Raw genomic sequence first — 263220 nt, 5'->3', positions numbered from 1 at the left:
TCCTCATGGTCACGTGATCAAAATTTTGATGTTTGGCAACAGTTACAATTATATTTGTAAATTGTAGTTATGTTGAAATAAAAAAAAATTACAATATTTTTTGTGTTATGTGAAAATTTTTGTTGCTCCGTATAAATTTTTTAATCAAGCGCCCCTCCCCCCCAAGTCAAAGGTGTCCTTCTTTACCAATCTGAAAATCTGGTCACCTTATCTTATAGTCATAAAAATACAGTAGTTAATCTGGCTTTCAGACATATGTGTTTCATCCATAACTTTGCTCCACACAGAATATACCTGTGCAGAGATTGTAAAATAGCAATCTCCCAAAAATTTGAGACCTCTAGTAACTGGGGGAAGGTCAATCTCCTTTTTAATGTTTAAAAGAAAAACTTTAACTTTTTGGAAAATAGGTAAGGCAGGCCTAGAATTTTAATTTTGAAAAGTAAAGAGCTAATTTTGAAAGAATATCTCCTGCAGGATGTTCAAATTTTACAAATTACAAATGATCCCTGTGCACGTATGGACGACCCCCCCCCAACCCACACACATGCCTATGCAACCCCACGCCTGCATGCACATGTGACCCCCACATTCCCCCTATCCATTGCACATGTGTGCATGATCCATTCATGTGCCCCACCCCCATGCATGCATACATGACCCCCCGTGCATGCACACGCAACCTACCACACTCTGCACATGTGCAAGCATCTCCTGCATGCGCCCTCCTCCAGTGTATATGCATCAGAGACCCGAAAACCAGCTGGCCGGCAGGAGGCATGCATGCTGTGGAACTGAGCTGAGGCTCACGTGCCCACAGAAAGGGCTCTGCATGCCACCAGTGGCACGCATGATATAGATTTTCCATCATGGTATATGGGATCATCATTTTTTAAAGAAGCTGCTGGCTTTTATTGTGTTTTATTTGGAAGTAGTCTTCTTGTTTAGGTTGGGATTTCTCGCTTTGTTCATTGAGCTTCAGAGTGGCCAGAGTTGCTTGGAAACCCTTTACATTTTCTTCTAGTACAGTGATGTCTAATATTTTTGCCATTGCATGCTGAAAGTATGCTCATGGGCACATGATAGTGTACACCACCCCTCACATCCATAATGCAATGTGTGTACTAACCACTTCATTTCCCCCATGTATGTGTGCATGCCCCCCCACGTGTGCCACCTACACATGCAGGTGACCCCTGCACATACTCCCCACCTGTGCATGTGCCCCCCTTACGATTTTTTGCTTCCAGGTTGGTGCAGGAGGATTTCCAGGCCCAAAGCCTGAAAGTCCTCCTGCACCAAACTGGAAGGCATAACAGGGCACAGGGGGGTCGTGCGAGGCCCCAAAATGCAATGTGAGTGCTCCCACCATGTGCCCTTCCCCCCATTCATGCACACATGGATCCCCCACATGTGCACAGCAGAGACCTGAAGACCACCTGGTTGGTGGGAGGTGCGCGTGCATGCATGATGGAGCTGGACTGGGGCGACGCTAGTGTGCCTGCAGAGAGGGCTATATGTGCCACCTGTGGCACATGTGCCAAGGCTCCACATCATGGTTCTAGTAGTTCACGTAATTTACATTTGATACATATAGTTTGGGTCTTCTTGCAAAACATAAGCTGAACATATGGCACACTTTGCAAATCACTATAGTATCAGACTCTATCTCCATGACTTTTTTCTTTGTTAGTTTGGTAAAAAATTAAAATTTATAAAATTTTAAATATTTTCCATGTTGCGAATGTCTGTTTACAAGAGTTTACAAGAGTTTTGACATTTTGTTCTCTGTGTTGAAAAATTCATCACTATCTTCCCTGTTTTAAGTATCTGTCTCTTAGAGTATATTTTTTCCTCTTAGATCATTAAAAATTTAAAATTTATAAAGAATTAAAATAAGTAAAGTGGTTGTTTTCAAATGTTTAGTTGAAAAAGAAATTGAAAAAATGACTTTTATAAAAAAAATCTTGCCCTTCGATTGCATGGCCAGTGCCAAGGTTTTCAGCTACGATGTGCTGATGTGGGCACTGTGCTTAGCTGGTCCACCGTGCTGCTTTCGTAATGCTGCTCTTAGTCACTGCTTGGGGTGCTTCACTGCTCTGCCATGTAGCTCTGCTGCTGCTCAAGGTCTGCGGCGCTGCTCACAGCCGGTCTGCTGCTCCGTTTCACCACTGCTCCTGTTTTTAACCACACTGGATCCACTCAGGTGTCAGGTTGGGTCACTGGGTTGCTTCTCTGTCACTCAGCTTGGCTGTCTCTCCTTATCTGAGATGAGCTGCCAGGCCACCTCTTGGTTGGGACACTGGCTGCCTCTCAGCTGGGCTACCTTTCACCTCTTTGTTCAAGGAGTTCAAATTCTTTTTTTTTTTTTTAAATTCCTCCTGTAGCCAATCTTGATTTTGCCTTCTTGGTATAGTTTAATCCACGTGTATTGAAAATGGCAGATGAATAAAATTTGCAAAGTAAAACAAAATCTCAGCTTACAAAGAAAAAAATAGTATCTCAGCTGAGAAGACAAAAAAAGAAATGTGAGGATACGACAGGATTCTTTAGCTGGACAGGCGTGAGGGATGTGAGCTCTGAAGAGCCTCACATGAACCCTGTCTGACAAATCTATTCTGATGTTCCTTTTTTGGAGCAGAACCTCCCTGGTGGAGGGGGGGAGAAGGACAGCGTCTCACCAGTTCTCAGACCCAGAAGGAAGCAACAGATCCATCACAGGTCAGAGATTTGCCTATTGAATCAAAGTCGGGGTGGCAGCCTTCAACATGGCTGACAAGATGCTGGCTTTTTGTCAAAATAATTTGGAACAGGAGGGGAATGGAAGAGCTGAAAGGCCAGGTAAAAATTAATTTAACCCACAACTATAAATTAAACCTTGAAAAGGCAAAGAAATTTTGAGAATATAAATAATGTTGATGGTCAGATTGGGTCTTTCTTTCTCCAAAAGAAAAGGAAAAAAGGAAGGTGGAGGTTTGGAACACCAGCCCCTCCAGAAACTCTTTGTTTGTAACATTTTCGGACAGAAGGATAGAAAGAAGAGAAGTGACAAACCCTTGACTGTACATAAGGTGACCAGATGTCCTGCTTTCTGCGGGACAGTCACAATTTTTCACAATTTGTCCCGCGACCCACAACGTTTTTAAAAAGTCCCGATTTTCATGGGTGAGTGGACGAAAGGGCATCGGCAGTGCAGCCAGGACCTGCTGTGCGAGGGTGAGGGATGAGCAAGGCGGGGCCTGAGGGAGGCCGGAGGGAGGGGGCTCAGAGGGAGGGAGAGCCAAGATGGCGGTGGCTGAGGATGAGGTCTCGCGGCTGCTGCTGCCACACCGCCGCCGCCAAGGAATTGCAGGATGATAGTGGCTGTGCGCTGGGAGGGTGGCCTGCGGGGCTGGAGGCTGTGTGGCAGCAGCGTGCTGCCAAGCACTAACAGGAGTCACGGGGCAGGCTGGCCGAGCAGCCTCGTGTATACAGCTCGCCTCGCCGCCTGATGGAGGCTGCCCTGCTGCTGGCGCTGCTGCACCTCTGCTCCGCCACAAAGATGCCACCGCCACCCCCGCCGGCTCTTCCTGCCTGGACACCGGCCGCCCAGGAGCGGCCCGAAGCCCTTCTGTCCACCACCGGCTGCACCACGGCCGACTCGCCCCGGGCGGGCTGGACGGCTTCGGGCGTCCGGGCGGGAAGAGCTGGCGAGCAGATTGTGGTGGCATCGCTGCCTGGGAGCCAGAAGCCTTCCTGCCCAACACCTACTCTCCCTGGACTTGTTTTGATGAGCGCGGGTGACTGACAGCAGTTTCCACCGGCCGTGCCCGCTCAAACTATCATCAGCTCCTCCGTGTTAAAATCTGGCCATCTTATCATAATCTTGAGGCTCCGCGCGAAGGGCCGAACGCGGAGGAAAGGAAGGCGCATTGGGCATCCAGATTGCAGTGAGGAAAGGAGGAAGGGGAGGAAAAAGGTGAGGGTGGAGGGAAGCAGGCAGAAGCAGCCGCAGCAGCAGCAACAACCCATGCTGCCGGGGTGGGCGTGTTCGGCACCAGCCTGACCTCCCGGGTCATCATCCCGCTTCTAAAGGACGAGGGCTTCGTGGTCAAGGCGCTCTGGAGCCGCACTCAGGAAGAGGTGGAAGAACTAGCCAAGGAGATGAGCGTCCCTTCTATACCAGCCGGATAGACGAGGTCCTGCTGCACAGAATGTGGATTTGGTCTGCATCAACCTGCCGCCTCCCCTCACCAGGCAGATTGCGGTGAAAACTCTGGGTGAGTCTCTGCGGAGAGCTTGGCGGGCACTGGCTGGACTTCCAAGAGGTGGGGGGAGAAGGAGGCCATGGAAGAAGCGGCAGCGCCTAGAAATGGAAAAAGGCTTGCTGCATTGCACACACATGCGGCATTCAAGGAATCCGGCGTTTTTTGTTTTTTTTTAAAATCCCGATCAACTCGATTACTCCGGCTCTTCCTGCCTGGACGCCCGCTGCCCAGGAGCCGCGCGAAGCCTTTCAAGAGGTGGGGGGGAGAAGGGGGCCGTGGAAGAAGTAGCAGCACCTTGAAATGGAAAAAGGCCTGCTCCCCCCCCAATGGTATCCCGCTTTACCAATTTTAAAATCTGGTCACTTTATTATTGGTTGATGATTTGAAAAAATTAAGATGAAAAATTAGCACTTTATAATTGGCAGCTACTAAATATCGTTAATTGACTTGCAACCAAAATATATTTGTATATATAAAGTTCAATCTTGAACTGTTTACTTAGTATTATGGTCCCCATTGTATTGTTACTTAAGATTTTTTTACATGTTAATAAAAGGAAATGTAGATAACTAAAGCAAAGCAAATTAATACCTCCTCTCCAAAAAAAGAAAAGAAAAATGAAAAATAATGATGGGTTTCCTTCTCCATTTTTATCACCTGCTGATTTACAGTGTTTGCGATATTTAAATGCCATGCTTTAATTAATCTATTTGCCATGCTGCATGATGTATTGTGTATACTGGAATTTTCTTATTTAAGCTTGATTAAACCTCTGTTGTGAATATTATGTGTTAATTTTGCCATTGCTGCTTATCTCCAATTTTAAGTTCCCATATAGGATATTGTCAGAATTGCATCTTTCTTACATTGTTGGGCACAATTTAAGTTTCCCCTTTCTTGAAAGACAGAAGCAAAAGCCACTGCTGCACACATATTAAACCAAAAAGTTAGTAGTTCACCCAAATTCTCAAGAATAGAAATGCTATTGGCCCAAAGATGAACTGTTAGACCATCAAACATGTTGGCTATCATAGCTGTTTCATTTCCCTTTCCTTGTTAACTGTGAAAAACAACCAGCCTAGAGAGAGTTTATTCTTGGGAAATAGTAGCTGTTTCTAATACGTATTCAATCACAAAGCAAGGCCACCTTAACTTTTTAAAAAAAACATTGTGATACGGTTAAGACCCTTCTCACCACTGTCTACAAATACATGAACTGTGAAGCCCTCTGATTTAGAATATGGAAGATGGGGCATCTCCAAATGGATATTGATTGGCATCCCAGAATTTGTTCCTTCTCATTCTGTATCCTTATTCTCAAACTCCAGTGTTGGAGAGAGATAGGTGAGTTTAAATGAACACAGTGATGTTCAAAAGACCCACACATTGCAGATGCTTCATGTGCAAAAACAGTTGGAAGCACTATGTCTTTTAATAGCAATAGTAATAGAATTTAGAATTATATAGCAATAGCACTCAGACTTATATACCACTTCACAGTGCTTTACAGCCCCCTGTAAGTGGTTTACAAATATTGCTCCCAACAATCGGGTCCTCATTTTACCCACCTCAGAAAGATGGAAGGCTGAGTCGATGAGAATCAAACTGCTGGCAGTGAGAAAATTAGCCTGCAATATTGCATTTTAACTTCTGGGCGAACAGGATTTCTTTAAGGACACAAAATCGTGGCAACCAACAGAGTAGCAACTGAAAGAAAGAATTTCCAATTAAATAAAAATTGTGCAGAGCTGAGTTAGGCCATAGCTGTGTATAGGACGAAGCCTTATAGTGTTTCAATGCCTTTCTTCAGATATCACTACAAGCAGATTGAAGGTGAACGTGAGTCAGCAATGGCAGGAAAATGCAATGGAAATATTTTAAAATGTTGTAGTTCAATGTTGTTTTTATCTAGAAACTAAACATAACCAAAAGGGAAGGCCCCAAATCTCATTGAACTATGTCCTCTTGCTATAAACAAGGCTGGACAATTCCTACCCTGAAGCTACCATTCATGTAGTTCTGGAATATATTCAGGAACCAGCTGCTGAAAGTTTGGATGTAACCATTTTTTTCACATTATAAAGCCAAACAAAAGTGAAAACAGATGCATTAAGCCAATGCAGTCTACAGATAGTCCTCAACTTATGACCACAATTGGGACCAGATTTTCCATTGGTAAGTCAGGCAGTTGTTAAATGAGTTTTACTGGAGATGCAAGCAGCTTGTGAGCCATGGCTGCATGATATAAAATAGTCTTTCCCAACCCTGGCAGCTGGAAAGTGTGGGGAATTCTGGGAATTGAAATCCACACAGCTGCAAGTGGCCAAAGGTGAGAAACATTGCTTTAACATATATAAAATCGATTAGATTTTGTCATTATTGTCTTGTTGGGGGGATAGTTACTGGCTGGGAACAGAAAAAGAGGCAGGAAGGACTTATTAATACAATGGCAAAATTCATGTGTAATTTCTGATCACCTCATGGAAATCAATAGCCAATAACTCTCAGTCAGAATTCTCCAATAACTGGTAGGCTAATTTCATTCCTCACATCTCCATAATGGGAGGCACTTATGGTTGTCCCCACTTTTGTAGCTCTACTATCCAATCATTCTGTGAAAGGAACATTTTCAACCTTCTACAGATTCTTTTTCTGCAAGGCTGCTGTTGATTCGAAGAAAGATTCACCAGGTATGGGTGAGTCAAACAATAATTGATGTCAATTTTATTTGCCTCCCTTGTAAATCAGATTCATTCAACTGCAAACTACTACATGTTTTCCTTCAATTTAATATTGATTTGAGCAATATATCAGAAGCAATTCTGTGGACCAACTGTATCAGAGGTGGGTTCCTACCAGTTGCACCTATTCGTAGAACCGGTTCGTCAAATCTACCGAACCGGTTAGAAGAGTTCCATCAGTGACCCGGAAAGCAGGCCACACCTACAGAAGAGGTTCCAAATTTTTTGAAACCCACCACTGGTCCTTGGATATGATTATTCTACACTATCATGCTATATTTATAAAACTCAGTGCCTCTGTGAAAGGTAAGGATGACTACTGCATTTGTGGTGCAATCAGAACATTACATGTGTTGAAGTTGTTTTAACGCAAACCAAAGATGCCATTTAAAAAAGTTTACATCATATTCTTATGCATGCCAGTGCTGTGTGTGAGGTATTTAAGGTGGTTCTGACAAGTGTCATTGGCATCTTCATATCGGTCACATGGGTGGCAAGCCACTCCCACAAAGGAGGCCACCCACAGAGTAGGTTGAACAACTTTTGAAACCCACCACTGAACTGTATAGTAGGTTGTTCTGACCCCACCTTGTCCGTTCAGAAACGAAAGCCAAACAGAACGTTCAAAGGAATGTTTTTATCAGTCCCGGCTCTTGCTGGCTGCGAGCCCAAAATAAACACAGATAATGCTCTGGCAAAAGTCCTCACTCATAAACTACTACAAAACAGGATTATATAAATCAAGTCACTTATCCAAATGCTTTTCTCGATGGTTGCACACAACGGAGAAGGTTGACTAGAACAGAAACGGAACGTTGACTTCTGCAATCAGGGTGGCACCATCAGTCTTTTATCCGCATGAGGAGATCCTAATGAGCAACAGGTGCTCGTTATCATCTCCTGTGAATCCTCAATTGTTCCTTACGTCGGTCAGCCCTTCTCCTGCATGCATCCGAAACAACTCGCAGGAGGTTTCTGTGTCAGCTCTCTCACTGATCCAAGGCTCAGTCATTACCTGGGGAACAACTAGTCTCTCTGAGCCCTGCTTGGAGTCAGAACCCTGTCCGGGCCCTCCACCTCCTCCAGGGCTGACTCATAGGGCCCCTCGCTGTCAGAATCTGATAGCAGCTCCAAAGGCTCCTGCCAAGCCACAACAGTACGTAATATCGGAGAGACTTCCGGGGGAGGAGCCTGTCATCGTCGGGGGCTCAACGGAGCTCCCCCCAGAGTTCTGGTCTGTATATCTAAAAGATCTATAGATATCTCCCCTTTTAGGCAGAAAGGGGCAGGGAGGAGCTCAGTCATTAGAATCTCTTTGAAATTCACAGCCTTTTGTTTTTCGCTGTGAACGGAGAAGAGGTTCAACACAAAGCTAACCTTTTTTTTTTTTTTTTTACTCCAGCCAGATCTTCTCAGCTGTTTTTTTTCAGCCCAAGGCAGGTTATCCTCCCCCCTCAGAACCAATTTAAGCTATTTAAAATCGGTCCGGGCAGTGACCATTCCTGAAATCCTTTTTTGTTTATCACTATTTAAAATACCAGCTTCAATTTAACTAAAAACTCCTTTGTTTTACTGTTTTTCAAAATGGCGATTTTATAACCTTTGCAGTTGATATATTTAATCAGCCCTGTTTTTCTGAAGACTTCTCTATACTAATTGCCAAAGTTTACTCAAAGTATTTATTGCAAATCAAGGTGTGCAGAGACTTTGTTTGTTCGCTTTTGTTTTTTTTTATAATGGCTCCTAAGTCCAAAATTCCAAGCGTTTTCTTAACAAAATCCCAAGTACCGTATAACTCGAGTATAAGCCGAGTTTTCAGCCCACTTTTTGGGCTGAAAAAAGCCGCCTCGTATACTCGAGTCTACAACTGGATCCGGCAGTGCTGTTGCCTGTGGAGGAGGAGGAGGCGACCAGCTGCCATCGCCAGCCCGCTAGCCCTGCCGCTCTTCCCACCCCTTCCAAGCCCCACAGTCCAGCGGATGGAGCAGCGAAGCCCCGGGGCTTCGCTACTGCTCCCCGCATTTTCTGCACGGGGATCCCTTGGAGAGGGGATTCCAGCCTGCCATCGCCAGCCACCGCTAGCCCTGCCGCTCTTCCCACCCCCTTCCAAGCCCCACAGTCCAGCGGATGGAGCAGCGAAGCCCCGGGGCTTCGCTACTGCTCCCCGCATTTTCTGCACGGGGATCCCTTGGAGAGGGGATTCCAGCCTGCCATCGCCAGCCACCGCTAGCCTGCCGCTCTTCCCACCCCCTTCCAAGCCCCACAGTCCAGCGGATGGAGCAGCGAAGCCCCGGGGCTTCGCTACTGCTCCCCGCATTTTCTGCACGGGGATCCCTTGGAGAGGGGATTCCAGCCTGCCATCGCCAGCCACCGCTAGCCCTGCCGCTCTTCCCACCCCCTTCCAAGCCCCACAGTCCAGCGGATGGAGCAGCGCTGGACTGTGGGGCTTGGAAGGGGGTGGGAAAGAGCGGCAGGGCTAGCGGTGGCTGGCGATGGCAGGCTGGAATCCCTCTCCAAGGGATCCTGTGCAGAAAATGCGGGGAGCAGTAGCGAAGCCCCGGGGCTTCGCTGCTCCATCCGCTGGACTGTGGGGCTTGGAAGGGGGTGGGAAGAGCGGCAGGGCTAGCGTGGCTGGCGATGGCAGGCTGGTTCGCCTCCTCCTCCCCAACAGCACTGCCGGATATCCGCCCAACGCTGCGGGGGCGCCAGCGGGAGCTTCGGCGGTTTCACTCAGCCGCAGCGCTGGGCAGCAAATGTGCTGGTGCTGTTGGAGGAGAGGAGGCGGCGGCAGCAATAGCACCTGAGGACAGGACAAGAAGCAATGGAAACTTGTCAGAAGGAGACTCAAGCTGGAAATAACGAGCAATCTGACAGTAAGAACAATTAAAATCTAGGAAAATGTCCTTTCATGAAAAATTACTTTTTCAGTTAACTCCTGACATTAGTTGGGTGAACAGAAATATTAGTTGGCCAATTCTAAAAGGGAGCACCAGAAAGAACTTAAAATATTTTTTAAGAGAGCTGGTGTTTTTCATTATATTATATGTATGAACAGAATTAACACAAATTGCAGATACCAATCAAACATAAAGAAAAAAAGGATGAAATAATGCTCATTTTAAAAAATCAGTGAAAATAAAAACAATATACCAAGAAGGTGGCATACTGGTTGTGATTTGATCTCTTCAGGGGATCCCGGGGATCCCCTATACAAGTATTTTAATATTGCAGACTTGCAGTATTATAAGTCATACTGATATTAGAACACTTTAATTAAGCAGGTCCCTTGAATAAACTAACTTTGAGTTTCAAATAACACTGATTTTTTATTTTTGAAATTTACCGTAGCTGCTGCATTTCCCACCCTAGGCTTATACTCGAGTCAATAACTTTTCCAGCTTTTTGGGGTAAAATTAGGTGCCTCGGCTTATATTCGGTCGTCGGTTATACTCGAGTATATACGGTAATCGCGATAAAGCCACAGTCTTTGCCTTCTACGCCCCCTACTGGAGATTTGTTAATGAAAGAATTTCTTTTTGAAATCTCAGAGAATTTAGAGAGGAAATAATGCAATTTGTTTCGGAACTATGTGATAAATTTGATGCTAAGATTGCCCAAACAAGGAAGGATACCATCGAAGCGATAACCGTGATGACAGATTACATTGCAGGAATGGAGGATAAATTGGAACTTTTGGAACAAGACAATTTTAATCTGACATCTAAAATCGAAAAGTTGCAACAGGAAATTGAAAAGACAGAGAGACAACTTGTTATGACAAATTATAAAAAGACTGCGTTTGCAATAAGAGTTAGGGGATTGCGTGAAAACGAACAGGAGAATTTGAAGCAGACCTTTTTTGAGGCTTTCAGTCGTGTGGTGGGCGGTCTGGGATTCAACTTTGATTGGCAGATCCAAAAAATTTACCGCCATAATTCGTGGACAGCAAAACAGAGACAGCTTCCGAGAGATGTGGTTATATATTTTGCTACAAAAGAGTCCAGGAACGCAATGCTGCAAGAGTTCTACAACAACAGGCTGTGAATTGATGGACAGGATTTGATCATTTTTAAAGAGGTGCCTCCCCAGATGTTAAAAGCCAGGAGAGACTATGCTTTCTTAACTAAAGAACTTAGAGATAATCAGATACGGTACAGATGGGAAGCACCATTTGGTATTACAGTCACACTTAACGATCAGAAACATCGCCTCAACTCAGCTTGTGAAGCCCGAGATTTTTATCATAAGATTTTAAAGGCGGGACTTCCTGAATTACCTGGACTTGGGCAAATACAAGGAGAAGTACAACAGAAATAACCAATCACACAACTACAAGGGGGAGCTATCGTTTTCCCCTTCGGAAGGGCAGCAGAGCGGAGAACAAGGATTTAGTTATGCTTTCAAAATATTTGCTTAATCTTAACTTGATAACACTCTGTGACTATGTTTTGTAGAAAATGGTATAGTGCTATACTGATCAAGAGACATTAAGGCTGTAAGAAATGATGCTGATCAACTTGGAAATTATATTGTATGGGATTTTTTAAAAAAAGACTCGACGGACAACTTGGAACTTTACATAAACTGCTTACCGTATATACTCGAGTATAGGCCGACCCGAATATAAGCCGAGGCACCTAATTTTACCACAAAAAACCTGGAAAAGTTATTGACTCGAGTATAAGCCTAGGGTGGGAAATGCAGCAGCTACCGGTAAATTTCAAAATAAAAATAGATACCAATAATGTTTTTGAATATTTATTTCAAAGAAAAACAGTAAACTAGCGGTGTATTCAATGAAATACTTCACTCACCTCATGATGCTGATGTCCCGCTGTGATGATGATGTCCCGTGCAGCCGCGGGAGCGATGTCCCGCCTCCTATGACACACGGCACAGTGATTCCTATCATTGGATCACTGTACCAGAGGATGGTGTAGGGCTGGGGCTATGTGGTGCTTGCCATAACAAGGAGGAGGTGGGACATCGTTGCAGAGCGGCAGGAGGGGAGGAAGGGGAATCGTAAGACAGCCCTGCATTACATTAGAACGTGAGGAGGGGGGATGGTGCGGTGCGCGCTGCGCGGCAAACTGACACAGAGGGAGGGGAAACTCACAAGGGCACTGGGCCATTCACGAGTGTCACCCAGTGGCATGGCCCCGCCCCTTTTTCTCCTCCATTTCGGGCAAATTTTTCACTGACTCGAGTATAAGCCGAGGCGGCTTTTTTTCAGCCCAAAAAGTGGGCTGAAAAACTAGGCTTATACTCGAGATATACAGTATGTTTTATTCTCTAGGGTGAGGAAGGCGGAGATTGTGACGCTTTTGGATTGTGGTTTAGGTTGAATCGAGTTGGGAAGGGTGGCGCAGATGGGAGGGTAGTGAAGGATTAATTAGAGATTATTTTGAGCCAGAAGTAAGCTGACTTTTATAGTAATTTTTATTTGAACATAAGTTTGGAAGAATATTCAGGGAGCTTGAAGGAAGGCGGAGCAAATAGGGGAGGTGTACCGATGATAATAAAATTATATATGGACACGGTAGAGGCAGGATGAGTGGAGTTGGAACAGAAACCGAGAGAAATATTTGAGGTGTTTAAGTTGCTCTATAGAGAAAGAGGTAAAAGGGATATATTAAAGGTTTGGAAATGGATACATATTTAGATAAAGAGACAAGGTCCCTAGTTAGAGTAGAATTTTATTTGATTAACTCACTTGGTTTCAACATAGTTTGAAATCCTGCAAGTAACAAATTAATCGAGATCAGGAATGATGTACATTGTTTAAGTGTTAATATTGATGGGAAGCTGAGTTTAAGGTAGAGAGTTTATTGATTTTTTTTCTGGGGGGGGGGTTCCCCCTTTTATTTTTTAATTATTCTTTTCTTTTTTTCCTTTATTTTTTATTTTTTATTATTTTTTAAATTTTAATCCATCTGGTTTCAATATACTCCAGACTTTGCTTGATAAGGAACGATGACAAAAGAATCCAGAAACGCGATCATGCAAAAATTTTACAATAATAGTTTGAGAGTTGATGGCCAGGACTTGATTGTCTTCAAAGAAATACCTTTCCAGATGTTAAAAGCAAGAAGAGACTATACCTTCTTAACTAAAGAGCTTAGAAATCATCAGATTCAATATAAATGGGAGGCCCCAGCCGGCATTACGGTCACATTTGAGAATCAAAGACTTCGTCTCAATTCTGTTTCGGAGGCTCGAGATTTCTATTACAAGACTTTGAAGGCGGGACTTCCTGATTCACTTGGAAAAGAGGAGAGACAAGCCGAAGGAGAAGGCAAGCAACAGACCACATGGCTGCAAGATGGAGGGGGTAGCTCCCCCTCCCTCGGAGAAGCAGAAAAGCGGAGTTTGAAGATTTAGACATTCTAAAATATTCGCCAAAGTTGTGGATTGAATGGGGGTTTGCGACCTCTCTCCGGTAGAAAAAGCGGAATTTATTGGTGGGGTGATACTGAATGTATATATGTAAATGCATGCAGAATGATTTACGCTGTTTAAATCTTGTTAGAAGGGAAAGTTTGAAGAGATTATTTTAAAATAGAAGGTAACTGATTCTTGTTGAAACTATTATTTGAATATGTGGAATGATCTATGCTATTTAATTTTTATTAGAAGGGAAAGCTTGGTGAAATTATTTTGAGCTAGATTTTAAACTATGTCTGCATAAATTTGATAGTGGCAATATCAGAGAAGCAAGGGATGAGGGTAAAATGCATGCGGAACGATTTACGTATATTGGTGGGGTGATACTGAATGTATATATGTAAAATGAATGCAGAATGATTTATGTTGTTTAAATTCTGTTAGAAGGGAAAGCTGGATGAGATTACTTTAAACAGAAGGTAAACTGATTCTTGTTGAAAGTATTATTTGAATATGTGGAATGATCTATGCTATTTAATTTTATTAGAAGGGAAAGCTTGGTGAAATTATTTTGAGCTAAATTTTAAACTAATGTCTGCATAAATTTGATAGTGGTAAATATCAGAGAAGCAAGGGATGAGGGCAAAATGCATGCGGAATGATTTACGTTGTTTAAATCCTATTAGAAGGGAAAGTTGGTCGGGATCATTTTAAGATAGAATGCAAACTGATTTTTGTGTAAAGTATACTTGATCCACGCTGCTTAAATTTTACTAAGAAGGGAAAGTTTGGTCAGATTATTTTGAATTACTGTTTGAAATTAAGGTTAAGAAAGATTATTTACGCTGTTTAAATCCTATTAGAAGGGAAAGTTTGATTATTCTTCTGTAAAGTAATATTTGAATATGTGGAATGATCCACGCTGCTTAAATTTTACTAGAAGGGATTATTTTGAGCTAGATTGTATATTGATGTCTATACAAATTTGGATAAATGTTTATCTGAATACAAGGTTAAGGAAGAGGAATGGGAGAGTCTACAGGAGGCCGGGGTAAATAACAAAGAAGCAAGAGACGAGAATAAAATATAGATAGAATGACTTTACTATTTAAGCATAGATAAGATGGGGGGCTGAGCTTAACACAAAGAGTTTCTTTTTTTTTCTTTTTTCTTTGTTCTTTTCCTTTTTTGTTTTTTTTCCCCTTAATATATTACTTTTATTTTTAATCCATACGAACATAAGATACTTTAGATAGAAGGCAGTGCCAGGTGTGGGCCCTGGGAAGTCGGGAGGAGTAGGGATGGGGATTTATGGGGGGGTGGGGGGGGGTGTTAACATAGTCTCAATAAGAACAAGAATGCACTTATATACGGTTGTTCTTTTTTTTTTTTCTCTTTTCTTTCTTTATATTTTTTTCCTTGGTTTATTTTACTTTTTATCAGATTATATAAACAACACTTGAATAAAGGAATACACCAAGGAGGGAGGTAGAGGGAAAGAGGAGGGAGGAGTAAGGAAGGAGTAAGGGGAATGTAAGGAGGGCATGTTGGGAGTAAGGGGAGAAGGAAGGTTTGAGGGGAAAGGGAAGTAGGAGGGAAGCGTTAGAGGGAGGAAAGGAAAGTTGGAGGGGGTAGACGGGTGTATGGAGGATGGAAGTGGTGCGGTTGTGAATGATGAGTTGTGTTCTTTTTTTAATTTTTTTTTAATTTTTAATTTTTTATTTTTTTTCTTATAGCAAATACCCTGTATAAGTGATTGTAAATGGAATGTGAAAAATAAAATATTTAAAAAAAAAAAGATAAGGAACGATGTCGGGAATGGGATCTGGGAAGTCGGAAGGGGGTCTGGGAGGGGGGTTCATGGGGGGAGGGGGAGGGTAGAAATATAGATTCAATTTTTAAAACAATGAATGCACTTGGATACTGTTGTTTTTTTTCTTTTTCTTTCTTTTTTTTTCTTTTCCCTAAAAATTTTTTTTCCTTATAATTTTAGTGTAAATTACAAAACGAATAGATCAATGAATAGTAAAAATACACCGAAGTGAGGAGTAGAGGGAAAGAAGAGGGAGGAATGAAGAGGGAGTGAGAAGGGAATGTAAGGGGGTGAGATGGTGGGAAGGGGAGAAAGGAATGGTTGAGGGGGAGGGGAAGTAGAAGAGGGGATTGTTGGAGGGGAGAAATGAAAGTTGGAGAGGTAGAAGAAAGGGTGTATGAAGGATAGAAGTGTTATGAGTTGTATTTATTGCTTTTTTTTTAACTGCACAGTATTTAAGTGATTGTATAAAGGAAAAGGAAAATGAAATAAAAATGTTTGAAAACAAAACAAAAAAAAAACAGTACGTAATATCCAAATCTCATTAACTTATGGTTATCTATCATGGTTCAGATGGTTGAATGATCCAACTCTCTTTTGCAGAGTTGTCTCTTAGATTACTAGCATTTTTATTTCTGATTACATAGTTGGGAAAGAAAGTGCTAAGTGTTCATTCAAATTTGTAAGATTGCCAAACAAATCAGCAGTGTGTCATGGTTAAGGCTTCCCCTTTATTTTTCCAAGTAATAACCACAGTCTTCTTGGTATGACTGATAATTCCACAGAAATTCATTGTTTTTATCTCTGAATCTATAAAAAGGAGAAGAACACTGATAAAAATAGAAGAAGAATTTTCCCTTCTCTTCTTTCTCTGTCAGACCAAGGCTGATTTCTTGGGTTGAAGGTAAGCAAGATTTTTTACATTGAGCATTTGACTTCTAAACTGCTCCAGCAAACTAAACAAGAAATGGTACTTGAGTTATCTCAATTAAGCTTCAGGTTTTTCCCTTATCATCTTTTTTAAACAGTTCCTCTTTGAATCTAGAATTTTAGAAAAAAATATTGGCAATGAAGAACAGAGAACTCTTCACCTTATCAAATGAGGTTCTGCTCCAAGTTTTTCATCTATGCGTCTATTAAAGTATCTATATAGGAAAGGATGGAGCACTGAATCTGATCAGTTCAGGTTTTAAAAATGGAAAATTCTATTCCAAAGGATTTGAAGACAAGTTGATGACATAAGTAAACTTTGTCGAAGATAAAGAAGACTCATTTCTTCCACTTTTAACAATGCTGTCAGTCTAAGAAATATAGACTAGTCTAGAGTCTTTTGAATTTTAAAGTTGTGGGATAGGAATCCTAAAATGAAGAAGGGTAGGTATTTTTCCTGTAGTAGTATAAACTTCTACATCTGCTTCTTTGAACTGCTTCCATTAGCACGAATGTGTCATTCAACAGATTTGTTTGCTTTGTAATGCACTTTTTTTCTAGTTTTTAAAATTTTTGTGGGTGTGTGCTTGCATGGGTTCTTGTGCAATGTTGGGGGTTGAGTTCAGTGTGTTTTTCTCTTAACATGTGTGATTTTCTTTCATGAAATCAATCAATATTACAGCTATGTGAAGCTTCTGTTTGAAGGTAATGCAACCAAATTGGCCCTTTGATTTAAATAGATGAACCAAATTGCTGGATCAATTCAATGCTTCAGATCAAATCAAATGCACTCAACTGATTCAAAAATTTCATGGACTTTTGTGCATGCCTGACGTACATATTGAATTGATTTATCTCTTGAAACCGAAGCACAAATTTGAATTAGATACTAGCTGTTTTATAACCCCAGAATGAATACTGGATCTGAAAATTCAATACTGTATGCAGTTTGGGAATTACTTTCCAACTTTGCTAACTGATTTGTTTTTATTTTAAAAAAAGCATTTTGACCCAATAACATCCATGTATAAGCATCCATGAGGGCTATGATGTCATAACACATTTTGACCAAAACTCCAATTGCCAAGGATGCATGCACTCATCAAAACAGTATTTTGTGAGAGCACCTCCACATTTTCCTACATATCAAATATACCCCTGGGTTTTACTTATTTGGCCTTAAAGCACAGTCCTACACATATTTGCTCATAGATTAAAGGGGGCATTTTGTCAGCTTAATGCAGGCAGGAGTAGAGTCTAGAGAGCAATTTTTCCTTACTTCACCCAGCCTTACTCAGATTCAGATTCTCTCAAAAGCCTCATGAGGACTAGTTCCTTAACTAAAGCTGCAACACTGAGGCATTTGCATATTTATTGGCTCTGACCAAAGTTGGTCATGCATTTCATCTAGTGTTAGTTATACCAAATAATCACAAAGATGGGCGGGAACATTTCAAAAAAAACATTTCTGCTCAGAACTAATGCCTTAAACAAGTGCACCAAATCTCCCACAAAACAGGTATTGGATGCAGTTCATATATTACATCGGCATTTCTGATTGGCTGGTTAAATTTACCTCACCAGCTACCTTATCTTTTGGCGAGCTTTTTAATCTGGTTGATTTGCCTAACACCCTCAAGGAGGTGCCTAATAACACACTATATGTAACCCTTTTCCTTCTAGAAACTTCTAGCTCCCTTGTGTTGCCCTCCATTGATACCAATGTCATCATATTGAACCAAATATTCAAAAATAAAGAATATTTTGGTGCCTTTAAATATCACTGACTGATTATTGATCTGCTATCAAATTGAAGCCATTTCTTAATGATCACTTTCATTTTCTCTGGTCTTTCACGGTATAACTGAACCTATGCACTTGGCTGTTGGTCATCTTTTCCTTCCATCTTCCCCGCAACACAGGCTCCTCCAGAGTGGCTCATTGCATAATGTGCCCACAACCATCATCATTAATAATAGTTATACTTGGGCGATATCTTCAATTTACCCGTGACTCCTGATGAGTGGATTGTCACCAACTGCTTCAGGACTAATATAGAATTATAACTCCAGCCAGGGCCACGAGGGGATTATAAGGGCTGGAAAAAGACTAATAGCCCCCCCCCCCACACACACATGGCACAAATCAGTAATGTCATAATTGTATGTTTATTCAAACATACTTGCAAATATATTAAAAGAGGAACAGGCATTGTGAAAAAGATAATAAAAACAATAATACATACTAGTCTATAGACAATAATGAAAAAATACATAAGCAATGCATTCAATAAAGGTTATGTCAAACAAGGCTGCAAGACGGTTTTGCTATGCACCCAAGTATAGAGTATGAAGTATCTTTCCAACATTGTTTTTTTTTTAAAAATTTGGCTTTGTAAAAATGTAAAAACAAATTTCCCTTCATGGGCCCCCTTTGAGCTCCATGGGCCCAGAACAATGTACTGGTTGCACTCCCTTCTCCTCAGGCCTTTTCCCAGCCTCCTGTTTCCTGGCCTGGTGCCTTTTATTGCTCCACCAAACTGGCTGTCAATCATGGTTTGACAAACTAATCATCATCGTTTCACCTTTTAATTTCATGCCAGTTACAATGATGTCTGCATGGTGACAGCTGGGCTTTGTTTCCCCAATGGATCTGGGGGTGCAGGATGTGTCGGTGCAGGGAAAAAAAAATCCTTGATCTCTTCTTTTGTAGGTATGGCACTGAGAAGACTTCTGCTCCTTTTGGCAGGTTTGGCCCAAATCTGTGGTGAGTAATATTAAGTACGAGGTGTGAGGTAAAAGATAACTGGTTTATTAATGGTTAACAGTACAGCAAGAACTTCAGAACGCGGACAGCGCTCACCCGCCTGATAGCTCTTTATATATGAGAGCTGTCAGGCGGCTGGCCAATAGGAGGCCAGTGATTTTCCCGCCAGCCGGAAGGCGCGCCGGGGCCAATCAGGAGCCTGTGGCTCCGGCCCCGCCTGTTGGCTGCGTCGGAAGGACGCAACACCCTTCCCCCCAGACAGGGCATGCATAGTCTTTTAAGTACGCCGGCCTTCTGTGCATGTGCTGGGATCGCCATAGAGGGAGTGGCCGTCGCTGGAAGAGGAGGTGGTCTGCAGTCCTGACGCGGCCGATGGGAAGGCCCAACCCCGGAGCCCGCGGGAAAAGTTAAAGGTAGGCTGCCGTTATGAGATGGAATGCTGGGGCAGCAGAGGCGCGAAGCGGGGAAGACGGCTGGAGCTGGCAGAGCCACGCTTGGACGGATGGGCAGGATGGGCAGTCGCTGGGCAAGCAGGCCCTGGCTGCGGCTGCGGCAGTCGTGGATCAGCGAACGGGGCTGGAGATGAAAGCGCCATGGCTGGCAGTGGCTGGGTAGGCAGACCCCAGTTGCAATAGTTGAGCGGGCCCGGCTGTTGGTGGCTGCGGTCTCTCCGGTGCCTGGCACCGTAGTTGATTCAGATGGTGCCGCCAAAGTCTTCCGTCACCCAGCAGGACCCTATAAGAGCATGGGCCTGTTAACTCAGTAATAACCCCGGGCAGCCATTTCGGGTCCCCCGTGAAGTTTTGGGCGAAGACCCCCTCACCCACCAGGAATGACCTAGGGGGGGTCAGGCAGGGGACTCGAGGTGGGGGAGAAGGAGGGGTGCTGCCGGTCAAGGGTGGTCCTCAGGCGGCAACCCATGAGGACCTCAGCGGGACACTTGCTGGTAGACTGGCAGGGGGTGGAGTGCTGGGCAAGCAAGTAGGTGTGGAGCTGGAGGGGCCAGGGCAGGTGGGCAAAGCGGGCAAGGCCTTCCTTGGCTGACCGCACCGCACGTTTAGCCAAACCATTGGCAGCCAGGTGGTAGGGGGCAGTGGGGGCGTGCCTGATGCCCAGGGAAGCCAGGAAGGACAGGAAAGGAGCCGATTGGAATTTGCACCCATTGTCAGAGACGATGACGTCCGGGATTCTGTGGGTGGTGAAGAGGGATTGGAGAATTTGAAAGGTGGCGCCGGCCGTGGTGGATGTCATAGGGAAAATGTCCACCCATTTGGACAGGGCGTCCACTATGAGGAAAAAGGATTGGCCGTCCATGGGGGCCGAAGAAATCTACATGGAGGGCGCTCCAAGGGAGGAAGGGGTCTCCCAGGAGCGGGCATGGGCGGGAGGCACCAGCCGAGTGGCCTGGCATGGGGGACACCGCTGGACCCAGGCAGCGATGTCAGCGTCCATGGAGGGCCACCAGGCATAGCTGCGGCTGAGGGCTTTCATCCTCACTATGCATGGGTGCCCTTCATGGAGGCGGTCGAGGACTTGCTGGCGGAGGGCAGCAGGTACGACGACCCTGGAGCACCAGAGTAGGCAGTCCTGAAGGACTGACAGTTTGTCGCGGCGGCGGTAGAACAGAAGAAACTTGGTAGAGCAAGTCTCTTCCATCCAGCCCCGCCGGACTGCATCCAGGACCCTCTGGAGGAGGGGGTTGGAACAAGAGGACTGCGAAACGTCAGAGGCCGAGAGGGGACAATTTAGGTCATCGGTCAAGTGGCGACCAAGACAGAGGGAGCTGGGTCAGAGACCGGGAGGGGGAGAGGGCAGTGGCTAAGGGCAGCAGCGTAGCCCATCTGTTTGCCCGGGCGGTAGATAAGGGAATAGGAGTAGGCAGAGAGGAACTCCGACCAGTGGCCCATGCGGGGTGAAAGGATGGCTGGTGTGGGTTGGTCGTCGGAGGGTAAAGGGGCAGCTGTAAAGGTAGGGGTGGAAGCATTTCACTCCCGCAATGGCCGCGAGGGCCTCCTTGTCCAACTGGCTATAATTTTGCTCAGGTTTGGACAAGGTGTGGGAGTAGAACGCGATGGGTGCCTCGGAGCCATCGAGGTAGGCATGGCTGAGAACAGCCCCCACCCCGAAGGGGGAGGCGTCGCACGCTAAAAGGAGTGGGAGGTGCTCGTCATACTGGACAAGCACAGGGGCAGAAGTCAGGAGCGTTTTGACAGCCGTGAGCGCCTGCGCTTCGTGGTCTGTCCAGGCCCAAGGGGTGGAGGCATCGAGGAGGTGATGCAAGGGTTCCGCAACGGAGGCTTTGTGTGGGATGAAGGAGGAATAGAAATTCAGGAGCCCCAGGAAAGCCTGGAGCTCCGCCTTGGAAGTGGGAGTGGGGGCGGAGGCAATGGCCTCTATCTTGGAAGGGGTGGGATGGATTCCGCGGGAATCCACAAAGAAACCGAGGAATTCCACAGAGGGCACGCCGAGCTTGCACTTGGAACGCTTCAAGTGCAAGCTGGCGGCACAGAAACGGAAGAGGACGTCCCTAAGCGTTTTGACGAGTCCTGATTGGTCCAGGGCGGCAATCAGGACATCATCAAAGTAGGGCACGACCCCCGGAATGCCATGGAGCACCCGCTCCATGAGCCCTTGGAAGATCCCGGGGGCCACACTGACCCCGAACTGCAGCCGGTGGCACTTGAAGGCACCGCGGTGGGTCACTATAGTTTGCGCAGTGGCGGTGGCCTTGTCTACCGGCAACTGCTGGTACGCTTGGGCCAGGTCCAGCTTAGCAAAAATCTGGCCCTGGCCCAAGGAGTGCAGAACGTGCTGCACGACAGGGACAGGGTAAGGGTGAGCCTGAAGGGCCTTGTTCAGCGTCGCCTTGGAATCGGCACAGACCCTCAGGGAGCCATCAGCTTTTAAGGGAACGACTATTGGGGTCCCCCAGGGGGTGTGGTCGACGGGTTCCAGGACGCCCTGAGAGACAAGTTTGTCAATCTTGGCGTCCACACGAGCCTGGAGGGTGAAAGGAACCCATCGCGCCTTCAGGCGGATGCGCGCCACCATGGGGTCCAAATTTAGGGAAATAGGGGTGCTGGTGTAGCACCCAAGGGTGTCGGAGAAAACGTCATCGAACTCCAACAAGAGGGAATCGAGGGAGGACGCCAGGCGGAGGGAGTTGATTCCGGCTATGCTCAGCCCAAAAGCCCTAAACCAGTCTAGCTCTAGGAGAGAAGCCAGGGGCCGCTGGACAACGACTAGAGGTAGGGAGCCCTGGAAGTTACGAAAGGTGACAGAGAAGTGCCCACAACCCAGGATGGGGATGGGGTTTCCCTGATAGTCATGGAGGAGACAGTCAGTGGGGGCTAGCTGGCTAGGCTTGAGGGTTGGTATTAATGACCTCAGGGTGTCCCATGACATAATTGTGCAGGCGGAGCCCGTGTCCAATTCCATTTTGCAGGGGCTGTCTGTGAGTAAGATGTGAAGGCGCCATAGGAGGAAGAGGCAGCAGAGTCTGGCAGAGGAGTCTCGGGCCCGGACACAGCATAACAGCCCAGGTGGGCGGAGGAGGAGGACCCAGGAGGTTGCCGGTGGACAACAGCAGCAGGAGGGCGGAGGCAGAGGAGGAGGTCTCGGGTTCCGAGCGTCTCCAGGAGCAGATCGGCAGACGTTGGAGATGTGGCCCTTCTTCCCACATCGGCGGCAGAGAGCAGTTCGGAACCGACAGGAGGCTTTGGGATGGCGGCCACCACAACTGAGGCATCCGCCGCCATCCTGAGGAGGCACGGAGCGAAGGCGGTCAACGGAAGAGTGTGCATGGCAGAGTTGGGCAGCACCGGCAATGCCGCGAAGACAGGAAACGGCAGACATCTGGGGTGGACTGTTCGGCCATTTCATAAGCCCAGGCGTCGTCCACCGCTATTTTCATTGAGAGCTCAATGCGAGCCAGAATTTTCCGGTGCAAGTTGATGTTGAGGAGCCCATAGATGAATTGTTCGAGGAGGGCATCCTCTAGGTCGGCAAATTCACAATTAATCGCAGCAGCTCGCAATTCAGCCACGTACTGGATGATGGATTGGCCTTGCCGCTGAACGCAACGCCGGAAATATTGCCGGCGGGTATACTTGGAGGGCGAAGGCTCATAGTGAATCTTGAGCCGCTCCATGAGGACGTCTAATGGCAGAGAGTGTACCGGTGCCGGTGCAGCTAGAGCCCGGGCGGTGGTGAACATTTCTGGTCCGCAATAGCGGAGGAAAGTGCCCCGTCGCCTCCCCTCAGGGAGCTCAGAGTGGTCGTGAGCCATGAGGAAAACTTCAAACCTCTCTAAAGGCGTCCCATGATTCGGCCTCTGGCCTGAAAGCAGCGAAAAGAGATGAAGGAGCCAGGGCAGGGACGATGACGGGGTCCGTGTCGGTCATCCTCGTCGCCAGTATTAAGTACGAGGCATGAGGTAAAAGATAACTGGTTTATTAACGGTTAACAGTACAGCAAGAACTTCAGAACGCAGACAGCACTCGCCCGCCTGACAGCTCTTTATATATGAGAGCTGTCAGGCGGCTGGCCAATAGGAGGCCAGTGATTCGCCTGCCAGCCGGCAAGCGCACCGGGGCCAATCAGGAGCCTGCGGCTCTGGCCCTGCCTGTTGGCTGTGTCGGGAAGACGCAACAAGTAAACTGGACTGTTTTATGTATACTTCTGTTGTTTCAAATGCATGGAAGGAATTTGGGAGTGTCTCTGTATTTGCCCGCACATGGAGGGAATGCTGACTTGAAACTATTTCTCCTCAAGATCGTTTTAAAGTTACTCTCCCTCGAGCACAGTGATGGTGAACCTATGATACATGTGTGGGGGAAGCCCCCCCTCATAGAAGAATGAAATATTTGGGAAGTATTAAAAAAGGCAGAATATTATACTTCCCTAAATGAGAAATAGAGAAATGTGCTCTTAAAACCCAGAAAGGAGACTCAGTCTTCCCACACCCCAGAGTAGGGGGCCCCCCAGAAGATGCAGAATGGCAAAAGTCCCTCCCTTACCAGTAAATATAATGGTGATGCCAAGAGGTTGGGTCTTTTCGTTATTCAAATTTGGAACTACATGGAAATTTATGGCCCAGATTTAGAATCAGGTGAGATGAAGGTGCGAATGATTTTACTTTCTTTGGAAGAAAAAGCGGCCGATTGGATGGTGAGCTTATACCATGTAATTCCCCTCTCCTGGGGAATTTTGATGATTTTATGGCTGCACTAAAGAGGAGGTTTGATGATTCGCTGATTGAGAAACGAGGGAAGGTGAATTTTATGGCCCTAAAGCAGGGAAATAGACCAGTGGCTGAATATGTTCAGGAGTTTCAACAGCTTTCATCGTATATAAGGGGGTGGTCTGAAGAGGCTCTCCTGGATCAGTTTGCATTGGGATTAAATGAGGACATTTACCAACAATGTGTTAACAGACACTTTCCCAAGCGAGTGTTGCTTGGTATGAAAATGCAGCAGACGTTGAGCTAGATTTGATTAGACTTCAACGTGCAAAAGAGGAAAAAGCAGAGAGATCACCCCCCCAGCTCAAAGGGCCCCATTCCGCATCAGGGGTGAAGGGAAGGGAAGCTCCGCCGGCAAGGCCAAGCCTTTCACGTGCTTCCGTTGTGGTAAAGGAGGCCATCGTGCCATGGATTGCCACGTTAAACTTCCCCCGACTGCCCCACCCCCTGCCAAGAGGGAAGGGAAGGCAAGCAAGGCCCCGGGGAAGAAGAAGGAGGCTGCGTTCGCTGCTGAAAATACCCCCCAGCGTTTCCAGCCAGAGGTGGAGGAGGAAGCGGACGTGACCACCAGCTCCTCTGATGACTCCGATGACGATGCCTCGCCTCGTTGGGTGAGTTCAAATAAAGGCCCCATGTTGATCCCAATTGAGTTAAGGGTGCCACCTGCTGGTGAGACGGAGCGGCTTTCTGCTCTACTCGACTCCGGTTGCTCTAGATGTATGATTAATCCAGCAATGGTTGAAAAACTAGGCTTGAAATTGAGGACTTTGAAAACCCCTATTGTTTTTTGCCAAATCGATGGATCCATTGCGGGGGGGGGCAGCCCATTTTTACACTGAACCTCTAGAAATGAAAATGGGCACCCATTTAGAATTAATCTCTTTTATTGTGGCACCTGGGATGGACAGACCCCTTATTTTGGGACTCCCCTGGCTTCGTAAATGGAACCCTCGCATTAACTGGAGGGAGGGGTGGCTGCGTATTCGGACCAGCACAGCCCCAGACGGGGAGGCCGACGCCTCTGAGCCTGCTGGCTCCAGCCCCACTTTGGCTGCCAGGGGCCAGGAGAGAATTGAGGGGGAAGAAAAGATTCTGAAAGAGTATTGGGACCTAAGGGGTGTTTTTAGTGAAAAATCTTCAGATAAGCTTCCGCCCCACAGACCAACTGATTGCTCCATCGAAATTTTGCCTGGGGTACCACTTCCAAAACCCCAAATATATTCTATGTCACTCAGGGAGATGGAGGAAATGAGGAAGTTTATTGACAAGAACTTGCAAAGGGGTTTCATTGAACCAGCCAGACCCAAGGTAGCAGCCCCTATATTCAGAGAGAAGAAAGATGGCTCTCTTCGTTTGTGCGTGAACTTTAAGAACCTTAATTCAATCTCTTCTCACAATCTCTACCCTTTGCCTTTGATGAAGGACATGCTGGCCCAACTGGGGAAAGGCCGCATTTTTACTAAACTGGACTTACGGGAAGCATACTATAGGGTCCGAATAAAGGAGGGGGATGAGTGGAAGACTGCTTTCAACTGCCCCCTAGGTTGCTTCCAGTTCCATGTAATGCCCTTTGGCCTGCAGGGGGCACCTGCAGTTTTCATGCAATTAATTAATGAGGTTTTGCATGACCACCTCTACAAAGGCATTATCGTATATTTGGATGATATCCTTATTTACACACAAACACATGAAGAACACATCAAGTTGGTCCGCACTGTCTTAAAGAAACTCCGAGCTGCGGAGCTTTATGCCAAGTTATCCAAGTGTGAATTTCACCAGGAGTAGACTACCTTGGGTATCGTATCTCCCACGCAGGTGTGAAGATGGACCCCGCTAAAGTCAAGGCGGTCACTGAGTGGGAGGCGCCCCGTACACGTAGACAATTACAGAAATTTTTGGGTTTTGCCAATTTCTATCATCAGTTCATCCCTTCTTTTGCCAAAATTGCACTTCCCATCACTAATTTGTTGAAGTCCAAAGGTGGGCCGAAACCTAAGCCTAGCAAGCCGTTGAATTGGACCATGGAGTGTCAAGCTGCTTTTGAAAAGTTGAAACGACTTTTTGCCGAGGAGCCGGTTCTGAAGCATCCGGAGATGGACAAGCCCTTTGTCGTTCAAGCTGATGCGAGCGACGTCGCGGTGGGGGCCATCTTGCTTCAGACTAACAACCAAGGTAATTTACAACCTTGTGCCTGTCAGCCTCTGCTTTGCTGCTGCTTTGGCTGCCATTGAAACGGGAAGAGGGGGGCATGGTATTTGGGAGGGATTTACTACTTGTGCTGGAGGAAGATTCTGGAGTTATGCTGCCTGTCTTACTGCGCAGATGGAATGTCGGTGCCGTTGGCCTTGGTGGAGGAGGTTTCCCACCAAGGCCAACTGCACCGACATTCCATCTTGCTGATGCCTTTGGAAGTTATCTCACACCTGACACTTGGGAGAATTATGATTGGACTGTAACTGGGATGCCAAGGGGTGGGGAATGGGTTATTCTATATAACATTCACTTTCGCACCTAAATAATCAGTCTTCGCTTTGCTACGCTTCTGATCATTATAATTAGTAAAAGTGCACTTGATTTCTATCAATGGAGTCTCGTGGTTTTCTTTCCTAATCATTCAATGGAGGAGTGCTGACAATAACTCTAAAATGCCTCAAGCAATTTCAACCAAACTTGCTACACAGCAAGTTACTCTCTGGGGAAAAATACTGTGGGGGGAAGACATCTCTAACACCCCTCGTGTGTGTGTTCTGTTAAGATACAGCCTGTTGTGCCTTAAAATGGCTTCTACTATACTATCGTAAAATAGCTTACTGTACAGGAGAGTGGAGTTGCTATGGTAATGACTTCACAGTACTCCACAAGGGGCTCCTCTGGTAAGGACGAAAATCCAACATTAGAAATTACTTTTGGTCCGGCCATTTTCCACCTATAAATAAATACCCAGGTAATACCAGATTATCAGATAGTTACATATAAAATTTGTGTTTGAACTTTTGTCTCAAAAAGCTTTAATGCTGTAATAAAGGGGACGTACATATTTTGGAGTGGAGGAGGGGAAAATCCAAAATTATTACATGTTGTATAGTTACAATGACCACAACTTCATTACACATAGTGTGTGACTTACAATCAGTACTTTAGACACCCTTGTAAAGTCACAAGAAATTCTGAATTGAGGAAAATAATCCATCTTCCTTAATGGATCTGCAGAATTGGAAGGCAGGGTATTGGCTGTTGTTTTGCTATTCATGGATCATTTTGATTTTTTGGTAGTTATTTCCATATGGATTATATTTCCCAATCTACTTTCTGCATTATGACAGATATCAATATTTAAGGTCATAATTTGTTAATAGAACCTGTTCTCAGTGTCACATCATTTTCTGCAGTTTCAGGCAGAGATTGTAATGAGAATCAGATGGTCAAGATTTTGTGGGATTTTCGCATACAAATGGACAAAATACTGGCGCATAATACACCAGACATCACACTGGTTAAGAAAAACAAGGTTACAATCATAGACATTGCAATACCAGGTGATAGCAGGATCGATGAGAAGAAATGTGATAAAATTGCAAAATACCAGGACTTAAAAATCGAAATTCAACGACTATGGCACAAACCAGCAGTGGTAATTCCAGTGGTAATTGGCACACTGGGTGCTATTCCAAAAGCACTGGAATTTTAAAACAGTTAAAAATTGACAAAATCACCATCAGTCAAATGCAAAAAGCCACACTGCTTGGATCTGCATGCATATTACAAAATACGTTACGACATCCTAGGCCCCTGGGTGGGGCCCGACTAGTAATCAATGCCAAATCCGGTGTGAAACAATTGCCGCTGTGATACAATTTTGTTGTTGCAAATAATATAATAATAAAAAACAATAACAACAATAAGACAATAATAAAAACAAACATTAACTTTTACTTTTACTGAACAACTAGATTTAATTTTAAATCAACAACTTTAGGACTGTTATTATTTATTAAATCACTATCTTGATAATCCTCAATTTATGACCATTCATTTAACAGCAATTCAAAGGTATAATGGTACTGAAAAAAGTGATCTACAACTGGTTCTGACAGTTAACACCTATCACAGCTTCTCTTCTGTTCCTGTTAATATAATTCCATCTTGAGCCTGTAAAAGAGTCAGGGTTTGTTGCAAATACATTAGAATCTTTGGCTGTGATTTGAAAAAATGCATTATACTGAGTATCCCAGTTATTCCAAAATAATAACCTCAGTTCTAAGGACCATCCAGATGATTCACTGTAAAAATCCTACATTTCCTCGCTTTTTGTTTTTAATGACAAAAAAAAGAGATATTTAAAGAGCATGCATTTGAATCACATTCAAAGTAGGTGCAGGAGACTTACGAAACATGGCAAAAAATGAAGGAACGCACTGCATACAGCAACAGCAAAGTATAAGTATTGCGATTATATTGACACCATAGAAAAACAATTGTTTTAACCAAGAAATATCAGGTAACCAATTAGTTAACCAAGCATAAGGAGAAAATTCATCATGTACATTATTTTTTATAGAAGCTTGTAAATTAGCCAATTCATCTTCAATAGTTTTATTAAGTGAATGAAAATGCACAGCGCAAGCAGGTTGACCAACTAAGGTGCAAAATCCACCTTGACGAGCTAGCGAATAGTCTATAGCAAAGCATTGTTGAATTAAATCTTGATTAAGTTCTTCAATTTCATTTTGCAAATCTCTAATAATTGCAGCAGTAGCATTAATAGATTTCTCCAATCGACATGTGAGACCTAGAATAGAATGTCTATTTTCTTGAGCTATATTCCTGGGTATGATCCCAAAGTAATAGTTCCAGTTATGGCTCCAACTAATGCACGTCCAAAAGTAGGCAATGAAGAAAATTGAGTATCAATAATAACTTCATCAGAACATTTTGATCTCAAGGGTGCACTTCTTTTTCGAGTTGATAAACTTCCAGAAACACCCACTTGGATAGGTAAAGATAAATATCCAATGGCAGCACATTGATAGTTCTGAGGGTGTACGTTAGTTGCATATTTGTCAAAGAAAAACCACATTGCAGGATCTTTCAATTGCCATCCAGCACAGATTGATCCACCTGTTCCAATATTAGAAGAGTCAGTTTGAAAAATAGGAAAATTTTCAAGATACATATCAGGTATGGTGTTATGACCTTGTGATGTTTTAATAATACCCCATAACCAATATTTTTGAGTACAATAACTATAATTCCCTATTTTATCTAAAATATGTTTAGCTTTTGGGTAATCAGACCATTGATTAAGCCAATTATGACGAGCATAGCAACAAAAATATAAGCCTCTAGTAAATTGATTAATCCAAATATAATTCCATCTAACTAAATTTAATTCATGTGGAGGAGTAGAAAATAACCAAGAAGAAGAAATATGTTGAAGTTGCGAAACAATGAAAGCAGAGGAATTAATTAGATTAGGAATAAAAGCAACTTGACCAAGAACCATAGGAGGTTCATAATATAAAGTTATATTACGACCATGAATCAAAAACATTTATTAAGCATGACGAATCCAAAGATTAGGACTAAGAGAAAAAGCAGGAGTTGTCTCAGAGTTAGTAGAAACTGGAGAGAAAAAGCAAAAGAAAAAAAACAATACATGAGAAAAAAGGATTTTTTGACTTCCTGGGCGGGACTTACTGATGGAAGCAGCTAAACATAGCTGCTCCCGAGTTACCAGTCGCGTTATCTGTTTAGATGATCATCTATCAGACATCTGACAGACACCTTACTCTTTGGGCAAGAAGGGAAAGAGAGAAGTTTTGTCAAGCAAATGCCTTTCTGATCTTTGCAGCCTCTGTGTCTGCGAAGAGAAAGGGGGCCAGCTGAAGGCAGAACTGTTCTGTGCTGGAAATCTCAAGCTGCTTTGCAGCACAAAATAAGCGTCCCTCCCACTCAGAACAAAGATTGAATTACTTGATTTCAAAACGAGCAGAACTCATATGCGAGAGCATTAAACGTTTATTTAAATCCTAGCTTCTTTTTTACAAGATCCTCTTCCGTTATTTTATCTATTTAAAGAGGCACTTAAAATGGCGACGAGCCAGTTGAATTGCTGAGTAACAATGTTTATCTAGTTTTACGGAGTTTCAAAACTTCAAAGGAAGGGAGTGATTTATTATTTTGCCTCACAGCTGGCCAACAGATCTTTACTAATTAGTTTCACTTTTAAAAGACTCTTTGCTAATATAGAGACATTCAAAACGGTGATGAATATGCTGAACTGTTTCGTTACAATGCTTATTTTTTGAAACCTTCTGCAAAGTCCTTCGAAGTTTAAAAAAAAAACACCTCAAAATAAGGGGTGATTTAGTACCGCTTTCCACAACTGTATAGGGCCAGTAGAGTCTTCCTAATTGCTTGAAGATAAAACTTGGAATGGCCTCAAAAGCAAATCCTAATTTGAAACCCCCTGCTTCAGCCCCCAGAAGCACATCGCCAATACTTGGTACAAAGTCGCAGCCACCGCCCTCTATGTCCCCTACTGGAGAGTTACTAACGACAGAACTCTTCCTGAGAGGACTGAGTGAAGCTCATAACATGCTGGCAATTAAAGTGGAAAACAAACTGAAAGATTTTAAAGAGGAGATAAAAGGGGAGATAAAAGAGGAGATAAAAGAACTTAAGGAGGACTTGTATGATAAAATTGATGCCAGGGTTGCTAAAATTAAAGATGACATGCTGGGGCTTGTAACTGTACTGACAGAACATGTTTCAGGAGTTGAAGATAGTTTAGAGGATCTTAATCAAGCTAATACTAATTTGACATCGAAAACAGAGGTGGTGCAACAAAAAGTCAAAATGCTGAAAAAGAAATTATTATGATATAGTACAGACAAATGGAACTCGCATTAAGAGTAAGGGGGTTTCGTGAAGAAAAACAGGAAAACCTGAAACAGATTCTTTCAGAAGCTTTTGATAATCTGGTGGGAAGACAGGGGCTTGACTGGCAAATTGATAAAGTTTATCATGTTAACTCTTGGGTGGCAAAGCAGAAGCAGCTTCCTCGAGACATTGTTATATATTCATTACAAGAGAGCTCAGAAACACGATATTACAAGAGTCTTATAAAACTAAGCTCCAGATTAGAGGTCAAGATCTGACTGTTTGGAAAGAGATACCACCTCAAATGCTAAGAGCTAGGAGAGATTATGCCTTTTTAGTTGAAGAACTTAGAAATCATCAGATACAGTACAGATGGGACGCACCATTTGGCATCATACTTACACTGGACAGGCAAAGATATCGTCTCAACTCAGTATGGAAAGCTCAAGATTTCTACCATAATATTTTGAAGGTTGGACATCCTGTACCTTCTGGACCCAGAGAAAGATCACAAGAAAGACAAGACAGACAGCAAATCACACAACTACCAGATAAGATGGATCTCTCTCTTCTAGAAGCGCAAGGTGTTATGGAACAGAGACCTAACCGTATGATTACTAGACGAATGGAGCAACAAGTTAAAATGCAACAACCGCAACAACTACCGGCTATCGATCAAGGAGCCACAGCAACAACCTCAGAAGCAGTGGGAGGAGCTAGGCCAAAGATGACAACTAAGATTTTAACATGGAATGTCAACGGATTGAATTCTCCACAGAAGAGAAAGAAAATATTTCACTATCTTAAACAGTTCAAGAATGATATAATTTGTTTACAAGAAACTCATATTAATCAACCGATCAAAAATATCTGAGTAACCCAAGATTCGGTCAACATTTTGTAGCTTCTGCTATGGAAAAGAAAATGGTATAGTTGTATACTTAAGAAAAGATATGAAAGCTGAATTAATTGAAGCAGATCCCTATGGAAGGTACATTGCATTAGATCTAATCCTAGAAGGGAAAAAGACATTGTTTTGGGGAATTTATGCTCCTAATCAACAGCAAGACGGTTTCTATAGAAATCTTCACGCTAAATTAGTACAGTGGGATTATAAGTCTTGTATATTAGTGGGTAACTGGAATGGTGGTATAGATACCAGAGAGATAAGAAGATTTCTCGCCCAAACACTAAGATACGAGCAAAACTACCTAAATCCTTTTTTGACATGATGGATGACTTTGAACTGAGAGATATCTGGCGAGAAAGAAATGCAGAGGAATATGATTTTACCTTTTTTCTGATAGGCATCAATTTTCTAGGATTGATTTCATATTAACCACTAATGATTTGCTTTCTAGGGTGAAGAAGACAAAGATTGCGGCTAGGGTTCTTTCGGATCATAACCCAGTTTGGATGGAATTGGGAGGGTGGTACAGGCAAGAAGGTCTTGGAGATTGAATGAAAACTTATTTAGATATGAAAAGTATATCAATGATTGTAAAAAATTTGCTAACTGAATACTTTGTTTTTAACATGAATAAGGATACACCTATGGAATTTGTATGGGATGCAAGCAAAGTGTATATGAGAGGAGTATTGATAAATATAAATAAATCACATAGACATAAACAAGGGGTAAAACGAACAGAGTTGGAGGAGGAAATTAAGAGGAAAGAGCTGGAATTAACAATGAATCCAGGCGATACAAAGGTCAAGGAAGCAATCATCATATTGAAATCCCAATTTGATATGTTGATCTCTGACCAGGTAGCCACCAGTTTGTTATACGCAAAACACAATACTTTCTGTAATGCAAATAAACCTGGCAGGTGGTTAGCTTATCAGATTAGGGAAAAAAAGAAAATTCGAAATATATCTAAATTGACCTACAAAGGGAAGGAGGTATTTCAACAGGATGAGATTCAAAAGGCATTTCGGGAATTTTTTACAGAATTGTATAAGGGGGATAAAATTAATGGTTTAGATATAGACAAATACTTAGATAAAGAAAAAATACCCTTAGTTAAAGAAGAACACAGGCAAAAATTGAATCAACCAATAACCTCGGGGGAAATTTTACAGGTAATTAAACAGTTAAAGTCAGGGAAGGAACCAGGCACAGATGGTTTGACAGCGGCTTACTATAAAAACTTACAGTTGGAAATGGTAGAACCTCTTAGAGAATTATTTAATAAGATTCAAATGGAAGGTAAGCTACCTCTTTCATGGAAGACAGCCTTTATATTTATTTATTTATTTATTTATTTGTCTTTGATACCCAAAGAAGATCAAGATACTACTCAACCAAAAACTACAGACCTATTTCATTACTTAATGTAGACTACAAAATTTTTACTAAAATACTAGCAAATAGGTTAATGCTGGTTATCCAACAATTGATACCACTGATCAAACAGGTTTTATACAAGGGAGACAGATGAAAAGTAATGTTAGATTAATTATTAATGCATTAGAATACTTGGGAAAGAACAATCAAATCCCTGCTGCGTTCATATTTCTGGATGCTGAGAAAGCCTTTGATCGAGTTAATTGGCAATTTTTGCTGAAGATATTGCAAAAAATGCAGATAGGAGATTTTTTACAAGCAATCAAAGCAATATATCACAGCAAAACAGCTCAAATTATAGTCAATGGAAGTTTAACAGAACCCTTTCAAATTGGAAAGGGTACAAGACAGGGCTGTCCTTTGTCCCACTATTGTTTATTATAACTTTGGAAGTATTATTGAATAAAATACGGGGCTTGGAGGGCCTAAAAGGAATTAAGGTTAGGCAGCAAGAATACAGAGTGCGGGCTTTTGCGGATGATTTGGTCATAATATTGGAACAGCCACAGGAATCCAGTATGGTTTTAATGAATACGATTAAATCATATGGTCAAGTGTCTGGTTTAAAATAAACTTGGGGAAAACCAAAATATTAGCCATAAATATGAATACTAAACAAAAGGAGGAATTAGGAGGAATGTTAGGATGTGAGGTAGTCAAAAAGGTTAAATATCTGGGAGTTAATATTTCAATCTCAAATGGGAAATTATACAAGTATAATTATGAACCACTCTGCATAGTATACAGATAGAGATGAAAAAATGGGAGAAGTTACACTTATCTTTGCTGGGAAGAATCGCGGCAGTGAAAATGAATATCTTACCAAAAATTTTATTTCTTTTCCAAATGTTACCTATACTTAAAAAAGATGCGAATCTTTTAGAATGGCAGAAGGGTATCAATAAATTTGTATGGGCAGGAAAGAAGCCGAGAGTAAAGCTGAAAATAATGCAATAATGCAATAATTAATGTATATTATTACATTATATATCCTCTTTATATGCATAGGATAGAATTACTTATAGACAGCTTCTTATTTTGGAAGGAGGGGCACTACAATTAAAATCCTTAGAGGTATTAAAAGAGGAGAAGGCAGTTCAAACATGGTTCCAGTATGGGCAATTACAGGCCAGGTGGAAAATAGATCAAAAATTGGTTTTGTCCAAATTGAGGACAACTTATTTAAACAAATAAGAGATCAAGTTTAATGCATATAAAGAGGATATATAATGTATTAATACAGATAGATTCAGAAACAGTTAGTTAAAGATTGTATGGTAAAGCGGGGCTCAAAATATTGAAGAACCAATGATGTTGGATACATGGGAAAAAATTTGGGTAAGAAATGTGAAATTTACACAAGCTCAAACCTGAGAGAAAATTTTTTACAAGATGTTCTATAGATGGCATTTAGATCCTAAAAAGCTGGCTTCTATGTATCCAAATTTACAACACAAATGTTGGAGACGTGGTTCCCTCGATGCTACCTATTTCCATATATGGTGGACTTGCCAAAAGGTTAAGGCATTTTGGATAAAAATATGGTGGATTATGCAAAATATCTTTAAAAGAAGGATAAAGTTTACTCCTCAGTTATTTTTGCTAGGTATAAGTACTGACTTTACAGTGGTAGAGACTAACTTGATCCTGCACTTAATAACGGCAGCAAGACTGTTGGTGGCGCAATACTGGAAGAAGGAAGACCTGCCTACAACTCAAGAATGGACATTGAAAGTTACAAATTTAGCCGAGATGGCTAAAATATCTGCATATCTTAAAGATCACTCAAATGAGAGATATAAACGAGACTGGAAAAAATGGATTGACTATATACAAAATAAATACGGGACCAAGAAATTCCAGTTAGCCTATGCTTAAGATCAGGAATGATTTAAAGAAGCTAAGATCAATGTAGAGGTGTTATTAATTTTTTATTTCTTTTTTCTCAATAGATTTTAGACTGTGTTTGTTAAAATCTATACTGTGTATGGGTTCTGGGAAGTCGGGGGGGGGGGAGGAGGTGGGGGGGAGGGTGGGGAGAGGGAGGGATATATATTAGGCTAGACACGATGTGTTAGATCTCAATGCAACGTGACTTCACATGTATACTGTTTTCTTTAATTTTTCTTTAAAATAGGATAAGCCAAGTACATTAACATATAGTGGAAATACACCAAGGGAGGAGGAGTAGGAAAGAAGAAAGATGGGTAGAGTGGGATGGGACGAGAGAGGGTGGGGGGAAGATGAAAAGGAAGGGGGGGAGCGGATCTGGAGAGAGGAGTGGTAGAGTGGGAGGGGAAGTAGGTAGAGGGGGATGATGGAGGGAAGATAGAAAGTTGGAGGGTGGTGGAAGAAAGAGGTGTATGGAGAATGGAAGAGGTATATTGGGCTTTTATTTTCTGGGGCATTGTTGACAAGAGGAATTGATGCAATTATTGTTTAATACTGTATGGTGTATACATGTGAGTGTATGAAAATGAAAATGAAAATAAAATATACTAAAATAAAATAAAAAGAAAAAATGATTTTTTCAATTGAGGTTGATCTTCAATGTGATTCCAAGGCAAGATTGGAGGACATTGCATCCTTGGATCTTTCATTTGTTTTTCCATGATAAGGACGAACACACCGGCCTGGAACCCACACAGCTTGCTTGGTTTGCAGATCTTCAATTGCAGCATAATCACGTCCAACTTATAACCTGGGGTCGTGGAACAGGATCCTGAAAATGAAATTTGACTGGAATATCTGAAAAGGAATCTAAAAAAGTTAAGTAATTCCATGCATAAAGAGCAATAGAGATCAAATTTTGAATCTTTCTCAAATTGAATGGACCAGATTCAGTTTTTACTAATTTAGTTAATGTAGCTTTGAATGTACGATGAGCTCGCTCAATTATAGCTTGCCTTTGAGAATTGTAAGGAATTCCATGTATTGAATATTCCATTGTTGACAAAAAGAATTAAAGTCCTTGCTAGTATACGCAGGACCATTGTCAGTTTTTAATTGAATTGGTCGGCCCATTACGGAAAAAGCAGAAAGACAATGAGACGTTGCATCAAAAGTGCGCTCATGTTTAGCAGCAGCAACCCATAGAAAGTGAGAATATGTATCAATGGATGCATGTAAATAAGTGTATGGTTTAAAGGTAGCAAATTGTGTGACATCCATTTGCCAAATTTGATTAGCTTTTGTTCCTCAAGGATTTATTCCCATAGGAAAAGGAACAGCAAATTGTTGACAAGAAGTACATCCTCGAACAATGTCACAAGGAACTGAGACATAGGAACAGAAAATTGTTTAGCCAAAGATTTAGCATTTTGATGAAAATATGAATGACTAGCAACAGGATCTGAAAAAAGAGTTGTGACTTCTTTGAGAGTTTCATCAGCTTGTCTATTTCCTTCCGTCAAAGGATTTTGAAAAGGAGAATGGCTCCTAATTTGCTCAACATATAAAGGAAAAACACGTTCTTCCAAAACATGTTTTAAAGATAAAAATAAAGACAAAAGATTAACATCAAGAGAAACAGCACATTAAGCATAAGGAAGAGATTGCATTGCAAGAAAAACATATTTGGTATCAACAATCAAATTAATAGGCTGATCAGAAAATAATCTCAAAGCTAAGATAACAGCTGCCAACTCAGAACGTTGGGCAGATGTCTGAACTGAATTGAATTTAGAAAACCATTGTTGACCATCCGTCCAAACCACAACTCCACGAGGGAGGGGGAGGAGAATGAGTAATAATAGAAGAAAATGAAAGATTCAATGTATTTGTAATAACTATTCTAGGATCTTCAGGTAAAGAATATTGAATATCACCAAGGTAGTGTGAAAAGGCAATCTGATATGAATCAGAAACGGTCATCAAATGTTCATGTTCATGTTTAGTACGAGTGAAAGCTATTCCATCCAGGTCATGACCTATTAATTGCAAAGATCTTCGTCGTGCTTTCATACTCAATTCTTCTAAAGCCTGTTGATAAGGAAAAATATTTCTAGGAGGAGAAGCAGACAAATTGAACCATTCGTGAATATGAATCACTTTTTCATCCAAAATAGAATAAAGACAACCAGTAGGTAAAGTTGAAGTAGGAAGAATTGCTAACCATAATTTCTTAGCTATAGAAACAATTCTATCAACATTTCTCAGTTTAAGTTTATTTAGAATGTCCTTGAGACATTTCTTTTGCAAAACATTAAGTGAAACCAAATCTCCAGGATGCTTGGAACCTTTTAATAGAGAAAAAAGGACAGTAAGCGAAACCATGTTACCTCTTTTTTCTTTATCCTGTAACTGTAAAGGAAAATTAAAACAAATACATCCTGTTTAATAAGAAAGAACAGGTTAAAAGTTACTTTTGCACTTAGGGAATTCTGGCTTTACATAGCTCCCGAAAACACCCTACAATGGTAGTCAACCACCACTAGATGGTGTTGAATGACAATCTGAAAATGACCTGATTTTCCACATTTGAAACAATTCCAAGCAGCTGCATGAGAATAACACAAATATTCACCTTCCCAAACAACACACCTGCACAGAAGTCAAAATCACATGAAACAACCACCTCCAATCTTGAGGCATCACAGAACAACCATTCTTAATTCCTTGCAAAAGACCTCTAGCAAAATTTCCAGTAATTCCATAATCAGAAATAGCCTTTTTTAACTCCCTTAAAATCTGAAATGGCAAACGCTCCCATTCAGCAATCTGTTGTCCAGCCTGCGGTCCTGGTTGATATTGTACCGGACACACAGACAACAATTCAGCTAACTCTTCTCCAGAAATAGTAACATCCGTCTTACAACTTTCTACCATTTTCTGAAAAGCAGACTTTGGAAGAATATTAGCAGAAGGAGGGGGGGGGGAGAAAGAGAAAGAGGAGGGGGGATAGGAGGGGGGAGGAAGAGGCTTTAACACAATGTCAGAAGAAGCAGAAGGTATTATTTCAGCCTTAGACTTAAGATCAAAAGACGAAATTTCTTTTTCAGACAACGGAGGAAAGAGCACAGTAGAAGAATGTTGAGAGGGGGGGGGTGATAAGAAAGAATCAGAATCCTCCTTCTGACCAAACATTTCTATAGTGTAACGACAAAGATGCCAGGCATGTAAAATCTCTATCTCTTTCCTCGGCTCAGAATGCAAAACCTTGCCTATTTTTTCCCAATCTGACAATTTCAAGGAACCCCTTTCAGGGTAGAAAGAACAAGTTAAAGCAATTTCCCATACTAGCCGAAAAAGAGTCTTTTGTGAAACAGATAACTCAGATTTCTTAAGAAGATAACCCAACTCATTAACATGCTTCCTTTGTTCCTGAGAAAGCGAAGATCCCATACTTACAGAAATCTTATGAAATAAGATTGTAGAGCCCTTGGGCTGACGACGCGTCTGTCCTTCCCTGGACGAAATATGGGTCCCTGTTTGGGAGGCCAAAATGTAGTAATTAGGGTCCCAAGGCTGAAGATGAAAGAATGTAATCCACCCACGGATAGCTAAACCAACAAAAGTTTATTGAACAAAGAAAGCATTCCAGAATCAACAGCATGAAGCATTCCATGCATAGTAGAATCAACAGCAAAAATATTAATCATGAAACATCATTCTTATAGTGTTTGCAGCTTCTAGTTCTACCTACTTTACGTGTTATATCATTATTGGTTAACAAGTCTCCAAGGCACAATAATTGGTTAGTAATTACATCATTGGTGTTCGTGAGAATGTGCATGTTGTTGAATGAATCAAGTGTTATCATTCAAGTGAATAAAATGTTGCAGGTTTACTTTGTATCATCCCATGCCCTTGATGCCTGGGAAACACACTGCAAGCAAAAAATAGCTGACAGGCAAATATTTTCTGCAGATTGCTGCAGTTTATACTTACATGTGTAACCTCAGTTCTAAGGACCATCCAGATAATTCACTGTAAAAATCCTACACTAAAGAAGTCACAGATCAGCTGTTTTGCAGAGGCCATGTAGACTCCTAAGGCCACAGACCAGCTGTTTAACATTAGACAAGGAGGCGTGAGATGGGAGGGGAAATAAGACCTTCCCAAATAAGACCTGTTGTCTTTTTTGATGGTCCCAAAATATAAGACCTGGTCTTACTTTCAAGGAAACACACCACCACCAGCTCTCAACCTATCTGGAGTGCCTATTAACAATATTCACCAAAAAACCCTTACCAACATGATGTGTGGTTACACATCTCTGCATAAACCATAACTTTCCGTTGTTCTTTTGCATAATTGGCTATATTTTGAAATGTGTCAGCTAAGCTATTCAGAAAGCATTCACTTTTTTCTAGATTTTTCTGAACCACATTGTTAACTATACGAACTATACTGTTTTAACTAATTTTTCAAAAAGTTCCTTAACTTCTAGTTCCTTCTTTTCTTTATTTATTATGCTGAAGGGACATAGTGACATGAATCAATCTAATTTTTTGCTATTTGCTTCTGTTAAGAATTGATAGTGCTATTTTGCTAAGGTTAGGAATTATTTGTTAGAAATTAATTCTGTAACCCTCACCTAAGAATTGTATCCTTTGCTATCTGGTTTCTAGCTTCTGTTATTTGCTTCAGTGCTAGATACATCCTTGGAGATAGAACAAAACAGTTACCCAGGAACGTCCTGTTCCATAGATAAACAGGGGCAGAGAAGGGGACTGCCTGGGAGCATGAAGACACAAGGCTACAAGGGATATTCTGTAAGATAACAGAAAGCATGGACAGAGCATGGACAAAGAATGCTCCATGGATAAGGGGAGGCATGGTCCACGTTGGGTAATGAACTTTTGCCTCTGATTGACTAAATGAGTGTACAAGGTCTTAGATACCCCAGGTACCTCAGGGCTCTGTTTTAAGCCCAGTATTCTTCAACATATTCATTAATGATTTGAACAAAGGGATAGATGGGGAACTCATCAAATTTGCAGACGACATCAAGCTAGCAAGAATAGCCAACACTCTGGTAGACTTAAGATACAGAAGGATCTTGGCAGACTTTGGGCGCTATCTAACAAAATGAAATTGAATGGTGAAAAAAGCAAGGTTCTACATTTAGGCAAGAAAAACAAAATGCATAGGTACAGTATATGTGGTATCTTGCTCAATAGTAATGACTATTAGAGGGATCTTGGAGTCCTAGTGGACAATCACTTAAATATGAGCCAGCAGTATGCTGCAGCTGTCCAAAAAGCAAACACAGTTCTAGTCTGCATTAACAGAGGGATAGAATCAAGATCATGTGAAGTGTTAATACCATTTTATAATGACTTGGTAAGGCCATACTTGGAATACTGCATGTTCTGCCTCGAGCATTGTAGGCTAGCTCGGGCTTGCGGTTAACTTCACGCTTAGGAATCTCATTCAGATAAAGTTTATTATCAGGAATTCTTTTTTTTTTTGAGAATTTTTTTATTGTTTTAGTTAAACAAAAAACACAAAAAAAGAATCATCTTTCGTTACATCTTTAGAAAGTGTATTGAGAGCTTCCTGGGAGGAGCCTGCTGGTGGTGGCAGCAAAAAAATCAGCTGCCTCCGAATTCCTGGCTACGTACCTGTTTAGAGGATCTTCCATCTGACGTCTTATCAGGTTTTCTTATCCTTCAGGCAAGAAGGAAAGAAGAAATTGTTTTGCTGGCAAATGCTCTTCGATTTTTGCAGCTTTTGTGCTTGCAGGGAAAGGGGGGCTAGCCCAAGGCAGAACGGCTGTCCGTGCTGGGAACTTCAAACTGCCTTGTGCGGGACAAAGTAGGTCTCCCCCACTCAGTTCAAAGTTTTGTTTGATTTAATCTTATCACGAGCTGAATCCGTTTGCGTGGACAATAATTGTTTATCAACATTTTAGCTTCTTTTCTTTTTCTCCTCCGAAAAATTATTTACTTAGAGGCTTTTAAAATGGCGCCGAGCAGGCTGGTTTCTCCGGTAATAACGAACACTTTTTGTTAATTCTCACAAGAATTCAAAACAAAAGAGATTGCTTATCATTTGTTTTGGTTTCACAATAGGCCAGCAGAAGCTTTTTAATTAGTTTCATTTTTACAAGAATTTCACTCCTTCATTAATCTTGCTTATCTGGAAGTTAAATGGTGATGAATCTGCTGAACGGTCTTGTTACAATGTTTACTCACTGAAAGTTTTGCCAAGCCTTAACTTCAAAATAAAAGGGGAACTCAGCCTCTTTACTTAAAGCTGCATATTCAGGCAATAGAGTTTTATTAACTGCAGGCAGATAAATTTTGAAATGGCTTCAAAACCAAATATTAACTCAAAGTTGTCACACTCTACTTCCAGGGGCACATCCTCAGTGCCTGGCACAAAGCTGCAGCCTCCGCTTCCTACGCCCCCTGCTGGGGATGTGTTAACGAAAGAATTTTTCCTGAGCAATCTAAGCGAGGCTCTTAATGCACAGACAATTAAAATGGAAGATAAGTTTAGAGATAATAGAGAGGTGGTAAAGCAGGAGAGAAAAGAGGAAATAAAAGAAATGAAAGAAGAAATCAAAAGTGAAATAAAAGGACTTAAACAGGAGCTGTATGAGAAAATTGACGCTAAGGTTGGTAAAATTAGAGACGAAATGCTGAGACTTGTAAATGTATTAACAGAACATATTTCTGGAATGGAAGATACTCTAGAGGTTCTTAATGATGCCAATGCTAACTTGACATTGAAAACAGATGTGGTGGAACAAAAAGTGGAAAATGCTGAAAAAGAAATTATTATGATACAGTACCGACAAATGGAGTTCGCATTAAGAGTAAGGGGGCTGCGTGAGGAGAAACAGGAGAACCTGAAACAGATTCTATCGGAAGCTTTTGACCGCTTGATGGGAAGACCAGGGACCAACCATGACTGGCAAATCGACAAAGCTTACCGCGTTAACTCCTGGCTGGCAAAGCAGAAGCAGCTTCCTCGAGACATTGTTATATATTTTACTACAAGAGAGCTTAGAAATATGGTACTGCAAGCGTCTTATAACACTAAGCTTCAAATTGGCGGTCAAGACCTGATTGTTTTGAAAGAGATACCACCTGAAATGTTAAGAGCCAGGAGAGACTACGCTTTTTTGGTCGAAGAACTCAGAAATCGTCAGATACAGTATAGATGGGATGCACCATTTGGCATCATATTTACATTTGATAAGCAAAGGTACCGCCTCAACTCTGTATGGAAAGCCCGAGATTTTTATTATAATATATTGAAGGTCGGATACCCTGCACCATCTGGACCTAGAGAAAGACCACAAGAAGGACAGGATAGACAGCAAACTACACAACCACCAGACAAGGAACAAAAACCTAGCCATACGACTACTAGACGTATGGAGAAACAAGCTAAAAAACAACAGCATCAACAATCATTGGCCATCGATCAAGGAACTACAATAACAAATCTGGAAACAGTGGGAAGAGCTAGATCTAAGGTTAAATAGGCCATGCAGGAAGCTCTAAAAATGCTTCAACCAACCAAAGATGACAACTAAGATTTTAACATGGAATGTCAACGGACTGAATTCTCCACAGAAGAGGAAGAAAATATTTCATTATCTCAAACAGTTTAAGAACAATGTAATATGTTTGCAAGAAATTCATATCAAGTCAACTGATCAAAAATATTTGATCAACTCAAAACTTGGTCAACATTTTGTAGCTTCCGCTATGGAAAAGAAGAATGGTATAGTTGTATACTTAAGAAAAGATATGAAAGCTGTATACTATTGGGTGACTGGAATGGAATGATAAATACCAAGAGAGATAAGAAGATTTCCCACCTAAATACTAAGATGCGAGCAAAGTTACCCAAACCTTTCTTTGACATTATGGATGACTTTGAATTGAGAGATATTTGGCGAGAAAGAAATGCAGAGGAATATGACTTCCTATGAATCCCTTTCAAGGATTGATTTTATTCTAACCACTAATGATTGGCTTTCTAGGGTCAAGAAGACAAAGATTGCGGCTAGGGTCCTTTCGGACCATAACCCAGTTTGGATGGAGTTGGGAAGGGTAGTGCAGGCAAGAAGGTCTTGGAGATTGAATGAAAACTTATTTAGATATGAAAAGTATATTAATGATTGTAAAAAATTACTATCTGAATATTTTGTTTCGAATATGAATAAGGGTACATCTATGGAATTTGTATGGGATGCAAGCTAAGCGTATATGAGAGGAGTCTTGATGAATATAAATAAAACACATAGAAATAAGCAAGGGTTAAAACGAACAGAACTGGGAGAGGAAATTAAGAGAAAAGAGCTGGAGTTAACAATGAACCCAGACGATACAAAGGTTAAGGAAGGGAGGTGTGGTTTTCTCGATGCTACATATTGTCATATATGGTGGACCTGCCAAAAGGTTAAGCAGAAATGATTTAAACTGTTAAAAGTTAGTTTAGTAAGAAGAAGCTAAGGTCAATGTAGAATGTCATTAATTTCTTTATCTCTTTTTTCTCAATAGATTTTAGACTGTGTTAGTTAAAAATCCATACCGTGTACGGGTTCTGGGAAGTCGGGGGGGGGAAGGAGGAGGGGGGTTGGGGGGGTAGAGGGAGGGAGGGGCACACACACAAAAATTGTACTTCAATGTCTTAATGATTGACAAATGACGAAATATTTGTTTTTTTTTTTAAAGAAATAAAATAAATATTTGTCACAAAAGAAAGCGTATTGATTGGTTTCAAATATATTCCGTGCGTTTCTTCCATAATCCTTACATATACTTCATTAAAATCAAGTTGTACATTTTAAGTCAAGAAAGAAAAATTATGTGTTTTACTATCCCTGTACCACAATTCTCATTTGGTTACCATTATTTAAACATATTTTTATCTAGAATCATTTATATTTAAAGACAGAACCACCTACTGACATTCATTTGCAGTTTCAATAGACCTCCAATAACATTACACCTTTATGACATATTCTAAAACAAATTCAGTTAAGTAAGATATCTAAGCATTTCCCCCCGCATAACATACCTGTATGTATCATTAAATATTATCCATTAACATTTCCTTGTTATTTTTGTAGTTGGCTAAAAGTTATTTACTGTTTATCTCACCTCTCCTCTCCACAGGCCCGCACAATATTATACCTTTATAGCCGTCTTTAAACAATGATTTATTAATAAGATTTATAGGACTTTTCCCTCAATCCCTAATTGGTTAATTACATGCTAAGAAAATAAACATTCGACATCTAAGACAGTCTAAGAGATGTTAATATTTCTACTTAACAATCACCAAAGTTATACATTAGCATTTCTATGGCCCGGTTATTTATCCTAACTAAGGTTATCATTTCACTCTTAGTATCATAGTAAATTATATGTTAACGAATAAACATTCAATGGTAATCTAGAACAGTCTATAAAGTACTAAAATCTCTACTTATTAATCATCAATAATTAACTAGCTTTTTTTCATCAACTAGCATTATTAACCAGTGTCTTTCCAGTAACAAAATGGTCTTTCCTCTCTCGCCAGCAGTTGTGTCGATTTTCTTACCAGGACCTTTCCAGGGTTTATGACTTCTCTCTGCACTTTGTAGCTTAAACGATCTTTCATGTAGTTTTTTTGCCCTTGAGTTGTTATTAATGTAAGCTTAACTTTGGTTGTCAGGTTTATTTCTGATTTGTCTTATTAACTCTATCTTTTTCGCTCTTTCTTTTTCTCCTGTATCTTGGAGTTTGGAGTGAAGCACCAAATTATCAAAGTCACTTTTCCAGCTTCCCTTCTTTCCACCTTCACTCACATTTACTCCATTAATAAGTTCATCTAACTTCTTATCTTTGTTTTCTGTATTTTCATTCGCTTCTTTAATTTCTGGGGCTGCAACCCCATCATCTTTTTTTGTGATATCCCATAGTCTGTCCCATTTCTTGTCAAATCTCTCAAGTCCTTCTGAGATGATTTGAAGTCCAGCCAAAATGTTTTGAATTATCAAGTTTTCTTCATCTGAGTATTGCTCCATTTTTAGAGTAAAAAGAAATATAAAGAAAAAGCAAAGAAAGGAATTTGGTACTTTCTGCCACTCTAGCCTGTCACAAATTTGGAAGAATATATCTATTTTTATTTTAAGTCTTAAGCAAATGTTCTTTTATGGTTTTCAAAGAAGAAGGGTTCTAATCATTTTCTTTCCTTTTCCAGTTCTTGCCAAATATTTTCCACATGTACCAGCAGTACACTATTTATGACCTTGGGTCTTTATCAGGTTTTAAAAGCATAGGAGTGAACAAAGGATACATTGTTACAACAGCAAAAGAAAAAGAAAACTTCAGACTTGGGCTTCCAAGTGGCAGATTCAACTATTTTAAAAACGTTTTCCTTAAGTATCTTTAATATGATATTGTAACAAGTAGGAGAAATTAATTAAAGTAAACAAAGTTTCAATTTAAGCCAAAAAAAGTTAAAGTAGTAAAAAGAAATAGAGAAAAAAAGATCCCTTCACTTCAAGCGGAGAAACAGGAAAAGACCGTTGGCTTACCTGAACGGTCGTTCTCGGGGCACTGCGAGGAGAGTCCAATGCTGGGTTAACACAGCCTATCTGCCCTTGGACTGACTGATGTTTTTCTGTTGACCACGCCTCCCTTTGCCTCTGCATGCTCAGTTTGAAAACGAAGGAGACAGTTCTGTAATCAGTTACTGTCAATACAGTCACATTGTTTAAGAGAAATAAACACCCCGGGCGGGTTTGGACTCTCCTCACAGTGTCCCGAGAACGACCGTTCAGGTAAGCCAACGGTCTATCTCCAGTGCACTGCTCGGAGAGTCCAATGCTGGGACATGCCCAAGCTATTGAGTCCCAGGGTGGGGAAGCACCGGAGCCTCTGGCAGTTCAGCCACTCTTCTGCTAAAAGTGTCTTCGGCTGAGGCAAAGGTGTCAATCTTATAGTTTTTAATGAAGGCTGTGGGGGAGGCCCATGCGGCTGCTCTACAAATGTCAAGAATAGAAGCCTGGGTTGCCCAGGCCGCAGAAGCTGCTGCGCTCCTAGTGGAGTGTGCGGTGACCCTTCTCGGAGCCGTCTTGCCCTGGGGTTCATATGCCAGCTTAATGCAAGCGCGTAGCCAACGACCCACTGTGTGAGATGAGACCTTGTGGCCAAGGGACGCAGGGAGGAAGGAGACAAAGAACGCCTCTGAACGGTGGAAGTCTTTTGTTCTCTTTACATACGTGCGCACGGCTCGTCTCACGTCCAACTTATGCCACTCACGCTCCTTAGGGTGAGAAGGATGGGGACAGAAGTTGGGCAATATAATCTCTTGAGACCTGTGAAACAGAGAGTTAATTTTTGGAGTAAAGGATGGATCAAGTCTCAGAATTACTCTGTCCAGGTGAACTACGCACAGATCCTTCCTGACAGAAAGAGCTGCCAGCTCGGATACCCTGCGTGCAGATGTAATAGCCACCAGGAAGGCAGTTTTGATGGTAAGGTGGCGCAGACTGGTCTTTCTCAAAGGCTCAAATGGGGCTTTCGTCAGAGCCTTAAGCACGAAGGGAAGGTCCCATGACGGATACCGGTGAACAGCTGGCGGGCTGATGTTCGCAGCTCCCTTAAGAAAGCTCTTGATCTGAGGATGTTGACTCAGAGGGCGAGAGGAGCCCCTAGCCAGGATAGTGGACAGCGCTGCAACCTGATGTCTAAGGGTGCTGACTGCAAGTCCTTTATCTAGACCCTCCTGCAAGAAGTCTAGGGTCTGAGGAATCGAGGATGATGAGGCCTCTATGTCTCTAGCTTTGCACCACTGAGAGAATGCAGCCCAGGTGGCATCGTAAATTCTAGTTGTAGAAGGCCTCCTGGATGCTTGTATCGTTCAAATGACCTGGTCAGAGAACTTCTGCTTCCTCAGGAGCTCCCCCTCAAGTGCCAAACGGCTAGTGTAGCCACTGGGGCTCCGGATGGCTGATGGCTCCCAGACTGAGGGAGATTTGGTCTTGAGGGATTCGCCACGGTCTCTGAACTGAGAGACTGACCAGGTCTGCGTACCAGGGCCTTCTGGGCCAGAAGGGAGCCAGGATGAGGTCTGCCTTTTCGGCCAGGAGCTTGTTCACCACCTGAGGAATGAGCGGAAGTGGAGGGAAGGCATACAGTAGTCCCTGAGGCCACACTGACCTCAGTGTTTTGTTCCCTCCACCAGGGGCGAGTGGTAGCGACTGAAGAAGCGTGGGAGATGTGTGTTGTTGTGTGTGGCAAACAGGTCTACTTGTGGTTTGCCAAATCTCATGATCTGCTGGAACAGGTCTGGGTGCAGGCACCACTCCGAGTGGTCGATGCGTTGGTGGCTCAGCCAGTCTGCTTCCCGGTTGCTTACGCCGGAGATGTGATCTGCACTGAGAGAAGCCAGATGACGTTCCGCCCACCTGCCCAGAGCTTCCGCCTCGAGCATGAGGGCCTTTGATCGAGTGCCCCCTTGTCGGTTTATATGTCCTTTTGTCGCCACATTGTCTGTCATCAACAGTACCTGAGCCCCTTTTACAAGAGCTGAGAACCTTCTCAGTGCGAGGCAGGCTGCCCTCAGTTCCAGCCAATTGATGCTGTGAGCAGCCTCCCTCTGAGCCCACTGGCCTTGGGCTAGGTGACCCTGACAATAGGCGCCCTACCCCAGGAGACTGGCGTCCGTGGTGACAACTAGTCTTTCCGGCTCCTTGAACAAGCAGCCCTTCTTGACTGCCTTGGACCTCCACCAAGCCAGAGATCGGATCACCTTTCACGGGAGCCGAATGCGCCTGTGTGAGTTGCTGACCTTGGCCCTCTGCATGGGCAGCAGGAACCACTGCAGCTCCCTGGCATGGAGACGAGCCCAGGGGACCACCTTCAGGCACGATATCATTATCCCCAGGAGCTGGGACAGCTGGGTGATTGGTACCGACCTGGCAAGGCTGCAGTGCTTCACTCTGCGTCTCAGGTTGGACAGCCGGTCTGGAGAAAGAAATACCTGGCAGGAGGTGGAGTTGATGACTGCACCCAGGTGCTGTATACAGGTGGATGGCCGGAACTGGCTCTTCTCCGTGTTGACAGAGAAGACATGTTGCTGCAGAGTCTGCACAGTTAGAGACACATTGCGGTGTGCCTGCTTGGTGGTGAGAGAATGAATAATTATATCGTCCAAATAACATTCCAGACGAACCGGATGACTGCGGAGATGAGCCGCTAGCACTGCCAGTATTTTGGTAAATGTTCTGGGTGCAGATGATAGCCCGAAGGGAAGCGCCCTGTATTGATAATGCTTCCCTTCCGAACAAAACCTCAGGAACCGCCTGTGGGCCGCATGGATGGGGACATGCAGGTAGGCCTCTTTGAGATCTATTGAGATTAATAGGTCCCCCTCCCTGACACAGTCCAGGATGGAGTGGAGTGACTGCATCTTGAACCTCTTGTAAGCCAGATGTTGGTTCAGGCATTTGAGGTCCAAGATGGACCTCCACCCCACCCCCCCGAGCTCTTGGGCACAAGAAATAGGATGGAGTAGAAACCCCTCCCCTGTTGATCCCTGGGGACTGGCTCTATCGCCTCTATCTCTAGGAGATGGTGGATCTCTGCTCTCATGCGCTCCCATCGCCCTCGGGTCCCCGAGACTTAGCTGTTCCTTCTCAGGAGGGAGAGACTAGCTGGCTCCCCACTAATCTCCAGCCTCCTTGCGGTGTTCTGCAGTTGCTGAGGGCTGGCTGTGGCTCCGCTTGGCTGCCTGGCTATCTGCTTCTCTTGCTTTCTCTGCGAGCAGCTTCAGAAGGTTATTTGCTCTCCACACGATCCACGCGTTCTCCCTCGCTCCGGGGCAATTCAAAATGGTGGCGGATGTGCGCGCAGCCTCCTCCCACTCTTTCTAGCCTCACAGCCCTGAAAAGCGCGTGAAGGCTCCAACCGTCGCCGCTGTTGCCAGGCAGAGTGGAGCGGCTGAGGGACCAGCAGCTGAGAAGCCTGCAGGCTCCCGAACTCTTGGTTGGGTTTTTTTCTGCCTCAAAAGTCCCTGGGGTCAGGCTGGCAAGCTCTTACACCACCCCTGATGCTCCTGCCGCTCGCCAGCAGCTGCAGGGGAGGCCCGGGTACCCTCTTTAAAGCGACACAAACCTCTATGAAGTCAAATCTGACAGGTCTTGCAACAGATATACAATCTTCTAACATAAGAAGCCAAACGTGGTCCAAAGTGGGAAACTTTCCAGCCTATCTGACCTTAGACTGGAGCACTCCCAAAACAGTCCCAACGGGCGGACTGAGTTTTCAAACTGAGCATGCAGAGGCAAAGGGAGGCGTGGCCAACAGAAAAACATCACTCAGTCCAAGGGCAGATAAGCTGTGTTAACCCAGCATTGGACTCTCCGAGCAGTGCACTGGAGAACGTTGCAATCACTTCAATCCACAATACATCGTTATAGGCAAGAGCAAAAGACCTTCTAAGGCAGTCCAATAGGGATTAAATATGCCACTTTGTTCTTGCTTAATGGACTAATTTATATTAAGAAAAAAGTTTCTTAGGGCAATCTTCTAAAAGAAAAGAAAAAAAAAAAACCTCACCAGATGGAAACACTTTCAGTTGGAGCCGTCTCCAACTATGTCAGCCTGGGGGCTGCCTGTTTGGCGCCGATTGGAAGCACTTCCCTTGGGTCAATCAGGGACTTTGTGATGTCCCTGTGACCAGCAAGGTCTTGTCTTCCCAGTCACCGTCTCTTCGGGATGGTTTAGGTCCTGCCGGACCATCCAGGGGCAAAACAGTGGATTCGGACTGTCGAGTCTGCACGATGTAACGTTGCGACGTTGGCTCCTCCTCCTCTATTATCAGGAATTCTTAATAGCAAAACTTACAGTTCAATGTTAATACTTCTGAATTTCCATAATCTGTCCCATCACATGATGTAAAAAGATGATGATTTCACTCCCATGTTGAGCGGAGATACAAACACTACTATTCCAGTTCACAAAGGCATTTAAACTGACAGACTATAAACTTTGCACGCATGCAGGATGCCCCAGTAGCCAATCAGAAATGGAGATATGATCAGATGTCATGGAACTGCATTTCCCATAAGACAGTCTCTGCCTACATTTCTCATGAGGTATTTTCTTAAAGGAGACAGTTCTTAATTCCTACACTAGATATATACTGCTGGGGCAGCACACTGAATTCAATTTTGGTTGCCATGATGTAAGAAAGATGTTGAGACTCTAGAAAGAGTTGAAGGCGTATATGAATCAATATGAATCTACATTGGCTTCTGCTTGTATTATTGTATAATGTCAGAAATTAGTTGTTTTCTAGCCTAGCAAATTGGAACCTTAATACTGGATGGCATTACTGCAAATGTTATCTCACTGCTGTGTCTCACTTCTATTCTTGGCTTCAAAGCTAGGGACATTCTTGAAAACATAGAATAAATTGTTAGGAACCAAACTAGGGAGTTTACCTGACTCATAAATCCTTAAAGCATTCTGCCAAAAAACAACTTGGCAAAGAGGGGCAGCCACCCCTTACACAAGACTATAGGAATACTCCATAGATAAGGTAAGCAGAGACAGGAGCTTCAACAAAAGAACGCTTTAAATATCACACTTGTAATGAATCTTTGTCTCTGATTGTAGGAAGTTAGCACCCACACCTCTCCTAGAAAAATGAAATGTCCTAGGAAATATTGAAAAGGTAGAATATTGCATTTCCCTGGATAAGAAATGGAGAAACTTTTTTAGGCAGGAAACAGACTCACTCTTAATAGGCCCCACTTTCCTTAATGGCCCATTAAAATGCCCAAACCAGTCTATTCTACATAATATAGAGTTCTCCTCTTCAGCTCCAGGGCGATGGGATTAAGGCATGATAGTATTAGCCTTCCACAGAAACTCACCACATGGCACCTGGAAACTCAAACGTGGACTCAAAACAAAGCCTAGAGATTGCCCCTGCATGGCCCCATGGGAGTCTGAGAACCAATCAGAATACATTTCTTACAGGAAACAGAAAGGTGGGGCTGAACAGAACTTTCAGCCCTTCCTTCTCTTTCTTCTTCTTCACCCAACATTGAAGCATGTGATCACCTTTTCTGTTCAGGACTCACGCCATGTGGTTCTGTCCACCATTAAACCATCTTTCCAAGCAGCTTCCATATCTCCATTGTCTTTTCCCCCACTTGGAGCTGAACCCAGAAGGACATTTCTTCAACAATTGGCACCACAGATGGGACTCCAAGCTAACCTCCCCTTACCGCTAATCTTCCAACAAAGACTTTTCTGTGTGTGTGGGGGGGGGGAACCCTGTTCTCATGTCTTTCAGCCCTGCACAGATGAGCAGAGCACACGGATCCAGATGCCTCCAGAGGAGACCTTCCACTCACTAAACCAGGAATTGGGTTTGAATCCAGCCCTCCACTAGAAAGCCATCTCAGCAATCAGAGTGGAACAAACTGACTGACTAGCCTTACGACCAAGCATGCCACCCTGGCAGACATGAAAGAAAGGACCCTGACATGAAGAAGTAAAGACCAAAAGGCTCTTTTCAATCCCCAAAAGAGAGCTGTAAAGACTATGGGAAAGGGTGGAAATTGATTGTAAGGTTTCCTTTCTTTGCTTCATTGTGAGGTTTTCTTTGTCTCATTTATATTGCAATCAGTTTAATGTACTTATGTAAGAATTGTATTTGATTGTGGCTGGCCTTGCAAGTTCTGAACACCTTAGACTTGTCTAGAGGGAGGGAAATTTGTCCAAAAATGTCTATTTTCTGCATTGTACAAGCAGCTGCACACACACAAACACACAGAGAGAGGGAGGGAGGGAGGGAGGGATGGAGGGAGACCCCATTCAGAATCAGATTGAATTTTATTCCCGTCACCTACCTCCACACAGCTTCTCCTAGGTTGATTTCTGCTCTGTGGCACTAAAGTCCAAGCAGTCATAACTTCCTGTTAATCCCAGGGGGGAGGGTCAATTCCCCATAGACAATTCCCTCACTTGAAGAGCTAGCAGAAAAGATCTTCAAAACCCAAGCCCTGACTGACTCACAAATGATGCTGCCCAGTTGCCTAGTAAAGCAGATGGTCTCATGAGTAGGAGTCCCAGGGCTCATTGTATGTAATGTTAAAAATACTAAATAGCCTGGATTGCACACTGGCTAAACTCAATTTGGCCTTAATAAAATAAGAGCTAGGGCAGGTTCAAGAAACAACCCTTGAAATGCGCAGTCTGTAACTTAAAGGAAAAGCATGGCTGTGAAGAATTTTGGGACTTCTGTTTGCACGTAACCTGTCTGGAAGCTCACAGAAAGTGATATCAAACATCTGAAAATAATTGGCATAGAAAATTGAATGCTGTAAATTTCTTTCCAAAACTTTTGCCCTGGCTGCTAGACCTTCATGGTTGAAAGCTCTTCTTTTCGGAGCCACTTCTGCTGCCAGTTTTCTGCTGCCTCTCTCAATGCCTTTCCATGGGGAGGGGGGGAGGAATCTCCCTGATCTGGCCAATTTTAATCTTTTGCCAAGAACATGTGTGTCCCACTTCCATGTTTTTTAAAAAAGTAGGAGTTGTAGGAAGTTAGTACCTACTTCTCTCCTAGAAAAATGAAATGTCCTAGGGCAGTAATGGCGAACCTATTTGTTAGGGCATGCGAGGTGCTGCCCTCCCAGGCTCCAGAGGCTTTATAGGAGCCTTGGGAGGGAGAAAAGACCCTCCCCCACCCCCCGGAGTGCTTCATGAGCTTCCCTGACGCCTCCAGAGTGCAAAAAACCCCCCAAAAAACGCCCCTACGGGCAAACCAGAAATTTGGAAATAGACTTCCGGTTTGCTCGGAGGGTTGTTTTGACTGCTCTGGAGGCTTCAGGGAAGCCTCCTGGAGGTCCCTGAAGCCTCCAAAGGGCTTCCAGGTGATGGGGGAGGCTGTTTTCACCCTCCCCAGGCTCCTATAAAGCCTCTGGAGCCTGGGGAGGGCTAAAAAAGCATTGAAAAATGGGAGGAGTGCCTGTAGTGCACTCATGCCCACTGGGGGATTGTGCATTGCATTATGATTGTGGCACGCCCGCACACTATCTCCCCCTGCGCTCCCCCCACTTATGGCACGCAAGCCAAAAAAGCTTTGCCATCGCTGTCCTAGGAAATATTTAAAAGGCAGAATATTGCATTTCCCTGGATAATGGAGAAACATGTTTTTAGGCAAGAAACAGACTCACTTCTAATAGGCCCCACTTTCCTTAATGGCCCATTAAAATGCCCAAGATAGTCTATTCTACATAATATAGAGTTCTCCTCTTCAGCTCCAGGGCGATGGGATTAAGGCATGATAGTATTAGCCTTCCACAGAAACTCACCACATGGCACCTGGAAACTCAAACGTGGACTCAAAACAAAGCCTAGAAATTGCCCCTGCATGGCCCCATGGGAGTCTGACAACCAATCAGAATATATTTCTAACACAGGAACAGGAAACAGAGAGGTGGGGCCAAACAGAGAGCATAAAGCCAGGAACTTTCAGCCCTTCCTTCTCTTTCTTCTTCTTCACCCAACATTGAAGCATGTGATCAACTTTTCTGTTCAGGACTCACGCCATGTGGTTCTGTCCACCATTAAACCATATTTTCAAGCAGCTTCCATGTCTCCAGTGTCTTTTTCCCCACTTGGAGCTGAACACAGGAGGACATTTCTTCCAACATGATTATGAGTTATGAGTTATGAATGTTTATTTATATGCCGCCCTTTCCCCTGGGGGGACTCAGGGCGGATTACAACTCAAAGGGGGGGGGAAACAAACATTTAACACGTAAAACAATACATAATTAAAAGCACAACATTCATACCATTCGGGTGGGTTACAATCTTTAGGCCCAGGCCTGACAGGATAGCCAGATTTTAAGGGCTGTGCGGAAAGTCTGGAGGGTGGTGAGGGTACGAATCTCCACGGGGAGATCGTTCCATAGGGTTGGATAAACTTTATTCTATCTGTCTAAAATGTATATAATACTCTGAGCCACTCTTCCAGGGTGTGACTATTCCTTACATGCATTTGTTTGTATGTTTTGGATATATTTTGTCACCCAGCTTTTGCTATTGCCATAAATAAAAGCTGATACTTTTTGCAAGCCTTGTCTCGAGTCTCACTAAACTGCTGGAATCTTACAGAGGGTAAAGAAGAGCAAAGATGATTAGAGGCTCCAGGGTAAAACATAACCAACGGTTGCTGGAACCGGGTATGTCTACTCTTATGAAAAGAAGGACTAGAGGTAACATGATAGCAGTGTTCCAATTTCTCCAACACTGGAAGTTTTTAAGAAGAGATTGGACAACCATTTGTCTGAAGTGGTGTAGGGTCTCCTGCGTAAGGAAGGGGGTTCGACTAGAAGACATACAAGGTCTCTTCCAACTCTGTTATTCTAGATACATTTTCCTAGGTGGGCTTCCTCCCCCCCCTCCTTTTGCATGCTTTTTATATATGTACATATTGATTAAGTTCACCCAGCTCTTCTTTGTACAAATAAAAGCTGTTATTTTCCAAGCCTCTTTTGAGTCTCATTTTCGGCATTCCAGTGATTTAAATAGTTTTGTACCTTACAAAGAGAAAGCTATAATGAAAAATTATAATTCATTTTACACATCGTATATACCGGTATAAAGACAATTACGCAGAGAAGAAATATTTGAGAGATTGAATTCCGACCCAGCCACAGTAGGATGCAATGATTTCAATCGAACCTTCCAAAAAATGGCCAAATTCTTTTATTTCTATGTCTTTAACAAAGGGAGGGGGGAGGCTGCTAGGTGATGACAGTGAAAGCCCTTAAATGCATTGTATCCTACACCATATTATTTTATCCCCTGCGCACTGGGAAAGGGCGGGAAATAACGTAAACACTAACAAGAACACAACACCAGTGTTTCCGACTTTGAAACCCTTGAACTATCGCACGAACCCCCTCCTTCCAAAAAGCAGTTAACCCGCCTTTTCGCCCACGCGACAACTAAAGGACTTGGTTTCCGTCAGCACGAACACTCGATCAGCCAATGATATTTTAAAGAAGACGCTCGCGAGGTTTTCGTTTCTTCACCATGGCAACCTCAGTCCGGTAAATCGTGGCGTCGTCTTCTTTGTGGGCCACCGGTGGTTCGTCATGGTGAGCAACCGACACTTCTGCTGTTTTTCAACCGCCACTTCAATATTCGGTTATGCTCGAATAATTTGGGATTATTCGCACAAAATGTGGCGTTTCTCTCCCCCAACTCAAAATAGGCCTGATATTCCAAATTATCAGTTTAGATCTTTACATTAGAAATTAAAATAGTGTAAGACCCCTGTGACGCTAAAGAAAGGGCTACCAATTCTTGACTGCAAAAATCCGTACAACACTGATTTGGAAGCTTTTATTTACGCCGAATTCGCATTACACACATATCTCTCTGATACTGGATTTTGTCTTGCAGTATTTGATCATGAGCCCCCTTCCCCTCCCCTCTTGCTAATTTACTGTCAAATCACTTGCAGGATCATTCTTAGTATTGATTTATGCTGGACAGATCAGACAGAAATAGTTGTCCACCTTCAGTAGAGGTATTTTTGAATGAGTGAGCATGGGATTGTTGATATCAAATGAATCTGAGAATGTCGATGAATTTCTATTCTCTTATCCTCATTTTTCTTTTTGCATACTAAGAGTGTGTGAAGATTGTATAAATTCAGTTTTTATAGTATTGGCTATATTATAGTATTTTATAGTACATGGCTACCAGGTTTGATTTTAAAATCTGGACAATGTAATTATATAATGGGCACAGTGACTTAAAATGGTGTATATACAATATTTTATTAAAGTGAAATCATCTGAATATATTTTCAGAAAATTTTCTATAAGTCATTTAGTTATGGGAAAGCTTAAGTACCCTTTAAGTTAAGCATATATGTTCTTTAAATGTGATAGAAAGTCCTTTAAATATTATAGAAAATCTTTATTTCAGTATTTTATATTCTATATGCAGGCAGAGTTGGGTCTAAATGATCACCATCAGAATGAAGTAATCAACTACATGCGATTTGCACGCTCTAAACGTAGTCTGCGCCTTAAGACGGTAGACTCTTGTTTTCAAGACCTTAAGGAAAGCAGGTAATATGAGAATGGGAAAATTAACATAGAGGTGAATTTTAGCCATAATTTTAAACATACTGTCAAAAATGCATACTCTAATTAGATCATGATCATATTTACCAATATGAGAAATGTAACTATACTCCAACTATGCCTAAGATTTGGAAGCATTCTCATGTTCAGTTTAAATCTTTTTAATTTTATTTTCAACATTTATGCCAGATAACATATGGTACATATAAATAATGATACAAAATAAACAGTAATAGAAAATAAATAGTGATAAGATTCAAACACATTTAGCTGATATGCATTAGAGCAGTCTCACCAACCAGTGGTCTGTGAGAATATTTTTTTGGTCTGCAGAAAAATGATTTGCATTTTTTATATTGCCCTAAATACTATTTATCTTTTTTTAAAAAACATATTAGTGGTCCATGGGATTTAAAATTATGAATTTAGTGGTCCCTGATGTCCGAAAGGTTGGTGACTCCTTCATTAGAGTCTACAAAACTGGGATTACATTCATTAAGGAAAACAGTCACATGGGCAGTAATGTGGACATCTACCTTAACGATGCTGCTCTCAGTGATTGGGATTCTAATCCCAATTGTGGTTAAAAATTGAAGATGTAATAAATAAATATAAAATAAATAAGTAAATTACTTACAAATTTAGGAATGACATTCTTAATGTATAGGTTTCATCTTTGCTATTTATTGATAAAATGAGTAATTTCCTCTGAGACTATAAATTTATGCTGGTTTTTGCTAGTTTTGCTGAATAAATTTATGAATAAATCTGAATTACATTCATAACATATTACATCTTGGCTATATTTAGTGAAATGGAATGCCTACATAATCTTTTCAAAAATGATTTTGGAATAGTTAGCATAGTTTTAAAAAAAATTCTATTTCTGGATTCTTCTCTTTAGGCTTGTGGAAGATACATTCACTGTTGATGAAGTGACTGATATCCTGGATGGTTTACAGACTGTAGTGCATAGTGAGGTGGAATCAGAACTTATTAATGCAACTTACACCAATGTATTACTTTTACGACAATTTTTTTCCCAGGCAGAGAAATGGTGTCTTAAATTACAGACTGATATTTCAGAACTGGAAAATAGGTGAGGATTTTAAAGATAACTTAAAAGGATAGGTTTTAAATATTTCTATTAATACATATAATTTCTTTATTTATAATGAATTGACTCACTACATTGGTATAATAAGAACACCTGAAGGGTCAATTTAACTGATTTATTGCTGAAAGCCTATGTACAGCAATCTTCTCATGTAATAATCAGTTTGTCTAGAGTCAGATAAGGCTCAGTTGTAGTCCTGAGGGGGAGGGGTTGGATATACTTTGTTTGAATCTACATAATGATTATAGTCTGATCCCCCTTTTCACCCATCTCCCTGGCTCTGCCAGTCATTCTCTTATGTCTAATTAGCATCTGAGATCAACCAAGGTTAGCTGAGACATTCTGCCATCTACTGAATGTAATTTAATGTTCAATAGACTTAACTAACATGTTTATTGCTTTTTTCAAGGGATTTATTAGAACAAGTTGCTGAGTTTGAAAAATCAGAATTTACATCTTCAAATAAGAAGGTATGACTTTATTTTTAAAAGAGTGATCAAATGGAAGAATAGCTGTGGCTTTATATTGCTGTCATGGGTAATGTACAGGTCCTGAGGATTTTATAGAAATTTAGTATAAGACATTATTCTAATTTTTTGTCCTCAGGTTTTTTTTACTGCCTTGATTAGTTTGGTATCTGGTTCTCTGGTTAATACAACATTTTATTTTCTTCTGTTAACTTCTGCACAATGGTTCCACCACAAATGCGTGCACAACAAAAGCGCACCTAACTAAACCGCAGTGTCTAAAGCGCGGTGACAAAACCATGTGACGAATGAGCGATGAATTAACCCTAAAGCGCGCCGACAGAAGCGCGCCGACAGAAGCGCACTGTAACGTAACCCTAAACCTAACCCTAACCCTAAACCTAACCGTAAATCTTACCTTAAATTAAATCGTGTTTCTGTCGGCGCACTGTTGTCGGCGCGCTTTTGACATCACGCTTTTGACATCGCGGTTTTAGCGCTGCGGTGTTGTCGGCGTGCTTATGACGTTCGCGCTTTTGTCGGGTCACGCTGCACAATAACCTACTCCTTCCCCCATGTCTTCAGCATTGGTTAGTTAGTGTCCCTTGACAGGCTTATTAATAGTAAATAGATGTCTACTTCAGTTCAGTTCAGTTCAGTTTATTAAATTTATATGCCGCCCTTTTCCCCCGAAGGGGACTCAGGGCGGCTCACAACTCGAACCAGGGAGGGGGATACAGACAAAAGATTTAAAACAACAGTATAACAATATATAATTTAAAACTCACAACAGTCATACCATTCGAGACGGGGGCAACAGCTCTTTAGCCCCAGGCCTGTCGGAACAACCAGGTTTTGAGGGCTTTGCAGAAGGCCTGGAGGGTGGTGAGGGTTCGAATCTCCACAGGGAGTTCGTTCCAAAGGGTCAGAGCAACCACAGAGAAGGCTCTCCTCCGGGTAGTCGCCAGTCGACACTGGCCGGCGGATGGGATTCGGAGGAGGCCTAATCTGTGGGATCTAATCGGTCTAGTGGAGGTAATTGGCAGCAGGCAGTCTCTCAAGTACCCAGGTCCAATACCATGAAGGGCTTTATAAGTGACGACTAGCACCTTGAAGCGTATCCGGAGACCAATAGGCAGCCAGTGCAGCTCGCGGAGGATAGGTGTTACGTGGGTGAACCGAGGTACACCCATGATCGCTCGCGCGGCTGCATTCTGGACAAGCTGAAGTCTCCGAATACTCTTCAAGGGCTGCCCCATGTAGAGCACGTTGCAGTAGTCCAGTCTAGAGGTCACAAGGGCACGAGTGACTGTTGTGAGGACCTCCCGGTTCAGGTAGGGACGCAACTGGTGCACCAGGCAAACCTGGGCAAATGCCCCCCTTGTCACAGCCGACAAGTGGTGTTCAAAAGTCAGCTGTGGGTCCAGGAGGACTCCCAAATTGCGAACCCTGTCTGAGGGGCGTACTGTTTGACCCCCCAGCCTGAGAGATGGAACACTTGGCCAATTAGTAGGAGGGAAACACACCAGCCACTCGGTCTTATCTGGATTGAGTACTTTCTTTAGCAGTAAATGTAGCGCAGATAGCACAAATCAATACAAAGTATTTTGGGCGCTCACTATGTTCAAGTCTGAATATGTGACCAGTCAGAAGGAGGAAGTGGCTGAATTTGGTTTGTCAATTGCAATTTAAGGACAAATAGTACAGAAAGTTATTTTTGTAAGTCAGAGATTCTCTTTGAGGACACAGCTGGCATTAGGGTTGGAAAATGTTGGAGTCAATATTAAAGGGAAGATTTTACCAGTTTTACCAGCTGGATAGGTCCAGTTTACCAAGATTTAAATAAGGCCAACCTGAGGCCAATCTTCTATAATTTAGAAATTCCTATATAGGTAGGTGTTTATGTTAAATAGCTGCAATACAGGAAAAGTGTATGGTAAATACACACTTATTTCTTCATAAATATACACAATGTATCTTCTATGGGCAAGTGATTGCCCATTTCAAGAATCCTTCCAATGTTATCAAAAGTTGTTATAAAGTAGTTTTTGCTTACTAGGTTCATATCCAAAGATACATACATAATTGTTTAAAAAATTTAAATAGTATATAGAATCAAAGAAAACACTTGGAAGATATAAAGCAGCTTTTCAAATCTCTTTAATTGCAAAACAACATTTGTTTTCTGTTTTTATCTTTGGTGTTATTTCATTTACAGAATATGTGTGTGATCTTGTCTGATTGAAAATGCTAACTAGAAATGATTTTTCCTATCAGAATAAGAGAAGGATGAACAATAATTTCTATATATTAATTTTAGAATATACCTTAAAATTAGTTTGATTTGGGAGATCCTACTTCTGAATAAAAATATATTATGTTAGAGATACTTGATTTGTATTTTTTTTCTTTTTAGCTGAATCCAGAGTTGGTTAAAACTAAACTTACTCCATTGCATGAGGGAGCATCAGAATTGCTAAACAAGGTGACCATTCATGTAATAATTGTTTCACTTCACTCCATCAGTGTAACTAGTTATTAATTAAACTAAATGTATTCCTTATTATTCAAGCTATATTTAGAAGTTTAAATAATCTATTGTAATAACTTTAAATTGCTAATGATTTACTAGTAAAAACAAATTCTCTGTATTTTAGCATACATAACTGAAAAAGGAAAAATCCACAAATGATTTGGAAACACTTGAAAAAAGAAAAATAACAAATAATTTGGAAATATTGTATTTTTTCTTTGTATTCAAGTAGACTAAATGTTCAAAAAATATTTAAAAGAGATCATAATTTTTTTGAATGCACAGTAGTACTCTGGAGCTTGAGTAAAATGGAACCAAATTTTGTTCTGGAGAGAAGCTTCAAAAGAAAGATTATATTTCAAAATATGAGCTTGATAAGGCTGGTGTCTGAGATGCTACCAATTGCTTCTGTCAATGTAGTGCATTCATTGGGAGAACTTTAGAAAATGTAACATTCCCTAAAAGTTCTCCAAGTGCATCACATTGGGATAAGTAGTTGGCAGCATCTCAGAATGTTGACTATTTATTATTTATTACTTCCTGGTCAGTGATCCAGAGCATATATAGCCTGCCCCATGCTTTCCAGTATACATGTACAGGCAGTTAAAAAACACAGTTGGGACCGAAAACTCAGTTATTGAGGAAAGTAGTAGTTAAACACAACACCCATGTAACTGTATTGCTGTTTTTTCAGTTACTGAATGAAGAAACATACTGCTTCCCTGATTTTGGGTTTTATTGATTAGATAGATTTGTTATAGAAGAAATGGCTAGTTTATACTATTATGTAAAAGTAAAAAAATGAAGTTTGATGTTACTATCTTATTCTACTGCACCAAAGGGAATCAGAAATCAATGCCTTTTCTTTCTTTTCCTCTTCTTTTCTACACTTTTCCCTTCGCTTTTCTCTCCCCTATTTTTTCTATTACTTGCTTTTATATTTTTGTATTTGATATTATAAACTAATAAAAAGGACAACTTGAAAAGGATTTTGGCTCCACTTCTGCACTCAGCAGAGGAATTTAATTCCCCTTTGTGCATAGAAGGAAATCCCTTTGGCAGGATGCAGGATCATCATCATCTTCAAGATTTCTGTTTTTGCATCCTGCCAAAGCAGTTCAGCTTCCTTTGGGAAGCAGCTCTTTCAACCAGTCCGTAGAGACAAGAGGAGATTTCTCAACAGATGTCAGCAGCTTACAACCTTCCCTGCCAGCTTCTCTGTTGATTTGTTAATTCATTTGTTTCACAATCCTTGTTTATTCATAGGTGTTTCAAGATATTTAACTTCCTTTATATACATATACACAGATTATTTATATATATATATATATATATATATATATATATATATATATATATATATATATATATATATATATGTTATATTTATGCTGATAAATAAATAAAGGGAGACTAGTATAGATCTATTTCAAGCTATTTAGCTCTCATCAGCTAGCAAATGTAACAAAAAAGGCAACAGTAAAAAATATTGGGTTTCTGTCTGGATGGTCTCTTGTGACGAGCCTAATGACAGAGAGTGGAAGTGTGACCTTCCTCCCATACTTGGGCATACCAGGGGTTGTGACTTTAAGTATATATATATATATGTATGTATGTATGTATGTATGTATGTATGTATGTATGTATGTATGTATGATTTTTATGTTGCTTTTTGTAGTTACGTTACTAATTGGATTATAGAATGTTAGGTCTAAATCTTGGATGTTTGGATGTTTGATGAGAATATATATAACGAGTGTACCCTAAGAACGGTAATCCGAACAACCTGTCATTTTATGTTAATATAACAATATGAAGCCTAAGCATAACCAGCGGTTAGATTTTTTTAACTTAGTTTACTGTGTCAGGAATTTAGCAGAAGAAATAGTCAAATATTGTATGTAGGAAAAATTCAGATTGTCAATAGAAATAGAAAAATATAGGAATAGATGTACATAAAACAATTGAAATTAATCCATTCCTCCTCCCAAATTACAAAAGGACTATTTACCAATATCATTAGTTTATTATCCTTAGTTTATTCCCACTATTTCCTTCACTTTGTAGTCCATCAGCAGCAACATAATCAAACAGGAAACATTAACTGAAAAGAGGCGTTAGTTCTGGCCAGATGAAATGATTTGTATTGCTAAAATAAAATGTGTCAAAGCCTAATAATCTCATATTGGGGTTTATGTATTTTACGAAGGCAAATATATTTTAATTAATTTAATTTATAACTTCAGTTATTTCTACAGCAATTAATGTATATGAGTTTGAGCAATGTGCAAGGATAAAAAAATAAATTTAAATATTAATTAAAGCCTACTTTGTCAGGGGAAATTCACACTAAATAAACAGACAATCTCTATGTACTGGTGCTGTATATAAGCATTACCTTTTTCAAACTGATAAATGATTCTATAAAACATTTAAATATTTCTACAGTTTGTTTGATAATTTGCCCGCAGGAAATTACAAGGCTTCATGAAGAAAATGAAAAACTGAAAACTCGATTAAAGACAATAGAGCTACAGGTAAAATCCTTAGATAAATTGAGTATAATTTTGACTTATCAAACATTCATTTAGTGCAACTGAGATACAATGGACATTTCTCTCTAGATATTCCACAAAATAATGGAAAAATCAGTTTCACCTGAAGATACTTACATTTATGGTAAATTAGATTATATTAAGTAATTTGAATCAATTTACTTAACTTGTATAATGATTTCATTTCACAAATAATGCAGATTGCTACAAAAATGACACAATTTGTAAAATATGCAAAAGACATGAGATGCACCGTGTTTCCCCAAAAATCAGACCAGATTTTATTTTCTTTTGACCTCCAAAAAACCGGCTAGAGCTTCTTTTTTTTGGGGGGGGGGGTTGTCTTATTTCCCCCCAATGTATCAGTATGAGGCAGGCCCCTTGTGCCAGCTTCGTGAAGGGTTACAGGCCATCTCGCCATTCACAAATCAGCTGATTTGCTTGTGCCACTCAGGCTGCTACCTCCAGCAAGCATGGTTACTTTTGCAGCCAATTGCAGCTGCAAAAGACACTAGAGGCCAAGCGACACATCCTACATGCCTCATGCCTACCTTATGTAATGGTGATAGTTACAGCAGGCAATTCCGTCCACAGAACAGTTGCCTTGTGGGTGCCGCTTCTGCCGTTGCCTCCTGCAAGCACAGCACTTTTTGCCATCGATTGTGACCACAAAAGCAGCAAGAGGCCAAGCAACATGCCCCACACACCCCGCACTGGCCTTCTGAAAGGTACTGTAGCAGCAGCTGTCCACAATATTTTAACTGTTATTTCGTCCTGAGCCAGGTGGCCCAGTATGATGTTAAAAGTCAACATTTCAGAAATGTAGCTGCGGAGGTCTCCTTGCCCTGCACAGACTCCCTCCATGGCTTCGGAGCCTCCAGTGTTGCAATCCTGTGCGGGAAGGCAGAGGTTTGACCAAAGCTGCGGTGGGAAAGCGATGCACAAGGAGATTCCGTAGCTACAGTAACATTTCTGAAATGTTGGGCCATACTGGGCCATGTGAGTCAGGACAAAATAACGGTAAAAAAAATAGTGCATAGCTGCTGTTATAAGTACTCTTTAGAAGGTTCAGTGTGAAGTGTGTGGGGCGCGTTGCTTAGCCTCCTGTTGCTTTTGTGGCTGCAATCAATGGCAAAAGTAACCACGCTAACTGGAGGCAGTGGCCAGAGCAGCACCCATGAGGCAGCTGTTCCGTGGACAGAATTGCCCTGCTGTGACTGTCGCCGTTAGGTAAGAAGGGCATGAGGCATGTGGAGTGCATTGCGTGACCTCTAGCTTCTTTTGAGGCCGCAATTAGCTGCAAAAGCGGCCACATACTGGAGACAGCAGCTGCAGCGTCTCAGTTGATCCATGGGCCCCGATTAAGGGGCCGAGCAACTCAGGTGACCAGAGAAAGGAAGGGCTGCCTCCTGTGCAGCCCACACCCACCCACTTCAATAGGACTTAATTTTGGGGGTAGGGATTATATTAGGCCTACCCCCCAAAAAAATCAGACTAGGCCTTACTTTTTGAATAAGTCATATTTTGGGGAAAACAGTAGTTCTCAATGAATGACATATTTTCATATTTAAGTGTGTATCCAACATGATCTGTTAAATTGAGGCTTTACCGTAGATGGGTAGCAGTGGTAGGTTCTGGATCCCATCACAACTTGTACACTGCGATGGGGCCAGACATCCACCTCGGGCATATATATGCAACTACCCTGTGATGCCCCAGCTGCTTGCCGAGGTTGCGCAGCTGCCATATGCTGTGCTCAATTGCCCGTTTCCCTCAAAAAGAGGTAAGAAATGTGAGCGGGCGGATGGCCCCACCAAAACACTGTTCTGGTACAGTGGCTGCTGCTCCCAGCTGCCTCCGGTACACCCATACCGGGCTATATCGTGCATAACCCACCACTGATGGATAGATGGAAGAATATAATCAGAAGAAGAAAATAGTAAACCATTTCTGGAGTGGATGAATGTTTCTTTTTAAAATAAGTTTTGACCTGAATTTTAAAATCTTTTGCAGGCTACAAATGCACTAGATGAAAAATCAAAGTTAGAAAAGGCTTTACAGAACATTCAGATTGCTCAGGGGGATCGAAAGGTATAAATATTTTTAGACCATATCAAATAACTGTTTTGATAAAATTGTTTTGATAAAACTGTTTGGATAAAATTATTCCATGAAAATTAGCTGTGTTTCAAAATTTTATGGTGAATTTAACTCAGATATAATGCTTAACTCACTATAATGCTTTGCCGTATAGTCCAATTTTAAACCATAATATTAAAAATCTCCCTGTTCATCCTATTTTTTCTCAAATTCTGTGATATTCCTAATATACATAGCTATTCCATTTTGCATTAGCAAATTAACACTATCTTTTTAATACATGCCTCTCAAAGATACAATGTTGCATAAAGGTTTGTGAACCCCTTTGAATTTTCAATATATCTGCATAAATATTCCCTAAAATGTGATCTATTCTTCAAACAAATCCTAAATCTAAATAAAGAGAACCTAATTAAACAGATGAGTTAAAACATTATTTCAACTCAACTTTTTAACATTAATTTAATTCTTCATTTGTGAATAGGCTTTTGATTTCTGATAAATAAATATCAATTTCTCCACGGTCCCACTAATTTCCTTCAGGCTTGTTGAATCTTTGTTTGTTTGTTCCTGCTGGCTCATTTCTCAAAAGTAAAAGTTACGTTTAGAAATAGTTTATAAAGATCAGGAAGGGCTATTCAGTTGTTCAAAGAATCAATAAATATAAATATAAAATATGTGCAACATAATAAAAAATCAAAGACATTGTAGGCTTTAAAGCATCTCATTAAAGGCCATTATATTCTGTCATTACCAAACTTTGTACAATATTCAGCTCCTTGTGTTGGACCCCTTTCGTGATTTCAGTTGAGGAAAAATCAAAACGATCCAAGTAAACTAAAAATAGTTTCAAATATACTAGGATCAGTAGAATTGAAATAAATTCAACAAATGAAATAAAGTAGGATGAATCCACCATGAAATTCAAATAATTTTTCTGTAGAGTAATATTTTAAAATTATTGTTTTTTTTCCTAGAAGAACCTTCAGATTTCTGTATAGGCCTCATTTATTGCCATTTGATTACCCAGCCTGTTAGTTGGGTAATTCTTAAAGATGTACCTACAAGTTTTGTGTAGGAATAGAATCAAATGCAAATTTGAAATTAATAAAACTTTATATATTGTATATAAATCTATTATTTTAGAAATATTAATAACACTAATAAAATAGATTTTCATTTTGTGAATCATCCATACGTTCCATGTTACTTTATTTTAAAAAGTAAATTTGCCTAATACTGTTTGTAAATTCATTTTACGTGTTTCTCCATTTTCTCAATGCTGTCAATTTAAAATTTTCATTTAATATTATTTTATAAATGTTAACAAATGCTATCCAATTGAATCCATTGAATTTTACAACTTCAGGTTTTCTACAGTATCTGTGGATTGGGTTTATTTCTATGAAATTCTGTGTAAGAATATAAGTAATCCTCTGCTTATGACCATATGTGGCCAGGAATCTCAGTCATTGAGTGAAGCGACTTCAGTCGCAGCTCCCTCAATTGTGGTTGTTAAATGAACAGCTGTGTGGATTGTTAAGCGGACTGCCAGGGAGAGCTCCTGAGCCTCCTAGGAATGGGCAGGAAGAGGACCCAGGCTTCTCATCATACCTTGAGCCTAACCCTTCTTCACCCTACCAGAGAAATCAATTCCTTGAACACTGATATTCACTAATGCTTTTGCCAGATTTTGGGCCCATTTCTACAGTGTGCCAAGGATTCCTACTCTGCAAGTATTTGTTGGAATATTTTCCTTCTAAACCTTTCTGAACCTTTCAGAGGGGAAATGGTGAATTCTAAAAGGTTCAGAATGCTGGCAATTTGTTGCATTTTCGCCAGATCTGAGGTCTGCTCCTTCAGTGTGCGGGATAATTTCTGCATGGAGGGGATGGGAAATCCCTTGGCATGCCAGGGAAACAAACATCAAATGTTAATATCTTCTCTGTCAGCTTCCCCGTTGACTTTATAGGGAAGGTGACAGAGAAGATTGCAGATAGTGATACATAATTGCAGGGCACTTGGCAACCTGAGAAATCCTTAATCATAAATGCAAAAGATTCCAAGCATCCAAAAGGTGGTCAAATAACACAAGCGGGTGGGTTGGTGCAACCTTTGAGTTTGGCTGTAAATGCTTTATGGCCCATAAAGCATCCATTCTGAAGATTACCTTTATCTGTCAATATTCTAACAAAGGAATATATTGCATGTATTTTTACATCTAAGAACTTCAGTTTTTTTAAAAGGGACATGTGGATATATATGTATATGTGGATGCATATATACTGTGTGCGTGTGTGTTTGTGGTAAAGGTTCCCTTTGCACATATGCGTTAGTGGTTCCCGACACTAGGGGACGGTTCTCATCTCCGTTTCAAAGCCAAAGAGCCAGCGCTGTCTGAAGATGTCTCCGTGGTCATGTGGTCGGCATGACTAAATAGCAAGGCACACGGAATGCTGTTATCTTCCCACCAAATCAAAGGTAGTCTCTATTTTTCTACCTGCATTTTTTACGTGCTTTCAAACTGCTAGGTTGGCAGAAGCTGGAACAAGTAATGGGAGCTCACTCCGTTTTGCGACGCTAGGGATTCAAACTGCCAAACTTTCTGATTGCCAAGTTCGGCATCTTAGCCACTGCCACCGCGTTAAATAAATATTTGGCTAAATATTTATTTTCTCAATAATCATATATCCTTTTTTTCCAGTTTAACAGTACTCAGGATGTTAGCGAACTAGAAAATACTATGGCTAATTTGAAGTGTCAGTTTGAGAGAACACTTCAAGACAGTACTGCAAGCCAAAAATCCTTGGAAGAGAATCTGGTGTCAACAAAACATGACTTACTTAAGGTTCAAGACCAGTTAGTACTGGCTGAAAAGGTTAGTTTCCCCGGCTGCATTTGTGGCCACTTTTTCCTTTTTTCAATTTTAATTATTATCTGTAATAGTAGCTAGATACCGTACTCTTGAAAAAATTATTTTAATCCCATGTTGATTTTAATAATAAAAAATAAGCTTCAACATATTATAAATATAAATAATTAAGCACTATAAGTTTGATTAGGCTTTTTACATTAAATACTTTGCTAAACTAAACTTTTGTTGTACAAATACTCGATCATACTATTTTTCATGTATTTTTAGATATGGCATTTGGAATGTTTTAATGCTAGTATAATACAAATATATCTTTAAAATGATATTTTAATGATTCAAAATGTATAGGAATTAGAAAAGAAGTTCCAACAAACTGCTGCTTATCGCAATATGAAGGAGATTCTCTCAAAAAAGAACGATCAAATAAAAGAGTTACGAAAGAAGCTTTCAAAGTAAGTGATTGTCCTTCACCTGTATTTTTATATGTTCTCTTTTTTTATTAATGCTATTTGGTTTTACAGAAACATGACAAATTTTTAAAAATTCAAATTGTTTTTATGGATTGTTGCCAGCAACTTAGAATCATTATATGAAATAAGAAGTCATCGCAATCCTGTCAATAAATTAAATAAATAAATATGCTCCCAGGCTGTGGACCTGTTCTTTCAGGGGGAATGTGATTCTTCCAACAAATGATGATTATTTATTCAAACAATGTGAAATGCAAAATGTGTAGTGTGAAAAATTGCATTAAGTATTTTTCTATTTTACTTTCATAGATATGAGCCAGATGATTAATTCTGAAGAGGTTGTTTTGTTTCAAGAAACTGCCACAAAATGAAATGGAATGAAAATACATATTTGGGAAAAAGGATTTGTTGTTCAATATGTTTCAGTATGTTTTCTAAGCAGTCTACTTTTTAAAACATTTTATTATTAGAAAGACCTAAGTGAAAATGCTGAATAAAGAAAAATACATATTTGTGGTTTAGGGCCATTTTAAATGTTAAGATCATAATATTGCATAATAACTACAAATGCAGAACATTTACCAATTTCTTTTTTCAGTAAAAACGGTTATTATGAACATAGTTCAGAATAGTTAATTATAGTTCTTTGCATACTGTTAAAATACTTTTCTAAGGAAACCTCCCTGCAGTTTTTATTTTTCTGAAATATTACTGTTCTGTTTCAGAATATTAGCTAGAAATGAGTTAATTCTGTTGCCATTAAACATAGCACCCACATTTGGCTTGAACCTGGTAAGAACTTGATCCCTGAGAAAGACACTTTTAGCCATGCAAAAGAGTTTTATTGTCAGACAAAGCAAAAAGCATTTACTAAGGAAGGTCTGGTCTTTATATGGGGTACAGAAATAAAGAAACAAATGCTACATAATATTCTGTATATGCGATGTGCAAAAAGTAACTGATAAAACAATAAAACATTAAGTACACAAGATAGACACAATTAAAATATGTTGCCTCTTCCGCTTTTCCATTAGGCTTGTTTTGTTTAATATTTGCAATACACAAGGACTTCAGACTATGCTCCTTATTTGTTTCGTTTCTGAAAAAGCTAATATTTGCATATAAAAGAAATAAATGGTTTTGGCTAAAATGAAAAGATGATTTTCTGAACATTACTGCTAAATACTAATACCACCTTTATTAAAAATCTAAGAATGAATCCTACAACTCCAGGTAACAATTTGACCATTTGGTTCTTTTTGAGAAGGACAGTGGCTTTGCAGAATCATCAAAATCTAGAATGAACCCCTTCAGATTTGATCATCTTTATACGGGAATTTATAAGAAGTATAAATTCTTCTAACTGGAATGGATGTTTCTGGTCACTTAAAGGGATCTCAGAGTGCTACCTTCCAGAATGATTGTGCTTGTTTCTGTAAAGATAGAAACTGGTAGTTATTTCATTTCCCCTTCCCATGGATTAACGAAGATGGCCGGGAGATACCACTATCCTTTTGGGAGTCCTTGGCCTTGGAGGTTTCCACAAAGGGCTTCAGGAGCAAGCCAGTCTTCAATAGCTTGGGTACCATAATGGCCTTTCATGTGCACAGTAATTGTTGAGTCAGAAAACTAAGAAAAGCATACGTAGCAACTGGTTGTGCATTCAGAACCATCCAGAATGAATTCTTCCAATAAGACATGGAAAGTAGCAGTCCCAGCAACTGAAAGAAACTTCATACGCAATACCAGAGGGAACTTGAAACATAGGTACAAAGACTTAATAATACAAAGTTACTGAATAGCTTTACCAGCATAATCGGCAAAGTGGTTGTCTTTAGTAACAAAAGAAGTGCATTCAAAGAAGAAAACAATCAGGCTTGAGAGAGCAATCTGGCAGTGTAAGGTGGTAAAATTTCCTCTCAACTTCCATAAGCCATCTGTACCATGGCAAATACCAGAGCATATAGGTAGTCCTCAACTTACAACCATTTGTTTAGTGATCAAAGTAATAACAGCACTGAAAATGATTTATGACCAGTTTTCATGCTTATGACCATTGTAGCATCCCCATTATCATGTGATCAAAATTTGGATGCTTGGCAATTGATTTATATTTATTGAGATCATGTTTTGTGACCTGACAAGTAAAGTAAATGGACAAGCCAGATTCATTTAACAACTGTTAGTAATTTAATAGCTACACTGAATCACCTAATTGTGGCAAATTCATAAAATTCATTTACTTACTGAGCAGCAAAAGTTTTGGCCTCAGTTGTGGTCAGAGTTAGTTTTGCTGCGTTATTGCGTTTCCACAGATGCAATCCAAATAGATCCCCAGAAGGTGCATGCAAGTGCTCTCCCAGCCATCTACCCATAGTGGACAAGTAGTTTAGCATTTCCTAAGCTTTGCAAACTTTCATAGGAAGTTTATTCCAACTTTGCACATAAGGCTGCTGAAAAAGAAAGTGAAATTTGGACAGAAAGAGAAGAGTTCAATGAGTTAAAATCGCTTTTTGCCACGCAGCCCCGTCTCCCTGACACATCAGTGAAATTTATTGTCCAGAGAAATGCGTCAGACACAGCATTTCTATTGCAGGAGTAGCCAGTTTCTCACATGTGACTTTTACTCCAGAGAGAGAACTCTTCCAGAAAGGAATTATGGCACTTTTAACACAGAAATTTAGCAGTGAAAACAGCTTCTAAAAGCACCTCAAAGTAACCAATGACTCTGGCATTCACTTAATGACCATGATGTTTGCCAAATGTTCATTATGAAAAATGGTCATAAAATCAGTAAATTCAGTTTGTATACTGTAAATACCAAGGACTTATCTTTATGCCTGCTTAACTGATGCAAATACAATATTTCCAGATAGTTTTTTGTCAGATCTTTCTGTCATTGTCTTTACTGTATTTCATTTCTGACCCACAACTTATAGACGCTTTAGTTATCTTCAACTGGTCAAATTTTAAAATATTGTTTTGCTCTTTTCCCCTCATTTTCCCATGAAAGTGATCTAGTATGCTTTCTCAATAACATGATGAGTTCTTGGTTAATTATTGAGTTGGGATGTGCTTAGTTCTAACAAGTCACTTTAGGCTGCTGAAGATTCCCCCCCCCCCCCATACTAGGCACTGACTTTCAGGCCCATTTAGAAAAGTTAGAGGCCCGATTTCCACAGAAGTATCTGTCCAAGTAATGTCTCACCAAAACTTTCCAAAACATTTGTCAGATCTCACCTGAACCCTTTAACTCTCTGTGGACTTACTCCTCTTTTGAAAGTGCTAGTCCAGTGCTTCACAAAAGGTCAATTTAAACAAAGAGGGAGCTTTATGTTGATGGCTAAGGTCACCAATGAGTGCATTATAGGTTAACCACTCCTGTTGACAAGGATTTTATATAGCTGTTCATTTTACTATATTGATTACTTCATCTATGGTAGGAGATAGCATTTTGCCTGCCTTTATGCCATTTTGCCTTTTGTATGGGCTACATAAAGGTCCCACAGGCAATAGCTGATCAATGTCCTCCCCTTGTAGTATTTATCATATATCTCCATAAAGGTGACTTAGTTCACTTTTAGTATTTTAATATTAACTGAGCATGAAACTCTTCCTTATCAGTTGTTCCCTCCAGCTGTATCTTATTCCTTTCTTCTTCACCAGTGACTTGTTAGCTATTTTTGATGTGGATTTGGTGTTTTATGTATAAAAAATAGCAAGTTGATAATTGTGTGTCATGCTGTCTCCTGCCGTGAGTGGTGGCAACAATGTGATGTGCCACATAGTGTCTGGCTGTGAGTGGTTGCAGAAGTCAGGCAGCAGTGTGACAGGTGTCAGGGCATGAGAAGCCTGGCTGTGGCCGTCCTAAGGTAAGTGGGTGCGGGTGTTAGGGCAGCTCCATCCCCCCATCACAGCTTAATTTTTACGCGATTCACTCTACCTCATACCAGGCTGTGGGACTGAGGGACAGAGTCTTAATTAGGGCTTATTTTTGGTAGTGCTTATATTAGGTCCACACATAAAAATCAAGCTAGGGCTTAGTTTTGGGATAGGTAGTATTTTTAAGAAAACACAGTTATTACTATATGACGAAAACATTTACAAAGTGGTTGTCTGGACTTGTACACCCTAAAGTTGATGGCTCTAACTAAACCCAATCAAATGACTGTGAATTCAGATGCAGACCTGTTTACTTGGAAAGCATGGCTTCTACTGGCTTGGGATGTCATGTTTCTGTAATAAGTATCTCCAGCACTGTGTATGGAGATTCTTAGGTCACAGTTGTCCCAAGGTGCTTTTTCAAAAGGCAACTGGTTAAATTAAATAAATCTAAAGGAATGTTCTTCTAAAAACTAATTGGTATAATTCCTGGAAAACAAGACATATTTCTGAGATTTACCCTGTGCTTACTATGTTTTTTTCTTCTATAATTCCTTCTTACATAAAGCTCTGAAAGAATGTTTTAGCTAGGTCAGGAAAAATTATTTCCCAATCCTTAATAATTTAACAGATAAAAATGTAAGGTGGGGCTACCAGATCTTAATTGCCAAAATCTAGAAAGCTACTAAATGGCAGCAATAGGATTACAGCTTTCTGTATTATTTTGTTTTCCTCTAATGGTTATTGGATACTTGCAGCTCAGATCTTTACCTCTATTGTGAAGTGACAAAAGCATTAACTGAAATTCCTATTAGGCTATATATTTTCCCCAATGAATAAAAGATTTTATCTTATTTAGCATATGGCATACAATGACAGGGAAATGGTAGATACAGTTCAGTCCTGACAGTCTAGGTCAAGGGTCAGCAAACTTAAACACTTAGAGCCATTTGGACCTGTTTCCCACAGAAAACACTAGGAGCCACAAAGTTCCTAATTGGAAACCCCCTGTTCAATTCTGCAGCTGACCGGAAGTTCAGTTCCCCCACCATAGAGTCTCCTCCTAGCGCAGCATACTTTTTCCTCTACCTGTCATAACCAAAAGCCCTATCAATTGTGGAGACAACTGGAAAACCCATCCCTTGCCATAGTCTTCTCCTGAAACATTCTGCTTCTCTCCCCCCTCCTACCGGAAGCTCCTCTCAAAATTGTGGCGCCGACCAATGATGGAGCTGCAGCAGAGGGAGGAAAGAGCCACATGTGGCTCCAGAGCCGCAGTTTGCTGATCCCTGGTCTAGGTTGTTAGTTCATTCTGTAAAGTGCTTGCATGCCAACTATGGTACCTTTACACATACACATACACACACACAGACACAAACACACACACACACACAATTATATATAGAGAGTGCAATTCCACCATCTCTTTTATTAGGTCGATTTTGTTTGAACAATTTAAATTCCTCTAAGATGTATGTTCTAGTCAAGGATTTCATTCCACCAAGTTTAGTAATGGCTACAATGTCATAACTGCTCTTGTGTACTAGGACTTCAAGTTTAGTTTGTTTCTCATACATCATGCTTTAGTGTATAGACATCCGAATCTCTTTTGACTGATATGGTTATTTGCTTCCTACATCTGTTTTCTATCTGAATTCCTACTTGGTTGATTTATGCTTGGAATTAGTTTCTGAAAGTTCATTTCCCTCTGAGTTTTAGCTTAAAGCCCTTTGGATAAGATGAGCCAGTTGGTTTTCAAGGTGTTCTTCCTGATTATTGTGAAGTGCAGCTCACTCCCTGTAAAGTATTCTGGGAATCCAAAATTTTGTTGATTACACAATCTACTGTGTTGAGAATACAGAAGAAAATACCACCACCTGAAAGCCATCTCTTTACTTTCATGCCTAGTTGTTCATAGTCTCTTGATATTGTTTTTAGGCTCTTTGTTGTGAAAGGATCCCTGAAGGATTAGAGTGTACAGAGTGTAACCTAATTCAGCTTTTGTTAAATTGCTGTTGAGAGAAGCTCCATTGTAACCTAATGTGCCAACTGCATAGATAAACTTTCTAGGCAAATTGCCAAGCTAGTAAAGTAACTTCTTGTGAAAAGTAAAAAGTGGATTGTGCCAAGTAACCTTGCTTGTAACTTGAAATGTGTGTTCAGCATTCCCTAACAAAGCTCTGACTTATATGCCAGAAAATGTATTTCTTTCCCCTTCTAAGGTCTAGTTTTCAGAGCGCTGAGAAAAATAATGAGGTTCACGTAACATGGAATAATGTTTCTAACACTATGATGATCTATGCAAGCTGTATAAGACTATAAGAAGTTTGCCAAAAAGTTTTTTTCATGATGGTAAGGTGAATGCTTGTTTTCTCTCTCTCTGCCTGCTCTGCTAAGTTGGGAGACAAAAACATCCTCAAGTTTTTGCTTTCTGTAGAAAATAAAAACTGATTATCAGTAGCTTCGTGTTCAGAGTTTCATTGGAATTATCAGATTTTGAACTGAATTCAAAAACCTTACATATTTTCCTGGTGCCCAAATGTGTGGCATTTTATCTCGAGAGCAATGTTCCCTTGGGGAGACTCCCATTGAGCCCCATGAGCCGTCATCATCTTTGAACAAACGGAGAGCCTTCTTGTTATCTCCCAGAGGAAACCAGACCTGGAGGATCTTGACGTCAAGAGGCCTCCCAGGACCCTTGCCCTTGGTGACTTCATGACCACCAAGAATGTACCGTATATACTCGAGTATAGGCCGACCCGAATATAAGCCGAGGCACCTAATTTCACCACAAAAAAACTGGAAAAGTTATTGACTCGAGTATAAGCCTAGGGTGGGAAATGCAGCAGCTACCGGTAAATTTCAAAAATAAAAATAGATACCAATAATGTTTTTGAATATTTATTTCAAAGAAAAACAGTAAACTAGCGGTGTATTCAATGAAATACTTCACTCACCTCATGATGCTGATGTCCCGCTGTGATGATGATGTCCCGTGCAGCCGCGGGAGCGATGTCCCGCCTCCTATGACACACAGCACAGTGATTCCTATCATTGGATCACTGTACCAGAGGAGGTGGGACATCGCTATGTGGCTGCTTGCCATAACAAGGAGGAGGTGGGACATCGTTGCAGAGCGGCAGGAGGGGGAATCGTAAGACAGCCCTGCATTACATTAGAACGTGAGGAGGGGGGATGGTGCGGTGCGCGCTGCGCGGCAAACTGACACAGAGGGAGGGGAAACTCACAGGGGCACTGGGCCATTCACGAGTGTCACCCAGCGGCATGGCCCCGCCCCTTTTTCTCCTCCATTTCGGGCAAATTTTTCACTGACTCGAGTATAAGCCGAGGCGGCTTTTTTCAGCCCAAAAAGTGGGCTGAAAAACTAGGCTTATACTCGAGTATATACAGTATAACTCGGTTGTGAGAGGACCTGAGCACCCTGGCTAAATCAAGGCACTGAATGTTTAGAAGGTGGGAACAGGGAATAACAACTTGATGGTGGTGAGTATAATTTTATTAGGGGGAAGGTGGGGAGTGTTGCATAAATGGAAGAATGAGACTGAGAAATTCCTGTTAGAAGTGTGCCAAGTGTGTTACACCGTAATAGACCTAAAAGATGCCTTTTTCTGTATTGCCTTGGCCATAGAGTGCCAAGATTACTTTGCTTTCAAATGGTCCATTCCAGATAATAGATGTTGCTGCCAGCTGATATGGACTAGATTACCCCCGGGATATAAAAACAGCCCTACAGCCTTTGCTGCTGTCCTTTCTGCAGACTTGATGCTCTACCCACCACACTTTTACAATACGTAGATGATTTGTTATTGGCAGCTGAAAATGAACAACAGCTGGAAGAAAAATCAATTGAGTTATTGAATCATCTGGCTAAAAAGAGATACAGAGTTTCCCCAAAGAAAATCCAATGGATTAAACAAACTGTAAACTATTTAGGTTATAAGCTAGACAAAGGAACTTGATGCTTACATGAAAGTAGACTCCAAGCACTGATGAATGTGAAACAACTTAGGTCCTTCTTGGGTATTACAGGATATACCAGACTTTGGATCCCCCCCTATTCTGTAATAGCCAAACCACTGTACCAACTGACCCAAAAGGATATGGCTTGGGAGTGGACAGGGGAACATACCCGAGCCTGGAAGACCATAAGGGAAAATCTAGTGAGAGCAGCTTGTTTGGCTCTACCAGATGAGTCCCAAGGATTTGACTTGTACCTAACAGAACAAAAAGGCTGTGCTGTGGGAATCTTGCTACAAAAAGTGGGTCCAGAAATAGTTCCAGTGGCCTACTTGTCAAAAGGCCTGGATGAAGTTGTTAAAGGATGGCCTACGTACTTAAAAGCAGTTGCAGCTTCAGCTGTCCTGATTGCAGAATCACAGAAAATTATGGTTGGAGCCCCTCTCCATGTTTCACACTTCATGCAGTTCAGACTGTTAGAACAAAAGCTTCCTGCTTGGGCAACATCCAATAGGATTTCCCAATATATGAGTACTATAGTGGAGCAAGAAAATGTTCAATTATCCAGATGCCAACTTTAAAACCTTCTACTACTCAGAGCACTGAGAAAAATCATGAGGTTTACGTAACATGAAATAATGTTTTTTTTTTAAATAAAAATTTATTTTTAAACACACAAATACAAAGACATAGACTACTTTTACACAACACACTGGAACTTCATGTTCCTTCTTAAAGCAGTTTTAAATTGGTATGTTATTTCCCTCCTAATATATTTCACTTAAATTTCACAATTTTAAACCCTCGTTTCATTATTTTTTACTTATCTATATTTTGGCTGTCTATCTCTTGCAGACTTCGTTCCTCTTATGTATATGTAACATTTATCCTTGGTTTGTAATTATTATCTTTCTTAGGTTCTTGTCATTAATCTTTATTTCTTTCTTCCAACCACCTGTACCATTTTTCCCATACCAGATAATATTCTGCCTCTTCCTTTCCCTGAATTTCTTTTGTTAATTTGTCCATCTCAACACAGTCCAGAATCTTTCTTACTATTTCATCTTTATTTGGTGTCGACTTATTTTTTCATCTCTGAGCAAGTGCAATCCTAGCCACACTAATTATATGTAAAATTAGATATAGACTCTTTTTTATATTTAGTTGTCATTATACTAATAGGAATGCCTCTGGTTTCCAGTCAATTTTGTTTCCTTTTATTGATTCCAGCCAATTTTTAATTTTTTTCTAATGTTTTTTGGCTGCCTTGCATGTCCACTATGTGTGATAATATGTTCAGGGTGCTTTTTCATACTTCCCACATTTTGGGGATATCGTTGGTGATATTTTTGCTAATCTTACGGGGGGGGGGGGGGAGTGCCATCTGTAAAACATTTTATTCTGGTTCTCCTTGCATGCCACCGACATAGTCATTTTTAAATTTGTCCCCCCAAATTTTTCCCATTTTTCTAATATATTATAGCCAAAGTTCTGCGCCCATCTTACCATCTATTCCTTTACTACTTCTTCCATTTTATATTTCAAAAGAAATTTATATACTCTCCCTATCATTTTCTTTTCTGTACTTTGGATTATCCTGTCTAATTCATGTTGTTCTACTTGGATTTCATGTGCTTGATATCATTATTGTATCTAGATGTAATTTGCAAGTAGGTTAACCAATCTACTTTCGTGCTTTGTTCTGCCAATTCTTGGATTGTTTTCGAATTTCCCTGTCCCTTGATTAAATCTTTGTATCTTATCAATTTATTTATATCTATAAAATTTGGGTGTGTCATTTCTGTCTAGGTTAGCCAATTTGGAATTACCATGTAATGGTTCTTTTAAAAAAATTGTGTCTATTTTGGAGTAACACATTTCATTTAAATATTTATGGGTTTTATTTTTACCATCTCATAGAAATGTATGCCATCCTACTTGCAAATCATGGCCTTCTAGAGTCAAGATTATTTTGTTTTTTAACTCCAATCCCTCAGCCATGCTAGTGTTGCCGTTTGTGAGTATAGCTCCCAATCTGGTAGTGCTAGACCTCCTCTCTCCTTGCTGTCTTGCATTAGTTTTAGTTTGATCCTCGCTTTTCTCCCTTGCCATATAAACCTGGATGTTAATTTGTTTAATTCTTGGAAGAATGTTTTGCTAGGATTGATTGATGCGACTTGTAACAGAAATAAAATTCTTGGGAGAATGTTAATTTTCATCATGGCTACGCATCCCATTAGTGATAACTGTATATTCTTCCAACTTTCTAGAGCTTTCTTTACTTGCATCATTAATTTATTATAATTGTCCTCTGATTGTAGAGCACTTTGCCAACACCCAGGTCCCCAAATATTTCACTTTCTTAATTGTTTGCATTTTAGTCACTAATAATGTTTCTAACACTGTGACGATCTGTGCAAGTTGTGTAAGATATAATAAGTTTGCTAAAAAGTTTTTTTCATGACAGTGAGGCGCGTACCTGTTTTCTTTCTCTCTCTGGTTGTTTTGTTAAGGTGGGAGACAAAAATGCCATCAAGTTTTTGCTTTCTGCAGAAAATGAAAACTGATTATCAGTAGCCTCGTGTTCATAGTTTCATTGGAATTATCAAATTCTGAGCTGAATTCAAAAACCTTACAGTTGTATCAATCATCTACACATGAACGGGGAGAAAGGGATAACAAATTGTGGACTTAATTATAGACATTTTCAACTATTGCTGTTTCATCTTTAGCTGTACATTTTAATGTATTTTATTTTGGAAAATAATTACAACTCAAAATTTATTGCAAGCTTCAATAAAGGAAAATTAAAATGAAATTAAGTGGAACATATATATCAGCAAAATTGCACATTTATGTTTTTTAATTTAAGATTGAGAATATTCTTATGTCAAATTAATTATCTTATTTCTGCCCCTCCCCCCAATTGTTCAGACTGAATTCTGAGAAAAATTTTCTCTAATAAATTTCCTTCAGTACTAGATGTTTGTTGTTTTTCTCTAGGGGAAGCACTATAGCTCAATGCTTAAGACTCTGAGCTTGCCACCTGGAAAGCTGGCAGCCAAGTTTCAAGAACTAAGCTCCATGCAACAGAGTTAGCTCCCATCCTCAACCCACTGTATTCTTTTGAACTCCCAACCTAGCAATTCGAAAGCATATACGTGCAATTACATAGATACCACTTCAGTGGGAAGATAACAGTGCTCTATCACATCATGCTTATCACATGACCATGGAAATAGCCTGGTCTTTCTTTAGCCTTGAAATGGAGACCAGCACTTAATGTAATGACTAACAAGGTTATTTCCACATGGATTCCTTTATGTTTTTTGGACATTTATTGGTGATGGACATAAGGTGTTGTTTTGTAAGAACGAAAAATTATAATAAATACACAAGAGATAAATCACTCAAACATAATTTCATCAATAATATGTATTTAGAATAATACATTATCTGTATATTTTGGCATCCGTTTTCATATTACTTTTATATATGAAAGAAACCTATTTTTGGAAAAAGTAAATATTCTATTAGATTTCTACAGTAAAATAGACTGAGAATATATATATATGGGATTTTAATATATTATGGGATTTTAGTTCAAAATCCATTTGATATTGCACAATCCATGGTAACATCCCAGATTTTAGCATTAAATCCTCTTTGCTACTCAACTCAAAATATAATCTTAAAACATAATAACATTTAACAAAACAATGGTCAATCCCCAATATCTTTCATTTTGCTTCTAAGTTACCAGCATTTTTTAAAAACTCACATCAGGCAATTTACAATTCTGTTTGGGATTATAGAAGCACTGAGAGAATTTTAAATCATAATCAAAGTATCTGCACTGCATTGGTCAATCCATTAACTAGACTTGCACAGTATTTGTAATAATATCAAGCAGTAAGTAAGCCATATCGCTCATTTCCTAGTCTTAAACTGGCTGAATTTAAAGTTCAAGCTAATTTGTACAGAGTGCAAAAGAACAGAATAATTTCTAGCATGATGGTGTTTCTGTCAAATAAAAGTTCTAGTGCTTGGCATGATAACAATATAGCTCTATGTTATAGTATAATTCATTCCTCACATAGTTTAGCACCTTTTGTACCAATTGAGGAACCAGAAATTTACCTTTGTTCTCCTTCACAACAACTACTACTACTACTACTACTACTACTACTACTACTACTACTACTACTACTACTATACAATTGTATCACAGAGGCCAGTTGTTTCGCCGGATTTGGCATTGATTATTATTATTATTATTACTATTATTACATCTTTGGTGAGATTCACAGCCTTTTGGGCTGGTTGTAGTGGTGGGTTCCGGATCATGTTCCAACTGGTATGGTTGGAACGGGCCTGGCGTTGCCCACAAGGACTTGAGCAGCCTGCGCGTGGTGCGCGCATGCATCGTACCTGCCAGCAACACCTCCGAAAGCCTCCGTAGTGCTCCAGCTGCTCGGCGGAGTGTTGCGCAGGTGCTGTACATACGATGCGCCTGCGTGGAAGCGCCGAAGGCTTTAAAGGACAGGTAAGGAGCTTGGGCGGATGGGTGGGCCTTCCGGAGCACTATACTGGAATGGTACCCAGTGCTCCATGCAGGCTCCAGTACGCCCGTACCGGGGCGTACTTCCTGCAACCCACCACTGGCTGGTTGGTAGCTCAACAGCTTGAGTACTAACCAAGGACCTAGAAACTGTTCAGGTAACATTGGAGGATATAAGCTGTTCCAAGTAGGGTGGATTATTATTATTTAAAGTCTATGCTTAGCAGATATTGGGAAATATAAGTTATGTCTGGGGATCAGGAATTCATAATACTCAACATTAATAAGAAGAGGTGGAGTAAAATATTGCTTAACTAAGTACATCTTCTGCTCCTTGTTTCAAATTTTCCTTTAAGCTTGTGTTCAGCATCTTCAAGAGAAAATATTCAAAGCTTGTAAAGACAATGTGTGATGCCAAATATAGTGATGGATAGAAAAAAGAATAGTTCCCTCCTTTTTGAAAATGGGTAAATAAATAACACCAAACTTTTAATAGGTTTTATACTTGGTTGTAAACTGTGTCATTGTGTAGGCATAATCAATCAACGTAGGCCTGCTTCTAGATTGCAAATTAATTAATCCTGCGTCTCAGACAACAGCAAATTAATTAATCTTGCGTCACAGGCAACATGTCAACTGTATTAAGAAGGCACCCATTTGTAAAATGGAGAGATATCTTTTTGATGCCAAACATCGCCTTTTTGCATGTTGAACTGCTTTCCCCAACTATACCTGCCATACGTGTTGGGCAAAAACTCCCAGAATTCTTAACTTATATAACCAGCAAGAACTGTAGCCCCAAAATATTTGGCGAATACCATGATCAGGGCTAGATTTAGATATTGTAAGTATTGGAAAGTTTGCTTTTTGGAAACTACCAACAAAGAATAAGGCTGCATGAGAATTGAATTTACAATAATTAGAAAATGGAAGACATACAACTGATAATCTCCCTCGATCTGGGGCTCCACGCAAGATCTCACCCCTTGGGGTCAAAATGATCAAAAGAACGGTGAGCAAAAATCTCAGAACCACACGGGGGACCTAGTGAATGACCTGCAGAGAGCTGGGACCAACGTAACAAAGACTACCATCAGTAACACACTACGCCGCCAGGGACTCAGATTCTGCAGTGCCAGACATGTCCCCCTGCTTAAGCCAGTACATGTCCGGGCCTGTCTGAAGTTTGCTAGAGAGCATTTGGATGATACAGAAGAGGATTAGGAGAATGTCATATGGTCAGATGAAACCAAAGTAGAACTGTTTGGTAGAAACACAACTAGTCGTGTTTGGAGAAGAGAGAATGCTGAGTTGCATCCAAAGAACACCATACCTACTGTGAAGCACGGGGATGGCAACATCATGCTTTGGGGCTGTTTCTCTGCAAAGGGACCAAGATGACTGATCTGTGTACAGGAAAGAATGAATGGGGCCATGTATCGTGAGATTTTGAGTGCAAACCTCCTTCCATCAGCAAGGGCATTGAAGATGAAACATGGCTGGGACTTTCAGCAGGACAATGATCCCAAACACACCACCTGGGCAACGAAGGAGTGGCTTCGTAAGAAGCATTTCAAGGTCTTGGAGTGGCCTAACCAGTCTCCAGATCTCAACCCCATAGAAAATCTTTGGAGGGAGTTGAAAGTACGTGTTGCCCAGCGACAGCCCCAAAACATCACTATTCTAGAGATCTGCATGGAGGAATGGGCCAACATACCAGCAACAGTGTGTTCCAACCATGTGAAGACTTACAGACGTTTGACCTCTGTCATTGCCAACAAAGGATATATAACAAAGTATTGAGATGAACTTTTGATATTGACTAAATACTTATTTTCCACCATAATTTGCAAAAAAATTCTTTCCAAATCAGACAATGTGATTGTCTGGATTTGTTTTCTCATTTTGTCTCTCATAGTTGAGGTCTACCTATGATGTCAATTACAGGCCTCTCTCATCTTTTTAAGTGGGAGAACTTGCACAATTGGTGACTGACTAAATACTTTTTTGCCCCACTATAGTAAGAGCATTGCCAAGAAGCATGAATACAAGCAAAAACAAAGCATATTTTCATTTGAAGCAGATAGGAGGACTGATAAACTGACAAAACTGATAAAAACTTTCATATACTATATGAAATAATAAAACTATAATTGTTTAAAATCTGAAAATTTAAGGCACCCCTTCAGATTCTGTGATCCTAAACTGTAGCTTACTTAGCTGGGAAGTTAATTTAATATATTAATGTTTATGCAAAACTGATTTTCTATCTGTCTGTTGCTGACTCAATATAACCAACAATAATTAGTGTTATACATATGTTAAATCTTCTAAATTGAAAAATAATATTTTTATTCTTAGCTCTTTAATAAAATGTATTTAGAATCATTTTGGTATGAAATGCAGCAGAATATAACTATATTGACTATTTAATAAACAAAATGGCTTTTGAATAACTGGCATACAGTTTAGAATCAATATTGCTTTCATAAAAGCTATGCTTTTTCTGTATGCATATATATTTAAGTGTGGTTTCTGAATTATTGCATAAATATTGGAGGATTTATATCCTTCCGTAATTTTATTGCTTCATATGTATGTGTGTGTCTGTGCATACACACAGAGACACAGATACACATATGCATGTGCACACACATGCAAACCCACTCATACAAAAATAATAGTGTTTCTTGCAAGATATTTTATACAGGAAGAACTATGGAAAATCACTTCCATCATAAATCACCGGCCGTTGAACAGATAGGTGGAAAAATACTTTTTTTGAGATAAACCTGGAAGAAAAACAACATAAGAAAATTAGTCAAAATGAAATTGTAAAATTAAGAACATCAAGGAGAAACAATGAAATTACAGGTAGTCTTTAACTTACAATCATTAAATGACTGTTCTAAATTACAATGATACTGAAAAAAGTGATTTATGACTGTTTTTCACACATGTTGCAATATCTCCATGATCAAAATTCAGATGCTTGTCAACTGGCATATATTTATGATGATTGAAGTGTCCTAGGGTCATGTGACCAGTGTTTGAGACCTTCTGATAAGCAAAGTTAACAGGGAAGCCAGATGTACTGAACAACCATGTTACTAACTTAACAATTGCAATGATTTACTTAACAACTGTGGCAAAAGAGATTGTATAATGAAGTAAAATTACTTAACAACTATCTTGCTTAAAAGAAATTAAACAACTACAATTAAATAAAGTTCAAATCTCTTCCTCTGAATTGGATCAATGTGATCCTAGCCACAGAACAGATGGCTATTTTTTTCTTTATGGCAAAATTGCCTCATACAATAGAATATAATAATATATAAACCAGTAATGAAAAGCCAAATAAAATGACCTTTTACAACTTAAATAGAAACAATTAAAGCATCAACAGATTTCTATATTCACTCCACTCAGAATTAAATAAGTGATAATTCCTAAAATCTCCAAAACATCAAAACTGTAAAAAAATACTTTCTGCTCTGTAGCACACCAACCTAGAGAAAGTGTTGTCAAAAATAAGTATGTAAATTCCAGCATTTCGGATTTTTACATTCCCTCTGATAGTTTCCTTATGAGAATTGCAACGAGTCATAGGTATAAGAACCTGAAAAATATATATCAGTATATTAGCAAGAAGGAACTTTTCTATTATTAACTTGGGGAATGAATGAATGAATAAGTTTTTAACCAGCCTGCCAAACAAATGCTTTCTTTATATATTGACCAAAACTTCCATCATTATCAGCTCATAATCAGCCACCAATTGATTATTTATTAATTAAATTAATATATCCCTCATTTAACTATCAAGCGACTCTGGGCAACCTACAATATAAATCCTATAATATAGTAAAATCAATAATATAAAACATTAAAATGTTAAATATTAAAGTTAACAAAATCAAAAGCTTCTGGCGGTGACGTCATTGTGCCTAGAGCGGGGTAAGGGAACTCTCCTAACCCCTAACTCTAACCTCTTCGTTTGGGCTCTTTTTTGGAGCACTGCTGATCCTGAAGAGATCAGCAGATCAAAGGAGATATTCTCATATATATATCTTTTATTTCATTTTCATTTTCATTTTATACAATCACTTATATACTGTGCATAAAAAAAAAAAAGAAAAAGGGAAAAAAAAAAAAAACCCCACATAACACTTCATTCCCCCATACACCCTCTCTTCTCCCCCTCCAACTTTCCTTTCACCCCTCCAGCATTCCCCTCTTCTACTTCCCTACCCCCTCAGACATCTCCCCCTCCCTCCATTTCACCCTCCATACATTCCCTCTCATTCCCTCTTTACTTCTCCCTTCTCTTTCCCTCTTCTCCTCACTTTGGTGTATCCATACAATTCAATTTGTTTTTAACAATAAAAGTAGAAAAAGAAAATAAGAAAAAAAAAGAAAAACGAGCCGCAGTACACAAGTGAATTCTTATTGTTCTAAGGATTGAAACTGTAATTCCACCCTCCCCCCTCCCCCCTATAATCCCCCCTCCCTAACCCCCTTACGGCTTCGCAGGTCCCATGCCCGGCATAATTCTTTAACAAGCATTTGAGTATAATAAGGCCAGCTAACTTTAAAATTAAAAAAATAAAATAAAAATAAAGCCAAAAAGAAAAAGGAAAAATAGTAGAAAATAAGAAATAAAAAACACCCACACTCACACACAAAAAGAAGAAAGAAACAAAAAGGGTCAATAAACCCACTACGTTAACACAGCTTCCCATTATCTGTAAATCTTAAACAATGTGACTCATTCCAAATTTCGATTATTTTGCTACTTGCAGGGTTTCAAACTGTATTAGAGCCAGGTAAGTTGATCAATTAGAATTCCCCAACTAAAAGTCTCCTTGCTTTGCCTATCTATTCAGACCTTTAATTTATCTCTTTTTTATCCAAATATCCAAACCTTTCTATAACACCATTAAACTCAAATACTTCTTTCATTTTTCATTTCCAACACCTCCCTTTCTATCCTTACCCACCTCCACATATAAATTTTTTACCTTCCACCCTGCCTTTATCCATATCCACATATATATTTTATCCACATTCATTGCTCCTCCCATGTTTACTCCACTTTCCTGAAGATTCTCCGACCAATCTTTCTTAACTTTATATTGATATAGCAACTCAAACAAACATCAGCTTGCGTTCTAGCCCCAGGTAATCTAATTAAACTTTCGCTGCCCTTCCCTCTCCCACGCACCTCCCAACTCCGTTCGTCCCAAACCGCAACTCAAAAAGATCACAATTTCCGCTCTCCTCGCCTAAGAAAATAGTTCATGCACAATTTGAGTTAGAGTTCAGACAAAACTTCTGTACAATATATGTCCACAATCAGCAACGCTTCTTTCAGTCTCCATGTCTCATCATCGATATGCCACTTTTCCATTTTATCCCAGACAGAAATCATAAAACTTTAAAAACATCGCTTAGTCTTTATTCTTTAGTCTTCTGCCCTTCCGGAGGAGAAAAACAACACCCTCCGCCTTGTAGCCACGTGTCTCGCTGTTTGTCTTCTCCTTCTCCTTGCCTCTCCCCAGATCCGGATGAATCAGGAAGTCCCGCCTTCAGGGTCTCGTAGTAAAATTTTCGGGCTTCACCGACGGAGTTAATGCGGTGTTTTTGGTTGCCAAATGTAACTGTAATACCAGCTGGGACTTCCCATTTGTATGGAATCTGAGAATTTCTGAGTTCTTCGGTTAAGAAAGCGTACTGTCTTCTTGTTCTTAATATTTGAAATGGTATCTCTTTAAAAACAATCAAGTCCTCCCCATCAATTATCAACCTCTTTCCGTAAAGCCTCTGTATTATCTCATTTCTAGATTCCCTTGTAGTAAAGTATATTATTATGTCCCTCGGAAGCTGTCGCTGTTTTGCTACCCAGGAATTCTGGCGGTAAATTCTTTGAATCTGCCAATCAAAGTTAAGTCCCGGACTTCCCACCAAGCGACTGAAAGCCTCAAAGAATGTCTGTTTCAAATTCTCCTGTTGGTTTTCACGCAGTCCTCTAACTCGTATAGCAAAGGCAGCCTTGTTATAATTTATCATGACAAGTTCTTTTTGGGCAGATTCAATTTCCTGTTCTAACATTTGGATTTTTGATATCAGATTAAGATTAGTTTCTTCCAAAAGTTCCAATTTGTCTTCCGTTTCAGCAATATAATCTGTCATGACTGTCATTACTCCGATCATATCCTGCTTTGCCTGAGCAATTTTAGCATCAAATTGATCACATAAATCCGATATCAGTTGATTAATCTCCTGTCTGAAATCATTAAGCGTTTTGAGAAGGAATTCTTGTGTTAGCAAATCTCCCGTGGAGGGTGTAGGAGACAAGGGTAGCGACTTCATAGCAGTTTTTGGAGATATGTTATTAAGGAAGCGCTTCTGTTTAGGTTTGGGAGCCATTCCAGAATAAGAATAAAAGACAAGCAATCAAGCGAGCCAAAAATCAAAGTCTGTGCTCCCCTCAGTTAATCTTTTAGCAATTAGTACGGAGAAGCCTTCAGGAGGGTAGGGCTTACTAGGTACATCACATCAAACACAAAAGCTACGAGATCGCCATCTTGTGACGCAGCTAAAAAAGAAAGGGAGCCTTTTGCGAAATTGAAGCTGGTATTTTAAATAGTAATAGAAGAAATTCCTCGGGAATGGTCCCCGCCCGGATTGGCTTTTAAATAGCTTAGCTTTGTCCTGGGGGGGGAGGCAATCTGCCTAGGCTGCAAAAAAGGCAGCGCGGAAAACTGGCCGGAGTAAAGGCTCAGCTAATGTTGAATCTCTTCTCCATTCACAGCAAAAAAAGCTATGAATTACAAAGAGATCCTAACGACTGACCTCCTCTCTGCCCCTTTCTGCCAGAAAGGGGAGATATCTATAGATCTTATAAGATATACGAACCAGAGTCCTGGCAGGAGCTTTTTTGAGCTCCCGACGGCGGCAGCTCCTCCCCTCGAAGCCTGATCAAAGGAGATATTCTGTAGACTCTGGGGTGATAAGGCAAATCCCATGCGGATAGGAGAAACCCCCTAAAAGGGCGAAGAAATATCCTATCTTCTGGTTAGGACCTTAGCAATGGTGGCTGCATAGAAGGAAGAATAGAAATAGAAGCAGTTGAAATCGGATGCTTGTTTTTATTGCTGACAATCCAGAGAGGAAAGCAACGCAAAACTGGCAGAGAGGATGTGCTGGAAGTAGAAGTAGCCGGGAGAGAGGCTATTTTTACAGTACAATTTTGCTGAGAAGGAGCGGAGCAGAGACGCTGTGTTAGAATGGACAGGAAGGGACAGCCGGAAGAGCCTAAAGATCAGCCACAGTAAGAACGAAATCCTGACATGGGCTTCAGAAGATAAGAATTGCTGAAAAGAGTTGGAAGGTTCAAATAAGTGACTGCTTAATAGGCAGGTTGGTAAATGGAGTTCCCTTTTCTTTCTGCTCACCAGTCCTTCTGCTGCTGTGTTGAACTTTTAAGCATTTGATATTTGTCTGACTAGGAGCTTGGAACAGAGATCTGTCTGGAAATAAACTTTTGCTTTGTGTATATTAACTGTGATACTAAGGAGATGCCTAATGGACTGCAAATTTGAATGGTGAAGCTTGCTGTGTGAGAACATAGAGAGACTAATTACAGAAGTGAACACTTGTATAACCGATAAAATTGAGAAACATTTATTGATATAAGACAAGAGTGTGATATATAAATTTATAATATATATTAATCAAATTAATTAAATAGAATACTACATAGGAATGTTTAAGTATTGAAAGGTGATATCAAGGAAGGTTAATAGTTGAATTGTTGCTGAATAGTGGATTATACAATTATTTATATTATTGATATTACTGATAAAGTATAAACAAGGTTAAAGTTATAGCCAATTGTGGGCAAGGACAAATAGCGGGTTAAAAATGGCAACCTCAGTAAAATTAGGGAAAAAGACCATATCCATACTCAGCAACACCCCCTCTCCTCAAACCAAAGGTCAATCGAGAGTGCGTGGGGGTTGAAGAAAGCTGAAAAGATGGCAGAATCAGCGGGACCAGCACCAATGATGCAGAACATGCAATCGATGCTCCAATTGATACAGTAGACTTTGGCAAAAAGCCAAGAAGAGTCAAGGAGGAATCATAAAGAATTAAAAAATGAAATGGGAGAATTGAAAGGAACTATCAAGAGTGTAGATGATAAAGTCAAAAAGATTCAGAATGCCTCAGCAATCAATGAACAGAAAATTCAATGTATGGAAGAAAAAATACAACACTCAGATCAGAAGATGGGAAAGATGGAAATAGAATATAGACAACTTAATAAGAAATTAGAATTATCAATAATCCGACTCGAAAACGAAAAAGCGGCATTCTACCTAAGATTTCAAAACATACCGGAAGGGAAGGAGGAAGACCTGAAAGAAAAAATGATTAATACCCTCACTAAATTTCTGCAAAAAAAAAAGAACAGGAAGTGAGAGGGATTATTGATGAGGCTTACAGGGTGAATACTAACTACGCAAGAAGAAATAGACTCCCGAGAGAAGTGCATGTAAGGTTCGCTAAGAAAACTGCCAGAGATGAAGTGTACAAAAAAACTAGAGAAGAGATGATTATACTACAGGGAAAAGAGCTGACCACGCTTAAACAGATCCCACGGAGAATTCGAGAACAACGTAGGCAATACCAATTCTTAACAAACGATTTAAATAAAAATAGAATAATTTATAGATGGTTGGTACCAGAAGGGGTTCTGGTATCTTGGCAAGGAAAAAGATATGATAGAGAATTTAGAAGAAGCACACAAATTCTATGAAGAACACTGCAATAGGGGAAGAGAACAAGGAAGCAAAGAGGAACTAGAATGCAGAGGTCAAGAGGAAGAAACATTAGAAGACAGCGGAAGAAGCAGGAGAGAAGAACAGAGGCAAGAAAGAGAGAGAGCAGAGAAGGAAGGCATGGGAGGGAAAAGTCAGATACAAACTAGAAGTAAAAGAAACAATCTCAACTAAAGATGGATCAAGAAATAACAACTATGTCGATAAACTTGAATGGACTGAACACACTAAAAAAAAGAAAAAAAAGAGTCCAGATGTTTAATATTCCTAAGAAATTGAAAGTAAACCAGATATGGGTTAATTGGTATAGATGGATGGAGAAAAGAAATAAAAAGCAGTGAAAGAATAGAACAACTCTCAAAAATAATAATTATGAGTAAAACAAGGGGGTCATGATTGGTGAAATCAAATCAGGATGATAGCTGGCATATAGACTGTAGAATGATAGAGAAAAAAGGAAATGATATGGAAAAAAAATGGACTTGTGGAAATAACACCCTCAGGAAAACATAAACTGGATTTGAAAGAGACACCTATAACAATAGAAAAAGAAAGGAAGGGAAGAAGGAAGGAAAGGAGGGGAGGAAGGAAGTAGGGAATGGAGGGATGAAGGAAAGAAAAGAAGTGGAGGGTGGAAGAGAGAGAGAGAAGTAGAGATAATAGGAGAGGAAGAAGAAATGTGGAGGAGAGGTAGGGGAAGAAGAAAGAAGTAAGGACAGGTGGGTGGAAGGGAGAGAAAGAGAAGGAGAGGAGGGAGGAAGAGAGAAAAAGAGAAGGAGAGAGGGTAGGAAGGAGAAGAAAGAGAGTAGAAGTAGGGGAGAAGTAAGGGAAGGAAGAAGGGGAAGGAGAGGAGGAAGGAAGGAAGTAGAGAAGGAAGGGAGGGAGAAAAGAAAAGAAAGAGAAAATTAGGTGAGAAGTGGAGGAGAGGTAGGGGAAGAAGAAAGAGGTAAGGAGAGGTGGGTGGGAGGGAGAGAAAGAAGGAGGGGAGGGAGGAAGAGAGAAAAAGAGAAGGAGAGGGGGTAGGAAGGAGAAGATAGAGGGTAGGAGTAGGGGAAAAGTAAGGGAAGGAAGAAGGGGAAGGAGAGGAGGAAGGAAGGAAGGAGAGAAGGAAGGGAGGGAGAAAAGAAAAGAAAGAGAAAATAAGGTGGTGTCATAGCAGGTGTGAAGGATGGTAAACAATACATTCCAAATTATACCTTATATCCTTTTAAATGGAATAATAATAATATAAGAATGGCAAAGAAAAAGAATAACTATGTGAATGTATACCCATAACTGTATGTAAGAGAATAAATGACAGTAAAAATATAAAGCACAATCTAGGTAAATAATACTTGATCATAAGTAGCTAAGTATAAATAAATAAAGAAATGTATATAAAAATGGATAATGAATAACGAGATTATGAACGCAAGATAGAAATGTATAGAAGGGAAAACACTAACTGCAAAGAAACCGATTCGGAACTGCTGTATGATATACGATGGAACTTATTGTTCCTATGTTATTTTTGTTAATGTGTTTATGTGTTCTGTTGATGTGCTTATGTGTATAAAATAAAAAAAAATAACTATAAAAAAAAATAAAGTTAACGAAATCAGCTAAGATAGGAACCAATATACAGTGGGGTACATATGAAGTCTTCTTTTTAACCCACATTATGGAATACCCCAGGCCAATCGGTAGAGCCAGGTTTTGAGCCCTTTCAAAGGGCCAAAATATTAATTGAAAGATATAGTAATGAGAAGGAAATAAAGAACAGAATATTTTTCAGCATCAGCAACCTTGTGCTTGATACTAAGAGCGTAATTGATCAATCATAGCTTCTTTTGTTAAGGATGGACAAGAGCTCAAATGCCACCACATTTTTTTAACCCCAAATCCTCTTCATGCAGGGCCAATCCAAACAAAAATTAGCAGTATTGTTTCCTCCTATTTACTGTTTAGAACTCTACTCCCACTAAAACTATAGCATATTATCTAATTATATTTTTGGGGCAGAGATCTAGAATGGTATAGCTCTGGTAACAAATATTAGTTTTTTTAGTTCAACTGATTTGTTCAATTATATTATGTGCAATGTTTCCATGGAGAAGAACAATTCTGTATGAAGGGCTAACTTACTTTGCATTGATCCAGAGAGGTTTCTTCTGATTGCTTGTACACTATGCTGAATGATACACTCTTTGGGTCTGATGAAAACACCCAGCTTATTGTAAGGCCAGTCTCGTCTACAGTGATTGGAATAATGCTGTAAGTACTTGACTTAATAAACAGTTCTCTGGTACCTTCTCCAAACTTTAAAATCTCCTCTACTGTGAGAGGTAGCTTTAGCCTGAAGACAACAAACAAGAAGAATATTTGACCAACAAATTACACAAAATATGGAAATTCACTTCTTACTTGCAAGAACACTTGTTATGAAGCAATACTGTTAAAAGAAACAATTGTTTAAAATGATTGTACTTCTGGCCAATGGAAGTTTCTTCCAAATAAACATAGAGAAATAAGCTGGGCTTACATCAATTCTCCTGACTTCAGCAAACAGATTTCTACATCTTGGGTCATTTCCAAATCATCAGATTCATCAACAGTTGAGGAGGTATAAGTGCTGTTTCTGAGGACATAGAAAATCAAAATCAGATATTATTCTCAAAATGTATATAACAATCTTCTGAAAATCCAGAATACATGATAGTTTATGATAAAATTAAATTAAAATTATCAAAATTAGCTAAGGTAGGAACCAGGAACCAATGGGAGGGAGATAGTGGTTATGGAGTGGAGGAAGTGGTTCTCCTGAAGCAGATTATCTGGATTCCTTTCAGTCAGGATTCAGGCCTCGATATAGGTTGGAAATAGCACTGATCATGCTTTATGATATCTTGGTAGGAGCAAGGCAGGGGTAGTTGAATCCATTTTTGTATGACTTAACCTCTCAACAGCTTGTGATGCCATTGATCATGGTATCCTTCTGGAATGGTTCTAGTGGCAGGGATGGAGGGCACTGTGTTATCCTGATTCACTTCTTTTCTTCAAGACAGTCTTAGTTGGTGTTGATCAGTCCCTGTTTTGCATAATCTCAAAACTCAGATTCAGTAAACAGTTCTATAAACAGCTTGCAAGTTCCTTTATTATTAGTGAAAAGATTCAGAGTTTGCCAGTTACACAAAGTCAATAAATAAGAACAATTAAAAAGATTGTATCTAAATGTATCCTGAGGACATACTGTCTGTATGTTTGGAAATATTTCAGTTGCCAGATTCCTTATAATCTCACCCATTAGCTATACAGTACTGTGCAAAAATGTTAGACAGTTGTGCAAAAATGTTGTAAATTAAGAATGCTTTCAGAAATAGAAGTGGTAATAGTTTATTTTTATCTATTAGCAAAATGCAAAGGAAAGGAACAGAAGAGAAATCCAAATCAAATCAATATTTGGTGTGACCATCCTTTGCCTTCAAAACAACATCAATTCTTCTAGGTACACTTCCTTACAGATTTTGAAGGAACTTGGCAACTTCCTTCAAGGTTGTTTCAAACATCTTGGAAAACTAACCACAAATCTTTTGCAGATGTAGGCTGCCTCAAATCCTTTTGTCTCCTCACATAATCCTAAATAGACTCAATGTTGTTGAGACCAGGGCTCTGTGGGAACCAAACCATTACTTTCAGACCTTCTTGTTCTTTTTTTATTTTGAAGGTAGTTCTGAATGACATTGGCTGTAGATATGGCCCATTGTGCTGCTGCAGAATAAATTTGGGGTAAAATGCCTCCCTGATAGTATGGCATGATGGATAAGTATCTGTCTATACTTTTCAGCAATGAGGATATCTTTGATCCTGACCAAATCTCCAATTCCATTTGCTGAAATGCAGTCCCAAACCTGAAAGGAACTTCCACCATGCTTCACTGTTGCTTGCAGATATTCATTATTGTACTACTCTACAGTCTTTTGGCGAACAAACTGTCTCCTCCTACAGCCAAATATTTCAAAATTTGGCTCATCAGTCCAGAGCTCCTGCCGCCATTTTTCTGCATCCCAGTTCCTATGTTTTTGTGCATAGTTGAGTCACTTAGCCTTGTTTCCACATTGGAGCTATGGCCTTTTGGCCACAATTCTTCCATGAAGACCACTTCTGTCCAGATTACCCTGGACAGAATTGAACGTGGTCCCAGAGATTTCTGCCAATTCTGTGCTGATGGCCACTGATGGGCATCTTCTGATGTCGAAGGGAAGTAAGCACAACATGTCTTTCATCTGTTGCATTGTTTCCTTGGCCAATCACTGCATCTATGGTCATCAACATTGCCTGTTTCTTTGTGTTTCTTCAAAAGAGCTTGAACAGCGCATCTTGAAACCCCAACCTACTTTGAAATCTTTGTCTGGAGAAACCTTGCTGATGCAGTATAATTACCAGTTTTGCCTGTGTATGACCTGTGACATGAAATTGTCCTCCACAACTTCACCTTAGTAAGAGAGTTTGGTGGATCTCCTCCCAAAACGGCTGTTGCATGGTAAGAGTTTTTTTTATTCTCTTACCAACAATCTGCTAATTTTACTGCCAAAGTTAGTTCTGCTGCTCTCTGGTTTGGAATGGAATTCCTGATGACTTTTGGACAATCGTGGACCAGTAAGGGAGCTTGTTTTCTGCTTTAAAAGTTAATTAGCAATTGTATGCTGATTTATTTCAACCCCTTGCTGGACTCTAAATAGTTCTTTTCTTTTCTTTTTTGATATATGATGTTCTGGAGAATCTCTATCCTCTCTGTATGTAAACGCTACAGCTATTCGTGCGTGCGTGTGCGCGTGCCTCTGTGTGTGTGTGTAGAGTTTTTAGACTCTCACCATAGGAACCAGGCAGCCCCCTATAGGAGGACTGGCTCTGTGGTCACTTCGAACGTCGAAAGGACGACCTCCTCGACCATGAAAGGACCGTTTAGGAGGGAACTGCTGTCTGTTCCTGCCCGATCTGTCCTGATGTTACTCCTGTCTGGGAAAGAATGGTCACTGGGGACATGGGAATCCTGACCCTGTGTCCACCACTCGAAAGGATGAGCAGCAAAAATAAGGTGAGGGGTAGAACTCTGTTTGCCTAGACAGGGATGATAAGATTTTTCATTTGTCTCGTGACTCTACCAGGATGGATCCAGGAAGTCTCTGAACAGCCTATTCCTTGTGAATGGAGTGAAGGCGAGCCTCCACTTTCTCTTGGCATCTGCCTGCCATTGGCGGAGCCACAATAGTCAGCGGGTCGCTACAGATGAGGTGATGGCCTTAGATGCAAACCTCACCGCATCTGATGCAGCCAGAGGAGTGAGGCCCTGTTAAAAAAGAAGGCAGCTGTGGATGTTTTTACAGACCATGCCGCCACCTGATGAGCCCTTGTTAATGACTGTTCAGCCCTCTTGTCCTCTGATCTTAGGGCCTTTCCAGTGCATTGGCCAAAACAGAAGGTGCCATTAATGCTGCTTACCAGGGCATTCACCACTGGTACCTGAAGTGCCTTAGACATGTCTGGGCCCATGTTGTAAAATCTCTTATCCAGGCTGTTGGTATTGGGCCCTTCCCCTGGAGAGGCCCATTGCTTCTGTACCATATGTAGAAACAGTCTAGGCATGGGAATGACTTCTATCTCTGTGGCTGGTTCCGAGAAGAGTAAGTTCATAGGACTGTCTGATTCAGAGACTAGATCTTGGGCCATCAGATTCATTCCCAGGCGTGTAGTATTCCTTGCCTTAAAGAGCAGAGATTTTAATAATGATGAGTGAAATAGCCCAGCGAAGAATGGTTGCTCTGGCATTAATCCCTTGTCTTCAGATAATTCTAAGTCCTTATGAACCTCTTCCTCTGAGGGTGAGGAATAATTCTGGTTGGAAGTTGGGGAATAGGGCCCCTGGTGGGGGGGGGGGGCTAAGAAATCCCCTGCAACATGAGTCACCTGTTGCTGACCAGTGTGCATGGGAAATTCTGCTTGCACCAAAGCAGCTCTCTGGCTTTGCATTAAGTCAGGTGCTATTCTCTGCTTAATTGCCGCAGAAATTAAAGCACCCATACTGGGTGGAATCTGAGGCTCTTGGCTGCCCCCTGGATGGAGCCGCACCAATGTAGGGGTGAAGGTTGCCTCTCTGGAAGGGATTCTCTGCTTCAGAGGCTGCTCCCAGGAAGCCACAGTAGAGAATGGATCTGACAGTGAGCTGAATAAAGCATCACTGTTGCCGGGCAGATCACTGTTACAGCCTGGAAGAGAAAGTTATTCCCCAGTACCATCTGGCGACTAGCTCTGGTCAAATGTTTCAGGCAATGCTTCTAATGGCTGCGAGGCAAAAGATCATCTCCAGCCTTTGGAGCTGCCCTTTCCCCCGCCGCTCTGCTTCCCTCTGGTCTTTGACAATGTGGCAGTCTAGCACCTTCTGGCCTTGCATCTCATTCTTAAGCCTTGGAGGCTTTCTTCAAGGTGCCTAGTGCTCATTTAATACCTAAGGCCATTTTCCTGCTCGCTGACTTTGTTGGCACTGTCACAGCTCCACTAGAGCCTGAAGACTGAGAGGGAAGAGCTGCATTGGAGCTGCGGATTCTCTGCTAGAAGTGGCAACCGTGTCTGCCATTATGTTTGCTCCAATAAGCAGGCTCGCCTGCAATGGGCACCATTGCTGAAAGCGCGCCAAAGTTCCTGTGCTAAGGAGTGTGCCCAGGAACTGAGCAGGGACGCCGAACACCTGCGTGACTGCTGTAGGCTAAGGGGCTGCGGATTGCTGGTCAAGGGATTCTGGAATGCAAGGAGCCAGTCCTAATGTCCCTGGACTTGTGTGGGCATTGTGCGCTTCCTAGGCTTATAGTGGGTCGAGGTAGGCTCTTCACACAAAGCTGGAGCAACTAGAAGCATTGATTGACCATCCCTTGCCAAGCCCCATGGTAGCGGCATTTGAGCAGAGCTCGTTCATGCTTACCCCTGTCAGAATTGCCCCCTGGCAAGCTGACTGCCGATCTGTGGCCTTCAGAGGGTTTGAGCTGAAGCTCGTCATACTGGTAAGAGGCCAGCGGTTCCACTGGCAGAAACCAGGAGCCAGCTAGAATTTCAAGGATTAACTTGAAACACGTCTGTCCTTAGCTGAGACTGAGTCGAAAAGCTGGAAGACACAGGCAGCGGAGGCATGTCATCACAACTCTGGCAGAATCAGTCCAATCAGCTAGCAGTCGGAGTTAACCCATTCCTGGATTCCTGGCTGAACAGTGTCTGAAACCTAAGAAAGAAGGGTGGGGAACTATGAAAAGTGCTTCTGGGACTAGGGTGGGGTCCAGAAAACGAGCAAAAAATGGCCTGTTTTTGCTCATTCCTGCCCTCCCCCAGCCCCCAGGAGCACTCTGCAAGGCTCCTAAAGGCTATGCACAGCCTTTTTGGTGAAAGGGCAGGGTTTCAGGAGGCAAAAAAATGCTGTATTCAGCGTATAAGTTACACCCAGATTTTCAGCCTCTTTTTTGAGGGAAAAAAGTGCGTCTTATACTCTAAAAAATACGGTACTTCTGATGTAAAATACTGGATCCTCTTCTTGGATTGCTCCTGTGACTATGTAGGATGGACAGGAAGGAAGCTAACCATCAGATTGCAAGAATACAAATGTGCAGTCAAAGATCCAAACTTGTTCTAGCTTCACATTGCAATGAGCAAGGACATACATTCAATTTTGCAACTATTAAGATTATTATTGGAACAAATACAAAGACAGCCAGGGAAATGATTCAAGTCTGAAAAATGGGTTCCTTGTCAGCCAACAGGAGTGCTGATTTATCAACAGTGTATCAGGTATATAGGAACTAAGGACTTGGAAGCACAAGGAAACAACAGTTACTAGTTGGCTATCGACATACCAATCACTAACAGGAAGCCACACCAAATCAGGCACCACATAAATATAATACATTCAGCAGCCCAAATCATATATTCTGGTAAAGAGAAGTTTCCTGTATATTCTTATATTTGCTTTCATGTGTGGTTTTATTACAGTTAACTGGTAGCCATTTCTATTTGGATTTTGATCATAAGATAAACTTATTCTGGAAACTGAGTCAATTATATTTAATTAAACAACAAGGGATAAGAGACAGCCTTAAGAAACAAACATGAATATTTTCCAGGACAAACTATTTACAATTTTTAGGATAACTTGGGATAGATAAGATGCCATGATAAACATTCTACAAGCTTGTTAACAGAGTATTTTGAAACGTTGACTTTTATAATTATTCATCCTATTAATTACTTTGTCATTAATATGATATATAGTGATATATATCATGTTGCAAATAGGTTGCTGTGGGTTATATATACCACCCCATGGAAAATCAGTACACATTCTATTCCAATAGACATAAATCTTGGTCTAGAATAGACATGGTATGGATGCCATCCAGGGGTGAAATGCTACCGGTTTGGGCCGGTTCGCCTGAATTGGTAGTAAAAAATGCTACCGTTCGCCCAAACGGGTAGTAAAAAAATGCTTAACAAAGTAAAAAAAGGTTCCGATCAGCTGTGCCGCGTGATGGTAGGAACTTAAAAAAAAACTTTTAAAAAGCATTTGGGGTCCATTTTTGTTCCCAGGAGGCTTCCCCGAGGCTTGCTAGGCCAAAAGCGGGGGTTGAAAGGATCCATTTTTGCTCCCGGGAGGCTTCTCTGAGGCCTGTTAGGCCAAAAATGGGGTTGGTGGTGGGTGGTGCTGCAAAAGAAAGAAAGAAAGAAAAAAAAAAGAGAAAAAAGGAGAGGGAGGACCACAAACCTGGCACTAGATGCAGCTTCAGAGGATACCTTGAAAGAGCACAGCAACCCAGGGCTGGAAGGGAGGTCATGTAGTCCAACCACCCTGCTCCAGCAGGACATTGTTAAAGTGAGTTTTGACACCCCCCAGTCACATGACTACATAGCAACACCCTCCCAGTCACATGACCTCCACCAAACCATGCCCTGGATTTTCAAATAATAGATAACATTATTTAAAAATACAAGTCTGGCTTTCCACAATGGAAGATTGATACATTCTATTGTTATTAATATGGAAAAAAATGTAAGATATAAAGATATTCTGAATGAAAAACGGGAATTAAAAACCAAGCAGGAACACAGTAGTCAAGGAATGGACATTGCATGGTAGCCACAAATGCAGATACAATCTTGGTATGAGAAAGATGCTGAAATATATGGTTTTAATAAAGAATTAACAGAACTGGACCAGCTATTAACTGGAACGAATGAAAAATTGATAAAGAAAATATATTGTTACTTATTAAGTATTAAACTTTAAAGTGAGCAGCTAAAGGAGACAATGATAGTTTGGGCTAAAATTTTTGGATATGTAATAGAACTGGATAAATTGCAGAAACTGTGTGATAGAAATGTTAAATTCACTATGTCAACTGCATATAAAGAGAATTTGTATAAAATGTTCTCTACATGGCATTTTGCACCAAAAACATTGGCAAAACTGTATAAAGATAGATTCGCTAAATGTTGGAAATGTAATCAAATACCTGGTTCATATTACCATTTGTGGTGAAGATGCACAAAAACTAAAAAATATTGGAAGAAAATACCGTATTTTTCAGAGTATAAGATGCACCAAGATTTTGAAGAAACACAAAAAAAAAAAAAAAAAAAAGGAAAAAAAAACCCCATCATCCCATACAATATGTCATTTGATTACAGGTGCATCCCTACTACGTTTCCCCCCATACACACATCCCGTATCTCTCTGTTGTATATTTAATAGACACCACAATAACCTAGGGTTTAAAAAAAAAAAGGGAAAAAAGACAAAAAAGGGAAAAAAAACCATCATCACATGCAGCATGTCGTTTGGTTACAAGTGTTTTAACATCTGCATCTTCAAATAATATTTACCGTCTCAAATATTTCATCTAATATAACTAAGGGCCTCATTTTCATTCTACAATATATATTCAGTTAACATTAGCATTATTTTTCCCCAGAAGGTATACTTATATTTATTGTTAACCTTGCATTTCATACCTTCAAACAGAGATCTTATGCCTTCATTTTTCAACAAAGCATCGCTGCCTATATATACCAGTTTTCATTTGTTCCCCTATTAGAATTGCTTATCAGCAGCGAAATATCATTATAATAAGTTCTTAACCTTATACCAGACCTTATATTAATTCTTCATTGTGTCATTGTTAGATTATTTCACAGCATAATTATATCATCATTTACTTTCCTCAATTAAAGCATAAGTATATCATTTTTCATTTCCAAAGTTTTTTTTTCCCCCTAGCCACCGATAAAATAAATCCCATATCTTATAAAATTGTTCATCCTCTTGCCCTCTAATTTCAAATGTCAATTTACTCATTTCAGCACAGTCCATTATTTTTCGGATAACTTCTTCCTGTTTTGGTATTGTTTCGTTTTTCCAATTTTTTGCAAATACAATTCTGGCTGCTGTTAACACATTTACAATCAGATATTTTAAGTCTTTGTTGTAGATTTCTGGTATGATCCCCAATAAAAAGACCTCTGGTTTAAAGTCTATTTGTTTGTGTGTCATTTTCTCCAAACACATGTGGATTTTAGTCCAGTATCTTTTAGCTTCAGTGCAAGTCCACCACATATGGTAGTATGAGCCAGGTATCTGGTGACATTTCCAACATTTTTCTGATTTATTCTTGAACATTCTTGCGATTCTGGTCAGGGGTAGGTGCCACCTGTAAAACATCTTATACAAGTTTTCTCTATATGCAGTAGACATTGTCATTTTGTAATTTTGAGACCACAATTTCTGCCAATTCTCTAAACCAATCCCATACCTCAAGTTTTTTCCCCAAGCTATCATAGTTTCTTTAACTTGTTCTTCATGCAATTTAAACTCCAATAAATATCCATATAGTTTTTTAATTACTTTTTCATCAGTGCCTGTTAAAATTTTGTCTAACTCAGTCATTTTATTATAAAGACCTTTAGTTTTTCTATCTTCATTATATCTAGATTGTATCTGTACATATGAATACCAGTTCATTTCCATCCCTTCTTGTTTCAACTCTTGAATAGATTTGAGCTCACCCTCTGTATTCAATAATTCTGTATATCTGTTTGTTCCTTTTTATATATTATTGGATATGAAAATGCTTCAATTGTTGATATCCAGACTGGAATTTTTAAATAATGTAGTCTTTTAACCTTTTCCCAGTTTAGCAACAACGCCTCCCTTACATAATGTCTTCTAAAGTAACCATGTGATTTAGTACCCTTATACCATAGGAAAGCATGCCATCCCAACAGTAAGTCATGACCTTCTACATTCAATAATCTAGAGTTTTTTAATAATATCCATTCCTTAATCCACATCAAGTTTGTTGCCTGATAGTATAGCTCCCAATCAGGTAGCCCAAATCCTCCTCTAGATCTAGCATCTTGTAGTAATTTAAGTTTTATTCTAGCTTTTTTCCCTTGCCAAATAAATTTCAAAACTATTTTATTTAAATCTTGAAAAAAATCCTTACCCAATCTGATTGGGATTGTCTGAAACAGGTATAGAATTCTAGGTAGAATGTTCATTTTAATTGTAGAGATTCTTCCCATCATTGATAAGTGCAAATTTTCCCATTTCTCCAAGTCAATTGCTATTTGTCGTTTTAGTCTGGTATAGTTATCCTCTTTAAGAGTGCTACATCTAGGTGATAAGTATATCCCCAAATATTTAACCTTACTTGTATTTTGAATCTGCAACGTTTCTGACAGCTCTTCCTTTTGGGTTGCTGGGATATTCTTCGTCATGATCTTTGTTTTATCTTTGTTTATTTTCAAGCCTGCTACTTCTCCATATTCCTCTATTCTTTCCAGCAATTTGGATGCTGTTTCTAATGGATCTTCAAGAATAAAAACTAAGTCATCTGCAAACACTTGTAATTTATACTCTTCTCTCTTAATTTTCATTCCTCTTATTTCTTCTTCTTCTCTGATCTTTCTGTTTAAGACCTCTAATGTTAGGAGAAAGAGTAGTGGTGATAGTGGGCAGCCTTGTCTCGTACCTCTCTTTATTTCAATCGGCTCTGTTAGTTCTCCATTTACCATTATCTTTGCTGCTTGTTTCTGGTATATCATTCGTATAGTTTGAGTGAATTTCTTGCCAAAATTCATCTGCTCCAGTTGCAAAAACATAAATTGCCAATTCACATTGTCAAAGGCCTTCTGCGCATCGAGGAACATCAGTGCCATTTGTTTTTCAGGATGGGCCTCATAGTATTCCAAGGTATTCAAAATCATTCTCATATTGTCTTTAATTTGTCTTTTAGGTAAAAAGCCATTTTGATCTGAGTGGATGAAGCCATTTAAATATTTTTTAAGTCTCTCAGCTAGTATAGATGCAAATAGCTTGTAGTCTGAATTTAATAAAGAGATTGGTCTATAATTCTTGATTTGTGTTAGATCAGTCTCTTCCTTGGGTAGTTGTGTGATATATGCTTCTGACCATGACTTCGGTATTTTGCTCTCAGACATCACTTCATTCATGACTTGTAGGAGTGGGAGGGTCAATGTTTCTTCAAATGTTCTGTAGAATTCCACAGGTAGTCCATCTGGTCCTGGAGCTTTCCCATTGTTTTGTTTTTTAAGTGCCTCAGCTCCATCATTGTTATTTTACTTTCTAACATTGTTCTAGTTTCGTCTGGTACCTGGGGGAGATTGGCATCTTGTAAGTACTTTTTAACTCGTCCCTCCGCCACCTTCTCTTGTTCATAGAGTTTAGCATAATAGTCTTGTATAATATTTTTTTCTCAGTATTTCCATACTGAATTTCTCCTTGTTTATCTCTTAGTTGAAGTATTTTCTTTGTTTCTCTCTCTTTTTTCATCTTATATGCCAACCACCTGCCTGGCTTATTCGCATTTTCAAAATAATTCTGTTTGGCACCTCTAATTTTTTGTGCCAGTTCTTCCTTTTCTAATAGGTCCATTTTGTGTTTAATTGTGTCCATTTTTATTTTGACATCTTTTTTTTGTGGTGCTCTCTGTAGTTCTCTTTCAAGTATTTTATAGTCGTTATCTAAAGCTTTATGCATTTGTCTTTTCTTTAAGTTTCTCTTCCTTGTGTAGTCTATTGTCAAACTTCTGATAACAGCCTTCATTGTATCCCAGAGATTCTGCAATGACGTATCTTCTTTCCTATTTTCTTTAAGGAAAAGGACTAGCTCTTTTTCCATTTTTTGTACAAACTCTTTTTTTTTCAATATAGTGTTATTTAGTGTCCATCTAGGTCTTGCCCTTTGGCCTTTCCATTTAATTAAAATTGGATTGTGGTCCGCCCAGGTACTTGCTCCAATCTCAATTTCTTTTATGTTGGAGCTCAACTCCGCTGAGACCCATATCATATCTATTCTAGAAAATGAAGAATGTCTGTTTGAGTAGAAAGTGTATTGTTCTTTTTTAGCATTTCTTTCTCTCCATATATCTTTTAGATTTACTTCATCTGTCATCCTAAAAAAAGATTTCGGCAGAGGCTTCCTATTTAATTTTTTTGTTTTATGTGTTTTATAGTCCATATTTTGATTCACAATGCCATTAAAGTCTCCCATCATACAAATATCAGCATAGTCTAGTTCCAAAACTTTTTTGTGTAGTTTTTTGTAAAATTCATCTTGTTTTTCATTGGGGGCGTAGATTCCAATTAGGAGTGTCTTTTTGGTATCCATAATTTCCACCATCAAAATTCTTCCCTCTTCCTCTGCATAAACTACTTTTGCTGGGATGTTGCCTTTAATATAAAAGACCACTCCTTTTTTCTTGCAGTTCGCCAATGATGAAAACATTTTCCCAAGCTTTGGTTGAGTTAATAAGTGTTCATATTTCTTTTGAATATGTACTTCTTGCAGGCAAATTATGTCAAGTTGTAATTTCTCTAGTTTATAAAATATTTTCTTTCTTTTAATTACCGAATTAAGTCCATTAATCTTAATTGTAATCATTTTTCTTTCTTCCATGTTTATACTTTATATACAGGATTTATCGTTCTAGTAGATCTGGGTTCTCATTTTTCTTTACGGCTTCCATTCCCCGTCGCCCCTTCTTTCTCACTTCCACCTACTGCTCTTTCTATTTTTTCGGTCGCGGTTGCAGGTGGTTCCAGTATTTGTACCGCTGAGTCGTCTTTCCCAGCTTTCTCAGCCATTTCTCTAAAGTATTCTTCATAGAAAGCTTCTGCCTTCTCAATTGTATCTATCCTGTGTCTTTGTCCTTGCCATGTACATAGTAAACCTTCCGGTATGAGCCATCTATAATTAACACCTTTTTTTTAATCAATACTTTAGTCAGAAATTGATATTCTCTTCTCCTCTCTCTCACCTCTCTCGGAATTTGTTTGAGAACTACAATCTCCTTACCTTTATATTCTAATTTTCTATCTCTCAATTTCTGTAAGATTTGTGATTTAATTGTTTTCTTAGTAAATCTTACATGCACTTCCCTTAGGAGAGCATTTCTCATTGCATATCTTGTGTATACTCTAAAACTCTCGTCTATATTTTCTATTATTTTGTCCTGGGACATCTCCAGAACATCTATCAAAATATTTGAAATTATCTGAACTAAGTCCTCTCCTTTTTCTTCTATGTTTTGAAATCTTAAGAAGAATTCAGACCTATCCATCTCCCATCTTAATATTCCACTGCTCTCTCTTTCTACATCACTTAGTCTGGTCTCTAGCTTCTCGGTTTTCTTCTCTCCTTCTTGGATTTTGTTTTCAATTTTTTGAATCCTGTCTTTGTATTTCAGCATCCAGTTGTGCATGCTTTCAACTTTCCCTTCCATTTTATCAACTTTTTGCACTATACTTTGATTTTGTTGTTCCATTACCTCCAGATGGTGTGAGAATGGTATTGAGAGATGAAAGGATGCCAACAAGCTAAAACAAATGGTTTTTCCGGACTTTCCCCCCCCTCCCCCAAAGATAAAAGTATTTCCAAGGTCACTCTCAGCTCTGCTGTTTTGTCTAGCAAGATTCCAGCTGCGTAAATACGTAAATCAAATGCATTACAGGAGGGATTTTGATAACAAAGTTCAAGTCCACTAGATGGCAGTGTTAGCTTGTGATTTGTAGTTTATAGCTTGCTTTAGCTTTGTTGTTCCGTAGTGTTTGTTAATTACTAATTGTTAAAATACAACCAAAAGGCTAAAAGAAAACAAAAAGCAGATCTTCAAGGCACTTTAGGTTTAAATTCAATGTCCCCATTAGGTTCAAAGTTAAAAATATCGACAACAAAAAGGAGGAACACAAGAGGCTGATTTAAATTACAAAAAAGTCCAGCCCAGCTTCCAAAGATAAAAGAAAGGAACAGAAAAATAAACTTGAAATCAGCAACATTTATCCCCGCCGCTTTTCTCACTAGTCAGCCTTATTTTAAACTAAGTTTCCAAATTTAGAGTGTTCTCTTTCCAACAAGAAAAAAGATTTAAAACTCACACCAACGACATGCTTATATCCACTCTCTCTCTGGGCTTTTGCAGTTATAGTCAGCATCGGCTGATCCGGAAATCACTGGATTAGGAGGGCTTTCCTTAGGTTCCCAGAGATTTTGCGAACATCTCTGGGACCACTGGAGTTCCCTCCACCTTTCACTGTCTCTCCGGGATAGCTTAGATCCAAAACGAATCGTCCAAATGACCCGGTTTAGATGGTCTCTCAGGAACTGCCCGAAAGTCCGTCTTCTCACTGCTAAGCCCCGCCTTCTTCCTCCTTCAGCCTCTTTTTTGAGGGAAAAAGGTGTGTCTTATACTCCAAAACATACAATACATACTTGGTTGGAAAAAATGATAAAGCAGCATATAGATTTTGAAACCAGAAATATTTTTATTGGACATTCTGCTGGAAAAATATGATAAAAGGACTATATATTTGATTTTACATGTACTGATTGTAGCCAGAATTGTATTTGAACAACAATGGAAGAACAATGAAATGAGAGTGTAATTAAGAAATATTAGAATGTGCAGAAATGGATAGACTAATACTTACTCTTAAGGAGAAAGAAGAAACTGAATATTTTTTGATATCAGACCTATTTTACCAACGGTTAGACAATAGAAACAGAAGTTAGAAATGTGGGGACATAAAAAGGACAAATGTTAAAATGGAGATTTATTAAAGTAGATAAGTTAAATATTATTGTTATTATAGTATTAATCAATGGTGGGATTCAATTTTTTTTACTACCAGTTCTGAGGACTTGGCTTGGTGGACGTGGCTTGGCTTGGCGGGCATGGCAGGGGAAGGATACTGTAAAATCTCCATTCCAGCCCTACTCCAGGGGAAGGTTACTGCAAAATCTCCATTCCCTTCTGATCAGCTGAGACTTGGGAAGCAGAGAATAGATGGGGGCAGGGCCAGTCAGAGGTGGTATTTACCGGTTCTCTGAACTACTTAAAATTTCCATTACCGGTTCTCCAGAACTAGTCAAAACCTGCTGAATACAACCTCTGGTATTAATGTCATTGTGATGAATACTATTGAAAAGATTTTGATTATGATTGCCTAAAACAATTATACCCAGACAACATACTATTTGATGGAAACTGAATTTGTATATGTTACATAAATAAAATAAAACAAAAAATAATAATTTGCAAACAGATTTAGCAGTTTAAAATTTTTGGGAGGACCTGTTTCTCAAGAGGTGGGAACTAATATCATAGTAATGTATCAATCAGTATTCAACTGGGGGAGGGATAATATGTGTATATGTATTGGTCTTTTTTATACATTTTCTTTTTTAATGTTTTAATTGTTTGGGGTTTTTTCCTCTCTTTTTTAGATTTTTTATTTTATGTGGTGGGGGGGTTGTATTTTGTATTTGTCTTGAATAAAATAAAAATATATGCAAAAAGTAGCAGAGTTAGCTGTTCCTTACTCATTTTTAAACCTCCTACATTAGGGGTCCCCAACCCCCGGGCTGTGGACCAATATCAGGTCCCGTTCCATTTGGAACCAAGCCGGATGCACATGCAACTCCAATTGCATGAGTAGAAGGTAAGTGGGCACTCGTGAAGCTCCTTTTGAACAAGTGACTTTGGGGATATTCAACATTTCCCCTGGTGTTGTTCAAATTCCAAGATCTATCAGATATTTTAGGTTTTGTTTCTGAACATGTCTACCATAGCAGTTCTTGCTGCCTACAGCATGATTGCTTTTAAAATATCTACCACCAAAATTATTTCTTATGCTTGCCCTATATAATCTACAGAGAATTTTTATGAAACTGCACATAAAACAAACACTTCAACATAGCGTCAAATTTCAATAAAAATTAATAAAATTGTTGCAAACTGAAAATGGAGTATTTGGTGCTCTCTGAGCTTAATTCTTTGCTTGCAGTTGTTTTATTACCTGACTGGTTAATATTATCAATCCTAGTGAACATGGGGTTGCTTGAACAGAAACACTGAAAATAACAACCTAACAGAAAACAATACTTTAATCAAGAAGCTATACCCAGGAGAAATCCATATCCCCACCAATACCAGCAAGGCAACACACTGTATAGTACCAGCAAGCAACGTCCATAAACACACTAGCAATGATGAGCAATGATACCTAGTCAGGCAAGAAAAGTTTGCAAATAAATAATCAAGCTCAAAGAATATCAAGGATTCCATAGTTCAACCTTAAGCTACTATATATTTATAAATATTTATTTCTAAGTTACATTTATTTGCCACCTATCTCTTGGGGTTATTCTAGGTGTCTTATAACAATGAAATACATTCTATTAAAAAGTACTGAATATAAAAGATGCATATTTGCATCTTTTCCTCCAAATAGTCATAAGCTACACATGCTTCTTGGGGAAAGCAATTCACTATATTGGGAATGTTTTGATAAGCTAAGACACATATAAAAAAAGCATTACGATTTCCAACATCTTCAAAACTATATTGGCATTACCTAGATAAAGCCAATATTTTAAATTGACCCAAATAAGAATTTATTTGACCCTCAGTAACATTATTTGTTTATACTTACAATAAGATCATATAAGAAAATATATATGACCATTTAATTATATCACATGATACAGGTACCCAAACACATACATGTTTTCCTACAATTAGTAGGTTATTCAAGTCAGAGATATTTAACGGTAAACCAGATGCATAAGCAACGTAATTTCTTTTCCTGTAAAATTGAACAGGAAGCACATGGTAACAAATAAATAAATATTGTTACGACAAATGTCACTCTCATGCACTTTCTGATATTGAAGTACAAGATAAGATTGTACCACTGCAAGGTAAGCTGTTATCTGCTTCAAATTTATATTTAAAATCTTTATGTATAAGAAAACAAGTTAGAAAAGTCATCACCTTTTAAAAGAATGATGTTGAAAGTTTATTTACTTCTTCAGATATGTTGCATTTTTAAAAAGTAGATTGCTTTTATTTTTTATAAATCCTACATTCTTAAAGCTCACTTTTCATATCCACTTCTACAGCTTTAAATAATTGATTCATTTTCTTTTCCAAGAATATTGGCTGTAAAATGCATCAGTACTGCAATGCATTTATTTGCAAAAGGGGAACAAACAAATCCAAGCATTATTATCAAAAACTGCCATAAATCATCAGTTAGCTCCAGCAAAATGTTTTACATATTCTTTAAAGTATTTGATGAACTTTATTTTTGTTTAGGCACTCTGTAAAAGTAGATAAAAATAGAGATGCCAAAAGATAAAAACAAAGTGTAATTGTAAAATGAAGTATTCAATAGTGTATTCTCCCCTTCATTTTCGGCCAACAATTATTACTTAGATATTTATACTTCACTTTAAACATTTAGAGTTATTGTTTATATCTGTGTAAATAATTTTTCAACCCTGAATTATAAATGCTCTCCTCTTTGGTAAATCATTTTTTTCACCTTTTTAACCGCTTGAAAATCCTTACTGGATGACTCCTTATGTTCTTTTGTGGCTTACTTATGTATACTGATGCGTGTGTGTGTGTGTACACGTACATGCACACACACACACAAAATACAATTATTATATACTTATACATACTTGATCAGTTCCATGATTTCATACCTTGATTCAGGATTAATACAGTAGAAAGATATTTCACTATTAAGGTTCTGATTATGTCTTGGGCTGAAGATTGTTGGTTCCTTTATGAAATTAAAATTTACTTTTGAATACAGCCAAGAGAAATAGATTTTAAAAAGTGAATATATCTATCTCCTGGGCAAACTGAGCATATAGGATATTAGCATTTTGGATCAATTCAGTTATGGGGAAGCTTTTAAACTTCTATAGAATTAAATAAAAAGTTTGATTTATATTATTTTTTAACTTAAATCCTTGATAATTGGACTGTGGTTGTGATGCCATTACTGCATCTGAGCTTGTAGATTTTAGGGAATTCAACTGAAATTTAAACTATGTTTTAGAAAGTTCAAAGAAAGGAAAAAAACGACTTTATGTTTTCTTTGGAAATAGTTTATTAAGATTTAATTAGTGAAAGGCTGTTTTCAAAGTATGCAGTTAACTTGATCTTAATGGTAAAAATGCTTTTATATTTTGGACATTTCAGAGACTATTTAATAAGTGTTGACTTCTATTGCCTTATATTGAAGGCCAATTTAAAAATTGAAACCTTAACTCAAATGATTTTGATTTATCTTACTGCTGTCACATTTGGGGCTAAAATCAATTGGGTTATTAATATGATTTGGATCAATTAATACAATTAATCATCTGTATTAAAACTGCATATAATCTTTTTGCCTACGTTTCCTATATGCGAAATTTGACAAGCCATTAATAATTATGAACTTTTTAGATTCAGGACTGAATGTTACATAATATTGTAAAGATTCAATTTGATCTGCAGCAATATGTTGCTTGTAAACAACCAGATTCTTTGTTTTTTTTGAAATAGAGGACAAAAAGAGAAGACTTCTGAATAGTTTCCTCTTAGAAAAGAGCGGTAAAAGAGGTAATTTTATGATGTAATCTTTTCTTCAAATATCATTATTCTAGTTTTACTTTACATTGTTAATGCTATTATATGTATGTTTTTGTTGTAAATTAGTTTGATACTACTATTTACTCTCAAAATAATGGAATTAAAATGAAGAACTGTAGCATCCTTCCCCAATCTGATCATCCCTACCTGTATCTACTGTAGACTATAATTGCCATCTCCCCATCTCCAAGCTGGTGAAACATGATAGAAACTTTTCCTAATAATAAATAGTGGAAATTGCATTGTAGATTTATCATATGAAGCATTTTCCAATATATATTCTTACAGGTATTAAAGAACAGAAGGAACACAAACATGGAGGAAGATGATTACTATGCATTTCTTAGCAACAATACTTTTGATGAAAGCTATTCATATGAAACCTTTTTGAGATTCAAGCGAATTTTTCTTGTCTGCATGTATTTATTTGCTTGCATCTTTGGAGTGACAGGAAATTCTTTGGTTATCATTATTCTGGTTTTTTACAAAAAAGTGAAAATGCTTACAGACATATTTTTAGTGAGCCTGGCTATTGCTGATTTTAGCTTCCTTTGCACACTGCCTTTTTGGGCTTATTCTGCTGCAGAAGAGTGGATCTTTTACACTCTCCCATGTAAAATCATCCTTGGTTTTTACACCCTGAATCTGTATGGTTCCATGTTAACACTCACTTCTATTACTATTGACAGATATTTTGTAATTGTGCAAGCGACCAAAACTCGTATCAGTCAACACAAAAGAAAATTCTGGGGTATTGTGGTCTGTATTTTGATTTGGATAATCTCTCTGCTGCTTGCTTTGCCACAGTTCATCTTCAGTACAGAGGAAAAATTAGACAAAAAGATATGTTTTGCAAATTATTCTTCAAAGTTTATGGAGTTGTTCACAGAAACAATTCAGATGACACTTGGATTCTTCTGTCCTATGCTCATCATGATTACATGCTACTCAATCATTGTAAAAACTTTACTCAGTGCTAAGGGCTTCCACAAGCACAAATCCTTACAAATAATATTCGCTATTATTGTTACTTTCATTTTGACACAAATGCCCTACAATCTTTTGAAACTCATACGGGCCTCAGACCGTAATATCATGCTCAGCTACAGGTTTCAATATGCTTTGATCATCACAGAAGCAATTGCTTATTTCCATGGTTGCCTCAACCCACTTCTCTATGTCTTTATCGGTGTGAAGTTTAGAAAGAACTTAGCAAAAGTTCTAAAAAATAATTGTTGTGTTAAACATCAAGTTACAAGACAATGGCAAACAAATGATGAAAATGTCTCCAAAAGTGATACTGCCACAAATAATGCAGAAGAAACCAGCATGGTCCCCTTATAAGAGACCTGGGACATACACTCATGAATATCTTCAGGCTGATTTCAGTCCTAGTTGCCCTGAGCACTCATGAAAACAAATAGTATATATGGCACATTTCTCAATATACCTATTGTCAGATCCCTATCGTGATACTGCCATTCAAGTGGGGAAGGGACCCTGAATTCTTTTACTCACTTATTGCTCTCATACTGTTTTCCTGTATGTCCTGTAATTCCCTAGTTTATAACTTTTACCATGTGACCTATTCTGCCCTGGGTTTTGATTTACCTTGGAGGATGTATAAGGGGGAGGACCATCTGTTTTCTCTGTTTGGAAGCCTCAGAGAAGCACATGGAAACGACTCATCTCTTTCTCAGGATGACCCGTTTCTACAACATCTTCACACCTGTGGATTGGCTCATTCAACATCAAATTGAGAGGAGGGGTTTCTAACCATTTTATCCTAACGGAATTGCCTGGGGGAAACTCAGACCCTGCTTTGCATTGTCTTGCATTCACTTCCTTTCAATAAAAGTTTTCTTTTGAAATGCTAAAGTTTCGCGAGTCCATGTTTTCTTGAACAGGAGGGAGAGGCAGGACCTTACATCTATCATGACTGTAAAGTGGGGGTTTTCTGGCAAGGAAAATGAACAGAATCTCACTACCATCTTAATTCTTATGCTATATGTTGCATCTGATGAAATAAAGACATAATTAAAATGTGCTAAATTATATAGCAGTTTTGGAATAAATCCTAAATTTGTTCAATATAAGAATCTTTGCACATTAATATATTAATTACAAGTGCAGCCTAATGTGTGTATTTGTTTTTATTCTGCTTTTCATGGTGAAATTTACCCTGACTTTACCTTGACTACAATATTGATCTATATAGCCCTTCTATTCCTGCTGATAATAGATTCATGAGATATAGAGTAAAAGAGCTTTCATAAATTTTGTTTCCCCAATTTAAAATCAGTTGTGTGGTCCCTACTCCATTGCAGAATGTTGCCTGGTTGTTGTTATTATTAAATAAAATAAACAAGTCAGTCACTAAACAGTTGGTATCTGCTGAAGTAACTCTAAATTCAGTTTTCCCAACTGCAGCTAGAAAGGGAAGGCAAAGAAACATTCAAGACCAGGCATTGTCTCAAATATTTTCTGTGTTTTTCACACACAATTCTAAAATGTAATTTGATTTATATGAAATCTTCCCCTTGCTGATTGGTAGAAATGCACCAAACTGGCCAAAGAAATAAATATCTTTGATTATGTCTGACTTTATCATACGTTACTCACATCTATGGAGCTCACTATTGCCTTCTCTGTCCACAGAAGCTTGGCTATGCACCAAATTAGTACATTCATCCTCCTACTATTTATTGAGGATGTAAAAATTGAGTGCCTGCCGCCATTACAAAATTATTTTATCCTATGTGGAAAATGTCACCCATATGGCATGAAATTAATGAAGGGAGTGAGACCTATTATGTGGATGTCACCAGACTGAGAAAGGCTAATAGCGCATATTACCCCCGACAATCTGGGTCCTCATTTTACCAACCTAGGAAGAATGAAAGGCTGAGTCAACTTTCAGCCTGGTAAAATTCAATCTGCCAAATTACAGGGAGCTGGCAGAAGTAGCCTGCAGTACTGCATTCTAACCATTGTGCCAGTGCAGCTGTAATAGAGCCAATGACCAGATAATTTGACCAATTAATTCTTATTACTTCTTTAGTTCAAATGATTATTTCATCAAACAGAAGTGAAGTTACAACAGCACTGAAAAAGTGACATGATAATCTCAAAGATGCTTTTTCAACGATGACCTGGTTGACTAAGAATCTCCATAGACATGACTTATGATAGTTTTTCACACTTATAAGCATTGCAGCATTCCCATGGTCATGTTATGAAAATCCAGATACTTGGCAATTGGCTCATATTTATGACGGTTGCAGTGTCCCTGGGTCATGTGATCAACTTTTGTGACCTTCTGACAAGCAAAGTTGATGGGGAAGCCAGATTCATTTAACAACCAAGTTATTAACAACTGCAGTGATTCATTTAATAATTATGGTAAGAAAAGTCACAAAATGGGATAAAATGCATTTAGCAACTATCTTGCTTAGCAATGGAAATGTTTGGCTCAATTAAGGTTGTAAGCTAAAGATTATCTGTATATACGCTCAGATCTTAAGATCAAGTACCAAGAATAAAAAAAGTGATTCTTCAACTTAAAAATCTGTTAAGAAGAATATCTGCTATTTATACAAGTATTATTGTATAGATCAGCAGTTAATTGAGCAATAAATGAGGGCATGAAAGCCCAGTAAACAAAAGTTGTTGGGGAAAAAAGGAAGAATGTAAGTCTGGTAAAATAGAAATTAAAATCTCAGGTGAGCCTACAGCTATCCATTAGAAGCATGATGACATCACAGTGAAATTGCAAGTGCCATTATGTCATCAAACAAATCACACGAATTATATATTTGCTTGATGATTTCATGATGCATGCAACTTCATTTCTCTCCCTTGCTATTCCTGCAGACATCCATGTCATGAGCACTCTACAAAAAGAAAAAAGAACTTTCACAAGGTTCTCTGTCAAAGTTTGAATCTACAAATAGAACAAGATATGCATATAGACAGCTTCCTAGTCACAACATGAAGGTCTTTAAAGATCAAGCACAATAGTCTGGACCCAAAAGAATAGCTCCTCTCATCACTACTCATATTTCAAAGGAAGGGAAGAGAGACAAAAAGTTACACATCTCTTATTTTTTGCATTGTTCTGACAGAAATAGTAAGGACTCATCTATATGGCCATGGGCAATGTGCTTTCTTCTTTTCCCTGAGATGAAGAGAAGTCTGATGGTACAAAATGTGCTATCTCAATAAATTCTCCTTAATGCATCTTGGCAATAAGGCTGAAGTGCTGCTGCCACACACTAGCTTCGGGGCAGTGATTGGTAGGTTGCCTGCCATTTTCTTACCTCCCTGCATCATTACCACTGCACTGAACACCTGTAAGGGAGGCAGTGCCAGGGGTGCTTCTGCCTCTGAAAAAAGAAAAACAAGGTGTTTTAAGAGCCTTCAAGATAATTAAAAGTGCTGGCAATGTTTTCAAATTGTGACTTTTTTCCTTTTTTTATTATTTATCTGTCAATCTAAAGAACAGTTCCAAGTGATGGCTGCTCCCAATTAGCAAAATATTTCATGGGTGTGTGGGGAGGGATCAGGGGAGTACGTTCAAAACAGTAATGAATCACAGGCTGAAAGTTGAGCTACTGGAGGGAAGGGGGGCAGTCCCACAGGAGACCTGCAAACCCAAAGTGAGTTTTTTCTCTAGGCCACACCTCCCTTATTCAGTTTAAAAAACGAAATAGCACAGAGCAGGAAGCCCATTCAACAGTCACATCCAGACATCATCCTCGAGGTACAAGGAACCCAGGCGGGATTGGACTCTCCTCGCAGCGCCCAGAGAATGACCGTTTAGGTAAGCCAATGGTTTTTCTCCAGTGCACTGCTTGGAGAGTCCAAACATGGGACATGCCCAAGCTATTGTGTCCCTGGGTGGGAAGAGACCTGAGTCTCCGGAGCCTCTACGATTTTCTGTAGAATTCTCCGTCCAAAAGAGGCTTCAGCTGAGGCAAAGGTGTCGATCTTATAGTTCCTGATAAATGCAGTGGGAGAAGCCCACGTGGCCACTCTACAAATGTCAAGAATTGATGCCTGGGTGATGATGTCGTCCAGGTAGCATTCTACATTAATCGGGTGACCCCTGAGAGGGGCCGCCACCACCGCCAGGATTTTCATGAAGGTCCTGGGTGCAGACGAGAGGCCGAAGGGAAGAGCCTGGTACTGGTAGTGTCTCCTGTTGTAGAAGAACCTCAGGAACCATCTGTGTGCCGCGTGGATCGGCACATGCAGGTATGCCTCCTTCAGATCTAATGAAGTGAGAAGATCTCCCCGCCTGACACAGTCCAGGATGGAGTTGAGGGACTGCATCTTGAACCTTTTGTAGGCCAGATGTTGATTTAGGCGTTTTAGATCTAAGATGGCCCTCCACCCCCCCGAGCTCTTGGGGACCAGGAAGAGTATGGAATAGAAGCCCTGTCCCTCCTGTTCCCGGGGCACAAGCTCTATGGCTCTGATCTGGAGAAGGTGGGCAATTTCCGCCTGGCTAAGAGACCTCTTCAGGGGGTTCTTGGGAGTCGGGCACCAAATGAATGTCCTCTGGGGAAAGGACAGAAACTCTAACACTAGGCCCGTCCTGATCGTGTTGAGGACCCAAGAGTCCGTGGTGATCCCCTCCCACACATCGGCGTATAGTTGCAGCTGATCTCTGATGGGAGGATCTCTGTGATGGTCACTTGCCCCTATGGAACTGGTGGGAATTGTTCTCACCATGGTAGGGCTTCTGAAAGGAATGCTGCTGCTGCTGCTGCTGCCTGCCACGGGACCCAAAGGAACCCCTGTCCTGACCCCTATCCCCACCCTGGGAGTAGGGGCTCTGATAAGAGGAAGAAGTGGACGGCTGGTTGGCCTCCTGAGCCCAAAAGGACTGCTTCCAAAAGGAACCAGAGCCCTTGCGCTCGTTCTTCTTCAAGGTGGCTGGGAGAACCTTGCACTTGTCCTTCATTTCGATGACAAACTTGTCCAGAGCATCCCCACAAAGCTGCCCCCCCTTAAACGGGCGGAAGCCAGCTTCCATTTTGCCTTCATGTTGGCCTGCCAGTGGCGGAACCACAGCGGCCGGCAAAAGGTAAAGTTGGACGCTAATGCCCTAGAAGCAAATTTGGCAGCATTCAGCAAGACATCCACTGCGTATTCTACTGCAGTGATAATTTTGCTGAGATCATGTTTCCACTGGGATCCCCTGGCGGTTTAGGCGAGGTTTAGGGATCCCCTGGCGGTTTAGGGAGGTTTAGGCCTCAGCTGCCTGAGCCAAAGAAGGGACACCCGGGTGAAGAAAGAGGCCAAGGTGGACGCTCTGATAGCCCAGGCGGCCGCCAGGTGCGTCTTGTGGCAAGCTTTCTCAGAACATTTATCCTCCGCCTTGAAGCCCTCTAGGAGGTCTGCTGGCAGGTTCGAATTTGATGTCAAGAAAACCATCGGAGCATCCATCTCGGGCAGTTTCAGCACATCTTCCATCTTACTCTCAACGGAATAAAGGGCTTTATCCCCTCTGCTAAAATTGGTCAATTGGCTGGGCCCACTGTCTTTGGACTACGTCCATAAACAGATCTGGGACTGGAATTAACTCCTGAGTGGGAGCAGTCTCTTTGAACAGACCTTCCTTGTGATCCTTCGAGGAGGAGGCTGCAGCGGCCATACCCTTGGGCATGGAACCCAGTTCAGTAGCCACTATGGCCTTATGTAAAATAGATTTAAATAATGTGGGCTTGAACAGGCCTGTAAAGGCTGGCTTGTCAGGAGGTAGGTCTTCTTCCTCTGACAGCTCAAAGCTCCCTGCCTCCCCTCTTCCTCCCAAACTGACTTCTCCGTGGCGACCGAGGTGCCAGGAGAGGCTGGAACCTGAACCTGAGCAGTGCCAGAAGCCCGCTTAGGTTTGGAAATCCCGGATTTCCCTGCTTCTCTATGTTTTATGCCTTTAGCAATCCCTTGGGAGATGGCAATGGAGATGACCTCCCTCATCTCCGCTGACAAGGCCAAACCTTTGTCCTTCCTAGACCGTGGTCCAGGTAGACCGGACCCACTCCTGCATCTCCCTGGGCTGGGTGCCTACTCTGCCAGGAGTAGACCCTGGAAGGGTCCCAGCTCCTCCCTGAGAGACGAGCTAGGGGAGTTGGGGTAGCCCCAGGAGGCATCTGGGGAGTCACCCCCAGACCTTCCTTCTATCAGGGATGGGGATCTGCTGCCCTGGAAGGAGTGGGAGTCCCGCCCTTCCCCATGGCATGTGGGCAAGTCCAACTCATGCCCCACAGGTACAGAAAACCCCTGTGATTGCAGGGCATTGACCTCAACGGGCCCAATGTGCCGGGAGCCCTCCCTGGGCCTATCACTAGTACCAGGAGACCCCAGGGAGGCCTTTTTGCTGGTACCCTTCCCTCCTTTACTTCCCTTAGATGGAGGGCCTAGCTTGCTACGTTTTGCGGAGGGCCTTGCCTACTCCTCCTGTGCCTCCCTGCTTTCGTCTGCCATGGTGTCCTTCCTTATTGGACCTGGGTACTTGAGAGACCGCCTGCTGCCAATTACCTCCCATAGACCCGTTAGATCTCACAGGGTCGGCTTCCTCCGGGTTCCGTCTACCAGCCAATGCCATCTGGCTACCACCCGGGGGAGGGCCTTCTCTGTAGCAGCTCCGGCCCTTTGGAATGAACTCCCCATGGAGATTCGGACCCTCACCTCTCTCCAGGCCTTCCGGAAAGCCGTCAAAACCTGGCTGTGCCGGCAGGCCTGGGGTTGATGAGTTCCCCTCCCCTCTCGACTTGTATGGCTGTATGACTCTTGTGTATTTTAATTACGTGTATTGTGCTTGTATCCCCTTTTCCCCTTTTGAGTTGTTCACCGCCCTGAGTCCCTCCCGGAGAAGGGCGGCATACAAATAAACTAAATCTTAAATCTTAAATCTTATCTCCGGCAGACCTGAAGCTCAATGCAGCAGCCGGGCACCGGGCACTTAGCCAGCTGGCTGAAGCGCACCCGCAGACCATGGGGGAGGAGAGGGCCACCCGAGGGTCGGATTCCCTCCTCCAGCCACCCTCGGAGGCTCCAAGATTTGGGCAACAGGGAGGCAGGACTGGCCGGCATCCCGGACAAGGCTCGCACCCCTAGGTGGCGGTCTGAGGGGCTTACTAGTAACCTTCAACTCGCTCAGACGGCGTCAAAATGCTTTCTCCCATCCATAAGGCTCTCAAAATGGCAGCCGCTGCGCATGCAGCCAAAGCAAAGTGCACGAAACCTTCAAAAATGGCTGCCGCCTCTGCTGGGCAAGGAGAACACCGCCGCTCTTGCCGGAGAACTCAGGCACACCTTGTGACCTCTGCGACGGCCCGGTGGGGAACGGCGTCGAACAGGAAGCTTCCCACCGTCCCCTCGCCTGCCTGCCACAGCCGGACTGGCGATTCACGTTCTCCTGCTCCGCGTGCGACCAACAGGTGAAGAAACGGCCCAGAGCTCTCTCGGCAGCAGAATTATCTTAGAATGACCTTTGATCCTCATGTGACTAAGTAACAAAAAAACTAAGGCAAAAATAAACTATTAAAACTAATAAAACTAACAAAAATACATGGGGAGTCCAGTTATCTGCTCTAGGACTGGAGCGCTCTCCAGAACAGTCCAAACAGGCGGACTGAGTTTTTTAAACTGAATAATGGAGGCAAAGGGAGGCGTGGCCTAGAGAAAAAACTCACTCAGTCCTAGGGCAGATAGACTGTGTTAACCCACGCTTGGACTCTCCAAGCAGCGCACTGGAGAATGGGGTCCTTCAGGCCCTTAACTGTTTCTGCAACCTTAAACACTCAAAGAGCCATTTGGACCTGTTTCCCATAGAAACCTAAACACCAGGAGCCACAAAACCTGGGTGGGTGTAGCCAATTCAATGTCACTCACTCCCACCCATCATGTGATACCCCCCCAGCCATGCCTACCCAGGGTTTATGGCTCCTGGTGTTTTGGTCTGTTTGTTTGCCTGTCTATCTGTCTCTTTCTCTCTCTTTTTCTCTCTCATTCTGATTCTCCGGCGCTGTCTGGGTGTCATGGATGCTTCTTTCGGCCTCTGTTGGTGCTGGACAGAACTTGGTTGCTCGGGGAGATGCATGACGTGCTCTCTGCCCTGAGGCACTTGCCTACTTGCATTGTAATGGGCTCCAGGAGGAGGAGGGGATGCCGTCTCCCCCATTGTGAAGCCCGCTAAATTTAACTGCTGCACAAAGCACTGCGAGAGCACTGGGCAGGCTATGGAGGTTCCAACAGCAGCAACAGAGAGAAACGGTTGGGTCGAGGCAGTATCTCGGGGCAGAGAGGAAGTTGTGCATCTCCCTGAGCAACTGAGGTGTGCGCAGCATCAATAATGGACAGAAGAAGCACCTGTGAGACCTAGCAAGAGATGAAGCAAGTATAGGAGCGCTTTGTGCCTGCTCTGAAATATGGAGCAAGTCTCCATCTCCCACCCTTACCTTTTAGGCCAGATGAGGAGTGACTGGAAAGGGAATGCAAAGGGTGGGGCCAGCCACTGGTGGATTCAGCCAACAAGGAGCCAAAGCAGGGGGATGAAAGAGCTGCGGGTTGTCGACACCCATTGCTTTGGCCCGCCTGAGCCACCATCTCCTTTGCCACAAGAGCACAATTACCTCATTCCGGCCAGCGAAGGCTGTGCTACTCATTGCACATTGCAACACCTGCAAAGTTTCACATTGCACATACCACCCTCTAAAGCGGAGATTTCCAGCCCCATCACGAGCTGCCTGGCCAGTCCCATATTCCAGACCTCTAGTCACAGGACTTTTATTTGCTTCAATCCTTGCTGCAGACCTAGATCTTGTTCTATAATTTGGACCGATGTTCATTACTTTTTAGATGAGAGTTAGCAAATTTTCATGACGAAGTATCATACATAACTTTTCTTCTTTGATTTTTGGCAGCCAAGAGCTTCAATAGGCAAGATGATGAAATTACCTTACCAGAAAAGACTGAACTTTGCTATTTTGGAGGTTGCATGAAAGAAATGGTATTTGTTGGTTTGTTATTAGGAATATGCATTCAAGAAGTAATCACTGGATATACTGCCTATTTTGACAGAACGTATGCATTTACATTCCTGAAAGAAGGCCAAAGCAATTTCTCTCTATGATTCTCTATGAATCTACAATGTTTTTGATTTTTGAATATGAAAGAAAGAATTTTTCATTACATATCATACACATCCTTTTTCTGCTAATCAGTGGCATGAACATCCATTTTTAAAGTTAGATTTACTCACAGATCAAGCACACCATGGTCCAGAGATTCTTCAATTAGATTTTTGCTGCGAACAGAATCATCTTCCTGTATTTGACCCACTTCTTCCTCTGTTATTATATCAAACATTGCATCATCTATAGACTTAGAGGCCTCATTTGTAACTGTGCCAGAAGGAGAAGAAAGGAAAATATTATTTGCATAGCAGGAAAACTTCATTTTGGGATAATAATTGCAGGCTTGGGCTGCCAGAAAGGACATTAAACAAATGCAATTGATATTTCACCAACAATTTCTTATGTACTGTATTCCATAAAGTAACCACTATATGCAGAATGATAGTCTCCAAGATGTTTTAAAAAGTGGCTGCTTCTACCGTGTTTCCCCCAAAATATGATAAGGCCATGCCACATTTTTGGGTGGGCAAAAATATAAGCTGTCCCCTGAAAATAAGCCCCCTGGACAATCTCCCCTTCGGCCAGGCAGAGCACCACTCACCAACCTAGCGGTATCGCGAAGGTGACAAGCTGAAGGAACCGGGGGAGGGGGTCAAAGGTGATCACGTTGGAAAGCAGAGGTTGGAGAGCAGAGGTTGGAGAGCAGAGGTGTGCCCAGATGGAGAGAGGGGTTGCTGGGTGGCTGCTCTCTTGCAAGTGGGCTCCCAAAGAGGCTTCCAAACCAAGAGTCTTCCAGCAGTGGCCGTTCTGGGCATACGCTCTATGGTTGTATGCTCTGGGAGTACGCTCTGCCGGCAGCTCGCCCATAATCACAGAGCATACGTCCAGAGTGGCCACTGCTGGAAGCCACTGAGATTTTGTGGTTCCCGGCAGCGGAGGTGCCATGGCTCTGCAGGGAGAGCTGGGCCAGGGCATTGTGAGGCTGGGAGGCGCGCCAGCGGGAGTGGAACAGCCACTCATGCAACACCCCTCTCCAGCCGTGCAGAGTACCATTCACTGGCATTTTGAAGGTGCCAAGCCGCGGGAGCCAGGAGGCGGTGAACAGGTGCTCACGCGGCTTGGCGATGGTCGCTTCATGGCTGCTGTGTTGCGCTGCTGCGACAGTTTGCCCCTGAGGTTGGGCTCAGCTCTTTGAGAGCCCACTCACAAGAGAGCAGCCACCCGGCAACCCCAAAACAATAAACCCGCCCTGATAATAAGGCCCAAGCCATATATTAGGGGTCAAAAGAAAATAAGACCTTGTCTTTTTTTTTTGAAAATTTTTATTTTTATTTTTACATAAACACAAACACAACACAAAGAATCCTCTTTCTTTACATACTATAGAAAGTGTGTTAATTGGTTATAAAAAGCTTTTGTGCATCTCTTCCACAGTAATCAGCTATAATTCATATCAAATCATATATTTTAAATCAAATATATTTATAGATATTACTATTATCATACCTCAATTTTCATTTGACTATAATTGCTTTAACGTCCTTTTGCATAGAATATTCCAAAGTTTAAGACATAACCACATAATGGCATTTTGTTAGCTATTTCCAATATCATCCAATAACATTAAATCCTTATGACCTATTCTAAATAAAAATCAATATTTAGTAACCAAATTTCTAGTCCTCCTTTCCAAATCCCTGTTTACAATTTATATCCGATTTCCTTTTATTAAGCCAATACATACATACATACATACATACATACATACATACATACATACACGTTATTATCATTATCAAAACATTTTTTGACCTAATACTCAAAGTTTAACTAGATTTAATTAAATTTTTTATTATTAGGTTTTATGTCATAACAAAATTTCTAATCTTCCTTTCATAGTCACCATTTACCATTCATATCCAATTAATTCTTATCAAACCACTACATATGTATACATTATCATTGACAATTATTTATTTAACCATATCCATTATCACTTCATATTTTACATAATGCTCTAAATTTAACTAATTTTTTATTATAAGCTTTCATATATCAGCCTGTATCTTTCCAATAATAATGCAATCTTATGTCTTTTCCCATTTGTGGAATTAATCTTCTGATTATTTCCTTGATAATATTTGTGTGGATTTCTCTTCACAGCTCATTGCTTATTGCATCTCTTATACTGTATAGTCTCGATACCCTCCATCTGTTTCTTTAATCAGCATATCTTTGGTCATCAACAATACTTCTGATAAGATTTCTCTCCTTAAATCCATCAATTATTCTCTTTTTTCTTCTTCTATGCCTTGCCATCTGGGGTAGAGTTCCTGGCCATCTAGCTTCCCTTTCCATATTCCACTCTCTTAAAAGAGCCAAGGTGGCGCAGTGGTTAAATGCAGCACTGCAGGCTACTGCTAGATCAGCAGTTCAGCGGTTCAAATCTCACCGGCTCAGGGTTGACTCAGTCTTCCATCCTTCCGAGGTGGGTAAAATGAGGACCCAGATTGTTGGGGGCAATATGCTGACTCTCTGTAAACCGCTTAGAGAGGCCTGAAAGGCCTATGAAGCGGTATATAAGTCTACTGCTATTGCTATTGCTATTATTGCTCTCTCCATTTCCAGCCACACTCCATTCACCGTAGATGTCAACAAATTTCTTGTCTTTGTGCTCGTTTTTCTCTTCCATTTTTAGGACTCTAGCCTCCACTTTTTCCAATTGAGATTCTCCATCATATTTTGCTGTTATGTGCTCTATGTTTTCCAGTTTCTCCTCAATTCTCTCTGATACTTCTAGTAGTTTTTGAATTCCAAACATTATCTCTTGCAACATTAAAGTTTCTTTTTGATGTTGATATTGTGCCATTCTTTCAACTGGTAAACACTGCCACTCCGGCTTTCAAAGCTTTCTCTAAGATTAACCACAAATTCATTTATAATCTCTCAAAATAAGACCTTGTTTTCACTTTTCTGCAGCTGGCAATAAGGTTCAAAAGAACACCTGCATACACACTCCGTGCTCTTCTTATCACTCTCTTAAACAAGCTACAAGGTCTTAAAGCGCAAAATCGAAATGATCAAAGAGAGAAGTCAAAATAAAATGTTTCCAAGTCTTAAACCTCCAACCTCCGTGGCAGTGTTGCTTCCTTTCCCTCTAATGTTACAAGCTTCTTTGTACTCCTTTTGTATCTTTTTTGTAGTCCAGGTTTAAAAGAAGTAAAATTCTTAAATGAGGCAAAATAGAAAAAGGGAAAAAACTCATATAGAAATTTTAAAAAAGGGTTTCAATCCATAAGTTACAAAAATAAAAAAGTAGAAGAAAAACTAATCGATTCACTTTAAAAAGCTTTGCACAAATTTCATCCATAAAATAGCATTTAAAAAGAAAGATGATACACTGTCCAATGCAATCCATTGTAGCTTAGTTTCGCTGCTTATTTCTTCTGTTCTCAAATTTAGTTTAGCTTTAAGGTTTTTTTTGGGCAGTCTCTTTTAAAACAGTAACATTTCCTCACCAGCTGTACACACTTTCTCTTTCCGTTTCCTTCCTTTCCGGAACTATCCCAACTTCATCATCTTATGGCTGCGCTTTTGTCGCTGGCTAGAAGAACTTCTCTTGGATCAATCAGAGACTTTGCGATGTCTCTGTGATCAGCAAGATGTATTCTTCCTGTTCACCATCTCTACGGGATGGTTTAGGTCTGTTTAGACCACCCAGAGACAAAAGTGTCGACTGCGATCTCGAGATTTCGAGATCGCAGGTTGTGTCGTTGTGACGTCAGGTTCTCCTCCAATAAGACCCTGTCTTATTTTCGGGAAAACACTGTAATAGCATAAAGCGCATATCCATTTCTGCCTAGGATAGGATAGGATAGGATAGGATTGGACAGGATAGGATAGAATAAAATTGGAAGGGACCTTGGAGGTCTTCTAGCCCAACCCCCTGCTTAGGCAAGAAACCCCACACCACTTCAGACAAATGGTTATCCAATCTCTTCTTAATTCTAATAATCCACATAATCTACCTAATCCACATAAAGTTCCATAAAGATAGATTCTGATTTTTGAGCTGAAGGAGAACCTACTGCTTTGATAGATTTTGAGTTCTGCATATGTACTAGTAAAGTTCTAGTACCTACAAAACTACCTGAATATGAATGAAGCATGCATTTGAAAGGAAATCCAAAAGCTTTAGGTGCTCTTTTGCACACATTTTCACCACAGTGAAAATACAACATTGCACTATTGTGGGGAAAGAAAATAGATAATTCTAGCATGTGACCATCCCAGTTTCACAGGATAATTCTAATTTCCTCATTAGGGTCTCTTAAATTAGGAAATACATCCTGAAATTATTTAACAAACTGACCAAAAAATAGGGTAATATCTAATCTGAAGTTTTGTAAAGCCACAGTAAATTCTGAAAAATATATAGAAGCTCACCCAAAATTTTGTGGACCAGGGTCAATGGTGAGGCCAGCAGACTTGATGATGAAGATGATTCTTCGAGTATCAAGTTTAACTCAGAATCAACGGGATTGGCAGTTACTTTTTTAAAACAAGCTCGACAACAGCGTTCTTTCTTTCCAGTTTGCTTTGAAAAGGCATAATTGTTGCAGCAGTAATAGCAGAATATGCGTCCACACATTCTTTAAAAAAAGTAAAAACATATGTTTAAAATTAAGGTGTTAATGAGAAACAATAAAATTATATATGAAAAAATATTTTATTTTATTATCAAATAATCACAGCAACCAGAAATTATTTTTTCCCCAGAATTTTTTTTTGTCCTCTTGCATAGCATTTTAAGTACTGTATTTTTCGGAGTATAAGATGCACCAGAGTATAAAACTCACCAAGGTTTAGAAGAGGCAATTTTTTTAAAAAAAAAAGTAGATAGTTATATAGAGGGATAGTGAGAAAGAAAGAGAGAGAAATACAGTAAGTAGTTAGGGAGTAGTTAGGTAGATAAAGGGATAGAGAGAGAGAAATACATTAGGTAGGTAGGGAGAGAAAGAGAGACAGAGTAGGTAGGTAGAGGGATAGAGAGACATAGAGAGAGAAATACAGGAGAGAGAGAGAGAGAGTACAGTAGATAGGTAGGGAGAGAGAGAGTAGGTAGGTAGGTAGATAGAGGGAGAGGGAGAGGGAGGGAGGGAGGGAGGGAGAGGGAGAGGGAGAGAGAGAGAGAGAGAGAGAGAGAGAGAGAAATACAGTAGATAGAGGGATATAAGAGGGATTTTGGGGAGGCAAAAAAATGCTGTATTCAGTGTATAAAACGCACCCAGATTTTCAGCCTCTTTTTTGATGCAAAAAGGTGCATCTTATACTCCGAAAAATACAGTATATATTCACATAATTGTTATTCTTTACATTTATCATTCTTATACATTTATTATTTCATTTAATAGGTTATTTAATATACAGTTTGGGTTGCTTTATTTACCATCCCTTCCTCCTGTTATAACACCACCTTATTTTCCCTTTCTTTTCTCCTTTTCTCCCTCTCTCCCTTCTCTATTTCCTTCCTTCCTCCTCTCCTTCCCCTTCTTCCCTTACCTTTCTGCTACTTCTACTCTTCTCCTTCCTACCCTCTCTCCTTCTCTTCCTCTCCCTTCCATCCTCCTCTCATCTCTTTCTTCTTTCCCCATCTTCCTTTCATTCTCTCCTTCTCTCTCTCTCTCCCTCTTTCCTATTATTGTAAGTGTCTCTTTCAGATCTCAGTTTATGTTTCCTTGGGATGGTATTTCCGCAAACCCAAATATATTGATATCATTTCTTATTCCCTTACCTTTGCTAATCTTCCTAACTATATTCCCCCCCCCTTTATATCTCACTTTTGGATATATACTTAGATATTTAATATGTTCTTTTCTGTTTTCCCCTTCTTCACCCCCTTTTCCGTTTAACAGTGCCTTGTCTGAGTTCTATATCTTCTCCCTATTTTCTTTTCCAGTTTCCTTTCTCTAGCCAATCATAAAATCTTTCCCAGGTCTTGATTCCTCTTTATCCTTTATTTTCATTGTCAACCTATTCATCTCTGCACAATCTAATATCTTTTTTTATTATCTCTTCATCTGTTGGTAGCGTATTTAATTTCCAATTTTGGGCAAATACAATTCCTGCTGCTGTAGTTACATGTATAATCAAATAAATATCCTCTTTCTTGAATCAGAAATTATTTTTAACAGCTTCATCTTCTTTTCTTTCTTTCATTCTACACTTTTCCATACAGTTCATTTCTCAATAAAAATGTAGAATGAATGAAAGAAAGATGACCCTGTTAAAATAATTTCTGGTTGCTGTGATTATCTGACAATGAAATAAAATATTTCTTTTGGATATAATTTTAATATTTCTAATGATTTCAAGGAGATCTGGTTTTGAACTTTCTCTTCAGTCCATCAATTAAAAGACAACATCCTGCTATATAAGTGCTTTCCTAATAAAACACCTACACATATGTTCATCAAAATCTGAACCAATTCATTTTTTGCCATAAAGGGCAAAAATTATGCCTATAGCCCTTCTCTCTTTACTCCTGCTTTCCTTCTCATATCTATAGACTATTGCTTTATATAAAATTTTGTAAACCATAACAATACAAATAAAAGACCAATAATGTTCTAGGAATGTAGATTGCCTTCCAACCTTCCTCATCTGCATTATGACTTCACTAGAATATTGGCAGAAATGAACTTGAAGGTGAGAAGAATCAGTTAAAATTTTATCACACTAAATCAGGCCATTAGTTCATTTCACCTAACCTGGTCAGACTTTATAATAGCAATAGCAGTAGACTTATATACCGCTTCATAGGGCTTTCAGCCCTCTCTAAGCGGTTTACAGAGAGTCAGCATATTGCCCCCAACAATCTGGGTCCTCATTTTACCCACCTCGGAAGGATGGAAGGCTGAGTCAACCCTGAGCCGGTGAGATTTGAACCGCTGAACTGCTGATCTAGCAGTAGCCTGCAGTGCTGCATTTAACCACTGCGCCACCTTGGCTCTTTATAATGATTAAAGTTCTGGACAATGCTAGATACATACTGAGATTTTCTGCTGTTCCTTGAATCACACCTTTTCCTTGAATATTCACTGTGAAGACCTAATTGCTTTAGCCTATCACATACTGTAGGGAGGTTTTGACAGTATATGAGTTACTTTTAGCTATACTATATATATTGTGAATAAAGAAGGTTATTTTATACATGAATCCTGCTGAATTATTTACTTGTGTGCTGGTTGAATTGCTGGAAAAATGGAATGCTTCCTGAAGGCTAAGGAGCTCTGAGATATTGTTATTAATCCACCCCAAGCACCATTAGTAGCACAGATCAAAGGCACCATAAGGCATAGGCCTACATTATCTTAAGTTTAGAAGATGAACAATTCTTGAATATAGCTGATTTAAAAACTGCAAAAGAGATTTGGCTGAAATTGAGAAGTGTGCATGTGAATGTGTCAGCATGCAATATTGTGCAATTATCGAGCAATTATACAGAGCCCAGTTACAAGACTGTGTAGAGAGGCATTTGCTGCATATGCAAACTTTATTTATTGAATTGGAACAGTGTGGAATGCAGATTCCTGAATTTCAGAAGGTACTGTTGGTGCTAAATAGTCTTGCTGAAACGTGGGACACTGTTTCAGCTGTTTTTTGAGTGCAAACCAGAACAGGAATTATGAATGGAAGCCCATAAAGTCTGTTTGATTTCTGAAGAAAACAAACACCATTTTAGAAAAAGCCACAAGGAGAAATTCCTGAGGTGAGGGGCCAAAGGAGCAAAGAGAGAGAAAAACAACAGACAGAGACCAGATTACAGTCCAGCAAAGATTTTCTATGAAGAAAGAGAAAGAAAAGAAAGGTGGTGTTTCATATGTTTCAAAAGAGATTTGGCTGAAATTGAGGTGTGATTTAGGACTGATTTAAAGAAATACTGTTTGCAAGGAAGACAAATAACAGATCGACAAGCTCCTGTTGCAAAAGTTAGCTATTACAATAGCAGAGACAAAAAGTTAATAGACAGTGGGGCTAGTCAAACAATTGTTAATAAGTCTAAATTGTTTTTCAGAATGGATCCAGCTGGAGGAGATGCCTTAGCAAATGACCAAAATAAAGCTGCAGGAAAAGGCAGTGTGCTGATTCCATGTCTGGAGGAAAAGTTTAGTAATATATTATGTGTGCCTGAAATGGAGCATAATTTACTGAGTGTCTCCAGTTTAGACCAGCAAGGATTTGAGACCACATTTGTAAATGGGACACGTCTCATAAAAAGAAATGGGAATGTATGTGCACAGGGCATAAAATAGGATGATCTTTATGTATTGCAGGTGTAGGAAGCTAAAACCCATCCCACTCCTAGAAAAATGAAATATCCTAAGAAATACTTAAAAGGCAGAATATTATATTTCCCTGGATGTGAAAAGGGAGAAACATGTTTTAAAGACAAAGTAGCACACTACAGCTTCCTGCCCATCTCCCTTTGTCAATGGGCCATTAAGATGCCCAAGCCAGTTCCTTTACATAATAAGGAGTTCTCCTTTTAAGCTCCAGGGTGATGGAATCAAGGCATGCTAGTATTAGCATGTATTAGCCCTTTACCCAACTCACCACATGGCATCTGAGAACTCAACCAAACCTGGACTCAGCCTAGAGAGTTGCATGGCCTCATGGGAGTCTGACAACCAATCAGAATACATTTCTTACACAGGAACAGAAAACAGAGAGGTGGAGCCAAACAGAGTATTAAAAACCCAGCAAGCCCCTCCTCTCGCTCTCTTCTTCTTCACCCAACACCTGGAAGCATGTGATCACCTTTTTGCCCAGGACCTCAAGCCATGTGGTCCTGTCCACCATTAAACCATCTTTCTAAGCAGCTTCCATGTTTCCAGTGTCTTACCCCCCCCCCCCCTTAGAACTGAACCCAGAAGGACATTTCTTCCAACACAGGGACAAAAAATTCAATGTGTCCAAACATTTGGAAATGTGGCACAACATGATTCATGTGTTCATCTCTTGCACAGAAAGCTTGGCCATGCCAGCTTCAGAGTTTTGCAAAAGATGCAACAATTTGAAGAAGGGATAAACCTAATGTCAGCCTCTGCTTCACTACTTGCTTTCGGCTGTCATTGAAATGGGGAGGGGGAAGCATGGTATTTGGGAGGGGAAGTTTTAAGTACAGGAGTGATTGTAAGAAAAGGGAGTTTTGTTCTCACCATCTACTGTACATGCTGCAGATAGTGGATTTGCCCACCAAGGACAACTGTCCAGCATACCAACCTGATGATGCTTTTCAAAGATGGAACCCACATGACACCTGAGGGGTGTGCGGATTGCACTATGGGATGGGGTTACCGGGGGAGGGAGTTTGGGTCACATATTGATATCTATGATTACGCACACTTTTGCCTCAGATCTTGCTTTGCTTAACTGCTATCTACTCAACCAGTAAAAGTACTCTTAATTCTGTAAAATGGAGTTGAGTGGTTTCTTTCTTGGTTATTGAGGGAGGCTGCCCTGACATTAAGTAACATCCTGGAGCTAACACCTTCCGAGGGGAGTGTAACAAAATCCCAAACTTCAAAAGAACTTCCCTCCCAGGCAGCGACCAGGAGGATGACGTGGGAGCGACTGCATTCTCGTTCCCCTTGGAAATGGAGCAAATGGCTGGACTACACTTGGAAGAACGATCTGTCCACCCCAGGTGGCCTTTGGGAGTGGGACAGAAGTATGATCCTGAGGAAACTCCGGCTGGAGTTACCACAAGGCGGTATCGGCGACCAGCAAATGCTTGGCAGGAGGCCGATGAGGAGAACCTTATGATGTCCCAGGCTACGAAACTCTTTGAAGAGGCTTGGGAGAGGCGATGCTTACGTGAGAGCAGCCCTGAAAGAGAAGCTGATCTCCCAGAAACAGAGAACTGCAAGGACCCTGTTCTGCCCAAGGGGGGCCGGGGGGCAGACAGTGGAGCTGATCAGGATGAAGAAGCCCTGACCCCAGCAGCAGCAGCCACGAGAGCCATTTCAAGAGGGGGAGCCCCCCCCCGCAGGTGCCGGATGGCTAAAGTTCCTTCATTTGGTGTGAAATTTGGTGGGGAGTCTTTTTTCCTGGTTCAGGTATGGAATTTCATGCTACAGTTCGAAGAAGACCTCCCCACGGAAGAAGCCAAGGTAAGAGTGGTTACCATGGCGCTAGAAAACAAGGCAGCGGCTTGGATGGTTGCCCTGCATAACAATGACTCCCCCCTACTGAGAGACTATAATAGATTTATGGCCACCATGAGGAATGCTTTGATGATCCGCTCATGGAGCGGAAGTCTAGAACCAGAATAAAAATCCTTACCCAGGGGAAAAGGCCAGTTGCTGAATATATACAAGAGTTTCATGAATTGTCTGTTTATATGCGGGGGTGATGCAAAGAGGCTCTGATGGACAGCTTCATGGACGGTTTAAACAAAGATATATACCGAACTATGTAAACGGGGGGGGGGGGGGGCACGTAGATTGCAACCCTGGTATGAATTGGCAGTGGATGTGGAAATAGATTTAGCCCGAGACAAGTACCGTGAGGACAGTGAGAAAGAGAAGGCTACCCCTCCCAACACCCCCCCCCAAGGAGCTCCAAAAGGAGGGAAAAGTTGGTCTGCAAGCAAGCCCCAGTCGATCACCTGTTTCCGTTGCAGGAAGGAGAGGCACCGAGTAGCAAACTGCCGCACCAAGATGGGCCCAAAGCCCTCTGCTGGGGGGGAGAGAAAGCCAGACAAACAGCCTGGGAAGAGAAGGGATACCACCATGAAAGGGCTGGAGCCTGCTGCACAGTTCCTTCCTACTCCAGGGGAAGAGGAACCATCCTCCTCATCGGAGGAAAGTGAAACAAAATCTGACAAAGGACGTCTGCTAAGTTCCCGATCGGGACCCATGACTATCCCAGTAGAACTTAAAGTGCCCTCTACTGGAGCCCAAGCAAAAATGCTGGCCCTTTTAGATTCAGGTTGCACACGTTGCATCGTTAGCCCTGAAGTAGTGGAAAAACTGGGCCTGAAATTGAGAACTTTAAAAGTCCCCATTGCTTTTTGCCAGTTGGACGGGTCGATAGCTGGGGGAAGCCCTGCCCAGTTTGTGACTGAACCAATAGACATGTGGATGGGAACTCACCAGGAGACAATAAGTTTTATTGTCGCACCGGGAATGGACTGGCCTCTCATACTGGGCTTACCCTGGTTACGTAAATAGAACCCACACATCAATTGGAAGAAAGGGTGGTTGCGCATCCACTCTGCTACACCCCCTGAGGGAGAAGGGGGGGGTTCCCAATATTGCTAACACTGAATCTAACCAAGCAGCCGCAATGCTAGAAAAAATTGATTGGGAGGAGAAAATCCCACAAGAATATTGGGACAAGGGATGTTTTCAGTGAAAAATCCTCTGATAAATTGCCCTCTCATTGCGCAACAGGTTGCAGCATTGATATCCTCCCAGGGGTAAAACTTCCAAAACCCAAAATCTTCTCAATGAGTCCCCGCAAGATGGAAGAATTATGGAAGTTTATTGGTAAAAATTTACAAAGGAGGTTTATTGAACCTGCTAGGCCACGAGTGGCCGCTCCAGTATTGTTCAGAGAAAAGAAAGATGGTTCCTTTTGTCTCTGTGTTAATTACAAAAATCTTAATGCTGTATGCACACAAAATGTTTACCCCCTCCCTCTGATGGAGGACATGTTGGCCCAATTAGGTAAAGGAAAGATCTTCACAAAATTGGACCTAAGAGAGGCCTATTACAGAGTCAGAATTAAAGAGGGAGATGAATGGAAAACTGCTTTCAACTGCCAACTTGGTTGTTTCCAATTCCGAGTACTCCCATTTGGCCTACAGGGGGCACCAGTGGTTTTCATGCAATTAATAAATGAAGTTTTGCATGATTGCCTGTACAAGGGCGCGATGGTCTACCTAGATGACATCCTTATTTACACGGAAACATGTGAAGAACACGTGACATTGGTACGATCAGTATTCAAAAAACTCTGGGCTGCAGAACTATATACCAAATTGTCCAAATGTGAATTTCATCAGGAAAAAATTGACTACCTTGGCTATCGCATCTCCCACAATGGCATCAAGATGGACCCAGCAAAAGTCCAGGCTGTTACTGAGTGGGCTCCCCCTCGCACCCGCAAACAATTACAAAGTTTTCTAGGATTTGCGATTTTTTTATCGTCAATTTATTCCCTCATTCGCCAGCATTGCTCTGCCAATTACAAATCTCCCAAAGTCAAAAGGGGAGACCAAACCCAGACCGGGGAAGCCATTGAATTGGACTATGGAATGTCAAGCCGCATTCGAAAAACTGAAGCGACTCTGCAGCTGAACCCATTTTGAAACACCCAGATATGGATGCACCATTTATCGTTCAAGCTGATGCCAGTGATGTGGCGATGGGAGCAGTGTTACTTCAAACGAACCTGCAGCCTTGCGCTTACACCTCTCGCAAACTAACAGAGATGGAGAGACGGTGGGCTATATGGGAAATAGAAGCCTTTGCTGTCAGGTGGGCTTTGATGGCGACATTTCCTTGAAGGGGCTAAACACCCTTTTGAGATATGGACTGATCATAAAAATTTGGAGGCGTTGAAGACCCCTAGAAAGCTATCTCCTAAACAAATGCGGTGGGTGCAACACTTTGACTGGTTCAATTTCACCCTCAAGTACATTCCTGGAGGGAAGAACTTTATGGCTGATGCTTTATCCAGACTTCCACAATACAACAGCTCGAAGCTGAGCGTGGTTCACCCAGTCATCCCAGCTAAAAGTCTTGCTGCCCCGGTGGTTACCAGAAGCCAAAGCAACTCAAATTTGGAGGTCACAACAGACCTCATCTGCAAACTCAAGGAAAGCCTTGAGTCTGATGACTGGTTCAAGGAACATTTAAATGAATGTACTATGAAAGATGGACTGGCTTGGGTAGGGACTAAATTGTATGTTCCTGTTAACCTGAAAACTCTTGTTCTTCAGCGGGCCCATGATTCCCGAATGGCAGGCCATTTTGGTTTTGTAAAGACTCTACATCTAGTTTTAGGGGGCAATTTTGGTGGCCATTGAAAAAAGACATTGAGTCCTATGTGGCCAGTTGCCCCATATGTGCTGCCATGAAGCGCCCACCAGGAAAACCCCAAGGCCTTCTCCAGGGTGTGGCCCGCCCTGAGGCCCCATGGAAGGAGATATCGATGGATTTCATTGTCGAATTACCAGAGAGTCTAGGAAATACCATGATTTGGGTCATCACCCACCTGTTTTCTAAACAAGTTCATTTTGTGCCCTGTTCCAAAATCCCATCAGCTAAATCGTTGGCTAAGTTGTTTATTTCTCATGTATACCGTTTGCATAGAGTACCGGAATGCATAATTTCGGATAGAGGGGTCCAATTCACCTCCCTCTTCTGGAAGGAATTTCTGAAATTAATTGGCTCCACCCAGGGGATAAGCTCCGCCCACCATCCTCAAAGTAACGGTGCTTGTGAACGGACTAATTCTGTTTTGGAACGGTACCTCCGGTGTTTCATCAATTATCAGCAGCACAAGTTGTTACCACATGCTGAGGTGGCATACAACAACTCTGAGCACAGCAGTATTGGTTTCACCCCTTTTAGGATTGTGTTTGGACAGGACTTTGTACCTATTCCAGAATTACCCCGTGAAAAGCCGCAAATTTTGTCCCTCTCCGAGTGGAGTGACCAGTTCCGACAAATTTGGCCCGTGACCCGCAAAGCATTAGAAGCTGCTTATCGGGCACACAAGAAACAGGCCGACAAAAAGAGGGTGAAGCAAAGGGAGTACAAAGTAGGGGATCGAGTGTTTTTGTCTACCAAGTTTCTCCAAACCACCCAGAAATCAAAGAAATTGGGGCCGAAATACGTTGGTCCATTTCCTATAATAAAGATCATTAATCCTGTTTCTGGAATTCCCGAAGCATCTTAACCAGATTTATCCTGTGTTTCATGTGAACCCCTTGAAACCGGAGCACACTTCCTTTTTTCGTGTGCCCCTACTTGCACCCACTGCCCCTCTTCTCATTGAAGGAGAGCAACATTTTGAGATTAAGGAAATATTGGACTCCAGGAAACATAGGAATCGAATTCAATATCTAGTCTCCTGGAAACATTTTCCCCCCTCCCAAGCTGAATGGGTTGATAAATCCCATGTTAGGGCTCCTAGACTCTTGTGGACGTTCTACTCTAAATGCCCTGACAAATCTTGACCTAAATTTACTTATACATTTCTTTTATTGTCTTGTCCCTGTTTTCTTTGTTTGTTTGTCTTGCAGGGATGACTTCTTTTCCTGGAGGAGGGCCGGATGTCAGCCTCTGCTTCACTACTTGCTTTCGGCTGTCACTGAAACGGGGAGGGGGAGGCATGGTATTTGGGAGGGAAAGTTTTAAGTACAGGAGTGATTGTAAGAAAAGGGAGTTTTGTTCTCACTATCTATTGCGCATACTGCAGATAGTGGATTTGCCCGCCAAGGGCAACTATCCGGCATACCAACCTGATGATGCTTTTCAAAGATGGACTATGGGATGGGGTTACCAGGGGGAGCGAGTTTGGGTCACTGTCAGCCTCTGCTTTGCTGTTGCTTCGGCTGCCATGAAACGGGGAGGGAGGGCATGGTATTTGGGAGGGGTTACTCATTGTGCTGGAGGAAGGTTCTGGAGTTCAGCTGCTGGTCGGACTACGCATGCGTGGGAGATTCCCGCCAGGACTAACGGCACCGACATTCCATCTTCATGATGCCTTTTGAAGTTATCTCGCACCTGACACTTGGGAGAATTATGATTGGACTGTAACTGTGATGCCAAGGGGAGGGGAATGGGCTATTCTATATATCAATCGCTTTCGCTCCTAAATATTCAGATTTCGCTGCGCTATGCCTTTAATCATTTATAATTAGTAAAAGTACACTTGATTTCCACACATGGAATCTCGTGGTCTTTCTTTCCTAATTATCTAATGGAGATCTATGATAATATTGATATCTATGATTACACACGCTTTTGCCTCAGATCTTGCTTTGCTTAGCTGCTATCTACTCATAACCAGTAAAAATACTCTTAATTCTGCAAAATGGAGTTGAGTGGTTTCTTTCTTGGTTACTGAGGGAGGCTGCCCTAACACTTAAAAGGGTTTAAAGCATACTTGATCTGTGCGGTATGTACATCATCAAAGTCCAAGACATTCCCAGTAAGCAAAAGTAGCACAAGGCAGATAACAAGAGCTCTGGAGCTGGTACATTCAGATTTAGTGGGACCAATGCAAGCCCGTTTGGGAGGAGCAAAGTATGCACTGATCATTGTAGATGACTACAGCAGATTTAGTTTCTGCTATTTACTAAAGAGTAAAATAGAGGTGCTACAGAAATGTAAGCAATGGGTAAGCTTCGTGGAAAGGATATAAACAGGTATGTCAGCTGCAAGCTAACGGCTGTTCCTCACCCAGTTTTAAGCCTCCTACACAGCTGTTTCTGTTTCAGTTCATGACTGGGTTTCAACCGACGTGTGACATTGATGATAATTAGCACACATTTGCTATAATTGGTTGATCATACACCTGAGAATAATCCTGCAAAAGCCCTGACTTTGTGCAAGTGTACCTATGAGAATTGCTGCTGTTTTGAAGGCCAAGAGTGGTCACACCAAATATTGATTTGATTTAGATTTTTCTTGTTTGCTCACTTTGCATTTTGAAAATTGACAAAAATAATCATTATTTATATGTCTGAAAGCATTCTTTGTTTACAGCATTTTTTCACACCTGCCTAAAACTTTTGCACAGTACTATAGAGTCTGAGCTGGTTCTGGCTTCTACTGTATGGGTATTGTATACATGCATCATACTTTACATTACTGTATATAAAGATGTTTATTTTATACATGAATCCTGTTGAATTATTTCCTTGTGTGCTGGTTGGATTGCTGCAAACTCTAACAGTATTTGAATAGAATTTTGGATGGAACTGGGGATAAACCCAAATTTGTGTATACTTAACATAAAAGTAATAGAAAATTGTGGTGATTGTTAAACATCAGGCTAATCATCACTGCTCATATTTGTTCAATCCTCTCAAATACTGACCTGCAATGATGTCGGCGATTCATCCAGCCAAATTCTTTTTGACATTCTAAGCAACTGGTGACTTCGGCATCACCAAGCCACCTTTGCTCTGCTGTGAGCTTCTGCTGGAATTCCAGAGCATCTGATTTCTGCCAAAGAGCATCCTTGTCCCTTTCAAAGGCACGTATGAAGAATAATTTGTCATTTTATAATTTGTGTTTTAAAATCTTAAGTCTAAAATATAGGAGAAATTCACTTTCTTTATTAAGATTTGTCTGATAAATTTGGAGTCCTAAGAGACTATCTTGATTTTGTTATTCCCTATAGTATATAAAAAGCTTTTTTAAATAATTGCCTAGTCTGGAAAATAAAATAAAAAAATGGGAAAATTATTTCCACATTGTCACAAAGCAAACTTAATGAACTCACCAAAAGTCCAGCTTGACTTGAGAGAGACTACTTTTTAGCACATGAAAAATGTAAGAATAAAATGGATACACACATGTGCACACACACTTGCACTCATATCAATAAACAAAAACAATTCTAGCTTATTAGGGAACAAAGAAGCTCAATGGTACCTGTTTTTCATTCATTCTTGTTTATTCCCTTAGCAGAAACAAATAATAAACTATGATTCTGTGATAAGCATTATGTGTGAACTAGGACCCACATTTTGATCCTCTTTCAACATTAGCCAAAAACAAACTCCAGTTTATATATTAAGTGATTAGGAGTATAATGACCCAAGGTTCCCATATGAACATCTTGTTAAACCAATAATAGAATCTTTCAGGTTTGTTTAGCGAAATTTCCTATACAATGCCATAAATTGATCATCTGTTACAATCCAGAAAGTTTTGGCTGCAGTTACTGCAATTAAAAATGATACAATCAGCTTTGAAATGTAAGAGGATACTTTTTCATAATGGTGCATTGCACATTGGATGACTCTGCTTTCAAACTGAATGAAACAGCACTAATTTGTGGTGATTTGTTCATTCAGATTTCTTTTACATATCAATAGGATATACATTAGGCTCTGATAATAATAAATGGCAAACATTCAGAAAATTTAAAAAGGGTGAATATTTTTCGCAGAATTTCACATAGAAGAACATAATCTAAGGAAGAATAAATTTATGAAAAAGAACCAAATAACAAGGCTACCAAACATCCAAGGAAGGTAATTTGTTACAAGCATATGGACAGTAAGCATTTGGATCTAATGTTAAATAAATATTATTAGAGAAGCAGCACTTTTTTCTGAGCAACTTTAAATGTCAAACTATCACCCGCAAACCACAGGATTTAACAAATAGTCAAACATGCAATGAAAAAAATTAGTCAACACTGCAGAGTGTGATACCACAGCCGGATAGAGGTTATATTGCTTCAAATCAATTACACATGCATAAGAAAAAGATACTAAATATTCCTCAGTCTTCAAATAAATTCTTCCATTTTAGATTTAAAACAAAATATATTTGCAGATTAAACAATATTAATTTCTTCTCATCAGTAAAGAAAAAGTGACCAAGAGTCTATCTGGGCTGATATGTATATCTGACCACAATGCAATCTTTTCCTTTATTGATCTTGTGATGCAATCAGACAGGTCAGTGCAAAGTTTTAAATATGTATTGCCTTATCAATATATCAATAAAATGGAAAATATGCAATTTGTCCATTAATATTTTCTGCTATTGATATTATGCATATTAACTGAATTAATACTGCATATTTTAAGCTTGAGATAAGGTTTAGTATGCTTTGAGGTTTATATTATTTTGTACTATATGTTTGTTATGTGGAAAATGATGGACTGGATAACAGAAATGGATTGTTAAGAAGCTAAATGTTCAACACTAGAAAGATAAATTAATAAGCCAATAACCACCCTGGAATTGAATATTTGATAGAATAACAGAGTTGGAAGGGACCTTGAAGGTCTTCTAACACATCCTCCTGCTCTGGCAGAAAATCCTATACCATTTCAGACAAATGGTCATCCAATCTCTTCTTAAAAACTTCCAATGCTGGAACACCCACAACTTCTAGAGATGTTGCTCCACTGATTGTTGTAACTATCACAAAATTTTTCCTTAGTTCTAGGTTGGTTCTCTCCTTGATTGCTTGTTGATGTTCCTTATGACTTAAGAATGGATTGTTGTTCCTTATGATTTAAGAATGAGTTTTTATAGATGTGGATTACAGGCAATCTTCATTTATGGACTATAACTCCATCACTAAGCAATATAGTTACGAAGTATAACATCATGTCACTGTCCTGAATTGTATCAGTTTTGGTTGCAGTTGTGAAAAAAATCACCCACAGTCATTGTGTGAAGTCACATGACCATGATCTGTGACTTCCTCCAGCTTCCCCAATGAATTTTTAAATCAGAAGCCAGTTGTAAAGAATGCAAATGGCAATTATATGCATGCAGGATGATGTGACTGTCATAAATGCAGAACAATTGCCAAGCACCCAAATCAAAATTACATGACTGCAGAGGGTGCTGGAACATCTGCAACTTCAAAGACCTGTCATAAGTCTCCTTTTTCAGTGTTGTTGTAGTTTCCAAGGTTGCTGACCAAGCAGTTGATGAGGAAAGACTACCTATATATATATATCCATACTTACAATGGAATATGTCCATCTTTTATTCAAACAACTGTATAAAACTTCAATGTATATCTATATGAACCTATGTTCTATTATAGGATTGTCTCCATAATCACTTCATCTCCAGATCTCCTCAATTCATCTAGATATTCCTAATACAAAAAACATTGGGAAAATGTAGTAAAAAAATATGGTATTGCCATTTTCCAGAATATGAAATTGGATAGTGAATTGTGGAATAAGTTGGAGATTGGACTTCTGAAAGCTGCATATTTGATGAGCACCCCTTCTATTCCCTCATCTAAGTCATTTATGAAGATACTGGGGAATATTGGGCCTAGGACAGAGCCTTGTGGTACCCCACTACTTACTTTTCTCCATGTGGATGTAGTATCATTAAGGACTACTCACTGAATACGGTTTGTCAGCCAGCTACAAATCCATCCAGTGGTGATGTTGTCTATTCCACATTTTTCTAGCATACCAAGAAGTAGGTTGTGGTCTACTTTGTCAAATGCCTTACTGAAATCTAAGAATATTATGTCCACAGCATTTTGCTGGTCTACTAATTTAGTTACTTTATCAAAGAATGAAATAAGTTTGGTTTGGCATGATCTATTTTTAGCAAACCGATGCTGGCTACTAGATATAACTTTATTTGCTTCTAGTTGTTTACAGATCTATTTTTTTGATTATCTTTTCTAGAATATTCCCAGGTATTGATGTTAGACTGACTGGTCTTCAGTTTCCTGGGTCTGTTCCCCACCACCTTTCTTGAAGTTGGGAACCACACCAGCCCTTTTCCAATCCTCAGGTACTTTCCTGGTTCTCCAAGATTTTTGAAAGATATAGTACAATAGTTTTGAGATAACATCTGCCAGCTCCTTCAGCTCCTTCTGGATATAATCCATCAGGTCCTGGTGATTTATATTCATTAAGATCAGATAGGTGTTCCCTTACCATTTTCTTGCTTATTTTTATTTCTAGTTTGTCTTTTACAATAGTTTTTTTGGTACGTTGCCTTAATTTCTTTTTGTGTGAAGACTGATGCAAAGAACGAGTTAAGCAGCTCTACTTTCTCCCTACTGCCTGTTACTTCCTTCCCATCTCTTTTTAGTGGACCTACTGTTTCCTTGACTTTTTTCTTATTATTAATATGTTGAAAGAAACCTTTTTTTTAAATTATCTTTGACTTTTGTTACAAGTCTTTATTCATTCTGATCCTTTGCTTTCCTGACTTCATCTTTGCATATTCTGGTTATCTACTGAATCAGCCTTAGTTAAGTGTCTCTCTTTTCATTTTTTGTACTTGCCCTTTTTGTCTTTCAGTTTGTCAAAGAGATCTTTGTGCAGCCATGGTGGTTTCTCAAAGTTTTTCTTTCTCTTTTTCAGTGGTATTCAGTTACATTTAGGCAGGAAAAATTAAAGGAGTATAAGTACAGATTAGGCTCAAAAACAGTAATTGTGAGAGGAACCTTGGAGTCCTAGTGGGTAATCACTTGAATATGAACCAGCAATGTGCAGCAGCATCTAAAAAAGCTAATATAATCCTGGGTTGTAAAAACAGAGGCATAGAATCAAGATAATTTGAAGTATTAGTATCACTTTATAGTACCCTAGTAAGACCACACCTGGAATGCTGCAACCAATTTTGGTCATCATATTATAAAAATATGTTGAGATTTTGGAAAAAAGTTCAGAGAAGAACCACTACGAGATCAAAGGCCTGGAGACTAAAATATATGAAGAACTGCTGCAGGATTTGGATTTGGCTAGTCGAAAGAAAAGGAATAGGGGTGACATGATATCAGCATTGCAATATTTGAGAGGCTGCCACAAAGAAGAAGGGGTCAAATTATTCCTCAAAGCACCAGAGGGCAGAACATGAAACAATGGTTGGAAACTAATCAAAGTGAGAAGCAATGGGGTATTAAGGAGAAACTTCCTAACAGTGAGGACAATTAACCAATGGAACAGTTTGCCTCCAGAAATCGTGGGCGCTCCAACACTGGATGTTTTTAAGAAGGTCTAGAGTTTAGACAGTCACTTATCTAAAATAGTATAGATTCTTCTAGAAGACCTCCAATCTCATTCCATCTCATTCTATTCTAAGGCCTGGAAGCAAACTCCATTCCTGAATGATAACACACTTCCTGGGTAAAGGAGGGAGAAAATCCTTGTAGAATTCCAAATGGACAAAAAGCAAATTAGTGCTGCAGAGAAGAATACAATATATTTAGAATATTTTAAATTGAAGGTTTTAAGATAACTTTGTGGGGTGCATTGCGAACCATAAATATGGTTTTAAATTTTGTAGCAGTAAAATTTAGAAGTGGAAAAAAATTTTTTTTCCATTTGATTGTGAAGGAATCTAAAAATAAATCTACCAACCTGAGAAGTTCAATTAACCTTTCTTCCAGGAACTGCTTTGTTCTAGTTAGGTCATCCAGTTCAGCAAGTAACTTGGCCTCATTGTTGCCTTGCTCTGATTTCATCTTGTTGAATTTACCATAGTAGTCTTGAATTTGTTCATTTGTTTTGCTGACTTCAGTCTGGGCTCTGTTCAAAAACATTCCATTTTCCTCAACTGATTTTATTATTATCCAGATTACAATTAACATTAGCAATAATACTATTAATCTTCACAAAGTACTAAGAATGAAAATGATTCTAGCTCTCCTTTATGTTCGAGTACATTTTTTTAAAAAAGTTATCAAACTATCAACCTAGTAGAAAATCAGACATTGTGAAATAGCAGTCATTCTTATACTTTACATATACTTAGAATGCTCCTAAAGATCAGAATGCAGATCAAAATTAAATATTTGTAATTGATAATAAATTCCAGCCTGAAGAACAGTTAATCTCACCCACTTAAGAGCAATTTAGCCTATCCTAGCTCTCTGCAGCTATACACGTAATCCTCAAGTTACAAATTTAATGGAACCTGCTAATTACATTCATAACCCAAGGATTCGTAGGAGTGATCGCTCCCTGCTTTTGTCCACTCATTCACTAATTGAACATGTGTGTCATTAAACGCACATGAAGTATCTCAGGGTAGGGAAGGCTGGGGGGTAGAGCGGGGCTAGTGATGGAACAGGCCAAATGACCACCCAAAGCCTCCCTGACCCACTGAAATATCTCATGATCCCCACAATTGTTCCCCTACATCCTGCCCCACCAGGTCACTTATCTTACATAAGTCTAGTGAGCTGACTTCTCTCCAGCCTTTCTGCCGCATGAGATCATGATGCTCAGATGCTTTCAATCTCAACTCACTGCCTAAAAGTGAAATCCACTGCCTAAAAGTGTGCCATTGGCTTCCAAATATTTTGGCAAGCCTTTGTAAAATGCCTTTGCCGGCACAAACGGAGCTTGGGAGGAACACACCAGACCCACCGAAGCTCCGCTCTTGCAGGCAAAGGCTTTTGCAAAGAGCTGCTGAAGTCTGTAAGAGAGATTGTATCTCTGTAGGCTTCAGCAGCCCTTTGTAAAAAGCTGTTGCCGTACGAATGGAGTCTTGGAGGGATGCACCCACCCCTCCCAAACTTGGCTTGTAATGACAAAGGCTTTTTGTAATGGGCTGCAGAAGCCTACAGGGTCACGATCTCCCTGCAGGCTTCAACAAGGAAACAGCAAAGGAGGGAATGCTGAAGAATTGAAGCCTTCCATCTGTTTGCAATAGCAATAGCAGTAGACTTATATACCGCTTCATAGGCCTTTCAGGCCTCTCTAAGCGGTTTACAGAGAGTCAGCATATTGCCCCCAACAATCTGGGTCCTCATTTTACCCACCTCGGAAGGATGGAAGGCTGAGTCAACCCTGAGCCGGTGAGATTTGAACCGCTGACCTGCTGATCTAGCAGTAGCCTGCAGTGCTGCATTTAACCACTGCGCCACCTTGGCTCTTCTGCCACAGATCTCATCCAGGCCACAATTTGCAGAGAGCTAAACTACTGCGATATCATGCGAGATCAGTAGCACTTTAGGCGAAGTAGGCAAAACACCCACAACAGAGAGATAAGTGAGTCTCCACAAGTGGAGTTCCTGTGAAGACCTGATCAGGAGAGGGGACATAGGCAGGGTGAATGTGGCAGCACTTCTACCATTATTTATAAGTGTGAATGACAGCTGTGGTGCTGCAGCATTTGTAACTTCGGGACTGGGTCATAAGTACTTGGGGGAGGGCTAGGTCGTAACTTCAAACGATCGCTAAGTGAACTGTTGTAACCTGGGGATTACCTGTATTGAATGACCACTTACAGAGTTTTAGAAAATATTGGAAGGGAATTCTCAGAGTTGATTTCCAGCATATTTGAAACAAATTTGCAGTGGGTAAACAATATTTGAAAATCTCTAAAGAAGGACACGAGATTTTCGGGCACCACTCTAAGACCTGAGAAAATTCTCTTTTCTGCACAAAAGATGTAACAGGACTGTAACAAGGCAACTCTTCTGTACAAGGTAATGCAAAGGTTGATTTTAAGTTGGGGAGCACACAAAGTATCACTTGACAGCATATTACCCTATCTAAATTTTGTTAGTCCTGATTTTTTCTCCATCCTTATTTTGTTAAACAGAACTATTTATTTCTTCCACTGGATCCTGGCTTGCTTGCTTATTTATTTTATTCACAACTATAGCTGCCCATCTCAACAAAACTGAGTCTTAATATAATTCTTGTGATAGCCTACAAGTTTTGATAAAACTGTTTATCTAATCTAGATATGTATTGTATGAATACATTGTATTCACATATAAATGGTGTTATTGGTTCATTTTTTTATTTTTTTATTATGAGTTTATTTTTGTGCCTTTTAAAATAATTTCATATACATTTTATTTATGTGCATTCTAATAACTATCCACATTAGAAGCTTTTGAAGAAAGAGCAGACTAAGTATTTGCAAACATAAAAACAATTAATACATGTATTCTTCAACGTATAACTATTCATTTAGTGACTGTCCAAAGCAACAATAGCACTGAAAAGCATGATTTATGAACATTTTTCACACTTATTACCATTGCATAATCAAAATTCAGATGCTTGGAGAAGTCAGATTCACTTTAGAACTGTATTATTAACTCAACAACTGCAGTGATTCACTTAGCAACTGTGGCAAGAAAGGTCATAAAATGGAGCAAAACTCACTTAACAATTATTAAGTGTACTGTCCCTTTGCTCAGCTATGTTTGTATGTTGAGAACTACCTGTACAATTGTACAATACCATCAAGTGAAACACATATTGCTGTATATATACATGTACTGTATCATTGTAGTCTTACAAAAAAGCTCTTTTGAGCAAGCCTGGCACTTTCATAATGCCATTTCTACTCCTCAAAATTATATTGAAATAGACCCTCAGTGGTTTTTATTACATCTGACTCTTGAAATATTGAGAATATTATGAACTAAAAGGTTGCCTCCTGCAGCTAATGGGAGAATGCAAGATTAGCATTCAATCAGTGTTTTGCCTTCCTTTGTGTTATGTGCACTAGTTGATGATTCCTCCATTACTGACTGGAGAAGGATTGCTTTTGAACTCCAGAGGCAAAATTATCTGGTTATCTTTTCAAAAAACTATGAAGCAACAGCTTCTCTGCAAAATGTGACAGTAACCGATCCTCTTGTGAGAGGAAAAGTTGTGTTGATTCAAGGAATTAAGTCACAAGAATTTCCAACAAGCAAAAACAGTTGCCCATACTCTCTTCACAATAAATTAGCATAAGCAATTAACAGAATATGATTTGCTGACAAACAGAGTATCTTCAATATTATTGTCATCCTTGATGCAAATCATGGGAAGAGTGAAGAAGAGCAAAATATTTTATATTTTCTTCCAGTCACTTGGAAATCCTTAGTATCATTGCTCATGATAAAGGAGCAATGTAAACAATAGAAGGAATTCTTTTAATCCCTGGACTACAGTTAGTCCTCTATTTATGACCACAACTGAGCTCAACATTTTTGTTGTTGAGGCATTTGTTAAGTGAGTTTTGCCCCATTTTATGACCTTTTTTGCTACATTTGTTAAGCGAATCATGGCAGTTGACAATGATTATTGGTCCTACCTGAATGCTGTTTCTCCTCAAATGGGGAGAGAGAAATCAGGAGTGGGTGGACATTTCTATCTTCCAATCGAAGACTGAGCATGTCATCCTTTTTGCCATATCTTCTCTGCCTGGAGACTTCCTTTCCCAGTTCTGCGAAGGCGTATCAATGACATGGCTAGTAACCTGTGGAAATGTCAGTTGGTCTTACCTGAAGTGCATGTCTCGAAGCTGGTGTGGGAGGAGTCACATGTGGGTATTAACATGGCCCATTTGCCCAGAGACTGAGGTAGAATTTGAGGCCACTCCTCTACTCTTCCTCCTACTCCCCAGATTAACTGATGATCCAGTCGCAGAAGAGCCTGGGAAGGAAGGGAACAGAGAGACACACCAACTCCCTCCCCGGCCCTGACTGACCAGCAACTAACTCACTCAGGCCTCCCCATGCGCAGGAGCACACAGAACGGACGGGAAGTGACTCCTCCTACGCCAGCTTCAAGACATGCAGTTCAGATAAGACCAACTGACAATCTCCGAAGTGAGGCGTGGGAGGAGTCACATGTGGGCTAGATGTCCATGGGAGGGAATCATTGGGCCTGAGCCCCCCGAGTATCCAGCACTCCCTGGAGAACCCTCCTGTCAAAGGATGCCTCCGCAGAAGCATCCATCCGGTAATGCCTGATTAAGGGGGAGGGCGAGGCCCAAGCGGCCGCCCTGCAGACATCCTCAATGGGTACCTGGATGGCCCAGGCCACAGAGGTTGCCATACTCCTGATAGAGTGCGCTGCGACATCTTCTGGAACCTGGATCCCACATGCCTCATAGGCCTTGGTGATAGCTAGTCTAATCCACCTACTGATGGTGGCAGGAGATACCTTTGCCCCTCTGTTAGAAGGCTGGAAGGACATGAAGAGCGCCTCTGACCTCCTGAAGGCAGCCATGTGCTTAAGATAAATACGCAAGGCTCTACACACATCTAGGCGATGCCAGGACCGTTCGTTTTCCCTGGAAGGTGCTGGACAGAAGTCCGGAAGCACCACCTGCAGGCCCTGTGGAAGGTGGTGTTGACCTTGGGCAGGAAAGCCGGTCAAGTCGGAGCACTACCCTGTTGTTGTGAAAGGTACACAGATCCGCCCTGGTGGATAAGGCCTTGATCTCAGATACACGCCTAGCTGAGGTGATGTCTACCAGGAAAACCACCTTGAGGGTTAGGAGCTGGACTATTACCTCCCTCAGGGGCTCGAAGGGCACCTTCGTGAGGGGCTGGAGAACTGTGGGGAGGTCCCAGGTGGGGAAGCAATGAACTACTGGGGGCCTGAGATTAGCCGCCCCTCTGAGGAACCTCTTTATGACCGGGTGCTTGGACAAGGGTCGAGAGCCCATACCTCCAAGCACCATGGCCAAGGCTGAGACCTGCCTCCTGAGGGTACTGTGGGCCAGACCTTTCTCTAACCCATCTTGGAGAACTCCAGTACCTGCAGTGCTGAAGCCGAAGTCGGCTCCACTTGGGCAGACCTGCACCAAGACACAAAGGAACCCCAAGTCACATCATAGATGCGTGTGGTGGACTTCCTTCTGGAGGCCTCGATGGTCCTGATCACCCTGACAGAGAACTGTGCCTCCCTTAACTGCTTCCGCTCAAGGGCCAAGCAGTTAGATGGAGCCACTCTGGAACCGGGTGATCCAGACTTCCTTGGCGCAGGGCTACCTCCACCCTGGGAATTCTCCAGTGGGGCAGCGCCAACAGTCCCACTAGGGTCTGCGAAGCAGGGACGTCGAGGCCAGAAGGGTGTACCAGAATCACTTCGGCTCTCTCTAACACTAGCTTCCTCAGGACCCCGGGAAGGCGGGGAAGGGGGGAAAGGCATAGAGGAGACCTGATGGCCATTTGCAGCATAGGGCATCGACATCTATCGCTCTTCGATCCAGGAACCGCGAGATGAACATTGGAACCTGGGTGTTCGACAGGGTGGCGAAGAGATCCACTGTCAGCCGACCAAATCTCTGGCAAATCCGATCAAAGATGCTGGGAAGCAGTTGCCATTCTCCATAGTCTCCCTGCTGAGCCAGTCTGGTTGTTGATTGTTCACCCCAGAGATGTGTTCCGCCCAAATCGACGAGAGATTCCGTTCCGCCAAATTGCCTAGCCGAACAGCTTTGTCACGCAGCACCATGGAATGTGTGTCCCACTGCTTGTTCACATGGGCTTTGGCCACCATGCTGTCCGTCAGGACCAGGAGGTGTTGACCAACCATTGCCTCCTTGAAGTGTCGAAGAGCCAGGTGTATCTCTCTGAGCTCCAACCAGCTCTTCCGTATGTCCGTGGGTGTCCACCTGCACTGAGCTATCTGAAAGCCCAGGTGTGTCTCCCAGCCGAATAGACTCATGTCCGTAGGCAGGACCAATCTTTCTGGTTCCCTGAAAAGGGAAGCCTTGGACAGCGTCGGGGACATCCACCAATGGAAGGAGAGGAATACCTGGGGAGGTACCAGTACCTTGAATAGGGCGTTGCTCGTCCGGTCTCTCTGATGCAGTAGCAGGAACCACTGCAGTTCTCTGGCGTGGAGGCGTGCCCAGGGCACTATCCTGATGCACGAGATGAACTTGCCCAGGAGCCTGGAGAGGAGACCTACAGGAACAGAACGTGTCTTGGGGATCTCCCGGATCAACTCTACCCTACTGCATTTTGACTGCATTTTGAATTGCTTGTAAGCGATGCACTTGTTGAGACATTTTAGATCTAAAATTGCCCTCCACCCACCCCGAGCTCTTTGGGATCACAAATAGGAAGGAGTGGAATCCTAGACCCCATTGATCCGAGAGACCGGTTGGATGGCCTGAATCTCCAGCAAATGCTGGATGGCTGTGTCCATCAGGCACCTCTTTACTGCATCCCTGGAGACAGGGCAGCTGAGAAAGAACTCCAGGGGCTTGGAAAGAAATACCAGTGCTAGGCCACATTGAACTGAACCGAGGACACATCTGTCTGATGTTATAGCCTCCCATTGGTGGAGAAAGAGGCTGAGCCGACCTCTGATGAGAGTGGTGGCTCTGCAGTCACTTGGAGCGATGAAAGGGTCAACTTCCTGTCCCTCAAAAGGGCCTCTTGCCCTGAAAATGCTGCCGACTCCTTAAGTCCGACCTGTCAGGCTGTCTGTCCTGACTGCCCTAGAACTGGCGCTGTGGCTGTTGGTAGTCGATGCCTGATTCCGGCATCCAAAATGGCTGACTGCAAAAATAAGATATGAACATCTATCTCGTTGTCTAAACAAAGGCAGCATGCTTTTGCCTTTGGTGTCTACCAGGATAAGATCCAAGGCTTCTCCAAACAGCTTCTTGCCTATGAATGGGGGTGAAGCCAACTTGAAATTTGAAATTTAATAAAATTTGTATGCCGCCCAATCCCATAGGACTCTGGGCAGCTTACAGAAACAAGATAAAAAAAATTAAAATATTAAGAATAAAAATACAATTATTAAAATTACACACCATCCATTCTGTCTAGGTGGGGCTGGACATTTGATCAACAGCCCCAGGCCTGCCGGAACAGCCAGGTTTTGGTGGCTTTTCGGAAGGCCGAGAGAGTGGAAAGGGTCCGGATCTCTACGGGTAGATCGATCCACAGGGCCGGCGCAGCTACAGAGAAGGCCCTCCCCCGAGGGGCCGCCAGCCGGCATTGTCCGGCCGACGGCACCCGGAGGAGGCCCAGCCTGTGAGATCTTGTAGGTCGTTGGGAGGTATGTGGCAGGAGGCGGTCTCTCAGGTAGCCAGGTCCTAAACCATGTAGGGCTTTAAAAGTAATGACTAGCACCTTGAAGCGCGTTCGGAGACCAATAGGGAGTCAGTGCAGCTCGTGGAGGATGGGTGTAACATGGGTGTTTCTAGGTACACTCAGTATCGCTTGCGTGGCTGCATTCTGGACCAATTGTAGTCTTCGAACACTCTTCAGGGGCAGCCCCATATACAGCGCATTACAGTAATCCAGCCTTGAGGTGACGAGGGCATGAGTGACCATTCGAAGTGCCTCCCGGTCCAGGTAGGGCCGCAGCTGGGGCACCAGGCGAACCTGGGCGAAAGCTACCCTGGTCACAGCTGACAAATGGTGTTCTAACATCAGCTGCGAGTCCAGGAGGACACCCAGGTTGCGGACCCTCTCTGAGGGGGTGTATAATTTCACCCCCTAGGCTAAGAGATGGAATGTCTGGACTATCCTTGGGAGGCAACATCAATAGCCACTCGGTCTTGTTCGCTCCCATCCAGACCCTGACAGCCTCCAGGCACTGGCACATCACTTCCACTGCTTCGCTGAGTTGGCACGGGGCAGACAGATACAATTGAGTATTGTCCGCATATTGATGATATTTGATCCTGTGCCGGAGTATGATCTCACCCAGCAGCTTCATGTAGATATTAAATAGGAGGGGGGACAGGAACGAACCCTGCAGCACCCCATATTTGAGGGACCTATCCTCCAACCAACACTGACTGCGACCTGTCCGAGAGGTAGGAGAACCACTGTAAGACGGTGCCTCCCATTCCCACCTCCCGTAACCGTCGCAGAAGGTTACCATGGTTGATGGTATCAAAGGCCGCTGAGAGGTCAAGAAGCACCAGGATAGAGGAATGTCCTCTATCCCTGGCCCGCCAGAGATCATCGGTCAGGGCGACCAAAGCAGTTTCAGTGCAGTAACCAGGCCTGAAACCCGACTGAAAGGGATCCAGATAATCTGCTTCATCCAAGGTCCATCGGAGTTGAAAGGCCACCACCTTCTCAACAACCTTCCCTACGAAAGGGAGGTTGGAGACTGGACAATAGTTATTAAGAATGGCTGGATCCAGGGAAGGTTTCTTAAGGAGAGGTGTTAACAATCCTCTGGAGCCAGCCTCGTGTCACCTCCCTGCTGGTCGAGACCAGCCAGGAGGGACACGGGTCCAGTAAACAGGTGGAGGCACTCACCGCTCCCATGGCCTTGACCACCTCCTCAGGAGCGACAAGTTGGAACTCGCTCCAAGAAATCCGCTCAAGACCCTCCCCCGGCATCTCGGCTGGTACTGTCCAAGTGGAGTCCAGGTCCGTCCGAATCCGAGTGACTTTATCCGACAGAAACTGAACAAATTCCTCAGCTCTACCCTGTAAGGGCTCGCCCACATCCTTCCCTTTCAGGAGGGAGCGGATTATCCTAAACAGGGTGGCTGGGCGAGATTCTGCGGATGCAATAAGAGCGGAAAAATGAGCACATTTTGCTGCCCTTATTGCCACTAGATAAGTCCTGATGAAGGCTCTTAATTGTGTTCAGTCAGATTCGGAGTTACTAGCCCTCCAACGTCGCTCTAGGTGTCTCTTTTGGCGCTTCATCTCCCGGAGTTCCTCGGTAAACTAAGGAGCCCTCCTGGATCCACTGCTACGGAGAGGCCGTAAAGGCATGATCCAGTTCAGAGCCTCAGCCGCTGCTGTATTCCAGGCAGCAACCAAGGACTCCGCCGGACTGTGAGCAAGGGAGTCAGGTATCATACCAAGCACCTTCTGAAATCCCAGAGGGTCCATTAAGTGCCTGGGGCGGAACCACCTAATCGGTTCCCCCTCCATACAGTGGGGGAGTGGTTTCTGAAAGTCGAGCCTCAGTAGGAAGTGATCTGACCATGACAAGGGCGAGATCTCTATGCTCTTCAATTCTAGATCACGCCTCCACTGCTCCGAGAGAAACACAAGGTCAAGTGTGTGACCCGCTGTATGAGTCGGACCCTGAATTACCTGGGTCAAGTCCATGGCTGTCATGGAAGCCATGAACTCCTGTGCTCCATCCGAGCGTTCGCCGAGTGACGGCAGGTTGAAATCCCCCAGCACTATCACCCTGGGGAACTCAACAGCCAGTCCGGCTACTGACTCGAGGAGCATAGGCAGGGCTGTTGTAATGCAGTTGGGAGGTAGGTACGTTAGAAACAAGCCCACTTGACCCCCAAGGTCCAACTTCACCAGAAGGGACTAACACCCGACAGTCTCCGGAGCAGGGCTCCCACGAGGAACTAATGACTCTCGGATGATGACTGCCACTCCCCCACCCCTTCGCTGGTGGCTGGTGGAGTACCTGACATCCTTCTGGGCACATTTCTGTGAGGGGGACTCCTCCCTCATGGCCCAGCCAGGTTTCAGTAATACATGCCAAGTCTGCCTCCTCATCTAATATTAAGTCCCAGACGAGAGGAGCTTTATGAACCACAGACCTGGCATTTAGCCACAGCAGCCTGAGACCAGGGCCCTGACATCTCTCGCCACCTGGTCCTGGAGTTGAGCTATCGGGGCCGGAAGGAGGGATCGCTGTGACGTAGCGAACCCTTCTTCCCTGGTAATGGCTAGGCCTGTAACTCCCGTCATACCTGCCTCTCCCAAACATGACTGGGATGCACCAACCCGTCCCCGCACCCGTAGACCCCTCTTCCCATCCCGCGGCCCCCGTTCTCCCCGGCAGGCCATTTGTACCATACATTTTGGGACGAGAGGCGGGTCTGGGCCCCCATCCACTTCTGCTTCTGCACTCAGTGGAGGGGGCTCCGGGCCGCGCTCTCAATCCCCCCATCCATACCGGCCAAGCATTCTGCACATACATACCCCACTAATATTAAAATACAATAATATAATAAAATAGCTAATAAAAGATTCATTAAGTTAAAAGATGTGGGATCATTCAATCAATCAAACACCCAAATACCACATGCATTCCCCATACAAGAGAAAGAAATTGCGCAGCTGTTAAAGAATGTGCAAGTTCGCATAAAGTTTGTAGGTGGGTTCGCAAAAAGTCCAATCTGGTGGGGTTCGCGGAGATATAGAGCGGGAAGAAGGTTTCGACTTCCCTCTTCCTCGCACGATAGATGGTATAGATGGTATTGAGATGGTATTGAGATAGAGCAGTCCAAAAAGTTCCTAGGGGGCTGAGATTTAATCCCTTGACATCGATGGGCGGTAATGGTCGTACCAACCGGGACCAGATCGCAAGTCCAATGTCCAGCAGCCGTGAGCAGGGAACCAGATGGCAAGAACCCCGTATGAGTAAGAGCAAACTGAGGGCCAGGGAAGAAAGGAGAGGCCGCACCCTAGCAAGGGCCTAGGGGGTAGTCTAAAGGGCCGTGGCAACGGCCGCAAGGCCAACTGCCAGATCTTATATCGCTCCATATCAAGCTGACTAACCCTCTATAAAGCCAGGCAGCAGAGTCCAAAAAGATTCCAAAAGAAACAGGGGCAAAGATGTCGAAAAAAATGCCAGGAGCGTCCAGTAACATGATCCACCGGAGTAGAGGAGGGGGGGGGCTAAACTTCCACTTGTTCTTGTTCTCTGCTTGCAAATGGTGAAGCCACAGTAGACGGAGGGCAGTCACCAAAAAGGTCATAGACGGGGAGGAAAACTGGGCTGCATTCAGAGAGGAATTTGCAGAATATTCAGCCACCGCCACCAATTTGTTAAGATCCTGGTGAAACTGGACCTCCTCAGCTGGAATTCTGGCCTTCGTTTGACAAAGCCAAAGCAGGGACACCCTGGTGAAAAAGAAAGGTGAAGTGGCTACCTTCACCGCCCAGGCCACTGCCTGGTATGCCTTGCGGAAGGCCATCTATGCCCTTTTGTCATCAGCCTTGAGGCCATCAATGGCATCCGCAGGTAAGATGGATGTTGAAGTCAAAGCTGCCACTGGAACATCCCGATGGAATTTGAAGAATCTCTGAAAAATCTGAATCCACATTATACAGCCTTTTCTTAACACTAGAAGGCGAAGGGCCCACCCCAGGCTTGGACAATTGTCTGTGCACCACATCCAGGAAAAGCTTAGATGTTGGAACCACCTCATTCTTAATGGCCAGCTCTGAGAAGAATCCATGGCTTGAATCACCTGCACCCTGGGCTGTGTCAAGAACTGGGGGAATGCCCAGCACAGTTACCTCCTTGGTCTTACATAATAGAGATCTAAAATAGTCAGGCCTAAAGAGTCCAGTAAAGGGTGAAGGGTCAGAAGAAATCTCCTCCTCTGAGAGTGCTGTAAATTCACCCTCCTCCATTAAGCTTCACTCCTCACAGATGGGGCCTGTGCAGGTTGCCTGGGCAGATCTAGCCAGGTATCCTAACCCCTGGAAAGATCCTGATGCCTGCATAGAAGGTGAAGATCCTTGGCAGAAAACCCCATTTGTTGAAGACCAGAAGCTGCTCTTTGTGAAATGGCCCTAGTGACCAGTGACTGAAGATGGCTAGGCAGCTGTGAATTATCTTCCTCATCCCCAGGGTACAAGCCAACTGCAGGGGCAAAGGTGGCTTCTGGAACTGGCCTGGGGGTGGGGGGGGGGCAGACTTTCAGGAACTATAGCAAGCAAGTCATCAGAAAAAAACATCCCTTGCCTCCACTTGTAATGTGGAACGTCTCTCTCTAGTGCCATCTGGTAACAAAGAGCTACAGCCAGGTTGGGAAATGCATGGATCCATCCGAGAGCCAGCTGCAGGAGCTACTGGTGGGTGGGAGGCTTCCGCCCCTCCCTCAAGAATCTCCCCCAAGGTATTGCGACTTCCAGCCCTTGTGGCTTTCTTCAATTCCTTTTCCAAGGCTCGCTGGAGCCTTTTAGCGTCCTTCTGAGCTGCCCTGGTCTCCTTGCTGCTGGAAGCCATATTTTTACGGCATTTCCTAGCAGCTCCTTTTGCCGCTGCCCTCTGGCTTGGAGCCCTTGGAGCCTGGTGTCCACTCCCCTCTCCTGCATGACTCTGTCAACTGGTGGAAGGCACAAAGTCCACCATACCCCACCTCTAAGCCACAGAGCCCACCACAGGCTCTAAATCCACTACAGCTTGAGAAACAGTGCTTTAAATGTGCCCGTGCCTTGTTCAAGCTCCCCAGGCAGCGAGCCCACCTCCAGCCCCTCCTGACCCCTGGCTTTGCCTACCTTGGCTGGATGGAAAGGGTTACCTTTCCGTCACTAGAAGCTGGGCAGCGAGTGGTTCTAGAGAAAAATGATTGCAGCACAGGCTGCTAACCTATCAGCTGCTAAGCGTGAAAACACAAAAACTCCTACTATCCCCAATCTCAGAAGCTTCGGAGTGAAGATCACTCCAAAAAGGTTACCTTCCCGATCGAAGACTGAGCAGAACTGGAAAAGGAAGTCTCCAGGCAGAGGAGGCGTGGCAAAAAGGATGACATGCTCGTCTTTGATTGGAAGATAGAAGCAACCACCCACTCCTGGCTTCTCTCTCTCCAGTTTGAGGGAGAAGTTAGTAACCTAGTTGTTAAGTGAATCTGGCTTCCCCATTCACTTTGCTTGCCAAAAGATTGCAAAAGGTGGTCACATGACCTTCATGCGACTGCAAAGGTCATAAGTATGAACCCTTTGCCAAGCATCTGAATTTTGATCACATGATCATGGGGATGTTACAAAGTTTGTAACTGAAAAATGGTCATGTCACTTTTTTCAGTGCTGTTCTAACATTGAACAGTCAATAATTGAACCATCATAAATCAAGGATTCCCTATATAATCAAATATTTATAAAATCCTATTTATTTATATTATTTGCTCATGGTATATATTTAAACACACACAGACACACACATACACGACTGAAATAATTTCAATTAAACTCCAACCTTTTAAGATCTTCTTTAAGTTCTGCAATTTCTTCATCTTTTTTTTGCTGGATTGCTTTGTACTCAGTCACTTGATCCATAGAAAGGTTCAGTTTTGCATACAGGTCTCTTTTCAGAGTCTAGAAAAATGATATTTTCAACTGCATAGAAATAGAACAGTGTTTAATCTCCTACTTAGAATAAACAATAATAAAACAAACAATTTAGGGTTTCCATGTGATCATGGTGTTAAATCAGTAGAAGAAATACTGCTTAAGTAGATTTTCAGAGAGGAACAATTTGATGACATATTAAGTTGATAATCTATGCAACATTTCCCAACAAAATGGATAGCCATGCAACTTTATCCAAAAGTGGCTTACCACTCAACCCAATATAGCTCAAAGAACAAAAGCTATGAAATGGATAACACTGCCATACATTAAAAACTTTTCAGAGACTTCCGGTTTGGGCGTTGTCTGTGGGGAGTTGTTTTTTTAATAGCTCCGGACCCTTGGCTGCATTAAGCTGTCTAAACAGCATCCATCAACTGTTTAACAGTTTGATTACCTCTCCTCCAGGCATAGGAAGAGAGATGAGAAAGCTGTGTTTGGGAAGTGCTCCATTCAACCTCTGCCCCCAGAACATAAATCTGGGGGTGGGAGGTGTGAGCCGCCCGGCAACTCAGTTAATTCTCAATGCCAAGGACTTTTTCTGCCTTTTTGCAGAACGAAGGATATGTCCACCCTCAGCTCAATGATTGATTTATTACTGATTCCAACACGGGTCAGAGTGATACTGGAGAACTTCTAATTGTATGTATTACAGACTTTAACTCCATTTCTTTAAAAAATCCTTCTGATAAACTGCCAGAAAGACAAAGAAGATGACGCCTAACAGCTTTGTAGGCGGGGTTATGCTCTGATGTTACAGATTTTTACGGAGCTTAGACCATTTAAAAATCATTAATTCAGTAGTGATTTATTACTAAACTAAATAGTAATTGCTGGATAAGCGGCTTGCCTGGATTTAGTAATTGGGTGTAGGAGAAAATCAACTCAGAAATGGCCTTTAAACAAAAAAACTCAAAGAGTGCTGGCAGTTCACCTGCTCCAGCATCTAAATTACAATCACTACTCCCCCCCAACCCCCTCCTACTGGGAAACCTTTGACTCAAAAAATACTGCAAAAAGAACTAAGTGTGGCCTTAGCTGAGGCCTTAAAAAATCATGCAGCTGCGATGGAAATTAAAATATATGAAAAGATATCTGCTGCCCATAAGGAATTGTCAGAAAAAGTTATGAATTCAGTTCGTTGATTCGTAATCAACAAGTTAGAGATGATATTTTTGAGGCTTTTAAGTGTCTATATGGTTATGTATCTGGAATCAAAGATAAATTGGAAGATCTTAATGAATACAATATTAATCTAGTAATGAAAATGGATGTGGTTCAACAAAAGGCTGATGATGCAGAAAATGAAATTATAATGTTGCAGTACAGACAGATGGAATTTGCTTTAAGGATAAGAGGCCTCAAAGAGAAAAACCAAGAAAATCTGAAGCAGATCTTCTTAGAAGCTTTTGATCAATTGATGGGACGGTCAGGAGGGGATTTCGACTGGCAGATTGACAAGATATACTGTGTTCATTCCTGGCTTGCCAGACAAAAACAACTCCCAAGAGACATTGTGGTGTATTTTGCCACGAGAGATATGAGGAATTTGATATTGCAAGAGTCTTATAAAACCAAGTTGAAAATTGGGGGGGCAGGAGGTAACTGTTTTGAAGGAAATACCACTCAAAATGTTGAGATCGAGGAAAGACTATGCCTTCTTAGTCGATGAGCTCAAAAACCATCAGTTACAGTTCAGACGGGAATCTCCAGCTGGGTTAGCAGTTACTTACCAGGGGCAAAGATATCGTCTTAATTCAGTATGGAAGGTTCAAGATTTTTATAATATACTGAAGGCTGGACATCCCCCCCCCCCCTCCAGGACCCAGAGAAAGGGAACAAGAAGGACAGGACAGACAGCAAGATACCCAAGGATCATTAAGGCTGGATCAACTTCCTCTCTCAGAACTAGAAGGAACAAAGGAGCAAAGACCCACGTGATTACTAGGCGAATAGAACAAGAATTTAAAAAGCAACAAGCTTTGCAACAAACACATGCAACCATCCAAGAACTCACAGGTTTTAGCTCAGAAGCAGTGGGAGGAACCAGGCCTAAAGTCAAACTACAGGATTTTCAGGTGGCTCTTAAAAAGCTTCAGGGAGCTAAAGATGATAACTAAGTTCTTAACCTGGAACATTAAACTCTCCACAGAAAAGGAAGAAAATAAGTTATTATTTGAAACAATTTAAGAATGACGTAATTTGCCTGCAAGGGACACATATCAGATCAGCTGACCAGAAATATCTGATCAATACAAGACTTGGACAACACTTTGTAGCCTCTGCCCCAGAGAAGAAAAATGGTATAGTTATTTACTTAAGAAAGGACATGAAAGCCGAATTAATTGGAGCAGATTCTCAAGGAATCTACTTCAGTAGGCGTCTACTCTCCTTTCGCGGTGTGTGTGTCTGTGTGTGTGTGAGGACTAGCACCGGGAAAGGAGCTAAGGCGGCGGCTGGAGGAGGTGAGCGCATCCACCTGCTCGCCTGACAGGTCCCTTTCTCGGCAGAGCGGGGGATCGGGACAGGGAAGGCATCCCCCCAGTGGTGCCGGCGGACATCCCGTACTTCTGGCTGCCCAAAGGCGGCGGCGCAGGGCACAGGCACCCCAGGGACTCCGGCGAATGGCTTCTGCAGCATGAGCAGCAGTGGAATCGTCCGGAGAACTGCAGCGGAGAAGGATCGGGTGGCACAACTCTTGCTGGCAGCGGTGACTCTTGGCTGCCTTTGGTGTGTCATAGAGGCCCAGTTTTAGATTTTATAAATAACCGCCTGCGCAGGAGAAGATGGCTGCCGAGCTTGCTGCTCAGGCTTGAGGAGAAAATTTTTTTCCGCTTAGCTAAGTCTCTGTCGACTGCCATCTCTGGGGATAATCAGAGCCAGGGTGAGGAAGATCTAAGATGCTCTCGGAGGTCTGTTTTTCATCTGGAGAGATGCTCCCTAGGCAGCTTGGGTTTTGAGCAATCTTCGTTGTCGTTGTCATCGGACAGCCCTTTAGGCAGCGCCCCCCTCCTCCTCACGAACAGCGGTCTTTTTCAAGGAGAAAAAGACCTTTTCGGAGGGTGTTTGCCATCTGAAGAGACGCTCCCCAGGCAGCTTAGGGCTTGGGCGATTTGAGAAGTAAGCTGGGGAAGAAAGGGAGACTCTCCCTAGGCGGCTTTGGAATTTGGGCAATCTTCGGCGGTGCCCCCCTCCTCATGAACAGCAGTTTTTTCACCGAGGAGTGGTGTCCTGTCTCAGGGTTTGGCGTTTGTCTAGAGGGGCACTGTGCTTAGACGGGTGGCTTAGATTGTTCTGGCGATGTTGGGCGGTGGCGTGCGGCTTTGTGCGGCGCCCCCTCTCTTTCCCGCAGACAGCAAATTTCCAACTGACGGCATTCTCAGCTTGAACTTTGTTTGAACTTGGATTGTTACGGCCTGTTTTTTTCTTGGCGAGACACCATTGAGCCCTGCTGCCGCCTCGGGGTGGTGGTGGTGGTGAGTCAAGCACTAACCCAAGCACAGCCTCCCCCACCCTTTTCATCACAGTTTTTCTGACTCGGACTTTAACCACCATTGCTGCAGATTGACTACTGAGACTCCGGCTCTGAGGCTGGCACTCCCGACTCTAGCTGCTATTGCTGCTGCCATCCGTGATTCACCTCAGGCGTGCCTTCTAGATGACACTGCCCCCTGACTGTCTCCCATCTTGACCATCCCCACTTCGCCTCGCCTCTAAGACCATCATTTTGGAAAGATCTGGACGGTTGAGATTAATCCGCTTGTTGCCTTTCCATCGCTAGAAACCCTTAATTTAGCAACGCGGACACAGGGGTTCCCCCTCACCATTTCGGCTGCTGCGGTTTGGCCATGGAGTCCTTAGGCCTCCGTTTCCGCCGAGAGTTCTGCATACCTCCCTGTGTTTACAATCTTCACAGAAAGGGAAAGCGGAGGATGAAGAGGATCTGGGTAGGGAGTTTGTCCCCCTCCCCTCCGCCCGGCGTCAATCCCCCATCCACTTTAAACTTTAGAGCTTTGTATTTCTTACTGGATCCCACAGAAAAAAACTTTCCAAGCGTAAAGACATTTTTCTCTTATATTACTATGAACTTTTATCTATTTAAAAACTGCACTCAACCGCTCGGCAGTTCCCAGAATGGCGCCCATTTGCTACTGAGTGAAGGAGTGTTTCCCATTCCATATTTGCACAAACCCATTGAGTGGATTTAAAATCTGTGCATTTTTTATGGATGAGGTGTGTATGGTATGATTGTTGATGTTTGTGCCCACTTTTATTTAATTTATATTAGCTATTGTTTTATACTTTTTAAACTGACTATTGTGGGGATTGCAGGAGTGAGTGACTGTGGTATGTATGAGAGGACTAGGAGTATAGCCTGGTGCCTCCTCCATTGAGTGCTGAAGCAGAAGTGGTAGGGGGCCCAGGCCTACCTCTCGTCCTAGAATGAATGATATGAATGGCCTGCCGAGGAGAACGGAGGCTATGGGAGGGGAAGTGGGGTCTACAGGTGCAGGGATGGGCCGGAGCATTCCGGTCATTGTTGGGCGAGGCAGGCTTGGTGGGAGCTACAGGGCTAGCCATTACCGGGGAAGTAGGGTTCGCTACGTCACAGTGATCCCCCCTTCCAGCCCTATGAGCTCCACTCCAGGACCAGATGGTGAGAGTTGTCAGGACCCTGGTCTCAGGCTGTTGTTGCTAAATGCCAGGTCTGTGGTTCACAAAGCTCCCCTCGTCCAGGACCACATATTAGACGAGGGGGCAGACCTGGCATGTATTACTGAAACCTGGCTGGGCCCGGAGGGAGGAGTCCCTCTCACTGAAATGTGCCCAGAAGGGTTTCAGGTGCTCCATCAGCCGCGACCCCAGAAAGGGGTGGGGGAGTGGCAGTCATCATCCGAGGGTCATTAGTTCCTCGTAGGATCCCTGCTCCGGAGCTTGTCGGGTGTGAGTCGCTGTTGGTGAAGTTGGACCTTGAGGGTCAAGCGGGCTTGTTGTTAACGTACCTACCTCCCAACAACGTTGCAACAGCCTTCCCCTCGCTCCTCGAGTCAGTAGCCGAGCTGGCGGTAGAGTTCCCCAGGCTTATGGCGCTAGGGGATTTCAACTTGCCTTCGCTCGGTGAACACTCTGATGGGGCGCAGGAGTTCATGGCTTCCATAACAACCATGGACTTGACGCAAGTAATCCGTGGTCCGACTCACTCAGCAGGTCACACGCTTGACCTCATATTTCTCTTGGAGCAGTGGAGATGTGATCTAGATTTGAAGGGCATTAAGATCTTGCCCTTGTCATGGTCTGATCACTTCCTACTGAGGCTTGACTTTCGGAAACCAATCCCCCACTGTAGGGAGGGGGAACCGATTAGGTGGTTCCGCCCCAGGCGCCTAATGGACCCTATGGGATTTCAGACGGCGCTTGGAGAAATACCTGACGCTCTCGTCCACAGTCCGGTAGAGTCCTTAGTCGCTGCTTGGAATACAGCGGCAGCGGGGGCTGTAAACCGGATTGCGCCTTTACGGCCTCTCTGAGGTAGTGGATCCAGGAGGGCTCCTTGGTTCACCGAGGAACTCCGGGAGATGAAGCACCAAAAGAGACGCCGAGAGTGCCGCTGGAGGGCTAGTAACTCTGGATCTGACTGAGCACTGATGAGAGCCTATATCAGAACCTATCTCGTGGCAATACGGGCGGCAAAATGTGCGCATTTTCCACTCTTATTGCATCTGCAGAATCGCGCCCAACCGCCTTGTTTAGAATAGCCCGCTCCCTCTTGAAAGGGAGGGATGTAGGCGACCCTTTACAAAGTAGAGCTGAGGAATTTGTCCAGTTTCTGACGGATAAAGTCGCTCGGATTCGGACGGACCTGGACTCCAATTGCATGGTACCAGCCGAGGTACCGGGGGAAGGTCTTGAGCGGATTTTATGGAGCGAGTTCCAACTTGTCACTCCTGAGGAAGTGGACAAGGCCATGGGAGCGGTGAGTGCCTCCACCTGTATACTGGACCCGTGCCCTTCCTGGCTGGTCTCGACCAGCAGGGAGGTGACACGTGGCTGGCTCCAGACGATAGTTAATACCTCTCTCCGGGAGGGATCCTTCCCACACCTCCTAAAAGATGCGGTGGTGAGACCCCTCCTGAAGAAATCTTCTCTGGACCCAGCCATTTTGAACAACTATCGTCCAGTCTCCAACCTCCCCTTTGTAGGGAAGGTTGTTGAGAAGGTGGTGGCCTTTCAACTCCGACGGACCCTGGATGAAACTGATTATCTGGATTCCTTTCAGTCGGGTTTCAGGCCTAGTTACAGCATGGAAACTGCTTTGGTCGCGCTGATCGATGATCTCTGGTGAGCCAGGGATAGGGGGTCACTCTATCCTCGTGCTTCTTGACCTCTCAGCGGCCTTCGATACCATCGACCATGGTATCCTTCTGTGATGGTTGTGAGAGGTGGGAGTGGGAGGCACCGTTCTTCTCTTCCTACCTCTCGGACAGGTCGCAGTCGGTGTTGGTTGGAGGGCAGAGATCGACCCCTAGACCCCTCAATTATGGGTTGCCGCAGGGTTCGGTCCTGTCCCCCCTCCTATTTAAGATCTAAATGAAGCCGCTGGGTGAGATCATACGCCGGCACGGGATTAAATACCACCAATACGCGGACGATACTCAACTGTATCTTACCGCCCCGTGCCAACTCAGTGAAGCGGTAGAAGTGATGTGCCAGTGCCTGGAGGCTGTCAGGGTCTGGATGGGAACGAACAAGCTTGCACTCAATCTCGACAAGACTGAGTGGCTATTGATGCTCCCTCCCAAGGATGGTCCAGCTATTCCATCTCTTAGCCTGGGGGGTGAAACTATATGCCCCTCAGAGAGGGCTCGCAATTTGGGAGTCCTCCTGGATCCGCAACTGACACTAGAACATCACTTGTCAGCTGTGACCAGGGGGGCCTTTGCCCAAGTTCGCCCGGTGCACCAGTTGCGACCCTATCTGGACCGGAAGGCCCTTCGGATGGTCACTCACACCCTCGTCACCTCAAGACTGGATTACTGTAACGCGCTCTACATGGGGCTGCCCTTGAAGAGTGTTCAAAGACTTCAGTTAGTCCAGAATGCAGCCGCGCGAGCGATAGTGGGCGTACCTAGGTACACCCACGTTACACCTATCCTCCGCGAGTTGCACTGGCTTCCTATTGGTCTCCGGGCACGCTTCAAGGTGCTAGTCATTACTTTTAAAGCCCTACATGGTATAGGACCTGGCTACCTGAGAGACCACCTCCTGCCATTTACCTCCCAGAGACCCATAAGATCGCACAGACTAGGCCTCCTCCAGATTCCATCTGCCGGTCAATGTCGGCTGGCGACTCCCCGGGGGAGGGCCTTCTCTGTAGCTGCTCCGGCCCTATGGAACGATCTTCCCATGGAGATCCGGACCCTTACTACCCTTCCGGCCTTCCAGAAAGCGACCAAGACCTGGCTGTTCCAGCAGGCCTGGGGCTGTTGATTTATCCAGCCCCCATCCTAAGCTATGAATGTTGTGGAATTTTAATGTTGTTTTTTAATTTGTTGTATGTTCCCCCCTTCCTTTTTATCTGTAAGCCGCCCTGAGTCTCTCAAGAGTGGGCGGCATACAAACCCTATAAATAAATAAATAAACAAACAAACAAATAAATAAATAAACAAATAAATAAATAAATAAATAGGGAAGATATATTGTAATAGAACTGGTATTAGAAGGGAAAAAGATGCTTGTAATGGGAATATATGCTCCTAATTAACAACAAGGCAAATTTTATAAAACGCTCCATACTAAGTTAATACGCTGGGACTATAGATCTTGCATATTAATGGGTGATTGGAATGGAGTTCTGGATATCAAGAAAGACAAGAAGGGTATCCTGCAAAATACCCAAACGCGAGTGAAATTACCTGTCTTTTTTCGATATGATGGATGATTTCGAACTGAGGGACATCTGGCAAGAAAGGAATGCAAAAGAACAAGACTTTATATTTTTCTTTGATAGACATCAATCCTTTTCTAGGATTGACTTTATATTAACAACAAATGATTTGCTTTCTAGGGTAAAGAAGACGAAGATGTGTTCCAGAGCTTTAACAGATCATAATCCGGTTTGGATGGAGCTGGAATTTGGGAAGGAAGCTAGAAGGACATGGAGATTAAATGAAAATTTATTTAGATATGAGAAAAATATTAATGAATGTAAAAAATTGTTAAGGGAATATTTTGTTTTTAATATGAATAAGGGGACATCTATGGAAATAGTCTGGGAGGCAAGTAAAGCATACATGCGAGGAGTCCTAATAAATTTAAATAGGTTACATAGACGTAAACAGGGGGAAAAAGAACTGAAGTAGAGGAAAAGATCAGGAAGAGAGAACAGGAGTTAATATTAAACCCAGGAGATAAGAAGATTAAAGAAGCAATTACTTTATTAAGAGCGCAATTTAATATGCTGATGTCAGACCAGGTGGCTACTAATTTGTTATATACAAAACATAATACTTTTTGTAATGCAAATAAATCTGGTAGATGGTTAGCATATTTGACTAGGAAGAAACAGAAATCTCGCAATATATCGAAAATACATTATAAAGGGAAGGAAGGTATCAACAGGATGAGATTGAAAAGGCCTTTCGTGAATTTTTTACAGGATTGTACATGAATGACAAAATACAAGGTTTAGATATAGATTACCTGGACAAAGAAAAAATACCCATAGTTAAAGACGAGAAGAGGGAAAGATTGAATCAACCAATAACTTTGGGGGAAATTCTCCAGGTAATTAAACAGCTAAAGGCAGAGAAAGCACCGGGTACAGATGGTTTGACAGCGGCTTATTACAAAAATTTACAATTAGAAATGTTAGAACCCCTTAAAGAATTATTTAATAAGATCCAAATGGAAGGGAAGGTACCCGCATCTTGGAAGACAACCTTCATATCCCTGATACCTAAAGAAGATCAAGATCTTAGTCAACCAAAAAATTACAGACCTATATCATTACTTAATATAGATTATAAAATTTTCACTAAAATATTAGCGAATAGGTTAATGTTGGTTATTCAGCAATTGATTCATAATGATCAAACCGGTTTTATACAAGGGAGACAAATGAGAAGTAAGGTAAGACAAATTGTTAATATACTGGAATATTTGGGAAAGAATAATAAAATCCCTGCAGCGCTTATATTTCTAGATGCCGAGCGCTTATATTTCTAGATGCCGAGCGCTTATATTTCTAGATGCGCTTATATTTCTAGATGTCGAGTGAACTGGCAATTTTTTATGAAAACAATGCAAAAGGTGCAAATAGGAGAGTATTTTCTACAATCAATCAAAGCAATGTATCAGGAACAAACAGCACAAATTATAGTCAATGGAAGTTTAACTGACCCATTTAAAATCGAGAAAGGTACAAGACAGGGTTGCCCCCTATCACCATTATTGTTTGTTATAACCCTGGAATTATTGTTGAATAAAATACGGGCATCAGATGATTTACAGGGAATCAAGATTAGGCATCAAGAATATAGATTACGCGCATTTGCGGACGATTTGGTTCTAACATTAACCCAGCCACAGGAATCTAGCAACGTTTTAATGAATATGATTAATCAATATGGCCAAGTATCTGGATTTAAAATAAATTTAGGGAAAACAAAGATGCTAGTTAAAAACATGAACACTAATCAAAGGGAAGATTTAGAAGAAACGACAGGATGTGAAATAGTCAAAAAGGTTAAATATCTAGGAGTCCATATCTCAACCTCAAACGGGAAACTATATAGGTATAATTATGAGCCACTATGACGTAGCATACAGATAGAGATGAAAAATTGGGAAAAATTACAATTTTCCTTGTTGGGAAGAATAGCAGCAGTAAAAATGAATGTCTGCCTAAATTTCTATTTCTTTTTCAAATGATACTAATACTTAAAAAAGATGCAAATTTGCTAGAATTGCAGAAGGGCATTAATAAATTTGTTTGGGCAGGAAAGAAGCCGAGAATAAAACTTAAAATAATGCAAGATGGACGTGAGAGTGGAGATTTGAAATTGCCAAATCTAAAACTATATTATGAAGCAGTAGTTTTATCAGTTAATATTTGGGCTAACCTGGCTTCTTGGACTGCTGGCCTTGATTGCTGTTTGGCTAACCTGGCTTACTGGACTACTTGCAGCCAGAGGCTTCTGAAGGTACATGTGAGAGCTTTGCTCCAGGTCTTGTAGTGAATGTGGGGAAGTTTGGGGGCACAGTTGCAGCAATAAAGGAGAGTAAGACCTGTTCTCTGGTTGTGTTGCTTTTGTGCCAGACCCTGGGTCATCACATTTTGTTCCCAACCCAACTCCAACTTGCTCCTTTGTACCACATTGGGTAGCCATGGATTAGCTCCAAGCAGACAACGATCAGTTAGTCTAGCAAGTGGCCCTCCTGACTGCGCAACTTGCGCAGATGCAAGCAGCCAGGCGATGCTGCAAATGCCCAGTAGCTGTGCCAGTTAAGTTTAATGGCTTGCTGGTCCAATTTCCAGTGTTTTTGGGGCAGTGCCTTCAGCCCGAAGACTTCCCCACTGATCGGGATAAGGTGGGTTTTTTGATAAGTCTTTTGTCAGGATCAGCAGCACATTGGGTGATGCCCGTGCTGACTCAGCCCAACCTGCTGTTGGATAATTATGCCGAGTTTTGCCATCAGCTAAGGGCCATGTTTGAGGACCCTATTAGGTCCCAAACGGCTAAAAGGTGGTTGAGAAAGTTGTGGCAGGGGCATGGCTCATTCGCTGACTATGTTGCTGACTTCCAGGTGGTCTGCCAGGACCTGCAATGGAACAAAGTGGACCAGTTCAGGAAAGTCTTTCGTTGGAGCTCCTGGATGCATGCACCGAATGCCCTTGCACAATGAAGGAGCACATGCACCTATGCCTCCCCATTGATGCAAGGCTCCAGCAATGATGGGCATAACAATGGATGGAAGCTGTGCCTGCGCCCGTTAAGAGAGTGCTGCCATTAGTATCGCCACCTGACGAGCCAATGCAATTGGGGCTGCACAATCTCGCCTGACCTAAGATGAAAAGGATTGGCACCACCGTGAAGGCCTTTGCCTGTATTGTGGCGGCCAAAGCCATACCGCAGTCAAGTGCTAAGGCACCCAAAGCAGCAGTGAGAGCAGAGGCAGGAAATGGGCCTGACCCAGCCTAGAGGGCTCCGTAGGTCAGGCTCAAGGAGCAATGGACCCATCTTCACCACAGACAGCTTTTGTGAAGCACCTTGTGCTAGCAGCGAGTGTATTCATACCAGGTCAGGGAGTGGTGGAGATTTAGGTCCTGGTGGACTCGGGGGCCATGGCCAACTTCATGGACTTAGCATTTACCGTACAGTGATCCATCCCCCAGCAGCAGGTGTGACTGACGGTCTTAGTGGAAACGACTGTTAGTTGGTCCCTTCATTCGAGCTCTGTGGTTTCCATGACCAAGCCCTTTCACATGCACATTGGACCACATGTGGAAGAAGCCATGTTCTATGTTGCCATAATGCCTCACTTCCTGGTGGTGCTGGGGCTGGAGTGGTTATGGGCTCACGATCCGCAGATCATCTGGTTGTCTGGGGCAGTGCAGTTCCCCAGCAAGAAGTGTGCCATCTATCGCCTGCAGGCCTGCGCAGGGGGTATGGCTATGCATGTGGACCTGGACTACCCGCAGAGTTAGTAGATTATGCTGATGTGTTCAGAGAAAAGGAGGCGGATCAGTTGTCCCCACATTGATCTTATAACTGTTCAATTGATTTGGTGCCCAATGCCAAATTACCAGTGGGTCAGATTTACTCCGTCAGAATTGGAGTTGGTGGTGTTATGAGATTTTAACAAGAAGAATCTTCAGAATGGGTTTATCCGGGCTCCTACCTCTCTGTTGGCTGCACTGATGCTCTTCATCAAGAAGTCGGGGGAGCTGTGTCTGTGCTGTGATTATCGCAAGTTGAATGCGATCACAGTATGGAACCAGTATCTGCTTCCCCTCATCCCTGAACTGATCAAGCGGCTTTGTCAGGCCAAGATCTTCACAAAGCTGGACCTGCAGGGGGCCTACAACCTGGTACAAGTTCATGCTGGCGACGAATGAAAGATGGCCTTCCAGACGTGTTATAGTTACTTTGAATATACTATGATGCTTTTCGGATTGACCAATGCACCCGGCATGTTCATGCATTTTATGCATGTTGTCTTCAGGGACTTGCTGGATCAGTTCGTGATCGTCTACCTTGATGACATCCTGGTCTACTCGTTCCCGCAGAAACACTGGAAACAAGTGTGGCTAGTGTTACAACGCTTGCGGGACAACCAACTATTTGCAAAGCAAAAGAAGTGCCAGTTCACATAAACCATGATCAACTTTCTGGGCCATCATATCTTGTCTGCTGGGGAGAAGATGGACCTGGAGAAAGTCGAGTCATTGCAGGCGTGGCAAACTCTCTGAGTCATTGCAGGCATGGCAAACTCTCTGGTGAGTCAAAGACATGCAACTGTTGGGATTCATGAACTATTACCGCATATTTGTTCCCCATTTTGCTGCCTTGACTGCTCCCCTTTCTAATCTGCTCAAGAAAGGGGGAAAATTCCATTGCGGTGCTTAGGAGCATGGCACCTTCAATGCACTGAAGGCCACCTTTGCCTCCAAGCCTATCCTCAAGCATCATGATCTGTTCCAGCAGTATGTGGTGGAGACAAATGAGGTTTGAGGTTTTATTCAACTTGTATGCCGCCCTATTCCCGGGGGACTCAGGGCGGCTAACAAAACCGAAGGGAAGGGGGGACAATACAAAAGGGAAGGCAACAAAAACAAAGAACAATACAAAACCAATTTAAAAGGTCTCAACAAGCACACCAGTTCGAGTGGGGATGGAACTCAACATCCCCAGGCCTGCTGGAACAGCCAGGTCTTAACGGCTTTACGGAAAGCCTGAAGGGTGGTGAGGGTCCGAATCTCCACGGGGAGATCGTTCCAGATGCCCCCCTGGACACAGCCGACAAATGGTGATCTAAAGTCAGCTGTGGATCTAGGAGGACTCCCAAATTGCGAACCCTATCTGAGGGGCGTATAATTTCACCCCCCAGCCTGAGAGTTGGAATACATGGCCAATTATTGGGAGGGAAAAACACAAGCCACTCGGTCTTGTCAGGATTGAGAGCAAGTTTGTTTACCCCCATCCAGACCCTGACAGCCTCCAGGCACTGACACATCACGTCAACCGCTTCACTGAGTTGGCACGGGGCGGACAGATACAACTGTGTATCGTCCACGTACTGGTGATATTTTATCCCGTGCCGCCGAATCATCTCACCCAGGGGCTTCATGTAGATGTTGAACGGGAGGGGGGACAGGACCGAACCCTGTGGCACCCCATACTTAAGGGGCCTAGGGGTCGACCTCTGCCCTCCAACCAACACCGACTGCGACCTGTCCGAGAGGTAGGAGGAGAACCACCAAAGAACGGTGCCTCCCACCCCCACCTCTCGCAACCGTCGCAGAAGGATACCATGGTCGATGGTATCGAAGGCCGCTGAGAGGTCAAGGAGCACTAGGATGGAGGCGTGGCCCCCATCTCTGGCTCTCCAGAGATCATCGGTCAGTGCGACAAAAGCAGTTTCTGTGCTGTAGCCAGGCCTGAATCCAGACTGAAATGAGTCTAGATAATCGGTTTCATCCAAGGACCGCTGGAGCTGAGAGGCCACCACTTTCTCAACAACTTTCCCAACAAAGGGGAGGTTGGAGACTGGATGATAGTTATTTAAAATGGCTGGATCCAAAGTCAGCCTTTTCAAGAGGGGTCTCACCACCACCGCCTTTAGGGGGGGCGGAAAGAACCCCTCCCGGAGGGAGGCGATAACCATTGCCTGGATCCACCTCCGTGTCACCTCCCTGCTGTTCACAACCAACTTTATCTGAGAGAAATTGGACAAACTCCTCAGCTCTGCCCTGTAAGGGATTGCCCGCATCCCTCTCTTTCAGGAGGGAGCGGGCTATCCTGAACAAGGCAGCCGGGCGTGACTCAGCGGATGCAATCAGAGCGGCAATGTATGTATTTTTTGAAGTCCGAATTGCCAGAAGGTAGGCTCTGATGCAGGTTTTTAACAGTGCTCAGTCTGACTCGGACTTACTGGACCTCCAGCGGTGCTCCAGGCGTCTCTTTTGGTGCTTCATCTCCCGGAGTTCCTCGGTGAACCAAGGAGCCTTCCTGGATCCGCTGCCTCGGATAGGCCGTAAAGGCGCAATCCGGTTGAGAGCCTTTGCCGCCTCTGAGTTCCAAGCAGCGACCAAGGCGGATGTGGATGAGAGTATTAGGTATAACACCAAGCGCCGTCTGAAAGCCCAAAGGGTCCATAAGGCACCTGGGGTGGAACCACCTAATCGGTTCCTCCTCCCTACAGTGGGGGATTGGCCTCCGAAAGTCAAGCCTCAGTAGGCAGTGGTCCGACCATGACAGGGGCAAATACATCAGATGTGGCCATTGGGGCAATGCTCCTACAGGCCAAAGCCTGGAGAGTGTTGTACTCTGTCTTGCGGGGTTTGCCTGCTTCACTGACATTCTTGCTCTGGTTACTGTTTAGCTAACATGGCTTATTGCACTGCTGGCCTTGGTTTCTATTTGATTAACCTGGCTTTTTGGACTGCTCCTAGTTGCTGTTTGGTTAACCTGTCTTACTGGATTACTTGCAGCCAGAGGCTTCTTTTTTTTTAATCATTTTTTTTTATTTTTTATATTCTTTATACATATCAATCCGTGAATGGTGTGGTAACTGGGTAACATACATTTCAGTATACATAAACATAGTCTTATTATTCCTAAATATTATATTTAATTTCCATTGTTTCATATTATTTATACATGCCTTTTATTATCACCCTTCATTTCTGAACCATCTTTCCGTCCTTTTGTATATTTTAACATATTAATATATAATTATTATTTCCCCCCACTATTTTCTATCCATATTTTAACTTTCTTCTCCCTTTCATATCACTATAATATCCAAAGACATGTTTTCCACCTATTTTGTTGTTCACATTTCCTTAGTTAAATAAAAGTTCCATCCTTCATTCCATTTTTCAATATCTCCTTATACAGTTTTAGTATCAATCATGATCATTTATACATTTAGGGTATTTCTATTCATATTCTTTTCAGTTCTTCAGTACATATAATTCTACTATTAATACACATGTTTAGATTATATATATTATCATATATATATATGTGTGTGTGTGTGTGTGTGTGTGTGTGTGTGTGTGTGTGTGTGTTTTTATTTGTGCTGATAAATAAATAAAGGGAGACTAGTATAGATCTATTTCAAGCTATTTAGCTCTCATCAGCTAGCCATACCCTTACTGGGATTTGAACCTGGGCTATATTACATCCTAGGCAAACTTCTTAGCCATTAGGCCACAGACTCTTATCCTGTTATCAGCGAAGCCAGGGTGAAAGGTATCTATTAGATTTTTTACAACCCCTGGTAAGCCCCAATTATGGGAGGAAGCTAACTGCTTCCATCATCTGTCTATCGGCTCTATATAATTTCTCTAATTGCCCATTGTTAAGTTCTAACCTTCCACTGTTGTTCATAGTTTTATTCATATTTAGTAGTCATTCAAAATCTATTATTCCCATTCTTCATATCCATTTATATTAAAATATTATCCTGATATCTATCACACTGCTAAAATAACCCAACCTGTACATTTCTGATATTAATACACAGTATTGAAATATATTCATAAAAGTATTCTTTTACTCTATTTTCCCTTATCCATCATCTCTTACCCGCATCCGAATCTTTAATCTTATTTTCTTTTTAGTTTTTCTCCCATATTTGTCCCTTAGATCTTTTATTCCCTCTATTTGACCATGCAATCTAACTTTTCCTCTCAACTCTGCCCTTTCCCACCGTCTAATTCCAGAACTATCTATTTCACCTCCTATATCTTTTCCCCAGTTCTCTTCCTGTTTCTCCCATTCCCTTTTTAGGTCTTTTACATTATTTTCCTTCTTTTTTAGTTCCTTAATCACTATTTGTTTTGGCAACATCTCCTCCTTGTTATCTTCTTCTTGCTGATTTCTCTCTGCTTTTCCCTCTGTTTATTCTGGTAGCTACATTCTTTCTTCTTGTCCAGATCATTGTCCATTATTCTTTGTATTAAATTTCCCAATTTTTGGTCTATATAATCAAATATTTTCTCGATGCTTTGAAAAAGCTCCATTCTGTTTAAGTTCTCCTCACTTCCATCTTATGTTGTGTCTGTTTAGTCAATCTCTTTTTTAGCCCACTGTCCAGAGTTAATTAACTCAAAAAGCCAAACTTCCAAGTCACAATTTTAAAGGTCTCATCAATAGTTAATCCAAACAATTTAAATTCAGCAGGAGGTTATCAAGTTACTTTATATGTTAAATAGTATTCAGTGATGTTCGGGGGTTCTTAACTGAAGTCTTTAGTTAACAATCAAATCTCTAGTGGTCTTAGAGTAGGTCTGTGTCTAACAGATATTTCCAGTCTTTTGAAGTTATTTCCAAGCTTGCATATTTCCCTTTTCATCAGCAGATGGTGGTCTCACTTCTATCTGCTTCAACCTCTCTGTGAAATTGTTAACGGTTCCGAATTCAATTATTTTAAAATTATAAATCCAATAATTGAGCAACATTTATGAAGAGAATTTTGGGATGTTAATTCCAGCATTTTAAAATGCTCTCAGAGGACTTCCAGATGGGATGGTCTGAAAGGAGTTGTTGTTTTTAACAGCTCCGGATCCTTGGCTGCATTAAGCTGTCTAAACAGTATCCATCAACTGTTTGACAGCTTGATTACCTCTTCTACGGGCATAGGAGGAGGTGAGAAAGCTGTGTTTGGGTAGCACTCCATTTAACCCCCCCCAGAACATAAATCTGGGGGTGGGAGCCGCCCGGCAACATAGTGAATTCTCCGCGTCAAGGACTTCTGCCTTTTTGATACCCTTCTGCCATTCTAAAAGATTTGCATCTTTTTTAAGTATAGGTAACATTTGGAAGAGAAATAAAAATTTTGGTAAAATGTTCATTTTCACTACTACTATCCTACCCAGCAAAGATAAGTGCAATTTCTCCCATTTTTTCATCTCTATCTGTATACGATGCCAAAGTGGTTCATAATTATGCTTATATAAATTCCCGTTTGAGGTTAAAATATTGACTCCAAGATATTTGACTTTTTTGACCACCTCACATCCTAGCGTCCCTCCTAGTTCTTCCTTTTGTTTAGTATTCATATTTATAGCTAATATTTTGTTTTTTCCTAAATTTATTTTAAAACCAGATACTTGACCATATTGATTAATCATATTCACTAAAACCCTACTGGATTCCTGCGGTTGTTCCAATATTATGACCAAATCATCCGCAAAAGCGCGCACTCTGTATTCTTGCTGCCTAATCTTGATCCCTTTTAGACCATCCAAGCCCCGTATTTTATTCAACAATACTTCCAAATAAATTTGTATGGGCAGGAAAGAAGCCGAGGGTAAAGATGAAAATAATGCAAGATGTACGGGAGAGAGGAGGCTTGAAATTACCTAACCTAAAATTATATTACGATGCAGTGGCGCTATCTGTAATTAGTGATTGGACTCATTTAACTAATGATAGAATACTGAATATCGAGGGATACAATCTGGTATATGGTTGGCATGCTTACTAGTTATTCAACAAAAAACTGGATAAGAAGTTTAAAAGTCATATTTTAAGAAATGCTTTACTGCGGCTCTGGAAAAAATACCAATATAAATTAAATGACAAAATACCCATGTGGGCAATTCCTAGACATACAATTGAAAATATGAACATAGCACAAAAACAGGATAGAACTACCTATAGACAGCTTCTCATTTTGGAAAGGGGGGTACTACAACTAAAATCTTTGGAGGTATTAAAAGAGGAGAAGGTAGTTCAAACATGGTTCCAGTATGGGCAATTACAGGCTAGGTGGAAAATAGATCAAAAAATTGGTTTTATCCAAGCTGAAGATCATTTGTTTAAACAAATAAGAGATCAAGGCTTGATGCATATAAAGAGGATATATAATGTATTAATACAGATGGATTCGGAAACAGAATTAGTTAAAGATTGTATGATAAAGTGGGCTCAAAATATTGAAGAACGAATAATGTTGGATACATGGGAAAGAATATGGGTAACAAATGTGAAATTCACACAAGCTCAAAATCTGAGAGAAAATTTTTATAAGATGTTCTATAGATGGCATTTAGATCCTAAAAAGCTGGCTTCTATGTATCCGAATGTACAGCCTAAATGTTGGTGGTGTGGTTCTCTCGATGCTACATATTATCATATATGGTGGACCTGCCAAAAGGTTAAGGCATTCTGGATAAAAATATGGTGGATTATGCAAAATATCTTTAAAAGAAGGATAAAGTTTACTCCTCAGTTATTCTTACTAGGTATATGTACTGATTTTACAGTGGTAGAGAGTAACTTGATTCTGCACCTAATAACGGCAGCAAGACTGTTGGTGGCACAATACTGGAAGAAGGAAGACTTGCCTACAACTCAAGAATGGACATTGAAAGTCACAAACTTAGCCGAGATGGCTAAAATATCGGCATATCTTAAAGATCACTCAAATGAGAGATATAAATGAGACTGGAAAAAATGGATTGACTATATACAAAATAAATACGGGACCAAGAAATTCCAGTTAGCCTATGCTTAAGATCAGAAATGATTTAAATTGTTTAAAGTTAGTTCAGCAAGAAGAAGCTAAGGTCAACGTAGAATGTCATTAATTTCTTTATTTCTTTTTTTCAAAAGATTTTAGACTGTGTTTGTTAAAAATCCATACCGTGTACGGGTTCTGGGAAGTCGGGGGGGAAGGAGAAGGGGGGTTGGGGGGGAGGGTGGAGGGAGGGAGGGGTATGCATTAGGCTAGACAAGAATTTGGTGGTAAACTTGCAGAACAAAGGCCACCCTCAGCTCAAGGATTTATTTATTACTGATCCCAACAGGGACAGGCTAGTACTGGAGAACTTCTAATTGTATATATTAAGACTTTAACTCCATTTTTTAAAGAATTCCTTCTGATAAACTACTTGCTAGAAACCCACAGAAAATGGCGCCGAACAGCTTTGTAGGTGGGGTCAGGCTCTGATGCTACAGATTTTTATGGAGCTCAGAACATTCAAAGATCATTAAATCAGTAGTGATTTATTACTAAACTAAATAGTAATTGCTGGACAAGCGGCTTGCCTGGATTTAGTAATTGGGTGGAGAAGATTAAACATGAAATGGCCTCTAAGCAGAAAAAGATAAATGCCTCGAAGAGCGCTGGTAATTCATGCTCCTGGAATTAAATTACAGTCACTACTCCCCCCCCCCAAACCCTCCTACCCCCGCAGGGGAGCCATTGACCCAAGAAATACTGCAAAAAGAACTAAGTGTGGCCTTAGCTGAGGCCTTAAAAAATCATGCAGCTGCGATGGAAATTAAAATATACGAAAAGATATCTGCTGCCCATAAGGAATTGTCAGAAAAAGTTATGAATTCAGTTCAGATTCGTAATCAACAAGTTAGAGATGATATTTTTGAGGCTTTTATGTGCCTATCTAGTTATGTATCTGGAATCAAAGATAGATTGGAAGATCTTAATGAATCCAATATTAATCTGGTAATGAAAATGGATGTGGTTCAACAAAAGGCTGATGATGCAGAAAATGAAATTATAATGTTGCAGTATAGACAGATGGAATTTGCCTTAAGGATAAGAGGCGTCAAAGAGAAAAATCAAGAAAATTTGAAGCAGATTTTCTCAGAAGCTTTTGATTAATTGTTGGGACGATCAGGGGGGATTTTTGATTGGCAGATTGACAAGATATATCGTGTTAACTCCTGGCTCACCAGACAAAAGCAACTCCCAAGAGACATTGTGGTTTATTTTGCTACGAGAGATATGAGGAATTTGATATTGCAAGAGTCTTACAAAACTAAGCTTCAAATTGGGGGTCAGGAGGTGACTGTTTTGAAGGAAATACCACCCAAAATGTTGAGATCGAGGAAAGACTATGCCTTCTTAGTCGATGAGCTCAAAAACCGTCAGTTACAGTTCAGATGAGAGGCCCCAGCCGGGCTAGCAGTTACTTACCAGGGGCAAAGATATCGTCTTAACTCAGTATGGAAGGCTCAAGATTTTTATAATAATATACTGAAGGCTGGACATCCCCTCCCTCCAGGAGAGAGGGGAAGAGAACAAGAAGGACAGGACAGACAGCAAAATACCCGAGGTTCGTTAAGGCTGGATCAACTTCCTCTCTCAGAACTAGAAGGAGCAAAGGAGCAAAGACAAACCCGCGTGATTACTAGGCGAATGGAACAAGAGTTAAAAAAGCAACAAGCTTTGCAACAAACACACGCAACCATCCAAGAACTCACAGGTTTTAGCTCAGAAGCATTGGGAGGAGCCAGGCCGAAAGTCAAACTACAGGATTTTCAGATGGCTCTTAAAAAGCTTCAGGGAGCTAAAGATAATAACTAAGTTCTTAAACTGGAACATTAACGGTTTAAACTCCCCACAGAAAAGGAAGAAAATAAATAATTATTTGAAACAATTTAAGAATGACATAATTTGCCTGCAAAAGACTCATTAGATCAACTGACCAGAAATATTTGATCAATACAAGACTTGGACAACACTTTGTAACTTCTGCTCCTGAGAAGAAAAATGGTATAGTTATTTACTTAAGTAAGGACATGAAAGCCAAATTAATTGAAGCAGATTCTCAAGGAAGATATATTGCAATAGAACTGGTATTAGAAGGGAAAAAGATATTTCTAATGGGAATATATGCTCCTAATCAACAACAAGACAAATTTTGTAAAACGCTCCATACTAAATTAGTACATTGGGACTATAGATCTTGTATATTATTGGGTGACAAGAATGGTGTTATGGATACCAAGAAAGATAAGGGTCTCCGGCAAAATATCCAAATGCGAGCGAAACTACCCAAGTCCTTTTTCGATATGATGGATGATTTCGAACTGAGAGACATCTGGCGAGAAAGGAATGCAGAAGAATCTGACTTTACATTTTTTTCCAATAGACATCAATCCTTTTCTAGGATTGACTTTATACTAACAACAAATGATTTACTTTCTAGGGTAAAAAAGATGAAGATATGTTCCAGAGCTTTATCAGATCATAATCCGGTTTGGATGCAGCTGGAATATGGTATGCAAGCAAGAAGGACTTGGAGATTGAAGGAAAACTTATTTAGATATGAGAAAAATATTAATGAATGTAAAAAATTGTTAAGGGAATATTTTGTTTTTAATATGAATAAGGGGACATCTATGGAAATAGTCTGGGACGCAAATAAAGCGTACATGCGAGGAGTCCTAATAAATTTAAATAGGTTACATAGACATAAACAGGGGGGGAAAAGAACTGAACTAGGGGACGAGATCAGGAAGAGAGAACAGGTGTTAATATTAAACCCAGGAGAGAAGAAGATTAAAGAAGCAATTACTTTATTAAGAGCGCAATTTAATATGCTGATGTCAGACCAGGTGGCTACTAACTTGCTATATGTAAAACATAATACTTTTTGTAACGCAAACAAATCTGGTAGATAGTTAGCATATCTGATTAGGAAGAAACAGAAATCTTGCAATATATCGAAATTACATTATAAAGGGAAGGAAGTGTATCAACAGGATGAGATTCAAAAGGTCTTTCGTGAATTTTTCACAGGATTGTACATGAATGACAAAATACAAGGTTTAGATATAGATAGATACCTGGATAAAGAAAAAATACCTATAGTTAAAGACGAGCAGAGGGAGAGATTGAATTAACCAATAACTTCGGGGGAAATTCTCCAGGTAATTAAACAGCTAAAGGTAGGGAAAGCACCAGGTACAGACGGTTTGACAGGGGCTTCTTACAAAAATCTACAATTAGAAATGGTAGAGCCCCTTAAGGAACTATTTAATAAGATCCAAATGGAAGGGAAGGTACCCACCATCTTGGAAGACAGCCTTCATATCCCTGATACCTAAAGAAGATCAAGATCTTAGTCAAAATTACAGATCCATATCATTACTTAACATAGATTATAAAATGTTCACTAAAATACTAGCGAATAGGTTAATGTTGGTTATTCAGCAATTGATTCATAATGATCAAACCGATTTTATACAAGGGAGACAAATGAGAAGTAATGTAAGACAAATTGTTAATATACTGGAATATTTGGGAAAGAATAATCACATCCCTGCAGCGCTTATATTTCTATATGCCAAGAAAGCCTTTGATCGAGTGAATTGGCAATTTTTAATGTAATGCGCAGCATACAGAGAGAGATGAAAAATTGGGGAAAATTACAATTGTCTTTGTTGGGAAAAATAGCATGTTATACCTAAATTTTTATTTCTTTTTCAAATGATACCAATACTTTAAAAAGATGCAAATTTGCTAGAATGGCAGAAGGGCATTAACAAATTTGTCTGGGCAGGGAAGAAGCCGAGAATAAAACTAAAAATAATGCAAGATGTGTGTGAGAAAGGAGGTTTGAAATTACCAAATTTAAAACTATATTATGAAGCAGTAGTTTTATCGGTAATTACTGATTGGATTAACTCAACAGATGATAGAATACTTAATATCGAAGGGCATGATTTGGTATATGGTTGGCATTCTTACCTGCTATATGACAAAAAGGTAGATAAGAATTTTAAAAGTCATATTTTAAGGAATGCTCTACTGCGGGTCTTGAAAAAATATCAATACAAACTAAATGATAAGATACCCATGTGGGCAATTCCTAGACACACAATAGAAAACATAAATATAGTACAAAAACAGGATGTAACTACATACAGACAGCTTCTCACCTTAGAAAGAGATGTATTACAATTAAAACCCTTGAATGTACTAAAAGAGGAAAAGGCAATTCAAACATGGTTTCAGTATGGTCAGTTACAGGCCAGATGGAAAAAAGTTCAAAAAATCGGTTTTACGCAAAATGAGAATAATTTACTAAAACAAATTAGGGATCAAAGTCCAATGCATATAAAGAGACTATATAATGCATTAATAGAAATGGATTCGGAAACAGAATTAGTTAAAGACTGTATGATAAAGTGGGCACAAAATTTTAAAGAACCAATAATGTTGGATATATGGGAAAAGATTTGGGTAAGAAATGTAAAATTTATACAAGCCCAAAATTTGAGAGAAAACTTTATGATGTTTTATAGATGGCATTTAGATCCTAAAAAACTGGCCTCTATGTATCCGAATTTACAACCTAAATGCTGGAGATGTGATTGTCTCAATGCTACATACTATCATATATGGTGGACTTGTAAAAAGGTAAAAGCATTTTGGATAAAAATATGGTGGATTATGCACAATGTTCTTAAAAAAAGGATAAAGTTTACCCCTCAGTTATTCTTGTTAGGTATAATTACTGATTGTACAGTTATAGAAACTAACTTGATTTTGCATTTAATAACCGCAGCAAGACTGTTGGTGGCACAATACTGGAAGAAGGAAGACTTGCCTACTATTCAAGAATGGACATTAAAAATAACAAACCTAGCAGAGATGGCTAAAATATCAGCATATCTCAAGGACCACTCAAATGAGAGATATAAACTGGAGTGGAGAAGATGGATTGACTATACTCAAAATAAATATGGGACTAAAAAATTCCAGATAGTTTATGACTGAAGAAACAAGGAATGATACAATCTGTTTAGAGCTAGCCTAGCAAAGAGGAGTTAAAGCTCAAATGAAAGATGATACTAACTTTTTTAAAGTTTAGCTTAGAATATCTTTGTTAAAGATTTATACCCTGTATTGGTTCTGGGAAGTCGAGTGGGGGGGAGGTTGGGGGGGGTTGGGTGGGGAGGGTAGGGGGAGGGAGGTAAATATTTGTAAAAGTTTTTTTTTCAAAATTTTCAATAAAATGCTCTCAATATCACTCAATATCTTTTAGCTTTGAGGAACCAAGTTTCCATTTATTATTTAAAAAGCAAAAAATTTCCTTCTTCAATTCTCTGGTATTTTTCCTGTGTGCCCATTCACAACTTCAACAAATAGCTTTAAATATGCTTCCCCCCTGGATTTCTGGGGTCAACTTCCAATAAAAAATATTTTCTCACCCATATCACACTCCATTCACTTTCTCCACCTCATCAGGGTCTTGGGTATTCAGGCTGTCCCCAGCTTCATGACGGCCATTTTGGCCGCCGCTACTCCTCATCTTCAGATGAGGGGGCTTTCCAAGTCAAGGAGGAGAGATGCGATTCTTCTCTACCTGCCAGGCGATCCCCCTTTACTTCACCACCTCACTAAGATGGCTATGGTATGAATTTGGACCCTCCAATGAGGAGAGGTCGGAGCTGACCACAGAGCTTGCAGATCAGGCTTCCAAAGGCACCAGAAGTACAAATGGAAGAACTCAGCCAGAGGCTTCTGAAGGTGCGTGTAAGAGCTTTGCTCCAGGACTTGTAGTGAATGTGGTTGTGTTGCTTTCATGCCACGCCCCAGGTCATCACACACATAGTTTTATAAACACAAAAATAGAGAGGCATAGATTTCTGTGATTTTGGTTTTTTAATACTTACTTGATTTACTTGATCACCTTTTGAGAGAGAGACCAGATCAAGAAAGTGACTTCACAGGAAGACTAGAACTATAAATTATTGACATAGGTTATAGTAGAAAAATCCTGCAAGCCTGAAAAGTAAAATGTTTTACCTTTACCTTTCTTCCCTTTTATAACCTTTTGAGTGATAGAGATGATGCAAAATTAATGTAAACTGAACTGCCTCATCCAAACTATGTTGGATACACTATCCCTAATTTGGGGGTAGAAGTCCAGACAAAAATCGGACCCATTTGTATACTTAGTTTGCTTAATGAGAAAGGTGTTTGATCAAGATTTCATAGTACTAGTAGAGAGTCTTCCTACTGGATGACCAACATGCTTAAAACATCAATAATTAGCTTAGTTTACATGGTTCCGTGAGTTTAATTAAATATCAACTGAATATTAATATTGATATTAAATAAATAAAGTTTCAACCTGCATTTCATTGAGTGCCTCTTCTGCTGCATTTGCTTGTTGGTTCTGTTCTGCAAGTTCTTCCTTTAATTTTTCACATTCTTCACTGACAGCCTGCAAAGGTAAATTTAAAACAGAATAAATGAAAATGATTTTTTTCAAAGATTATGCAATTTTCTATTGATTTCAGGAACCAATTAAGGATGGGTTGTAAACTGCCATCATTACAAGTGCAACAAACAAAAGCTTCTATAATGAGATTTAGAGTATGGGCAGTCCTTGCTTAGTGACCACAATTGGGACTGATTAGTGACCACAATTGACCTTACCTAAGTACCACAAACACTAACTTGAAAATCATGTGACTGTGGTGGGTTTATGTTGTCATTTATGAGTTAATGGTTAAACAAAACAGCATGTGACCATGCTTGTGATTTTGCTTCCATGTTCTCTTATTAACTTTGCTTTGTCTCTAACAAGGCAGTTGGAAAGCAAAGACTACCTACAGTGCCATATTTTGACAGGAAAATCACAATCATATTAGGAAATGAAATCTGAGGACCAAAAAAAATCAGTGTTATCATTTGGAACATCTATCAGCTCACACAGTCAGAATTCACACGTCAGCACCAATTCCTCTATCTCCTATAGTTATTTATTTTTCACTTCTGGGCTTGCTCAAGTTTCACCATTAAGGGCATAGGTAAAAGGCTGTGCACATGGATCAAAAGCTTGTGTATATCCTGTACTATCAGGTCAAGAGTTAATAAACTAAATCAGTTTTTCTCTCTAGTTCCAAGTCTTTCTATATACATAATACTTCTGACTGAAGTATACCAAGGAGTGATATGCAAACTTACTTCCTGAAGTATTCCTGGGAAAGGTATTGAAGGATCTATTTTCTCCTAGAACACTTCCATACTTACAGTTGAATATTATTATGCTGTCAAGTTGGGGTAGAACTGAGGATGGGAACTAAATTTTATTCAAAGGCTAAATTAATTCTCCTGACAACATTCAGTGGACTAGATGATATATGAAGGAAGACTTTCCTCCTGGAATAATTATCTTTTCTTTTGGTCAAGTGACTTCAAATCTTCATTTAACTGGAAGAAACTGGCACTTTTCCTTTGGGTACTAAGGCTGCAGAAGAATCAGCAGTTGCAATTGGTACACTTGTAAGAACACCTCTGTGTTCAAATGAACATAAAATTGCAGCTTTATCTGATCAAAAAAGAAACCAAAATTTACCTTAAATTTTGTCTGATAGTTTAGAATTGTACTCGGTTGAAATGTGATAGTAGCTACCTCTTCTTTTCTAGTTTCTTGGAAACATTTGGTTTGTTTCCCTGTCAATTCCATCTGAGTTTGCAGGTCAGGTACAATGGCAGCACAAACATTTGAATCTTCCAGTTTCTCTTGTAATTCCTGTTTCTCCTTACTGAATCTTGTCAGCTCAAGTTGCAAGTTCTCGTGTTCTTTGATTGATATTTCTTTGGTAGCTCTGAGCTCCTCTGTGACTTGGGTGAGCTTCTTTTCTATTTCTGTCTTTTCAGATGTCAGAGAGCAAATCTGAATACCCAGCTCAGCCATGTCCATGTTGGTTCTTTGGAAAAGGTCCTTGATTTCCATGTTTTCCATATTAACAACTTCCAAATCATTCCTGACTGTGGACAATTCATTTGTTAGGCACATCACATCTTTTTCCAGTTCAGCTTTCTGTTGGGCTATTATTTTCCATTCATTTTTCTGCATTTCCTCTTCTTCTTTACATTGAAGTAGTTGCTGCATATGGTTTCTAGTCAATATTTCATTTTGCTCTTTCAGCTGCTGAGTTAATATTTTTTGCTCACTTAAAACAGATTCTGTGATATCCAATTTGCCCTGAAGCTTTTGTTTCTCTGCAGCTGTCTGATGAAGCTTGGCTTGAAATTCTATAATTTCTTCCTGGAGTCTAGATATATCTGCCCAACTGATATTCAGCTGTTCCTCAGAAACAGCCAGTCTTAATGTCAAATCTTTAGCTTCGTTCTTTTGATAAGATACCAATTCCAATTGGGCTTTCCCTGCAGAAATATTTTCAGAAGTAAGAGATTCGATTATTTTTGCTTGATGAAGGCAATTTTTCTCAAGGGTTTCAATTTTAATTCTATACCCCTCAGCCTGTTCTTGAAATTGATTGCATTGTCTCTCCAGGCCTTCTAATAACTCAATTTTCTCTGTGACCTGTAACTTCAGTGATTCTTCATTCTGCCTTGAAGAAGTCAGATTTTTTTCCATTTGCAGATTATGTTCTTTGGCATTCTGGAGTTCTGCTTGGACCCCACTTAAAAATTCTGCAATGCTATTTTCATTTTGTTTCAATTCTTGGTAATCAGCTTCCAGAGCCTTCAGTTTTTCATCAAAAAACTGGCTCTGTCTTGTAGCATTTTGCAAGTTTTCATTCAACAGGTTGTTCGTTTTTCGAAGTGTTTTCTCCTTTTCATCCACAGATACCATGACATCATCTATTTGATTCTGGAGCTGTTTTTCAAAGGCTCTTAACTCAGCAACTTCTCCTTCTAAAAATGATTTAGATATATCTAACTCTCTACATTTTTCTTCCAACTTCTGATAGGTTTGCTGCTGTTTTGAATTATGGGATTTGAGGTTTTCATTTTCTTCAAAGGAATTTCTCAATGAGGAGCATTGTTTTGTGATCTGATGTTCCATTTCTAATACTCTTGTCTTGAGATGGTCTCTTTCCATAGCAACTTCCTGTTTTTGCTCTTCTAAACTTTTTACCGTCTCATTGAGTTTTGCCAACTGCACTTCCAGCAATTCAAGATGCTCCGTTAAGTTTTTTATTTCTTGTCCCATGGTTGTTTTTGTATGACTTAGTAGCATCTCAGATTCTGCCTTTTCTTTCTTTTCTTCCTGAAGCTTTTGCTCTAATGATTTTACATAATCCAATATATCTGCCAGCTGAATTTGAAAATCAGATACCATTTTGTCTTTCACTTCTAGCTCTTTCTTCAGTTCAGCCCTCTCAGTAGTCATGACTTCCAGATTAACAAGCAATTTTTCAGATTCTTCCTTAGTGCTAATGGTAAGGCATTTCAGTTTCAATTCAAATTCTTTCTGTTTCTCTTCTTTCACATGGAGTTGCTCTTCCATAATTTTAAGATGAGAAAGAAGTTCACTATGCAGTTTCTGAGCATCAGCCTTTTCCTCTTCTACCCAACAAAGCTTTTTTAATAACTCCTCAATCTTTAGTACGGACTCATATTGGCTGGTGGCCTGGTGACTTTTTTCATCCATAAGACTATTTGCTTTTATTGTTTCAAACTCCTCGGTTCTCTTCTCTGCTGATTTTAATTTAGCAGTAAGCTCATCAATCAAGAGATCTTTCTTGGCCAACCAGATTTCCATGGCCTTTAGCTCTTGATTCAAAAGAAGGATTTTGGAATCGGGGGCATTTTTCATGGAATCCAGGTTCTCAAGCTTTGCAGAGTATTCTCTCTGCTTATCAGCTGCATTCGGTTCTAGTGTCTCTAAACATTTCTGGAACTCCTGAATGGTGCCCTGAGTATAATGGGAAATCTGTTTTTCTAACTCCCCTAGGATTTTTCTTAGCCTATCATTCTCTTCTGCCATATTGCTGTTCTTCTCTCTTTGCATTTGCAGTTGCTGCTTCTGAAGGCCAATAGTGGCCTGAAGTGCTTGTTTTTCTTCTTTCAGATTGTGGATTTGATTCTGTAGTTCCTTCTGCTGCAGCTCTGCCTGGTCAAGTTCCATATGCACATCATCTAGGCCTTCAAGAGATTCAGTATTAAAAAAGCTATTCTCATTTGGGCTGGAAAGGTTGTCTGGAGCCTAAATGGAGAGAAAACATCTGAGTTAGCAAGAAAGCTGTTTATAAAAGCTTTTTCAGTGCCTGGAGAATCCTTATAATAGTTTGGTAAAGCAGACCAGCAGATGTTTTTAGTATTATTACACAAAGTTAAAGTACAAATGAGGAACACACATGAATTCTGATAATAGTGCAACCATCTAAAGTAAAATAAAATAAAATAATTAGGCAATATAATTACCTGCACAGAACTGCTCACTAAACTGCTCATGCTTGAACTGCGACTTGGAGGCTTCCATAAGTAAGCTGAGGAGCCAAGTGAGCACAATGTTCTCCTGAACATGGAAAAATGATTGTTTTAAGAAAAAAATGTTTTCAAGAATTTTATCTCAGCTAAATACTAAAAAGGGCAAGAGATAACGATTAGATATAGAATACGTTTTAATATGGTAAGACTAGAAAATAGAGGTAGAAGGTAGAAATTGGAAAAATGTATGAGACATAATACAATTATACATACATATATGTATATATATATACATATATATATGTATGTGTGTGTGTGTATGTATGTATGTATGTATGTATGTATGTAAATGTTAGTTGAAAGATTATTATGTATACCCAAATAGTATTGTTGTTGTTGTTGTTGTTGTTGTTGTTATTAGTATTATTATTAGTATTGTGTATAATATACATCAACCCAGACAATTAACTGTTCACTAAGTACTTATGGATGTTAAAGAAAAAACTATAAATAAAATTATATAAAAATAGAATTTTATCTTAGCAACTATCCACCTGCATCTAAACTGATCTATTTATGTTTTATCTTCAGTTTTGGAACAAATAAACAAGGCCTAGAGAGGTGAACCTGTGAGCATCTGAAGCAAAACTTTTCAAGATGAAACTGATATTTGTTTATATTTTTAAGAGGGCTTCCTACTTCAATTTCTTCATAATTTTGAAGAAATTGTTAAATAAGGCTCACCTTCTATGTTTCTTATCCGACAAACTATAAGTTTATACAGTGATGTTTCATCACTTGCTTCCCATCTTCTCCTCTGATGTGGATCCTCTGCATCAATTGTTTTGTTTTGTTTTTATTACAACTTGGAATAAAAATTTCGGAATTCAGCTCTTCTTTGAGCTCTGAATGAAAGTTATTAGTTGGCTCCTTAATTGTTTACTAGGTTTACTAGGATCCATTTGGTTTAGAATTGAATATGCAAATAGTTGACTTACAACTGGTTGCCTAGTGACCATTCAACCTTCTAACAGATCTATCTGGGAGTACTTAGGACTTGGATGCCAATGATGGGCCCTTCTGCAGTAATGTGATTACACCTTGAGTGCTCAGCATTTACAACTATTTGTAGTGTCCAATGATAATGTAACCATGTTATGATTTTGCCAAAAATCATCATTTACAGCTGACTTTTGGCAAATCCACACTTGAAGCAAATCTTTTGTTTGCTTAATGACCCTGCAAAAAAGGTCATATAATTTTATGACTGTCACCACTGTGATTGGCAGTTATGTCCATTATGTCCATAATTTATCCATATCCATTATGTCCATAATTTAAGGAGAATCTGTATGCCCTTAGAGTTGCAATACGTGTTTTAAAATTGTTGCGTGGTAGGTATATTGCTGATGGTCCTTCTGATGGAAATATTGCAAAACTGTGAAAAGTCAGTATTATTTGACCACTGATTTATATAAAGAAATTTTACTAAAGCCTGAGGCAAAATTGAGTTAGGAAAACTATAGACTTTGTAGACATTTTTCTAATATAGTGGCAGCAGTTTTGTATTACCTGGCAAATGTGGGCCAACCTGCATCTAAATCATAGCCTCTTGATGCCAAATCAAATTGAATTTCAGTTAATTCATAGAGGTGACCAACAATATCAGAAGTCAGTTTTGGATTGAGGAAGGGACTTCTTGCGTAGTACCAGTCACTTTAAAAAAAGAAAAAGAAAAGAAAAATGAAAAAAAAGGAATCTATTTCCACATTTTTCAACAAGATATACAATAATTACACTGTGATATAAATTCAATTAAATAATCACCACTACCAAAAAGAACAAAACCAGCCACGTTTACCTCGTTACTTTGGTATTCATAAAACACTGTTGTAAAGTGTCTGCAAGTCTTTGGTGCACTAAGGAGTAGCGGATAAATGCCCTGCCTTTACCAAGAGAAGTGCGGAGCTAAAAAATAAAACACATTTATTAAAAATGCTTGATTTCTATTAATATATATATTGACTTTAAGAATTTGTGCAACCAATGTTCATCAAATCATCAAATAACAAGATAAATTATCGTCTTGTTACATAAATATTTGAGCAGAACTGCTTCTCTATGAGATATTCACAATAAGCTTTTTCATATATGAGCAAAATGGGCCTGGTGAAGAATTCCCTAGACCAAGAAAGCTGCTTTGCCAAGCAATCTTTAAGGAAACTCGCTAATCTGTACATATACTTGAATAAATCAGGTTCCCTCAATTTCCCATGTGCAGAAGGCTGACTAAAGGGGCCACATTACAAGTCACCCCCAATTCGCTCTTCTTCTTGTTCTCCTGTATGTATGATTAATGATACAATGTGTCAACTTGTGAAGCTTTCCTGACCCAAGCTGCGATAGACAAGGGGATGGGAAATTGCACCATGCAGCTGCACTGAGGAATTCACAACTCAGTCAAAACAAAACACATCCCAGCCTGCCGAAGTCAAATGTCAGGTCTGGAAGCCATCTTGGGTATTAGATCTTCAGGTCTGCCACATTTAGAAACTGGGAGGGGGGGATTGTATTGACCAGGGGAGATATATAGCCATAATAACATTCCTTTCTCTGAGAGTCAAGAACATTCTACCCTGCACCTGGAGGGGTGTGACTGGGAGGCATCTCAAGTTGGGACAGTGCTTTGATTGGATCATGTGATGGATATGTGGGTACTGGATAGGTGCTTGGACTTTCTTTTAGGTGGAGAAACCCTGGAAGTTTTCAGATTCGGGTTTTCCCAGATGTGCCAATATGACATTCATTCATTCATTCATTTATTGAATTTCTAGGCTGCCCAATCCCGAAGGACTCCGGGTGGCTTACAGAAATGAAAAATTATTTAAAAAGAATTAAAACAATGAGACACAACAAAGTTAAGAAAAAGCACAACATACACCCAATCAGAGAGGGGCCGGACCTCAATCAAGAGGTCAACAGTCCCAGGCCTGCCGGAAAAGCCAGGTTTTAATAGCTTTGCGGAAAGCCATGAGAGGCGCAAACTGGGTGAAGTCAGAGCTGCTTCACTTAGGTCGTGCTGACATGGCGCTCCTAATAAACAACTGGATTTTTCTCTCAAAGTGGCTTGAAGCTCCTGATTTTATTAGGGCATTGGTCGGAACCCTGACAACCAACCAGGTCTCCAAAACTAACCCAAAACGACCAGGATTCCTGAGCTCGGACTCTCCACTTGCTCTCCGATACCTGAGCTGTGGAAAGAAACTCAGGTCGCCATGGCAGAGGGTGGAATCTCTGAAAAAAGCCTGCTCCTGGCAACCCAGGAGGCAGTGCAGCCATCTCTGACCATGGAAACCGAGACGATTCAGTGACCGAAGCAGAAAGGGGTGAATATTGGTGGAAAAAAGTCCCTAAAGCAATCAAGGCCAAATTCCCATACCCTAGCTCCCATCGTTTTGGGGCAACCCATAAGCGAGCTAGAAAGATTGGAGTGGATGAAGGAGTAGGAAGAGACCAGAATCTCCAAATCCCTACTTGGAATCTCAATCCTTGGAGCAATTGAAGGAGGAATTCAACCGAGTCACCCTTCGCAATGAGGGGAAAAGAGATGGGGAATGCAATCAAAAATCAAGAATTGAGAGGCAGACGAGAACGCAGCCCCCCTTCTCCACCCCTATAACAGTGGTTTTCAACCTGTGGATCACAACCCCTTTGGGAGTCGAACGATCCTTTCACAGAGGTCGCCTAAGACCATCCACCTCTACCGGCATCGCCCATGCTCAGGAGTGCGTCCTGAAGCGGCAGGTACATGAAGAGCACCGGGTGGCGAAGCAGCCTCCTCCCAGCTCCGGGCGCAACCCAGACGCCGCCCCGTCCAGTCTCCATGTCAGGGAAAGCCAAGGCGCAGAAGGGGGAGAGAGACGGGTTCTTTTGGGTGGCAGATCAGGCTCGGCTCCGACGGATGTCCGAAGCGAGCACAGTCGGCGGTGCTGCTTCAGCCTAGCCACCTACACAGGGGCTCGAAGATGCCCGGAGAGCAGGAGACCGGTGGGGTAGTCGGGCCACCTGCTTAAGCTGGTGGGATGGGCTCTTGCCCAGGCAGGCGCATGCCAGGATTCAAACTGACTTGGGCCTGGACACTGCCTTTGCCGCCCCCGCCGCCGGTCCTGTCCTGTGAGCTAAACTGAGCTCGGAGGCTTTTTGGCCCCAGGAAGGGCTGGCAGGAGACGCTGGAGGGGAGGATAGGCCCCGCCCACCCATTCTTTCCATCCCGAGGAATTCCACATGGGATGGAAGCACAGTTCAATGTATCTTAAGTTTCCGTTTAAAATCCCATTTAAAGGGCAACTTCTTAATCTGTTTTTAAGAAAGAAAGAAAGAAAGAAAGAAAGAAAGAAAGAAAGAAAGAAAGAAAGAAAGAAAGAAAGAGAAAGAAGAAAAGTTAGGGGGAATGGAAAGAAAGAAAGAAGAAAAGGGAGGAAGGAATGAAAAGAAAGAAAGAAAAAAAAGAAAAGGGAGGGAGGAATGGAAAGAAAGAAAGAAAGAAAAGGGAGGGAGGAATGGAAAGAAAGAAAGAAAACTGGGTGGGAGGGTGGGGGGAAGGGAATGTAAAAAAAGTAAAATTAATAAAGTCATGTAAACATTGGGCACTATCTAATAAAATGAAATTCAATGGTGAAAAGAGTAAGGTTCTACATTTAGGCAAAAGAAACCTGAAATGCACAGGTACAGTATAGGTGGTACCTTGCTCAATAGTAGTAACTGTGAGAAGGATCTTGGAATCCTAGTGGACAACCATTTAAATATGAGCCAGCAGTGTGTAGCAGCTGCTAAAAAAGCCAACAGGCGAGGCTGCATAAATAGAGGGATAAAATTAAGATCACGTGAAGTATTAATACCACTTTATAATGCCTTGGTAATTCCACACTTGGAATACTGCATTCAGTTTTGGTTGCCACGGTGTAAAAAAAATGTGGAGACTCTATAAAGAGTGCAGAGAAGAGCAACAAAGATGATTAGGGGACTGGAGGCTAAAACATATGAGGAACAGTTGCAGGAAGTGGGTATGTCTAGTTTAATGAAAAGAAGGACTAGGGGAGACATGATAGCAGTGTTCCAATATCTCAGGGGTTGCCACAAAGAAGAGGGAGTCAAAATATTCTCCAAAGCACCTGAGGGCAGAACAAGAAGCAATGGGTGGAAACTAATTAAGGAGAGAAGCAACTTAGAACTGAGGAGAAATTTCCTGACAGTTAGAACAATTAATCAGTGAAACGGCTTGCCTCCAGAAGTTGTGAATGCCCCAACACTGGAAGTCTTTAAGAAGATGTGGATAGCCATCTGCCTGAAATGGTATAGGGTTTCCTGCCTAGGCAGGGGGTTGGACTAGAAAATCTCCAAGATCCCTTCCAACTATTCTATTCTATTCTATTCTATTCTATTCTATTCTATAAGATGTGGTATCGAGAAGACATTTTAAAATGCTGGAATTTTGGACCTTAATTTTTTTTTATTGATACTGCTTACTTGTTGGATTTATAATTTACAATAATTAAAATCGGACTTGCCAATAACATTGCAGAGAGGTTGAAGCAAAGAGCACCATCTGCTTATGAGAGGGGAAGTATGCAAGCCTAGGATTAACCCACTGAAAGACTGAAAATACTTACAGGACTATATGTATTTACTCTAAGACCACTGGAGATTTGAATATTAAATAAGAACTTTAGTTAAAGTACCCCTGAATATTATTGAACATATAAAAGTGACTTGAAGAGATGTGGACAATTCCCTAGTGTATTTAAATTGATTTGATTACTGATGAGATAACAAAATACATTCTAGCCGGCCAAAGTCAAGGCCATCTCCAGGGAGACCTGCAACAGCTGGAGAGAGTAACTTCTACAATGTGCGAAATTGCCTCATTGGGGAATGTGACTGGTGACACACCTTGGGGGGGGGGGGGGGGGCAACAGGGTCAGAGCAAGGCATGAACTGGGTGAAGTCAGAGCTGGTGTCAGCCTCTGCTTTGCTGTTGCTTTGGCTGCCATTGAAACGGGGAGGGGGGCATGGTATTTGGGAGGGGACTAACTGTTGTGCTGGAGGAAGATTCTGGAGTTTGAACTGTCCACCTTACTGTGCATGCGGAGGAGGTTTCCCGTCAAGGCCAACGGCACCAGCATTCCATCCTGGTGATGCCTTTCGAAGTTATCTCACACCTGACACTTGGGAGAATTATGACTGGACTGTAATTGGGATGCCAAGGGGAGGGGAATGAATTATACAATATATTATTCGCTTTCGTGCCTAAATAATCAGACTTCGCTTTGCTACGCTTCTGTTCATTTATAATTAGTAAAAGTACACTTGATTTCTACTCATGGAGTCTCGTGGTCTTCTTTCCTGATTATCCAATGAAGAAGTGCTGACAGCTGGTTTCGTTTAAGTCGTGCCGACATGGCGCTCCTAATAAACAACTGGATTTTTCTTGCAAAGTGATTTGAGGTTCCTGATTTTATTAGGGCATTGGTCGGAACCCTGACACAATGATTCCTGTTAGCAAGGAATATAGCAGGATGTAAATATAAACTATGTGATCTACCTGAATTTCTATCCAATTTTGATCTGATTGCAGTACAAGAGACCTAGTTAACAGCTAGAGATGGACAGATTTTGATACCTGGCTTTAAGTATTGAGTCACCCTGGCATGGAAAAATAAAAGAAAAAGTCTGGTTAATAGGGAGTTTGGCCATATTGATCAAGGAAGAACTTGGATGGCACAGAAATTACCATTACTTCTTCTTCTTTTTGCTTAGCTGTTAAATTCCAATATAAGGGCTTTGTGATTGTGATGTTAAATGTGTATATACCTCCACAAACGTCTAAGTATTATTTCTCTGGCATGTGGGTGAATTGAGAGCAAATTATGATAGAGCTAATTGTAAAAACTTCCAATATATTTTTCATGAACTTGGGATTTTCATATATTAGTAATCTGAATATCCCCAAAAAATTTCACTCCCTATTATCTTTATGATCCTTTAGGGACCAGAAAAGGAATACTGCTTGTATTAGTTGTACAACCTGGTAAGTGTAACTTGCAAATTCTAGCAGACAAAGACCAAAGTTTTGTGTACCCTTTTACTTACCATTGAAAGAATGTAAAATAGTATTTTAACGTACATATGTGTCTTTAATAGTAATGAGTCCCTTCTCTGAAACTTCTAGGTTATATAAGAGATAGTGATTACCGGGGGGACTTCCTGTGGTGACGTCACCGTGCTTAGAGTGGAGGGAAGGAAGCTCTCCTAGCCTCTAACTCTAACTCCTTTGTTTGGGCTCTTTTTTGAGCACTGTTGATCCTGAAGGGGTCAACAGATTAAAGGGGATACTCTGTAGATGCTGGGATGATAAGGCAAATCCCCCCGCGGATAGGAGAAACCCCCTAAACGGACAAGGAGATATCCTGCCTTTTGGTTAGGACTGAAGCGAATGGCGGCCGCATAAGAAGGGAGTGAAGACAGAGTGGCAGTGAAATCGGATACTTGTTACTATTGCTGACAACCCAAAGAGAAAGGTAACGCGAAACTGGCAGAGAGGGTGAGCTGAAAGAAGAAAGAGCCGGAAGAGAAGCTATTTTTGCAGCTCAATTTTGCCAAAAGGAACTGGAGCAGAGACGCAGAGACGCTGGGACAAAAGGGACAGCCAGAAAGAGTTTAAAGGATTTAGCCACAGTGAGAAGGAAATTGCGACATGGATAAACAGGAGTGGAGTGGAAGATAATATTTGCCAAAAAGATTTGGAAAGCTCAAAGAAGAGATTGTTTAATAGTCGGGTTGGTACACCAAGCTCCCTATCTTTCTTTTTCTGCTCACTATCCCTTCTGCTGCTGGTTGAATTTATAAGTATTTGACACTTATTTGCCTCGGAGCTCGGAACAGTGTCAGAGACTACGGATAGTGAACTGTATGGGAAAGAGAATTTTGCTGCATAAATAATAACAGTGAGACTGAGGAAAGGGTGACACCTAGTGGATTGTAAATCCAAACTTTAAAATCTGATGTAAGGAAATCTTAGATGTGATACACAGAGACACTAATTATTAGGATTGAATGCTTGCATAATTGATAAAATTGAGAGACATTTATTGGTATAAGATAATAGTGTAATTTATAAATCTATGATAAATATTAAGTGAAGACCAAAAACCAAATAATCAAATAGGATAGAATACTACATAGGAATGTTTAGGGATTGAAATGTAATATTAAGGACAGTTAATTATTGTTGAATATTGAAATATACATTTATTTATATCATAGATATTACTGACAAGGTAGAAGTAAAAGTAAACCTTATATGCAATTGTGGACAAGGATAAACAGGGGGATAAAAAATGGCAACTTTAGTAAAATTAGTGAAAAAAACTACACCCAATGTGATCTCTGCAACACCCCCCTCCTTAAATCAAATCAAAGATCAATTGAGAGCGCGTTGGGGTTGGAGAAAGGTGAAAAGATGGCAGAAACAATGAGGCCAGTTCCAATGCTGCAGAGTATGCAATCAATCCTCCAGATGATACAAGAGACACTGGCGAAAAGCCAAGAAGTGACAACTACTATCCATGAAGAAACAAGGAGGAATCATGAAGAATTGAAAAATGAAATGGGAGAATTGAAAGGACCAGCTCCAACGATGCAGAGTATGCAATCAATCCTCCAGATGATACAAGAGACACTGGCGAAAAGCCAAGAAGTGACAACTACTAACCATGAAGTAACAAGGAGGAATTGTGAAGAAATGAAAAATGAAATGGGAGAATTGAAAGGAACTATTAAGATGGTAGATGACAAAATTGAAAAGATACAGAAGGCCTTAACAATTAATGAACAGAAAATCCAGTGTATGGAAGTAAAAATAGAACAATCAGACCAGAGGATGGAAAAAATGGAATTGGAATATGAAAAACTTAATAAAGATTTAGAACTATCATTAATTCGACTGGAAAATGAAAGAGCTGCACTCTACCTAAGATTCCAAAACATACCGGAAGAGAAGGAGGAGGACGTGAAAGGAAAAGTAATTAAAATTCTCACTGAATCTCTTAAAGTGAGAGGAGACATTGATGAGGCGTATATGTTGCATACTAATTATGCCAGAAGACATGGACTCCCGAGGGAAGTGCATGTAAGATTTGCTAAAAAAATAACGAGAGATGAAGTGTACAAAAAAACCAGAGAAGAGACAATTACTCTACAGGGAAAAGAGTTGATCACGCTCAAACAGATACCACGAAGAATTCAGGAACAACGCAGGCAGTACCAATTCTTAACAAACCAGTTAAATAAAAATAGAATAATGTACAGATGGTTGGTACCAGAAGGGGTTCTAGTATTTTGGCAAGGAAAAAGATATAAGATAGAAAATGTAGAAGAGGCAAACAAATTCTATGAAGAATTCCGCAAGGAGGCATTAGAAAGTGGAGGTCAAGAGAAAGAAACATCAGAACATAATGAAAGAAACAGGAGAGAAGAACAGAGGCATGAAAGAGAGAGAGCAGAGAAGGAACGTGCGAGAGGGAAAAGTCAGATACAAACCAGAAGTAAAAAAACAAAACAACCCCAGTTAAAGATGGATTAAGAAACAATTATCTCGATAAATTTGAATGGACTGAATACACACACACAAAAAAAGAGCCCAGATGTTTAATAAAATAAGAAGGTTAAGAATGGTGAAATCAATGATATATAGACTACAGAACGAAAGAGAAAAAAGGAAATGATATGAAATCATTTGGGTTTGTGGAAATACCATCCCCAAGAAAATATAAATTGAGATTTGAAAGAGACACTTATAACAATAGAAAAAGAAAGGGAGGGAAGAAGGAAGGAGAGGAGAGGAGGAAGGAAGTAGTGAAAGGAGGGAAGAAGGAAGGGAAAGGAGAGGAGGATGGAAGGGAGAGAGAGAAAGAAAGGAAGAGGAAGAGTGGAGGAGAGGTAAGGGAAGAAGAAAGAGATAAGGAAAGGTAGGTGGAAGGGAGAGAAAGAGAAGCAGAGGAGGGAGGAAGGGAGAAAAAGAGAAGGAGAGAGGATAGGAAGGGGAAGAGAGAGAGTAAAAGTAGGAGAGAGGAAGGGGAAGAAGGAAGGGGAAAGAGAGGAGGTAGGAAGGAAATAGAGAAGGAGGGAGAGAGAAAAGAAAAGAGAAAAGAAGATGGTGTCATAATAGACGTTTGGGATGGTAAACAATACAATCCAAACTGTACTTTATAATCTCTTAAATGGAATAACAATAGTATAAGATTGGCAAAGAAAAAGAATAACCATGTGAATGTTTACCTAGAATTGTATGTAAGAGAATAAATGATAGTAAGAATATATAGCACATTATAGATAAACAATATTTGGTTATAAATAGCTAACTATAAATAAATATAGAATTATACATAAAAATGGATAACAAATAAAGAGACCATGAATGTAAGATAGAAAGGTATAGAAAGGGAAAACACTAACTCCAAAGAAACCGATACGGAACTGTTATATGATATATGATAGAACTTCTTGTTCCTATATTGTCTTAAGTTATATGTTTGTTCTTGTTGATGTGTTTATGTGTGTAAAATAAAAACTTAATTAAAAAAAAAAAAGAAATAGTGATTACCAACGGTGGCTGTTAATTTCTACTTTGACCACATAATTGATAAATGGATTTCATTTCATCTACTAGTCCACCAGGACAGAAGAATAGCTTGAAAGCGGCTTTTGGCCGCCCTGCTGCTATGTCCGACATAAAGGCGTCCCACGTGGCTCGCTTTTTATGGGCTGCCAACGCTTCCTGCTCGGTCGCCTTCCAATCACTGACCTGGTTTTCCCCCCAAGTCCCACCGGGCGAGAAGGTTACACAGTATACATCTAGGACAGAAGAAGGAGGCAGTCTGGGTTCGGGGCTGCAAATTGAGCTCCAGCTCATCTCGCATCCTGCCCCCGTTGAATGTGGTACCTTCCAGCCGTCCCCGGGGCTGCTATTGCAGGTGGCGCAGTTGGCCAGCAGACCGAAGCCAGGGCGCTGCCCGTTGCGGTAGTCCCGCGGAGTCGGGGGCCGGCTGCCGTTCCCCACCACCTGAGCTCGGTGGTCCTTCTCGCCTCACGGGAAGAGCCCGCAGCAGCGCTGGAACCGAGCCACGGGTTGAGAGCCCAAGAGGGTGCCTATCAGGCAGGCCATCCTCCCTCCGGGTGCGAAACAAAAGCCAGGCGCGGCGGGATGCTCCGCCGGCAGAGCCGCCAACCGGCCACTGCTCTGCAGAGGAGCCGGAGAGAAGGGCCGGGCTTTGGATAGGTGCAGACACGGGACACCTCTATGTCGGACATAGCAGCGGGACAGCCAAAAGTCGCTTTCTTTCTTTTGCGGCAAAAGAAAGGGCCAGCCCACCAGCAGAGGCAGATAAAAGACCCGCCTCTGCTGTTGGGCTGCTCCGACAGAGAAAGAAAGCTGGCGGGCTGCCCTCCCTGCCTTTCCTACCCCCTTCCCTCTGAGTGAAGAAACAAACACTGCCCCAACACAGAGAAAGAAAGCTGGCAGGCTGCCCTCCCTGCCTCTCCTATCTCCTTCCCTCTGAGTGAAGAAACAAATGCGTGCGCGCGCACACACACACACACACACACATTACTTACAATTTGGAGGCTGTCAGGGTCTGGATGGGAACGAACAAGCTTGCGCTCAATCCCGACAAGACCGGGTGGCTATTGATGCTCCCTCCCAAGGATGGTCCAGCTATTCCATCTCTCAGCCCGGGGGGTGAAATTATACGCCCCTCACAATTTCGGAGTCCTCCTGGATCCGCAGCTAACTCTAGAACATCATCTGTCGGCTGTGATCAGGGGGGCCTTTTCCCAGGTTTGCCTGGTGCACCAATTGCGACCCTATCTGGACCGGGAGGCCCTTCGGATAGTCACTCACGCCCTCATCAAGACTGGATTACTGTAACACGCTCTACATGGGGCTGCCCTTGAAGAGTGTTCGAAGACTTCAGCTAGTCCAGAATGCAGCCGCGCGAGCGATTGTGGGTGCACCTAGGTACACCCACATTACACCTATCCTCCAATGGGAGCTGCACTGGCTTCCCATTGTAACACGCTCTACATGGGGCTGCCCTTGAAGAGTGTTCGAAGACTTCAGCTAGTCCAGAATGCAGCCGCACGAGCGATTGTGGGTACACCTAGGTACACCCACGTTACACCTATCCTCCAATGGGAGCTGCACTGGCTTCCCATTGGTCTCCGGACACCCTTCAAGGTGCTAGTCGTTACTTTTAAAGCCCTACATGGTATTGGACCTGGTTACCTGAGAGACTGCCTCCTGCCAGTCACCTCCCAATGACCTATTAGATCCCACAGACTAGGCCTCCTCCGGATTCCATCTGCTGGCCAATGTTGGCTGGCGACCCCCCGGGGGAGGGCCTTCTCTGTAGCTGCTCCGGCCCTATGGAACGATCTCCCCGTTGAGATCCAGACCCTTACTACCCTTCTGGCCTTCCGCAAAGCAACTAAGACCTGGCTGTTCCGGCAGGCCTGGGGCTGTTGAATTATCCAGCCCCATCCTATGTTATGACTGTTGCTGAATTTTAATTGTTGTTTTTATTTTTGTACCCCCCCCCCTTCCCTTCTTATTGTTAGCCGCCCTGAGTCTTCCAGGAATAGGGCGGCATACAAGCTAAATAAAACTCAAACTCAAATTACATTAATTTTGAATTCCTCCCCCTTCCTCCGACCTTTTCCAGCTGTTTCACAATCACAGAGGATTTCAACTCTGCTCTTGGCTGCCATCATGAAAATGTAAAAATATAAAAGGAAAAAGGAAAGAGCTGGGTTAGCTGCTGCCAGAGTCCCCAATGGATGACTCTGCATAACTGTTTAGAAAAGCATCTAAAAAACACGCCCTCTACAGGAGGAGGCAAGAGAATCACATGCCTCATCTACATAAGGAATTTTTCGGCTTTTAACCCTTGCTTAACTCTGCTTGAGTGATCATAAAGTCAGACTAAATGAGGCACGTGGTTCTCCCGCCTCCTCCTGTAGAGGGCACTTTTTTAGAGGCTTTTTTAAACAGTTAAGCACTAAGCAGAGTCATCCACTGTGACTCTGGCAGCAACTACCTCAGCTTTTTTCCTTTTAATTTTTCTTTTCTTTTCATGATGACAGTGGTGAGGCTCTGCCTCTCCTGCCTCCACATCACTGAAGGCCCCCTTATTGGACATATACCGTGTTTTCCCAAAAATAAGACAGGGTCTTATTTTCTTTTTACCCTCGAAATAAGCGCTTGGCATTATTTTCGGGGAGGTCATTATTTTTGAGGTGTAGGAGGCAGCGAGCATGGTCATCTCATGGCTGCTGCTGTGTTGCAATATTTTGGGGAAGGGCTTATTTTCAAGGGAGGGTTTATTTTAACACAGGTGCTCAAAAGCCCAATTAGACTTATTATCCGGGGAGGCCTTATTTTGGGGGAAACAGGGTACATTTCCACTTTAAAAAAAATGTATCCTGGGGTGGACAAAACTACATTAGCTCCAGCTGTAAGGACAGACTATACTTGCTACCCAAAGCCTTGTAGCAGTTAAATAACTACTGGTTGAAGAGGCTATCTATGGACCCAAACAGATTACCCAAGTTATGTTTTGAAGAGTAGCTGCACAAGAAGCAACCTCAAATTTGGGGCTCCCAATATTCAAATATCATTTCACAATATCCTCCATCCAATTCCCAGTCCAATCGGATCTAAAGGTCAAGAAGCTTTGAAACAAAGGGTTATTAATGTGACTGCCAAGGATGATATTGTAGCACTTAAATATGTTCAGTCTTTGAAGTAACTGACACAACACAAACCAACTTCTCAGTTACAGAAATATCGAACATGCCTCAACATTTCACAAGAGCTTTTTCTAAAACTTGTTTCAAACAAGTAGACTCCATAGTCTACTGGGAGGCTTTGTGGAGTTCCACTTGAAGAAAAACTGTGCATTTATGAGCAGCAGCCATTAAAGACATTTTTGTTGACTCCAAACTATACCCTGCAGAAGGTTATGCTTAATTAGATCCTTATTTTTTAAAAAATATTGGGGCACCCGGGAGAAACTGTTTTATGTTTGAAGGAAACAAATCTGTACACCACTAATAAAACTACAGTCTATATTTCAAAAGCCATTTCAAAGAGGGTACAATATTTAGCTCAGTTTGGGGTTAACTGTAATGATGATGACTTACTAAGAACGTCCTATTGTTTTCTTTGTATCTGTTTCTATAGGTGTTTTATATTTGATACGGAAAACTTTAATCACAGGTTTTCTGCTAAGGAAGCTGTGGTTATAAGATGATTACACTAACAAAGGACACCATTCCTTTCCCATTCTAGATTCCTTTGACTTTATAACTATTAAATCATATTATTCCTGCAATTAGAGGACACTAACAGTCAAAAATAGTATTCAGATTTGATGCCACACACAGGTCTAGATCAAGTGATATATTTATATCAGACTGAATCTGTCCTTAAAGCAGCCATCCTATGGCTAAATTGAATAAATTCCAGGAAAGAGAGAAATTGGACAGATGAATTGTTGATCAGAAGTGGAATAAAGGCAAATGAAAGAAAACATGTCTGTATATTATTAATTAATAGAATTCATTGACAACTTATGGCTGATAGCTAAAATGGCTTTAAAAGGTGAGCAGATAAATTCATGGAAGATTGGTTTATTGACAGAAATCAGTTATCACAATTGAATCAGTCTTCCAGCTTCAGAAGTTAAGATTTTGTGGAAAACTAGTTACAGGAAGCAGGGAAAGGAGGGCAAAAAATATCCATTAGTTATTGATGAGTTCCTAGAGTTTTTTCTGATATAGTGAGGTAATTCATTCAAATTAGAAAGATGTTAACTCCAACATGAGGATCCTACTGCAGCATAGTTATTACGGTTCTACATATTTTTCATTTTTTAAAATTTTTCTTTAAAAAGAATGTATAGACCAGGGGTGGGTTCCTGCCGGTTCTAACTGGTTCGCTAGAATAGGTTCCACAAATCTAGCATGCCGCTTAGAACCGGTTCCAGTGGTGGAACGCCCCCTTGCTCGCTCACCCCAGGGACCCACCCATCTGGTTGCTGCTCATCCGCTAGCTCCCCCCTATCTGCACCACACCTCTAAGATCCCTATAGAGAGGCCTTGGCTCTATATTGCTGCCTGCCGAGGAGGTAAGTAAGCTCTTTGCTGGCGCAGCGGCTTTTGGGGCTAATGGGGCTTGGGTTTCCAGCCTGACAGCCCCCGTTGCTTCTGGACCTTTTCTGGATTGCTGGTGGTGGAGGTGCAGGCTCATCGCCTCGTGCTCAGCAAAGCAAGTCAGGGGAAGTCCTTTGAGCCAGCCAGAAAAGATCTTCACTCACTCCCCCTTGCAGTATGCCCAAATGCAAAAAACACAGAGATCGGGGTGCTTGGGGCTGCTGCTGCAACGTCCAGGGAGGCTAAACCAAGCCACGTGCCTCTTCTAGCTGCTTTTGCAGCTTCTTGAAGTGCCAAGAACCTTTGCGCTCTTCTCCGCACTCTCCTCGACACCTCACAACTGCAACAGACGTTCCAGAAGAGGGTTTTGGGGGAGCCTGTCGCCGAAGGAGCTCAACGGAGCTCCTCTCAGAGTTCTGGTCTGTATATCTAATTAAGATCAATAGATATCACCCCTTTTTGGCAGAAAGGGGCAGGCAGAAGCTCAGGTGCTAGGATTTATTCATAGTTCATAGCCCCTTTTCTTTTTTCTTTGGGCTGCGAACTGAGAAAAGATCCAGCGTAACTGAGCTCTTATCTCCAGCCAGTTCTTCTCAGCTGCTTTTTTTTTTGCAGCCCTAGACAGGCGATCCCCCCCCTCAGGACAATGATAAATTGCTTAAAGCAACTTAAGACCAACACGAGCGGGTTTTACTCCTGTGATGTTCCTTTTTTATAACTATCTAAACACCAGCTTCGTTTTCCTTTGAAACTTCTTTGTTCAATCGTGCTGCAAAATGGCGTTTTTACTATGTTGGTGATTGATGACGTAATTAACCGGCTTTATCTCCCCGGAGACTGCTACTCATTAACAAGCAAAATCTACAAATAACTTATTGAGAACTGAGCAGGTGAAGACACTGTTTATTTGTTTATTCTCAGCTTTTATCTATAATGCCTCCCAGGTCTAAGCAGGCAAAACGCTCCCCCCCGCATGTGCTTAAAGAACTTGTTAGTAAATCGCTGCCCTCGCCTCCTACACCCCCTACTGGAGATTCCTTAACACAGGAGCTTCTTTTTCAAATACTCAATGATTTTAAACAAGAAATCAAAGAATTTGTGCTGGATTTATGCGACAAAATACAGACTAAGATTGCCCTAATAAAGGTGGATATGTTTGAAGCTATGTCTACTTTGACAGATTATATCGAAGAAATGGAGACTAAACTGGAAACTTTGGAGGAGGCTAATTCTAATTTGACTTCCAACATCCAAGCATTACAACAAGAGATTAGAGATACTCAAACACAACTTATAATGATAAATTATAACAGAAAGGCGTTTGCAATAAGAGTCAGAGGACTGCCCGAAAAGAAAGGAGAGAACTTGAAACAGACGTTTGTAGAGGCTTTCAGTCAAGCGGTGGGAAGTCCGGGATTCAATTTTGATTGGAATATTCGAAAAATCTATCGCCAGAATTCGTGTGTAGCAGAACAGCGACAGCTTCCAAGAGACATAATTATATACTTTTTCACAAGAGAATCCAGAAATGCGATCATCCATAAGTTTTACAACAACAGGCTCCGAATCGATGGGCAAGATTTGTTTGTCTTTAAAGAAATACCACTCCAGATGCTGCAAGCAAGGAGAGACTATACTTTTTTAACCCAAGAGCTTAAAAATCGTCAAATACAGTATAAATGGGAAGCTCCAGTTGGAATCACAGTTACACTCGAGAATCAAAGATTTCGTCTCAATTCTGTTTCGGAAGCTCGGGACTTTTATTATAAAACTCTGAAGGCGGGGCTTCTTGACTCACTCGGAAAAGCGGAAAGACAAGGTGAAGGAAAGACAAGCAGCAATTCACTTGGTTACAAGATGGAGGGAGTTGTTCTCCCCCTACCGGAGAGGCAGAAGAGCGGAAACTGAGGATTTAGCCATATTTTCAAAGCAGCGGGACACGTGGTTATAAGGCAGAGGGTTGCCTTCTCTTTCCAGAAGGGCAGAAGAGTAAAGAATAAAGATCCAGCGATGTCTTTAAAATACTTTTTAAGCTCTTGGACTGATTAAAATTTTAGGATTCCTGTTTGGTACGAAATGGTAAAGCTGTGTACCGATGAGGAATGGAAAGAAGCATTGCTTATTTTGGACAGATATTGTATGGGATCTTTATAAGACTTATTTGAATTTTAATCCAAACTGCGCATGAATTGTTTTCTGGTGTGAGGAAAGCGGGGACCAAGATTTATTTGAATTGCGGTTTGGGATGAATGGAGTTGGGAGGAGTGGGGCAGAAGGGAAGGTGGAGCGGGACATCGATGAAGGGATCCTAGGACTGAATGAAGTGGTATGGATTTTGGGCACACATTTTACGGATTTACATGCTTGAAGTATAACATAAAAAGCTCAGGATTTTAAAGTGAAGAGCGAGATCCTAATCTTATGGAATTTGGGCTTGGGAGGGATGGAGATGAGAAACGAGGGGTAGGAAGATGAGTAGCGAAAGTATGATTAGACTGCTCTGTATTTGAAGGTAAATTGATTTTTGTATAAACTATTATTTGAATATAAGGTTAAGAAAGGCTATCTGGAGAGTCCACGGAAGATGGGGGTAAATATCAAAGAAGCAAGGGACGAAGATAAAATATAAATGGAATTATCTATACTGTTTAAATCTTAAGAATGATGGGAGGCTGAGCATAATGCAAAAGATTTTTATTTTTTTATTTTTTTTTCTTTTTTTTTCTTTTTCGGAGTGTTCTTTTTATTTTATTTTCATTATTATTGTTAATAAGATATTCTAGAAGGTGAATGGTACTGAACTGTGCCGGGTGTGGGACCTGGGAAGTCGGAGGGGATTAGGGAGGGGGGTTCACTGGGGGTGGGTGGGTGGGTGGAGATATAGTCTCAATATATAGAATAAGAAGAATACACTTGTATACTGTTGTTCCTTATCTTTTCTTTTTATTTTTCTCTTTTTTTTCTTTTTCTTTTTTTTCCTTCTCTTTTCTTTTTAGCGCAATTTTTAGTAATTGAATAGATTAATGAATAGAGAAATGCACCAAAGTGAGAAGTAGAGGAAAAGAAGAGGGAGAAGTAAAGAGGGAGGAAGAGGGGAATGTAAGGAGGATGAGAGGGGAAGGAGGGTGAGGAAGGCGAGAAAGGAAGATAGGAGGGGTGATTGTTGGAGGGAGAAAGTAAAGTTGGAGGGGGAGAAGAAGGGGTGTATGAAAGCGACAGGTTGGGTTTATGATGAGCTGTGTTTAGGTTGGGTTTTTTTTTTATTATATTATTATTATTGCAAATATTCAGTATATAAGTGAATGTACAAAATTGAAAAATGAAAATGAATAAAACATTTGAAACAGAAGAGGGTTTTGGGGCTAATGGAGCTTGGGTTTCCAGCCTGAAAGCCCCCGTTGCTTTTTCTCCATTGGTCCGGAGCCGACAGAACGCCAGGGGGATCCCTCCCCCTGCGGATGGGCTCTGGACCAACCAAGCCTCCTCCTTCTTTTTAACCAGGCGGCTATCAGAGAGAAGAGGACAACGCATGCCCGTGGGCTTGTGCAGCTGCCGAAGATCACCTGGTTAAAGATCACATAGTTAAAAAGAAGATAACCGCCTGGTTAAAAAGAAGGAGGAGCCTCCGCTGGTCCGGAGCCCATCCGTGGGGGGAGGGATCCCCCTTGCGTTTCTCCTCTTCCCGGATGGGCTCCGGACCAGAGGAGGCTCCTCCTTCTTTTTAACCAGGCGGCTATCACAGAGAAAAGGACCCTTGGGCTTGTGCAGCAGCCGAAGATCGCCTGGTTAAAAATCGCCCTCCCTCCCTCCCTCTCTCTCTCACTTTAAGTATGTCAACTATGTGCAGCCCTGGACTATCCGATAAGTAGGAGCAGCCTAAATCCTTCTCGTTGACTGGAATTCTAGCTGCCTCATTGCTGGAGTGGGGGGGGGCAGGGGAAAGGGGTAGGAGGAAAGGGGGAAGGGGGCAGTGGGAAGAGAAGGGCGAGCAGGACTGGCAAGACAGCTCCATCCCTGCTCTTCCTCCTGTCCCCATAAAGTGGGTGGGGGTGGGGGAGAGAAGGAGAGGGAGGCAGGGATTAAGTTAGTGATAGTTTTACCGTGCTGGGATTTTATAGGGAAGCAATGTAGGGCAGGTAAAGCTGTGTCAACAGCCTGCAGCTCTGCATTGGAGGGTTACAAAGGGGATACGGCCAGGGCAAGAGATCTACAGATTTGAATGTTGAATGTTGAATGTTTATTTTATTTATATGCCACCCTTTTCCCCTGAAGGGGACTCAGGGCGGCTCACAACTCAAACCAGGGAAGGGGGGATACAGACAAAATTAAAAACGACACAAAACAATGCATGATTTAAAACACACAACAGTCATACCATTCGAGACGGGGGCAACAGTTCTTTAGCCCCAGGCCTGTTGGAACAGCCAGGTTTTAAGGGCTTTGCGGAAGGCCTGGAGGGTGGTGAGGGTTCGAATCTCCACGGGGAGTTCGTTCCAGAGGGTCAGAGCAGCCACAGAGAAGGTTCTCCTCCGGGTAGTCGCCAGTCGACACTGGCCGGCGGATGGAATTCGGAGGAGGCCTAATCTGTGGGATCTAATCGGTCTAGTGGAGGTAATTGGCAGCAGGCGGTCTCTCAAGTACCCAGGTCCAATACCATGAAGGGCTTTATAAGTGACGACTAGCGCCTTGAAGCGTATCCGGAGACCAATAGGCAGCCAGTGCAGCTCGCGGAGGATAGCTGTTACGTGGGTGAACCGAGGTGCACCCACAATCGCTCGCGCGGCTGCATTCTGGACAAGCTGGAGTCGCCGAATGCTCTTCAAGGGCTGCCCCATGTAGAGCAGATTTCTCTTTGTAGGCTCGCTCGCACACACAGAGAGATAGGGGCAGAAACAAGCGTTGTTGAGGGTGGGGGGAAGCTTTTCTGGGCAAAGTGGGAAAGAAGCACTGCCAACCCCCTTATAGACCCCGGCTGGCTGGCTGGCCTCAGCTTGTCCGCCCCCCAGCCCACGGGGCTGCCCAAGCAAACTCCCAGCCAGCCTCTAAGCAGCTGCAAGGACTCACCTGGCCCCCCTTGGCAGCTTCAGGGTCTCTGCTCTGAAGGGGAAGGGCTTCGCCCCTTTCAAGCAATCCCCAAAGCCTGGGAAGCCGGAGCCTTTCAAGTGGGCAGCTGGAGACAAAACGCTCCGTGGGGCAGTGTTCTTGGCCTGCTCTTTCACCCACAGAAAGCACCCACGAAAGTGCCTCTCTCTCAAAAGCCGAGACTTTTTGCTTCTCTTTACAAATTTTCCTCGGACGCAACTTCTCTGACACCCCCCCCCCATCCCACCTCATCCCACCCCAGGAGGAGATCCGTGGAGAACCAGCTGAGTCCGCTTGTTTTCATGCATCATGGGAACTCTGTCACATGTTTCAAATTTGGGGAAGGGGCCCTTGCTGGATCGAAGCTGGAGGGTGCTAAACTTTGCTTGATTTTCCCTTCCTGCCTGGGGGTTGCTCTTTTCTACCTTTTCTTGAAAATACATCCTTCTCCAAAGATTGGGGGAGGGAGGGGGAGAGGAGAAGGAGAAGCAGGGAAGGGAGTCAGGAGAGTCGTGGAAAGCCCCCACATCCGCAGGGAGAGGGATCCCCCTCGCATTCCTTGCCTTCCTGAATGGGTTCCGGACCAGCGGAGCCGCCTCCTTCTTTTTAACCAGTTGGCTATCAGAGAGAAAAGGGCAGTGCGTGCCCATGGGCTTGTGCAGCAGCTGAAGATCGCCTAGTTAAAGATCGCCTGGTTAAAAAGATCGCCTGGCTAAAAAGAGGATAACCGCCTGGTTAAAAAGAAGGACGAAGCTCTGCTGGACCAAAGCCCATCCGCGGGGGGAGAGATCCCTCTCGCATTACTCCTCTTCCCGGATGGGCTGGTAAGGGGACAGAAAAGGTTTTTCTCCAGTCCCAGGTTTCAGCTTCCTGGCTTCAGTATCTCTTTCTAGCTTCTTTTGTTGAGCCTGCAATTAAGGTTCTTTTTTATGTCTTAGAAAAGATCGCCTGGTTAAAAAGAAGGACGAGGCTCCGCTGGTCCGGGGCCCATCCGCGGGTTGGGAGGGAGAGACAGACAGATAAACAGACAGAGACAGAGAGAGACAAACACACAGAGTGAGTGAGTGAGATAGACAGGCAGGCACACACACACACACACACACACACACAAACACCTACACAAAGTGACAGAGAGAGAGAGGGAGGGAGACAGACAGACAGACACACACACACACAGAGTGAGTGAGAGACAGACACACACAGAGTGACAGATGGGGGAGGGAGGAGAGCGAGACCGAGAGATACAGAGAGACAGACAGACACAGAGAATGACATAGAGAGACAGAGAGAGAGGGAGGAAGAGACAAAGAGCTACACAGAGGGAGACAGACAGACACACACACACAGAGATAGAGACAGACAGAAAGAGAAAGGAAGGAAGAAAAAAAGAAAAAAGAAAAAAGAAAAGAAAGTGGGAGAGAGAGATGAAAGAAAGAAAGAGCTTATGACCATAATTGAGGCCAAAACTTTGGCTGCTAAGCAAGAGCGTCGTTATGTGAGTTTTACCACATTTTCAAAGTTGGCCATGCCCACCTGGTCACATGACCGCCTAGCCACTCCCACAAAACAGGCCACACCTACAGAATAGGTTCTAAAAAAATCTGAAACCCATCACTGGTATAGACCCAAATGTAACTAAAATAGTTCCCTTGATTTGGTAATGTATACAGACTATAATCAGCCCTTCCTAGACCCATTCCTAAGATCTTCACAACTCCTCCACAAGTTCAGTTACCTAAATTAGGCAACAAAAAGGCTATTTCCAGTAGCATGGTTTTTTTTTTGGAATGAATGGATTAACCTCTAAAATGGACATGTTCAATTCTTGTATATGACTAACTTTCTGCGGACAGGTCGCAGTCGGTGTTGGTTGGGGGGGAGAGGTTGACCCCTAGGCCCCTGAAATATGGGGTTCCTCAGGGTTCGTGCCTATCCCCCCTCCCGTTTAATATCTACATGAAGCCACTGGGTGAGATCATTCGACGGCACGGGATAAAATATCACCAGTACGCGGACGATACACAGTTGTATCTGTCCGCCCCGTGCCAACTCAGTGAAGAGGTTGACATGATGTGCCAGTGCCTGGGGGCTGTCAGGGTCTGGATGGGGGTTAACAAGCTTGTGCTCAATCCAGACAAGACTGAGTGGCTGTTGTGTTTCCCTACCAAGAATTTGGTCAATATTCCATCACTCAGGCTGGGGGGTGAAAATTTACGCCCCTTAGACAGGGCTTGCAACTTGGGAGTCCTCCTGGACCCACAGCTGACCTTAGAACACCATTTGTTGGCTGTGACCAGGGGGGCATTTGCCCAGGTTCGCCTGGTACACCAGTTGCGTCCCTACCTGAACCGGGAGGTGCTTGCAACAGTCACTCATGCCCTCGTGACCTCAAGACTGGACTACTGCAATGCGCTCTACATGGGGCAGCCCTTGAAGAGTATTCGGAGACTTCAACTTGTCCAGAACGCAGCCGCGCGAGCGATTGTGGGTGCACCTCGGTGCACCCACGTTACACCTATCCTCCACGAGCTGCACTGGTTACCAATTAGTCTCCGGATACGCTTCAAAGTGCTACTCGTAACTTATAAAGCGCTTCATGGTATTGGATCTGGGTACTTGAGAGACCGCCTGCTGCCAATTACCTCCCAAAGACCCATTAGATCACACAGGGTTGGCCTCCTCCGGGTTCCGTCTACCAGCCAATGCCACCTGGCTACTACCCGGGGGAGGGCCTTCTCTGTGGCAGCTCCGGCCCTCTGGAACGAACTCCCCGCAGGGATTCGGACCCTCACCTCTCTCCAGGCCTTCCGAAAAGCCATCAAAACCTGGCTTTGCCGGCAGGCCTGGGGTTGATGAGTTCTCCTCCCCTCTCGACTTGTATGGTTGTGTGATTCTTGGCTATTTTAATTACTTGTATTCTGTTCTATGTTCCCTTTTTTCCCCTTTTGAGTTGTTCGCCGCCCTGAGTCCCTCCCGGAGAAGGGCAGCATACAAATAATGAAATTCACTTCAATTCCTTCTCTATTCACTGAACACATGCTAGGCCAAATCCAAGAAAAAAGTCCCTTTTTGTTGATTGGTTTTTGAAGAAGGAAGTAAACCTGATCTAGATCCTTGAGTTGAGAAGCTCATTATGGATCAGACAAAACCAATGTATATATGGCACATGTATTCAGAATGTATAATAACAGGATTAGTGGCGATTCAATAAAAAACCTTCAAGGAGGAAAAGGTAACAGTGTACTGGGTGTTTTTTAAAATGTATGAAGTTTTTGTGTTGTTTTCATCCATATTTGGGCCCATATTCACAAGGACATACGTTCATACTGAATATGGATCATAAGGATATGCTGGTGTTAACTAAAGTTAGTAATAGTGTTGATCGCTCCCATTTTTTCACCAGACAAGACTGATTAGTGCAGTGTATTCATTGTTTCAATACCAAAACTTGTTGAGCAGCTGTCAAGTTGGCTTATATGGCAGAAGAAAAAGGAGCATTGAAAGAACTAGTGTTGGTCTACTTGTTGACAAACAGAAAGTGATCCTCACATGCATTATTGGATTGGCCTCCAAGACAAGTAAATTATATAGTTGTAATGACAGAGCAATGTACTTTACTTACTTCTGAAATATATTTGACGAAGCGAATCCCATCATTTGCACCTTTAACCTTACCCAGACAGTCACAAAAATAATCCCAGTAGTTCTTCGGATTGCCTAGTAAAGTGGATTTTTCCTTCTGATCAAACTTTGGAACAGAAAAATAGAAAAAGGTACCTTTAAAGCAGTGGTGTACAAAACATCGATTCTAATTTGTCAGAATTAAATGAATTAATACAAGCTATTTTTTGATAGAAGAACTTGTGCTTATTAATCATTTGAAATGAGATGTGTGATCTAATAATGCAGTTTGTGATCTGTAAATAAACCACTCAGATAGCCATCAGCCTCATTCTGTTGAACTTTAGAATGAACAATTACCGTATTTTTCAGAGTATAAAATGTACCTTTTTCCCCCAAAAAAGAGGAAGAAAATCTGGATGCGTCTTGGACTCCAAATGTAGCTCTGCCCTCCTGGTGCGCGCGTCGGTCTGACAAGGGCCCAGGAACTGGGCATGGGCACAGGGCAGGAAGATCAGAGGCAGATGGCTGATTGCTGGCTTGTCGGCTCTGCTACTGGTTGCCTGGAGCATGCAGGCAGCGAAGGAAACCTGCGTCGTGGCCTCCTCCTCCTCCTGCCTCTGCTCATTGAAGAGGCCAAGCAGCAGCAGTGAGGAGAACACAGACCTCTTCAGCCATGGGAAGCAGCTGTCAGTGATGCCCTCAGGGTGAAGACATTTTGAGCGGGGAAGACTCGGCCCCCTCAGGAGCTGCCGCCGGAAGTGATCATGGAGGAAAGAGCCACGCACCCTCCTCCTTCTCCGATTCACCTTTTTTTTTTCTGGCCAGATCTGCCACCTGAAATGGATCTGGCCAGGAGAGAAGGCGAGTCTGCGAAGGAGGAGGGCACTGCACGAGAATGTGCAGGAGCTGAATCCCCTTTCTATCCGCTCACCACAGGCAGAGACAAAACACACACACAGCCCGAATCAGTCCCAATTTTTTGGGGGGGACAGCGGGTGGAAAGAGGGTTCAGCTCCTGCACGTTTCTTTCTTTGCAACCAGGGAGCCTGGGTGTGAAAGAGGGGAGGCAGGCAGGGAAGGCTGGAGCGTCTCCGGGAGACTTATCCCTTCACCCCAAAGGCTGACGCTAGCTTGGCCAGTACAATCCCCAGCATGAACCAGTCTCTTCCGCTCCCCCCCCCCCGCAACTCTGCCTCCAAATTTGCAGCAGCTGCTGCTCCTCATCTCTCCTGCCCACTTTGTGGAGCCAGACACCCTTTCCTCCTTTCCCGTGTTCATACCCTATCCCATGCTGGTGATGGCGAGGAAGGAGTCTCTGGTGGCTGCAGCAGCAGCAAAAGTGGTGGCAGCTGGAGCACAACCCCGAGCAGCCAGCTCCAGCTCTCCCTTCTCCGAGCATGTCCTGTGCTGGTTGCAGCTGGGAGGCAGGGCTCTTGCCATCGCTGCTGCTCCTGTTGCTGGCAAAACTGGAGAGTAGCAGCGATGGCAAGATCCCCACTGATGCCAGCAGCAACAGGACATGCTCAGGGAAGGGAGAGCTGGAGCTGGCAGCCCAGGGTTGTGCTCCAGCTGCCACTGCTTCTGCTGCTGCGGCCACCAAAGACTCCTTCCCCTGCAGCTCCCCTCTCCCCTCTCACTTTCCTCAGCCTCCACACTATTTTTTTTTGGGGGGGGGGAAGCAAGCGGCTGCTAGGCAGGAGGATTACCATGCTTTCCCCATGGGTGGGAGGTTGAAAGAGTGATTGCCAGCGCAACAGAAAGACTTCAAACATCAGTGGAGGTGGTGGGTGGGTGGCATCCCTTGTTGCAACTTTCCCCAGGTGCAAAATGCTATTAAAAATAAAGGGTTTTTTTTTGTTTTTTTTTTAAAGGATTAGGGTTATAGTTTTAAGACTTGTGCACTTCAAGTGCCAGAGATGAAGAGTTGTAAAAAGTATATATGGTTGTAAAAATTATTCTGCTATACTCGTATTTTATTAATATATTACTACACCATTTGGTTCAGAATACTTTTTTCCTTGTTTTCCTCCTCAAATCTAGTTGTTTCTTATACTCCGAAAAATATGGTAATTGTGTTACAAAAGTCAATGATAGCCATGAGAATAGACCCTGCAGTTATTTTTATTCTTAACTTCCATTTCCTGTTTACAGTTCAATTTCTGAGATTTTTTTTGTTTTAATACAAAACAAATTGTATTTATTTTTATTCAGTTTTTTATTCTGCTTTTCTATAAATGGTATTTAAAATTCACTATACTTGATATTTATAATATATTAGTTTCCTCTGAATCCTTACCTGCAAGAGGTACTCAAGCTTATATGAAAACTTATGCAAGATGACACAGTCATCTGTGATTGGTTCTCCTGCTTCTAAAAATTCTTTGTTCAGTTCTGTCACAGCATCTTTTAGAAAGAAACAATGCAATCATGTGTAGTTAATTAAAACAAGGAATGATTGTACAATTGTCTTTTTTCCTCAGAGAAAACTTGATCAATTGGCAGTCATAAGCTAGTATAAAATAAAATACTACACTGAAAAAAGCACAAATGTTATGCTATTATAAATTAATCAAAATACAAATTAATATATTATCATGCCTACTTTATTTATTTATTAAAATAAATATTTTATGCCTATCTCACCATACAGTTACTTCAGGAAGCTTACATTAATAAAAAGAAAGAAAATGAAAGAAATTCTAAACAGTAGTAAAATAATAGAACCATAAAAGGGCAATTAAAAATAATTTATACAGTATCATTTATTGTTCTTTTTCTCTTTCTCACTTATAGACTCAGGCTGGTACAACTAATGCATAGCACTAAGAATCTTAAAGGCTAAGATTATATGTTTGTGACAATTTCATAGCAAAACAGTACTGGCACAGAAGCTACAAATTAATCCATAACAATAAATGGGTATTATTTCTTTTGCCATGTTACAAAGAACGTATGTATATGTGTGTGAATGTTGGTTGGTTGGTTGATTCGTATGTAGGTTGGTAGAGACAAAGACACACACACACACACATAGAATTATCAGTCGTTGTGGGTATGATGCCTTTACCATATATAACATACTTTAGAGAAGTAGCATAAATTATGAAAATTGTATAACTGGATATTTTACCTCCTTTTATTTGGGAATATAATTTTTACAGAAAATACACTGTTTGCTACAAGTTGAGGAATAACAGAAGAAAACAACAAGGCTTTAGACTACCATACAATCTATGCACAAAATGTGGGGAACTTGTATGTGTGATTGTGTAACACAGAGAGAGAAAAATCTGCTAAAATGACTGCAATCCAAATCTCCAGCCAATGCTAATAAAATAGATCTGTCTGTCACTCTTGGAATCATAGTGGTACATTTTCAAGGATCTTTGATCAGGCAAAATGTAAAACTATAATTTAAACATTAATTAAGGTCTGAAATAAGACTGGAATATTCCAATAATCAAATAGTTTCCACTGTAATTCTCAAAACAACTAAATAAAACCAGCTACATATTATGACCAACTTGCAAAGACTACTTAGAACTGAACACAAGTTGTGCAAATGTTCTTCCTACTTGACTATAAAATTAATTTCTGAGGTGCCTAGTGAGCATTTAAGTACTTCACAAGTGTAGAATTTAAAGAAGATTCCATTGGGTACTTGTAACAGACATTCAGGAGCCTATGTTGTCTTATTTTTTTAAATCGTGGGACTATTCCTGTTTTCCTATAAAAGGATGTGACATTCGCACTGGAATAAATAAATAGATACATAAAGAAATAAATAAGTGACATTTACCCTGCAAATCTCGGATAATCCTCTGTAGCTGAGTTTCATCATTACTTCTTGCCATTGCTGAAACTAAAATGTGGAGACTGTTTCAATTTCTCACATAGCTAACTATTCATTCAGTTAGGTTAGTGGTAAGTAGTCATCTCTTCAGCATCTTTAAGTCTAGAAAAAAACAATATTTAGAGTTACAATTGCTAACATTTTAATTTTTTAAAGTCATGTTTAATGTTTTTTTCCTCCCTCAAATTATAAATTTCTCAAGATTAACAAAAATCATCAAGGTTTTCATCTTAGGAGTCTGCATTTTTAAAATGTTTAACTCTTTAGGCTTCTGAAGAGTTATAAAAACGTATTTCAAAATATGGTGACATAAGAGGTCTTTTTAATTTTCTTTTAAAGTTTGAAATGGGTCTAAAACTACAAGTAGACATGTATCCATTTAGCATCTTTTGGGGGGAAGAAGCAAAAAAAAACCCATCACTAAAATTAATGTCATACATTGCTTTTGGGGGGCATGTTAGGCATAAAGACACACCATAAATAAGGCATCTAAGTATCACTTTCAATGCTTTCATTGCCACCCTTGAAATGTCAGTATATGGCATATTTCTTGACTGCTAGCTTCTTTAGGGTTGACAGTGGATCATAAAGGCAGAAAATACTCAGTGTTTGAGTATCTTCGTTGTCAATTCTAATTCATTGTCATTGTTAATTCTAATTGTGGAATGAACTGGGTTTGTTGTTCAGATTTCGGTGACTTGAAACTGGCAGATTTAGGTGACTTGGACCTGGCAAATAAATGGTTTATAATATGTTCTATATTCAAAATAGAAAGGAATAATAAAATTGTCTGCACACTATGGAGATGTATACTGAAATAACAAATGCAGCCCAACAAAGTCAATTCTTAAGTAACTCAAACTGTTGTAAAAGATGACATCTGAGCTAAGAAGTGTTGTGGACCTTCAGTTGTGGTCAGTTTTGCTCCAGTGACAAAAGCCAATCCTGTGATGAGGATCGTTACAGAAAGAATAAAAAATAAATTAAGCATAACTGGTTGTATTCAAATTTGTTGGTTCACTTTCAAAAATATATTGTAGAGTTGAATAAAATTTGAAAAAAAATACAAAAATTTGTGAAAAGACTAGGGCAAATTCATTGTGTGGGAAGCCTGCAGGTTTTTCATTCTTTTAAAGGGGCACTAGATCTGTGTTCAGAAATAGCCCAACTGGCAAGTCACAGGAATGGAACATGTCCAGGTCAGCAACCTGTTAAGCAACTTCACAGGTGGCTAAATATACCTGTCTCTCTTTGCCCAACTTCACCCACACCATGTAAGGGAGATATGCACATTTGTTGTTGTGCTCTTGTCAGCACAAGTTATTTAGGTGAGAAAACAAAGCAGCCAAGGGAATCCTGACTTTTCTTTAAGCAGCAAATTTTCTTTCCACATACATTTCTGCTGTCTTAGGGCCATTTGATCACATTTTACTCACAATTAACCCAGCCCAGTATTGATATTCAACAGCCCAGATGTGCCCCAATGTGTTTTATCACACAGCTAAACACCAGATACATTCCAGCAAATATTGTCTCAACCAAAAGAGCTGCAACCAATCATTTGGCTTAACCGGAGGGAAATGAGAGAAGAATCTTGCTCGCATTAATTAGTTGCTTTCCTAGAAATGCAAAGGCCCTGCCTGCTCCTTCATTCCTCTTGGATCTTTGTTTTGTGCAAAGTTGATGTTGCGCTCAAACTCAAAGTATTTATTTGATGTTTGTGGTGGGTGGTCGGCCTTGTTATCCAGAGCCTAACCTCCGATGCTTCTTTCCGAAATCAGAAACACTTTAGACAGAACGATAACTGCAAAGCGACGGACTAAAATGACCAGGACGTCTTGCTTGGAACAAGGCGAAAAAGAAACGAAGGTCTGTGTGAACTAAGTTTTGCTAAAAAGTAAAATGGGACTCTTTTCCTGCCATTTTAGTCCTGCTAAGTTTCGCCACTTTCAACAATCATCACAGCCAGGTCACCGTAGCGCATCCAGGGGGGAAAAAGCAACAAGTGGAAATATTAAAGTTGCCACAACAAGGAATTGACACCTAAAAACAAAGTAAATAGATCAGCTTCCACCAGCACTTTCTGGAGAAGAAATCACCTTTATCGGGGCGCTTGCGCGAGGTGGTGGATGGAGGAAAGGGGGTGGAATTATTCCAACGAAAGACAAACGCACATTACCTCAAATTCAAGGCAGCCATGATATAGCCAGCATCTCCATATTTTCCTACGATTCCCATGATTCACAGAGGCAAAATAACTCCCGTGACTCTTCCGGCAACTTTTTTTTTAACCCTTTAACTGCAAACCATAAGCACTTTACTGAAAATCTAGTAGATTGTGTGTGTGTGTGGGTGCGCGCAAAAACCAAAGTTCTTGTACACTAATATACTAATATATCTTTCTATGATTGAGAATTGGCTTAATAAATTCATTGGTCCACCAAAGTTTGGGAATTTCCCTGGAGTTTTGTGTGGGTAATGTTAATGATTTTTAATTTCGGTATTTATCCCATTCCAACCTTTTCCCAAGTGTTGCCTACAGACTCAGGCATCCTGAACTTGATGTTTGGTTCGAGCTGCCAAAAATTTGATCCCCAAATTTGAGAGAAAGAGACACTTTTGTTTTGCAAAGAGGCATCTCTGTTCACCGGAAAATAGAAACTACCAAATAATTCAGGCAAAGCAAAAAACATTTATTATGGGAACACCCAAATCTTTTTTTCAGAAACAAACAAATGATATATACATTTGTATACAAAATATGTCAGAAAACAAGTGCGGCCCTGGCTTCGTCTATAGCGTATACTAGGGTTACTTTAGGCTTCCCTAGGAGTCGGCGCCTCAGGAAGATATCCTTGAGGCCACACACAAATTGTTCTGATAAGTTGTCTTCCAAAACAGGGAAGTCACATTGCGCTGCGGCGACTCGCAGAGCCTGCAAGAATTGATTGACCGATTCGGATGGCTTCTGCACTCGCCTACGGTAGGCGAATCGGCGGGCGATCTGAGATGGGGTAGGGGCATAGTAGGCTTGAAGCCCCTCAGTTAACTCTTCCCAAGTTAAATCATATACGGCCCTAGGGGCAGCGAATAATCGGGCCATTGTGAACATCTCAGGACCGCAGGCAGTTAAGAAAAATCCGCATTTTCTGGCCTGAGAATAGCCTTGCCGGTTGTTGGCAATGAGAAAGCATTCAAATCTTTCTAAGAATGCTGCCCAGGACTCTCCGCCAGCTCCGAACGGAGTGAAGGCTGGCATGCCGGCCATAACGGTTCGCGGCTGAGGCGATTGGCAAGGCGGCTGAGGCAATTTTTGAGGCGCGGTTTATTTGTCCGGTCTACACGCCTAACACGATCGTTGCTTGCCCTCTAGGTCGTGCTCAGAGCCAGAGATCCCACTGCTCGTCGCCAGTGTTAGATCAGCGGCAGGAAAGATGAAGAGGCATCTGAGGTAACCTTCAACAGTTTATTACAGGCAAGAACAGAGAGAACAGAAACTGTGAGTAGACCGGCACCTCTCCTCCGTCTGACAGCCTTTTATACTGAGCTGTCAGACGGACGAGCCAATAGCCTTGCGTATGACAGCCCGGCAACCGGCAGGCGTGTCCGATTGGCTAAGACATGCCTGGCTGCTGCCAAGCTGTTTTTCATGTCAGAAAACAAGTGATCAAACTATTGGAAGAAACGTCCTTCTGGGTTCAGCTCCAAGTGGGGGGAAAGACACTGGAGTCAGGGTGGCTGCTTGGAAAGATGGTTTAATGGTGGACAGGATCACATTGCTTGAGTCCTGAACAGAAAAGGTGATCACATGCTTCAATGTTGGGTGAAGGAGAAGAACTAAAAGGTCCTGGCTTTACACCCTCTGTTTGGCCCCACCTCTCTATTTCCTGTTTCTGTGTAAGAAAATGTATTCTAATTGGTTGTGTCAGATCCCTAAAAGTGATACTGCCATTCAATTGGGAGGAGGGGAGTCTCAGAGTTAAATCATTATCTACATCTGAAACAACTGAGTTTTACAACTTTACAATTGGTTTCCTGTCACCGGGAGACTGAAGGTCCAAACATCTCTGGGGGGAAGTTTATGGTAGCCATGTGAATATAACTTTGATGTCTAACTAGAGATAGCCATGGGAACGTGTGCTTTATTGACTCCCAGGGCAGAAGAGTTCAGAAAGCATCTTCACACTTGTGTATTGGTCAGAATCTGCATTCAGACAAAGGGGAGGGGTCATTAACAGCTTAATCCCATTTGCATGGCCTAAAGGGTTTCAGATGCTGCTTTGCTTCTAATGGTTTCCATCCTGCTTGATTAAAGGTTCCTTTTGAAATAATCCATTTCAAGAGTATTTACTTTCTCAAGTTAGAAGAGAAGCCATTACATAAAGCAGCATCTCTCTGCAAAGTGGTCAACCAGGACAGAAACATTTTTACTCTACTGAGGGGACCCAACAAACCATGTCTGCCCTGTTGGTCAATCGGAATTGGGACGAAAGACGGCTGGGAAGGGAAGACCAGGGGAGTCACTCTTACCCAAGGTAGCCGAAAACCAGGGTGGAAATTGGAGTTAGAAGCCCCCTCTGACCAGGAGGAGCAAAATGAAGCCGCCTCTGATCAGGAGGAGCAAAATGAAGCCGCGCTGAGAGAGGATCCTCTGAAGAGGCATGTAACCCAATTGGTGATGGAAATTTTGGAAAATCTCAAGATCCGGGGGGAGCCGGACCGGCAACCGAGAAGCATTGGAAGGGCGGCAAATGGGGGTGACGCCAGGGAAACTAATCCCCCTCTGGTCCCTGCTGATCAAGCTGATGACACAGCAGCAACAGCTAGGAACCCAGAAAAGCCTCTCCCCAGTTGGCGCATGGGTTGAAGGCTACTCTGAACCAACCCACAAACCTGCAGTTAGAAAGGAAAACTCCTTCCCTGCGGGTAAAATTTGATGGGAACCCAAAAAAATGGGATTCTTTGTGGCACACGTGGTCACCTACGTGCAAGAATATGGGTGTGATTTTCGAACCCAAGGAGCCCAAGTGCGAGTGGTCACCCTAGTCACTGCCAGAAGGAGCCACTGCCAGATGGATGGTGACTTTACATGATTCCGATGCACCAGAACTGTGGGACTTTGATCGGTTCATGATGGCCCTGCGATGGCGGTTCGAGGACCCCCTCGCAGACTGCAAACCATGCGACCGCATTAAAGTTGTGAAGCAGGGACGCCAGCCAGTGGAAGAGTATACCGAAGAATTCCGAGATCTGGCATACCATGTGAACTGGCTAGATGATATCCTGGTAAACTGGTTCAAGGATGGGCTGAGTGATGAACTCTACAATGCTTGTGTGGCCCGAGGTTCCCCAACCCATCTACATGAGTGGTATCTTATTGCTAAAGAGGCAGAGATCGACATGGCCAGAAATCAGTATCGGGCAGGATGAATGTGGAAGAAATCCCCACCCCAATGAAAACCACAAACGACACCTTCTCCAAAATCCTTAGACTGTTTCAAATGTGGAAAAGGGGGGCACCAAGCTGCAGAATGCCGTTCTCAGACACTAGCTAAGAAACCAGATCTCCCATTGGGGGGAAAACCTACGAAACCTGGCCAGCACGGAAAGGAGATGGCCCTGAGGAGCAGGGAGACCATAGAATTTCCACCCCAGCAGGAGGAACCATACTCATCTGGAAGCGACCCAGAGGTTGAACCACTGGTAAGCAAATCAATTAAACCATTTACCTTGCCCTGAGACTATTTATCTCCAACTGGGAGAGGGGGATGAAAATCTCAGCTTTCGTGGACTCGAGTTGCACCTGCTGTTTGATCAGCCCAACCCTGGTAAGGAAGTTGAGGATTAATGTAAGGAAACTGAAAAGCCCCATAGCTTTTTGCCAACTAGATGGGTCAATAGCAGTGGGGGGGCCAGCTTCACTTGCCACTGAGCTTCTACCGATAGGCATCGGAAGCCACAAGGAAATGCTTACATTTATAGTGGTGCCTGGCATGGAATGGCCACTAATTCTGGGTCTTGCATGGCTGAAAAAATGGAACCCCAAAATTAATTGGAAGCAAGGCAGCATAAGAGTGCAGATGCATGTGACTTTTGCTGAGAATCCAGACCAAGAAACTGAGGGGACAGAGCACCTAGAAACAGCAATGCCTGCTTACACTATGCCAACCCAGGGCATACCCAAAGAATATAAGGACTTGGCTGAGGTTTTTAGCGAAAAAGCATCTGATGAGCTTCCACCTCATCACTCCACTGACTGCAATAGAAATCCTACCCGGAGCCAAACTCCCTAAACCCAAGATGTATAGCATATCTCCAAGGGAACTCGAAGAACTGAGGGCATTCCTTGAAAAAAACCTAGCAAGGGGTTTCATTGAACCAGCCCGACCAAAAGTTGCAGCCCCAGATGTCAACATTCCAAGTATCGTGCAGAATTAAATCAGAGTCCAAGGCAAAACGATCCTTAAAATTCCAATTTAATAAATCAGACATCTTAGCACATCTGTGAAATCCCAATTCTGGATGTTACATCCGATTCCCATCCAGTTGAAAGTTCATGATCTTGTCCCCACACCCACAAATCCATCACATGGTCCAATCTTCTTCTTCCACGCTGGCACCTCCACCCAGCTGCTTCCAGTCAAGTGCAGAGGTGCGGAGACAAAAGATGACCTTGGCTTCTAGAAAAAAATGACAACAACACATTCCACAATTGTACTGCTTCCCACTCCCCCCTCCCAACTACTACTGAAACAGCATAATGAAATAAGAGAGAGTGTGGCAGTCCAAAGATCCTAAAAGGGATATAACTGCAGGCATGACACCAATGTTGTTTAGAGAGAAAAAAATGGTTCCAAATGCTTATGTGTTGATTTTAGAAATTTAAATTCTATCAGTGTGGCAAATGTATATCCTCTCCCACTCATGAAGGATATGCTAGCACACCTAGCCAAAAGGAGAATTTTTTTCAAAGCTGGATTTAAGGGAGGCTTACTACCGTATTAGGATTAATGAGGGAGATGAATGGAAAATGGCATTTAACACCCCTCTTGGATGCTATCAATTCAAAGTGCTACCATTTGGACTACAAGGGGCCCCTGCAGTATTTATGCAATTAATAAACGAAGTGTTGCGGGAGCATCTATATAAGGGCTGCATAGTCTATATTGATGACATTTTATTATATTCTGAGACCAAGACAGAACATGTAAAACTAGTCTGGGTGATTCTGAACAAACTTCCCTCTGCAAAACTTTATGCTAAACTCTCCAAATGAGAATTCCACCAAGAAAAATTTGATTACTTAGGATACCGCATTTCACACCAGGGCATAGAAATGGATCCTTCGAAAGTGCAATTGGTACTTGACTGGGAACCACCCAGAACACGCAAACAGTTGCAAAGCTTCCTGGGATTTGTACATTTTTACCGGCAGTTTATCCCTGCTTTCGCCCAAATTGCTCTCCCCATCACCAAGCTCTTAAAAATGAAGGGGGAGGGAAACCTGAAACCGAAGCAGCCTTTGAACTGGAAAATGGAATGCCAAACTCCATTTGAAAAACTTAAACGGCTGTTTTCGGCAGAACCAATCCTAAAGCACCCGGACACAGAGAAACCGTTTGTCATACAAGCAAATGTTAGCAATGTGGCAATAGGAGCCATCTTACTTCAGAAAAATGAGGAAGACCAATTACAACCATGCGTGTACACATCCAAAATATTGAATGAATCTGAGCAAAGATGGGCCATTTGGGAGAAAGAGGCTTATGCAGTTCGATGGGCTCTTTTAACCTGGAGACATTTCCTAGAGGAGAGTAAGAAGTCTGGACGGATCATAAAAATTTAGAAACCCTAAAGACCCCAAGGAAACTCTCTCCAAAACAAGTACAATGGGCTCAGTACTTTAAAAGGTTTGAATTTATGCTCAGATACCTCCCGGGGAGGGGGATTTCCTGGCAGATGCACTATCCAGGAAACCGCAATACAATAGTATGAAGCCAAACGTAATCAAACCCATGATGCAAGACAATCAACTAGCTGCTAGAGTAACCACCAGATCCCAGGGAAAACGAGACACTCTGGAGGACAATGACACCACCCAAACTTTTAAACAAGCTTTAACCACTGACAAATGGTTTTTGAGCCACAAAGACAGCTGCCTGATGAAAGATAACCTAGCGTGGGTGGAAGGGAAGTTGTATGTTCCAGCCAGCCAAAGACTGTACTTAATGGAAAAGTGCCACAACTCCAAACTAGCAGGACACTTTGGTTTTGTAAAAACTTTACATCTAATTAAAAGGCAATTTTGGTGGCTACTAAAAAAGGACATAGAGAGCTATGTAGCCAGCTGTTCAATTTGTGCGGCAGCCAAAAGACGCCAAGGCAAAATGCCAGGACTGTTACAGAAGGTAGCCAAGCCCTCAGCACCCTGGAAGGAGATAGTTATGGATTTTATTGTTGAACTACCAGAAAGTGCATGGAATACTGTCATTTGTGTTGTAACATACTTGTTTTCAAAACAGACACATTTTATACCATGCCAAAAGATCCCAACTGCCAAAGGTCTAGCCAAGTTATTCCTGATACATATTTATCACCTTCATGGAGCTCCGCAGAGAATCATCTCCGACAGAGGGGTCCAATTCACCTCAAAATTTTGGGGGGCATTCTTAAATTTACTGGGTACCACCCAAGGACTGAGTTCCAGTCACCATCCGTGCACCAATGGCCAAACTGAAAATCAGAACATGGTTCTAGAACAGTGTTTTTCAACCTTTTTTGTGAAAAGGCACACTTTTTTCATGAAAAAAATCACAAGGCACACCACCATTAGAAAATGTTAAAAAATTTTAACTCTGTGCCTATATTGACTATATATAAAGTAATTCTCTTGAATAGGAATCAAATTGTTGCAGCAGATTGTGGTTTGTAATCTACTTACGAAAGAGCAGGACTTGAGACCACGAAAGTGAGAGAAACAGGTTTATTGGATGCATCGAGTTCAGCATGTTCACACACCAAAATCTGAACTGAACTGAGCTCTGCCCAGGATCCTACTTTTATGCCGTGTTCCACACGGTGCATTCTCAAGGCGTTTCCATACACGAGACAAGCATGACATTTCAAAAGGGGAAGTTCACTTGGACTGTTACAGCAAAGTACATAGGAGAAATATAAAAAAGAGAAGTTCCTATTTCATCTTAAGCTGTCAGCAGCTTTTACCTCTGTCCTATCTCTCACCCACGTCTGGCTTCCTGTGCCTCCACTTTACAGGGTCTTGCCACACAGTTCAGCCCTATTTGTAATACTTATGAGGAAGTTGGGGAGAAGGTTCACTGCAGCTAAAAGTCAACTTTGGGACTCCAGGGCACTGGAATAAAAGCCAAACTAAAATGAATTTATAAGGTCCATTCTATTAAGACCACCTAACCTGGCCAGCCACTGGTGGGTTTACCTGTGCAACCCATGCTGTATCATTCCCCCCTATTGAAACTTCACCCAATCCTAAGATTACTGTGTAGTTTCATAAATGACAGGTTCCTCTCCATGAAGCATGAGCCCAACATATTTGCTCGAGCGTCCTTCTTCTGAGCGTCCCACCAGGGCCAGGACCTTTGCAGTGGCCCATTTCTCCATCAAGAGGGGTGAAACCCTGGCAATTTCGGGAACCAGGAGTTAGAAGTGGAGGTTAAATCAAATCCTTTCCATTCCTGCCCTGGGACATGAGTGAGTTGCCTCATTTCTGTAGTGAGCTGCTTAATGACACGTCCAGTCTCATCAATGTGAAGGCAGCAATTAAACAAGTTGAACTTCCCACAGACCCTCCTTCCCTTGTGTGGAGGTAATCAAGAGCCAATCGATTTTGGTACACTGCAGTACAGAGTTTGTCAGTGGCAGTGGAGAGGATATTCAAAGATTTATCAATCCTCTTCCCAGCCAAGTCCAATACTGCCTGCAAGCGCATGATCCAGTTGATCATGTAGATTGGGGTGCGGTAACCCCAAGACCCATCCTCAGCCCAAGTGGCCCTCCCATATGTGCATACAATTCTCTCTGAGCTCCACATGTCGAATTTCTCGTATTCAGCCAGTTCCTTACAAGGAAAGTTAGAGAAGGCTGTGTCTACCTTCCTCTTCTGACGGAGGGGGCTCACTGAGTCATACACCGGGACTCCTAGCACCTGTCGTGATTGGATGGGCAACAGAAAGAACGTACGTTTTATCCATCCAAGAACACAGGGAGGACTTCGTAGGCCAATGTGCCACGAATCCAATACATGTTCTCCGGGGCTTCCCAAGTGCCAGATGGGGTCTGTGGCTTTTTTCCCATTTTGTCCTTCTGTGGACCCTGCAGGCATTGAGTGCATTCCAATGGAGAGGGGGTAATGGCCTCCCTTGTGGCCCTGGGTTCCCTTGGGACTCCCTTTTCCTTCCCTTGTGAGCTGCCCCTCCCATCCTCCTGAGGGGTGCGTGTGGGACGGGGGTTCCTACCCTGTTGTAGGAGTGGCTCCAGAACCACCATTCCCTTTCCTGTGTGTTTAGGGTGGCTATAGCTGTTCTGCTGAGGTTCTTGTCAAGTGTCCCCACATGGCATTGATATGTTTCCAAGTAGTTGGATTGGGTTATCCAGACCTCCAGGCAACTGGCTTTAGCACTATGGTTACGTGTTACACCTATCTGCCAGTACTTACTCAGACCTTGTGCATTCATGCTTGACAGGTTCTCATCCTCTGACCACCATTGTAGAAACCACCGATTCTCTACATCCCCAATAAGCTGACAAGTTATCTCCACTATTATGGGAATCTGGTCATAAGTTATGTCATATTCCATTTTCAGACTGAAATCAAGGGGTGCCCGCTTCACCTGAGCCCTTGTCCTTTCTGGAAAGGGGTCTGGGAAGGGTCTCTGAATGGGCTTTTTGCGATGGCACCTAATCGTTGAATTGTATCATTTGTTTGGTGCCCAAGTTGTGACATTGGGGTTCATTCGACACTGCCAATAGTTCCCTGTCTCCTCTGAACAGGGGGATGGCCCCTCCTCCGGATGGCAATTTAATAACCAGCGTTCATTATACACAAAATGCAGTCCCTGTTCACCCTGATAAAAGCAGTCTTTGCAAAGGGGGAAAGGCCCTGAACCCATTTCCTCTAGCAGTGGCTCAGAAGTTACCTGCGGAGGGGAGTCATTTGTAGAGGTGAGGGGCCTAGCTTCCAGTTGTTGGGGAGTACCCTCATTATCCTCATTCCCCCCTCATTCCCCCCTATAGGAAAGGATGGAGCAGGAGAGGGGGTTGGGTCCTCGTAATCATTTGGAACCTCCCACACCACCAATGGGGCCTCACCCTTTGCTCTGGCCAAGATTGCCTGATAGAGATAAAGAGAGTCAATGAGAATAGAAATGAATAGGAGAAAAACCACAATCAGAACTGCTGGCATCAGGCCTCTCCTAATGCACGCAGCTTGGCGTAGATGCTAGTCAGTCTCCATGGTTGTGCCTGGGCATTGGACGGGGCGGGGTTTCCATGGTAGATGCGGTACGTTGCCTGTGTGATGGGTGTCGACGGCACCTGGAGCGATACCTGCAGAGGGTGTTGGTTCTTCACCACCTGTTCGTAAAGCGACAGCTTCCCGTGTGTCCGCAGAAGAGGTGGCGTTCCTCCTGGTGCTTCTGGAACGTGAGGTATAGAGGCTTGGCAGGGTCACTGGAGGCCTTCCAGTAAGCTTTCGCAGCTAATGTAAAACGGGTCCAGTGAATCCAAGGCCTAATTTCAGCTACCTTAACAACAAGAGGAGAAAAAACAACAACAGTATACGGCCCACACCATTTGGGGCCCAATAGTTCCTTCTACCAGTCCTTCACCCAGACTTCTTGTCCTGGGTGGAAGTCGTGGACTGGAGTTACAATTCCATGAAAACGACAAGACAGAACATATTTTCGTAATTGGTGGACTATGGCATTCAGGGCTTGCAATTGTTTGAGCTTCACCATGTCTGCAACTTGGGGGTGGGCAACACCTGTGGGCCAAGCAAATTAGGAACCCTCCCATACAACAACTCAAATGGCGAGACACCCAACTCCTTGGTGGGAGCGCACCTCTTTGCCAGCAACGCCATGCTGTGGGCATCCGGCCATTTGATATGGGTTTCCTGACAAATTTTTGGCCAACTCATCCTTTATGGTGTGATCTGCCCTCTTGACCCTCCCACCTGAACTGGACCTTGACGTAAAACTGTTTTTCCTAAGTGCAAATGCCTATGCAGGAAGGAGACAGCATCCCATGACAACTGCTGGGAAACAAACACCTTTTTTGTCCGGCAGAACCCACCACCCATCTAGTAGTTCCACCCCTATCGCTTCAGCTTGTTGGGTTCCTGAGTGACTATATGATGGGGGTTGTTCTTCCTGGGCTGGGGTCCACAGAGTAAGGCAGGTGGCCTGTAAAGAAGGGGGATCCAAGGCTGCTGCTCTGGCAACTTGATCAGCTTTGTTGTTTCCTCTTTCAGCTGTTGAAACCCCTTTCTGATGACACCATACATGCATAATGGCAACTTGTTTGGGGGCCCACACACTGTCCAACAAATGCATAATTTGGGCCATATTTGATGTCCTTTCCTCCAGCTGTGATGAGGCCTTTTTCCTGTGATGAGCTTTTTCCTAAAACTCCATGGGCTTGGACGGTTAGGAAGGCCTATTTGGAGTCTGTGTAAATGTTGACTCGTAGATCTCCTGCCAATTCCAAAGCCTGGTGAGGGCATGTAGTTCTGCCAAGTGGGCACTGGTTTCTGGTGGTAGGGGCATGGCTTCCCACACATCATCAAGGGTGACTACAGCATAAGCTGCTTTTCGCACGCCCTCATGTAGAAAGCTGGTTCCATCTGTAAAAAGGGTTGCATCTGGGTTGGGCGGCTGGCATAGGTCTCTTCAATGGTTTGCAGACTCTGAAATCATGAGTGATTTCAGAGTCTGGTTCAGGCAACAGGGTTGCTGGATTCAAAGCATAGACTGGACAAACTTGATGAGGGAGTTATGTGTAAGAAGCCCCTGGTATTTCAACATTCGTGGATTGGTAAGCCACTAATGACCTTTCTGGTCTAGGATAGCCCGAAGAGCATGGGGGGTGTAGATATTTAATTGCTGTCCAAAGGTGAGCTTATTGGCTTCCTGGGTAAGTAGGGCAGTTCTTGTCACAGCCTTGAGACAGGCTGGCTACCCTTTGGCCACCTGATCCAGCTGTTTGGACAAATATGCAACCGGACGATACCATGTTCCCAACTTTTGGGTCAGTACCCCAATGGCCATATTCTGCTTAGTGTCCACAAACAACTGAAAAGGCCTGTGTCAAGTCAGGAAACTAGGAGCCTGAGTCACAGCATGCTTCAATTCCAAAAAGCTGTTCTGTTCCTCTTCCTCCCAACTCAAGGGTTCCTTTTCCATTCCCCTTGGTAGCTTCATAGAGTGGCTTTGCTAACAATGCAAAGTTGAGAATCCAAATGCGGCAAAACCCAGCTGCTCCCCAAAAGCCCCTTAATTCCTTCCTATTTCGTGGGGCTGGCAATTGGCAAATGGCCTCCTTCCTTTCATAGCCCAGAGTCCTTTGTCCCAATTGGATGTCGTAATCCAAATATCTAACCTCCAATTGGACTAATTGGGCTTTGGTCCGAGAGGCCTTGTAGCCTTTCTCCTGTAGGCGGAGCAGTAGGGCTGCTGCATTGGCATGACAGGCTTCCTCCATCTGGCCTGTGACCAACAAGTCAGCTACATCTTGCAAAACCACATCAGGTGGGGCAATGTCTAAAAGTTCCAAATCCATGGCTAATGCAGCTCCAAATAGGGTGGGGGAGTTTTTTCAAAGCCTTGATGCAAGCGTGTCCAAGCATATTGCTGCTTTCTGCCTGTGACTGGGCATTTGAAGGCAAACAAATGCTGACTTTTCTGATTGATGGGGATTGCAAAGAAAGCATCCTTTGAATCAATGACTGAAAACCATTTCACCTCTGCATGCCATTGAAGGCCCTCCTGTAAGATTCAGGTCTCCTGGGGCAGCTTGGTGGGGGGGGGGATCCCTTGGCATCCTAGGGCGGTCATCTTCCCTTTCCTCAGGGGGTGGAGCCCAGTCCTGGTTGGGGCACTCCCCTCCCCAGTGGCCATGTTTGTAACAGATGGCACATCGGTTCCGTCCCAAGGGCGGGGCCCTGTTCCCCTCCCTAATTGCTGCCGCGAGCACTTCTGCTTTTTTTTCTGCATCTTTTGATTGATTTTTTTTCTTTTCCTCCAACAAGTCCCTATTGACGAGAGTTTTTCTAGCTACTTCCATAAGCTCATTGAGGGGCTTCCCCAGTGCCCCTTCCAGCTTCTACAGCTTGTGTCGGATGACTGAGAAATAAAGGCCATAGCTAGCATCCGAGCATTTTCACGAAGGTTAGTGGTTACCATAAATAAAAACCTAGGGGCTTTCAGCAGAGTTTAGACATATTAGTGGCTGGCTTTCCTCCCAGCTGGACAGCCCTTACAATTAACTATTGATGATTACGTAGCAGAGTCAACTGGTGGGGGTCATAGGGGCTCCATCTCGGGTCCCTTGAAGGGAAGCGTTGCTCAGTAAAGTCAGCCAGATTGGTGTGAGCAGGAACATCAGGTTTTAGAATGTTAGACACTGCAATTCTAATCTTCTCCCTCTCTTCAGACTGCTCTATCTCCTCTTCCTTCTTCTCCCAAAATTCTGGTGAGCTCAGAGGGTCCCCATCCCCTGTCCCTCTGACAGGACTTTCTTCTGACATCATAGAGGTCACACCGTCCAGCCCTCGCTCTATCCACCCCACAGATGTACGGCTTGTTGATGCCCTCGAGTCTCCTGAGCTACTAGGTGTAGCCCCCCTTTGGCATGGTCGTGGTGAGGGTCGTGGTGATCCTCTTCCTGTTCTGGCAAGTCTTCTAGGGCACTAGCTAGGATTGGTGGTCTCTGCTTGGGACATTTGGGGTGTGCAACCCGAACAGCCATAAGAATACACTGTTGGTCTTTTGCATTTGTTTTTTAGCCAAGCTGTCTCCTCAACAAATTGTACTACACATCAATATATGGATCCTGTTTGATCAGGATCAAACACTAACCTATGGACATTCAAAGCTATGTTGAGATCAAAAGTGCCTTTGTTGGGCCACCCAAAACCAAAAATGGGCCATTCAGATTCACAAAACTTTTTAAGCTCATGCTTGCTCCACTCAATGCCATAATCCTGAGTTATATATCCTTCTTTAAAATGATTTAACATACATTGAACACTGCTGCCCCCCCCAACTCCTCCCAGGGTACCAGACAACAAAGATTTAGCAATCACCCCACACAGGCTTCTGACCCAAGATACCGGATGGACACGGCTATCGTAGGGAAATGCAGTAGCCCCCCCTCAATCACACACACACACATACACTAGACAATCCTCCCCAAAACCTTCCACCTAGTGAGGGAGATCAGGCCTCACCTCCGGCTCAACAAGGAGTCCGGGCCTAAATAGGGTTCCCACAGTACTTGCCTCATGTACTTGGCTTCCCTCCTGCGACGCTGGCCAGCCTTTAGATGCCTTTTAGATGCCTGGTCTCTGGTCCTTCTCTGGTGGTTCTTGGAATCGCCAAACGCTGCTGCCAGAGCCCTCTGTCGCTGGGAAGTCCCTCGGATCAAACGGGTCCGTTGGCGCCAGGGAGGTTCCCCCTGACAAGATGAGCTCTAACACCGGGGTGGACGTTCCAGAGGGTCCCAAAGACCCCTCAACTCCTGGCTGGCTCGCCAAAATGTTGCAGCAGATTGTGGTTTGTAATCTACTTACGAAAGAGCAGGACTTGAGACCACGAAAGTGAGAGAAACAGGTTTATTGGATGCATCGAGTTCAGCATGTTCACACACCAAAATCTGAACTGAACTGAGCTCTGCCCAGGATCCTACTTTTATGCCGTGTTCCACACGGTGCATTCTCAAGGCGTTTCCATACACGAGACAAGCATGACATTTCAAAAGGGGAAGTTCACTTGGACTGTTACAGCAAAGTACATAGGAGAAATATAAAAAAGAGAAGTTCCTATTTCATCTTAAGCTGTCAGCAGCTTTTACCTCTGTCCTATCTCTCACCCACGTCTGGCTTCCTGTGCCTCCACTTTACAGGGTCTTGCCACACAGTTCAGCCCTATTTGTAATACTTATGAGGAAGTTGGGGAGAAGGTTCACTGCAGCTAAAAGTCAACTTTGGGACTCCAGGGCACTGGAATAAAAGCCAAACTAAAATGAATTTATAAGGTCCATTCTATTAAGACCACCTAACCTGGCCAGCCACTGGTGGGTTTACCTGTGCAACCCATGCTGTATCAAAATAAACAAAAAGAAATTATTTTATAATTGTTCATATTTCTGTTTACTTAGTTCGAAACCTGGGCCTGTTTTTCTGAACACAAAGCTGATATTCTGGCAGGAATCGAAGAAAGACACACATGTAGTTCTTCATCAACAGCTCTCAGTCTCTCTCTGTCTTTAGTTTTTATAGCAGTCAGGCTTGAAAAGCTCATCTCACACAGATATGTAATGGAAAATGGGAGCAATGTCAAAATAGCTTTGTTTGCCAGAACGGGGAACTCCTTGGCAGTATCCAACCAAAAACTGAGGTAGATCAGCAAATCTTAGCTTGAAACCACGATTTTGTCTCAGTTCAGTTAGTTCCTCCTGCTCCTGTAAAGTCATGTCCTTTCCACCAATTGATGCTGAGCTAAAAGGGTCCCTAACCCAGTCAAGGCATTCAGTGGAGACTGAAGAGAAATAAAATGTCAGCTTCTCCTCGAGAGTTTTTAAATGTTTAACTATTATCTCACACAGTGCAGCAGTGTGAACACCTTGCCATTGCTTGGTGAGTGTGAACATTTCAAGATTGCCACTTTCCATGTGTTGATGCCAGAGTTGCACCTTTGAACGGAATCCATTTGTTTTATCTGTACTTATAAGCAAGTTTTCATTTCGGCCTTTCATTCGTGTGTTCAGTTCATTCAGATGATGAAAAATATCTGCCAGGTATGCCAGCCTTGCACACCACTCATCACTTGCAAGCAGCTTTGCGTAATCTGACCTGTCATTTGTCAGAAACACTTTAAGTTCCTCCCGCAGCTCATACACACAAACCAAGACCTTGCCACGCGACAACCACCGGACCTCCGTATGAAACAGAAAAGGTTTTATGCTTCGCTCCCATCTCCTCACACAAAGCTGCAAATATGTGACTTTGCACGGGTTGTGACTTTACAAAGTTTACCATGCGCACAACATCATCCAACACAGGAACTAGGTCTGCTGGTAAAGTCTTGGCTACGAGGGCCTCACGGTGTAAAAAACAATGTGTAACAATCACATCTGGATTTCTTTCTTTCACTCTGCTTACAAAGCCTTTGGTGTGCCCGACCATGGCTGCAGCTCCATCAGTGCAGACACTTGTGCAGTTTTCCCACTTAAGTCCTCCTTGTTCAAGGTATTCTGATGTGACCCGAAAAATTTCTTCTCCTGTTGTTTTTTCTCGCAATGCCTTGCAAAAAAAGAAGTTTTCTCTAATTGCATCACCATCCACAAAACGCACATTGGCCAAAAGTTGAGCATGTCCACTGATATCAATAGACTCGTCAAGTTGCAATGCAAATTTCTCACTGATACGGATCTTTTCCAAAACCACACTTTCAATGTCTGCAGACATGTCATTAATACGTCTGGAAATTGTGTTGTCTGAGAGTGGGACTTTGGCTATTTCCTTAGCTGCTTCAGGTCCTAGCATCTCCTCTACAATAGCTTTGCAGGCGGGAAGTATTAATGTCTCTGCCACAGTGTGCGACTTTTTTGACTTGGCTATAAGTTCAGCAACTTGATAGCTAGCTTTAAGAGCTCTTTCATTTACCTTTGTGGTTTTTCTCATGAAAGTTGCCTGTTTCTCCGTGTTTTCACGCAGGCAAACAAAATAGTCCGCATTCTTATTTTGAAGCGAAGGGTGTTTCGTTTGGAGATGGCGTTTAAGTTTACTTGGGACCATAGCACTGTTAGATAGCTTTTCACCACACACCACGCACAGTGGAGTTGGTTTCTTTGCATCTCCAGTGAAAGTAAATCCAAATGAAATATAGCTTTCGCTATATTGCCTTGTGCCAGAGAATTTGCTTGAGCTAACCATCTTTGCTTTCTTTTGATCCCCACTCATACTTGGGCTCTCATCTGGCTGCGAATTTTGTTCAGAGTCCAGTTCTTTCCTTTTCAAAAACTTGTCCATCACTGCAGTATCTGCTCCTGTCTCACTGTCACTCAGTACTTACTGCACTTGTCTCCTCTTTAAACAGGGGGCCAGTTCACGGTCCCTCAGACCATTGGAGGGCCAGACTATAGTTTAAAAAAACCTATGAACAAATTCCTATGCACACTACATATATCTTATCTTGCATATATCTTATTTTCCCCCACATTAGGTTGGCAGTATAGTTACCCCCACATTAGGTTGTAGTTCCCCAACATTAGGTTGTAATTCCCCCACATTAGGTCCAGTATAGTCCCCCATATTAGGTCCAGTATAGTCCCCCCACATTAGGCCCAGTATAGTCCCCCCACATTAGGTCCAGTATAGTCCCCCCACATTAGGTCCAGTATAGTTCCCCCACAGACATACAGCCTTCAGCCATACAGTGTATTACTGAAAGCTGTATGCCTGTGTACTGCCCCACTTCGGTGCTCGGAACACTGAAGGAGACGCGCCGCTGGTAACACTTACCAAGTTGACAGCGCGCGTTCTCCTCGCTTCTCCGGTCCTCCGCGATTGTTGCTATGGGCGCACGCATGGGACGTCAGTGACGTCCCTGCATGCACTACCTCCCGGCGGTCCCCGCGTTTTTAAAGTAAACGCGGGGCCACAGGGACTTAATAGAGGCATCCCTGTGTCCCAAAAGCAACTTTCGGGACACAGAGATGTCCCGAGGCAAAAACACCCGGCGGGTGTTTTTCCCACGGCACACCTTACACTATGTCACGGCACACTAGTGTGCTGCGGCACAGTGGTTGAAAAACACTGTTCTAGAACAATATCTAAGATGTTTTATTAATTTTCAACAGGACAACTGGGTTGATCTTTTACCTTTTGCAGAAGTGGCCTTCAATAACACTGTGCACTCAAGCACTGGGTTCACCCCTTTTAGAGTAGCAACAGGCCAGGATTTCAACCCCATGCCTGAACTACCCACAGAGGAACCCACCATCCCCTCACTAAAAGAATGGATAGACAATCTATGAAATACATGGCCAGTGGTTAGATTAGTGTTACAGGAAGCTAGAGATGCTTTCAAAACTCAAGCTGATAGGCTTCCTGGGTGGAGCCTGCTGGTGGTGGCAGCAAAAAACCAGCTGCCTCCGAATTCCTGGCTACGTACCTGTTTAGAGGATCTTCCATCTGATGTCTTATCAGGTTTTCTTATCCTTCAGGCAAGAAGGAAAGAAGAAATTGTTTTGCTGGCAAATGCTCTTCGATTTTTGCAGCTTTTGTGCTTGCAGGGAGAGGGGGGCTAGCCCAAAGCAGAACGGCTGTCCGTGCTGGGAATTTCAAACTGCCTTGTGCAGGACAAAGTAGGTCTCCCCCACTCAGTTCAAAGTTTTGATTGATTTAATCTTATCACGAGCTGGACCCGTATTACGTGGGCAATAATTGTTTATCAAGATTTTAGCTTCTTTTCTTTTTCTCCTCCGAAAAACTATTTACTTAGAGGCTTTTAAAATGGCGCCGAGCAGGCTGGTTTCTTCGGTAACATCGAACACTTTTTGTTAACTGTTACAAGAATTCAAAACAAAGGAGATTGCTTATCATTTGTTTCACAATCGGCCAGCAGAAGCTTTTTAATTAGTTTCATTTCTACAAGAATTTCACTCCCTCATTAATCTTGCTTATCTGGAAGTTAAATGGTCATGAATCTGCTGAACTGTCTTGTTACAATGTTTACTCACTGAAAGTTTTGCCAAGCCTTAAACTTCAAAGTAAAAGGGGAACTCAGCTTCTTTATTTAAAGCTGCATATTCAGGCAACAGAGTTTTATTAATTGCAGGCAGATAAATTTTGAAATGGCTTCAAAACTAAATATTAATTTGAAGTCGTAACCCTCTACTTCCAGGGGCACAATCCCAGTGCCTGGCACAAAGCTGCAGCCTCCGCTTTCTACGCCCCCTGCTGGGGATGTGTTAACGAAAGAATTTTTCCTGAGCAAACTAAGCGAGGCTCTTAATGCACTGACAATTAAAATGGAAGATAAGTTTAGAGATAATAGAGAGATGATAAAGCAGGAGAGAAAAGAGGAAATAAAAGAAATGAAAGAAGAAATCAAAAGTGAAATAAAAGGACTTAAACAGGAGCTGTATGAGAAAATCGACGCTAAGGTTGTTAAAATTAGAGATGAAATGCTGAGACTTGTAACTGTATTGACAGAACATACTTCTGGAATGGAAGATACTCTAGAGGTTCTTAATGATGCCAATACTAACTTGACATTGAAAACAGAGGTTGTGGAACAAAAAGTGGAAAATGCTGAAAAAGAAATTATTATGATACAGTACCGACAAATGGAGTTTGCATTAAGAGTAAGGGGGCTGCGTGAGGAGAAACAGGAGAACTTGAAACAGATCCTATCGGAAGCTTTTGACCGCCTGATGGGAAGACCAGGGACCAACCTTGACTGGCAAATCGACAAAGCTTACCACGTTAATTCTTGGCTGGCAAAGCAGAAGCAGCTTCCTCGAGACATCGTTATATATTTTACTACAAGAGAGCTTAGAAATATGGTACTGCAAGCGTCTTATAACACTAAGCTTCAAATTGGCGGTCAAGACCTGATTGTTTTGAAAGAGATACCACCTCAAATGTTAAGAGCCAGGAGAGACTACGCTTTTTTGGTCGAAGAACTCAGAAATCGTCAGGTACAGTATAGATGGGATGCACCATTTGGCATTATTTTTACATTTGATAAGCAAAGATATCACCTCAACTCTGTATGGAAAGCCCAAGATTTTTATTATAATATATTGAAGGCCGGATACCCTGCACCATCTGGACCTGGAGAAAGACCACAAGAAGGACAGGATAGACAGCAAACTACACAACCACCAGACAAGATGGAGCATCTCTCTCTTCTAGAAGTGCAAGGTGTTATGGAACAAAGACCTAGCCGCATGACTACTAGACGAATGGAGAAACAAGCTAAAAAGCAACAGCATCAACAATCACCGGCCATCGATCAAGGAACTACAATAACAAGTTTGGAAGCAGTGGGAGGAGCTAGACCTAAGGTTAAACAGGCCATGCAGGAAGCTCTAAAAATGCTTCAGCCAACCAAAGATGACAACTAAGATTTTAACATGGAATGTCAACGGACTGAATTCTCCACAGAAGAGGAAGAAAATATTTCATTATCTCAAACAGTTTAAGAATGATGTAATTTGTTTGCAAGAAACTCATATCAAGTCAACTGATCAAAAATATTTGATTAACTCAAAACTTGGTCAACATTTTGCAGCTTCCGCTATGGAAAAGAAGAATGGTATAGTTGTATACTTAAGAAAAGATATGAAAGCTGAATTAATAGAAGCAGATCCCTTCAGAAGATATATTGCTTTAGACTTAATCCTAGAAGGGAAAAAGACATTACTTTTGGGAATTTATGCTCCCAATCAACAGCAAGATAGATTCTATAGAAATCTTCATGCTAAATTAGTACAGTGGGACTATACTTCCTGTATACTATTGGGTGACTGGAATGGAGTGATAGACACTAAGAGAGATAAGAAGACTTTCCGCCTAAATACTAAGATGCGAGCAAAGTTACCCAAACCTTTCTTTGACATCATGGATGACTTTGAATTGAGAGATATTTGGCGAGAAAGAAATGCAGAGGAATATGACTTCACTTTCTTCTCGGACAGGCATCAATCCCTTTCAAGGATTGATTTTATACTAACCACTAATGATTTGCTTTCTAGGGTCAAGAAGACAAAGATTGCAGCTAGGGTCCTTTCGGACCATAACCCAGTTTGGATGGAGTTGGGAAGGGTAGTGCAGGCAAGAAGGTCTTGGAGATTGAATGAAAACTTATTTAGATATGAAAAGTATATTAATGATTGTAAAAAATTACTATCTGAATATTTTGTTTTGAATATGAATAAGGGTAGATCTATGGAATTCGTATGGGATGCAAGCAAAGCGTATATGAGAGGAGTGCTGATGAATATAAATAAAACACATAGAAATAAACAAGGGTTAAAACGAACAGAACTGGAAGAGGAAATTAAGAGAAAAGAGTTGGAGTTAACAATGAACCCAGACGATACAAAGGTTAAGGAAGCTATGAACAAAGTAAAATCTCAATTTGACATGTTGATCTCTGACCAGGTAGCCACTAATTTATTATATGCAAAACACAATACTTTTTGTAATGCAAATAAACCTGGCAGATGGTTAGCTTATCAGATTAGGAAAAAAAAGGAAAACTCGAAATATATCTAAACTGATTTACAGAGGGAAGGAGGTGTTTCAACAGGAAGAGATTCAAAAGGCCTTTCGGGAATTTTTTACAGAACTGTATAAAGGGGATAAAATTAATGGTTTAGATATAGACAAATATTTAGATAAAGAGAAAATACCTTCAGTTAGAGAAGAGCACAGGCAAAAATTGAACCAACCAATAACCTCGGGGGAAATCTTGCAGGTAATTAAGCAATTAAAGTCAGGGAAAGAACCAGGTACAGATGGCTTGACAGTGGTTTACTATAAAAACTTACAGTTAGAAATGGTAGAACCTCTTAGAGAATTATTTAATATGATTCAAATGGAAGGTAAAGTCCCTCCATCTTGGAAGACAGTGTTTATATCTTTGATACCCAAAGAAGATCAAGATACTACTCAACCTAAAAATTATAGACCTATTTCATTACTGAATGTAGATTATAAAATTTTTACTAAAATATTAGCAAATAGGTTAATGTTGGTTATTCAACAATTGATACACACGGACCAAACAGGTTTTATACAGGGGAGACAGATGAAAAGTAATGTCAGATTAATTATTAATGCATTAGAATATTTGGGAAAGAACAACCAGATCCCTGCTGCGTTTATATTTTTGGATGCTGAGAAGGCCTTTGATCGAGTTAACTGGCAATTTCTGCTGAAGATATTGCAAAAAATGCAGATAGGAGATAATTTTTTACAGTCAATTAAAGCAATATACCAACAGCAAACAGCACAAATCATAGTCAATGGAAGTTTAACAGACTCTTTTCAAATTGGAAAAGGTACAAGACAGGGCTGTCCTTTGTCCCCATTATTGTTTATTATAACTTTGGAAGTACTGTTGAATAAAATACAGGGCTTGGATGGTCTAAAAGGGATCAAGATTAGGCAGCAAGAATATAGAGTCCGCGCTTTTGCGGATAATTTGATTATAATATTGGAACAACCGCAGGAATCCAGTATGGTCTTAATGAATATGATTAATCAATATGGTCAAGTCTCTGGCTTTAAAATAAATTTAGGAAAAACAAAAATATTAACTATAAATATGAATACTAAACAAAAGGAAGAATTAGGAGTGATGCTAGGATGTGAGGTAGTTAAAAAAGTCAAATATCTTGGAGTTAACATTTTAACTTCAAATGGGAAATTATATAAGCATAATTATGAACCACTTTGGCATAGTATACAGACGGAGATGAAAAAATGGGAGAAATTGCACCTATCTTTGCTGGGTAGGATAGCGGCAGTGAAAATGAACATTTTACCAAAATTTTTATTTCTTTTCCAAATGTTACCTATACTTTAAAAAGATGCGAATCTTTTAGAATGGCAGAAGGGTATCAACAAATTTGTATGGGCAGGAAAGAAGCCGAGGGTAAAGATGAAAATAATGCAAGATGTACTTGAGAGAGGAGGATTGAAACTACCTAATTTAAAACTATATTATGATGCAGTGGCATTATCTGTAATTAGTGATTGGACTCATTTAACCAATGATAGAATATTGAATATTGAGGGACACGATCTGGTATATGGTTGGCATACTTACCTGTTATTCAACAAAAAATTGGATAAGAATTTTAAAAGTCATATCTTAAGAAATGCTTTACTGCGGGTCTGGAAAAAAATACCAATATAAATTAAATGACAAGATACCCATGTGGGCAATTCCTAGACACGCAATTGAAAATATGAATATAGCACAAAAACAGGATAGAATTACTTACAGACAGCTTCTTACCTCGGAAAGGGGGGTATTACAATTAAAATCCTTAGAGGTATTAAAAGAGAAGGTAGTTCAAACATGGTTCCAGTATGGGCAATTACAGGCTAGGTGGAAAATAGATCAAAAAATTGGTTTTATCCAAGTTGAGGATAATTTGTTTAAACAAATAAGAGATCAAAGCTTAATGCATATAAAGAGGATGTATAATGTATTAATACAGATGGATTCGGAAACAGAATTAGTTAAAGATTGTATGATAAAGTGGGCTCAAAATATTGAAGAACCAATAATGTTGGATACATGGGAAAGAATATGGGTAACAAATGTGAAATTCACACAAGCTCAAAATCTGAGAGAAAATTTTTATAAGATGTTCTATAGATGGCATTTAGATCCTAAAAAGCTGGCTTCTATGTATCCGAATGTACAGCCTAAATGTTGGAGGTGTGGTTCTCTCGATGCTACATATTATCATATATGGTGGACCTGCCAAAAGGTTAAGGCATTCTCGATAAAAATATGGTGGTTTATTGAAAATATTTTTAAAAGAAGGATAAAGTTTACTCCTCAGTTATTTTTACTAGGTATATGTACTGATTTTACAGTGGTAGAGACTAACTTGATTCTGCACCTAATAACGGCAGCAAGACTGTTGGTGGCGCAATACTGGAAGAAGGAAGACTTGCCTACAATCCAAGAATGGACATTGAAAGTCACAAACTTAGCCGAGATGGCTAAAATATCGGCATATCTTAAAGATCACTCAAATGAGAGATATAAATGAGACTGGAAAAAATGGATTGACTATATACAAAATAAATATGGGACCAAGAAATTCCAGTTAGCCTATGCTTAAGATCAGAAATGATTTAAATTGTTTAAAGTTAGTTCAGCAAGAAGAAGCTAAGGTCAATGTAGAATGTCATTAATTTCTTTATTTCTTTTTTCTCAATAGATTTTAGACTGTGTTAGTTAAAAATCCATACCGTGTATGGGTTCTGGGAAGTCTGGGGGGAGGAGGAGGGGGGGGGGTTGGGGTTGGAGGGAGGGAGGGGCATACAAAAAATTGTACTTCAATGTTTTAATGATTGACGAATGATGAAATATTTGTGTTTTTTAAAAGAAATAAAACCTTTGGAACATTAAGGGGGAAAAAAAACTCAAGCTGATAAAAAATGAGTAGATCCCAAATCTTTCCATGTTGGAGATAGAGTATACCTGTCGACAAAATTCCTGAAGTCGTTGCAACCATCAAAGAAATTAGGGCTACATTTCAGCAGACCTTTCCCGATCACCAAAGTTATCAACCCAATAACAGTAGAATTACTCCTGCCAAAGACACTCAGGAAAGTCCATCCAGTGTTTCACATTAGTTTACTCAAACGAGAAGTAATCTCACAACTCAGACCACATGCACCTACACCTCCTGTTCCTATCATGATAAAAGGTAAACAACATTTTGAAATTAAGGAAATCTTGGACTCTAGGACCCACACGGAGAAAACCCAATACTTAGTTGCTTGGAAGCATTTACCTTCAGCCCAAAATGAATGGGTAGAGAAACACCATGTTAGGGCCCCTGCCCTATTGAAAACATTCACTCCCAATACCCTGACAAACCGTGTTAAAATACTATGATGCAATTTCTTTTCCTATTTTTTTCACAGGTGAATCTCTCCTTTTTCTAAAGAATGGCAGCATGTCAGATCTCTAAAAGTGATACTGCCATTCAATTGGGAGCAGGGGAGCCTCGGAGTTAAATCATTAGCTACATCTGAAACAACTGAGTTTTACAACTTTACAACTGGTTTCCTGTCACCGGGAGACTGAAGGTCCCAACATCTCTGGTGGGATGTTTATAGTAGCTATGTGGGATATATAACTTTGATGTCTAACTAGAGATAGCCATGGGAACGTGTGCTTTATTGACTCCCAGGGCAGAAGAGTTCAGGAAGCATCTTCACACTTGTGTATTGGTCAGAATCTGGATTCAGACAAAGGGGAGAGGTCATTATCAGCTTAATCCCATTTGCATGGCCTAAAGGTTTTCAGATCTGCTTTGCTTCTAATGGTTTCCATCCTGCTTGATTTAAGGTTCCTTTTGAAATAATCCGTTTCAAGAGTCTTTACTTTCTCAAGTTAGGAGAGGAGCCATTACAGGTTGTTAGACTCCCATGGGGCCATTCATGGCAATTCTCTAGGCTGTCTTTTGAGTCCAGGTTTGGTTGAGTTCCCAGATGCCATGTGGTGAGTTGGGTGAAGGGCAGTGGTGGGTTTCAAATTTTATTAGAACCTATTCTGTAGGTATGGCCTGTTTTGTAGGAGTTGTTCAGTGCTCATGTGACCAGGTGGGAGTGTCTTGGAGGTCGTGTGACTGAGTGGGCATGGCCAACATGATAAATGTGGTAAAATTCATTTAACAACGCTCTTGCTTAGCAACCAAAATTTTGGGCTCAATTGTGGTCATACGTCAAGGACTATCTCTGCCTTCCTCTGCAAGGCAGCCTTGTCCTAGTAAACTTCTTATTTCTGGCAATTTTCCTTTCTATTAGAGGCACCAAAATAATCCAGATGATATAAGGTTTCCTGCTGGGGCAGGGGTTTGGACTAGATGACCTCCGAGTTCCCTTCCAGCACTAGATTGCTGTGCTGTTTCAAAGCATTTTCTAAAGCCATGTCTAGTGCCAGGGTTAACAGGCCATCCTTCCTCTCCTTTCTCTTTCTCTCTCTCTCCCTTCCTCCCTTCTTCTTTTCTCTTTCTTTTTTCTTCCCTTCTCTTTCTTTCTTTCTTTCTCTCTCTCTCTTTCTTTCCTCTCTCTCTCACATTTTAGAAATCACATCTAAAGGACCTCTAGAAGTCTTGTTCAAAACTGATTGTACTCTGTGACAAAAGCTGTCGCTCAGATTCGTTAAGTTGACTATAAATGATCCCATTTAGATAATTTAGGGTTTTTTTAAAGAAAAAAAACAATATAGTAGAGAAATAAAGGAAGGAAGAAATAAGGAAGGAAGGAAGGAAGGAAGGAAGAAAGGTTGGAAGGAAGGAAAGAAAAGAAAGGTGTTCAGTTCTTAATATTTAAATGTATCTTCTTAATAAACATACTAGTAATAATGTATTAGAATATTTCCTTTCTCCCTTTCCTCCTCCCTCCTTCCTAAAAATTATTTGAGGCCACATGCAATTTTTCCTTTTTCCACCTCCCTCTACTCTCCTTCCTTCCATCTCATTTCCAGCACCTTCAATTCCTTCCCTCCTTCCTCTTTAATGGGGGGGGGAGCAGTTCCCCTAAAAATCCGCCGCTGGCACAAACCTACTTCTTCCTTCCCGATCTGCTGGGTGTCAAAACCCCAGCGATTCTCCTCTTGATTTGATCAAAGCAGCGGGGAAAGGGGGAGGGGGGAGGAGGTGAGTGGAAGCAGTGGATGGACACAGGCGCTTGCGCACACACCTTTGGAGACAAATAATTGGGAAGGGATTCACTCCGGAAGCTTATAAAATCTCCCCACCATCTCCCGAATAGGTGTGTGTGCATGCACACATTCTCTTCCTCTCTCCCCTCTCTCCCTTTCTCTTATATTGGATTGACTGTTCCAATCAGCACTTGAATCAGCTATAGCCACTTTACAGGGTAATTACCAGCCGTCAGTGACGTGCGGTGAGCTTCATGGCCAGTGAGGCAAACGTGAAAGCCCCACCGAAGCCCCGGCGCTGCGTCCGCCATAGAGCGGGACCCTCACCAGCCATGAAGCTCACCGCATGTCACTCGGCAGTTCAAACTCCGCTCTGCAGCCCAAACTTTCTCATCCCAGCAACTTGGCCTGTTGGACACAGTGGTGGCGGGGGAGGAATGGGCTGGGTGAGCTGGCTGGCTGGGGAGGGGGGAGCCCTTTAAAGCCCTGCTGCCGCGCCTTCCCAGCAAGACTTCCTTTCGGCTCGCAGTTTCCCTTGCCTGCCTTAACCAAAGCTTGGCGCCCTGCCTCTGCTTTCACGCTCTCCCTCTCTCAGCTGTGCAGCAGCTTCGGCGGCAGCTCTCGGCCTACGGCAGCAACATCGCACAGGCTGTGGAAGGAGAAGGAGGAGGAGGAGGGAACCAAGAGAGGCGTTTAACAGGTGTGCGCCCCACAGCCAGGACCGTCATTGTGCCACAAGCCGCGTTTCTTCCTGCAAAGCCCTTTGGGCATCAGGCGGAGATCTCAGGTTGTGTGTTTTACCAAGAGAGCCTCGAAAGTATTGGGGTCAGGCCAGAGCACAGGACCTTCTCCTTAGGGAAAGGAAAGAGTGACAGGAACATCCCTTGGAGCTTTCCTTAAAGCTTGGGACACCAGGCACATGCCTGTCTTAGTCGGCATGAATAAAAAGAAAGCAAGGAAACTGTGTAGAAAATGGGCTTTGCTGAGGGATGACACAGGAAAACCAATTTGGCTAAATAAAGGTACTTAAAAGAAAAGGGAAAATGTTGGGTTTTGTTTTGTTTGTTTGTTGTCTCTTTCTCTGTCTTCTATCTGATTTGTTTGTTAAGATTTGTGCCTTCCCTAATTTAATTGAGATTTTTGGTGGGAATGACTATGTATGTATAAATCTTAGAGTTCTGTTTTCCCCTCTTTGTCCTTGTTTGTGTGTGTGTGTGTGTATGTCTAAATATGTGCCCTAGAAGTAATTGAAACTATAAAGTGTCTTCAATCCAAAAAAAGAGAAGAATTTTAAATTGTTCAAAGAAAGAAAAGTAAACTGACAGAAACTGACTTCGCTCCGTTTTGTTGGGCCCACAAAACTGAGTGAAGAAGAGAAAAGGAAAAAAAAGGGAGCCTTTGCCCTGTGTTTGTTTGGCCAACAAAAATAGAACAAAGCGAAGCACTCTTTTTTCCTTTCCTCTCTGTATCTTAAAGCAGTGTTTTTCAACCACTGTGCCATGGCACACTAGTGTGCCGTGACATAGTGTAAGGTGTGCCGTGGGAAAAACACTTTATATATAGTCAATATAGGCACAGAGTTAAATTTTTTTAACATTTTCTAATGGTGGTGTGCCTCGTGATTTTTTTCATGAAAAAAGTGTGCCTTTGCACAAAAAAGGTTGAAAAACACTGTCTTAAAGTAACAATCCAGGGTTATGAGGGAATGTTTTAAGTTTACTTACAGGGGGGCAGGGTTATTCAATCTTGCACGTACTTAAATGATTTTATCTGTTCATTTCTTTCCTGAAGCATGTGAATCCAGCTCATTTTTCTCATCTGTGATATCCCCATATTGTTACCAATTTATCTGTTTGTAACAGCAATACTGATGTGTTGTTGTTTCTTTTCTGCCTGCAAGCCATCTACCCACCCCCACTCTCTCTCTCCATCTCTTATTACCCTTTCCTCACCCAGAAAGGGGGGAGGGGACCCTGTTCTCATGTCTTTCAGCCATGCACAGATGAGCAGAGTACATGGACCCAGATACCTCCAGAGGAGACCTTCCATCCATTTGATCCAGGAATTGGGTTTGAATCCAGCCTCCACTAGAAAGTCATCACAGCGACCAGAGTGGAACAAACCTTCCAAAGCTTGACTGACTGGCTTTACATAGCATACCACCCAGCAGACATGAAAGAAAAGACCCTGAGATGGACAAGTAAAGACTAAAAGACTCTTTTCAATCCCCAGAAGACAGCTTAAAGACTATGGAGAAGGGTGGAAATTGATTGTAAGGTTTTCTTTCTTGTGTCATTTATATTGTAATCAGTTTAATGTACTCATGTAAGAATTGTATTTGAGAGTTGGTGGCACAGCAAGTTCTGAACACCTTAGATTTCTGTCTGGTGGGAGGGAAATTTCCAAAAATGTCTGTATTTTCTGTATTGTAGAAACAGTTACTAAGAGAGGTGGGGAGGGACGGAAGGAGAGAAACTCCATTCAGAATCAGATTGAATTTTGTTTCCTTCACCTACCTCCACACAAAGTTTCTCCAGGTTGATTTTTGCTCTCTGGCATTAAGGCCCAAGCAGTCATATCTCCCTGCTAATCCCATGGGGGAGGGGCATCCCTCTCAGACAATTCCCTCACTTGAAGAGATAGCAGAAATCTACAAAACCCAAGCCCAAACTATGACTCACAAATAATGCTGTGCAGTTGTGCAGTAAAGCAGGGTATGTTGCACTGGTGGTCTCATGAGTTGGAGTTCCAGGGCTCATTGTGTATAATTTTAAAAATACTAAGTAGTCTGGATTGCACAATGGCTAACCTCAATTTGGCCTCACAAAGTAAGAGCTAGGGTAGATTCAAGAACCATCCCTTGGAAATGAACAGCCTGTAGTTATTTAAAGGCAAAACCATGGTTGTGAAGAATTTTGAAATTTTTGCTTGCTTAAAACATGTCTAGAAGCTCACAGAAAGTGATATCATACATCTGAAAATAATTGGCATGGAAAATTGGATACTTTAATTTATTTCCAGAACTTTTGTCATGGCTGCTAGACCTTCATGGTTGAAAGCTCTCCCTTTGGGAGCCACTGAAGGAATCCTTCTGCTGCTGCCTCTATCAATGCCTTCCCCTTTAGATCAGAAAAATTAAAAGCATCCATCAAGTCTCCCTGATCTCATCAATTTTAATCTTTTCAAAGAACATATGTGTTCCCTACACATGTTTTGGAAAAAAAGGAAGGATTGTAGGAAGTTAGCACCCACCCCTCCTAGAAGAATGAAAATACTAGGAAATATTAAAAAGGAATATTATATTTCCCTGGATGTGAAAAAGGAAAAACATGTTTTTAAAGACAAAGTAGCTCCATTAAGCTTTCTGCCCCTCCCCATTTTTGTCACTGAACCATTAAAGCCTGAGCTAGTCTACTGTACATAACAAAGGGATTAACCCTCTACAGAAACTCACCACAAGTCACCTGGAAAAATTACATCAGCAGCAAGGCAACCAAACTTGCAAATAAACCCAGGAGGACATTTCTTCCAACAGTATGAAGACCCCTCTATTGAGAGTATAAAGTGTACAATGAAGGATTTACCTGAATTGCCCACAGTTTCAGAGTCCAAAATGAAATCACTCATTGGCCAACTCAGAATTGGGAAGGCCCTAGGAGCTGACTTCATTTCTGCCAAATTATTAAATAACAATTTGGAGTGGTGGATACCAGTTTTGGTGGCATTACTGACATATATCGTCTCCACTGGCTATGTCCCAGAAGATTAGGGCTTGGCAATTGTCCCAATTTTAAAAAGGGAACGAGAAATGACCCTGCCAATTACAGACCAATAAGTTTGTTAAATACAATCAGCAAATTCTACACCAAAAACCTCCAAGATAAATTAAAGGAGTGGCTGGATCTTGAGAACTTGATTGTTGAGCAAGCCGGGTTTAGAGAGGGGAAATGCACCATAGATCAGTGCTCAGTTCTTCATCAAGAACTACCGTATTTTTTGGGAGAGGAGGAGCCAATGTTGCGACAACACATCATGCGGTCTCGACAGTCCGAGACCACTGATGACACTTTTGTCACTGGACAGTCCGGCAGGACCTAAACCATCCTGTAGAGATGATGATCAGGAAGACAAAGCCTTGCTGGTCTCAGGGACACCGCAAAGTCCCTGATTGACCCAAGGGAAGTGCTTCAAGCCGGTGGCAAACAGGCAGCCCCCAGGCTGAGGAAGTCAGAGACGGCTCCGGAAGGAAGGAAATGAAAGTGAATCCATCGGGTGAAGTTTTTTTTACTCTGAGAAAGAATGCCCAAACAAACTTTTTTAAAAAGATAAATTAGTCCTTTAAGTAAAAGAATAAAGCACATTTGTTATATTTGTGCTGATAAATAAATAAAGGGAGACTAGTATAGATCTATTTCAAGCTATTTAGCTCTCATCAGCTAGCCATACCTTTGCTGGGAATCGAACCTGTGCTCTATTGCCTCTTAGGCAGATGGGTGAAAGTCAGTGGTGGGTTTCAAAAATTTTTGGAATCTAGTCTGTGGGTGTGGCCTCCTTTGTGGGAGTGGCTTGCCGGCCATGTGACCGGGTGGGAGTGGCTTGCCAGCCATATGACCGGGTGGGAGTGGCTTGCTGGTCATGTGACCGGTGGGAGTGGCTTGGCAGCACTTCCACCACTTGGAAACTCTCTTCATTTGCTTTTGCAAGTCCTCCTTGCGTACCAAGGCTTCATCGTCTAGTTTGGGACGCTGGATAAGAGCTGGTATTAAACTGTTTTATGAACCTCAATCCATACAGGTCCCTGCAAACATTACAGCTCACTCTACACACATCTGCAGCTTGGTCCACTCAAGCCACCTTGGAAGAAGTCTGCCGGGTGGCCACCTGAGCGTCTCCCACAGTCTTCATACGTCATGGCAAGTTGGACAAGTATGCGTCAGCTGACACAGCTTTTGGGTGCAGGGTGCTGCAACAAGTGCTTGTGCCCTTGTTGCAGCAGATTGAGGTTTGTAATCTACTTACGAAAGACCAGGACTTGATACCACGAAGGTGAGAGAAACAGGTTTATTGGATGCATCGAGTTCAGCGTGTTCACACACCAAAATCTGAACTGCCTGAGCTCTACCCAGGTTGCTATTTTTATGCTGTGTTCCATACTGTGCATTCTCAAGGCATTTTCATACACGAGACAAGCATGACATTTCGAAAAGCAGAAGTTCATTTGGAATGTTACAGCAAAGTACATAGGAGAAGTACAAAAAAGAGAAGTTCCTATTTCGTCTTAAGCTGTCAGCAGCTTTTACCTCTGTTCTATCTCTCACCCACGTCTGGCTTCCTGTGTCCCCACTTTACAGGGTCTTGCCACACAGTTCAGCCCTATTTTTAATACTTATGAGGAAGTTGGAGAGAAAAGTTCACTCCAGCTAAAAGTCAACTTTGGGACTCCAGGGCACTAGAATGAAAAGCGAAACTAATATGAATTTATAAGGTCCATTCTATTAAGACCAGCCACTGGTGGGTTTACCTGTGCAACCCCTCCTGCATCACCCTCGGACCTTTTTTTAAAATTTCCCACCCTAATGGACAGCCCAGTCTTTGGTATGTCCCAGTCTGGCTGCTGTCTCTACGATAACAGGAAAATAGGCATTGGTTCTTACCTGATACGCACATTTTCTGGTAAGAGTAGAGACAGCAGCCAGCCCTGCCCTGGTATGGGTCACGCAAGGGAATTCCTTGTGCGGAGGAGAGAGATACAGTGACTATGGACTTTCACTTTTTGCTCACAATTCTCACTTGAGTCTACAGTTTTCCTTCATCTGAAACTGGGGAGGAGCCACAAGGGCCTGATGACATCATAAGTGTAGACTCAGTCCAATTGGTTAATGGATGGAGCATACCCAGTCTGGCTGCTGTCTCTACCAGAAAATGAGCATATCAGGTAAGAACCAATGCCCATTCTCTTTATTTATTTTAAGCCCTGCCACTTTACAGAATTGGTTTATATCTTGTAATAGTTTTAGTTCAGTTTCTAGGGGTTCCTCTAAGATAAATGCTAGATCGTCTGCAAAGGCCTGCACTTTGTATTCCTGTGTTCTAATTTTCAATCCTTTTATGTCCTTGTTTTGCCTAATTTGTAACATCAATATGTCTATTGAGAGGATAAATAACAGGGGATATAGGGGGATCCCTGTCTTACCCCTTTGGTTATGCAGAAATCTTCTAATTTTTTTTATTTTTAAACAAACATAAAACAAACATAGACACACACAATACATAAAAGTCATCCTCCAGTTATATCCAGTATGTTGATTGGTTACAAAGCTTTGTGCTTCCTCACAATAGTCCCCACTTGCAATTTACATAAATTCTCATATCATTAATCCAATATATATATAAACAATTATGATCATTAAACATTCATTTGACTATAACTATTGCATCCTTTTATATAAAATATTCTAAATTTAAAGTAAATCTATATTATGGCATTTCATTACATCCTCCAATATTACATCTATATACCATATTCTATATAAAAATTGTTTATTTTTAATAACAAGACTTTTAAACATCCTCTCCATAGTCCTCACTTACAATTTGTATAAAATTTCATATTATCAATCTGGTGTATATGTATGCATTATTATCATTGTTACACATTTATTTGACTATAACTATTATCACTCCATTTTATACATAATACTCAAAATGTAACTAAATTTAACTAAATTTTTATTATGACCTTCCATTACATCACCCTGTGTCCTTCCAGTAATAGTGCAATCTTATATCTCTTGCCATTTGTAGTATTAGTGTTCTGATTACTTTCTTAGTAAGTTTCCCTTGACAACTTGTTGCTCATTGCATATCTTGTAAAAACTCAAAACCATCTGTTCCTTCCATCAGCTTGCTTTTGGTTATCACTGATACTTCTGCCAAAATTTCTCTCATTATTTCTGTCATTCTTCTTCTATATTTTGAGGTCTGAGATAGAGTTCCAATCCGTCAATCTCCCCTTTCCATATTCCATTCTTACCATTTCCGACCACCCTCAGTTTACTGTCAATATCAACAATTTTCTTATCTCTTTGTTCATCTTTTTCTTCAATTTTAGAACTCTATCCTCAACTTTCATCATCGTTTGATAAGTATCCTCAATTTTTCCTGTTCTGTGTTCTATATTCTCCATTCTCTTCTCAATATTCTCTGTTATTACTAGTATTTTTTTGAATTTCTAGCATAATCATTTGCAATAGTAATGTTTCTTTTTCATGTTGCGCCATTCTTCCAACTTATAAACACTGCCACTATACCATCCAAGGCTTTTTTGTTAAATTTCAAGCAAGTTCATTATAATCTTTCAAGTCAAGACTTTCTCTTCACTCCAGTCCAGCTACTGATAGTACTTCAGAAGAGCACCTGTATAAATAATCCATGCTCTTCTCACTATCACTTTCAATAAACAAACTCAGAGGCCTTGTTATGTAAGTCAAATGTCCAAAGAGTAAAGAGAAAAACAATGTTTCCAAACCTCCAGCCTCTAAGTGGCAGTATTACTTCTTTTTCCTCTGCTTTTACATTCCTCTTTGTATTCCAAACTTAAGGAGAAAAGTTCTTAAAAGAAAAACAATATGATCAAGCATTGTAAAAAAAAAAGGAATTCTTAATCCATAAGTATGAAAAGAAGAATGAAAAATAGGAGAAGAAAAATTAACCAATCCAATTTAAAAAGTGGGAAATATTTGTAAAAATTCCATCCATAAAAAGAAAAAATTAAAAAAAGATAACACACTAAGTTTAATTCTGGCTTAATCTCGCCACTTATTCTCTTCTGTCTTCAATTTTAATTTAACTTTTGGTTTTTTGGAGTGATCTATTTTCTAATAATAAAATTTATCTCACCAACACAATACAATTTCTCTCCCGCTTTTCTTCCATTCTGGAGCTGTCCCAACTTCAGCAGCTTCAATGGCTGCTTCTCTGTTGCCAGAAAAAAGAGCTTCTCCTGGATCAATCAGGGACTTCGCGATGTCCCTGAGATCAGCAGGATGTGCCCATCTCTATCACTGTCTCTACAGGACAGTTTAGGTCCAAAAGGACCATCCAGCAGCAGAGATATCGATGGCGATCTTGGAGCTCTGAGATCGCATGTCGTATCGTCGTGACATCAGCTCCGCCCCTGGTTATGCTAAAATGTTCTGTTGCTTCCCTGTTTAGTATTATTTTTGCCCTCTGACTTGAATATATTGCTCTGATCATCCCGATAAATTTCTCTCCGAAGTTCATTACTGCTAATTGATTTATAAGAAAATCCCAATTCAGGTTATCGAATGCTTTTTGTGCATCAATAAATATAGCAATAGCAGTTAGACTTATATACCGCTTCATAGGGCTTTCAGCCCTCTCTAAGAGGTTTACAGAGTCAGCATATTGCCCCCAACAACAATCCGGGTCCTCATTTTACCCACCTCGGAAGGAGGGAAGGCTGAGTCAACCCTGAGCCGATGAGATTTGAACAGCCGAACTGCAGAACTGCAGTACCCTGCAGTGCTGCATTTAACCACTGCACCACCTCGGCTCTTCAAATATCAATGCTGCTTGTTTTCCTGAGGGTATCTCGTAGTACTCTAATACATCCATTATTGTTTGTATCTTGTTTTTTATGTGTCTGTTGGGGAAAAAAACCATTTTGGTCTGAGTGTATGATTCCGTTCAATATATTTTTAATTCTTTCTGCCATTATTGTCATAAATATTATATAATCAGCATTTAGCAGCGAGATTCGCCTTTCCTTCGTCAGCTGCTCCTCTTGACTTTGGGTTTCCAACTCATCTCTGCTGTCTGATTCTCCCTCTGTGTAGTTTCATAGAATTCCCGGGCTTTCTCTATGGTGTCAATCCTTATTTTCTTATTTTGCCAGGTTATTAACATGCCTTCTGGTATCAACCAGTGGAACATTATTTTATATTTTATCAGTTGTGTAGAGAGGAATTGGTAGTTCCTTCTTTGCTCTATGATTCTCTTTGGTATCTGTTTAAGGGTTATGACTTCTTTTCTTTTATGGACCAGCTGTTTGTCCCTTGTTCTTTTATAAATTTCATCTCTAACAGTTTTTTTTGTGAATCATATGTATTTCATGTGGCAACCTATATCTTCTATAAACCTATAATTAGTATGCACTCTATAGATTTCATCGATATTGTTCCTCGGTTCACTTTTGTCCATTTGCAGCTGGTCAGCTAGAAGATCCCTCATGAGTTTTGGTAGATCGTCATCTTTTGTCTCTACTATGTTCTGAAATCTTAAATAGAAAGAGGATCGTTGTAATTCTAAATGGACTATTGCCTCCCCCAGTTCTTTATTGACCACTGTCAGTCTTTCTTCTATTGCTTCCAATTTGTTTTCAATTTGTTATGTCCTTGCTTCTACCAGTTTTATCTTCTGCTCATTTTTAGCTATTGTTTCCTGTATCGTCCCCATTCTATCATCCAACTTCTTTATATCATCTTCCACTTTACCTAGATCGCCTTTCACTTCCCCTAGATCACCTTTCGTGTACTTATGATTTTTGGTTATTGATTCTTGTGTTTTTATCATAAATTCCTGAATCATGTTTAATGAGGCTTGTAGGCTTTGTAGGGTTGGTGCAGCTCCTGGTTTTTCACTCAGGCATGCTCAGCATGTCTGTTGTTAACTTCTGTCCTGCTGGAGAAGCTATCATTGGCAGCTTTTTCTTTACAGTTTTGGTAGCTGTTGATGTGTTTGCCATCTTTAACTTTTGAAAAAAATTATACCACAATACCATAAGTTTCCAATTTTTTATGCTAGCTCTTCCCCTAGGCCCTGTCCCTTCTCCTATCCCTCTTTTTTTTAACTGATAGTTAACAATAGTAAAGTTATATAAGTCACTGATTAAATCCAACCCTTAACATCAATTTTCTATAGACAATTATATAGTTATAAATTATATCACAATTATAGATTATTATATTTGTAGCTAATTATTATGGATTGTTCTGACTTAACTGTATTAAAGAGGGAGAGGGAGCAAAGGAGAGAAATAAACATTTATAATATCTATGGTTTTTAGATAATCTATTACACTTTTCCACTATATAATAAATTTATTAAAAGTTCATCAATACATAAATCAGTATATGCAATCAATTAAATTAATTGAAGGTTACTGTTAACTAACAATTCCTATTTTAAAGCTAGATAAATTTTCTAATATGCAGTAATAAAGGAAGTGGCTATAAATTCTATCCTGTTTAAATATGCTTGAATCTACATTAAATATATGTGGAGTATAGATATATAGGATACATAAAATGTATAGCTTATAAAATATTAAATTCTTTGATCTAAAGATTACTGTGGTAAATATAACAATATTTAAATACCATAAATAATGTAGAGATATCAGAAGTACACAAAGCTGGTTACAAATGAGTCCAATCCAAAGTCCTAAACTGGGAATATTCCTCGATCTCTCTACTCCCTTGCCACTTCTCTCTTCTCTGTGCTTCAAAATGACCACTGTCCTCAAAATTGCAGTCACTGTTTCTTCTCTTTCTTTCTTCTGCCTTTGTCTCATCTATTGCAAAAGGAAAATGTTATTTCCTTCTTTCTCAATCCCACACAAAACTCTCAATTTATATCACCATAGATCCAGTCTCAGAAATCAGTAGGAATTCTCCATTCAGCAACTGCAATCACCTTCACTCTCTACAGATTCTGTAATTCATCCTGCTCCTCACAGGTCAGGTGCCATTTGTCCCCTATTTGGAGAGACACTTAATTGCTCTATCGTAAATTCCACCAACTTGGAGAAGTGTCTCGGAGTATCAAATTATTTAACACTGTCCGCCAATATTTCTGCTGCTTCTCACTTTTTATTCCCTCCACCATTAATCAGGCTGTCACATCTCCGGACCAGGCCATGACCAAGCCATGACAGCTGGTCTTTTCTGTGTCAGATTTCAGGGATTTCACCCTTCGGAATGGAAGATCGCCTTTCTCTCCATCACAGCTGGATTTCCCCCCTCTTTAAAGCTGTCCCCACCAAGGCTCAACTCTGTTGCTGTAAGCCTTCAGATACTAAAAATCAGACCTGGAGAATGGATACTCATTCCCCTGTAGCTGCTCCAATGTGACGTCATCCCAGGAAGTTTGAAAAAAAAAATCCTTCAGCTTGATGGGTTTTGATGGTTTCTTATTGCCCTCTTTTGTTTTCCTGTTTTACTGGGTTAATCTTGGTCCCAGGTCTTTTGTCTTTCCTATCCTGGGGGTTAGTTCTGCCAGGAAACAGGAAAAGGGGAGCAAGGCGAGCTATTTGTCTTAATGGGTATATTTAAATTTTACCTTTCAGCTGGTGTTTTGTCTAATGGTTTCTGGTTCTGTGAGCTTCCTGGCACTGTCCTTTATAACTTCCCACAATGCCTTGATGGTTTTTATTCCAGTGGCTTTGTTTTTCCTGTTCTTAGAATTAGGGGAAACAGTGGTTTCATCTGCAGTCATTTGTGGGAAAACTGTTATCCTTTTGGTGTTTTCCTGTCACTGTCATAGTTTGGGTGTGTGTGTGTGTGTGTATGTAATGTCCCACAGTTATCTACACATTAATAATGACCGAAAGACTATGCTTTTTTAGTTGAAGAGCTTAGAAATTGCCAGATACAGTTTAGATGGGATGCACCATTTGGCCTAGCACTCACATTTGAGAGGCAAAGATACCGTCTTAATTCAGTATGGAAAGCTTGAGATTTTTACCATAATATTTTGAAGGCTGGGCATCCCGCACCATCTGGACCTAGAGAAAGAGCACAAGAAGGACAAGACAGACAGCAAACTACACAATTACCAGATAAGATGAATCATCTCTCTCTCTTAGAAGCACAAGGAGCCATGGAACAAAGACCAAACTGTATGACTACCAGAAGAATGGAGCAACAATCCAAAATGCAACAATCCCAACAATCACCTGCCATCGGTCAAGAAGCTACAGTAACCAGCATAGAAGCAGTGGGAGGAGCCAGGCCAAAGGTTAAACTTCAGGTTATCCAGGAGGCTCTAAAAAAAGCTTCAGGAAACCAAAGATGACAACTAAGCTTCTAACATGGAATGTCAATGGATTGAACTCTCCACAGAAGAGAAAGAAAATATTCCACTATCTTAAACAGTTCAAGAATGATATAATTTGCTTGCAAGAAACTCATATTAGATCAACTGATCAAAAATATTTTATTAATACAAGACTTGGTCAACATTTTATAGCTTCTGCTACAGAAAAGGAAAATGGTATAGTTATATACTTAAGAAAAGACATGAAAGCTGAACTAATCGAAGCAGATCCCCTCGGAAGATACATCGCATTAGATCTGGTATTGGAAGGGAAAAGGACATTGATACTGGGAATATATGCTCCTAATCAACAACAAGATGGATTTTATAGAAAACTTCATGCTAAATTAGTACAGTGGGATTATAGGTCTTGCATACTATTGGGCGACTGGAACAGTGTTATGGATACTAAGAAAAATAAGAAGGTTTCCTGCCCAAATACTCAAATGCAAGCAAAACTACCTAAGTCTTTTTTCGATATGATGGATAACTTCGAATTGAGAGATATTTGGCGAGAAAGAAATGCAGAAGAATATGACTTTACCTTCTTCTCTGATAGACATCAATCCTTTTCTAGGATTGATTTTATATTAATTACTAATCATTTGCTTTCCAGGGTGAAGAAGACAAAGATCTCAGCTAGAGTTTTATCAGATCATAACCCAGTTTGGATGGAGTTGGGAGGGGTGGCACAAGCAAGAAGGTCTTGGAGATTGAATGAAAATTTATTCAGATATAAAAAGTATATTAATGATTGTAAAAAATTGCTAACAGAATACTTTGTTTTTAATATGAATAAGGGTACACCTATGGAAATTGTATGGGATGCAAGTAAAGCGTATATGAGAGGAGTTTTGATAAATATAAATAGATTACATAGACATAAACAAGGGGTAAAATGAACAGAACTGGAAGATGAAATCAGGAAGAAAGAGCTAGAGTTAACTTTAAATCCAGGAGATACAAAGATTAAAGAAGCAATTACTATATTAAAGGCCCAATTTAATATGTTGATCTCAGATCAGGTAGCTACTAGTTTGTTATACGCAAAACATAATACCTTTTGTAATGCAAATAAATCTGGCAGATGGTTAGCATATCAGATTAGGAAAAAACAAAACTCTCGAAACATAACTAAATTGCTCTATAGAGGGAAGGAAGTGTTCCAACAGGATGAGATTCAAAAGGCCTTCCAGGAATTTTTTACAGAGCTGTATAAGGGTGATAAAATTAACGGCCTAGATATAGAGAGATACCTAGACAAAGAGAAAATATCCTTAGTTAAAGAAGAGCAGAGGCAAAAATTGAATCAACCAATAACTGCGGGGGAAATTCTGCAGATAATTAAGCAGTTAAAGGCAGGGAAGGCACCAGGCACAGATGGCTTGACAGCGGCTTACTATAAAAATCTACAGTTAGAAATGGTAGAACCTCTTAAGGAATTATTTAACAAGATTCAAACAGAAGGTAAGGTTCCCCCTTGGAAGACAGCTTTTATATCCCTGATACCCAAAGAAGACCAAGATATTACTCAACCAAAAAACTATAGACCTATCTCATTACTTAATGTAGATTATAAATTTTTTACTAAAATACTAGCAAATAGGTTAATGTTGGTTATTCAACAATTGATACACAGTGATCAAACAGGCTTTATTCAAGGGAGACAAATGAAAAGTAACGTAAGATTAATTATTAATGCACTAGAATACTTGGGAAAGAACAATCAAATTCCTGCCGCGTTCATATTTTTGGATGCTGAGAAAGCCTTTGATCGAGTTAATTGGCAATTCCTGTTGAAAACACTGCAAAAAATGCAAATAGGAGAAAGTTTTTTACAATCAATCAAAGCAATATATCAACAGCAAACGGCTCAAATTATAGTCAATGGAAGTTTAACAGACTCTTTTCAAATTGGAAAAGGTACAAGACAGGGTTGTTCCTTGTCTCCACTATTGTTTATTTTAACTTTGGAAGTACTGCTGAACAAAATACAGGGCTTGGGGGTCTAAAGGGAATTAAGATTAGGCAGCAAGAATACAGAGTCCGTACTTTTGCGGATGACTTGGTTATAATATTGGATCAACTGCAGGAATCTAGTATGATCTTAATGAATACGATTAACTAATATGGTCTGGCTTTAAAATAAATCTAGGGAAAACAAAAATACTAGCTATAAATATGAATACTAAACAAAAGGAAGAACTAGGAGGAATGATAGGATGTGAAACAGTTAAAAAGGTCTGGGAGTTAATATTTCAACTTCAAATGGGAAATTATATAAGCATAATTATGAACCACTTTGGCATAGTATACAGACAGAGATGAAAAAATGGGACAAGTTGCAGTTATCTTTGTTGGGAAGAATAGCAGCAGTGAAAATGAATATCTTACCCAAATTTTTATTTCTTTTCCAAATGTTACCTATACTTTAAAAAGATGCAAATCTATTGGAATGGCACAGGGGTATTAATAAATTTGTATGGGCAGGAAAGAAGCCGAGAGTAAAGTTAAAAATAATGCAAGATGTACGTGAGAGGGGAGGTTTGAAATTACCCAACCTAAAATTATATTATGATGCAGTAGTATTATCTGTAATCAGTGATTGGATTGATTTAACTAATGATAGGATACTTAATATCGAGGGACATGATTTGGTATATGGCTGGCATGCTTACCTGTTATACAACAAAAAAGTCGACAAAAATTTTAAAAGTCATATTTTAAGGAATGCTTTATTGCGGGTTTGGAAAAAATATCAATACAAATTAAATGACAAGATACCCATGTGGGCAATTCCTAAACACACAATAGAAAATATGAACATAGCACAAAAACAGGATAGAATTACTTACAGACAGCTTCTTACCCTAGAAAGGGGTGTATTACAACTAAAACCCTTAGATGTATTAAAAGAGGAAAAGGTAATTCAAACATGGTTCCAGTATGGGCAGTTACAGGCCAGGTGGAAAACAGATCAAAAAATTGGTTTCATGCAAGTCAAGGATAATCTATTTAAACAAATAAGAGATAAAAGTTTAATGCATATAAAGAGGATATACAATGTATTAGTATAGATCGATTCCGAAACAGAATTAGTTAAAGATTGTATGATAAAGTGGGCTCAAAATATTGAAGAACCAATAATGTTGGATACATGGGAAAGAATTTGGGTAAGAAATGTGAAATTTACACAAGCCCAAAACCTGAGAGAAAATTTTTACAAGATGTTCTATAGATGGCATTTAGATCTCAAAAAGTTGGCTTCTATGTATTCAAATTTACAACCCAAATGTTGGAGATGTGGTTCTCTCGATGCTACATATTTCTATATATGGTAGACTTGCCAAAAGGTTAAGGCATTTTGGATAAAAATATGGTGGATTATGCAAAATATTCTTTAAAAAAGGATAAAGTTTACTCCTCAGTTATTTTTGTTAGGTATAATTACTGACTGGACAGTGGTAGAGATTAACTTCATTTTACACTTAATAATGGCAGCAAGACTGTTGGTGGTGCAATACTGGAAGAAGGAAGACCTGCCTACAATTCAAGAATGGATATTGAAAGTCACAAATCTAGCCAAGATGGCTAAAATATCTGCATATCTTAAAGACCACTCAAATGAGAGATATAAACGAGACTGGAAAAAATGGATTGATTATATACAAAATAAATACAGGACTAAGAAATTCCTGATAGCCTATGCTTAAGATCAGGAATGATTTAAATTGTTTTAAGTTAGTTTAGCAAGGAGGAGCTAAGTTCAATGTAAAGATGTTATTAATTTCTTATTCTTTTTTCCCCCAATATATCTTAGACTGTGTTTGTTAAAAATCTATTCCGTGTACGGGTTCTGGGAAGTCAGGGGGGTAGGTTGTGGGGGGGGGGAGGGATATATATCAGGTTAGATGAGATGTGTTAGATTTCAATGTAATTTGACTCCACATGTATACTGTTTTTTTTTCTCTTTATTTTATATTCTCATTACTATTATTATTACTACTTTTTCTTTAAAAATAGGCTAAGCATATTGACATGTAGTGGAAATACACCAAGGAGAAGAGGAGTGGGAAAGAAGAAAGATGGGAAGAGAAGGATAGGAGAGAGGGTAAGGGGGGAAATGAGAAGGATAAGGAGGAGTGGATTGTAGAGAGAGGAGCAGTAGAAAGGGAGGGGAAGTAGAGTTGAAAAGGATGATGGAAGGAAGATAGAAAGTTGGAAGGTGGTAGAAGAAAGAGGTGTATGGAGAGCAGAAGAGCTATAATGGGTTTCTATTTTTTCTGAGCATTGTTGACAAGAGGAACTGATGTAATTATTATTTAATACTATATGATATGGGCTATGTATAGTATACATGTGAGTGTGCGTTATGAAAATGAAAATGGAAATAAAAAATTTAAATAAAAAATAATAATGACCGAGTACTAATAATATTTCCTTATACATTTTAGTGACCTTTCCTTACATAATTGGTGTTTTCTTTCATTTTTTTCAATTTCTAATTTCTGTTTCTGTTAGTTAGCCATTGATAAAACAAACCGCACGTAAAAATGTATTAGAAGCTGCCTTGATTTTATTTGTCGATTTATTTATTCCTGCACATTCTAATATTTATTCATTTTCATATCTTTGTTTTTCCATTATTGTGCAAACAAAATTCCAGCAGCTGCTAACATGTGTAAAATTAAATATGTATTGTATTCCCTTTGAAATACCCAACAAAATTTTTCTGGTTTTAAATCCATATCTTGCTTTATCATTGCTTCTAACTATAACACTGTTAACTCTTGAATAGCTACTTGGACTGACCTAGGTACTGAACCTAATTCATATATTCCTGTTTTTTGAACTGAGGAATAAATTTCAGAAAAAGAAATCTGTATTGCTCTGTGAATCTACCTATGACATTCATTCTTGATCTAACTTCTTAGATGAAAAACTATATCTTTCCTGTTTGTTGGGGGACATCTTTCCTGAAAAGACTGTACATTGTTGGGTGAAAACAGAGATCCCTTCTGTTACCTATAGTCCTCAGCTTACAACCACAATTGAGTCCAATATTGTTTTATTTCTTTTGCAGTTAGTATGACTGCTTTCTTCTCCAAAAAACCAAGAGATGAGGAATCAGCTGATCCACAATAGTCACTAGCAACAGCACCACCAACATGACCACTTCCACCACTTGAGGTTGGAGAAAGCAGCAAGTCCATCTCCTCCACTGAAGTTCCACAACTTCCTGACTGCTGGAGTTTGCAGCAATACAGAAACTTCCAGGAGAAGTATAATGGACTGGCAATATCTGACAAAAAGTTAGTTTGTGAGTACTGTGCAAAACCCATGTTCTCATTAGAGAAAGGTATTCATATTTCTAGAGAATGGAAACATTTCCAGATTGTGCCAGCAGGGACAACTAAGGAGAATCAACAAGCATCGCTCAAAAAAAAAAAAAAATTAAAGGAACATTTTCAATCAAAAGCACACCTTATTTGTAGAGAGAACAGTAAATAACAGGAGCAGGATTCTTTAACCAAATCTATAGATAAGTCAACTGACAAACATTTATCCAGTACTTGCAAAATATTTTTTACTGTTTACAATCTGGCACAAAGATGCAATCTATTCTCAGACATCGAAGCACAGGTAAATTTGCTAACTACGGTTAGAGTAGATGTGGGAGTTGGATTGCATTCACGAAGATCTGCGGTAAAAATAGTTGAATTCATTGCAAATGAAATTAAAACCACCGTGTTTTCCAGGATTGTTGCAAAATTCTAAAGGTGTGCCTAATAATCGATGAAGCTTCAAAGCTTTCAATGAAAGCAGTTCTGATAGTTTTTGTTAGAGTTGAGAATCCATTATGCCCAGCAACCATTTTCGTTAAGATGTTGGAATTAGAGAAACAAGATGCGGAGACCATATGTTCTGCAGCGATGCGAAGCTTGCATAAAGTTGAGTTTATCACCGAATATCTGCAGAAGAATTTAATACTTTCTGCTCCGATGGTGCCAACGTTCTGCTTGGGAGAAAATCTGGAGCCAGTACCAGAACAGCTCAAGATTTCCCAAACATCGTAATCTGGCACTGCTTGAACCACCACCTCCAACTTCTGCTGGATGATGCAATAAAAGAAATAAAACAATTCAACCACTTCAAGATCTTCCTTGGTAAAATATACTCCACTTTTCAGAAATCCTGCAAGAGCCAGAATGACCTTTTCCAAATCTTTGAACAATTGGGCATTGAAATTGTGAAGATTGGCAGAGTTTTGGGACCAAGATGGGCTGCCTGTAGTTTAAGGGCAACCATAGCTGTGTAGCGTGCTTATCCAGCACTACATCAGTTTTTTTCTGGGCAATGAAAGATTCCCAGGCATGGCTTCCCATTTTGAAAATCTATTTTTTTAAGGATTTGGTCCTCATGATCGATATTCTAAATGAGAATTCTCTTCTGTCAAATGCCCTGCAGGGGAGAAACACAGATATCATCAAGGCCGAAAAATTAGTATTGCGAACAATTAAAGCATTGAAGTGCTTAGACAGGGAAAGGGCGCCTATGAAAACAACATTGATGCAATGTTAGCTACACAAGCCTTCAAAAACATAAATTTAGTTCCAAATCAATGATTTGTTGCCCTTCCTCGTGAAAACCTTCTGTCAAGTATCATCACCAATTTAAAGAAAAGGCTGATGGATTGCGACCATCTAAAAACAGGTAACCAATTGCCAGCCGTGAACAAGTTACACTTTATGACATGTTTGGAGCCAAATTACTGGAACATTGAAGATGTAGTCACTCCATGGGCAGAAGCAGAGGCAGCATTGATTGAATTTGGCAAAAAAAAATAATTATGAAATTAATTTGAAGAACTACAGAGATTTTTTGGAAAATGTGCTCAAAAATCCAAACAGGTACAAAATTCCTGACAGTATCAGAAGAGCTAGAGATATTGTCAACACAATTGCTCTTAGTTCAGCAGAGGCAGAAAGGGGGTTCTCAAAAATGAACTTCATATGTTTAGAGCAAAGAACCTGCCTAATTGTTTCAAACGTAAGTAATCTGATGATGATAAGTGTTGTTAGCATACCTATTGAGAGATGGGACCCAATTCCTGCAGTGAAAAAGTGCTCAGAGTGCACCATCACACGGCTGATGATCCACGAGAAAAGACCAAGAAAACTGCAACTGAGGAGTCTGGAAGCCTAAGAACAATTTGGAAATATCTTCAACCAGAAAACCAATAACACAAGTAAGTACTTGAGTGAATCTCTTTCATTGTTTTATTCTTATGTATGGTGTAATTGCATGCAATTAAAGTCTTCCTTTCTGTGTCTCTTCTTTGTGCAGGTTATTGGAGCAAGATGGTGAGGTGGGGGTGCAGAAGACTGGCAACATCTTCCCTCTGTAAGTAGCAATTTTATTGCTTGTGTGCTGGTTTCATCCTTAATGTAGTGCATGCAATTAAAGTTTTCCTTTCTGTGTCTCTTCTTTGTGCAGGCCATTCATTGGAGTAAGTGTAATGTAGAAGACCGGCAAGGCAATCATCCTTCCTCTGTAAGTAGCTGTCTTTATTGCTTTGTGTGCTTGTTTCATCCTAATGCAGTGCATGCAAATTGAAGAGTTCATTTCTGTGTCACTTCTTTCAGCAGGCCATTCATTGGAGCAAGTGTGATCAGTGATGTAGAAGACCCGCAAGGACAGTCATCCTTCCTCGGTAAGTAGCTATCATTATTGCTTTGTGTGCTTGTTTCATCCTAATGCAGTGCATGCAATTGAGGAGTTCATTTCTGTGTCTCTTGTTTGTGCAGCCATTCATTGGAGCAAGTGTGATCAGTGATGTAGAAGACCGGCAAAGACAGACATCCTTCCTCTGTAAGTAGCTATCTTTATTGTTTTGTGTGCTGATTTCATCCTCACTGTAGTGCATGCAAATTAAAGAGTTCATTTCTGTGTCTCTTCTTTGTGCAGGCCATTCATTGGAGCAAATGTGATCAGTGATGTAGAAGACTGGCAAGGACAGTCATCCTTCGTCTGTAAGTAGCTATCTTTATTGCTTTGTGGCCTTGTTTCATCCTAATGCAGTGCATGCAATTGAAGAATTCATTTCTGTGTCTCTTGATTGTGCAGCCCATTCATTGGAGCAAGTGTGATCAGTAATCACTACCTCGGCGCAGCTCTGGGTACCTCCATCTTTCCGTGCCCAGCAGCTGCAGTGACATCATCAAGACAAAGTCCAGTGGAGGCAGAAAGGTTCTCGGCGCTCCCGGCGAAGACCGTGAAGCTTCTATGCTTAATTTTATGTTAGGGTTATTAGCATTATATAAACTTGTTTGAGATGGGTGGACATAGAAATTGAAAAATAAATAAACATTAGGTTTATATTCCTTTCTCTTTTGGAGTTTCATGATAAAAATGTCTGCCTTGTTCACAAATGTAACTCTAGACTCCAGCCAAGTCTGATTTAAAGCAGGGGTATCTAACTCTGGAAAGTTTAAGATGTGTGGACTTCAACTTCTGGGAATGCTGGCTGGGAAATTCTAGGAGTTGAAGTCCACCAGTTTTAAAATGCCAAGGTTGGACAACCAGGGTAAAGTGAAAAAAGGGGGGGTCAGAGCACAGCAGTGCTTTCAAAGACACTTCCCTGTATTATCTGTGCACAATTTCAAGAAAATCTCTTTCCCAAAGGAGATTTATAGCCTCCTGAGAAGCTGCTTGAAGTTCACACAGGAGAGATAAGCATTTCTTTTGAGAAAGAGCTTTTCCTCACAATGTGGTGGGACAATAATAAATGGAACAGGATTTCCAGCAGTTGCCTTTTGTTTTTTCCCCACCGCATTTTGATGGGTAGCTGTTTTTTCAACCTCCTCCTCTTGTTGTGAAAGGAAAGAAGTCACCTTGTTTTTAATTTTGGACTGAGACTAAAACTGTGTGGATCGTGATTGGAATATAGGTAGAGTCCTTGACTTACGACCATTTGTTTAATGACTGTTTGCTTGCACAGAAAATGTATTGTTTTTTATTTAATGGTTTTATTTGCATGTATTGTGGATAGAATATTTTTAATGGTTTTATTTGTATGTATTGTGGGAGATTTGTGTGTGTGAATTCACTACAGAAATAAACACAAATTCTCGCAAAACTGCCTTGCACCAACCTGGCCTGCCCATAGAAAAGCAGCCACTTTGAGACACATAAAATTTATACACTTTTTTGCTTTTCTATGGGCAGGCCAGGTTGGTGCAAGGCAGCTTTGCCAGATTTTATGTGTTTCTGTGTGATACCTGGTTGTTTAGGTAATTGTGGTCCCTGGTTCTGTGAGCTTCCTGGTACTGTCCTTTATAATTTCCCACAATGCCTTGATGGTTTTTATTCCAGTGGCTTTGTCTTTCCTGTCCTTAGGGCTAGGGAAAAAAACTGGTTTCATCTGCAGTCTTTTGGGGGGAAATTGTTGCTTTTTGGTGTTTTCCTGGCACTGTCATAGTTTGTGTGGGTGTGTGTGTAATGTCCCGCAGTTATCTACACATTAATAATGATCAAGTACCCATAATATTTCCTTATACATTTTAGTGACCTTTCCTTACATTCTTTTAGATTTCTAATTTCTGTTTCTGTTAGTTAGCAATTGATAAAACAAATCTCATGTGAAAAAGTATTCAAAGCCTTCTTAATTTTAATTGTCAATTTATTCATTCCTGCACATTCTAATACTTTTCATTTTCATATCTTTGTTTTTCCACTGTTGTGCAAACACAATTCCAGCAGCTCTTAACATGTTTAAAATTTAATATGTATTGTATTCCCTGTGAAATGCCCAACCAAATATTATTGGTTTTAAATCCATGTCTTGCTTTACTGTTGCTTCTAATATTAACTCTTGAATAGCTACTTGGTCTGTCCTAAGTACTGAACCTAATTCATATATTCCTGTTTTTTGAACTGAATAAATTTCAGAAAAAGAAATCTGTATTGCCCTGTGAATCTACCTATGAGATTCATTCTTGATCTAACTTCTTAGATGAAAAACTATATCTTTCCTGTTTGTTGGGGGATACCCTTCCTGAAAAGACTGTACATTGTTGGGTGAAAACAGAGGTCCCTTCTGTTACCTGTAGTGTAGTCCTCAGCTTACAACCACAATTGAGTCCAATATTGTTTTATTTCTTCTGCAGTTAGTATTATTTAACAGGATGAAGAGGCAACAGAGTATGACCGCTAGGACAGTAATCTTTCCTATGTAAGTAGCTGTTTTATTGCTTTTTTTAATTGAAAATGTTTGAAAAAAAACTTTTACAAATGTTTACCTCCCTCCCCCTACCCTCCCCACCCAACCCTCCCAGCCTCCTCCGCCGGCTTCCCAGAACTAATACAGGGTATAAATCTTTAACAAAGATGTTTTAAAATAAACTTAAAGATAGTTAGTATCATCTTTCATTTGAGCTTTAACTTCTCTTTGCTAGGCTAACTGTAAACAGATTATTATCATTCCTTGTTTCTTCAGTCATAAACTATCTGGAATTTCTTAGTCCCATGTTCATTTTCAGTATAATCAATCCATCTTCTCCACTCCAGTTTATATCTCTCATTTGAGGGATCCTTGAGATATGCTGATATTTTAGCCATCTCTGCTAAGATTGTTATTTTTAATGTCCATTCTTGAATAGTAGGCAAATTTTCCTTCTTCCAGTACTGCACCACCAACAGTCTCGCTGCCGTTATTAAGTTCAAAATCAAATTAGTCTCTATAACAGTACAATCAGTAGTTATACCTAACAAGAATAACTGAGGGGTAAACTTTATCCTTTTTTGGAGAACATTTTGCATAATCCACCATATTTTTATCCAAAATGCCTTACCTTTTTACAAGTCCACCATTTATGATAATATGTAGCATTGAGACAATCACATCTCCAGCATTTAGGTTGTAAATTCGGATATATACAGGCCAGTTTTTTAGGATCTAAATGCCATCTCTAAAACATCTTGTAATATCTTCTTTTTGTAGATCATTCATTGGGGCAAAGAATTCAGTGACATTGTCTTGGCCACTCCCACCCGGTCACATGGCCGCCAACCATTCCCACAAAGCAGGCCATACCTACAGAAGAGGTTCTAAAAAAATTTGAAACTCACCACTGAGTTACTAGCACAGCTTCTTCAGCCTCATGCTTTACACCATTGGAAAAAGTTCAATCCAAATTCATTAGATCAATTCTCCAGATGCTGCCTTGTGTCTCAAATGCACTTCTGCACCTGGAGACAGGATTGACAAAAATCACATACTCCTTTAATGTTCCTTTTACACAGAGATTTGGAAAAAACATATTCTGCCAATAATTGCTAGGTATCCTGACTACTCTGATGTTACTTATCGCCAGTGGCTGCTTAAAGATGAACTACAGTGCAGGTAGCTACATTCTGCACAGCAGCACTGGGGATTCATCAGAAATATATTTCTAATCCACCATAGTTATGTTATATAATAAATGTGGCAAACTCTTTGCGCTGCTTATTCCTTTCCCTATTAGTATTAGACTGACAATGGGCCACACATTTTATGGATTGTAATTTTAGTATAGTTAGACTATGTATAATTGACAGACTGAACTTTATCATAGATTTTAGTTGTTATTTATTATTTTATACTAGATTTTTAATTGTACATTTACTGAGTGTTTTTATTTGTTTTGGTCTCTAGACTAATAAACTAAATTAATTAGCTGGGTGTCATCAGCATTCAATAATAGAATAGAGTTGAATAGAATAACTTTATTGTCACTTTAAATGTACACTAATCAGCATACAGTACATTAAAATGAAATTTTGTTGCATACAACCTTCAAAGGGTCACCACCTCCAATATAC

At 41.3% G+C, this 263220-nt stretch overlaps 4 protein-coding genes across 5 annotated transcripts; 2 read left to right on the top strand and 2 right to left on the bottom strand.

The window, feature by feature from the left end:
- The first annotated feature begins 55327 nt into the window (after nt 1-55327).
- On the top strand, nt 55328-69714 carry LZTFL1 (leucine zipper transcription factor like 1). Its single transcript, XM_032237930.1, has 10 exons — nt 55328-55442; nt 56302-56426; nt 57346-57540; nt 57968-58028; nt 60442-60510; nt 63030-63095; nt 65127-65204; nt 67918-68091; nt 68437-68540; nt 68868-69714. Exons 1-10 carry the CDS (start codon nt 55440-55442, stop codon nt 68884-68886), a joined length of 894 nt encoding a protein of 297 aa, XP_032093821.1. The 5' UTR covers nt 55328-55439; the 3' UTR covers nt 68887-69714.
- A 13856-nt stretch (nt 69715-83570) lies between these two features.
- Nucleotides 83571-213811, bottom strand: FYCO1 (FYVE and coiled-coil domain autophagy adaptor 1). 2 transcript variants are annotated; one of them, XM_032235241.1, is made up of 18 exons: nt 213735-213811; nt 211502-211657; nt 209999-210105; nt 207701-207826; nt 185591-185697; nt 185302-185445; nt 183724-183817; nt 180902-183505; nt 179672-179764; nt 154394-154512; nt 141113-141280; nt 136114-136263; nt 124438-124643; nt 120117-120258; nt 92347-92442; nt 91950-92160; nt 84492-84601; nt 83571-83771 (listed from the first exon to the last, which is right to left on the bottom strand). In XM_032235241.1, the coding sequence occupies exons 2-18, from the start codon at nt 211554-211556 to the stop codon at nt 83696-83698; spliced, it is 4608 nt and encodes a 1535-aa protein (XP_032091132.1). In that variant the 5' UTR covers nt 211557-211657; nt 213735-213811; the 3' UTR covers nt 83571-83695. The 2 variants fall into 2 exon arrangements, with proteins under 2 accessions (XP_032091132.1, XP_032091133.1); XM_032235242.1 differs by having other exon boundaries at nt 213655-213741.
- Nucleotides 107804-111716, top strand: CXCR6 (C-X-C motif chemokine receptor 6). Its single transcript, XM_032235243.1, has 3 exons — nt 107804-108114; nt 109760-109816; nt 110135-111716. Exon 3 carries the CDS (start codon nt 110162-110164, stop codon nt 111188-111190), a length of 1029 nt encoding a protein of 342 aa, XP_032091134.1. The 5' UTR covers nt 107804-108114; nt 109760-109816; nt 110135-110161; the 3' UTR covers nt 111191-111716.
- A 14298-nt stretch (nt 213812-228109) lies between the features above and the next one.
- LOC116521168 (zinc finger BED domain-containing protein 5-like) lies at nt 228110-229900 on the bottom strand. Its single transcript, XM_032235862.1, has 2 exons — nt 228843-229900; nt 228110-228742 (listed from the first exon to the last, which is right to left on the bottom strand). Exons 1-2 carry the CDS (start codon nt 229836-229838, stop codon nt 228110-228112), a joined length of 1629 nt encoding a protein of 542 aa, XP_032091753.1. The 5' UTR covers nt 229839-229900.
- Between the last annotated feature and the right edge of the window lie 33320 nt (nt 229901-263220).

The sequence above is a fragment of the Thamnophis elegans genome, chromosome Z (genome assembly GCF_009769535.1).
Source record: "Thamnophis elegans isolate rThaEle1 chromosome Z, rThaEle1.pri, whole genome shotgun sequence".
Taxonomy (NCBI): domain Eukaryota; kingdom Metazoa; phylum Chordata; class Lepidosauria; order Squamata; family Colubridae; genus Thamnophis; species Thamnophis elegans.
The sequence above is the reverse complement of the archived record's forward strand: the minus strand, read 5'-3'. Positions and strand labels throughout refer to the sequence as shown.

What these genes read in the sequence shown, in the direction of transcription:
- LZTFL1 (XM_032237930.1), top strand. An exon ending in CAAGACCTTAAGGAAAGCAG is followed by an intron (nt 56,427 to 57,345) that starts GTAATATGAGAA and finishes TCTTCTCTTTAG; the next exon opens with GCTTGTGGAAGATACATTCA. An exon ending in TTGCTCAGGGGGATCGAAAG is followed by an intron (nt 65,205 to 67,917) that starts GTATAAATATTT and finishes CTTTTTTTCCAG; the next exon opens with TTTAACAGTACTCAGGATGT.
- LOC116521168 (XM_032235862.1), bottom strand. Translation starts at nt 229,838, where the DNA reads ATGGACAAGTTTTTGAAAAGGAAAGAACTGGACTCTGAACAAAATTCG. An exon ending in TGGATGATGTTGTGCGCATG is followed by an intron (nt 228,743 to 228,842) that starts GTAAACTTTGTA and finishes TTTCATACGGAG; the next exon opens with GTCCGGTGGTTGTCGCGTGG.
- CXCR6 (XM_032235243.1), top strand. Translation starts at nt 110,162, where the DNA reads ATGGAGGAAGATGATTACTATGCATTTCTTAGCAACAATACTTTTGAT.
- FYCO1 (XM_032235241.1), bottom strand. Translation starts at nt 211,556, where the DNA reads ATGGCAAGAAGTAATGATGAAACTCAGCTACAGAGGATTATCCGAGAT. An exon ending in CTTAAAGAAGATCTTAAAAG is followed by an intron (nt 141,281 to 154,393) that starts GTTGGAGTTTAA and finishes GTTTTTGAACAG; the next exon opens with AGCCCAGACTGAAGTCAGCA. An exon ending in CTGAAGTCAGGAGAATTGAT is followed by an intron (nt 92,161 to 92,346) that starts GTAAGCCCAGCT and finishes TGTTGTCTTCAG; the next exon opens with GCTAAAGCTACCTCTCACAG.